General features: G+C 41.0%; 2 protein-coding genes across 3 annotated transcripts; one reads left to right on the forward strand and one right to left on the reverse strand.

Moving 5' to 3' along the window:
• The first annotated feature begins 28,944 nt into the window (after positions 1–28,944).
• On the forward strand, positions 28,945–94,279 carry LOC124233067 (neuroplastin). Of its 2 annotated transcripts, none has more exons than XM_046650135.1 (8): positions 28,945–29,195; positions 66,868–67,039; positions 70,345–70,439; positions 80,926–81,059; positions 84,590–84,863; positions 91,784–91,793; positions 92,636–92,710; positions 93,262–94,279. In XM_046650135.1, the coding sequence occupies exons 1-7, from the start codon at positions 29,105–29,107 to the stop codon at positions 92,694–92,696; spliced, it is 837 nt and encodes a 278-aa protein (XP_046506091.1). In that variant the 5' UTR covers positions 28,945–29,104; the 3' UTR covers positions 92,697–92,710; positions 93,262–94,279. The 2 variants fall into 2 exon arrangements, with proteins under 2 accessions (XP_046506091.1, XP_046506090.1); XM_046650134.1 differs by having other exon boundaries at positions 28,951–29,195; positions 91,772–91,793.
• A 41-nt stretch (positions 94,280–94,320) lies between these two features.
• LOC124233131 (meiotic recombination protein REC114-like) lies at positions 94,321–183,231 on the reverse strand. Its single transcript, XM_046650262.1, has 6 exons — positions 183,073–183,231; positions 159,903–159,992; positions 107,165–107,248; positions 100,099–100,311; positions 97,149–97,235; positions 94,321–94,536 (listed from the first exon to the last, which is right to left on the reverse strand). The coding sequence occupies exons 1-6, from the start codon at positions 183,229–183,231 to the stop codon at positions 94,372–94,374; spliced, it is 798 nt and encodes a 265-aa protein (XP_046506218.1). The 3' UTR covers positions 94,321–94,371.
• Positions 183,232–251,304: the final 68,073 nt, after the last annotated feature.

The following is a 251,304-nucleotide window of genomic DNA, read 5'->3' on the forward strand; positions in this document are numbered from 1 at the left end:
GATGGTAAAGGAGCAGCACAGGGCTGTTTATGAGGGGTGGGAGGAGACTTTTATCATAATCGTTCAAGAAAACAGGTCAGGAGGGAAGGAAATGAATATCAGCTCTCATTCCTGGAAGCAGTGGCTTGAGAGGGCACTGATCCCCCAGAAAAGCAAACAGCTGGAGCAGGTGATAGACAGCATGTCTGCAGGACAGGCTAAGCTGAGACTGGAACATCTGGCCCCAGACACAAACAGCTGGAGTGACCATCACAGTACACAGGAATCTCCTCAGTTTAGAGAATATTTGTTCTATTCCTAGTTGAAAATACATCTTTCTCAGACTCCCTTGCAGTTAGAAGTGGTCACATGACCCAACGTGGCCCATGAGATGGAAGTGAAACTCATTGGTTTGGGCTTTGGGAAAATCTTGTTAAAGGAGCAGGCTTATGCTATGGAAAACAGCATGGTGCTTCCTCAAAAAATTAAAAATAGAATTACTGTAGGATCCAACAATCCCACTTCTGGGTATATACCCAAAAGAATTGAAAGCAGGGTGTCAATATGTACACCTATGTACACAGAGATATTTGTACACCTATGTCCATAGCAACATTCTTCATGATAGCCAAAAGGTGGAAGCAACCCAGTGTCCGTCAATGGATGAATGGATAAACGAAATGTGGTAGACACATACAACGGAATATTATTCAGCCATAAAAAGGAAGGAAATTCTGACACATGCTCCAACCTGGATGAACCTTAAGGACATTATGCTAAGCGATCTAAGCCAGTCACAAAAAGACAAATACTGTATGATTCTACTTATATGAGGTAGCTACAGTAGTCAAATTTATAGAGACAGAAAGTAGAATTGTGGTTGCCAGTGACTGGGGGAAGGAGAATGGAGAATTGTTTAACGGGTACAGAGTTTCAGTTTTGCAAGATGAAGAGTTCTAGAGATTGGGTGCATGACAATGTGAACGTACTTAACAGTAGTGAACTGTATACTTAAAAATAGTTAAGAAGATAAATTTCATGTTATATATATTTTACCACAAATAAAAATTAAAATAAAAATAAGGAGCAGGCTTAGCTAGCATGTGCCTTTGCTTTTTGCCTTTCACTCTCCTTTTTCTTCGTGCCTGAAGTGCAGACACAAAACCAGACCTAAAGCAGCCATCTTGCAACCACGATGACACCTCCCACCTCCCCCCTGCATTGCTCCTGGCCCTTGGCCTTGCCCCTAGTTGCCTTTGCTCCTCAGGACTGATAAGGGAGGAATGAGGACCCTCAATTGTCTTGTCCTCCCCAGGCTATCTGTAAGGATCATCAGACCACCATTCTGGCAAAGGGAGAGGGTGTTGTGACCCTCTTAGTACTTTCCCCAGGACAGAAATTCTGAGTTCATGGTGAAATTCAGAGACAACTTCCTTTTGCCTCTTTTGACACACAAAAGGACAAGCATCTCCCTCATCTATCTGAACACACTTAAATCAAGTAAACTGGATTCCTTATCCTAGCTTTAAAGTGGGGGCTGTACAGATGTTTTTTGGCTCCTTACAGCAGCTAAGCAGCCCATCATTCAGAAAACAGCTCAGAGACATTGGCATGCCTTGCCTGAGAATGATACTCAAAATCTATTCATTTCCATAAGAAAGAAAAATCAATTGTTGGCAGCACTAGGGGGTTAAGGCCCCATTTGGGCATTTTTTCAAGGATCCCTATGGCATTTACCAACATCTTGGCATGGGCTTCCCTCCACTCAGGCTGGTTGCTTCACATTGCCTCCTGAGTTGTTTGCATTTTCAGGCCCCAGGTCCTCGACATCTTGTCAAAGTGCGCCTCCCCCACCCGACCTGTCCACTCACTTAGGGCTCACAGGGTTGCAGTCTGGAGCCAGCCAGCCAGCCCAGACTGTCTCAGGCAACCGTATTTCCCCTAAAGGACTGGATCCAGTGTAGGGTTGAATATGGTGCATAGCAACCATCGCAGGTTCCTGCTTTCTTGTTTCTTATTCCTGGCACTTGAGTGTTGGAGTGGACTTCAGGTGTCTAGATCTAAGTACTTCCAGCTGGAAGCATCTGGCGGGCAAAATAACAGGAACAGGCTGAAAAAGAGAAGAACTGATCCTCCAAGGGCGATCATCCGGGAACACCTCACCCCTCTACCCCGACACACACACACACACACTACAAAATAACAAAATATCTCCTAACCAGGCTTGTATAACTAGCTAGAACCCACTATCCCTTCTTCTTCTACGATTACCCTCTAGATTATCTGTCCTCCTCCCCGACCCTGGTGGAACCATTCAGCCCCCTCCGCCTTTCCTCTTCTCTCTCTATAGCCCAAGCTTACAGCCCTCCCAATACCAGGAATCTGTCTCAGAGTGTCCAGCGTGCTGGAGGGTTGGGACTTAGTTAAAAAACAAAACAACAAAATAAAAACAGCACCATAGTGCCAGGGAAACTCTTCCATCACATTGGGAGTTGTTTTTTTCTAATGACTTCTAATTGTGTGCAAATAGTCGAGTTATTAGCACTTGTACGATGCTGAGAGTGAGTGCCTCCTTCAGTTTTGCGTTGTAGGCACCTCATTTTCCTCCCCCAAGCCCTGGCCCTGCTCTTAGGTTCGGCCTAGGACAGCCTCATAGAAGAGAGCACAGAATAGAACAACTAAGAGTTCCCCCTGCAAGAATAAGATCAAGCGCCACTGGCTGGGAGAACAAGGGCCCGGCTTCAGAAGTTGGCAGTGGAGATCCTCGTAAGGAAGACAGTGGATAAATCACTTGACATCCAGAAATCCTAATCTCAATCCAGGCACTCAGTCTTAGTACTAATACTACTGTTTTTGATCACAGGGTCTGCTTATGGTCATTTGTTTTCAGTCGGGCTGGGACACTGTGCCTGGGCATCTGCAGGGCATCTTACCATAGTCCCGGCCCTGGTATGGACACAAGGGAAGACTTAACTGCCCCAATGGTGAGAACGATTTATTCAGTCCTCCTGATGGGGCGTTCTTAACCTGCCAGTTCTTCATGTCAATCCATAATTTCTGGGGCAGGACCGCTGACTACCAATCCCAGCCCCTCTTCCCTCTTCTCAGCCCACAGTCCCTCTCTTCTGGAGAAATACAGTGTGTGATAGAAGTGACCCCTCTTGGACTATGTCTTGGCCAATGCCAAGTCTCCACTTGGGTCACTGCTCCTGGGGAAAAGCCCAATCTGAGACAAGCTGCCTGAGCCACAGCGTCCCCAGGCTGTGACTGAGGCTCAGTCCTCTGACAGTGTCCCTCCCACCATGCTTCTTCCCACTGGCTGGAAACCAGGCTTTCTTCTCACTTCACCCAAGGCTACTACATTGGATGTGGGGTATTATTTCTTAGTGACTTAACTGCTTTTTCCACTTTTGTGGCTAGCAGTTGCTAATGAATACAATCTTGTGTTTATTTTCTTAAAACAGGACTTTCAGCACAATAACGTAATTTGGCACCTCTTCTCTTTTCCTCATTTCCCATGATGAGATCATCACACACATAACTTCTAAAGAAATCTCTACAACCAGACTTTCCCAGGAAACCCGACACCTCCACAGACACAGGTGATGGGCGCTGGGTTTCTAGATGGGAATGTGAGCAGCAGCAATGACTTTATCCGCTCAGGGAGATGTGCAGCCTCCTCTAAGGGATGACCCCAGCCGCCAACTTTCTCCCCTCACCCTAGAAAGTCCCCAGACAGTCCTTCATCATTCTATTGGGGTCAGCATTGCTGTCAAAATGTGGTCCCTCTCCATCACCCTCCACCCCTCTGTAAATATTCACACAGCCCCATTCTCTCACCTCAGGGAAAGGGAGTCTATCAGAGGTGGTTCTCTCAGACTGGACAAATCTGCTTACCACCCAAGGTCTCCTTCAAGGTGCAGGTGCCAACTTCAACGCTGATCTGTTCTGACACGCACCGACCACAGTGTTATCTGCACTGACCACAGTGTTATCTGCTGGTCTCGTGCCATATCTCCACAGGCATTTTGAGAGCTCCCTCAGGGCAGGAATCCCGGCTCATTCTCCTCGAGGCTCCTTACTCATGCTCCCTGTTCCCCATGTTGCAGCTGAACAAAAGCTTGAATTCTGGAGTGATTGCCTTAACCTTGGCTGGCAGGAATGGGGTGGAGGCTGGAAACCAGGACACCAGGGCTCACCTCCCCGCCCTGCCAAGGACTGGCCATGTGGAAGTGGGTCAGCCATTCTGGGTCTCTGCCTTCTTCTCTCCCCTGCAGCCTGCTGAGCTACCTACTGTTTCTCACTGGGAGCACCTGAACGATTTCCCCCTCGGCCCTGTAGCAGGCAGGACTGATGAAGCAGGCCAGCGCCCTGGACAAGCGGCCTGCAAAGCCAGCAAGGGAGAGAGAATTTGCATCCAAAGTCTGCTCTTTTTCAAGTTCTCCCCACCAAGGTTGACACAAGCACTTACTGCCCTGAGCCCCCTCCTGGTGATAAGTGGAAATGCAGCTGAGGAGGGCTTCCTTGTCACCCCATCCTAGGCCTACAAGAATGCTTCTCAATGCCAGTGTTGGAGGTGGAGGAGGAACTGAGAGGGTAGAGGAGGGGAAAGCAGTGTGGGCTGGGAAGAGTTCCCAGAGAAAGTGGGCCAATAGCTGACCTTTAGCTTGAAGGCTGGGAAGAATTTGACAAGTGTATGGCCTGCCCAGGTCTGGCACTTCTCTAAGACAATGCACAGGTTGGGAAGACCTCGATCTGATTACCCTGATGGTGTGCCTCATGGGTCTCAGACCAGGGAAGGGGTTAGGTGATGGAGGAATAAAGGGAAAGCCACCCTGGAAAAGAGCAGAGCTGGGAGGGGGAAAAGAGCATCTGGGCCCACATACTCCGCCTGCCCCCCGGTGCTGTGGGTGAAGGGTGGGTGCTCCTGTTGAGGCCAGCCCTCCTCTTGTGCACTCACACCTTCTCAAGGATGTCATTGCAGTCATTCTCCCTCTCCCCTGCATCATATTCTTTCCCCTGATTCATTCACTCTCTTCTTAAAACACTTTCAGCTTCTAGAACACTCCCCTTTCTTGCTTTTCTTCTCACCTCACTGGTTGCTCCTTCTAGTCTCCTATTCTGGTTCCTTCTCTTCTCCTCAACCCCTTAGTATTGGGGAACCCCAGGACTTAGTACTCAAGACTCTTTTCTTCTGGGTCTACACCCACTCCCTTGGTCATCTCATCCCTTTAAATACTACCTATGTGCCAGCCACTCTCCAATTCACATCTCCGGTTCAGACCATGTCCTTGGATTCTGTGTTTCCAACCACCTACCCAACATCTCCGTTTGTCTCCAATCAAACTCATAATTTCCATTCTCCCCCACCACCAAGGAAACCAAACCAACCAAAATTAACCATTTCTCCTGTAGCCTTCCCCATCTCAGGTGACGACAGCTTTAGTCTTCCAGTAGCTCAGGCCAAAAGTCTTGCAGTCGTCCTTGATTTTTCTCTTTCTTGCAAACTCCACCTCACCAATCCTACTTGATCTACCCTCAAAATATATTTAGAACCAGATGACCTGTCTCCATCTCCTCTGCTACCACCCTGGTCCAAGCCATCCCCATCATTTGCCTGTGTTGCAATAGCCTCCTACTTGGTCTCTTTGCTTCTGCCTTTTCTCTCTATAGTTTACTTTCTATACAGCAGCTAGAGTAATCCTTTTAAACACAAGTGAATTAAGTCATTCCTCTGCTCAGAATTCTCCCAGGTCTTTAAGTTGTCCTATACAGCCTTACATGACCTGGCCCCTGCTATCCTTCTGACCTCATCTCCTGCCACTCTCCTCCTTGCTTCATCTACTCTCTGCTCCCTTCCTTTCTGTTCTTTGAATATACTAGGCATATTTGCCTCAGGACCTTTGCACTTGCTATTCCCCTTGACTGGGACACTCTTCCCCTCAATGTCCATATAGCTCATTCCTGTTGTGGGGTATTGGAATTGGCCACCCCAAAATGTGTCTCTTTGGCATAAGGATTATTTTGGGCTGGTTACTTTAAAAAACTGCAGACATGAGAGAAACACTGAAGAGCAGAATTTACTTACCCTTTGTAAGAGACATGTACATTTGTAAAGGAAATCTCCATCTGTAAAGGTGTCTCCCTCTCTGTACGAGGAAGAGAGGGGAATGACCTTATCTCTAAAAACTATTATCAATGCGGAAAGCAAGGACTTAAATCTGCATAATAATCTTACTCTTGTTTACTGTGCTTTTCTGGTAATCTCCTACAACTGACTCCCCTCACCCCCAACATCCTCCTTTGCCTTCAGCTGAAGATGGTATTTAAGATGAGGGCTTCCACCATTTTGGCGAGTTGCTCAGTTTTCCTGAGCCTCTCCCATGTGTACATGTTATAAAGCTTTGTTTTATTTTCTCCTGTTATTCTGTCTCATATCAATTTAATTCGTAGCCCGGCCAGAAGGACCTAGAGTGGGTAGAGGAAATGTCTTCCTCCCCTACACTTTACTTTCTCCAGGTCTCTGTTCAAATGTTACCTTACCAGGGAGGCCTTCCCTGACCACCCAAATAAAGTGATACCCATTTACCCCCCACCCCCAGTCACCTCCAACTCCTGTACTCTGCCTGATTTTTTCCCCCTAGCACTGCTTTACCTTCTGACAATATTATATATTACTTGTTTATGAGTTTATTTTTTATCCCCCTCCATAGAATGTAATTTCCATGAGAGTCAGGACTTTCTTTTGTTCGGTGCTGTATTCCTGCACCTAGAATAGTGCCTGGCACATGGTAGGTGTTCAGTTACAGTTTGTTGAGTGAATGGATGGGTAAATGGGAGAACCAGTAGTTGAAATAATCATCAGCTCCATTCAGCAAATATTGCTGGTTCTCCTCCTGGGTATATGGTAGGATTATACTTTCCCACCTTCTTGAAGTTAGATGTGGCCACATAACTTGCTTAGTCAATGAAATTTGAATGGAAGTGGTAAGTATCACTTCTAAGCAGAAGCTTAAGAGCCCTTGTGCAGTTTACCACATTTTCTTTCCCCTTGGTGTGGTGACAAGCAATGTTAGAGATGGTAGCCACTCCATTAGCCTGGGTCTCTGAGTGGCTATGATAGTGGAGACCCTGCTGACTTGCAGTCACCCAGAAATACTCCTTTGTTGTTTTAAGTCCTTAAGATTTTATGGTTGTCTGTCACCCTAGCATAATTTTGTCTATCCTGCTACAGAAATGGGGTCCTACCATAACAGTATAATCTAAAATAAGTGGCAATGGCTTAGGAGCTGGTCACCAAGTGGCAAGGAAGCTGTGAGCAGATGTTGGAAGGATAGCAATTCATTATGTTGTGGCAAAATATTAGATAAAACTGCCACTTACAATAGCTTGAAAGGTAGACCTTATACCTAATACATTTTTAACCCTAGGGGAAAGGAAGATAGTAGCCAGCATTAGTTTCTGTTGACTGCATTTGAAATAAGCTCAGAAAATAATGAGCACGTTCCGAACCATGAATGAAAGGAGATTGAGAGGGACTAGAAAACTGGGGTCCTGCACAGTTGGAAGCAATAACTGCTTCTCAATCCTAAAGAGTAGAAGGAAAACTGAAAGGGACTTGGAAGGACAAAGGTCAATTAGAATCTCAGCCTTTTGACAAAGATCAAGTCAAATTTATGGGTATTTCATCCATTGATAAAAACGCTTGAATGAGTGCAGATGTCTCAAAGGGGGCGTTCAGCTAAAGGTGAGGTATTCGGTTATTCCTTTAAATTTGACAAAATGGCTCTGGGAAAAGAGACCACACGTGCAGCTCTTCCACAAAAGCCTGATAAGCTCAATACCTTACCTGCAATTAAGTGGAAGGGAAGGGGTGGGGAATGGAATAAAAAGGAAGTGTAGCCAATCCAAGAAGTACATGTAGAAAATAGCTGTGGATGAGCTCTGCCATATGGAACTGACTGGAATGAAATAAATAAGAAGGCTACTAAGTTTTTAGAGAGCATTGTATTGCCAAAGAAATTATGAGTTTAAACTTTAAAACTCTGTGACTCTTTGAGCCTTAAAATGACTCTAGGGCCCTCAACCATCAATGAGCAGGAAATGTGCTGATGCCTATGTCAGATAAGGTCAAAGAGGATGATAGAGAGGAAAGACTCTTCCAGAAGGTAGAGCCAGGGGTTACAAAGAACAATGGACAAGATAGCTACTCCCAGGGAAGGAAATCAGGGCCAAAGCGAGGAACATATGCATCCCCAGGACAGAGGGTAGAAATGACTGCATAGATATGTAGGAAACCAGAATATGTCACCCCAAAATATGCCACTTTGGCATAAGGATTATTTTGAGCTGAAGGCATTGAGAAGAAGCAAATACAAGAAAAGCTCCCTGCCCACCTACTTTTTGCCTAAAAGAAGGACATAATTTTCAAAGGTGTCCCTCCTCCTCTCTCTACCAGAAAGGACAAAAGTTAATTACCAGAAGTAACTTTAGGCCCTACAGCCTGGAATCCCCAGAGGAATCTACATAAGAAACTTTATTAACTAGCCTCTATCTACCATTAATTTCTCATATATTTACCTTCCCACAGTTTGTCACCCTTGGAAGCCTAAAAAATGCTTTTCTTTGACCTGTCATTTCTCTACAAATTTATTGTTCTTTGTTGTGATGCTATATAAGCTGGAGTTCTAAGCCACCCCTTAGAGTTACTCTTCCCTGAGTTTCTCCCATGTATATATGAAATATACATGTTAATAACCTTCTGTTTGTTTTTCTCTTGTTAATCTGTCTTTTGTTACATGGGCCCCAGAAGAGAACTTATAAGGGTAGAAGGAAAAACTTTCCTCCCCTACCAGTGTTTAGACAACTCCCTTAGGTAGGGAGGGAGTATATTTTTTATGATGGAGAAAAAACCAGAATACTTGTTGACCAGAAGGACAAACAATGCTTGTTACTAGTGTTGTTCACCAAATATTTCCAGTTCTCCTTCTGGACACACAGTAGGATTATATTTTTTCACACTCTTGAAGTTAAATATGGCCATGTACCTAGCTATGAAATGAAATGTGAGTTGAAATGCTGTGTGTCATTTCTAAGTGGAAGCTCCAGAGCCAATATATGATTCATCATGTTCTCTTTTCCTCTGGGATAATGACTGGAATATTCAAGATTATGGATGCTCCATCATCCTGGGTCTCTGAGTGGCTGAGAACTGGAGTCCCCCTGACAACTAGCAAGAACAAGAAATAAACATTTCTTCTTTTAAGACAACAGAGTTTTTTGTTGTTTATTAGAGTACCATAATCTAGTATATACTGACTAACATAATAGGCAATTTGCAAAGGGAAAATCCAAATGGTTAACATGTAAATAGGAAGAGACGCAAAGAAATACAATAAAGAAATAAGTCAAGAAATGCAAATTAAAACAGCAATGAAATACTATTTCATGTCCATCAGATGGGTAAAAATTAGAAAGTAGAGAAATATTAAGTGTTGTTGAAATCTATGGGGAAATAGAAATCCCTCTGAAGTGTTTGTGGGAGTAGAGAGTTGGAGGTAACCTAGGTATCCAACACCAGAGAATAAGTAAGTAAATGTAGAACAGGATTATAATGCAATACCAGGCTGCATTCTAAACCATTAATTGCATATGCATAGGACATTATGGATATATATCTAAAACACAATGTTGACTGAAAAAAGAAACAAAACAAATATTTCAGTACCATTTATATAAGTTAAAAATACAAACATACATGAAGCCAAAATATATTCATTGTATTAAGAAGAATATGAGTTGAGGGGGCCAGCCCCATGGCCAAGTGGTTGGGTTCACGTGCTGTGCTTCGGTGGCCCAGAGTTTCACTGGTTCGAATCCTGGGTGCGGACATGGCACTGCTCGACAAACCGTGCTGGGGCAGCGTCCCGCATGCCACGGCTAGAGGGACCACAACTAGGGGTACAAAACTACATACCGGGGGCTTTGGAAGGAAAAATGAAATCTTTAAAAAAAAAAAAAAGAATAGGAGTTGAATGGTGCATGAAAACCAGCGTAAATAATAGCAATAGCAATAATAATAATGATGATAATAATAGAACATTGTATACTGATGATAATTGATTACTCTGAATTGAGGATTAATTCAATCCAATGCACCAGAAGTCCACAAAAGCAAAGATCAGTTAAGATGGCATTCAATTTATGGAGAAAGCAGAGCAGAGAAATTCACATCCTGAACAAATACAGCAGAGATTTGAAACATAAGTTAGAGATACTTTTTCTCAAAGAGCTTCAAGGAGTCAGCAAGGGCAGCAAGCAAGAGTAGACTGTGGAGTAACTAATTAAAGGTCTGCCCTGGAATAACTGAGCCAGTCATCATCCCTTCTCTCTATATAGAGCAGCTGGCTGCAGTGTTTGCCCCCAGGATAAAGCCATGATTACCACTCTAATCAAATTGGAGAATCTAGCTGACGGGTACTCCTAGTCAGGACTTGGGACCAGAAAATCAGAATAGGCCCAAGACAATTCTGTACATTCACAATATAAATGGAGAAAAAGAAGAAAGAAAATAAAGAAATGCAGCCCACTAGTGATGGAAATAAAGCACTCACCTCTAGAGTAAAGTGTTCCTTTTTTAGCTACTGTGGCAGCTTATCTGATTATTCCTGACCTAGAGCCTTTCATCAATCCTGTAATTAAGGAGAGAAGCCCTTTGTCGAAATGGAACTTCAATTATTAAAGAATTAATGGAAGCTATATATCAACCTACTCTTTCATTTAAAAAAATATAAATGGACAGTTAAGAATCACTAGACATTAGGAAAACAGTATGGAAGAGAAGAACCAAGATGATCAAAGATGACATTCAACCCTCCCTGGAGGAAACAAAATTCATTCAGGAGACTGAGAACTTAAAAAAAAAAACTTTAGGGCCAGCCCCAGTGGCCTAGTGGTTAAGTTCAGCATGCTCTACTTTGGCAGCCCAGGTTCAGTTCCCGGGCATGGACCTACACCATTCTGTGAGTGGCCATGCTGTGCTGGTAGCCCACATACTAAAAAATAGAGGAAGATTGGCATGGATGTTAGCTCAGGTCAAATCTTTCTCAGCAAAAAAAAATAATAATTTAAATGTATTAGCATCCTTGGAGATAATCAAGAGCAAACTGCATCTATAAAGTAAGAATATGCTGCTATGAAAAGGTAGGAATAGGAGAACAAAAGAAATATTGACATTTATTTTTAAAAAGGAGAAAAAATACTGGGCAAGCAGCCAACAGTGTTTTCCACATATGATATTATTTTGTCCACATATGACATTATTTTGTCAGAAACTACCTCAAGCAATAAGGAAACAGAAAGTGTAGATGTCGGGATTTCAGAATTAGTTGATTCAGCGGGCCAGCCCCGTGGCTGAGTGGTTGAGTTTGCATGCTCCACTTAGGCGTCCCAGGATTTTGCTGGTTCGGATCCTGGGCATGGACGTGGCACTGCTCACCAGGCCATGTTGAGGTGGCGTCCCACATGCCACAACTGGAAGGACCCACAACTAAAAGTACACAACTATGTACTGGGGGGCTTTGGAGAGAAAAAGGAAAAATCAAATCTTAAAAAAAAAAAGAAAAGAATTGGTTGATTCATTAACTCTATGATACCGTCTAGAGCCTAAGTTCTTTCCATATCTCTTCTCTGTCCTCTCTTAACGTTGGCTTCAGTCTCAAGTGATAGCAAGATGACCGCCATAATTTGAGGTATAAGATCTATATATGACAATGTCCAGAGGAAGAAAAAGGACTGTGTTTTCTCTGTTTTTTCCCTCTTAGGAACAAGAAAACCTTTCCCAGAAGCCCCTTTGCTAATTTGTCCTCATGTCTCATTAGCCAGAATTGAATCACATTTCTGAGCCAATCACTAGCAAAGTGACTGGCATTATCATCGTTGACCTAGACTAATCATCTAGGTGGAATGTGAGTTGGGGAATCCACCAGAGTTCACTAAAATACTTCCTACAGTGTTCACCAGGGGAAAGAAGTCTCACTAAGACCACACTGCAACAGATCTAGAAGACAATCACTTCACATTAGAATAACAGATCAGTAGGATCCAACAAGATCTTCCAGAAGAAAAGTAGAATAGATTCTAAGCAAAAATGGTAAGTAAGAAGCCAGAAGAGCTTAACAGTATGGCCACACTGGTTTTCTCAACAAGAGAGGAAGGTAATTCGAAATTCTAGGAAAGAATGTGTATAAGAAAGCCATGGTCCAAATATGAAGCAAAAGAGAATTCATTTGACCTGGAATCCTTCAAGCATCACAGGTTCATATCATTGATCTGGTAAACAAGGAAATCTAAGTTGGTCACACAGCACAGGACTGCAGTCCCTGAAAGAAAAAAGACAAACATTGTGAGTCCTAAAATTGCCTCAGCTTGCTGCCTTGAGGCAGTCCTCTGGCTGCAGTGCAGGGAGGGGACCCTCAACCAGAATCCGTCTTGCTAAGTTGAGGAGACAGAGACTGGGATCTGGACAGGCTGAGGTGGTTAGAATTTGTGGCACGCTGTCCTGGAAAGGAGGCAGTTCCACACACTGAAAGCTCCAGAGAGCTGCAGAAGGATCTTTGAGACTAATCTTTGGCAGAGTACCAATTTGCATGTGCTTGGAGTCAAACCCCAGGAGACTGGGGAAAGAACCACTGGAAAGCAGCAGGCCAAACAACTTTGGAGGTCACACACAGCTGGCACTAGTTTTTGTTCCCACCAGCCAGAGTGAAGAGACTTTGTAATATACGGCATCCTCAGAAGGGGAACCCCTAGTAGAGGGCCTAACTAACCCTAGAGAAACAGATGCTCTGATGCCATAACAACACAGAAAAGCAAGCCTTAGAATGATCAAAGTGATCCACAACAACTTAACTGCATGCCAAAACAAAGCCCAACATTCTTTAAAGAAAAAAAAAAATGCGACATAAAACAAGGTAAAATTTACCATGTAGAACATGTAATGAAAAACCACCAGGCATGCAAATAAGCAGGAAAATATGATACATAGCCAAGAGAAAAATCACTCAATAGAAACAAACCCAGAAATGACAGAGATGATGGAGTCAGCAGACAAAGACCTTAAAGTAGCTATTTTAAAGATTTTTTTTTCCCTTTTTTCTCTCCAAAGTCCCTCGGTACATAGTTGTATATATTTTTTTAGTTGTGGGTCCTTCTAGTTGTGACATGTGGGATGTTGCCTCACCATGGCCGCATGAGTGGTGCCATGTCTGTGCCCAGGATCCGAACCAGTGAAACCCTGGGCCACCAAAGCAGAGTGCGCAAACTTAACCACTCAGCCACAGGGACAGCCCCAAAGTAGCTATTATAAATATGTTCAAGATGGAATGGAAAATACAAAAATAATGAGGAGATAAATGAAAGATATAAAAAGATGCAAATGGAATTTCTAGAGATGAGAAACACAATGATCTGAAGTGAAATCTATACACGATTAGATTAAGATCATATTAAACACTGCAGAAAAAAAGATCAGTGAATGTGAAGACATAGCAACAAAACTATCCAAAATGAAGCACACAGAGGAAAAAAAAAAGACTGAAAAAGAATGAGCAGAGCCTAGTGATCCTATGAGACACTTATTAAGTGATCTAAAATAGACGTAACGTGAATTGCAGGAGGGGAGGAAGACAGAAACCTATTAGAAGAAACAATGGCTAAAAATTTCTCAAATTTGATGAAAGCTATAAATCTACAAATCCAAGAAGCTCAATGAACTCTAAGCAGACAAAACAAAGAAAGCAGTAAAGATCAAGGCATATTATAATCAAATTGCTGGAAAACCAGTGATAAAGAGAAAATTTTATTAGCAGTCAGAAAAAAAAAAGACACATTGTGTTCAGAGGAACAAAGGCAAGAATTGCAGTAGACTTCTCAGCAGAAACTATGTAAACCATGACATATGCAATGCCATCTTTAAAGAATTCTTAAAAAAAACTGTCAAGTCAGAATTCTATACACAACAAAAATACCTTTCAAAGTGAAAGTGAAATAAAAACTTTCTCAGATAAACAAAAGCTTATAAAATTCATCACCAGAAAACCTGCACTGTAACAAATGTTAAACAAGTTTTTCAAGCAGAAAGAAAATGATACCAGGGGCCGGCCCCGTGGCTGAGTGGTTGAGTTGGCGTGCTCTGCTTTGGTGGCACAAGGTTTCACCAGTGTGAATCCTGGGCGCGGACGTGGCACTACTCATCAAGCCATGCTGAGGCAGCAACCCCCATGCCACAGCTAGAAGGACCTACAACTAAAAATATACAACTATGCACTGGGGGGCTTTGGGAGAAAAAGGAAATCTTTAAAAAAAAAATGATACAGATGGAAATTAGGATCTACACATAAGAATAAAGAGTATTAGAAATGGTAAATATGTGAGTATAAATATAATAAATACTTTTTCTTATTTTTAAATCTTCTTAAAATGTAATATACTTAAAAATATATTCAAATTCCAATCATGACTTTTTCTTGTGTTATTTAGAAGTATGGTGTTCAATTTCCAATTGTTTGGAGGATTTTCCAAATCTTCCTCTCATTGATTTCTAGTATATTACTTTGTAGTCAGAAAACATACTTTGTGTGATTTCAATACTTTTAAACTTGAGACTTATTTTACATCCTGGAACATAGACTATATTAGTGCATGTTTTGTGTGCATTTGGAAAGAATGCATATTCTGCTATTATTAGATGGAATGTCCTACAAATGCCATTAGGTCCAGTCAATTGATAGTGTTGTATGAGTCTTCTATATGCTTATAGATTTTTTTGTCTACTTGTTCTATCAATCACTGAAAGAGAAGTGTTAAAATCTCTAAGTATAATTGTGGACTATTTCACCTTTCAGTTTTATCAGATTTTGCTTCATGCATTATGAAGCTCTTTTTCATGTACATATCTTTTCAGATTGTCATGTGATCTTGGTGAACTGACTCCATTATCATTATGCAGTGTCTCCACTATTCCCTGATAATATTTCTTCTTTCAAAATCTATTTTGTCTGATATTAATATAGCCATTCCGGTTTTCCTTTTAAATTATGTTTGCGTAAGATATCTTTTAAATTCTTTTACTTTAAACCTATATGTGTCTTTATATTTGAAGAGGTTTTCTTATAGACAGCATTTAGTTGGGTCCTGTTTTTTGTTTTATCCAATCTGATAATCTCTGCCTTTTATTGGAGTGCCTAAACTATTTACATTTAGTATAATTTTTTTTTTTTTTGAGGAAGATTAGCCCTGAGCTAACATCTGCTGCCAATCCTCCTCTTTTTGCTGAGGAAGACTGGCCCTGAGCTAACATCCATCCCCATCTTCCTCTACTTTTTATATGTGGGACACCTGCTATAGCACAGCTTGACAAGCAGTGCATAGGTCTGCACCCAGGATCAAACTGGTGAACCCCAGGCCACTGAAGTGGAACATGAGAATTTAACTGCTACACCACTGTTCTGGCCCCCCAACATTTAGTATAGTTATTGATTTGGTTGGGTTCTAATCTATCATATTACTATCTGTTTTATTTTTGATCCATTTTTTCTATCTTAATTTTCCCTCTTTCCTGCTTTCTTTTGGATTAATTGAGTATATTTTAAGATTCCGTTTTAGTTTTACTATTGCTTATTGACTCTCTTTTATTTTTTAGTAGTTGCTCCACTAAATATTTAATTGGTCACAATTTTCCTCCAAATTATATCACTTCATGTATAACATGTCAGAACCCTAAAAATGTACACTTCCCTTTCCCCACTCAAGCCCTCTGTACTATCATAATATATTTTACTTCTACATAAATAAACCCCATAATACACTGTTATTATTTTTGTTTTAAACAATTTTCTTTTGAAAATATTTTAAAATGAGAAAAAGTCTTTTATATTTACCCACATATTTATTATTTCCAAAATACTTTCTCAATCTGATTTTGAGACTCAGAATAAATTTACGGGAGTTGAAACATTATGGTTTGGTGGAAGGCTAGATATACAGATCAATGGAACAGAAGAGAGTCCAGAAATAAACCACACATATATGAACAACGGCTTCACAAAAAAGGCGCCAAGGTAATTCAATGGGGATAGGATAGTATTTTCAACAAATGGCACTTAAAAAAACAAAGGAATCTTGACCCTTCTCTCACACTATATGCAAAAATTAACTCTGAATGGATCACAGACATAAATTTAAGAGCTAAAACTTAAGGCTTCCAGAATAAAACATAGGAGAAAATTTTTGTGACTTTGAGTTAGGCAAAGATTTCTTAGATAGGGCACTAAAACATAAACATTAAAAGAAAAAGTCGATAAATGGATTTGATCAAAATTAAAACTTTTGCTCTTCAAAAGACACTATTATGAAAATGAAAAGGGAGAGTACAGAATGGTAGAAAAATATTTGTAAAGCATATATCTGATGAAGATTTATATTTAGAATATACAAGGAACTCTTACAACTCTATAATAAGACAAACAACCTAATTAAAAATGGGCAAAAGCAGTTAGTAGACATTTCACCAAAGAAGATATGTGGAGTGTCAATAAGTACAGAAAAAGATGTTTAATATCATTAATCACTAGGGAAAAGCAAACTAAAACCACAATGATATGCCACATACCTATTCGAATGACTAAAATTTAAAAGACTGACCTTGTCAAGTGTTAATGTGGAAGAACTAGAACTCTCAAACGCTGTTAGGAATGTAAGGGTATAACCAACTATGGAAAACAGTTTGGCAGTCTCTTAAAAGTTAATCACACACCTCCCATATGATCTAGTCATTCCATACCTAGGCATTTACTCAAGAAATATGAAAGCGTATGTCCCTACAAATTCTTGTACGTGAATGTTCATGCAGCTTTATTTATAATAGGCATTACCTAGAAACAACCGAAAAGTCCATCAACAGGTGAATGGGTAAACCAATTGTGATGTATCCATACAATGGAATAGTACTCACAGTAAAACGGAACGAGCTATTGACACACACAACAACACGGGTGAATCTCACAATAAGTTTGCTCAGTGAAAGAAGCTGGCAAAAGTGATAGATATTATATGATTCTTATATAAAACTCTAGCAGAAGCGAACTTACAGTGACAGAGAGCAGATCCGTGGTTGCCTGGGGGGGTGGGGTAGGTGAGGAGAGGTGGAGGAGGGATTTTAAAGGGGCACACGGAAACCTCTGGGTGTGACGAATGGTGATGATTTCACAGGCATATAAATATATCAAAACTGGGGCCGGCCTGGTGGCGCAGCGGTTAAGTGCTCACGTTCCGCTTTGGCGGCCCAGGGTTCGCCGGTTTGGATCCCGGGTGCAGACGTGGCACCGCTTGGCAAGCCATGCTGTGGCAGGCGTCCCACATATAAAGTAGAGGAAGATAGGAATGGATGTTAGCTCAGGGCCAGTCTTCCTCAGCAAAAAGAGGAGGATTGGCAGCCGTTAGCTCAGTCTAATCTTCCTCAAAAAAAAAAAAAAAAGTCAAAACTTATCAAACTGCATACTTTACACATGTGCAGTTTGCTGATTGTTAATTATACTTCAATAAAGCAGTTTACATTATTTATTGACACTTTTCTTTGTGCCATTTACCATGCTAGACACTGGGGGATAGACCAGTATATATTGCCCCTCCTTGAGGTGCTCACAGTGGAGAAAGAACATCATTGTTTATTTTTCTATCAGCTTCATCCTCTCTTTGCAGACTGGTTTCTTGCAAATGGCAGGACTCTTAGCCATTGACACTTCAAGTCTCACATCTCATAGTTTATATCATTGAGGAGGGAGAGACTACTTCTCCTAAATTTTAATCCAAAAATTTCCCAGGGCTTCTGGGTAGCCTGGCTGGAGTCTGGTGACCTCCCATGTACTAAACAGGGAAAAAGGGTCTTCCAAGAATGGAGTGGTCCAGGCCGGCCCCGTGGCCAAGTGGTTAAGTTCACACGCTCTGCTTGTGGCAGCCCAGGGTTTTGCCGGTTTGAATCCTGGGCACGGACATGGCACCACTCATCAGGCCACGCTGAGGTGGCGTCCCACATGCCACAACTAGAAGGACCCACAACTAAAAATATACAACTATGTACTGGGGGGCTTTGGGAGAAAAAGGACAAATAAAATCTTAAAAAAAAAAATGGAGTGGTCCGATTAAAGCCATGTGGATCAGAGCATTTCTCAGGAGAAAGGGACAATGCCAACATGACACCACTGTTACAACTATAATCAATCATTAACATGGATACACGAGAAATGAGTTTCCCTACTGTGGATCACCAACCTAGAGAGCATCATCTTGGGCATTCTGACACTAGCCAGAGTGTGGAAGATTCCACCCCTTTTAAAACCAAACCTTATTAACACTGTTTAAAACACCATGTAAGTCAATTTGACTGATTTTGGCATAATTATTTTTCCATGGACCTTCAGGGACTAAAGTTATCACGTCAGGCTTCCATCGTGGCTGTGTCAACTGATGGCGAAAACACTTCTCTGCCATGCCCTGTGGAGGGACAAGTACAAAGTGTGATCTCCAAACCAGGAATATCACCTGAGTGCTTGTCAGAAATGCAGATTCTCAGGTCCCACATCAGACTTCCTGAATCTGAATCTCTGGGGGTGAGTGTGATGAGAAAATAGCTCTTTTAAGTTGCTGCCCAGGCATTTTACAGTATGACAACCCTGCTCACACCCAGAGTCTGGACATTTAGATAAGGACCCGAGCTTAGGATTCCCTCCACGTTTCCTCTGCTTTTCTCGGGCATGTTTTAAAATAACTACTTAGAGTTGAGCTTGTGAAAAGTTAATGACCACCACCCCAACCACATTATAAGTAATAAGTGCTTGCTACCCTGCTCTCTATCTCCTGCTCTCTTTTTTTCTTTTTTTGAGGAAGATTAACCTTGAGCTAACATCAGCCACCAATCCTCCTCTTTTTGCCCTGATTGACCCTGAGCAAACATCTGTGCCCATCTTCCTCTTTTCATATGTGTGATGGCTGCCAAAGCATGGCTTGATAAGCGGTGTGTAGGTCCGCGCCCTGGCCACCAAAGTGGGGCGCGCACACAACCGCTGCGCCACTGCCACCAGGCCTGCCCTTGCTCCCTCTTGAGCTGGGACGGGGGACTGCCCTTCCCCAGGCTCATTATGACCCTCCCTCGCTAGTTTCTGGGATCTGTAAGTAATAAATCTTGTGACTTTACTTCCTTTGTGTGAGTGTATTGAAACTGTGCCTTCAATCAAAATGGCCAGGGGGTTTTCACTTCCCCAAGGTGGGAGCTTGGATGCTGACGGAGCTTTCTGCCCACCCAATGTGGACGGCTGGTGCCTCCTCATTCAGCAGGTCATAATCTGCATATTCTTAATTTAATACACCAGCTATGGGTCCCACAACACACTTGGGCCCAGAAATATGTGTTTTAACAGCCTTCCTTGTCACTCTGCTGCATACGCAATTTTTTTTTAAAGATTGCATTTGAGCACCTCTTCCCAATTTTAGCTGCATATTGGAATCACCTGGGGAGTCTGAACAATCTACTGATGCTTGGGTCCCTCCTCTAGAGATCCTGATTTTATTGGTGCAGTCTAGGGATTGGGATTTTGTAAAGTTCCCAGATGACCTAATGTGCATCAAAGTTTGAGAAACAGTGCATTACAGCACATTAGAGTACATTACACTGCTACACATGCTGGGCCCCTCCCCAGATCAATTAAGTCAGAACCTCTAAGGCTGGGACCTGGATATTAGTGTGTATGGAGATGTGTGTGTGTGTGTGTGTGCGTGTGTGTGTGTGTGTGTATTGCCCAGGAGATCAAAATATCCCCCTTATAAAGGTGATGTTGGAGAACATGGATTAATCTGCTAGCCAAGTGAGCTTGCTGACACTTTGCCCTTGAATTTGGCAGACTTATCCAGTCAGATACTTGACTTCTATGTCTGTCCCTCAATTGTTTCCAAATGTGGGCAGGGATTAAAAGGGGGTTATGTATTAGCTCCTAAAATCCGTCTCTAATACCAGGGAGAGGCTAACTTGGCTGTTGAGTTGCCCTGCTCCATCCCTGTGTTGGCCACCATAGTAGAGATGGCACTTAGGGTGCTTCCTAAAGAAATGATGAGCACCCCAAACTCCTGGCCAGGAGGTGAGCCAATCTTATACCAACCACAGCAGCCCTTGCCCAAAAGAGCTTGCTTTATCCTCAGACAAGACTCATACGGTCTGGGGCCAGTGCAGTGTTCTAGTGGTTAAGTTCAGTGCACTCCACTTTGGTGGCCTCAAGTTCACAGGTTTGGATCCTGGGCATGGGCCTACACACTGCTCATCAAGCCATGCTGTGGCAGCATCCCACATACAAAGTAGAGGAAGATTGGCAACAGATGTTAGTTCTTTTTGCTTGAGGAAGATGGTCCCTGACCTAACATCTGTACCAATCTTCCTCACACACACCCTCCTAAAAAAAGACTCATGCTGTCTGAAGAGGCTTGTCTTAGGAGATTATCTTCCTCAAGATGGTGACTCAGCTACCCTCAGCATATTCCCTCAAGTCCAAATTCTATTTGGCTTTATTACCCACCAGCTGGGGAACTTGAACAAGTCATTTTCCTCTCTGAGCTTCAGTTATCTTGTATATGAAATGGAGTTTTGATAACCAAGTGAAATAATGGGATAATGAATTGGAAATGCTTTGTAAGCTGTGAAATATAAGAGGTTGTTATATATAAGAGGTTGTGATAATGAGCTCATGTTCTAGATGGGGAGACTGGAGGTGGAAATGTGTTAAATTAACCCATCATGCAAAGCTTGATAACAGTTTTCGATGGTACAGAGAAGGAGCCTTATAGGAATCAGAAAGAGGAAGAAAGCTTTGGGGGCCTGTCATTTAGCCTTGGTAATCCATAGTCTCCTTGCCCTGAGGGAGGACTGGTCCTTCCTCACCACCCACCACATTGATCTTTGTTCTTTGTGCTTCATTCACTTTCCCCTTAGGGAGAGCAGCCACCACACAATGGCCTTAGGGGAGGGCTCCTGCCCCTTTATGTTCTAACTCAAGGGACAAATGGTCCTTCCCTTAATTTCCTGCAGCACAGTTGAGCCTAGAGGGGACAGCTAAACAAGATGTTATTAATAGAAAGAAATGGTGATAGAGAGTAACACATGATCAGGCTTATAGAGAGCACAGCTTAATTATTCACTCTGCTTCAACGTATGGCCTCTATGGAGAGATTTCCTTTACTTCCAACCAAAGAGGTTCTGGACTAGATATTGTCAAAGGAACCAACCTACAGGTTTCCTCATAGGTGACCGAAATCTCAAATCCTTACCATGGTCCTCATGGCACTGCTGATCTGACCCCCACACCCTTCCTTCAGCCTCAGCCACCTTTTGCAGCCCCTCCCCCACCCATCCTGCCCCCAGCTCTCTGAGCTCCAGGCACACAGGGCTTCTCTGCAGACCTTGACAAGCTGCTTCTCACTTCAGACCCTTCCCACTTGCAGTTCCACCTGGAACAGACCTCCTCTGCCTATGTCTGCCCCATCTTTGCCCAGTTAACTCTTGAACCTCCTTTAAAGCACAGCTCCACCGTCCCTTCCTCCAGGAGCCTTTCTTGACTACTCTTTCAACCTTAGATTCAATCACAAAGAGCTGAAAGGGAGTGTCGTAGGGTGAGGCTGGCGAGGGGACCCGTGGAAAGCACAGAACCATTCACCTTCAAGGGATCATGGGGGTCCGGGCAACACACACACCAGCAGTGATAAGCGTAAACTTAAAAAAAACAAGCCAGGGGCCGGCCCAGTGGTGCAGAGGTTAAGTGTGCATGTTCTGCTTCCGTGGCCCGGGGTTCACCGGTTTAGATCCCGGGTGCGGACATTGCACCAATTGGCACGTCATGCTGTGGTAGGTGTCCCACATATAAAATATGGGAAGATGGGCATGGATGTTAGCTCAGGGTCAGTCTTCCTCAGCAAAAAGTGGAGGATTGGCAGTAGTTAGCTCAGGGCTAATCTTCCTCAAAAAAAAAAAAAAAAAAAAAGAGCCAGATCAAAAAAAGAGTAATGTCCTGGGCTCCATAAGACCCCAGGAATTTCTTATGTCTGTGGGAAGCAGGGAGGGAGGTTCATAATGACCAAAATTGAACTTCTTGTGATCTTAGCAGAAAGGTGTTCAGAATAGATTAAATTTGATTTAGAGAAATGAAAGGAATGAGCATTTCTTGCATGTGACCATTGTGGTTGCAAATTTATGATTACCATTTGTGGAAGAGAAGGATTGCTGGGTGGTGTTGAGTACTGATTTCGGATTTGAGACCAGGAATTTAAAATGAAGTTATTCAGCCTGCCATCGTGATTTTTCTCTGGCAACATTCAGCTGCTCGGGTACAGGCATGAAACCTCATCTCGGACTGTAGCATTTAGCCACATTGTGGTTTTTCCAGGAAAGTATGTCAGAGATTGAGGTGGGTAGGGACTTGATTGTAATGATGATCCATGGGCTCTAAGCTGGACCAGGAGGGAAATGAAGAAGGGAGAAAGAATTGGTGGGATTAATGGATTAGAAATCTCAATGAGGTTGAAGAATTTATAGCAAATGGGGTCTAGCACACAGAACTGAAAGGATAGGAGATGGTAAATGGAGAGTGAGGTATTATATTTTCATATTTCAAAGATAGAACCTTTTTTTGGGGATTAAAGTGTTGAGGATATAACCTTGGAAGGGGTGGCTCAGTTGAGGAGAAGGATGTTGGAGGTGAAAAAATCAAAGGACTGAGAGGCCAGGGTATGGAATAGATCATCAACATGGATGTTGAACTCACCTATGGAGTTCAAGGATGGTGCTAGGAGTTGGAAGGAGCAGGGAAAAAGGTTACTTTGGGAGGTCAGAAGATGATAGCAATCAAGATTGGCAGGGTGATGCTCTGAATGGAAAGACCTTCAAAGGAGCAGAGATCTTTGCAGGAGGGAGGAGTGGAACCATTAGCCAGTTGAAGGTCAACTATACCTACACTATTATCCTTTTCACTGACATCCTCCCAACAGATGAACGAACCACACCAAACAAAACTACTGGAAGCCTTTCAATTGGGAATGCTTCATTACAGGTCTTGCCACCAGGAGGTGCTGTCAATATTGGAAAGCAGACGTCCCAAACAGTCCCTGGAGGCCAGGAAAATGTGTCTCAGCCTGAGCACTGAGGACCCCTAAGGCTCTTGTTAGATATTGCAAGGAGATCAGCCATTCTCCGGCATAGCCGCACTTAACTGCAGAGAGATTTTTAAGGGTATGTAAATTAAAAAAAAAAAAAATCCAAATTCCTAAATCCCTTTAAAGAAGTTACTGAGTTATTCAAGATTTTAGTTATTATGTATTTTTCTCAACAAAAGAGGTCTAAAAGTATAGCTACTGTCATGTGGGATTTGACGACATTTTCCTCTGGCTAAAAAGATTCCTCATGTGGCCGGCCCATGGCCAAGTGGTTAAGTTCATGCGCTCTGCTTCAGCGGCCCAGGGTTTCCCCAGTTTGAATCCTGGGCGCGGACATGGCACCTCTCATCAAGCCATGCAGAGGTGGCATCCCACATGCCACAAATAGAAGGACCCACAAGTAAAAAAATACACAACTATGTACCCAGGGGCTTTGGGAGAAAAAGGAAAAAAAAATCTAAAAAGATTCCTTGTAACCGCAGATTGTGAGAGTTGATTTGTAACACTGTACTTAAAGATTTTCTCTTTGTTCTCAGGATTGCTTTGGTTATTCGGGGTCTTTCATTGTTCCATATAAATTTTAGGGTTCTTTGTTCTATTTCCATGAAGAATGTCATTGGGATTCTGACTGAGATTGCATTGAATCCGTAGATTGCTTTAGGTAATATGGACATTTTAGTTGTGTTTATTCTTCCAATCTATGAGCATGGGATATCTTTCCATTCTTCATGTGTTCTTTGATTTCTTTCAATAACGTCTTCTAGTTTTCAGTATATAGGTCTTTCACCTCCTTGGTTAAGTTTATTCCTAGGTATTTTATTCTTTTTGTTGTGACTCTAAATGGGTTTGTATTTTCTATTTCTCTTTCTGCTAGTTTGCTAGTGTACAGAAATGCAACTGACCTTTGTATGTTGATTTTGTACTCTGAAACTTTACTGTATTTGTTGATTACTTCTAATAGTTTTCTGGTGGATTCTTCAGGGTTTTCTATATTTAGAATCGTCATCTGCAAATAGTGACAGTTTCATCTTTTTTGAAGAAGAAGAAGATTAGCGTTGAGCTAACCGCTGCCAATCCTCCACCTTTTTGCTGAGGAAGACTGGCCCTGAGTTAACATCCATTCCCATCTTCCTCTACTTTATAAATGGGATGCCTACCACAGCATGGTGTGCCAAGTGGTGCCATGTCCGCACCCGGGATCCGAACCGGTGAACCCCAGACCACCAAAGTGGAACGTGCAAACTTAGCTGCTGCACCACAGGGCCGGGCCAATTTTACTTCTTTCTTTCCTATTTGGATCCCTTTTATTTCTTTTTCTTGCCTAATTGCTCTGGCTAAAATTTCCAGTACTACGTCAAATAAAAATGGTGAGTGTGGGCATCTTTGTCTCGTTCCTCTTGTCTCAGAGGAATAGCTTTCAGTTTTTCACCACTGAGTATAATGTTGGCTGTGGGTTTGTCATTTTTGGCCTTTATTATGTTGAGGTACTTCCTTCTATACTCATTTTAGAGAGTTTTTATCATCTATGGATGTTGGGTCTTGTCAAATGCTTTCTCTGCATTTATTGAGATTATCAAGTGATTTTTATTCTTTATTTTGTTAATGTGGTGTATCACATTGATTGATTTGCAGATGTTGAACCATCCCTGTGTCCCTGTAATAAATCCCACTTGATTCTGCAGTATGATCCAAAGTTGGAGGTATCACACTTCCCAACTTCAAAATAGAACTCAAACCTGTAGTAATCAAAACAGCATGGCACTGGCAGAAAAACAGACACACAGATCAATAGAGTAGAACTGAAAGCCCAGAAATAAAATCACACCTACGGACAACTAATCTTCAACAAAACAGCCAAGAACATGCAATGGAGAAAAGAAAATCTCTTTAATAAATGGTGTTGGGGAAACTGGACAGCCACGTGCAAAAGAATGAAAGTAGACCATTATCTTACACCATACACAAAAATTAGCTCAAAATGGATTAACGACTTGAATGTAAGACCTGAAACCATAAAATTCCTAGAGGAAAATATAGGCAATACACTCTTTGACACAGGTCTTAGCAGTACCTTTTTGAATACCATGTCTACTTAGGCAAGGATAGCAACAACAAAAAATAAACAAACAGGACTACATCAGACTAAAAACCTTCTGCATGGCAAAGGAAACCATGAACAAAACAGAAAGACAATCTACCAACTGGGAGAAAATATTTGCAAATCATGTATTTGACAAGGGGTTAATTTCCAAAATGTATAAAGAACTCATACAACTCAACAACAAAAAAATGAACAAACCAATCAAAAAATGAACAGAGGATATGAACAGACATTTTTTCCAAAGAAGATATACAGATGACCAACAGGCACATGAAAAGATGTTCAACATCACTAATCACTAGAGAAATGCAAATCAAAACTACAATAAGATATCACCTCACATGCGTAAGAATGGCTATAATTAACAAGACAAGAAATAACAAGTGTTGGAGAGGATGTAGAGAAAAGGGAACCCTCATCCACTGCTGGTGGCAATGCAAACTGGTGCAGCCACTACAGAAAACTGTATAGAGATTTCTCAAAAAATTTAAAATAAAATACCATATGATCCAGCTATTCCACTACTGGGTATTTATCCAAAGAACATGAAATCAATAATTCAAAAAGGTATATGCACCCCGTGTTCATCAAAGCACTATTCACAATAGTCAAGACGTGGAAGCAATCCAAGTGTCCACCAACAGATGAATGGGTAAAGATGTGGTATATGTATACACAATGGACTACTAAGCCATAAAAAAGACAAAATTGTGCCATTTGTGGCAACGTGGATGGACCTTGAAGATATTATACTGAGTGAAATAAGCCAGAGAAAGACAAATACCATATGATATCATTCATATGTGGAAGATAAACAAACACACAGATAATGAGAACAGATTAGTGGTTACCACAGAAGGTGGTGGAGGGAATGTGAAAGGAGTAAAGGGGCACATATGTATGGTGACAGATAAAAACTGGACTCTTGATGGTGAACACAATGCCGTCTATATAGAAATTAAAATTCAGTGATGTACACCTGAAATTTACACATTGTTGTAAGCCAATATCACCTCAATAAAGTAATTTTTTTAAACAGATTTCCTTCCCAAATCACTTTTTATAAAAAGCTCATGAGCTGGAAACACAGAGCTGGGGTCAGAATTGTAGTAGCAGGAGCAGCAATGGTATTTATTATCATTATCACCAACATTTGAGTATTTACTATGCACCAGAAACTGGTCTAAACATTGTACATAAATTTGTTCATTTATTCCTCTTATAATTTATGAGGTAGGTGCTATCATCAGCCCCATTTGACAGATAAATAGGGGCCAGAGAGAATAGATCCTTTGCCCAAAGCCACACAACTTAGTAGATGGTGGTGGTGGTGGCAGAATGAACCTGAATTTCATCTTTCCCCTAACCAGAATAGTCCAGTTCATGTAGTAGGAGAAAATACCTCTGAATCTCAGTAGTTTAACTCAACACACTACCTTTTCTGTGTGGGTTGGCAGGGTGCCCAGGCTTATTGTGTTAACTCAGGGACCCAGGCTGACATAAGCTTCATTTTGACATATGCTTTCACCATCATAATCACTGATCACCACAAGGGCAAAAGAGATTGCTACAGTGTCTGTAACTGAATGAAATGCTTCTGCTTGAAAATGATGCATATCACTTCTCACATGTCACTGGCCAAAGCAAATCACATACCACTCCCAACTTCAAGGGGGCAAGGAAATACACTCCTGCCATGAGCCTAGAAGGAGGCAAACCAGACTGTTTGCTATTAATGATTTCCACAAGCACTCAGACCCTGGGCAGGTAACACCTCTTTTAGCCTCAGTTTCCCTACCCACAAAATTAGCATAATCATTTTGTAAGGATCCCTTGTCATAAGGATCAAAGAGGGATGTTGGTTATGGTTATGATGAGGCAAAATGGTTGCATCCCACCAAAGCTTCCATCAGCTGAAAATCTTGGTCCCACCACAGGCAGCCCTGTAGCCTTCCATACAGAGCTGTGTGCAGAATGCCCTTCGTCCAAAGATACATGCCAACCTTTTTGTCACTCACACACCTGAGGTCATGAAGGATATAGTTTTCATTTCAATCAACAACATTCCATAGTTGTAGTCCCAGTGTTACCGGTGCTTGCTAGAAAGCTCAGACTGGGGCCACCAGCTGTCCAGTTCATGCTGAAAGCTTGAGAGTGTGAGGGTTGTGGTGAATGCTCCTTCCTCCAGGTTCTCCAAGCTCTCTCTTTGAACTGAGTCAGGTCATAAAGACTGTTTACTTGGCTCTTCTCAGTTTCACTCCACAGACACTCCTCAGGATGTCTGCTCTGAGTCAGGAATGAGCTAAGCCACAGAAACTCCTCTGCCAATGGAGGATTGACAGTGCTGAGGGTAGTACAGAAAATACCCTTAAAAAAAGCATTTCCCAGGGACTGGCTCCGTGGCCGAGCGGTTAAGTTCACGCACTCCGCTGCAGGCAGCCCAGTGTTTCATTGGTTCGAATCCTGGGCGCGGACATGGCACTGCTCATTGAACCACGGTGAGGCGGTGTTCCACATGCCACAACTAGAAGGACCCACAACGAAGAATATACAACTATGTACTGAGGGGCTTTGGGGAGAAAAAGGATAAAATAAAATCTTAAAAAAAAAAAAAAGCATTTCCCAAACTTCCTATGCCAACAGTAATGACCACATTGCCAGAGTGCTTTGTTGGCTCCTTTCCTACAGGTTGTTTTGCTATGCAGTCAGTCACCTTCTTCCTCGCTCCTCTGATAGACTAGGTTGTAATCTTCCTAAGAGTGGGGACATTTTTTCATCTGGGTTTCACAGCAATGTGACAACCTAGTTAGTATCCAGCAGTACTCAAAAGTTCGCTGCATGAAAATGCTTCTGAAGATTCTTCAGAAATAAGTTAATACATGATGACTTTTTTGTAGAATTTACTAACTAAATTGTCTAACTAGCAATTAGGCTAGTCGAACTTTTCAGGCCCTGAGATTCTATCAAGCTAAAATAAGGCCAAAATGGGGGAAGGGAAAATAGAAGGGCGAGTTAAAGGAGGACATTTCAGGCAGAGAGAGCAGATGTGAGGCTGGAAAGCACAAGGTAACATCAGCCACAGGGAGTGTATCACTTAGCCTGGGAGGTTAAAGCAGGAGGTGAAATAGGGAGGTTGGAGCCAGATGCCAGTGGGGGGCGGGGGGCGGGGTGGTCTAAGGTCAAAGTCCAGAAGAAAGAAATAGCAGGATTTTGATAGGGGACAATGAGAGGAAGGCGTAAAAGAGGAGGTGCTGCATCACATTCCGCAGCCAAGAACGCCAACAAATGAGAGGCAGGATGGGTGGAGGAAACACATTATGTTTCCAAAACTTCCTCTTATTTATGGGCGCTCCCGTTTCAGAGGGATAAGCTGAACGCAGACTTCTCCGTCCCCCAGGGCCAAGAGAGCGGGAGGAGCCCCGCCTTACCCCGTCACGTGGCCAGAAGCGCCCTTGGCACGTGACCGACCTTGCTCTAGGCCAATCAGCCTCTGCAGGGGCGGGGACTCGGAGTCCGAGAGGCTGGAGCAACCGTCGAGGCCGCCTCTTCTCGCGAGCCTTGCCGCCGTCGCTCCTCAGCCGCCCCCGGCCCGGAGGGAAGGTCTCGCGAGGCTTGGGCGCTGCGGCGGTAGGAGGAGGACGGGGAAGGACGGAGCCTAGCAGCCGTTGCCTCCCTCGCTGCCTCCCTCGCGCGCTCGCCCACCCCCTCCCTCCCTCCCCTCCCTCCCCCGGCCCCGGCTCCGGCCCCGGCCCATTCGCTGTTCGGTCTTCTGCAGGGAGGATGTCGGGCTCGTCGCTCCCTAGCGCCCTGGCCCTCTCGCTGTTGCTGGTCTCGGGCTCCCTCCTCCCAGGGCCAGGCGCCGCTCAGAACGGTAAGCAGGGCGCCGGGGGCGGGCCGGGCGGGGGCCGAGGGACGCCGGCGGCCGGGGGCGCCGTCCGGGGCCGAGGAGGTGCCGGAGCCGGGGAAGGGGGCCGGTCAGGAGTGTGAGCGGCTGCGGACCGAGAGGAGGAGATGCCGGTCGGGAGTTGGGAGAGGCGCGGGTGCGAGAACCGGAGGCGCCTGAGCCGGAGGTGGGGGCGTCCGACGAGAGCCTGAGGGGTTGCGGACTGAGAGGCTCCGCGCCGTGGGCCGGTCGTTCCGAGTCGGGGAGGGGACACCGAGGAAGCCGGCGCGAGGAGCTGGAGTAGCGGGGGCGGATGGGGAGGGGGCGCAGCTCTTAAAGAAGGCGGCAGAAGACAGGCGTCTGTGTTGGAGGCGGCGGGGAGTGGTGTTAGTCGGGCTCCCCGAGAGAACGGGGGCCCGGGCGCTGGGGTCGTCTCGGATTCTACTGGGGCCCCGTGAGACCGGTGACATCCTTAAAAAATAAGAGAGACGTTGCGGGGAAGGAAGTTCTGAAGAATTCTGAGTACTAGAGCCCTAAGAAGGGGGTAAAGGATCCGGGAGCCTTGGATATGGAAGTGGAGGGAAGGTGGGTGGAAAGCGGAGGTAGTGGGTTGACTGCAGTAGGGGATCTGGAGGGAGCAGCAGCAGCGGCTCTAAACGAGATGGGGGAAGAGGGCTGGGTTTACTAAGGAGGGTGGAGTGTTGGGCATTCTGGGGTAGTGGTTGGGAGAGCAAAAAGGAGTTTCTAAATAAGGAGAGGAAGAACGAGCAGAGGTTGGGGAGAAAGGGTTGAAACTGAGGTGGAGGGATATTTGTTAGAGAAATAAGGGTGCCCGGGTGTAGAGATGGGGGTGCAGGAAGACAGAATAAGGGAAGGGAGTAAAATGCAGGAAGCCGGGGGTGTAATGTTGGTTTGCAGTGTGGAGGATATATTAGAGAAGGGAGGAACTGAGTTGTGGCAAGTGCTCCGTGATATTGGTTGGGCCTTTGGGAAGGCAGGGCCATATAGCTGGAACTGCACTGGTGGAATTGAGGGCAGTGACTGGAAAGACGGAGATGGAGGAAGTAGGTTGTTAAGCTCTAAAAGTTTCAAGACACAAGAGACGTTATTTCTGAGAAACATAAAAGTAGTCCCTGAGATGTGTGCAGGGTACAGTGGAAACGAGAGAATTGAGTTTTGAACTGAAGCTGTTTAGAGAAGATGGAGAAATGGTGGTGGGGGACCTCGACAAAAAAAGATTCTGATTGTTGAAGGCTTGTGTTATAGTTCAGCTGCTGAATTGATCTTTCGTGGGTGAAACCAGGAGTACTGTGAACCAGTTTCTGCTCTTGTGGAAACAGCCTTTAAGAGGTTTAGAAAACATTTTTATAGGAAGGAATTTATGAGGTCAGTACTGGACAGTGGACTATAAATTATTCTTGCTAATCCTTCAGTGATTCTTTGTTGTTAATGCTAGAACAATTTAAAATTTTTCTTGGAATAGCTGAAATTTAAATGACTTTCAGTTTGTAAAACATCGATGATAGAGCCAATAGAATTAAGCATTTTAAGGAGAATCTGGGCTTAAAATGCTGAAGTTTATGGTGAAAATATATCAATAAATGATTAAAAGAGCATCATTGGTTAAATATAAGTGTTTGTTGTACCAAATTGTACTAATCAAATCTTATATATGGTTCATAGCCTTCAGTTATCATTGCAGGGGTCAGGAAGGAAACATTTATTTGTTTCTAGGATTGAATATGCAAAATATTTTGGGTATTTTTCCTGTTTTTCTCCAAAGCATGAGGCCACTGTGGAAGGCAGGGTAGTTAGTCTGATTTGTCTTATCAGTTTTTAGTCTGTGTTAACAATATGACTTCAAGAAGCCTAATACTAATTTCAGCTATTTGATTTGTGGAAATAGGATGGTTTCATTTGGCACAATAGGTGAGAGATTCTTAACATATTTAATCTGTACTGGCATAGTTTCTTTCAATGATTTATAATACGGTGAAATTATAGCTTCTTAGCAACTAAAACAAGGTTTTCAGATAGGTCTACAAGGACTCATCTGGCTGTTCTCAGTGATGTGTGTTCTCAATACAGCTTAGAGCAGACTTTTCCTTGAAATGAGCTTGAATGTAGTCACATGACGTGATTGATGAAGTGAAGCTGAGCTTGCAGTTGACCCAAATGAAAGTAAATTTAATTCAAGGAAGAAATGGCTATTTTTTGAGTTTGAGTCCATATAAGTAAGGATGCCATTTTATAGTTTTCTATAACATACCTTATGATAAAACTCAAGCTTTCAAGTGGTGATAGCCCTACAATAATGATTTCATGTCATGGAGTTTGTATTTTCTTACAGATCTTCAGAAATGGATATCATGCTCTGTATGATGTTGAAATGTTAAATTACCTATGTAAAATGATGACTTAAAAAAACCCAAACAACTCAAACCTAAGTGTTTCTGGATTGGGTATGTGGTAGTTTAGATTGAGTATTGATGTTTTACAAAAGGTCCCTGTTTCATTATTCCTGAAATGAATTTGGACTAGATGACCCTCAGGGTGTCTTCCACTTGTGACCCATTACCATAGAAATTCAAGGCTTTCATTTAGATAGATTTTGTTTCCTATCCAAATATTTAGACTTGTAGGACCACATGTTCAAGTAAAATCCTTATTTAGGTGTTGATTTTTGTATGTATTAAGAAAAATGTAGTTCATTTTAAAGGAAGAAACTTGTCCTAAAAAGTAACCTTCCCGATACGACATTCAAAAGCATTAGAATAAAACTGAAATTGAATGAGTGCGAACCAAGCAGTGTTATGTGGTGATCAAGAGCACAGACCTTGGATCCTGATAGACCTGAGGTTGAGTCCCAGCTCTCTGTAGCTAAGTGACCTTGAGTAAAGTGCTTAATACTTCCAAGTCTCAGTTTTATCCTCTGTAAAATGGGGTTTATAATAATGCCAATCCCTTAGGGATGATATGAGGATTAAATGAGATAATGTCCGTAAAGCACTTAGATTTCTCCCTGGCGTATACTGAGTCTCAGTAGAGAGTAAATTTTTACTATATGTAATACTTGTTACCGTATGTAACATATGTATGCTAACATATGCTACATTACTATATGTGGCATAACAGTACTATATGTACTAAATGTTTGCTCACTATAGTCAGTTAGCTATTACTATTATCCTTTAAAAAGTAGCATTATTAATTACTTGTTTTTCTTCATGAGTATATCACACTTTTAATTGTTACTGCTGCTTACTGTCATCTTGAGTAAAGTGAAGTAGGCCATTTTAAGGCCCCGAACAGAGAGATTTGTGCTTTTGCTTATGTAACTTTTTAAGAAAAGTGACCTGCTGCACTGCCTGTGCAATTGTGAATTCTAGCGAGGAAGTTCATATTTCCATTTCATTGTCTGGGAGATTTCATGACTTTCTTTTGCTTTCAGTGAACTGTCTTTTCATATGGGCTAGGTATCACCTTTTCATTGAGTCCCATTGTTGTGAATAAGAAAAATAGAGTCTAGTGCCTGGCACATAGTAGGAGTGTTGGAGATGTTAGCTAATGAATGAATGTGGAGTGAAGTGTAAAAATGTGATACATTCATTCTGAAAATATAAAATTGGATAATTAACACTGTTTAGTAGGAGAAAATAAGGAGTCTAATGAATTTTGTTATTAACAAGCTATATTTTAAGAAACTGTTTTGCTTGGGTGATACTAGATAGTTGTGAACATTGTGCTTTGTAACAATGACAGTATTTGTATTAGATGATTCATGAATCTTTTTCTTTTCTGTCAAGTGCTGTTTGCTTCAGTGGTTGGGCAGTTTTCTCTCCCTGAGTATGTTTTTAGACGTGTATTTGCCATTGATTGTGCATCTCTTCTTTGGGTGAACTGAAATGAGCAACAGAAGACAGATGTTATCTATGGCAGCCCTGGCACAAATGACATGCCAAATGTCAAGCAACAGATCTTAACATAATTAATCCAAATATGATTTCAAATGACCAGAAGAAATAGTTTGCCTTGGAATAAAGCATTTCCTAAGGAGAGCATAAGCCTCCAGTTTCTCAGGCAACTGACAGAATTGTCACTGCTGATATAATAGAGTACCCAGGCATGAGCAATTGGTCAGGGGTCTGGGGAGGAAAGGCCATGTCACTACATCAGGACCTGTTTCTGGGCTCTTAGTCTTTGGTTTTCAAGGTTACTGGATCCAAATTAGAAAGGGATGCAGATGCAGTTTTTGTGTTGCCAGACATAATAGAGCTTAACCTGTTAATATACCAAGGTTTAAAACAAAAAAGAAAATAAAAACCCTTAAATATAAATGTGCTCCACAATCCAAACATTTGCCGTAAATTAAGACTGAAATTTATTACAGGTTTCACTTTGTGTGAGTTATACAGACATGAGAAATTAGACTATTTTGTCTTGAAGGAATCCCTTTATTTTTCTCGTTAAGATAATTGTGAGGGGCCGGCCCCATGGTCAAGTGGTTAAGTTCGCATACTCCGCTGTGGCAGCCCAGGGTTTTGCTAGTTCAGATCCTGGGCGCGGACATGGCACTGCTCATCAGGCCATGCTGAGGCGGCGTCCCATGTGCCACAACTAGAAGGACCCACAACTGAAATATACAACTATGTACTGGGGGGTTTGGGGAGAAAGAGCAGGAAAAAAAAAAAGAAGATTGGCAACAGTTGTTAGCTCAGGTGCCAATCTTTAAAAAAAAAACCCCACAAAATTTTGATGTGAAACATTTTCTCTTGTGGAGTATACCTTTAGACATTAGTAAAAGGCAAAATGTTATTGTGTTGTCTTTAATTTTTTAAATAAAAATAATTATTTAACTGGGCCCATAAAGATGACCAGATATGACTAGCAAAGTGCTCTGTCAATTTGGACATTGTTTTTCATTTATTTAGTTTGAGGTACTTTTTCAAAGTAAGATGTTTCATATGTAACATCTGAAACTTTGCTGGATCCATGTAAAGGTTTTTTTATAAGACAATTTGGGAAGGAGGTAAAGTGCTAATATCTATACAAATGAAGTATGTGGAAAAGCAATGAGCGGCGGTGTTGGATGATATTATAGGAGGTGTTCAGTAGAAGTTTGAAATTATACAAAGAAGTTTTGCAAGAATTGCATTCTGTGAAAAACTTTCTGATGCATTCTGTTCAATTTATCATTTACAGTGAGAGCACAATCTGGACAGGATCAGAAGTAGAGAATGAAACTGTAAGAGAAAGGGAAAAACAGAAGAAAGGCCGCAGTAGTACAGGGAGAAAAGCAGGATGCAAGGATGAGGAATGAATCTTCGTTTGAGGAGCATCTGGCAAAAGAGAATCTGTCAGAAAGAATAAATGGACCAGGGACCTCTAAAGTACATTAACACATCAAAATTAAAATAATGGCGCAAAATCACCTCCTGTGAACAATTGGCTTGCCTTTCAGTTTAAATGAATTTTTAAAAATGCCATTGATGATATGGAGTTTAATTTTAAGCAGCTTAGATGATGCATTTTAAACTTGTTTGTGAGATTTTTGTGGGTTTTTTCCAGAATTCCTAATTTTAGTTGATAAAGATTAGCTTTGGAAAGGTGGTAAACCTCTCCAGTAAAATTAGTTGATTATAAACTGTTACATTTTATAGGCTTAATATATAAATAAATTTCTCACTGAATTTAAAGTAAATACTGTGGATCCTATGTAAAAACATTATTCCAGTGGTATTGGTGTCTAAATTTAAAAAATTGAATACACAAGTAAAATGTATTTGTTTTTCAAGAGTTTATTCAATCAGAAGAGGGAGTCAAGATTTGCACCTAATTCCAACTTACTGTGTTATCTAAAATTGAAAGTAGGCCTAACTTTATTTTGGTTTGCTTTTGTGTATATACAAAGATATACATTTATTAATCAAACCTAATTAACTTGATGTCATTTTTGCCTGATTGCTTGAACTTTTAATTGGTTTATCTTTGTGGGAATGGGGTTTACTAAATATTTAAAGAATTTCCTAAGTATCTACATTTATTTGCATACAGTAGGTTAGTGGGAGACATTTAATGTTCCTGACTTACTGAATTTTTGTTTGTTGTTTTTGTTGTGTTTCAAATTAAAAAAACCCAGTCTTATCTCTTCATTAAAGCAGATGGTGGTCAGTTTTGATGGAAACATCTTATGCTAAGTTCCTTGTACTGAAAGTACTGAATGGTATTCTTTTGCATTTCTGAAGACAATTATGGAATGTTTTAAGACTTGCTTTCTTTTCAAATAATCTTAATTACTGGAATCTTATGGTATGCTTTATGGTATTTTATAGAAGTATATCAATTTAGTTATGTTTCACTTCCCTTTGTTTTATCTTGGTTTCTGTCATTGTTACACTCAAGTAGTGCTTCAAATTGACTAGACAATGAAATATAAATGAGAAGATGTAAAATCACTCTGAAAGTGTCAGGGTTCTATATGTTATGTAAGGTTCTATTATTAGAAAACATTAAGTTCTGAATTATACCAGTAGTTTTAATCATATCCAAATGTATACTCATATTCTAAAGGTGATTAAATATATATTACAAGACAAAATGTCAAGTCCTTTTCTGATAGAATACTAACAAGGCAAAATGTTCCATATGCAGGAAGATGACGTTTAAAAAGAAAGTAGAGTGTGCTTGGATATATTAATTGTTATGCCATTGATTCTTCTTTTCTTCCTGATGATAGTGTTTGAAAACCACTGGACTAGGTGATGTCTAAATTCCCTTCCAGTTCCAAAATTACACAATTCTATTGACCTTACATTTAGGTACTGCCTCTAATGGGTAAGGGGCCTAGAGAGAGAATACTTCCTGTTTTAATAAGTTTTTAGAAACTTTCTTTGTGGAGATAAAGAAAATGACTTTGAGGCGTGTACTGTTTAAAATCCAACTGCCTGTAAACCTGTTTCAGACAGCACTGTAGTTCTTCAAGGAAGGCAGACTTATGTCTGTTACAGAGATCTCATATTAAACTTGCTGGGAAAATTGCCAGTGTGAATTAAACAATTAAGAAATGAAAATCACTGCCAGGTAGGTAGATATTTTGTGTTCTCTCTGTTGGTTAAAAAGTAGTTGACAATTGAAGAGGCAATGAAGAGAGAGTGAATCACACTTAACTGATTGTATTTTTATGTAATCCTTTGAGGAGGTTTGTTTTTTATTTGACTTAGTTTCTCCTGTCCCTTATGTATTTTTTTAGGATCTCTACACCTGTCTATTATAGTTGGATAAGGCAGCCCAAATGTTACCTGAATTAAATCTAAGTTCCTAGATTGATATTCCTTAGAAACAATGTGTCAAAAGTCTCCGTTTACAGATTTTTTCATTATATCCTTTGTATCGGTTAGGTAGGTCCATTTTCTTGTTTTTTATTTCTTTTACATTTTTGTTAGAATTACAAATGTAAAAAATAGAGTGAGTAATGTGATAAACTTACATGTAATTATGTAATTTCAACAGTTACTAGCTACATCCTTGCTGCTTATTATTTTAAAAATAACTGAAAAATTAACATTACAAATTAAAATTTTCTAGGTGCTAAAATGTAGTTAGTAAGGATTAGTTTACATTAGTAAAATAGGAGTAATTTGGTTCAGATGTAATCATGTTGAAATGACTTTAAAAATATAAAAGCTCTTTAGAAAAAGGCTTTCAAACTTTTGTTTGTAACCAGATAGAGGAATAGATTTTTCTTGTAACTGAGTATATGTGGAAATATGTAATGTTTTGTGAAACAATACTTGTCCTTACCCTGTAACATATTTAAGGAAAGCTGTTGTGACCTTCTGAATTGATTTCATAATTCATTAAAGGGCCATGAGACTCATGTTTGAAAAACAGAGCATTTTCAAGTATGGAGTTATTTTGTTTTTAGTTTGTTTTATTTTTAATATGCCATGTAGTCTGGAACAATCTGATGATTTTTGTAAACACAATAAGGACTTTCATGAGGCATTTATCAGTAATATCAACATGAACTGTTACTAGTCGTTATTAGTAAAGAAAATATGGCATTGTTGAATTAATGCAGTAGACATTACTTGTATAATATTGGGGGTTTTTTTCTATTTGAACTTGGGAAAAGGGAGAAGCTTCAGTAATTTGAATGTCATAATCAAAGCACAGGTTTCCCAGTATGTTTAGTTGTCCTTTCTTTTAGATTAGAGCTTATGTTCCTTATTCCTTAGTGCCTGCCTTTGAGTTATTGGTTGAGTACAGGGCTAGGAGCGCTGCTATTTATTCCGAGCTGAATGCTTACTCTGATGCTGTTGTGTGAGGCACATTTCTGGTGAGTACACATGACTTGAACACTGGCCAAGGGAAGGGAGGGAGAGGGAAAGCAGAACCATCACTGAAGAATCATTTGCCTTTCATGTTCAAAATCCTAGAGTAGCAAGATTATTTTCTCATATTTAGACATTCCTCCTTGGAGGGCAAAAAAGGCAACAAGATGTCCCTGTCCTGTGTTGGCAGCTATGTGAAATACTTTTCAATCCATAGATAGATTGAAGGAATATGTTAAATTTAACTTAGGATTTTTTGATTATACAAATTTAGCAGGTTGGAGCAATTGTAGAGCAACTGGAAAAAAATAACATAGCTGCTCCAGCATTGAAATTATATTTGTTAATGCTGAATCTCAAATCATTCACCAAGGAAGATGAAATAAATGGGCTTAATGCAAACCAGGAAACTGCTACCTGGAAAAGAGTAACTGTAAAGAGGTTTCAAATAACTTGCGATGAACTGTCATTGAATTACCCTAGACAAATAACATAGTGATCACATATCAAAATTATGGTACTGCTAACAGTGTTACTGTTTTCGTACTAGGATTGAACTCCAAATAATTATTAACACTTTCCAACCACATTTAGGAGAAGACGCAAATAATTCTACATCGATGGTAGCATAAGACTGAGGAGAAAAGCCTGAAGGAGCTAAATTTAGGAAAAGGGAACACTAGGGGGATGTGATTATCTATTAATACCTTCAAGGTAGCAGTGTAAATGAAGTAAGGGAATTAGGCAGTCTCCAAAGATGGATGGGCTGTATCAAAGAGCAGTGGCCTAGAGCACAGGGAAGAAGAGCATAGGTTTGGTATTATGAAGTTGATTTTAATGAAACTAGCAGAAGAATAGAGTTATTTGCACTGACTCCTTGTCAGAGCTATTATAAGTAGGTCAAAGAGCTGGTTGAGGGGCTGGCCTGGTGGCACAGCAGTTAAGTGCGCACATTCTGCTTCGGGGGCCCTGGGTTCGCCGGTTCGGATCCCGGGTGCGGGCATGGCAAGCCATGCTATGGCAGGTGTCCCACATATAAAGTAAAGGAAGATGGGCACGTATGTTAGCTCAGGGCCAGTCTTCCTCAGCAAAAGAGGAGGATTTGCAGCAGGTGTTAGCTCAGGGCTAGTCTTCCTCAAAAAAACCCCCAAAACAACAATAGCAAAAAACCCCCAAAGAGCTGGTTGAGAGGGACCACATAAAACAAAAGGGAGGATCTCTTTCTGTTAATATCTAGTACTTACTTTGGAGCTCAATAGGAGAAAAAACCTTTATGGAAATGAATATGAAATGAAATGGGCTTTCCAGAAATTTTTAAGGGTCCAGAAATTAGTTTGTTTCCAACTCTAAAGTTCTGTGATTATGAATTCAAGAAAAATGGTGGATTAACTTTGAAATTCATAAAAGTAACTTTTAGGATCTGCCTATAGTACTTAAAACAGGATTATGTTTGTTATAACTTTCACAGGCAACTTCTTTTTGTTTAGTTATCAAAAACCCTATGAAATTTTGTTTAGTTATCAAAAGCACTGAAATTTTTCCAGTCTGTGTTTAACACACAGAAGCACAAGCTTCATAAGGGTTCATTCACTAGAGTGGATGGAACCTAGTAAAAGTTTAACCTTTGGCTCTTAGAAATAAGCCTTTTTCTTTTATATGGTAAATGTCAGCTATTAAGAAGGGCTTATCGTCAGGAAAACAGCACTTCCAGGCTAACTCTTAACTTCATCAGTCAAATGTGTGCTGTGATAGGATTTTGTGTGTGTGTGAGTGGGAGCTAGTGCTGTCATACTTTGGTAGAGATGCCAGCTCACTTTAATTAGTTCAAAGAGTGTAGGTTTGCCAGATAAAATGCGGGACGCCCAGTTATATTTGAATTTCAGATAAACAATGGAGAATTTTTGTTTGATAAATCTGGCAACCCTAAAAAAAGAAGAATGTCCTTTTTGCTATTTTGGCCTTGCATTTAGAACTTAAACGACAAAGAGTCTTGAAATTTGGTGAGTTTTTGTGTATTAAAAGAAATCTTTTTAAAGTAGATTTAATATGAGCAAAATCATGTTACATTGTAAATTTTTTATGAAAAAGTATAGTTTAGGGTAATATTGTTTTATTCTGATTACATCGCATTTCTATATATGTTTTCTTCAATTCTGATACTTTATATTTGACAGAGTTTTTCTTTTATTCTCTGAAAATTAAAGCTATTTTCAGGAAGGATGTGAGCAGAGGGCCTCAGGCTGTTTTTTTAGTAATTTCTCTCTTCTCTCCTTACCTAAAATATTTTAAAATTTAGGGCACTATTGCCTGAGGGTATATGATAAAGATGTTTCTGGGGCTGTTGGTTCGAGGATTGTCCTTTTTCAGATTTTTGCTTGGGGCCTTGGAATATATTTGCGATGTTGGCTTGGAAGAAGAAAAAGGTATGAATGAAGATGTGACTGACCACACCCTTTTCCACCTATTGAGTTCAGAATAATTTTCACTTGCTGAATTGTAACCGCCTGATTTAGAGAGTCAGAGAAAGTGAATGTTAGCTCTGCAGACTAGGGATGTGATTTCTTTACAGTTAAATTTCAACACTAAGAAAAATCATGGTTTCATGAGCTTTATTATCAGGCCTTTTGACTAGAGTTGTGTCACTGTATATCAGTAATTCTATGTAAGAGATCTCCCTTTTGTCCTTTGTGGGCCCGGGGCGGGGTGGCTATAAGAATAACAAGAATTGAACAATGTAATAGTTCCAGGGTGAATGATATTAAGTAACATAAAGCATAATCATAACTATACTTTTACATATTTATTTGAAATATATTTAAGGCAGTTTTTAATTTTTTTAATTTTTTTATTTTCTTTTGAGGAAGATTAGCCCTGAGCTAACATCTGCTGCCAATCCTTCTCTTTTTGCTGAGGAAGACTGGTCCTGAGCTAACATCCATGCCCATCTTCCTCTACTTTATATGTGGGACACTTGCCACAGCATGGTTTGCCAAATGGTGCCATGTCCATGCCCAGGATCCAAACTGGCGAACCCCGGGCCACCACAGTGGAATGTGTGAACTTAACTGCTGCGCCACTGGGCCAGCCCTAAGGCAATTTTAAGAAGTGTTAAAAATAACTCATGGTTTTTATGAAACTAGGAAATTAGTGTAGTTTAAATTTGATGTTGAAACGCAATTGGAGATAGTATTACAGGATAAGTAAATTGATATACTCTGTCACCCTTGTAAATGTAAAGCATAAATAAAAACTATATCAAAAAGATCTTTTTGTGGGGCAACATACTTGAATAGAAAGAGCACTGGATTTGGCAGGAGCCCTGAATTCCTGTCTAATTCCGTTTTAGTTCCTATGGTTTCTCTTTTTAAAATTCGTATAATAATCTATAGGGTTTTTATGAGATCAAATGATAAGGTATGGAAAAGTGCTTTACAGACTGTTGTGTTGTAAAGTGGCTTGTATGTATAGCTTTGAGTTATAGTGCCTGGTACTTATAAAAGTGTTTACCCTTAATAGGTTAACTGCAACTCTGGTAGTTCATAGGAAAGTGAAAGTACTGGTGAGAAGGGCCAGATTATTTCAAGGTTGGTTCGTCTGGCAATTGATGACTGTATAGTAAATTTTACATTTTACATGGTTGTTAGCAGACTAGCCTTTTCACTGAATTATCTCCCTGTAATAGGGAAGGCTGATATGAATTTCTGTAATCTTTGAAGTGTGCCTCCCAGTACTGCTCTCATCTCTAATTATATCTAGTTACAGGGACACCCTCTTACCCTCATCCCTATTCCCTACTTCCCCCAGGTAGGCGACAGAAAGTAAAGTCATGTATCTATCTTGTGTCCTTTTTTTATAACACGTTTTTGTAACTCCCCTTTACTATCCTCAAGTGAAATTCATAGGTGTTTTAACCTACCTATGCATTATTAAGAAAAAAAATGTAATACCCTAAATGTAATATAAAGGAGAAAATAAAGGAAAACAACTTATAATAAGATATTTAGTTTAGTCCGTGAATGCTCAGGCATGGCTACACAGGAAGACGACGAAGTAGCCTGCTGTTTATATCCATATGTGGAAAAACCAAGAATGTGACAACTACAAATGCAGGCTGGTATATTTGTGCTGTAACAGTGACTCAAATACTACAGGCAGCATTGCTATTGATAATGTGATTTTCTGAAAAGATGAACAACTTTTGGTAAAGTTACAAATGAAACAAAGTACGATCTCCTCACTTTACGTAGTAATTGCATTCCTGGAAAATTGAGTGATGGTTAATTAAAACCGTGCAAGAATACTTCGTGTTATATTTAAAAGAGTTAGCTTCTAGGCTCAGAACAAGTTTTTCATCTTTTTGAGCGTCATTTGAAAGTTGTGTGGGAAGAAGGACAATTCTTTGTTGTGCAAGGCTTTTCCTACTTTGTGGGTTGTTGAGGATCCCTGGTTCCAGCCCATTAAAAGCTGGTAGTGCCATCTTAATCATTGTGTCCATAAAAGGCAGAGCTCCGTAAATGCTCCAATAAAAGGCAGAGCAGCCCCCTGTGGAGAAGTCTCTCTCTTTTTGTCCCTGCACTTGTTAAGTATTCTCTGATGTAGGATTACAGCACCTAGTTCCCAGGACTACCACTGGTTGAAGCCACACCTCTTCTAGGAATGGAAAGGCAAGGAGAGCAGCTGTTCACTTGTTTTTATTCTTTTTGTTAACGTGCGTTAAAGCAGGGAGTGCAAACTCATTTACCACAGGAACTAGGCAAGTAGGTACCATTTACAAACCGGAGAATACAATACATGCTTTGACTTGAAAACACTGAATGTTGCAGTTTTGAAAATACTGTGCTGCTCAAATAAAACTGTCACTGGGCCCCTATTCTGTATCCTCTTCACCAAAGGATTATATTATGGATTTTGAAGCTTGAAAGATTGGGTGGGAGTTCTGATTTTTGGCAAGTTTCTTAATCTGTTTCCTCACCTGTTCTTTAGGAATAATACACACCTTACAGGGTGGTGGTGAGAATGAGATTGCATACATAAATCACCTAGCACTGTACCTGACACAAGATACGAGCTTGATGAGATTTTCTCTCTGCCACTAATATCATTTCAGTTATCTTTGCTTACTTTTTAATCAGTTTTAAAGTTAGCTGTGTTTTATAGTTAGATGGTTATGATTTTGAAATCTCTAATATGGGATATATTAACCACTTATTTTTAACAGAAGCAAGAAAGTAATTAAAATGAAATTTTTTGGTTAACACACAGCCTCCCTACAGTTTGAGGTATTTGGAGCCTGAAGCTTATAGCACTGAACATCCTGATTCCAAACTGTATCAGTGATGGTCTCCTTGGTCTTTCAGATTAGCTCTCAACCTTAGCATAGCAGTGATCTTTATTTAGCAATGAGATTTATTTTTGAAGTAATGTTGGAGCAGGTAATTTTGCTGGTATTGCAGTACTTTATTGCACCTTCAAAATTAGATTATGCCAAAGAAGTGATGTATTTTTATAGTTGTTGCTCGAGTTAGGAATTTAGCAGCGTGGTTTTTACTAGGAAACTGGTGTATGATTTGCTTCCAGTTGTACAGTGAATGTTTTGGAAGTTCTGCATTTTCTTGGTTCTTGTAAAATGCTTTAGGGGCGTATACATCTTGCTATACATCTTTTTCATACTTTAGCAGCAGAAAGGTTTTTTTCTTTTAACTTTTACTTTTCTTTAGTAATGAAGACGGTGATCTAAACGGTTAAAGCAATACAGGAAACGTGATTTATTCCTCTATTCCCATCTTCATAATTCTGTTGGTCATCTTTGTTTTCCTCCACAATATGATTTTGAGTCCTTTTTAAGAGCTCTGTGCTTTAGTTATATATATTATTTTTTATAAGTTTTTTTTCCTTATTTTTTCTATCTTAATTTTAGTTTTTTTTTCTTTTTTCTGCTTTATCTCCCCAAATCCCCCTGGTACATAGTTGTATATTTTAGTTGTGGGTCCTTCTAGTTGTGGCGTGTGGGATGCCACCTCAGCGTGGCCTGATGAGCGGTGCCGTGTCTGTGCCCAGGATCCGAACAGGCAAAACCCTGGGCCACCACAGCGGAGCGCGTGAACTTAACCAATTGGCCCTGGGGGCGGCCCCTTAACTTTAGTTTCTTATCCCTACCTACTCGCTCTTGTCCCTCTTGGTATCTTCAGTTGTTTCCAAATAATCATTTGGCACTTTTAAATTCTTTGTCCTGTTTTATCTGAATGCTTTTGAGGCAGAGGGATGGTAAATGCTATTGTAATATACAAAGTTTAGTTTAGTTGACTGATGTTTTTGAGCTGGAGTGTTTGCATATTGTGACTGCTGGGTATTTTTGCTTTTCCTAGTAGCTGTTTAATGATTTTCTTTATATGGTGGTGATTTTTCTAACATGCTTTTTTAATCTTTTAATCCCCACAGGGTCATAATGTCTGTATTTCTCAGAAACAGCTCAGCTAGTCTTCAGGGCCTAGTTACAAAAGAAATTAATTCCTCATGGAACTGAGGACATCAAGGCAGAAAGAATTCCAGGCAGGCGGCTAGTAATGAATATTGCTTGTGAACTATGAGGTACTTGCTGTGGGCTGGTAGATTTTAGTGCTTCCTCACAAGGCTACCACTTACTGTGGAGTGCACATGAAACGTTCTGAAATGTCTGCCCATGGAGCATATAGTTTGCTACCCAGGAGCAGGTATACGTTAAAATTCAATTATAGGGTGGGGTGCTGCTAAGGGTAATCAGATTTTATAGCTATAGGATGAAAGTGCAAATTTTGATGTGCATTAAAGAAAAAAATCCACTAGAGTATACAGAGTAGTAGTTCTTACTATAGGAACAACAGTAAGCTGTAGTGAAAATTGCTCCGAAATTACCAGGAGAAGTATGAGATTGCTGACATTTGTATTCCAGCAACAGGTATGTATATTTTAGCAGCTTTTTGAAGTCAGAATGGGAAAGAAGTTGAGTGGAATGTGTTGTTAGTAGTTCTTAGAGTGTCACCTTACCATTCTCCAGCACTATCGGTTTGTCACTGAAAGAGCTCGAGAAATGTATCAAGTCTTAAAGCTCTTGAAATACACCATTGGAAAAACTTGACGGGCCCAGTAGTAACAGGTGAGCCTGAGGTAACCGGATATATAAGCTTCTCAGCCATCTCTGTCTAGAATTTCATGAAGTTTTTATCAGGCTGAATTTTCAAAGAATAGATGTAACTAACTGCAGGAGAGAATATCAGCAGACAGGGAGGATGAACCTTCCTGGCTTAGATAGTGGTTAGCCAACATTTTGACATACAATTATTTCATTTAAGTTTTTGAAAAAATGGGTAAGTTACTGGATTTTAAAAACTTATGAAAGGACTTGCTTACTTGATAATTTCAAATAATACCTAGGTGTTTAAAATAAAATATTAAAGTTCCTCCTCTTATCCCTTGATTCCCGCTCACCAGGAATAAGCACTGTTCTGTTTGTTGTGACCCTCCACCTCTTGGTGGAGGCGGAGCTCTGCCTCATTGTGGCGTTATGAGTTAATGAAGACCTGAAACTAGATGAGGAGGGTACACATAAGATGTAATTGTGAAAGGAGAAGGGAATAGATTGGATTGTTGACTGAATTTTGGGATTTGCTGAGGAGTCAAGGAGGGAGATTTTAGTGGGTAGAATGTTAGTGAACAAGATTCAAAATATTTGGATTCTGGTAAGGGTTCTACAACTAAATTATACCCTCTTGGGACCTTGGTGTATCTGAGTGTTAAATTGGGGCAAAATTAGATTTAGGAGTTTTCAACCTTTAGCCACAGAGTTATTTTCTTTTTTTATTTAAAAATTAAGTAGAATCTCAGTTGTTAATTTAGATAAAAGAAGAGGTGTTTGGGGAGAGGGAGTCCTCTAGTTGTTCCAGAGAATTCTTAGGGTCTGAGGAGCCAAGTTTTAAAATTAATGAAATGAGTGACCCCATTGTAGACCTACTTTTGAAGCTTTTGCACAAGGATGTTTCTTAACTTTGGTTCGTGATCTGCTTGATCAGCCCTGATAGCTGCATGGAAGAGGTCCTCCGGATACTTTGCAAAGTTGAAGATTAAAATATTTATACTAATATGAGTGTCTGTGGTAGAAATAAGACCAAAAGAAAAGATGATCCCTTTAAGGCAGAATCTATAAAATAGCACAAAGATAATTGTCCTATGCAAAACAGACTTGGTAAAATAATTTTTATTGCAAGGTTTGTCAGCGTCTTTGTGAGGAAGGGCTAATTATCACCTGCCCTGAGTTTTGAAACCTAAGAGCATGCCTGTCATAGGAGAGTGCAGAGGTGTGCTTAAGTCCCTGCTTGGAAAAGGATCAAAAGGGCGGTTAGTTTTCATCTTCTCATGGGAAGAAAATCTTCGGGGGTGTGTGGTTTTAGCAACCACCGTGGAGATCTGCCAGTAAGAACTGGAGATCTACTACTAAGTTCCAGTTTATAGGAACACCAGCTTAAAACAATAGGTCACAGTTAGTGGTGCCAAATACTTTTTAAACTTATAAGCCCAAATAGAATTGCCATATAGGTAACTTAGATAATTGAGGACGGATGTGTAAAGGCCTGAACTGGTAACATGGATGAGAAAGAAGTAGAACACGCTGTGTGACAGTCATTCTAAGATAAAATGTTTTTGGATTAAATAATGTATACAGGATATTTATTTCTAATTGTCCATAGTAAACAAAGCATTGCTATCAGTGAGGCAGTATAGTGTAGTGTTTTCAGCTCTGGAATTATAACTACCAGGATGTGCATTCTGCCTCTGCACATCTGTAGAATGGCAGTAACAATCTTAAGGGGTAGACTCTTTTTATGTAGTAAACTAAATTATATAATATACTTTGCACTGTACCTGACATATATAAATGATCGATGAAATTAGCTGCTATTATAATGAATTTGCTTTCAGAGACATTCAGTTATGTGTTCAGTAATCTTTTTGGAATCTTTTTTTTTTAAAGAATAGTTAGAAAATGTCCTAGTCTCTGCCCCTTCTCTCACAGATGGTTTTCTTTTTTCCTTTTTTTTTTTCTGCTTTATCTCCCCAAATCCCCCCTGTACACAGTTGTATATCTTAGTTGCAGGTCCTTCTAGTTGTGGGATGTGGGACGCCGCCTCAACGTGGCCTGACGGGCGGTGCCATGTCTGCGCCCAGGATCTGAACCCTGGGCTGCCGCAGGGGAGCGCGCGAACTTAACCACTCGGCCACGGAGCCGGCCCAGATGGTTTTCTTAAAGTTATCTTTTCAAAGAAAGAGATTTCTAGGCTGTTTGTTTTTGATTCTAGGAGGTTTACAGGAAGTTTGAACTTCCTTCTGTTTTAGAATTGGTGATGGGCTGCATCATTACCTCGTGTGGAAAAGAATGGGAAACTTGCATTCTAACTATAAAGTAAAATCTCAAATCAAAAATCTGTATTACGCTCAAGTTTTATTCCCTTGCTTGTTAGGATTACTGGATGCATAGCAAGAAAAACTGATTAGGGATTAGATTTTTTTCTTTTTATAATAAAGTAACTTATAGGGCATCTGTGGTAAATTCAAATATATCATAGTCTAGTCTCCTAGAATTTATGATTTTGTTGATACTCAGAAAGATGGCTCTGATATTATTAAAAATTCCACTAACCTAAGGAAGATGGTTTCATTTATTAAACTGTTTATTAATAATACATACTAGTGATTATACTAGTACATTTTAAGGGTTAATGGGTTGAAATTTAATGAAAGGGTTTTATGCTTAATCCTTGATTAATGAGAATTATATTTCTCACCATTCTTTTAACAAATATTATTGAGTATAAATGTGCAGCAAGGTGTTGTGGGGATACAAAATTAGAGACAGATCCTGGTTTCCATATAATTAACAGTCTATTTAAATATACTCTTTCACAAACACAGTATTGCCTTATGCATCTTCATGGATTCATAGAATACTGCATTTCAATTAATTGACCATTTATCGTATGTAGATTTACAGAATATTAGAGCTGAAAGGACCTTAGAAATCATCTATTCCAGTCTTCTGATTGTATACACAAGGGAACTGAGGCTTCATATTTTAACATATATGTTATAACATGTTATTAAATGGAACAATTTCTATACATTAATATACTTTTTTTCAAGTCACAGTTTAAGTTGCTATGTCTAGCATTTTATTCTCGTGCAGTTTGGTGTTCAGTTCTGAAACACTATCACAGAGTACCTGATAATACATTCTAGAGAGTGAGAGCTAACTTACAGTCTCGGCCTATTTTGTACCAGGGTTTATAATTTTACTAGATATGACAGTACACTCAGACTGCTAAGTAGAGAGCTGTCCTTTTCAAACATGAGGGTTCGTTGATCTTTGTATACTGTGTTTGAAATCAAGGCAGTAGGGCTTGATTATATACTGCATACTTCATAGTGAGGCAAGAGACTCTGGTTAATGGGAAATTATCTGAGCCAAGGGTGGTATAGCTACCAGATGAGATGGAATGCAGGAGAATAGAGTTGAGGATTTACCAGTTTTGACAGAGAAAAAAAAAATTCCAGGAATTTGGAGGTGCATTGTAGGACTAGCTACATACATTTAAATCTGAGACATAGGTATTTAACAATCAAAGGGGTTCTTGGGAAATTATCACTCAAAGTTCTTGGGAAAAGTTTGTAAATCACAAATATACTATATTTAGAATTGGAAGTTAATTGACCTGGAGGATTCTGAGATAGCTCCACTCTATTTGCTTGATCTCACACAGCACAACCTCCTGGTTCCCCATGAGTGTGTGTGTGTGGGGGGGTACTATAACTCTGTTTGTACGTGTTGCATTGTCAAAATTATTCATGGCATCCTTTCACTCTTAAAAGTGTCCTGGTTTAGTTGATAAATTATGTGGTTACGTTACCCATAAGTGTAATATCTGCTCTTGGATACTTAATGTGATGAGGCTTATGAAATTTCCTCCTATATTGGGTAAGATTCTTTTCCCTAAGCTGGGAGATTTCTGTTTAGTGGAGTTAGGAGGGCATTAATAAAGATAGCCTAATGGAAATCTGGATGATCTCAAGATTTGAGTTGATTTCCAGGCTAGAAAAGAGCCCTGTGTTTTCTGTGCTTGCGTCAGAAAACACAAGATAGGTGGACATTACTTAGCTTGTCTGGGCAAAACTGAATTCTCATTGCTCAAAGATAGTTTTACATTTATGTATCATTTAAAAAAATTTGTCTGCAGTCAGATACACTCAGTCCCGGGGCAAATAAATCTCAGTACATGATTATAAGTGTTTTTCAGTTAGTTTACTTACTTTTTTAATAGACTTAATTTTTTTAGAGCAGTTTCAGGTTCACAGCAAAATTAGGCAGAAAGTACAGAGAGTTCCCATATATGCCCTGCCCTCATCCATGCATACAGTCTCCTCCACTAACACTATCCCTACTTGAGTGGTGTTTTTATTACAGATGGTGAGCCTACACTGACACATCATTATCACCCAAAGTGCATAGTTTACATTAGAGTTCATTCTTGGCATTGTATGTTCTGTGGGTTTTGACAAATGTATAATGCCATGTGTCCGCCATTATCATATCATAGAGAATAGTTTCACTGCCCTAAAAATCCTTAGTGTTCCACCTGGTCCTTCCCTCCCCCTTAGTAAAAAGATCAGTGGTTGCCAGGGACTATCTCCGTAGTTTTTCTTTTTCCAGAATGTCATATAGTTGGAATTGTTCAGTCTGTAACCATTTCAGATTGGCTTTTTCAGTTAGTAACATGCATTTAAGGTTCCTTCATGTCTTTTCATGGCTTGATAGCTCATTTCTTTTTTAGCACTGAATAATATTTCATTGTCTGGAACAATATTTAATTTTATATTTAATTTTAAGAAAGTGTTCTTGATCGTTTGTTTCTAGATAGGCTAACTAAATTCCACAAGTAGGATCCTAATTCTTCTAACAGCAGATTGAATATATGTTAAATGTCATTTAACAGAGGGGGTGGGGAGAAATTGCTTATTGCTTTAAGAATAAGTTGCCCTGTGGCTTCCTTTTTTTCTCCTCCTGTTTAAATGTAAAACTTTCTTCATGTTATTATTGCCCCTTTTGGGTATGCAAGTGAAATTCTTGGAATGAACTATAATTATATAAATTGTTGAGAATTTGAGGAGAAATACAGATCGCCATGAACAGTGTGTAATAAGTATTCCTTGGACTCTGTTGCTTAATCTCACCATATATATAATTTTGCCATGATCATGTCAGTGGAACAGTTTGCAATTTCAACACGTTGTCAATATGGTCCATAGGAAAAGGAGTCAAATTTGTTCCATTTCATAATTCATTTTTAAAAGTTCAAAATAAGACTCAGCATAGTTCTATTGAGTATCCTCAGTTTTTTAAATTAAGAGACCATTGGGCCTAGGGGGGAAGGAAATTTCCCATTCCGTGTCATTGTTGAAGTGGAGAACCTCTTGGTCACTTGTCTGTGTGTTACTATCCTTATTTTTCCAAATCCTATCTGCTTAATCTTTACAGAAATATTGGAGAAGACCAGAGGGTAGGAAAAAGAACATAAACATTGCGGTACTTCATGAATTTTTATCACAGTATGAAATAGGAGCTACTTTCCTGTTGGTGTTTTTTTTCGCTAGAATCACTTGGTCTGTGGCACATTGGCTTTGTTTTTTTGGTACTCTCCTGCAGAGCGCAGGGTGAGAGTTAGTTTAGCTTTGGTCTTTAGACAAGATTCCATACATTTTCCTTTTTCAAAGTTGAGAAAATTTGGTTGGGATTAAGTGTTAGCTTTTTCCCAAGAAAAAGCGTTTCTCAAGATAATCTTTGGAACCAAATGAGTGCTGTTTTTATGAAAGGTTAAGGGTTTTTTGTAAATAAAGGCTAATAGCATTACATATTCAAGTAAAGCCTAAGGCTGCTTTGGGTGTCTCTGGCATGGATACTAGGCCTTGTATCCGAGTCATTGACAGCAAAAACATGAGAAGACTCTTCTTCTTTTAAAAATCTTCTGAAGCATAATAATAAGTTATTTACCCTTAGTAAAAGTGTTGTGCAGATATAAGAAGGGAGTTCCTATTTTGATGTATTTTAGCCTAGTAAAAGTGCATTGCATTCAGTGGTGAATCATTTGGAAAAAGTGTAATGATGTAGAAAGATCCATTCTCAGTTCCTTTTTCATCCTCCCGGAGTGATCTCATCTCCTCCTATGGCTTCAACTTCTACCTGACCTGGTAAGTCCCAAGTGCATATTTCCAGCCTCCACCTCTTCTGAATACCAGATCTATTATTTTTAACTACGTCCGAACATCTCACCAGCATAGCCTATCCTATATGTGCCTTCAAAACCAACTCTCAGCCTGTCTTCCATTATTCTGTTTACAGTATCACTTTCCACTCCCTGGTCAACAATTTCAGTTGATTCTATCTCATAAACATTTCTCACATCCATCACCTTCTCACCATTCCTACAGCTACCCTTAATTAGTACAGACTTATTTTTCATTTAGATTATTGAAGGAGTTTCCTAACTTTTTTTCTGATCCATCCTTCATACTGCCACCAATCAGATCAGTCACCTCATTTGTTCTGTAGAAAGAAGCTCAAGCTGCTTAGCCTGCAGGATGCTTGTCATTATCCCTAAATTGTGAGGTCTTGAGGCTATATAGACTGTCTTATTTTTCTGAGTAGCATGAACACTTAACAGGTGCTTGGCAATATAAAAGCATTGAACAAATGTTGAAATTTTTCAGCTTTATGTAGAACTACTCATGCCTGCCACTTCTCAACACTGTGCTCATAACTTGTTTCCTCTTGGCTAGAGCAAGAACATCTCCCCTCTCCTCTAAACTGACAAAGCTAGGCTCAGATTTTATGCATAGGCTTGCTTGCTTTTTTTTTCTTAAAGATTGGCACCTGAGCTAACATCTGTTGCCAATCTTGTTTTTTTTTATCTCTTCTTCCCTCCAAAGTCCCCCAGTACCTAGTTGCATATTCTAGTTGTAGGTCCTTCTGGTTGTGCTATGTGGGACGCCACCTTTAGCATGGCTTGATGAGCAGGGCCATGTCTGTGCTGAGGATCCAAAGCGGCGAAATCCTGGGCCTCCGAAGCGGAGTGCACCAACTTAACCACTTGGCCATGGGGCTGGCCCCTGTGCATAAGCTTTCTATGCATATATCAGTCCTCTCTCCCTGCAAAATTATTTCTTATATGTTCCTGTTGCCTTTTATACATTTGTTGTAGAAGTGACCCTTATCAATTACGTTGTATTTTATTTTTCTGTCTCATGTCTTGCAAAGGTGAGTTCTCTTTAGGAGCAAAGTTTATTTTAATTATCCCTGTGCACCATCTTAAGTAAATAGGTCCTCAATAAATGGTAAATTGAGTTGAAACCATGCTTTCAATTTATGGATTGATAAGTTGAACAAATACAAGATGAAAGTATTATGAAGTCATAATGAGTGACAGTTTTTTAGCAACCATTTTTGATGCATTCTCTCTTTTGATTATGAATCACAGTTTTAGCTGCTAGGAGTCTTTATATGGTTTCAGAAACATCCGTGTGGCTCCTATGTCCTTATTTTCTTTCAATTTGTAAAAGCTGAAACATTTAACAGTTTCAGACTCTCTAAGACGTGAGTTGTCCAAGTGTGGTCTGTGGACCAGCAACACCAGGATCACCTGAGAACTTGTTAGAAATGCACATTCCCAGGCCCCACTTCAGACCTATTGGAATTTGGAATCTCTGGGGATGGGGCCCAGGAGTCTGTCTTAACAGATGATTCTGATGCACAATAAAGTTTTAAGAATTGCTGCTCTAGGATTCTGCCATCTAAGAAAAGTTTTGCCTTTGATTAATAATAAAGTTTCCAGTGTGGTTTCCACTGTAAGCTTGGAAATAATTCATCTGCTGGGAAGACTGGGACTATAGTACCTAGTGTTCTGGGATGTACTTCAAAGATTGAATGTCCCTATATGCAAAGTATTTGACTCTGTGGTTTCTGGGGATGGCTGTTTCAAAGGAGGTGAGGGAGGGGGCTTCCTACCATGTGTCAGTTAAAATGTCTTCTAGATTATATCCGGACTATATAGGCTTGGACTACTTGTGTTCATTGTCATTCTCATGGGATATGTGATGATGAAAGAATGAGCTGAATTGTGTTATCTTTACCGTTTAAATCCTGAGTGTTGGTATGTTTTCAGGGACAAAAAGTGAGCTTGTTATCAAAAGTTATACTGAATCTATAAACAAGTGAATTTCACAGAAAAAGTAGTTAGTGGAGGTTAGCTTTTGAGAATGGCTTTTGAGAATGGTTTATTTAACTGGAGTATTCAACCTTTTTAGCATGTTGTTTTCATTTTTCCTGTAATAAATCCTAACCAGAGGGTCAGCTGAGGCATAATCTTAAAATGCTCTGTAACTGTCTCTCCCCGCCCCCCCGCAAAATTGTTTCTGGCTTCAAAGTTCCATTTGGGTATATTGGCCCATAGCTGTTTTTGGCAGTCTCTTGGGATAAGAGAGCTTTTATGATCATTTGCTTAAATATGTAAGGGTTTCACTGTTTGGAAACTAAACCTTTCCTTAAGAATGCTCTTTGAGGTATGGCTGGTTTGTATGCATTTGTCTGTTTCCTTTGGATGAGACATTGGTGGTTTTTAATGGTTATCCAAACTAGCTTTTTTCCTTTGTGTACCAGCAGCTTGAGTACTGTTAGTGGAGTTTGGAAGTAGATTTTCTAAAGTTTCCTAAAAAGACTAGCTTGACAGCAGTTTGTGGCTACTGCATTTTTTCCCTTGGACACATCCTTACTTTTTAAAAACTAAGGTTATGGACATTTTGACATCACGGTCAAAATAAGATGGTATAAATACTCTCTCTGCTCAAGACTAAATTAAAATGCCTGTTTCCTTCCTGGGGTGAGGAAGAAATGTTGTTAGTTTCCAGGAGTGTCTTTAATAATAATGACGCTGTTTACCTGGGGACTATAAAAGCATAGACTAAGTGGCTAGGATTTTCTGATAATAACATACAAGCAGAGCTTTCAATTTGTTAGAGCTCATTCGAGGATATTCAGGGTCATAGGCGAGGGTTGCTGAGCCCCTGGAGCATGTTAGATGTGTGTGAAGAAATGCAAGAGGGGGTCAGTTCTGACCTGATTGTTCTCTTTGTTATTAAAATTTTCTAGTCCCTTCTATTTCTTAGATCTGGTGTCAAGTTCTATTTTTTTTTTTTTAAACATTTACATGATTTTTTTTTTTTAAGATTTTATTTTTTCCTTTTTCTCCCCAAAGCCCCCGGTACATAGTTGTATATTCTTCGTTGTGGGTCCTTCTAGTTGTGGCATGTGGGACGCTGCCTCAGCGTGGTTTGATGAGCAGTGCCATGTCCGCGCCCAGGATTCGAACCAACGAAACACTGGGCCGCCTGCAGCGGAGCGCGCGAACTCAACCACTCAGCCACGGGGCCAGCCCCTCAAGTTCTATTTTTATAAGACATTTTTAACCAGAATTTATTCTGATTTTTTAAATTAATCACTGGCAACCTCACCTTATTTAATATCACTTTCTATTTGAAACCTTGAAATTCTTTGGGTCAGTAGTTTTCAATGTTTTCTTTTGTGAAATTGAAAAATTCAGAAATAGCACAGTAGACAACCCCCCGCCCCCATTGGTGAGTCTTTGAGCCCAGCCCCCTCGCTTTCTCTCTCACTGCTTTTGAGTACCTCAGCAGAACACCCAGGACTGGTTTAGGTCATTCTTTAAGTTACAGAGAGAATGCTTGCGTAAAACGGCCATCTTATATTATTAAAATTATAGGTGTACAGGTTACAGAGTAATTTTACATACATTGTTTATGTGAACTTTGCCATTACCTTATAAAGAAGGTAGGAATTATTATCCCCATTTTTCAGATGAGGAGACTGAGGTTGGAGAAGTTGAGGAATCCAATCCAGATGTTGTAAACCATGGTTCATTTCCCTGTAAAATGAGCTCTCAGCTTAAAGGAGAGACCCTTATCTGTCCGCTCATCCAATAGCAGTACAGTTGAGACTTCAGATGTCTAACTTGGGCTCTGGGACACCCGTGTATTATATGCAAAATTTTGTTTGCGTGTATTTTCTGGGAAGAGAGAAGCCCATGGCTTTTTACCATATTTAAAACCTTTTTTTTCCCGGTCACTGACCTTTAGACCCATGGGTCTAGGTAGATAGATCATGGTTGGTTAGCCTGTCAATGGGAATTGACAAGAGGACCGAATAGAAATCCTTGTTGAAAATCAGTCATATCACATGCTTATCCTTTATCTGTCCTAAAGTAACTTAACATTTGCGTAGAGTTTTAGTTTACGGAACTCTTCCACCTATATTACCCTGTGAAGTAGGTGGCATCATTCCCATTTGAAGAAACTGCTCAGTTTTAAGAGAATTTAAAGTGGAGGTACTGACTCAAAAGCTGACACTCTTTCTTAGACTGAAATGAAGCTAATCGGACATGATCCGAAATCCTGTAACTATTATTTTATATTTTGTGAATTTCAGTTTGGCCTATCCAGTATCCAGTATTTTCCTATATATCATTGCTAAGCAGCTTGATTTGTAATTAGTAGGTTTATTCTTTACTTTTTTTGAAAAGGGAGAATCTTGTACTGCCTCTTTTAATTTTCATTACTCTTGGGCTTTCCACATTGTTCATAATATCTCAGATTTAATGACTTATAACTGTAATAATATTTGCTAATTCCATGGGTGCACACTGCTCCTGTCACTCTCCCCAGTCTGATTTGCTCTAAGGATAGGAAGGAATGAAGAATTCTTTCTTTTTCATTGTCTTCTGCAATTAATATTTCCGTTATGGTTCTCATTTTATTTTAAAGGTTAAGGTTGATAATTTTCTTAGTCCTATTTGTAGTCTTCTCTTTCCCACTTAAGCTTCTCTAGTAACAAACTATAGAAAGGTTAAGGTTGATTGTTTGTTGTTTCTTAAAGAAGTTGGATTCTAAGTCAGAACTCATTTTGGATGTTAAGTGTCTGCTTCCCAGCCTGTCGTGGAGCAGTGCTGAAGGCTGCTGCACGGGGCCTATTCACATTGTTTCTGTGGAGACACACAATAATAGCTAACACTGAGTGCTTACTGTGTGCCAGGCACTGTTTTAAACGGTTATTTCATGTAATCCTCACAATAACCCTAGGAGGTTGCCACTATTATTAGCCCTGTTTTACAGATTAGGGAGAAGCTCAGAGGTTAGATCACTTGCCTAAGGTCATACAGTTAGTGACAGCACCTCCAGGCAATCTGATTTTAGTTTGCTGCTTTTAATCACCAAACCACATAGACTGCTTTGAACTAGGTTTCCCTCTTTCTCCAAGGCAGAAGGCTGGCTGAAATATGCCGAGCAGATTCCTTTAACCATTTGCATGGTAGAATTTCAGAATAAAGTGTGGGCTCTGGCTTAGAAGCTAGTGATGGGTCTGATCTTAATTTCCAAGCCTTTGTCTGGTCTACCTCATAGAGGTAGCTGTGAAAGGAACAGGTTTGAATTTGGAAAATGCTTTGTAATTAATGTCATTTCTAGCTACAGATTGGACTAATCGATGAGATCAGACCCGTATACCTCCTTCCTGCTGCAGAGAATGAGGTTACCCCATTTCCATCTACTCCCAGGGCCTCAGGCATGCCTTCCCTTTGGTGGGTATACACAGAATGAGTGCATATGGACTTATGATCTGCCTTTAGTGTCAAGGAATAGTGATAAATTGTTTGTTTCTTTCTTTCTTTTGGTGAGGAAGATTGGCCTTGAGCTAACATCTGTTGCCAATCTTCCTCTTTTTGCTTGAAGATGATTTTTGCTGAGCTAACTTCAGTGCCAGTCTTCCTCTATTTTGTACGTGGGATGCTGTCTCAGCATGCCTTGATGAGCCGTGTGTAGGTCTGTGCCCAGGATCCGAACCCATGTACCATGGGCCGCCAAAGTGGAGCACGTGAACTTAACCACTGTGCCACCGGGCTGGTCCCGTGATAAGTGATCTCTTTCTTAAATTAAAGGTAAGGATAGGTAGGCTGTATAGTAGGCTGGGTATACAGCCTTTTAGCAGTTTAGGGTCATTTAGACAGATTTGAAATACTGTGCCTAAAACCACAGTTAGATATCATTTTGTCTTGCTTCTTTTTGAGCTACATGATATGAGAGAGAGAGAGAGAGCGTGCACGCGAGAGAGAATGTGTGTGTGTGTGAGAGAGAGAGAGGTGGGGGGGGAGAGAGAAATGCTGTTGTGTCCTTAGCTTTCATTTCCTCTTTATTATGAGGCATGAAGGAGAGAACAGCATGAGCCACCCACAGGGAATTATTAGTAGAGAGGGGCTTGACAGGAACAGCTGTTTAAAAAAATTAAAAATAAAAGGTGTCAAAAGCAGGCTAGATTTAAAGACTTGGCCTTGGCTGTAGTCATCTGAGAGAGAGGGAGAAGTTAGTCTTACTACCTGTCATTGATTGCCCTGGAGGTAAAGAAAATTTCTGCTGTAAAAATTATTGAAGGTCCCTCCTGTATGGGGCTAGGCTAGCTTTTTTGCTTCCTTAGGACATAATGTAAAAGCAGTTTCCTTGGGATTGGGCTCAACTTGCTCTTCTGTGTTCCCTTTTTCTTCTCACCCTCTGCTGCGTATCTACACATCCAGTTTTTCCTGCCAGAGAGCTCCTCCTTTTCTCCGGCTGCTAGCCCCAGCTGTCGTCTTCGCCTCCCATCCCCCATCCCCAGTTATGCAATTTTACATTATGCTTTTCCTAGTTTTACTGTCTCCATTTTTTTTAAATACTCTGCTTGCCACCCTCAACCATCTCCAGCTTCTAGTCATTACCTCTTCCGAAGTCAGTGACCACTGTTCAGGTCCCCTTTTTATTATTGTTGAACTGAATATACTGATAGTAGTACTTTCTCAAACCTGTCTGAGATCTGAGCTCAGTTACATATTACATTGGTTGGAGATGATGGTGGAGAAGGGACAGGAGATTGTTTTTCTGAAATTTAGGCTTTTTCCAAAATGTTGGATGAGCTTTGACCTGGAGATCAAACAGGTGCTTCTGCCGGCCTAACTTTAGACAGTTGTGTGATCTCATGTTGAGGGCACATATTTGTTTTAAAGCCCTTGGTAATGAAAGACAGGCAGTGAGTCAGGCTCTGAGCTGCCTGCCTCCTGCTGCTGTGAGTTCGTTCTTCTCTTCTCCTGAATTGGAGCTAATTTTGGATGGATAATGAGGTAGATGGTTGCTAATAATTTTCCCTTGCTGATTATGATTTCACAGTACTGTATAGAGAGGTTTTTTCTTTTTCCCCTTTTTCCTACTGGTAGGAGGAGAAATAGATCTGTTTTCATGATTTTTGATGAGTGTTCAACTATCAAGGAATCCCCTACTTGGTTTGTGTAGAGGCAGTATGGTTAATTAGAAAGAACCGTAGTCTAAGAGCTGAAGACCTGAGTTCTGATCCCAGTTCCACTCAGAATTAGCTGCCTAAGTGATCTTGGGCAAGTCATGAACCTGCCTCTGCACCTGCCCTATGAACCTTGTGAAATTATGGGAAGGAAATGAGATGTGATGTGTGTGGAAGCACTTTGTAAACTCTTAGATATTATAAAAATTTCAGTTGCTGCCCTTTATTTATTTGGCCACTGACCACACCACCAGAGAAACGCATCTAATGTTTTTAAACTCCTTTCTTCTATGAACCCAGCCTTCTCAAGAGCAGGCTGATGACATCATCAGAACTAGGGGGAAGTCTTGCTTTGGAACTCTTTTGTTTTCTCATTCTTTTCCTCGTGCCTCCCCGCCAGTACACACACACACACACACAGTTGCATTAGAAACTCTGATCCTGTGCTCCTCTATCTCCATTCTTTAATAGGGTTATAATTTTAAGGAGTTAGTCATCATAGTGTGCTGTGCTTTCCAATGGAGAGGTCGGTCCTGGCATTTTTGTAGCTAGAAAGTAATTAATAAAATTTAGGTGGTGGCAAAAAATATCTTTAACTTTTAAATACAAAACACTTTTCTGGCCTAGTAAGTAAGGCACATTGACTGCAGTAGTGGAAGGTGTTAGGAGATCATGCTTTGTCTTTGGACCCAACGGTATTCCAGGCTAGATTCTTTCACTATTAGCTTATGACTGTGGGCAAAGTACTTAACTTTTTTAGGGCTTTAGTTTTCACATCTTTGAGGGGATTGTAATAACACCTATCTTATAAGGCTGTTGTGAGGATCAAATGCCATAATATAGAAAGTACTTAGCGCATTGTCTAACACGTGACATATACTTAGAAAATGTTACCTGTTGATATCCATGTCTAATAATAATAAATAATAATGATAGTCTTCAGAGAGAGCACAGGTAGATGACTCTGGTCACTGTTTTAAGGGATTTTTAATCTTGTTTTTAGATAACTTTGTTTAAATATACATCATATAATTTGCTAATTGAAAGAACATTTTTCACTTGGTCCCATTTTCCTGTGTGAAGGTAGAAAAACTAAATCAGATCAGCATTCCTTCTTCCATACAAGTCAGTCTTGTGCAGGGGTGGCAGCCTCACGTTGAGTGACTTGCTAGGTTCTGTGCAGTGGGAATTATGTTCAGGCTGTTGGTTCTCAGCTGCCTTTGCATTGTGTGGTATTGGGGTTTGAGATTGGATGGATTGGATGATACACTGGAATTGGATGGTTCTTGGTGGTTCTGGGCATACTTGCAGGCATTCCTTTTACATTAGCGTGGTCAATAGATTGATAAACAGGCTTAAATCTAAGCCTGCTTACAAGTGCAATTCAGAAGAAGGGAAAAAATATAAAACAAATCCACTAACAGATTTCTAGAGCATAATCAAGTACATAATTGTAGCATTTGAGAGGACATAAACTCCGCCAGTTCACAGAGAATGTGAGAATAAGAGCATTTGTGATTTCCACTTAATGATCAAGAATATGATAAAAACAGAGTAATACTCCTTACTGCTCTTGAGGGATTTACTGATAACCACTTTTCTCTGTTGATTGGACCAGTAGTAAAATGAATGAAACCAGCTTCCTTTACGTCTCCCTCTGTATTCGTTGGCATTGACTTTGACAGGTGGGCAGGTGGCAGTTTGTGGGACTAAGGCATGGCTCCTTGGGATACCACTCTATCTGCAAGGGAGCTCAGCTCTTCATGCAGGGGCTTGGTATCTCCTTTCTAGAATTCTAAAACTTCCCTGGCATCTGAGAATGACATCTTTTTGGTTTCTTGGGGTCTCTGTTAGATAGTTCCTTACAAGGAACTGACACTGGATCTGAAGAGTTAGTTTAGACTGGCATTTTCAAGGCAGAACATTTAGTCTAAGGCTGTTAATTATTGCATTCCTGTCCTCCATAGTTTCTGAATGTTTTATGAATTGAAAGTCTAGTCTGAATTTGGAGGTCTTGACCTCTACTTGAGTAAGTGTAGTACCCACCTTTAGGGTTCTGAGGTCCATGGGATGGAGTTTCATCTCCAAAGGCAAATACTGCTATGGATATAAACAGAAAATTTTCCACTTAGCAGCCTCCATTTTCAGCCAGCCCCATTACATCCTCTGCATCTGGACTGTAGTAAAACTGTTCCATTTAATTCATACTTTCCCTCTGGAATGTTCTCAGTCTGATATTGGTAGATCCTGGCCCCGCTCTCTGCTCACTGCGAAGGGGCTGGCCTAGTCCCAAGAGAAATTGCCCAGCCATTCACAGTACCGTCTTTTAGCTTCTTGCCCTTATACCTTAGGACACTGCCTGAATTGGTAGAAGTGCTGAATGAACCTTGGGTGCAGTAAATGGGTGAGAGAGAGTATGCTTGTATTGTGATTTTGTTTCCTATGGGCCCCACTTCAAGTTCTTCACATAAGCCTGGATTTTTTTTTTTTAAACTCTTTTCCGCCATTGCTACCTTGTCTTATGGAAGTGTAACCTCAAGCAAATTATGAACAAGTGGAAGTAGGCATCAACTTTAATTCCTGGGCAGTGCCTGGCAATGTTGTTGAGGCCTGGCTTTCACCATGGAGTTTAATTTAATTCATCATTATACATTTCTCATTCTTTTTGAGCTGGCCTCTAGGAGCCAGGCAGCTAAGTTGTATAGAGAGAGCCTATCAAGTACCTTGGTTATTTTTAAGACTCCCTTTTCAGGAGATTTTTCTAGTTGTATGGACTTATGGGATTATGAATTTCATAGTCTCTCCATTCACTGGCAATGAATTAGGTTGCTGTTACTGTTGGTTCCGCTCCTGAGCTGACCCCCATAATAATTCTCACTCTAAAGTACAGACTGTCTTGTTCTCCTGTGCCTAAGGGTCTGCGTTCAGTTAGAGGCTGCCTAATCACAGTCAACTGTTTGTTTGCTCTAGGCCCAGGGAAGAATAGGGTGTGCAGAAAGTCTGACCTGAACTCAGGATAGAATCCTCCATGAGGGAGATTGGCTACCCCGTGAGTTGAAATCTGGACTCTGACTCCCCAGAGAAGGTGTCAGTAGGTCAGTTAATACTTCTTGTTGAGGCCCACAGAAGACGCTGCATCTCTAACAAAGCGTTCTTCCATCCAAAAGAGAGATCCTGACTTGGCATATAAACCCACTGCCACTTCTGGTTATTTTTCATCACTTGCCTGAGTTTGACAAGGTAATGGTTTGTGCTCTAAGGAAAGAGATTCTTCCCCGAGACCTGAGGCTTTCTCATTTCTACCAGCTGGGCCCATTGCTAAAACGCTTTCCAGTGGGCTTGCTTCTGCCTGGCCAGCACCTGGGCTGCCCCAGCTTGTAATTGGCCTGCCTTTGCTTCATAAGCTTCCCAGGGTGGTTCTTCTTCTAAAAGCTTGTATGAAATGCTGTTTACTGTCTCTTTATAGTTTAAAAATGAATCCTTTTTGTTCTTTGCAACTCATTTGCTTTTTTCTTTTCTTTTCTTTAAATTACTATTAACACCTGTTGATTCTTTTTTTTTTTTCTGAATGGCCTGTCACTGCATTCCTGCTCCCCCTCCCTCTAGCTGGGTTTGTCAAGTCGCCCATGTCAGAAACTAAGCTCACTGGGGACGCCTTTGAGCTGTACTGTGACGTGGTCGGGAGCCCCACGCCAGAGATCCAGTGGTGGTACGCAGAAGTCAACCGGGCAGAGTCTTTCAGACAGCTGTGGGACGGTGCTCGGAAGCGCCGTGTCACCGTAAACACCGCCTACGGGTCAAACGGCGTGAGTGTGCTGAGAATAACCCGGCTCACCTTGGAGGACTCTGGGACTTACGAGTGCAGGGCCAGCAACGACCCCAAGAGGAATGACTTGAGGCAAAACCCCTCCATAACATGGATTCGAGCCCAGGCCACCATAAGCGTCCTTCAGAGTGAGTCCAGCACCCTACAGTAGTAGTACTGTAGTCATTAGAGGTGGCCCGATGACCCTTCCCGTCTGCTTCCTTTCCCTCCTCCCCAGTATGACCACTCACCCTACCCCATGTCTTTGTTTTTTCAGACCCACGACCCTTCTGGTTGTAGTGTATGAAAACATCTGTGGCAACTTTTTTTTTTCTTCTTTGCCGTCCTCTCTTCCTCCCTTATCCCCCAACCCTTCTCTGTGTCTTTCTCCTCAGGAACAAAGAACTTGGGGAAATACGTGACTGTCCAAAATCCATCTGCATTGGGAAGAGGTGGGGAGGGAGAACTGGGGAGGCTAAAAAACAAAAAACCACTTAAAACTCACAAAACCAGGCAGTGAAGCCAGGGTGGTGTTGAATTGTTTCTTTCCCTCCCCTTTAATTTTGTAGTAGGTTTCCTGCTATCCTTTTGCTGATTTATTCTCTCGTGCCTTTCTATTTTTGTTTCTCTCCCCAATCTAACTACTTTTTATTTCTTCTGTTTATCTGTTTGAAGCTCTCTGAGTAGCTGCCTTCCCCTCTATGGTTTTAAGTTTGTGTCTGCCCAGCCTCTTCCCTCGCTGTGACGTGGTGTCATCCTGTTCTGTGATGGGAATGTTGCCATGGGTGTGGTGTGATGGTGTGTTTTGGTTGTTGGGTGGCATGTAAGCCTGGATATCTCCATAGTTCCAGCTTTTTCTTTTCTAAAACAGTGGCATGTGCTTCTCTGACAACAGCCCTCCACTGCAGCAGTACACTCTCCACGGGTCCTACCCATCTAGTCTCCTGTTCTCTTTAAAGCAGCAGCCTGAGATTTCCTCTATGTGTCTTGCTCTTAGGAGCCAGGTGATACTAAGCTGCAAAATATTTTTTTAAAACTCATTATGCTGTTTTGAAGTCAGAGTTGCATCTGATTCCTGTTCACCAGACAGTTTGACTCTGATGACTGACTGCTGGCACAGTGCTCCTCACCCTAGAGGCTGGCAACCCCAGGAATAGTTTGGAAGCCATTCACACTCGCCTCTTCTTGTATGTTGAGAAGAGAGGAAACTAAATTCCAGCCTTGGTCCTCTGAGATGTAAGGATGAGCTGAGCAGCTGGCTCAGAATCCTTTCCTTTGTAGCAGGTACAAGTAAGATATCAGATGCAGGAGCTTTGTGGCCACCTCTCTTCCTTGAAAGTGTCTTGCTATAAGTATGGTGGGAAGGACAAGGAAGGAGAAGCCACCACAGAGCCAGTGCTCCTGGCCAGGAAGAGTGCTAGCCCCACATCTCACCTGATTATAATTGAGGGAGCATTCTCTATTTAATAGAAAGATCCTGGGTTTTTCACTTTCTCTTCAAGGACTCAGTAAGAGACCTATAGCTAGTTCTGGCTTAAAGAACTGATTGATTTAGAGTAAGTAAAAATAAAAATAGTCAAATATATTTATGAGGAATTTGGTAATAACATGAAGGTACTATAACATGGGCCCTGAATCTATATACTTATATGGAAAATAGCGAAGTAATGGTCTGTTGTTTATAGTAACTCAGAAGATGCCTATGAAGAAAAGAGGCCTTAGAGGGGAGAGACGAGAGGCTGCTGCAGTTGGCACTGTTGAATCAGAGGACCTGCTTCTGGAAAGGGGAAAAGAAAACCTTGTCTATGTGAAAATGGGGAACATTAACCCAGCGATTTTTCTTTTAACAATTTTTTCCCTTGCACGCCTCCTCCTCCTTCTCCCCTTCTCCTTTCCTTATAAAAGCAGAATTACCCAGTGGCCACAAAGGTCTGCGGAAATTTGTAGGCATGGACTGGGCTGGGCGTTTGGCACTTGTACTTCCAGGAGCCTGACTCAAGTAGACTCATAGTTAAAATGTCATGCCTTGGGGCTAGAAGATGAGGTTTTGAGGTACCTACCTACCAATCTCAGAGTACGTAGCATTCCCCCAGTTTACTTGGAAATAAGCTTCCTAACTTAGGGGTGTCTGCATGTGGTTGAACAAACCCTGGCTAGTTCACTCTCTCCCCAGACTTCCCTGTTAGTCAGTTAAACCCTAGTTAACTTTTAGAGAGTCAGGCTGCTGCCTTTTTTTTCCAGACGCTCTGAATTCCACTGTAATTGGATTGTTTTATGATCTCAGCATCCCCAAGGACATTTGCCTCCAGGGGGAGGTTGAACTCTTATATCTAAGAATGACCTCCTGGCAGTACTCCCCCCCCCCCCCCCCCCCAAAGCTCCTTGAATAACAAGTCAGGAAGAGAAATGTGCCCAGTTTTATGCCTCTGGCCATAGCATGTTCTCCTACATTAGGGTAAGGATCTCCTACCCAATGCTTCTAAATAGAGTCAGTGGCAGCTGAAAATTTTTGAGCTTCTCCTAAATGTTCATTGCTCTTGGACTTTCATGGGCAGTGCTCAGCCACAGAAATAAAAGTCCCACCTTCATCCTGGTGCAGAATACAGATGTGGCACCGTGGCCAAGGAGGTCTAGCACTGGTTTCCATACATGGCAGTGATAAGAGGGAGGTTACCCCACCCCACAACCCTCCTATAGTGCAGAATCATATTTAAACCTATTTAAATTATCCACTTGCTCCCAGCTGACTGTCTCCTGGATCATTAACACTTAAGGGAAAAAGTCCTTTCCTTTGCCTTTCAAGAGTTCTTGGCAGAAAGTCTACCAGGTTGCTTTCATCAGCCTCTTAATCTCCCTGAGCTGCAGTGGTCATTTGCTTCGCCACAGGTAAGAGTAGCCTTTACTTTGGCCTCCTTGTATTTAAGCAACTGGAAGCTCTTGGCCTCATCATTCTCAGAGTTCACCCTTTCTCAGTGCAGTCTGAGAGGAAGAACCAGAAGGAGAGTCCCAAATGGGACAGAAAATGAAATTGGATAATAAAAATTCAGTAAAAACCTAAAAGTGTGTTTGGGTTTTAATGTTGCCTTTATATTTTTTAATTTCTGTGGAGTACTGGTTCTCTCTTTTTCTCTTTTGATTTTGCTTGATTTTGATTTTTCTTGGAATTGTGATGCTTTCTGCTGATGGTGTGTGTGCGCCTTCCATTGCAGGGTTTGCAGCCGTTCTACTCGACTTAAGGCCCAGGGATTTGGCTTCTGTCCACTGTGTTTTGGAAACCATGGGACACCACTGCGCTAACGTGTTTACATGCATCTGCTTCTGTCTTAGTGGCTGCTATGCCTCCATTATCTGTACATAGAGACCCTGTTTGATGTTACCGATAAGGACCAGTGCTGAATGGAAGAAGATAACCACTATCCTTTTGCCAGAGTTGGAAAATAGTGAGAACCAATTTAATTGAGCAAACTTGAGGATTTGCTTTATCACAAGTTTCTTTGATGATATGAGCTTTACAATCAAATGTAACATTGATCGGGAGGTCCCTGGGCATTACATTTTTTAGTTGTCCCATGACTTCTCCGTCCTCTGCCTCCTCCCTGCACAATGAACATTGCTTAGTTCTGGTGGAGGGAGGGAATTCTGTCCTCAAGAATTAAGAGTCAGCGCTATACTGCATAAAATGGTGGTAGGGAGCTGCCACAGAGCTGCGGACAGGAAGTAGCCAGGTGCAGGGAAATGGGAAGTCAGTCAAGCATTTCTGAGAAAGAACTGGGGAAAAAAAGCAAATACCTGTAATTGTGGATGGGAAAAGATGGCTAGATTAGACTTCACATAAAAATGTTTGACCAAAATAGAAAAAGAACTAAGCCTGGGCAAAGATTAAAGATAATAATAACAATAAAAATAACAGCAAAAGACAGCAAACAGAAACATCTTGACTTTAATATAGTGATGGAATTCACAGTGCTTTAAGGATGAACCTTCCAGGAATGATGTAGTGTGTCTTAAAAAAATTTCTGCTCAATGTGTTATAATATTTGACTCAAATATATTATTTTGTAAATACCTAACTAATGATCCCAGGTTATCTAAGCCCAGGATAGAACCAGAAAATTTAAGTATCTAACTTGCCCTAAGGTGGAAGGTGTGTGGGGAATGTTTTGGGGTTGGGGGGGGGGCGGGGATAGAGAATTTAGTCAAATATGTTTTCCAGGCCCAGCTTTGTCACTAATAATAATTATGGCCTTGCACAAGTCATTTTAACCTTTCTAGCTCTTAAAGAGTGGGATTCAGTGAACTTTAAGGGCCTTTTGGCTCTAAAATTTTAGGAGCCCATGATACCAACACATATTGCATTCTAGTTATAATTGTATTATCTCAGAATGGAATGTGTTTTAAAGTGCAGTTCTGAAAAAAACTCTTATTTGGGGAATAACTATGGGCTGTAGAGAAGAACTGACAGTTCCTTAAGAATTTGGAAAATGCAATAGATTTTCAACATGAAATTTGCTTTTGGGCTCTACACTGTCTTTTTCTGCATAATTAATGGCCATGGCTGGTTTGCTGTGGGTTTGTCAGATTTAAATGTGGGAAAAGCCATACATGCATTATCTAATTATAGCTATTACTGTTCCGAGTCCTAGTGACTCCATAGGGAGTTTATTAGTTATATAAATGATACTGCCTTTGTCTTCAGAACTGCAAGGTGGAGCCTGGTTTTCTAATTGAAGCTGAATTGGTTGGTGCTTCTTATATCATAAAACAGTGGTATTCAGAAGCGTAAGTGGATTGTTGCCAGTACAAGCACCCGTAATACTCCCATTCTTTTCACGTCTAGGCCTACTGGTCATCAGGCTGTTGTCTGCGCTAGTGGTCATTTGCTTATAATCATTGTTTTTCCTTTCTTGACTTCCTCCAAAGTGGTAGAGTGAAATTCCTCATGTGGTCCTGTCTGCCCTCCCTCTTATTCTAGTCTCCCCATCCTACCCCATCCAACTCTCAGGCCAGGGCTGCAGAAAATGGAAGGCAATGGCTCCCTATCATTGTGCACTCTTATTACAGAGCCGAGGATTGTCACCAGTGAAGAGGTTATTATTCGGGAAACCTCTGCTCTCCCTGTCACCCTGCAGTGTAACCTCACCTCCAGCTCTCACACCCTTACCTACAGCTACTGGACAAAGAATGGAGTAGAACTGACTGCCACTCGTAAGAATGCCAGCAACATGGAATACAGGTGAGAGAGCTTAGCAGCTCCTGGTAAGATGGGATGGGGAGGGTGGCTGAACTTCCATGACGTTCATAATCCATAATTATGCTATGTGGGAGAGACATGAGATGTATGTGGTCCTCCTCTGCAGAGTCTAATCTAGTATATCTGGGGTAAGGCCCAGGAATCTTTAAAAAAGATTCCTAAATGATTCTAATGAGCAGCCAGGTTTGGGAGCCATAGATGTTCCTATCACTGTGGTAATAGTTAAACTGAGGGCATAGAGAGTGATTTGCTCAGTGTAATAATGCTAGTCCTTAGAAAAGTCACAGTTAGAATGTAGGTCTCTTGACTTAATCCAGTGATTTGAGAAATCAGATTTGAAATCTGCTTTAGGACTCTTATAGAACAAGATCACCATAAGTGATCTTGTCACGGGGTAGATTTGCTAGTGAATTACCTTTTAGAGGTGTTTAATATGACCATAACCTGATCAGAACCTGATACAGGGCTCTTCAGTGATCTGGAATAAGGATGGTAGCCTGGAAATACTGTTGATGAAAGGGGGATATTTGCTGGCTGAAGTTACCTGGAACCCAAAGATTTGGTGCTTTTTTGGAATATCTAGAACACCTGACACTCACCTTTCAGAATAGTTTGTTCTCGGTTGAAAACTGATCTGGAAAAGAATCGGCTAATGCTGCTTGGCAGGACAATGCAGTACAAAGAAATTGTGCACTGGAGTGAGACCAGGAAAACTTGCGTCCCCAGTAGTAGCAAGGACATTATGCATTATTTTGCAGAATTGAGATCTTTTTGTACCCCGTATCTAATTGATCCACGTTAATTTCTGGATCCTTCTCCGTTTTTTGGAAAAGGAAATTAACACTCAAAAGTAATAACTCTTGATTGCTTTCATGGCCAAATACTACATCTAAGAAGTTTCCGAAGCAAGGATATATCCCAGGTCTCCTGACTTTCTAGCATCTAGGTCATTGGTTTTTTTCTGCTGGACCATCCCATTAGTAAGTTAATTTGTCTCCACTGTAGTTTCTTCTGATATAAAATTGGAAATACAGTCTCAGCTATATCCTCATAGTTTAGAAAAGGTTAATCAGATAGAGATGTTAGGTGGAGTAAAAGGCATTTTTCTTAGTCTGTCCATTAGTTTTACACAGTTGTTTTTTTCTAAACCTCTTTTAAGGTATCAGACATCCAGTCCTGTTTCTCTTGGGTCTCGTACTGTGTCACCCACAAAGCTTTGAACTGTAACTTCATAAACTCTGAGCCTGACTTTGTAAAATGCCTCATCCCCTCTTTTTTCTCAGCTTATTTGAATTTCTCCTGAGGTGTTCTGCTTTGTCACAGTTTTTCAGGGAATCCATGTTCTCCCACATTTTGTATAACAACTGATGAGTCCCTTGGGCCACCTAATAAGTCAGCCATGGAGCCAGTCCCACCCTGCTTCTGCTTAGCCTGTAGCGGACATTTTTCAATTGCTTCCCAAAAGCTGGTCGAAGGGGATGTTGTGGGGGAGAGTTGAGCCCGGTAGGCATGACCTCAAGCTTGGGAGTCATCTTCCCATGTCTTCTCAAGGAACTTAGAGACCAGTCTAAGCCCTGAAGATGTAATTGCTGCTGCTTCTCCAAACTCTGGAACATTTGCTAAGAGCAGCTGACTTGTATCTGTTTTCCTATTGGGAGCATATTGATTTAAGAGGAGGCACCTGTGTCAAATTGAGAAGACTCTTGACTGTCCTTTTAGAATATTATGCTACCATGGATTTGCTGAGACAGCCCTGGGGCTGGATGTCTCTCTCCTGCCCTATAGTCTCTTAACCCGTGTTTCTTTTTTGGGGATGAACAGTAAGATAGATAAATGTGTTGGGCTGGTCAGCGGTCAAGGTTGGGAGTTTTTCTCAGGCATTAACTAGTGCAGTGGAGATTTCACCATCACAAGTATCATATTTTAACCACTGAGCAAAAGATCAGGAGCTGTATAATGTTTATCCTCTGATCTGGAGGCTGTTGTTTCTCTGTTTTCTGTAATTCCACAACAGCCTTTCTGCACATGTTTGGGGTGCGGGGGGCGTATGTAGGCTAGAGTGTATTGAGCTGATAGGAAACTGGTCCTCAGGGGCAAGAAAACCTTTCGGGGTCACCTTGTGGGATTCAGAGGAAGTGTTGTTCTGGCCATCCACACTTCTTACAGTCCTTTCTGTCTCTCTGCTTAACTTGGTCTGTGCACAGCTGTCCACTCTGAGTTGGGTTCATTCAGTCATTTGTTTGTTCATTCCCCTACTATATTCCAGGTACCAGGCTATGTGCTGGGTATAGAATTGTGCACCAAATAAACAGTGCCTATCCACAAAGAACTTAGTCTGTTGGGAAAACAGACATGTATCAGTTAATCACATAAATATATAATTACATGTTGTGATACATACTGTGAAGAATTATAGTATGAGAGAGAATGCCAGGGAGGGAGCTGTCACTTAGATTGAGGGTGGGAGGAAGTGACATGTAAGCTAAGACCAATGGAAAAGGAGTTAGGGTAAGAGTGATGGGAAGAGCATTCTCTATAAAGGAACATCTCGTGTCAAGGTTTTGAGGTAGCGACAACCTAAGCACATCGAAAAACTGAAAAGAGACCAGCAGAGCTGGAAAGTGGCTGAGGCGAGGCTGGGAAGGTAGGAGGTGCCGGACCATGCAGGGCCCTGGAGTGGTAGCTGCACCTAGAAACCGTGAAAGTTCAGCTGCATCTCTGTGGCTGATGCTCTGATGGCAGGTGTTTTGTTTTTCCCTTTTTTTTTTAAAACTATCCCTGGGTCCTGTTAGTGAATAGACTTATTGAAAGGTATGCTACTAAAATACAGGGTAGGAAGAACAGGATGCCAAAACAAGGTCTTTAGGGAAGCACAGAAAAAGGGTTGCTTTTTTCCTGCTCTTAATTATATGCCTGGAACCACCAGGTGAGCAAGAAGTTTTTAGTCACAACTCCATCCTCTATGTCTGAATATAGATTATAGTACTTTGTACAGCCCTCAGTCTTGATTACTTGTTTTGTAGTTTATTTCTCTCAATAGACTGGAGTACCCTAAGGTTAGGGACCATGTATCATTCCATCTTGTATTCCTGGCACCCAGTAAGGAGTAAAGCATTTACTTTGGGATACACAGAAGGAGGTTTTTGCTTTTAGTTAGGAGGAGGTGAGTTGCATTCAGGGACATGATTTGGAGAGCAGGGTCCCTGGTTGCCCCTTTGATTCTCCTTTTGTTGTATATTTTGACTGTTCCCGGCTTCCTCACTTGATTTTTCTTCTCATCTCTGCAGGATCAATAAGCCGAGAGCCGAGGATTCAGGCGAATACCACTGTGTATATCACTTTGTCAGTGCTCCTAAAGCAAATGCCACCATTGAAGTGAAAGGTACAACCCAACAGAGGCTGCGGTGTGAGCCTCACACTCTCCTTCTGAGACACTACCTTGGTCTGGACTCCCAGTCTTCAAGCTCTTCTTGTTTCCATTGTGGGATGCGATATTACGTCATGGTTAGGACTCCAGGCTCAGGCGCTCAGCTGCCTAGGTTTAAATCCTAACCTCCTCATCTACTAGCTGTGTGACCGTGGCGAGTTCTTAATTTCTCTATGCTTCCATTACCTCATTTGTCAAACCTACTTCATGAGTTTCTTAGGAGGATTCACTAAGTTAATATAGTGGGTTGAACCCTATGAAATTGCTGTTTTTGTATGTTAAAAATGTTTGAATGTTGGCAGCTTCATATGGTTCACCCTTATGTAAAGCTCCTAGAACAGTGCCTTACAAGTTTTATTACATAGGTCTCTCCAGTGGGCCAGCAGGATTTGGCAAAGTACAGTATGCAGTGTGCATAAATTACTTGTGGATACTTCATTATAATATAATATAAATAATTCATTAGAATTTTAATAGAAACTCAGAGTGCATGGCATATTAAAGCTGAGGCTGTAGCTGAAAGTTCAAGAAAGGCTAACAGAACTAGAAGAGTTGGAGCTACCTGACATCATTAATCCCAGCTTTCCTGTGTTATTTCAAAGAAGCAGCTGAGACCCAGAAAAGTGAAACCACCACCTCTGTGTCACACAGTGAGTTTGCGGCAGAGACAGCACAGAAGCTGGGTCTTGACTCCCAGTTTTTCCATTTTATAAAATGACCTTGGGGAGGCAGGGCTGCTGCTTGAGGTCAGACTGAAGAGGTGAGGGTTTTTTCTTCCCCAGTCTTTGCTTAGGAGGGACACAAACTTGTTCTTTAAATTTATAGGGTGATCCCTAGAAGACAGAAGGATAAATTTAGGAAGTGGTAAGAGCTTATGTAGTAGGTATTCAGATCTTCCTTAAAATATTTGGAAAACTGAAAACTCAGGTTCAAGAAAGGCTTAGATACACATTTAGAGTTTCTTTTCTATGGTGTTATTAAAGGTGTTTTGGTGACACAGCCCTAACTTGTGAGTTGATGTAAGCACGGCCAGTGCCTCCTCTGGCTGCCAGATTGAATTCTAAATGACTGAAGAGGGGAGTCACAGGGGCATCGTTATAGTCCATACAGGCCAGAGAACCTGGGATTTGATTAATTCATTGGCTTTTCTTGGAGAGATCTGGGTTTATCTGTGTTTCTGAAGAATGCCACATTTGTTGAACATGAGGATAAAAATGTGAGAAGGCATTTTCTCTGAGCCAGCCAAGGGCCTTTCCTCCTCTGGGTGAGCTGAGCTATGTGGGGACACATTTCACTTCTCCATATGAGACCTGAGGCCCTGCAGCATTTCAGGCTGATCCTTTGCCACAAAGTCCAAGTGCAGAGGCAACAGGCTGGGTGTGGGAGGGAAAGTGTTGTGTCTAGTTAATGGTCCTCTCCAAGCCTAAAGGATAATTACATACAATTCCAAGTCCTGACTAGCTGTAATTGTATTGATTTGGGGTTAATGATTTCTAAGCAGCATTTCCACGAGTGGGAACAGAGGTCGTTTTTCTCTTGGTTTGGCTGCTTGAGAAGATGGGGTTCAGTGGCCCCAAAGGCATCTTTCCTTACATTCTCTTTAGCATCTGTGAAGTAGTGCTCTGGAGGGACAGAGAATAAGAGGCTGCTGGCAGGACTGCTTTCAGAGGGAGTTACCACCTGCATGGTACCTGACCATAGTGAAGGTGCGTACGGTGTGCACTGCTGCATTCTCTCAGTACTACAGCCCCTGTGAGGACGATTGGGCACGTCATAATATCCTGGTTTTAAAGAAGTAGACCTTAAGAGAATTCTGTTTTATCGAATCCTAAAACGTATTCTGTGACTAACTTGCACAGATATGTTAGTCTTTCAGGAAAATTTATAAGAAATTCTAGTCTTTCTTCCCTCTCTCCTCTAACACGTGGATAGAAAACAGCTGAACACTTAATGTCTTCCAGGTTACGGATAGTTTAGTCTGGTGAAGACTGAACATTTGGCTTTTTCTGTATAAGCTGAAAAAGGTTTGCCATAGGCCCACGATCCTTTAAGCTAGCCCTCACTTGTGGTTGGGGTAGACAGCTGCCTTGATTTAGAATGGTGTGTGTTTGTGTGTTATTCCCAAAGCATTTTCATATAAACTTTGATTTTATTTCCATTTTATTTGCCTCTAGGATGAGGTAGGAGACAGTTATATTTTTACAGCAATAATGATTTGAAAAATCTGCTGAGTGATAGGTAAGAAATGGTTGTACTCAAGAACAGAGAAATTCAGGGGATTCAGGGAACCTAAGGAGCTCTGCTGAAAAGAGTCTCTGAGAATCTTCATTTGTGGTTTTTACTCAGTCTGCATTTCAGAGCAATGTAATTCAGACCATACATACGTATTTCTTTAGGACCTCTTTTACACTCAGTCCTTTTCTTCCCCATCTGGCTTTTCCTGCAGCTCTGCGCTTCCCTGGGGTGTTGTTTGGGCTCAGCGCTATGGGGAGTGAAGGACTTAGACTATCTGGGGACTGGGTCTCATATGTCCAATTACCAAATCTTGAGTTACTTGTGGTGTACAAAAGAAAAGAGGGCTGAAGGAGTCAGAGGGAGGGACAGGTGTCTGGGAACAGGCCTGAGGTGGCAGTGCTTTTCCACCCCAGCTTGTAGATCCCTGTCAAGAAAGGAATTTTAAGAATGGTAGTACCCCCATGTAATGGGGAAGGCCTTGCATCTGAAGTAGGGGTTTTTTTCTTTCTCTTTTTTTAGAGGACAGGGGTGAGGCACAGCATAAACAGGAAGATACTATTACTCTTTCGGGTTACATTTCTTACATCTTTGGCAGGTGACCTGAGCAGATGCTAGAGGCAGAAGATGGAGCAGGGCTGGCCAGGGGAGAGGAAAGAGCAATGCCTAGACATTAGTGGGACCTCTGCTCCAGAGCCTGGCCTTTCTGGGGGTCCACTTAGATAACTCTGGGGAGCCATCCTTTCTTCAGGTTTTTGACTCTTCAGAGGTTGTGTCTTCTAGAGACTCCACACCTTATCATAGAGCAGTCGTGAATAAATAGGTCTTGAATTTTCTATCCCTGTAATTCTTCAACCTTACTCCCTTACTCCCTCCCTCTTCCCCTTTCTTCCTTTTCTAAATTTAAAAGTGCTCATAAAAAAGCAAATTAAAAATTTCTGTGTAATTTACAAAGTTAAAAGAGAAAATCTCTATCATGACTCCCAAACCCTATCCTCATCCCTCAACCATTTTTATTAATCCAAGAAACAAGGTGTTGGAGTTTTATTGCTGTTTTTAGAAAGCCTTTTGGTGGCCATCCAGTCCTCTGCAGTACACATGCCACTGCCTCTTGTGAAAGGTACATCCCAGCCCCAGGAGGTTTGGGTATTGCCTCTCATGAGGCCCATCATTATCTTTCCCTGTTTATTGGGCATTTCAAATGAATTTCAGTCTTGGTGGCTGCAGGAGCCAAGATTGATCATGTTTTTCTCCTGCCTACTTCCTAGCTTGCTTTCTTTCTATTTGAGGATTATGACTAAATGTTAGGATTTCTATAAGTAACCTTACCCTGCATCCCTGTTTCCTGCTCTGTCGCATGGCCTTACAAGTGGTGTATCAAAGTTCAAACCTGCCAAGATGGGGACTGTATGGTAATGATGACAAATATCATTATTAAGAATAATAATACACGTCACATTTGTACAGCACTTTGAGCTTGTGGAACATTTTCATGATCATTTATTTGTTTGATAGGCAGCTGGTTTGACAGGTGAAGAAGCTTAGAGGTTGTGACATCCTTTAGGTCAGAGCTGATGTCAAACCTGTTTCTGACTCAGAATTTCCCCTACTTGAAGAGTCTTTGAAAGCATAATAATAATATCTTGAAGCTGCTAGAACAGTTTGAACATCAACCTTAGCCCAAAAACCACACCTGTGCTTTTTTTCCTCTCCAGGGTGCTACCCTGACCTTCCTTAATAAGAATAAGAAAAGCTAACATTATTGCATGCTTACTGTGTCCCAGGCACTGTGCCAGGTGCATTACTTGTTCCTTTCCTTTCCTTTAGTCTTCAGAACTCTCTGAGGTCAATGCTATTATTATCGCCACTTTCCAGGTGAGAAAATTGAGGCTCAAGGGAATTAAATGACTTGCCCAGTTTAACAGAGTTAACCAGTGGACCCAGAGTTCTCACCCAGGCACTCTGGCGCCGAAGCCTGTCCTCGTGAGCACTAAGCCCTGTTGCTGTGCTCAGTATAGAACAACTAAAAAGTCTTGGACTGCGAGTTAGAAGAAATGGGTTCTAATCCTGGCCCTGTCATTAAACTTGCCGGGACCCTGACCAGTCACTTTCCTTCCTTGGGCCTCAGCTTCCCCAAGTGTATGATGAAGTAGGATGAGATAGATGGTCTTTAAGGTTCTGCAAGGCCCTGACAGTCTGTGATTCCCTTATATGGACACAGATGAGAGGTTGGGTTATTGAAAGAAATGATTTCTAACCTCCTTTTCCTAGGGGTAGTGACTGTCAGCTTCTCAACTTTGAGAATGTCACCCCATTGTCCCCCACACCTCCACTCACTCATCTCCCTGTCTTGTAGGACGCTCCCTCCTTGTAGTCCCCTGATCTCAAACTCCAGTGCCAGGAAAGGTGTTGGAGCAGTGGGTCTCAGCCTTGATTTAATGTCTATGAAATGTATCCTGGGCATCAGGCTTATTAAAAGCACTCCAGGTGATTATCGTGTACAGCCAAGGTGAAAATCTCTGTCTTAGAGGAGACTTCGGTGCCTCCTACTTAGTGGTTTCACCTGCAGGAAAGGGAAAAGCCTCATCTGCGGAAGGCAGCACAAGTCAGACTGCTCTTGTCTTCACAACCAGTGATGAATCTGCTCTTTGTAGAGAATGCTTATTGAGCCAAAAGCCAACATCTTCCTGCTTCCATCTTGACCAATCTCATATTGCTTCTTGGGCTTAGCCCTTCGCTAGCAGTAAATCTTAACTCTCCTGTTTCAGCCAAGCCTTTGTTTTGCCTACAGCAAAGATAAGGTGTGTCTGGAATTTGATATACTGCATAAAGGAAGCAAAGAGTGCAGTATGTTTACTTGGAAACAGCCCACTCATTGGCAACACCTTTAAGGATGGAGTTTCTTTGAAAATGAGTTGCAAGGTTATGAATTTGCTTTGAAAAATGAGCACCAAATAAGCAGTCCATGTAAGAGGCCCCATGCTTTGATCCCTTTCTGAGCGCTGTTGTGTTTAACATCAGCTTCAGCTGAACATGCCTCCATTGCCTAAGTTAAAACTTGCTCAGCTGCCAGCCTGGCAGAGACGCTGGATGCTTTGCTCTAAGCGCAGGCGGGTCAGGCAACAGAGTACTGAGGAACATGCATTTGTCCTCAGCCAAAGGCCCAGATAACGAAATTGGGTCAGGTATTGTTGTGTAACTAAGACTTTTTTGGAACCCCTGCACTGCCATTCATTAGGATACTGGAAGGATAGCTGTTAACTAATGTGATGAGAGTATGTGCCTAACAAGGCCAGAGTGTGAGTTCATTCCTAAGTGAGTCTGTGATCTCTTTTAATGGTCTCTTTGTTACTTCCTTGCCATGTCTACCCCTCACTCTTGCTACCCAGTCTGTGCCTCCCTGAGAGGGTAAAGGGAAGTAAGCAGTATGTGCTCTGGCAGACTTCTCAGCCCTACCTTCAAACCAAAAGGATCTGGTTAAGCAGTTCCTTATTAAATGGCAAGCCCATATAAGGTGAAGCACCTTAACCAATATAAATAGGCCATGAATCAATATAATTTGTCAGCATCTGACCTGATTAAACCTTATTAGAGTCACAAACAAAAGTCATGTTTATATCAACAGGGAGAGAACATGTAATAATCAGTATCTCTTTGATTTCGTAGAACTCATAACGCCTGAGTTTAAGCCTAGCCTTTCCTTTCTCTGACTCAGTTTAAATCTTTATTTTTGACCCGACCTCCAGTCATGTGCTAGATTGATATAGAGGTGTAATTTAATTCTCACAAGACCTCTGTGAAGTATATGGGTATTATTCCCATTTTACAAAAGTAAATACTGAAACTCAAAAGATCTTAAATGACTTGCCTTAGGTTACTCAGTTAGTAAGTAAGAGTCTCAGTAGAGCCCAGATTTCTCTGACTTCAAGTCCAAAGCTCTTTTCTTTACGCTGTAGCATATGGAGTAAACTCTGACAGGTGACTCAGCCCACCTCAGGTCTAGAGTGTTCTAGTACATCTACAAGCAAAGATAACATTTGGGCAGTTTGCTATGCGGTTACCAATAATACATGTTGTATGTTTTTATTTTCCTGGACTCTGTCTAGTTTGGTTTATTTTCCCTTCTGTACGGTAAAGTACAGGAAGCATGGCCTCTGGAGACAGACAGCCCTGACTTTGGATTCTTCCTTTACCATTTACTAGCAATTTAATTTTAGGTGTTAAATAACTTTTGCAAACTTGAGTTTTCCAATCTATAAAAATGGGATAATGTCTGCTTCATCTGGTACTTATGTTTGTTATCTACTGCTGCTTAATAAATTACCGTAAAACTTAGTGGCTTAAAACAGCAAACACTTACTACCTCATAGTTCCTGTGGGTCAGGAATTAGGAGCAGATTAGTGGGGTGGTTCTGGCTCAGGGTCTGTCCAAGCTGTTGGCTGGGACTGCAGTCATCTGAAAGCTTGACTGGGGCTGGAGGATCTGTTTCGCAGATGGCTGCCTCACATGGCTGTTGGCAGAAGACTTTACTTCCTCACTTCGTGGGCCTCTCCGTAGGCTGAGTGTCCTCCTAGCGTGGTAGCTGACCTTCCCCAGAGTGTGTGATCTGAGGGAGAGAGCAAGGAGAAAGACACATTGTCTTTTGTGAACTAGTTTCCAAAGCTGCACATCTCTACTTCTGCTTTATTTTCTTCATTAGAATTGAGTCCCGGAGGCCAGCCCACTCTCAGGGACTGAAATCAGGCACCACTTCTTGAAGGGAAGAATATCAAAGAATTTGTGGACTATTTCAAACTACCACAGGTGGACTCTGAGCCCTACGGGGCCCCTTCTCTGACCTCTGTTGACTTGTGCTCTGAGAGCCTGGTTACCTTTCTTGTTGTGATCCTCTGTCCTGCTCAGCTGGTGGGGCAGGAACAGGCTTTCTGATTGAACAGCTACCGTAAAGGATAGAGAGAAGTGAAAACACTTTTCAGTGACCCAAAGGCTAAGCGGTAGTTGTTGTAGTCACTGCCTATGAGGGTAGAGTGATGTGGCTTGGGTTAATTTCCTCTCCCAGTACATAGTGATACTTCCACCATCCCAAGGGTAAATAATCAGGGCCTTTTTCTTTTGAGTACATTAGGTAGAGGGGATATTCCTAAGCTTCATTTATTAATCTTTGCTAAGTTGAGGAGAAAGCAGCAATAGATCTAACCATCAAAAAAACTTTCTCATAGGCTGACACTGTGTAAACATGGCCAGCAAAGTGTGGTGGTGGTTAGCTAAGTTACTAGATATTCTCTGCACGTAGTAGCCTTGAAGGCCATGTTCACATCTGTAAATAGAAGCCTCTGTAGAATACTGAAGTAGATGAATGAAAAGGGGAAGCGGTGTTCTTCTAAACACCAAGGCAGGAGTGAAGACCATCTGTACCTCTCTCCACAGGTCTTGGCCTTCAGTCTGTGTTCTTTCAGAATAGCAACTTTTTAGGGGCTGTAGAGCCATAAACCATCTCAACTTTTAGCTTTCTAGATGGTTCTAATGTATAATTTTGGGGATGAGTCCTCAAGGCAAAAGCTGATGGTACTGAATTATGGTACTGTTGGAATTAGTCAGATAACTGGGCCAGAGTGGGTATTCTCTGTGGGGCAAAGGAGAAGGAAAATGGAAAAATATATCACATGGATTTCTGAAATTTGTGTCTTCACCCTGGACTACTCCCCTGAGCTTTAGACTTGATAGTCAACTGCCTACTTGACAGCTTTACTTGGATGTTAAAGAAGTATCAAACTTAACGTATCCTAACCTTTGAACTCTCTGTTTTTATTATCACTATTGCTCCATCCACAAACACAACAAGACAAAACAAAAAAAACCCATCTTGACTCATCTGTAGTCTTCCTCATCTTAGTAACTGGCAACTCCATTCTTCTAGTTACTCAGGCCAAAAGCCTTGGCGTCATCTTTGACTCCATTTTCTCTCATGTCCCACATCCAGTCCATTAACAAATATATTAACTCAACCTATAAAATATATCCAAGATCTCACTTCTCCTGCTACTGCCCTCTTGCAAGCCAGTCTCTCCCTTGCCTGGATGACTCTAACAGCCTCCTGATTGGTCTTGCTTCCACAGTTGTCTCTCTGCAGTTGTTATTCACACAGTAGCCAGAGGGAGCCTGTTGAAACGTACGATCGTTTTATACCTGCACTTAGTGCTCACCAGTGGCTTCCCAGAGGACTCGGAGTAAATGCCAGAGTCGTTTCAGTGGCCTACAAAGTCCCATCTGATCTGGGTTCCATTTCTCTCCGATTTCATCTCCTACCACCTTCCCCTTCCTCACTGTGTTTCATCCAAGCTCCTCCATGCTGTTCCTGTATGTAACAGGCAAACTTCTGCCTCAAGGCTTTGGCTTTTCCATCAACTTGGAGTGTTCTTCCTGCAGATATAAGCGTGGCCTACTTCCTTATTTTCTTCATGACTGTGCTATAATTCACCTCATCAGAGAAGGCCTCCCCCTACCACTCGGTGACATGAAGGGTGCTCAAAAAATGTTTGTCAGATGAATGAAACACAATTAGAGGCAAAACGTAGTAGCTCTTCTGCTTGCTGTGCTCCCCGCTGCCTCATGGTGGTGTTCAGTGTATGGCCATGGAGGTCATTCCTTGGAGTGCTTAAGATGGTCCTTAATATTCATTGACTGAATGAAGAAAGCTCTGAGGAAGGGTGACCATGTCAACCAGTAGGCCTGAGAAGTGACTGAGTGGGCTGTGGGAGAAATCTGGCCTTTGGGAACAAAATGGAGTCAGCCTGACCCACTCCCTTCTGTAATGAGGAATTTCGCCTGAAAAAGAAAAAGACATTTCCTTTATAACATCCTATCTAGAAAACACCTCTCACTGAGTAGTACTAAGCAGGTCTCAGTTTGGCGGGCAGTGGGTATAGAGAGAGCTTGTGGCCTTGTTCATTCCATTCCTGTCCAGGTGCCTCTAGAGGTGGCGTGGGAAGTATAGTCTGAAAGTAGCAGATCTTCGGATTATTTTTAAGCCAAGAAAAGTCAAGCCAATCAGGGGGAGCATGGGACCAGCCCATGATATGATGCAGTTGTACAGGTTTTACAGTCTCAAAATGAATGTTCTGACATCTTATTTATCTATCCACGGACACTGGATATAAGCAGGGGCTAGAATTATCTCCATTTGATACTGGGTATAGAACTGAAACACAGAACAGTTAAAGAGCCAGCAAAACTAGAATGTGGACCAGTCCTATTGATTCTCTTTCCTTCTTGGCCAACAAAGTGACATCTGGCCTACTTTGAGTTTTATTGCTGTCAGATTACTGTAACTCATGAGGTATGGGGGAAAATATAGTTAAGATCAAAGAAGGCCAAATTCAAACAATTTGTCCCATCTCAGGCTTCTTGGATCCTTGAAACTTAGCTAATTTTTAAACCACAGGTACTGTTTATTTCTCCCTAAGTGGTCCCTAAAAGCAGAGAAGACCAACGGCCTCTAGCATGTCTAGAAGTTCCCCACAGGATTGGGTCATTGAGATTACTGCGAATGAGGTGTCCAGGCCAGATTCTTAAGCTGTTAATAACATCTCTTGGGAAACTAGTTGAATTTCCTTTATTCCTTTCTTCCCCTTGTGAAGACCAGTTTGCTGGATTCCCTCTTTCTTGGGAGAGCCTTCACCATTGATATTCATCAGACAGCTTTTCTGGGCATTCATTGTTTTTACATATCTCGCAGTAGGACTTGATTTTCGGTCTTTGATCTCGGGGATCTCTCATTTCCTTGAGGGAATATATGACATTTGACATAATCCATAATGACGTTAGTGCGGGCGTTTTAAGAAGAAAACCATGACTGGTAGAGGAGATGATAATAGCTTCTGTTTGCATTTTCTTTAAAGGATGGCTTAATTTAGGGCACCAGAGCCTGTGCCCTCTTCTGGTAGGTTGATGAACCACCTACATTATTAGTAGAACTTCATATATAGTAATCCTGATATCTGCTAGGGGCTTTAGTGGGCAGGAGATAGGGGATGGGGTTGGTTCCGTTGCTCTGTTTTGACCTTAAATGCATGTTGTCAAAACTGAGTATGAGGGTGGACCTAAAGACTGACTATATTAGAAGTAGGGCTCTGAGCCAATAGGTAGGGCCTTTATATCCTGTTCAGAGTAGGCCTCCATAGTAACTGTGTTCAACACGCTTTCTCACAGCTGCTCCTGACATCACTGGCCATAAACGGAGTGAAAACAAGAATGAAGGGCAGGATGCCATGATGTACTGCAAGTCAGTTGGCTACCCCCACCCAGAGTGGATATGGAGCAAGAAGGAGAACGGTATGCCCATGGTGAGTAGGAGGCAGCCCTGGTTCTCTATACCTCGGTCTCTGGTTGCTGCAGTTTCTCCTGGGGAGGTCCAGACATCTAAACCAGCTGCTGCAACCTGCCGTGCTGGCATGCCTCGGGTCACCCTTTCTGAAGCCGTGAACGATCATATCGTGTCTCTGGAGGTGACTGACAGTCTCTGTCCAGCATGGAATCCCGGTACACGATTGGTTAAAGCTGTCTGTCTGGTAGGAGAGTAGACTGCTTGCCTTTAAGATAGGACACTGAAAGAGCTAACCCCAGTCTTAAACTTTAACTATTATTTTAGTCCATTTATCCTAAAGAAAATATTGTTCTTGAAGTGGTCTTAATGCACCTTTCTTGTTTTCTGGGAAGATAAGGCAATGAGAGCAATTATTAGTATATTCCTGGAGTGCAGGAAGTGCTGATTAGGAATTGAGGCAACCTGATGAGCCCGAGGGTGGCCTTAGACATTGGCAACCTGACAGTATCTGCTCCAGAAAAGGTCAAAAACATCTTTTCCAGTATGGGATGAATCATGACGGTGTTGGGAGAGTCAAAGCTTTAGACTCTCACCTTCTCTCTGATTTAATGACAGTTGACCAGTCTCCTTTTCTGTCAGAGGGGGTGTCCCCAGGCCGTATATACCCAGCAGTATACTTTTCAGGCATCCTCTGATTGTCAGTCTTCAGACTCAGAAAGGATCCCACAGATCATCACTGCAGCTTCTTTGGAAAGGTTACGTATTAACCAGGGTTCATTAGTGGCAAAGCTAAGGGGGAAATCCAGTTTTTTTATTCAAGCCCCTTATTCTTCCCACTCCATAAGCTCTCAACAATAACATGTCAAGTAGTGATAAGGACTCTACGTAAACAATGATGACCAGATTTCAGAAACTCGTAAGGGAGCAGGATAGGAATGGAGAGGTGAAGGTACTGTGTTGAGTATTTTCAGAGTAGGCCCTGAAAGATCAACAAACTTTTCATTTCTAAGGTGCTGGCAAGGAAATGCCTATTTCTCTCTGTTGGTCCCTGGGTAGCAGGGCCCTTGAGCTTTTGCCAAAGCAGCTTGGGATTCTTCAATGGATGTTTTCATCTCTTCCGTTCTTCTCATGTCTGCGAACTCTCATATTCTGTTGTATTTTGAAAAACATTAAAAATCAAAGATTACTACTTTTCTTTTGCTTTCAAGCTATATATCATTTGGGAGACAGAAAAATTTTAACGAAAGAGGGATGGGTAAAAGCAAAGCTATTTCTAGTTTGATGCCTTTGAAAACCAGTCTGTTGAACAGCCTAAACTTGGTTGAGTACTGAGATAAAATACTTTCAATTTTTTCTAGACACTGATTTCTGCACTTCTCTAACTTCTTTTTCTAGACAGATCCTGTAGCTTTCTAGGAGCTGTTTGTTGTAAGGAGTTTAGTGCAGTGCAGAATTTCAGTTGTGTCTCGTCCCCTCTCCCATAGCCTGCAGGGGTGCAGAGGATTGTGCTTGTTCTTTATTCTTGGTTGGGTGGGAAGAGGGGACAAGTATCACTCATCTGACTTTTCTTGTCGTCCGCTCTTGGTGGTTGCTGCTTCTGTGGCCTCAACTGACTGGCCTCTTTGTGGCAGGTGTTCAGATGCTGGATCTTGTGGGAGCTTGTGTGAGTTTTTTAGGAGACCAGTTCTCGGATAGGAGAGATCCACTCTGAGTGGACCTCTCTGTTTCCTGCTTAGCTCCAGCCACAGGTATTCTAGTCCTGAGCTTCTCACTGCTGGCGTCTGCTCACCTGGAAGGCAGCCCTCTTAGGTGGAGGAAACTTGAACATCATGGCTCTTCAAATGGTGGAAGTGTAGGCTGCTCTGCCTTCTTACCTCCAAATAACCCTTTTCCAAGATTGAGAGGCATAGAGCACACTGGAAAAGGAGAGATTTTCTTCTTGGCACCCGAATCTTAGAGATTCTCTTGGTGCCTGTTCCACTTGGCTGCAGGGTGGAAGGGTACCGTGCCAGGTGTAACTCTTTTCCTGTCACCTCCACTCCTGCCCTGTCTTCTATAACTGGGAAGGGATGGCGTGGTTCAGGTGAAGACGGGGTGAGCTAGCTTGATGGGGCTTCTCTTCAGTAAGCCCTGGAAGGACTATCTACCCCACATTTGTTTGAGGTTTTTTTTTTTGAGTATGGGGTACTTTTGATGGCTCTTTCCTTAGTCATCAGTTCTGCTACATTAGGACAAATCCCACTCAGTACCTTATTCTGCCTTGATTGAAAAGGTAACAGTTTCTTGCGTATGATAGTATTCAAAGTACCCATTGAAGGCTTGTAGACCAAAGATGACACTAATCGCCTCTGGTCATAAGTGAAAAACATGGAATTAGGGAGGGACTGGAGCAGGAGTTAGAGAAGTTGGCAGCTTTCCAAGTCCTAGAATGGAAGGTTCACAGAATAACTCTTAGTTTGAAGGCTTTGAGTTTCCCATTCCAGCCATACCCACACTCAGTGCAGACACAATTGTATCATTCTGGGGATTGTCTTCCCCTTCCCCCCTCCTATTGGTGAGTAAGCTTGAGTTGTTGCATAACTGACACGTGTCAGCTTTTCCCTGCCAGGATCCCCTGAGATCCGTGCTCCGAGCCTGTCCCAGCTCCACACAGAGCCCTGCCCCTGTGCTTCCCGCCTGCCTGGAGCGCTCCTGTCCTGCCTGATAACTCTCCTCCCCACAGTCTACTTCAAACGTTAGCCCTTCTCAGAAGCTTTCCCTGGTGCTTTCTGGCAGTGGCCACTTACTCTGTGCCCTCCAGCGCTCAACGTGCTCTTTGTTGGGGCTTCTTACCACGTTCCTGGAACCATCCCTTTGAAGATCTGGTTCCCTCTGGAGGCCAGCCTCCTTGTTCATTTTTGTGTCATACTTTTCCCTTTCTATCTCGCCTCTCCCTAGTGTAGGATATAAAATATGTAGCATACATTAGTAAACATTTGTTGATTGACTGAATAAACTTTCCTTTAACCCTGAAATTCGGGAAGGGAAGTTAGGAATTTCCCCCACTCTGACTAGGAGCAAGTTCTTAGTATTGTTTCTGGAGGAAGTTTAAGGAGACTTTCCAGAATTCACCAAGTGTGAAGTAAATGTTCTGGTTTTGGAGTCATCAGACAGGCCTCAGGTTCTGAGATATGCCTGACCATGCCACACCCCTCCTTCTCCCTCCTCCTGTTTCTTACCTGATGTTTGAAACAGCACTTTCTAGATGGAGTTGATCTTTTCCAGGTCTACAGGGTAAGACCTCCATTCACTTTGTAGAAGTTGAAGTCTAAAGGACCAACGGCAGGGGACACTTTTACCCTGGCTCCATCAGAAGCTTGTTGATTTGTTGTTATTGTTAATATTGAAGGGAAGTCAGTAATGAAGTGCTCAAAGTTCCTTGGACAAAGATGCTACCAGACACTGCTCCCTCATTCCAGCCAGTGTCCTGCTAAGAACGTCTCCCTGTCTTGGCCACTAACTCATCTAGTCTGATGTCTGTGTGTTCTTACTTTTTCTGCTCCTGAGCAGGAGATTGTCAATACCTCTGGCCGCTTCTTCATCATCAACAAAGAAAATTACACCGAGCTGAGCATCATGAACCTCCAGATCACAGAAGACCCTGGCGAGTATGAATGTAATGCTACCAACTCCATTGGCTCTGCATCCGTTGTCACCATCCTCAGGGTACGGAGCCACCTGGCCCCACTCTGGCCTTTCTTGGGAATTCTTGCTGAAATCATCATCCTTGTGGTGATCATTGTTGTGTACGAGAAGAGGAAGAGGCCAGATGAAGTTCCTGATGGTAAGAGCATCCCTACAAGATAGCTGTACTGTTGGGGTTGTTTCCTTGGGGTGGTTTCCAAGCACCCAGAGAGAACTGTAAGGATGCTGGGATTCAATCCCAAAAAGAGAGAAGGAAAATTCTTACACTGGTTCCTCACCCCCTACCCCTAATATTGGCCATCTAGAGCTATAATTCTTAGCTCTAACCCTCCATTTGGGTGTTCTCCAAACCCCACTCCTGTCTGCCCTTCAGGCCCCATCTGGGGAATGGGCAGCTGTCAGTCTCTTTGTTCAGCTCTGTCCTCCTTCAATACAGATCATCAGGCAGATTGAGCTTGAGGAGAATCCAAGTCAAGCCTAGAAGCCACCCCAAGATCGCAGGCCACCTGGCCTTTCAGGCAGATTTAAGGTATCTAATTGGTTGTCACATGGTTGCCTGGTGTAGCCTCTGTAGGTAACTGCCCAAGCCCAGTCAAACTGTTCTCAGGAAAAGCCATTGGAACGAGCCAGCCTTTGGTTCTCATGGTTGGCCCCTTCGTTAGGTTTTCAAGGTTCTTGGTGAAGCAGGCACCTCCGGTCTGGCTCTTCTGTCTATCTGACAGACAATAACGGTGGAGAGCGGCTGATGCCTCCACCCCTCTCCGCCTCCACCAACCCCTCCTCGCCCCAGTTTAAGACAGGTGGCTAAGCAGTACCGCCTGGAGTCCACGCCCAAGGTGGCACCCTCAAGCTGGTCTAGGGTCAGAGAAGGGAGTGGAGAGTAGCAGCAGAACCACAGCGAATTGTTAAGCATTGGGAGGAACAAGAATCTTTAATTGTTGGACATGCTCAGAGTCAGAAAAGTCCTGGGCAGTTTTTGTATGCTTTTTGTCATGGATGTGCCATTTCTAACCCTGTGATTACAATCAAGGCGGAGCTACTGATGGAGACTTGTCTCCATAGAACTTCAGATTCCTAACTAGCTCCCCCTCCCACCCTCCCACTCTGTAACATCACCAGCAGAAACAAGGTAATTGGCTAGGCAACCGTTACCGTCACTTGCCTGTCACTGACTAGACTGAGGGTACACACCTGAGCTCAGTGGAGGCTGACATGGGGTGATGGTGCGAGTGCCGGCTCTAGTCTGGCTGTCGTGGGCCTGTGCTTGTGCACTGTGATACTGTACCCTGCCCCAGAGAGTTGTCTGTGTCCCTCTGGTTGACCCACAGGACTGCAGCCCCCCACCCTGTGTGTCAGTGGAGAAAACTAAAGGAGGCCTGGTGCTCCCTCAGCAAGAGCGCAGCCCTGCAGGCAGCGGCGGCTTCGGGCTCTGGAGGGCTGTGTTGGAGGGCAACAGCCGCTTCCCCTTCTTTGAGCTTCTCCTCAGCAGCTCCTAGATCTCTGCCTGCACTGAATACGGGGAGGATTATAGTGAGGCTGGTGACAAGGGTTTTTGTGGAAACTGGCACTGTGTGTGGGAAGAGCTGGTGGCCTCCTCTGCACGTGCATGTCACCAGTGAGCTAGGAGGAGAACGGACGGCCGTCAGCTGCCCAGGGCTTTGACCTCCCTTCTCCTGGGCCCGCAGAACTGCTCTGCTATGAAGTGAAACGACTTTCTTGGGATTTTCATACATGCATGGTATTTTTCTCCTCTAAACTTTTCTCTTTCCTGCTACAAATTAGGATTCCCAAAGCAGAGAACCTGTATTTAGACCTGAGAATAAAGGAGAGTTGCCTGTGTGTTTTCAGTGTTGGCTCATTGGGAACATTTATGCCTCAGTTCTGAAAAGGACTTTTTCATCCCCTCAGAATGCCTTTGCTTTGCTAAATACCACTTTTCTCATCTTTCCTTTATAAAGGTTGAGAAGCAAAAAGTCAGGTAGGAAAAGGCAAAGCTAAGCTTCAAAACTTGATTTTTTATTTTAAGACAAGGCTGGCTGCCACTCTCTTGGCAGACTGACACATTAGCTTAGCATGTCCCCATCAGAGGTCCCAGTCTTCCTCATAGGAACCCACTTCATTTACCAGGCTGCTATCCCAGCATATGCGGAAGACTTGCAGGTTAGGTTGGAGGATGGTTAACGTTGGTTCTATCTGACAAGTGCAGACACCTGCCCAGGGAAGCACAGCCGTCTTTTCGTAAGAGCTCCAAGGCTGTTGGACTCTAATGGGGACCAGTTTGTTGTAGGAGGCATCTGTGGCCAGCAAACCTTCTGAACAGCTTCCTGGAGGGAAAACTACTTCTTTTAAGCTAAATTATCATAGACAGTGAATGAATCCTACGTAAAAGAGATGACTGCAGGGTAAGTGCAAAGTCAAACTTCCTTGCTCGAGTCTCTTGGAAGAATACTGTAATGCAAGCAACTTTTACTTGTTTGTTGTTGAATTGGGGTGAAAAATCTGGGGTGCTGGAATTACTGCAGTGTTTGCCATCTTTCCGTCCCCTTCCTGACAGCCAGTGTGGTCCAGGCTCCATTTGCCATCTCCACATCCCTGCCCTTGCTCCAGCATGTCCGTCCCATAGTTTTCTCCTTTGTCTCTCTACCTCTTCTCAACTCCTCCTGCCTCCTTTTATCTTCTCTCCTCCTGGAAGAGTTGACGTTCCTCAGTGAGTCCTCCTCAGGCTGTGGCTGCTGCTGCTTTAGCCAGCTTCCCCTCCACTTCTTCGTAGTTCATGGAAGAGCAAACTTACCTCCTGTGCTTTCTTCCCATGTGCCCCTCCCCAAATTTACAGACAGATATGTGCCATGCACTCCTTTTGAAATGAAGAGGTACATTATATCTGATACAAATCTGGAGTTTTAGAGGCGATGAATTTTTACCTGTCACATAACTGCCTGTGGCTCTGTGTTGACTGACTTATGCCATGACGAAAATGGATTTTTTTATAGGCATATGTCTTTTTCTCTGGCAAAGAGGCACTTTATTATCAAGATATACCTATGATTTATTTCTGCCTCACTGAACTTTTTCTATCTGAAAGAAGTTCATATGAGACTCAGAGTACTCATATTTGGTCAGTCTGTGTTCTGGGTAACTCAGCCCCTCGCTAGAAAAGCACTAAGTGCACAAGACAAAAGTATAAAAACACAAATTTGAGCTTACAGAGTTTAGTCTGAGAATATTTCATTAGAAAGGCAAATATTACTTTAGATTTCTCACATAGAAAGTGCCCAGGGTTAAGGTTGAGCTGCTTCCAGAGAAAAAAAAGGCCCATGTCGTTTTGTGTACTGGCGTATAGTCAGGACATTTTATAAGTGAAACTCACATCTAAATTCCTTTGGGCCCATGTTCTGGTCTCTGAGAATCAGGGTCCAGTAGGTTGTCTTGTGGGTTTGATTATTGCATGTCACCTTTTACCATCAGTGTTTTCAGTAACAGGTGAATCATGGAGCCAGATAAGGGCCTTGTGTTTTCATTCACCTCGTGACTACATTCCCTGAAAACGACAGTTCTCTAGAAAGACTAGGTCCAGCCGGTGTCCCTCTGGCCTTCTGTCCGCCCTACAGCTGGACGCATGCGTGGAGCACACCTTCTGTAACTCCCTGTCGCCTGAGCTTGGCGTGAAGGGCGCGTGCTTTCAAGTCTCTTCTCTCCAGTGCCCTGGTGAGGTGTGGAGAGTGAACCCGCTTAGCTGCTGGGGCCTGCAGTTCTCCTGGACATTTTAGAGACCTCAAATGAAAACAACAGAAACTGATTTAAGAAAAGAAGTGCTGGCATGAGAAAGAATTTTCTGTCTTCACATTGAGGAATAATTTTTATAAGCAAGTCAAAGGGACTCTTCACTTCACCTACTAGTGGAAAAGATATCTGAGGTTTGGGGGACCCTTTTTAGTGGCTCTCATACATCCAAGCTCTTTTTAGACCCTTTAGAACTAAGAGCTGTTCTAATGTTTCAAAATCTATTAGTTGGTCAAAACATTTGGTAGCATATGAAGCTTTACAACAGGCCAGGAATGTTGGAAAGAAATGTGACTTTTTAAAATGGCATGCAAAACATACACTTGTCTCTTCACTGGGGTGATCTGGGTCAGTCATGAGTCACTTCTGAAGAAAATACAGTAGGACCAAACAAGGAAGGAAACTGAAAGTGACCTCTTTCAGGTTTAACGCTGCTTCTGGGTTTAACGCCACTCTGTTGGGATCAGGACAAATTTAAGTGGTTTAGAAACCATAAAACCCTATCCTCAGTGAGATGAAGGCAGTAAAAAAGGAGCTTTGACCAGACAGTCAACTCCGGGTCAATGGACTTTAAAGCCATCTTTCTGGAGGTGATATTGTATCGGGGAATGTGGTATTTGCTAGGCATTGCAGAGACCCTTCCAGAATAGGAGGCAGATAGAGGGGAGTGAGGGCTGTAGTGCATTCTGTTGGGAAGAAGACATGCAGATAAAGCAGTGTGTGCGACAGCTCCACCAGAAGCTTCAGTCTCGTGAGATGGATTCCAGAAGCACTTTGTTTCCGTCCCCCCAGTCCTCTCCCTCTCGTCTAGCCAGTGGCTGTAAGTAATGCCAGGTGGAGAGAGCAGTCGTCGTGTAAGCAGCCATCTCTTGGCCTGAGGGTTTTGGGGGTATGTTGATATTTGTCGGTTACTATGACTTCTTTTTTTTCCCCCCTCAATTGCATCAAACCCTTAAAACATGGTGGTAAGTGAGCGATATGCATGCTTTTGGAGTTTGTTTAATCTCCGCTTCAGTCTATACGATGCACAGTTCATAATGTTAACACTTTCCTTCAAGTTTACTTCATTCACTTTCACAACTAATTTGGATTTCAGTTTGCTGTTTAATCCTCATTTACTTTGATTTTTGTACCTTTTTTCTGTAGTTCTGTTCTTTCCCCCTCTCCTGATTTCCCTGTTAGGGGTCGGGTTGTCTTGTTGTCTGACCTGTAAAGGGGAGAGTGTTGTGCAGGTAGTGATTCAGTCCAGGAAAGCAGGAGACATGAGGCTCTTTTCTTTGTTCTTTGTAAATGTGAAGATGGATTTGGGGAGAGAGAGAGATGAAGGGGCTCACGAGATTTAGACACTAGTGTGAACAGCAGCTGCTCCCACTTGCAGGCATGGCAGCTACGTCAGAGCCACTGTTGCTAAAATCCCTACACGCAGCCCTTTGCACGTTAGCGGCTTGTCAGGCTGGAAAGTGACGTCACTAGTCAGACCCCAGAGCATAGCCCCACTACCAAAGGAAAGCAGGGCTCGTGGTGTGGAGTGCTTGGATTGGTGCCAACAGTGTCGTGCTTTGAAAAGACTACCTTGGCTATTGTGATTCCCCCTCCTCTGCTTTTCTTTTAAAATTGGGAGTAGATTGGTGATACTCTGTTATCTGCTGTCTTGTTTTAGAATTTTGTATTTTCGGGGGCACCGCCAGAGCACTAGAAATACTCTGAGTTTGCTCCCATGTCTTTTCCATTAAGCCCCCAGGTGCTTAGTTCCTAGCATGTGGCTGAGCTCGCCTGGCCGGGATTCTGCGAGCGCTAGGGCGCTGTGGTGAGGGAGGACTTAGACTGCGCTTGTGTGTCTCACACCTGCTGTGTCTGTATCTCCACTGCATACACAGCACACAGATGTCTTGGGTGTCCTTAAGTCTTAGTTCGTTCTCTGTACCTGTTTGACAGTGTGCTGTTAGTAGTAGAATCCTGTGGACACTGGTGTGTTGCTAGCCTATTGTTTTGGCTAAGTCGTTGGTTGTGGTTGTGGTTAGTTTTCTTTTGAAATGTTGTTTTGCTCCAGTCACTGTGTGTGCTGGCGGTGGCTTTGCCTCTCCGTTGCCTCGAAGGAACAGGTGGAGCAATGTCTCCCTCTGACAGACATTACTCCTGACGTGTGCTCCCGCAGACGCCTACACTGAGACTGTAATCTCCATAACTGCTTCATGTGCACCAAGCCCCCTTGTGGAATCCTGCTGAGAGTTTTTCTAGAAGCCTTCAGTGAAATCAAACTGTTCTGAATCATTTAGTCTACCTGACTTTCATAAAATAAAAAGAAACTAAGAGCATTTACTTTTCCCTCCCCTCTGGTGGGCCTTAAAAAAAAAAAAATCTGTGTGTATATCCCTGCTTAAAGGGGACCAAGTTGCCTTTAGTTGAAACAGGAAAGAAAAAATGGATAAATCACAATCATAAAATACCAATTTAAGAAGGCTTCTCAACTCAGATAATGTAAGCTTTTTGATTTAAAAAAAAAAAAAAAAGATATCTCGTGGCTCATCTGGGTTTGGGTTCTGGTTTTGGCCAGGGCACAAGACTGAGCCTGTCTTCCTATCTGAAGTCTTTTCTAGAGGGATGTCACCACTATTCAGCTTTCCCTGGTGTGTCACAGAACATCCTGTGGTGTGTGTGCACTTGCTGGCGTAGCCCAGCCCGCTGACCCAGTATTAGGTTGAACTATCGTGGCTTCCTCTTCCTCAGTCTTCCCCTCCAGACTGAAGACTCTCCTAAAGACGACAAACAGCAGGAACAATCAGTGTCCTTTGGAGAAGTGAGGATGTGTGGCTAAATGTACAGAATATACACATCCAGCTACACTGCAGGATTGAGCCAAAACTGTGCATGCATTCACCACAGGAAAACAAACAGCAGGATTTTACAACTGAAATGTCGGTTTGTCTTCTCATCTATTTAAGAGTGAACCACTGGAACTTGGGGACAGGATGAGTATAATGATGTTGCAGCCTATCTGTCCGCTACAGTTGCAGTTTTTCATGACAAGCATTCAAAGTGTTAACTAAAACCATTGAAACAACATACCTGCCATTAAAAACTTGAATCTAGAAATAATAACTCCATGAGTGTTTTGCACCTCCAGATGGAATGGCCTTGAATAAATGCTATGAGTAGCCATGTTTGCCACTTGCCGTTTGCTGTTCTCTTAATCCTTACGCACAGTCTCACAGTTTTCTCCTTTCTTCTCCTGTCTCTCGATGGATTATTAAACTGAACACTGTGAAGACGATGAACCAGCTGGGCCAATGTAAGTACTTTACTGGATGCTGATTCAGTCCTTTCTGATTTGTTTTGTATTTGCAGTTTAATCAAATGGAGTAGCGAAGATTGTAGGGGAAGACAGTGAGCGGAAACAAATGTCGCAGCGTAGACTTCTTAGACTGACATGAAGCTGACTGATGGTCATTTGATTCCCAGGACAGGCTGTACAGTTTTGTTGTTAGTAGCAATATAAAATGGAATACTGTGCAAAAAATTGCTATATAAAATTTTGCACATCTCATGCTTAAATTGATAATGTGGGGGAAATAAGCAGTACATCTGAGACTTCAGGTTTTTTAAAGTTAATTTCAAGCTGGACCATAGCATGGATAAGCTGTCTGGCTCCATTAACAACTGCGTGTATCCAAGAGAGATGGAACTGCAAATCTGGAATCAGTCCAAGATTAGCAGAATCTTGGGGACTAAGGAGTGAGAGGCAGGCAGACAGTGCCCAGATTGGTTAAATGCCAGAGGGTACAGCACTGCCTGTATATATAATTGCATATTTTTTCTCATTTGAGAAGAGATAGTCATGTTCAGCAGAGGAAAAAACTCCTATTCTCACCTTTATAGTAATTCGTTTATAATTTATAAATCAAAGGGAAATTTACCTGTATATTGTCTGCCTTGGGAGTCAAAAGGATCTATTAATTGAAGGTATGTAGGCACTTTTCCACAAGGACTATTTTTATGCATTAACACCATGCAGTAAAACTTCTGCCTACACCAGGGATGGCAGTAAGTGAAAGAGTCCCTGTATTTCCATGCGTTAGACTTTCAACAGTTGCTGCTGACTTTAACTCTTGTAATGCAATTTTTCCTCCAAAGGAAAACCAACTCTACCAACAATCACAAAGATAAAAACTTGCGCCAGAGAAACACAAATTAAGTACTGCTTACAATGTAAGTATGGCCTTCTTTACTAGTTTTAAAAATTTTATTCAAATGAATGTGCCTCTGTTGACCTTGTTACAAATTCTTCAGTAGTTGGTGTTATGTTGCAAGATCTCTTAGTTCATTTCAGAGCAGCTGATACTGATGGAAGCAGTTCTGTCCGTCCAGTGTAGCAGCTGGAAGGGAACATTTTTCAGCTGCTTTGTTTCACATATTTACATAAATGCCATTTCAGAATATGTATGATGTTTCAAAATAAAAACTTCCTGCTGCTCTTTACTTATATCTTTAAAAGGAGGTAAAAATGAAATTCTCACCTTCTTAGGTGGATTATTCCCAGAGGCCAGTTAGTCCCACTTTGCTTCTGAGGGCAAGGCCAGAAGGGTGGCCAGACACAGGTGGGCCAGAGTGCCTTCCAGTTAGGCAGATGGAGATCAGAATTTCACACCACATCCCTGAGCGTGCTCTTAGAACCGAAGTTTTGTTTTATGTGGCACTTGGTGTAGTCTTAAGTGACAGTGCATATTGCCTTTTAATTTCCAAATACTCTCTCTTTACAGGTCTTTAGGTTCCTGAAACTGGTGGCAAGATGACCTGCTACATTTTCTGCTTGGACCTCTTTGGTCCTCTCCCCTTTCAAGTGAGCACCACGCCACGAGGACTGTCTAACGCATGCCTTATTTAGCCTCTCCTGTAAGGGTGACCTGGCCAGGTACATTTTAAACAATGCTTCAGTGTAGAAGGTCTAAACTACTTTGGGCTTGATGTGCTGTGAATGTTGCTTTTTTTTTTCCTTTGTTAAAATATTTAAATAGAAGTGTAAAGGTCCTCTGAGGATCGGATCATGCATGCACCATTTTTTACTTAATGCAGCTGTTAAATTGGCAAAGCTCTAAAATGCACTGCTGCCATCTAGTGATACATTTTTGTAAAGTACAGCAAAACCTACAGATATATACAGTATATAAATATATATATATTTATATTTTTGGGGGTGGGAGAAATCCAAAATAAAATAAATGCTTGTTTCATTTCTAAGCTGCTGATAGTCATTCCTTATTGTATGTTGTCAGATGAGGAAATTGTGTGGTCTGGTACATAAAGATGAGTAATATAAACTGAAATCTATAATTTTAAGGGCTTAACCTACGACTTTGATAAGAAGCTGGAACAGTCCACTGAATGGATATAATGAATTGCAGTATATATGTATGATTGCTTTTTAAGTGATTCTTTTGTTAACTCATGTAAATTCTTAAATCCTTTTGCACTGATGTGTCGAACCTTATTGTACATTCAATTAAGGCAAACTTTTATAATTTACCTTTTGTTTTCAATGACCTTGAAATGTTATAGCATGGTATTCTATGCAACTAGTTAGACTTGGGGTTGACACTGTATTTTTTCACATTGATTTAATGGTTGAGTGTAAACTTTCTCACCCGGCAGGGTTCTCACGCAGTGCGTACCCATAGATGCATGTACTTGTGTTTTGTGTAATTGTTGAAGTGCAATGATGTATAAAAAAGTGGATTCACCTGTTTTTAAAAATAAAACATTGATAAAAGGTGTTTGAAATAAGACTCTTTATTCTAGTATCTTTTCTAATCTTAGGAGGAAGCATTTTTTCAGTGCCTTCGCGTTCCTTAATTCTGTATGTACATAGAGTGTTAATTTCTCAACCCTGTCAGCTTCTTTAGCTCCTTTTCCACCTCTTCCACGAACGCTGGGAAGTTCTGATCCATGAGGCACAAGCGCAGAAAGGGGCCTAACTCTTCCGCACTCCACGCAGACTGTTCACAGACAAGGGGCAGTTCCTCCGACGCCAGGAGAGACTGGGGGGTTCCAGAAGAGCACTTTATTAGAGATTACAGGCAAAAGCAACAGCCTGAATAGTAACACAAGAAAACTTTGCCTTAAGGAAAGATGAGGGTAACACACCAAAAATTAGTGTTAATTAGCTTTACAGGGTTCCTTTACATGTTTCTAAATATACACAGGAAGTGAGATAAACTTGTATTCTTAAGTATTTGAAGTATTAATGAGATGATTTGCAAGTTAAGATCCTGCTTTAATGAAGAATACTATGCTGATAGCATTTTGTGGATCGATAAGAAACCTATCGATGGATCAACTGCACTAGCTTAGTTCATCTTTCCCACCTCATAGGTGGAGGAATGGGTGTGAGCAGTTTACCACGTGGAAACTGGGTTCCAAATGTAATAAAGAGAGGTCACAAGATGACCATTCAAAGGACACAGCTCACTGATGTCTTTTTCCCGTCCTGTCCATAAGGTTTGACAAATATAGAGAAGCATGTAACCATCACCACAATCGAGACACGGAACATTTCCACCACCCCACAGAGAATTCCTCATGCTACCTAACCTTGTCGTCAGACCATTAACCCCTGATAACCACTGACCTGTTCTCCGTACTTTACAGTCTTGCCTTATGCAGAATGTCAGATAAATGAAGTCATATGGCGTTGAGCATCTTTGCACGTGCTTATTTGCCGTCTATATGTCTTTGGTAACTTGCAGTATTTTAAAACCACTTGAATAAGTTGTCAGTATTTAAATATTAGGAGAGTTGAAGTAAAAGTCTGTGCGTGGCAATTTGGAAGCTAGAGCAACACGGGATCCAAAGTCCCACATAACACCAATGGGCACAGCTCTGCATGGCCCACCCACATTTGACTCTTTGATCCAGTCCTGTTTACTTCTCCCATTAATTCTGTTAGCTAGGTGCCTTTATACCCTTTCTATGGATGCCGTAGTTCAGTGCGTTTGTATACAATTGACATTTCTCTAGGAATCATCTCTAATAGAAATTTACTTTTCTAAATTCAAACCAGCTCTTCAGACTCTACCTAAATGTAGAAAGAAGAAAGTGAAAGTAACATGGAGCCCTGTTCTCCAGTGAGAGCCACTCTTAACATGTCAGTATATCTCCTTACAAACTTGTTTTGTGTGTTTGGATTTACTACAAAAGTCAAATCATGCATGCTGCTTTGTAGCCTTTTAAAAACTTAAAGCTACTACGAACATCTTTCCATGTCACTAGACGGGGGTAGACATCACTGTTATTGACTGCGTTTGATCCCATCTGTGGTTAGACCACACATTAACCACTCGCCATCCTATTAGTGAACGTTTTTGTTGTTTCCAATTTTGTTACCATAAACAACACTGTGAGCACATCCTTATGTTTGTGTAGGTGAAATGGAATTATAGGTAATAAGAGAACATTAAATTTGACCTATAATGCTGGATTGCTTTGCAAAACGTTTTACCAACTTACATTCCTAGAATGACTTGTCCAGAAGGTTAGAACAAACAAGTAACACATCTCAGCTCGCCGCCTGGTGCTTTGTCTCATTTGCCCAGGGTTCTTCGATGCTCTGGAAATAAGGTAGGCCAGGGTACCCCCTTTAGAGCAACTGCTATTTCCTGAATAGGGCCCTCCGTGCCTTGCTCCGTGTTTCTTGTGGCTCTGCTCTCCTCAGCCACTCTGCTTCAGTTAACCTCTAGCCCCACTGCAGACACGGAGCTGCAAACTAGGCACCACGCAGTCTGCCCTGCTGCTGGCCAAAGAGCTTTCGAAGGTTTCTCTGCCGCGGTGGCTGAGTCATTAAAGGCAACAGGAATTCTCATCTAGTGTTTCAAGTTTTGATTCTGTGATTGTCCGTTTATTTTAAGTTAATGGTAAGCCACATGGAGAAAACACCTAGATTTTCTTTTTTATACCACTGTTGGCACAGTTTACAAGAAAATTCATCCTTGAATATTGGTGAATTCCACAGAATTTTGTGGACAGCATGAGCTGTTGGCCTGAGAGCCTGCTGTCGCGTGTGTCAGGGAATGCAGCGAGTGGGACACCGTCCTCACGGGGCCCCCAGCAAGCAGCCATCAGGTGACCCTGAGTGGGAATGAATAGGTTTGGCGGGAGTCTGTTAAGAGCAAACCTCGAGGGGCAGGGTGTCTGAGCGCAGCCTGTGGTAGCAGCCGACCCTCCCGCGTCTCTGTGGAGCCTTGGCTGAGATTTCAGCGCTGAGAACTTGCCTCGACAGAAACGTCATGGATCTGACTCCAAATTCATACTGGTATTTGTCTTAGGATAGTTCCCAAATTTCACTTCCAAAATTAAATTGAAATTCCCTTTATTCCTCTTTTTGGGAAAGTGATGATTAAATTCTTTATCTCACACATTTAAAGACTAACACCACAGACCACTCTTATTTCCTTAGGAGAACAGTTCTTAAGTAGGTGCCTTTGTGTCTAATCTCTCAACAGGAGGAGATGAACTTGGTCTCACTCTGTCTTTACTGTCTTCTTCAGTGACACTGTAGGTTATTATTCTAGAGTAAGGGAGTGGACAGAGGGATACAGAGTCTTCAGGAACACTTTTTCGTGACAAGAAAACTGAATACAGAACTAGGCTCTACCTGAGCTAAGCAGGCCACTGAGGTCCTTCCTCCTGGCACGCTTGTGCCGCCTGGTCCACACTGCTGCTGCTCCGAGATCGGGTGTGACTGCAAAGAAACCACTTGTAGTTAGGAGATGGGCTGAACATAATCAGAAATACTGCAGACCGTTACAGAGTGGAAACATGCATTCCTGTCCAAAGAAAGAGAAGAGCGTCAGTAAAGGTGAAGTCGGCGTCAGTGTAGTCTCTCCTGGTTTAAGCTGGGCTGTCCCTTGATTTACCACAGTCGAGGGTCAGATAGAGTTGGATCTGAGGCTCCTGCCCTGACCTGGTGTTCCTCAGTGTCTCACAGGCTGTTAGCGTTCCCTCCTGTCCAACACCACAGTGTACTTCTGTCCTCAGAGGCCCACCCACAGGACCCAGGACCCAGGACCATGGGCTGGGACTGGAGAGCAGTGGACATTGTCCAGCTTCTGATATTCATGATCCGTCACCTTCTAAAAATTATTACTCGAGTAATATATGCAGAAAAGCATGTACTGCAGGAAAGCAAAGCAGGGGGAAAACCCCCTATAATTGCAAGATAACCATGTCTGGGTTTTTTTAAAGATTTCATTAGGGGCTGGCCCCGTGGCCAAGTGGTTAAGCTCACATGCTCCACTTGGGCGGCCCAGGGTTTTGCCAGTTCGGATCCTGGGCGCGGATGTGGGACTGTTCCTTAGGCCATGCTGAGGCGGTGTCCCCCATGCCACAACTAGAAGGACCCACAACTAAAATATACAGCTATATACTGGGGGGATTTGGGGAGAAAAAGCAGGGGAAAAAAAAAAAAGATTGGCAGCAGGTGTTAGCTCAGGTGCCAATCTTTAAGAAAAAAAAGATTTTATTTTTTATATTTTTAATTTTTCCTTCTTCTCCCCAAAGCCCCCTAGTACGTAGTCGTATATTTTTTTTAGTTGTGGGTCCTTCTAGTTGTGGCATGTGGGATGCCCCCTCAGCATGGCTTGATGAGCGGTGCCATGTCCGCGCCCAGGATCCGAACCAGCGAAACCCTGGGCCGCTGAAGTGCAGCAGGCGAACTTAACCACTCGGCCACGGGGCCGGCCCCAGATAACCATGTTTTTAATAAAACGTTTAAAAATCTCATCGTAGACATTCTGAGGGAATGAATTCTTCTGTTAGTATAATTCCTAGATATCTTCACTTAACACTTGTGCCCACTACATACTAGTGGTGACAACTGGGGTGATAAAGGGAAGGGAGCCACAAAGAACAAAGTAGAGGTCTGGCCCTCAAGAACCCACAGCCCACTGAGAACCTAGCAAGTAAAACAATGATTAGAATGCACCCTAGGAAGTGCTGGACTGGAGGTAAGTGTATTGTCAGGCTCAGAGTGGAGGCAGTGACTGGGGTCGGCGGTGCTAAGCATGAAGTGTAGGCATGCTCCACAGTCCATTCTGCTTCAGAGGAATCTGTACGGGGAGGGGCTGTTGTCAGGCAGAACACGGGAATTTCTCCAGGCAAATACAATGACCGAGGGGGAGAAGGAGGCCTGGAGGGCTACCTAAAAGCACAGGGATTTACTGCTTTACCTCTGCATTCAGGCTGCTGACACGGTGCTTTGGTTGAAGTACATGAAGAAAATCTGGCTTCACAGAGATATGTAGATGGAAAAGGCAGGAGTATTTTAAAATAGCCTTAGATATTCTTCGATATGACACCAAAACTCAAGTGATCGTTTCATAAAGATTAGTTGCAACAGAATCTGAAGTCATAGCAGTGAACTTGTTATACTCTGTTATATGAAAATCCATTGGTCTATTTTGTACTTTGAATGGATCTTTCATCCACGCGTGATTTTGTAGCATCACGTGGTGGTCATTTGGAAAATACTGGTTCACTGGACTATACAGATCTTCCAAATGTTGAAACTTTTTTTTTGGTGAGGAAGATTGGCCCTGAGCTAACATCTGTGCCAGTTTTCCTCTACTTTATGTGGCACACCACCACAGCGTGGCCTGATGAGCGGTGCTGGGTCTGCACCCAGGATCTGAACCTGCAAACCTCAGGCTGCCAAAGTGGAGTGTGCCAACTTAACCACTGTGCCACCATGCCAGGCCCCAAATGTTGAAACATTCTGTCGTGTAATTATAAAAAAAAATCATGTTCATTAATAGTGCCATCAGAAAAGTCTTCTGGGTTAGGAAGCTGTGAAGCTCAAGTGACAGGTGCAAGTTTTCCAAGATTCTAGTTTTTACCCTAAAAGCTTATTTCATCATTGTTGACAGATACTATCCGTTGTTTTCCTGAAATGACAGGCTCACTTCATCTGAGAAAATGTCCCCCAGATGCCCGAATCAGAATAACCATAGTTAGTCTGTCATTCTTTCAAGTAACAACAGTGTTCCGTGAAGACGGCAGCACGCTCAGCTCCGCGTGCAGTCCCGGGGCTCTCCCTTGAGACAGTCATCATGCTTCAGAGGGCAGGGCTGTGGTGTTCTTACTGCGAGTGACTGGGGAAGAATGTGATGACTACTGGTATGGCTTGATGCCAAGGCCTTGATTCGTGCTAAAGTGACAGAAGCTTTGCTCATGATACTTTTGTCCCATTAACACAAGTATCCACCCAGTGCAAGGGGCAAGTAACGCCTTAATACTATTTCAAAAATAATGTTGACTTTGTAGACCCCTGGAAAGGTAGGTCTCAAGGAAGGGTCCAGGGACCACACTTTGAGAACCACTGTTCGATAGTGACATGCAGAATACAGCCGGGACTCCTGGCTAAGCTGACTTCTGGGATTATAGACAGCTACAGTGAGGATCAACCTTCAACTTAGATAAGACGTTCAACATCAGATATCTATTAACCTACAAACCTGACAGGCTCAACAAATTCCACTGTGATTTTGGCCCCGACAGAGCACAGAACTGTCAGGTTTCTGGTACCACCAACACCCTCGCCTACTTACTCCATGAGGCAGTGGGACGCTCTGTGCACAGCCCACCCTTTGGCTTTCACCTGGCCTCAGTGGGGCAGGACTCAGCCGGAGGTCCTGGCGGATTCCGTCGGGCACCTGGACAGTGAGGTACTGGGCCAGGGTCTGCACACAGCTGCAACAGTGTTCCAGCGCCTGCTCCTTTGACCCTCCGCTAAACTGTACCCGGAACATGCGACTCTTGTTCTGTTTGACAAATCAAAAGTTACCCTCAGTGACCATTGCCATCACTTCATATTTCTTTACTGTGGGGTCTTCTAGCGAGTGCTTCCCTTTGCTTGGAGAGGAAGGGGTGTGGGTGCGGGAGCAGTTACCCTAGATGGTTGATGTCGGTATAAAAAAGCCAATAGCTTTCTTCCCCGTTTTGGGAGCTGTTCCTCATACTAAACTTAGCTCCTTCAGAGAACTGACCTCACCAAAAATGGAAAAGCCCATATCATAAAGGCCAGGAAGGTCACTTTACTGACCACAGTAAAAGATCAATGATTGTCTTACTTTGGAATAAAGATTTCACAGCTCCTAATTCCTTAGGTGGAAAATCAGTGAAGATGATACAGCACAGTCCTGGCTCAACAAAATTTTTCTAAACCTAAGTATATAAAAGAGCAAACCAGGTACATGCCACATTAAACAAGCCAGTGAATTTGAAAAACAGGACTGGGAACAGGGCACAGGCCAATGCTAGGAGCTAATGTGTCTCACATTAATAATCGGTAAAGCCCTTTATCCTTGGAGAGGCCAGATTACCATACAAATGACCCACACAAACCACATGTTGCCTCTAGTTTGCTGTACAAGTTACATCCCTTTGCAAATCAGCAAATGTGGGAGAGAGACAATTAAAATTTTAACAATTTGGCCACCACATCAAAATTACTTGATTGTAAGTTTAAAAATAGAGCTAAATTATAATAAACAATAAAGCAGAAGTAGTTTCCTCTTTTCCTAGTCTAATATTCTGCCTAGTTTAGAGGAGTCGGCTTACACAAAAGCTGCCCCAAACAGGTGGTATGTATTGTGTACCTTTGTTCAATTTCTTCTGTACAGAAATTCAGATTCTAACTTAACACAGTGACAGTACTTTTCACTCAGTAAATACATAAATCACACTAACTGGAAAACGTTTCTAACCACAGTTAACAAAATCTTGTAAGTTCCTATAAGCAAAGATTCCTTGATTTTCCTGTTCACAAATTACACCATTTAAATTCTTAGATAAAATCATCCAGCAGAGCCACATCTTTAGGTTACAGAAAGCTCCTGATGTGGCTTAAGCAATGGTCAGGTACCATGTCTGAAGAACAGACACTGCCAGACCTTCACTGCCACTGCTGGGTTCTCCTCATTTTTTAACTCATTTAATTTTTTCCCCAAGTTTAACAGTAATCCATTATTATCACCCCTTCTAACAATGAAAAAATACGAAAAAGAAATATTCTAATATATTCATATACATTAGAACATATACACAAACTAGTACATAAATGTATACATTAAGGTTACATATCATATATATAATATACATAGGTTATATATATACTACTTAGATATTTTTTGAACTATACTACTGTTTTGTAACCTAATTTTTTATTTAGCAATAAGTATAAAAACAACAGTATATTTCATTATTTTGATAGCTGAAGAGTATTCCTTTATTTACCCGGCCCCCTACTGACATAAATTTAAGTTATTTCCAGTTTTCCCTATGATAAACCACAAAGCTCTGATAAACACTCTTATACATACATCTTTGTACATAAAGACCTAAAAGCAGACTTGCCCGGCCAAAGGGTGTATGTATCTTCGTGCCTAATACCAAACCGCCCTGGGCACGACGGTGCCAAGCGTGCTCCCGTGGAGTCTATCCGCCCGTTTCCCTGCGCCTCCAACCCTGGAGATTCTTACTCTTTTTGATTTTTCTTAACCTACTAGGTTAACACAGATTTTTATTTTAGAATTTCATTTCTTCGACTACAAGTGAGGGTGAACATTTTTCTTACGCTTATTGGTCACGCGTGTTTTTCTTCCGTGTACTGCTTATTCATTTCCTTAGTCATTTTTCTGTTGGATGAATAATCCCCAAATCAAGAGTCACTGAAAGCTAACTCTCCCTGAGGAAGGGAACAGAACTGATTAAGAGAACTACACAATCAGTTTTTGGTAATTCAATTAATCTTTTTTTGTGAAATTGGGCTGATTTCTTGTTTACAATTAATTAGCTGTTTCCAGCTTATCCTAGTTTAGACTGTATCTGAAGACATCTACATGAATTTTATATTTATGTAGCTATATATTAGCTATTTTCATGATGATTCTGTGATTATCTAACCTTCAGAAGCAATCACATTAAAAAATTTACCTCGTAGCTACAAGAAAAGCTATATGCAGAAACAGACAACTATTAAGTGTAAAAAGGGCAAAAGTCTCAGATCGGTTGTACAAGTCTAGAGGTAACTTTATGTGAATGTCCATAAGAAGGAGTTTGGATAGGCAGGGTTTCTTTGGAATGTGGTTCCAAGAAATGACAGGGCAGGCTGTATGTCTGAGAGCCCAGCTGAAGTCCTGCTCCAAGTTCGCTTCTGTGAAATTCCCAGATGGAATTTGAGCTTATCATCTGAAGCCAGAAACAGCACTCAATGCATGTGGACCCAAGATGAAACCAAGGCACACCAGGAAAAGTCTGCAAGTGAGCTACGTCTCCATCCCACGTGCGCAACGTCACAGGGTACCACAATGGAGAACCTGACACCAGGTGAACAAAAGGACTCCTAGGTTGAAAATCTTGATGAGACTTATTTTTAAGCCATAATTAAAAGTCAGAAAGAGTTCCTGGCTGTGAAATGAAAAGTTTTCAAGTATATGCTAACAGTCCTGAACTGCCCCAAATTGTACAGTCTCCAGTTTCTATAATCTAAGGAGATTAGCTCAAAATTATTATGTTTTAAGCCACGGCTTACGTGTTAAATTGTTCCCACCCTATTTCAAAACACATAATTTCAAGTTATTACAACTAACAGAAAATTCCCTGTTACACAGACTCCTTGAGGGAACAAAAGTGAAAGATAAGGGCTTCTCTCTTTATACTTATCTTCATGTTCTCATAAGAAAATCAGGCTTCAACCTTCGGGAGACACTGGGTCCAGTAAACTCTGACTCACAGGCGTGAATGGCATCTCCACACAGAGATTCTTAAACTGGGGTCTCTATAGCTGACATTATGTGGTATCAGACAACAAGGAGACATCAGGGGCCTCACAAACCCTCCGGCTTTTCCTGCTGGCTTCAGATTCATCACTGAGATCTGTAAGAAGTTTCCCATCACCACTAGCACCCCAACTGAAACAGTTTCCCCACCACTAGCAGTGAGTTCCTCTACTGTAGAAAAGGGGAGGAGGAGTAAGTACAGAAAAAGGACTTGCCCAGAGAAGGGACTTCAGCATTTTCTTTAATTCTTTGCTATGAAACCAAGAAGCGATACTCAAAGCCCAGGCCAGACAAAATGATGGGAAACTTGAGTGAGTTACTGGGGTGAGAAGGAAAGAGGAGAGTAGGTTAGGTTTGTTTACTCTTTCACAAAGAAGTCCCTTCCCACAAGGGGAGACCAATGGAATTCTCATAGGGAATTATATGTCTACTGTCAGCCTATCAGCCAGGACCATTTTGATCAGAATTACTGAAAAAAAGGAAGCCCACCTTACAAGTAGGCAGAATTTATACAATCTACTTATTTCAGCCAGAGAGAAGAGAAATATAATCCTTCTTACCACGGGATTTAAGTTATACTAAATTGCTGTTAAAGGACTAAAAATTTTATTTCAAAATAGTTCTTCCATTTGTCAATTTAAACCATGGTATTTGTTATGTAATACCTGGTTAACTAAAAATTATCCAAGGCAAGAAAAGCACTAAACATACCTTTTGCCAGAAAGGCAAAAAGAAGTCTGTTGGTTCAATATTAATACATCAAGTCAATAGATCAAAGGAGAAAAAAACCATGATCTTGATAGGTGTCAAAAAGCTTTTGATAGAATGTAATATGTAATCCTGATAAAAGTACTAGTAAGTAAACTATAACTGAAAGAATATCTCCTTACATGGTAAAGAATATCCAGTCAACAGCCAGAGATGCTCTTAACATCTAAACATGACTTCCCATTCAAGTCAGCAAGACGTCAAGGACGACACAATCATTACATAATCACAGTGGTCTGGAAGGTCCAGATAACTCAGTCAGGTGAGAAAAGTAATAAGAATAAACTACTGGAAATAAATAAAATTATCATTGTTTGCAGATTATAAAATTACTTTCCTAGAAATTAAAAAATTATCAGAATTAATAAAAGTTTAGTACAAAAGCTAAATTTAAATTAGTTCAGAAAAAAATCCAATAATAAGCAGCTACAAATATCTTTGGGATAAAAGAACACCATTCATAATAACAACAGGCAAAAGGTTCCTAATCTTAGACATTTAAAAAAAATCAATATATAATATATATACATAAATATATATAAAATTATATAACTACACAAATTACATAAATTCATATTTCTATATAACATGTAATATACACATGTATATAACATGTAATCTCTATATAGTGTCTAAATACTTGAAGAGGAAAATTAGGCAAAAGCAGTAGGCAGGTGATTCACAGAAAAAATACAGATGGCTAACAAACACAAAAATGTTCATTTTCATTTAGTTATCAAAGAAATGCAAATGAAAGGAAGATGCTCATTTTGCCTATCAAATTGGAACTAGTTTTTAAATTTAAATTATATCACCCTATTGAAGAGGATTTGGATGAATGAACATTCTGACACATTGCTAGTCAGCAGAAGCAGGAACAACTTATTTGGAGGGCAAATTCACAGAATAAATGTTCATACTTCTAGGACTTCTATCTCAAGAGCCCTGTAAATAAATCCTTATGAAAATCAAAACATTTTTATAATAGTGAAAAATTGGGCATCATGGTACACCCAAACAATAAAATGCCATGTAGCTATGAAGAATCATCTTTTCCAAGATTAACTGATGACTTGGTATAACATTCCTGATAGAATATTACACGGCAAGAGAGCAGGATAGAAAGCGCTCTGTACACTACGATCCCAAACTGATGAATCACCTGTATGGAGACACTGATTGTTGCCAGGAGCCAAAGCACACCAGGGGCTGGAAAAGCCAAACACTCATCTTGCTGATCTCTGCAGACTGGATGGCCATGTTACACTGTTTTGGCCCATGAGACATAAGCACACATCTTCTAGGGGTTGTGGGAGGTGGACAGACTTATGGGAAAGTTTATGCTTTCCTTACAAAAGGGACAGATGAAGCTGATTTCCTTGAATGGAAATATAAGAGAGCTCCTGCAGCCATTCTGCAACTGTGAGTGAGAGGCCAAGGGAAGCGCAAAGGTGGTGACCTTGACACTGTTGAGTTTCTGAGTCAATGCTAGCAATTGCCTGTTTCTGGATTTCTTATTTAGTGAAGAAAATAAACTCCTATTTTGGGGGGCCATTAAAGCTGGATTTTCTGTCATAGGCATCTGAATACAATCCTAACTGATATATATAATGCCTAATAAAAACTTCAAATTGTTAATAATAATTACTTTTGAGTGGTCAAATTACGGTTGATTGTAATTTTTCTCCTTGTAGTTAGTTAACATTTTTAACAATATATAAGCAGAAAAAAATAAAACTCAAATATCAGGCACATGGCATGGTGTAATTTTAAAAAGATATATATATATACTCAAACAGCATGACTTAATCCTGGGCTGGGAGTCAGAAGACCAATGGGTGGCCCAATTCTCTGATAGCTAGCTATAACCCTGGCTTTTAGCTTAAGCTGAATTCAGGTTCCCTATGAGTAAAATGAAAACAGAGGTTCTTGAATTTTTTGAGTACATGTTCCAGACCCCTTTGGCTGTCTGGTGAAGTCAGCAGACTCCTCCTCAGAACAATGTTTTAATCACAGAAAATACATAAGATTACAAAGGGAACCAGTTATTCTGAAATCGTTTATTATAATATTAAAGTGCTAATTTGTGAACTAATAATATATATGCCTCCTTATTAACATACTCAATAAAAAGATCTAGCAGCAGGACAAATAACACCATAATTCTGAGGTAGTGATGAGCATAAACGACATTTGAGAGATTGGGAACAAATGTACTGTGACGAGAAAGTATCTGTGACTCCTCTTGGTGAAAGGTCTAATACTACTGTCGTCTGCTGCTTACAGTCATAATTGAAGGGAACAATAATTGAAGGAAATGATAAACTGATAAATCAATCGGAGACCAGTGGGAATCCATGCAAGTTCACAGACCCCCTGAATTCTTGGAGGGCTCTTTGGAGAGTCTGTGGAGCCCAGGTTAAGATCCCTCCATTAGATGCTCTTGAAGACCTCTTCCAGCTCTGAGTCTATGAGCCCACTGAAAATTAGGCTCATTTACCTAAATTTCAATATTATCTACTCAGTGAATGTTAATAGATTGATTTTTTTATAGTTATTTCTGAAAGAAAATAATTTAGGTGATTAGTCTCCATGTTTCTTTGATGAGGATCATTCTTTACATTTAATACAGCTAGAAAGAAAATAAAAGGAAATTTTTTAATATTAAAGAGGGAAAAACTGAAAAGACATATTCAGTGAAGCATTTGAAAACACACACCTTTTTAACATCTAAAAGCAAGACAAACAATGATGTACTCCACCTCCTCCCAATTTGTGCTTAGAGGATAAAGAACCGTTGCGCAGCCCCATCACACAGGTATTGACAGATCAATCAAAGGCCTGGCTCTTCAGCAACGTCCTCTTACGAGCTAGGCTCTTGCCTCCTACAGTCCTTGTTTCAGTTCTGCTCATAATGCAAACCTTTCTTAAACATGTGTATTCTTCCCAGTATCATTTCACCTGCTGAGAGAAGCTCCTGCACCCTCCACCCCCACCCCATACACACACACAACATGAGGAGGGTATGGTCACTTGCTTAAAAACAGTAGGCCACACGGCATCTTGCCTTTATTGTTGTTCCAAACAACAGACAATCCATGCGTCTTACGATCTTCAACCAGTTCTTGCTACCAATGAGTGAAAACCCTTCCTGAAACAAAACAATTAAGCGAAATTAAAAACAGAAGCAAAAAAGGGACATGAAGAATAGCTTTGGTGCACCTGCTTCCTATTAGAAAGTTGTATATTTATTCATTCTGTAACTTGAGCACAGCAGAAATGACTCCCTATCACCAACTGCCAAGGATGACCCTTCTAATAAGTTCCGTGTCCTAGTGCTCTTCCTGCACGACCCAACATTAATAGTTTCAGCTTTTGTTCCTTTTAATCTTTTCATATTGAAAATCAACAAAATATTAAAGATAGTAAATGTCCATAGTCATATTTGCTATAAAATGCATTTCTATGCCTCTACGATATGCTAAAATATGAGTTTATATTCTCGAAAGCCCGAGGTTTCCATTAACCTAATTAATTAACTGCTCTGACACATCCCTGACTATGAGATTTCTCTTCATGGGAATGTAATTTTCAGTTTCCTATGAATGGGAAAATTGAAACAATTTGTTTTTCAGTGCTGAACGTTTAGTTCTTCATTTCAATCTGAAAAAACAAAAAAGGCAAAGGGGGCAGCAGAGGGCACACAAGTCTCAAAAGAGAGACAAACAGCTGGATCTCAAAGGTGAAAAGAGGCACTTTTTCTGTAGCTTATTACTAAATAGAATTGACCATCTAAGGATTATGGCAGCTAATAAGCTCCAATGATGCTGTCAGTGAATTGCCTAAGTTAAGCAGCCCTTTAAGCTAGAACCCAGGGAACTGATAAACTGACTGCTCGTAAAACCAGCATGCACACTTTTGTCTGCCTTGTAAAGGAAGCCTGCTGGAGGAATCTGAGAAATCTCCAAGTCTTTGAAAACAAAAGAAAATGCTGTCCCTCATCCATTTGACCTCACAAAATCTCTTCCTAAATCTGAATATGATGAAAGTTGCGACCTCCACAGAAATTTACAGCCTAAAAAACTGTAGGTTAATTCCTTGACATTTTCATTTAAAAAAGAAGTAAAAAGCCATTTCTAACATGTTGATTCTAAGAATTTTCTCACCAATAGTAGGTTGTTTTTTTTTAAACAGAAAAAGTAGACAAACCATCTGTGATTTCATCTTAAAACTCTCTCAGAATTAGCAAAAAGAAACGCGTTCATTATTATATCCCAAACATGTAGATACTCTATTGTAGTTTAAAATTGCAGTAGATAGGGAAACTGGCACTCACCCACGTGGCTGGTGGGAGTGCAATGTGGCACAACTCCTACGGAGGGCAATTTGCCAATATCAAAATTACGAATGCATTTACTCTTTAACCCAGCAATGGGAATTCATTTCCCAGATTCACCTGCACACACATGAAGTGATGCATGGACAGGGTTAAGCATTTCTGCATTTTTAATGGTGAAAGATTGGAAACAACTCAAGTATGCATCAACAGTGGACTAGTTAAATAAAGTATGGTATTCTACTCAACAGAAATCTGTACAACTGTAAACAAAATAACGGATGTTCTATATCAGCGCTAGCCAGCAGAAATATAATTTGAGCCACATATGTAATTTTAAATTTCTACTAGCCAAATTTTAAAAACAAAAAGAAATTGGTAAAAGTAATTTTAATATTTTACCTTAACATATCAAAAACATTATTTCAACATGTAAACAACATAAAACAGTATTAATAAGATAGCTTACATTCTTTTTTTGGTACTAAGTCTTTAAAACCCAGTGTGTGTTTTACACTTATACCACATTTCAATTCAGATGCTCTATTTTCAATGGTTAAAGTGAAATGTAATCCGACTAAAACAATAAAGTTGAGTCTAATGGGAAAATACTTTACACTGCTTCCATTTTAAATCTAAATTTAAATTAAACTGAATTCTGTTTTTTAGTTGCAGAGGCACATTTTAATTGCTCAGTAGCTACACACAGCCCATAGCTACCTTCTCAGACAGCACAGTTCTATTATGTATTGATCTCTAAGGTATATTGTTCAGCCAGAACACAAGTTACAAAACAATGTCCACAATATGCCACCTATTGTGTAAGAAAAGGAGAGAACATACAACATATATTCTTATTATTTGCCTATACTTACATTAAAAAAAATGGAAGGATTAGTACACAAGACACTAATAAAAAACTATTGGTAGCAAGTGGGAGTGAACAGTGAAGATGGGGGCAGGGATGGGAGTGAGAATTTTTACTACATCTTTTTATATTGCTTTGATTTTTTTTCTTTAAAGATTGGCACCTGCGCTGACACCTGTTACCAACTTTCTTTTTGTCCTTCTTCTTCTTCTTCTTCTCCCCAAAGCCCCCAGTACATAGTTATATATTCTGGTTATAGGCTCTTCTGGTTGTGCCATGTGGGACGCCACCTCAGCGTGGCCTGATGAGCGGTGCCACGTCTGTGCTGAGGATCCAAACCGGCGAAAGCCTGGGCCACCAAAGCGGAGCGTGCGAACTTAACCACTCGGCCACAGGGCTGGCCCCAATTGCTTTGATTTTTTGAACCACATAAGCCTCTTATGCATGTGTATGGGAATATCTGTGCAAACCAGGATACCCATTCCAATATGGCATAAACTCAAGGAAGAGGCAGAAGCAGGACCTAAAGAAATGATAAGTCTATGGGAACTCTGTATTACCTTTACAACTTTTCTGTAAATCCAAGACCACTCTGGAATAAAAAGTTTATTAAAAAAGAAAACAGGGGGCCAGCCCTGTGGCCGAGTGGTTAAAGTTCTGCATACTCCACTTCAGCAGCCCGGGTTCGCAGGTTCGGATCCTGGGCGCAGACCTACTCCACTCATCAGCCATGCCGTGGAGGCATGCCACATACAAAGTAGTGGAAGACTGGCACAGATGTTAGCTCAGGGCTAATCTTCCTTACCAAAATAAATAAATAAATAATAAACAGTTCTTGGCCCTGGGCTGATCTTACCTTTTTCTATCTCTAGTTCAGTTTGGGTTCTGTGGGACATCTCCACTTGGCTATTCCACAGATCTCTCACATCAACTTGCCCAGACTGAAACTTGACAGTTTTTCTCCACACATGTTGCCACTCCTATGGGTTGTTGCCTCAGTGAATGGCACCACACACCAGCCAGTCACCCAAAGTGATCAACCTCATACGATCCTTGACGATTCCTTTCCTCACTCCTCCCTCAACACCAGTTAATCCCCAAGTCTTAGAGATCCTAACCCCAAACAGCTTTTCATCTGACCATTCTCACCGCTGACACTGGCCCTGCTGCATCAAGCACCACCAGTCCTCCCCAGAACTACTGCACTATCCTCCTAACTGGTCCCCCTTCCTCCAGGCCCAGTTTCTGCATCTAGCTATGCTACTGCCAGAGTCGTCTTTATAAAACAGAAATCTCATGAAGTCACTCCCTTTCAATACCATCCCCTCCCTCACCACCGCCCCCCAAGAAACACCTGCAAGATAGAGCCCAAGTTTCTCATTGTATATCAATCTCCACATTTGGCTTCTGCCTTTCACGTGTGATTATTTCCTTCATCTCTCTTATAAACCTTGTCTTAGCACCACGCCAACCCCCTGCAGTTCTGCAAATGTGTCGGACTCCTCACACCCTGATGTCGTGGTACAGACTGTTCCTGAAACAGGCTTCCTTTTTCACTGATCTTTTAAAACCCAGCTTTATCTCAACCATTCCCCCCAAGGCAAAGTTGGCTGGGGTCTCAGAATCCTATGCTCTCTCGGGATCTTGTTGTACTTATCACACTATATCATAACTATTTACGTGACTTTCTCCCTGATAAGAATGAGGAGGAATTTCCAGGCAGGGCAAGGCAGGTTCTAGAATATGTCTTATTACCCCTTGAATCCTCAGCAACTATCACAATGTTTAACAAATGCTACTGGATTGGCCCCAGCAGCCACTCAGTTCAGGACTCTAAACCAAGTCTCCGTGTGCAGCGGCCACGTGGAGAAAGGTGCGGCCTTCCTCCCTGACGACCTCTTAGTTGAGCCACTTTATGGCTCTTTTTTGTCCATGTGTCCAAAGCATTTTGCCTTAGAACTTCATATATCTCTTCTCTCTGCCTCTTCCCTTGGCTTTTTGCCTAATTAACCTCTAATCATAGTTCATTTCACCCCTAATCTCAGCTGGGTCACCCCACTACACTTTCCCATAGCACTCTACATTTTTCTTTCATAGCATTTATCACAGTTTAAGTGTGTGTATCTGTACTGATTATTTGCTTAATGTCTCTTTTCACTAGACTATAAGCCCCATGCACGCAGGGGCTATATGTGTTTTACTCACGACAGTCTATATAGCACCTATTATAGGGTTTGACACTAGAAGATGCTTCAAAAAGTTGAGTGAATGAAAGAATGAAATGCTATTAAAATTAATTAAGAGAAATTTCATGCCACTATTATTTCTTGGGAGCAATGAGGTTCACAAATTTATTACCTGTCCAATGACACAGAACATCTTAATTTTATTTGACTTATACTAATCTTGTCCAAGATTCAGAAAGAGCTTTTTCATCTAATGTTTGGGGATTTAGTAAAGAAGTCTGTGTACCTAACCACTTGTCATTCATATATTCCTAGATTTTAATAATTAATCTGCCTATCTTTGAAAATCCACCTCTTTGAATCTCCTTTAAGGCTTATCCATCTGGCGAATTGAGTTTAGTTCAACTGATGGCTCCTCTGTGCAGGCTGTCCTGACTTTCGCAGACAGTAAGTGACCTGCTCTGCGCTCCCACAGCACGCTGTGCCTGCTGCTGCTAAGACACTCACTGACCATCACTGAGCTCTTGCTATGGTGGGCCTCTGTGCTAGGGGTTAAAAAAAGACACAGAATCTGCCAAAGTGGGGGGGGAGAATGCATCAGAATCACCAAGGGAGCTTCTTGCTCTGGTGCCTGCGATATTGTTCCTCTATCCTGTCAAAAATCACTGCCATAAGAGCTCACTGTTAACTGATGAGAGTCTGTCATGTCCTTTTGAAGTGCTGGGGCAGAAAAAATAGTTGGGAATTGATAGGACAAGGTGGGAAGGAAAAGACAGTAGAGTACTCCAGAAAGTACCAAATTTACCATCAGACAAAAGAGTAGGAGCCAATACCAAGAAATCATGTCTGTTAAATAAAAAAAGAATGCCAATCTCTGAAATCCCCCTACTTCCTTCGAGCACACTTTGACCCATTCCCTCATGCTGTCCAGCTCTGGAAATCTGCCTGAGGTGCAGTGGCAGAAATGCCACATGATTCCAAGGTGGGGCGCCACACCACAATTTTATATAAAGAGAGCCTCAAGCTTTGGTTTTCAAGTATTATACATTATGAAGTTCATTTCTAGATTTTAGTTATCCATGTTCTCCTTGGCCTCTGTTATCATAAATAATTGAGTTACCATAAAGATAAACAAAAAGGAAGCCATCAAAAGAGGGGAGAAGAGGAGCAAAATGGCGGAGTGAGCTGACGGGGGACTCTCTCCCCTCCAAACTACAACCAAAACCTGGAACAACTGAATTTCAACCAATAACTCTAATAATACAGAGATTGTCAGAGACCCACAGCACCAAAACGACGGAGGGTGGAGAGGCTGGAGCCCCCCGTCGGAGGAGCTGGAACGGGGTAGGAGAGAACTTCGCTCCCTCCCCTAGAGACTGGGATCGCTGCCACAGGTGATGGAAGGAGCAGGGGAGGGGCCACACATCTGCAGGATCGTCCAGGACTCCCACCGCCAATGCAGCAGAAACCCGCTAATGCGGGAAAGCTTTCGCATGGGGGAACCCTATCAAGCGACGGCCCCGGGAGACCAGAGAGCGAGAGCTGATTGGGATCCAGGTTGGCACGCAAGAGAAAGTGCCCCTCCTACCCCCAAGCCCCACTGCACGGTGCCATCGCGGCTGAAGGCAGAGGGCTCAGAACGCATGCCTCTTGACCCCCATCCAGTGCTGGCAGGCTGTAACTGCAACCAAATAATACCATCATACGCAAAAACCACTCCTCTAACATTCAGCAATTTATAAAAGCTCCAGTCCAGAAGGAAAACAATAAAAACACAGAATTAAGTCCTGAGGACTTGGAAATAGGTAAACTAAGTGAAAATGAGTTCAGAGTAGCTATCATCAAAAAACTCAATGAGGTAAAGGGAAATATAGAGAAACAAGTCAACAAGTTCTGGAGTTACTTCACAAAAGAGACAAACTATAAAGAAGAATCAATCAGAAATATTAGAGATGAAAAATATAATGGATCAGATAAAACAGAATACAGATTCCCTGAATGCACATGTAGTCACCAGAGGAGCAAATTAGCATAATTCAAGATAGACAGGCTGAATGGCTCCAGACAGAGGAAGAAAGAGAACTAAGAATTTAAAAAAATGAAAATAATCTCCGAGAAATAGCAGATTCAATGAGGAAATCCAATTTAAGAATTATCGGAAACCCGGAGGGTGTGGAAAAGGAAAATGGAGCAGAAAGTGTGCTCAATGAAATTATAGAAGAGAACTTCCCAAATCTAGGGATTGAGGGAGAAATGTGTGTGGAGGAAGCTTTCAGATCTCCTAGATTTGTCACTGTAAAAAGACCTACTGCAAGGCATATAATAGTAAAAATGCCAAAAATGAAGGACAAAGAAAGAATACTCAGGGCAGCAAGACAGAAGAAAATAACCTACAAAGGAACTCCTATCAGACTTTCAGCGGATTTCTCTACAGAAACCTTACAAGCTAGGACAGAATGGAAGGACATATTAAAAACTTTAAAAGATGAAAATCTTCAGCTAATAATACTCTATCCAGCAAAAATATCCTTCAGATATGAGGGAGAAATTAAATCTTTTCCAGACAAACAAAAGTTAAGGGAATTTGTAACCAAAAGTATTCCACTACAAGAAATCCTCAAGAAGGCTTTCATACCTGCAAAAAGAAATAAAGGGAGTAAGGAGTCACAAACCACAGAGTAGGGAGACAAATACATAGAATCTGAATAGGATAGCAAATATTCAACTATAGCATTAGGATAAAGGGAAGGAAACCACCAAAGCAAAGATGATCTTATCACTCTAACCACAAACTCACAACACGAGTTGTAATAAGACATGAAAATAATAATTTAGGAGAAGAACAGGAAAGGGACTAAATCAGTCTAGGCCAAGTAAGTAAGAGACCACCAGAAAATGGACTATATTATACACGAGATTCTAAATACAAACTTCAGGGTAGCCACTAAACTAAAGAACAGAACAGAGACACAAAACATAAATAAGGAAAAATCTAAGAAACCCAGCATAAGAAATTGCAGAAGTCAATGGGTAGGCTAAAACACAGGACGAGACACAAAGGAAACGCAGGAAAACTGGATAAGGAGCAACAGTATGACAGCATTAAGCCCTCATGCACCAATACTCACCCTCCTTGTAAACGGACTGAATTTTCCAATAAAAAAACACAGAGTGGCAAGATGGATTAAAGAAGAAGATCCAACAATCTGTTGCCTCCAGGAAACACACCTCAGCCCCAAGGACAAACACAGGCTCAGAGTGAAGGGGTGGAAGACAATACTTCAAGCTAATAGCAAACAAAAGAAAGCAGGTGTCGCAATACTTATATCAGACAAAACGGATTTCAAAATAAGGCAGGTAAAGAGAGACACAGAGGGACAATATATAGTGATCAAAGGGACACTTCATCAAGAAGAAATAACACTTATAAATATCTATGCACCCAACACAGGAGTACCAAAGTTCATAAAGCAACTATTAACAAACCTAAAAGAAGATATCAAAAATAACACAATAATAGTAGGGGACCTCAACACTCCACTCACATCAATGGACAGATCATCCAGACAGAAAATCAACAAGGAAATAGTGGAGCTAAATGAAAAGTTAAAACAATTGGACTTAATAGACATATATAGAACAATTCATCCCAAAATAGCAGAATACACATTCTTCTCAAGTGCACATGGAACATTCTCAAGGATAGACCATATGTTGGGAAACAAGGCAAGTCTCTACAAATTTTAAAAAATCGAAATAATAACAAGCATCTTCTCCGATCATAACGCTATAAGGCTAGAAATTAATTACAAGAAAAAAGCTGAGAAAGGCACAAGGATGTGACAATTAAACAATACGCTAATGAACAAGCAATGGATCATTGAAGAAATTAAGGAAGAAATCAAAAAATACCTGGAGTCTAATGAAAATGATAACATGCCATAGCAACTCATATGGGATACAGCAAAAGCTGTATTAAGAGGAAAATTCATCGCAATACAGGCACATCGTAACAAACAAGAAAAATCCCAAATAAGCAATCTTAAACCTACACCTAACTGAATTAGAGAAAGAAGAACAAACAAAGCCAAAAGTCAGCAGAAGGAGAGAAATAATAAAAATCAGAGCAGAAATAAATGCTATTGAAACAAAAAGGCAGTAGAAAGGATCAATGAAACAAAGAGCTGGTTCTTTGAGAAGATAAATAAAATTGACAAACCCCTAGCCAGACTTACAAAGAAAAAAAGGGAGAAAGCTCAAATAAACAAAATCAGAAATGAAAGAGGAGAAATAACAACAGATTCCGCAGAAATTCAACAGATTATAAGAGAATACTACGAAAAACTACATGCCAACAAAATGGATAACTTAGAGGAAATGGATAAATTCTTGGACTCCTACAATCTCCCAAAGCCCACTCAAGAAGAAGCAGACAATTTGAACAGATCAATCACAAGGAAAGAGATAGAAACAGCAATCAAAAACATCCCACAGAATAAAACCCCAGGACCAGATGGCTTTCCTGGGGAATTCTACCAAACTTTCAGAGAGGATTTAATACCTATCCTTTTCAAGCTATTCCAAAAACTTAGGGAGGATGGAACACTTCCTAACACATTCTACGAGGTCAACATCACGCTGATACCAAAGCCTGACAAGGACAGCACAAAAAAGGAGAACTACAGGCTAATATTGCTGATGAACATACATGCAAAAATTCTAAACAAAATTTTGGCAACCCGAATTCAGCAATTCATCAAAAGGATCATACATCATGATCAAGTGTGATTCATACCAGGGACACAGGGATGGTTCAAGATCCGCAAATCAATCAACATGATACACCACATCAACAAACTGAGGAATAAAAACCACAGGATCATCTCAATAGATGCAGAGAAAGCATTTGACAAGATCCAACAGCCATTTATGATAAAAACTCTGAACAAAATGGGGATAGAAAGGAACTACCTCAACATAATAAAGGCCAAATATGACAAACCCACAGCCAACATCATACTCAATGGGCAAAAACTGAGCGCCATCCCCCTGAGAATAGGAACGAGACAAGGATGCCCTCTATCACCACTCTTATTTAACATAGTTCTGGAGGTCCTGGCCAGAGCAATTAGGCAAGAAAAAGGAATCCAAATAGGGAGGGAAAAAGTGAAACTCTTGCTGTTTGCAGACGACATGACCTTATATATAGAAAACCCCAAAGAATCCATTGGAAAACTTTTAGAAGTAATCAACAACTACAGCAAAGTTGCAGGGTATAATATCAATTTGCATAAATCAGTAGCATTTCTATATTCTAATAATGAACTAACAGAAAAAGAACTCAAGAACACAATACCATTCACAATCACTACAAAAAGAATAAAATACCTTGGGGTGAATTTAACTAAGGAAGTGAAAGACCTATACAACAAAAACTACAAGGCCTTTCTGAAAGAAATGGAAGACGACATAAAGAGATGGAAAGACATTCCATGTACTTGGATTGGAAGAATAAACATAGTTAAAATGTCCATTCTACCTAAAGCAATCGACATATTCAACGCTATCCCAATCAGAATCCCAACGACATTCTTTACAGAAATTGAACAAAGAATTCTAAAATTCATATGGGGCAACAAAAGACCTCGAACTGCTAAAGCAATCCTTCTCAAAGAACAAAACAGGAGGCATCACAATCCCTGACTTCAAAACATACTACAAAGCTACAGTAATCCAAACAGCATGGCACTGGTACAAAAACAGGTGCACAGATCAATGGAACAGAATTGAAAGCCCAGAAATAAAACCACACATCTACGGACAGCTTATCTTTGACAAAGGAGCTGAGGGCATACAATGGAGAAAAGAAAGTCTTTTCAACAAATGGTGCTGGGAAAACTGGAAAGCCACATGTAAAAGAATGAAAATTGACCATTCTTTCTCACCATTCACCAAAATAAACTCAAAATGGATCAAAGACCTAAAGGTGAGACCTGAAACCATAAGGCTTCTACAAGAAAACGTAGGCAGAACAGTCTTTGACATCAGTATTAAAAGGATCTTTTCGGACACCATGTCTTCTCAGACAAGGGAAACAATAGAAAGAATAAACAAATGGGACTTCATCAGACTAAAGAGCTTCTTCAAGGCAAATGAAAACAGGATTGAAACAAAAACACAACCCACTAACTGGGAAAAAAATATTTGCAAGCCATACATCTGACAAAGGGTTAATCTCCATAATATATAAAGAACTCACACAACTCAACAACAAAAAATCAAACAACCCGATCAAAAAATGGGCAGGAGACATGAACAGACATTTCTGCAAAGAAGATATACGGATGGCCAATAGGCACATGAAAAGATGTTCATCATCGCTGATCATCAGGGAAACGCAGATCAAAACTACACTAAGACATCACCTTACACCCATTAGAATGACAAAAATATCTAAAACTAATGGTAACAAGAGCTGGAGAGGTTTTGGAGAAAAAGGAACCCTCATACACAGCTGGTGGGAATGCAAACTGGTGCAGCCACTATGGAAAACAGTATGGAGATGCCTCAAAAAATTAAAAATAGAACTACCATATGACCCAGCAATCCCACTACTGGGTATCTATCCAAAGAGCTTGAAGTCAGCAATTCCAAAAGTCCTATGCACCCCAATGTTTATTGCAGCATTATTTACAATAGCCAAGACATGGAAGCAACCTAAGTGCCCATCAACAGATGACTGGATAAAGAAGATGTGGTATATATATACAACAGAATACTACTCAGCCGTAAAAAAGAACAAAATCGTGCCATTTGCAACAACATGGATGGACCTTGAGGGAATTATGTTAAGTGAAATAAGCCAGATAGAGAAGGACAATCTCTGTATGACTCCACTCATATGAGGAATTTAAAAATGTAGACAAAGAGAACAGATTAGTGGCTACCAGGGGAAAGGGGGGGTGGGAGGTGGGTACAAAGGGTGAAGCGATGCACCTACAACGCTACTGATAAACAATAGTGTACAACTGAAATTTCACAAGATTGTAACCTATCATTAACTCAATAAAAATTAAAAAAAAACAGGGGAGAAAAGGACCTAAATAAATGGATACACAGGTTAGATGTAGACAATCTGACACCCAAGGACGGTGGAAAAACGACTTGTGCCCTCATCCTAACACAGCCAGTTTCCCCTTCAGTTGAGTCCTTCCCTGAGCTGGTTTCCTTGGTGTTTCAGCCACCTCTCAGGACCAGTTTGAGCAGGCAAGCCAGGAGCGTATCACAGGGGACACTGGCATCTAGCTAGGTAAATTAGCTTTAAAACCATGGCAGATATGCTCATAAGTGCTTTGAAGAAAACACAGCATTTTACTTTTACGAAAATAACAATTTAAAAAATGCTCACACCTGCTACAAATACCCTTATTCAGAGGAAAACAGCATGGGTGAATATGGTTACAAAAATAACGATGACTAACCACATGACAATCCAGCAGTCTCTAAGCCCAGAGTACCAAAGGGCTTCTGGATGAATGTGAAGTGTTTAGGTGCCAGATGACTTATTTAAAAATTAGATCCTGGGGGCTGGCCCCATGGCTGAGTGGTTAAGTTCCAGCACTCCGCTACGGTGGCCCAGGGTTTCACTGGTTTGGATCCTGGGCATGGACATGGCACCGCTCATGAGGTCACATTGAGGCAGCGTCCCACATGCCACAACTAGAAGGACCTGAAACTAAGATATACAACTATATACCAGGGAGATAAAGCAGGAAAAATAACTAACTAACTAACTAACTAAATAAACTGCTGTGTAATCTCAAAGAGAACCTTTAAAAAAAAAAAATATTAGATCCTGGCTTAAGCCTCAGGATCGTGTTTCTGATTCACTTTCCTTGGAGCTCAGGCTTTGTCAGGTTCAAATTACACTGAAAACAGGGAAAAAAAACCCCACGATAAAGGAGCTGTTACAGAACATGAAAATAACAATATGCAGAGAAAAGAAAGCAAGCAAAAGACCTGAGATTTTAAAAAGTTAAATTTTCAATAATCATAACCACTTGTAACTTACTAAACTATAAAAGGGAGCAAAAAGGTAGACAATAAAAAACAATTTATAGCTGGTTTGAGGATTAGACTTTGATCTTAGATTTGACTATGGATATTTCTGCTACATTCAGAAATACACAATACTGTGCTTAGAGGAGAAATAATTGTCTTACTTGAAAGAGCTACTCTACACTTATCATGAAGATAAATTAACAACACCGCCGCAGACTGAGGCAGCTCAAACGAGCACCCCCTTCAACAGCTGACTTTGCAGAGCTATATCTTTCCTGATTTATAAGGGGTATACAAACAGTTTGGTTTCATAATGAAACACAGACTGTTTGGAAGGCATAAGGTAAATAAAAATTAGCGAGTAATGTCAACAAAATAAGGACTTACTATGTTTTAGAATGTTTAACATGTAGAAATCACAACATGCTATGAAAAGTTACAATTTGTTGCACAAGTATTTATCAAGGATCTATTGTGCTAGGTCCTATGACTGACACTAGGGATCAAGGTCAAATCACACATGGACGCTGCCCTCAGGGGGTGATAGTCTAGAGGAAATCAAATAACCATTTAACAGTAACAATCAATGTGGTAAATTCTATTTTTCTGCAGACACACAAAAAAGAGGCGTTAGATTACAAGGCCCAGAGGAAATGGCCCTTGAACTGATTTTTTAAAAGCTTTTATTTTAAAATAACTGATTTAATTCTGTAATGTAGATTTTCAAACACACATGAAAGTAGAGAAAACAGTAAAATTGTATGATGAACCACCACGTACCCATCTTCCAGTTACAACAATTTCATAACACAACCAATCATTTCACTTACACCCACAACCAATAACCCCCCGACTCCTCGGATTATTCTGAAGCAAATCCAGGCATTTGTCAGTATTTCAGAATGTATCTCTAAAAGCTAAGGACTCTTCTTAAAGCATAACCACAAAACCAACATCATGCCTTTAAAAATGAACAATTCTTTAATATCGTCAAATATCTTTGTCACTGTTCACATTTTTGATTTTTTTTACATTGTTTCTTTTTTTTTGAACAGGACTCCAAGTAATAACCACATATTGTAATAATTGATATGTCTCTTAAGTCTCTTTTAAACCAGTGGTTCTTCCTTTCATCTCTTTTTTTTCTGCTTGCAATTTTTTTGTTGAAGAAACTGGGTAATTAGTCCTCTGGATCAGGGATAGGCAAATTTTTTTCTGTAAAGGGCCAGTGAGTAAATATTGTAGGCTTTTCAGACTCTACAGTCTTTGTTACAACTACTCAGCTCTGACCTTGTAGCATGAAGAGCAGCGAGAGACAATGGATGAACAAAGGAGCATGACTGTGTTCCAATAAAACTTTGTTGGTGGACACTGAAATTTGAATTTCATATAATTTTCACATCTCACACAATATTATTCTTCTTTTGTTTTTTTTTTCAACCATTTAAAAGTGTAAAAACTATTCTTAGCTCACAAGCCACATAAAAACAGGCAGTGGACCAGGTCTGCCCCATGGGCCATAGTTTGCTGACACTACTCTAGAGTTATCCTCACTGAACTTTGTTATTGTATCCCCATGGTGTCTTCCAATATGTGCCTTTGTCTCTTGTAATTCCTGTAGATTCATAGTCAGAACAAGAGGCTTGATCACATTCAGGTTTGATTTTTTTTTTCGGATATTGCAAGACTACTTCCTACATGGTGGTGTGTCGTTCCACAAGAATGTCTTTTCATCCTTTTTTGTGAAGTTAGCAGTCATTGATTATCACTGACTAGACCCACTAATTTCATCAGTGGTTGCAAAATGATGTTAGTTTTTTCATTCATTCTTCATTTATGAGCTGAAATACATCTATAAAGAGAAACTCTGCCTCATCAACTACTTTGTTACGCTAGATAAAAATAGGAAAGCAGGATAAAGGCTTGCTTCTTTTATTTGCCAGCTTTCAAAACAATGAGGTGTTTCCCTAGTATACTCTAAAGATGACAATGAGGGTTTTGGGTTTTTTAAAGTATCATTTGAAACTCACAAATTTAAATATATTTGCTGTTTTAATCCACTGCAGTTATTGATCCTCAAATTGTCTCTCTTGGCTAGTGAGAAACATTTCAAGTTGCTTCCTGAGTCCTGAGATGCCGTTAATAATCTCAAGATATTAGAAGCTCAGCTGCCTCTAAGTTTCTTCCTACATGGGTGATGATGCGACCCAGGTCTTCAGCTGTCAGTGATTCAGCCTCACTCACTCCTATGTAGAGGGTCGCAGAAATGCCTACTCATCTAGTTTCGTTGTAGATGTTATCCATGGGTCTTTGCTTTTCAGTCCTATTTGATCTATTTTTATGAAGAGATTTGAGGAGATCCAAAAGCCAGGATGCCATTTCTAGCCAAGAAGAAATAAGAGGGTCAAAAATTATACTCCTGTCATAAACAACTAGAAAACTAGACAAACTATTGGAAACAGCTATTTTCAGACAATGAGAAACAGGTAGTACAAGACTGTGATATTTGATAAAGGGGTAACAAATGAAGTGAGCCCTAAACAAACAGAGGAATATACATGTTCACAGATTGGATTATGATATTGTTAAGATTCAATTCTCTCCAAATTGATATGTACATTTAATGAAATCCCAATTAAAATATTGCAGAAATTTGTAGAAATTAATGAGCTGATTCTAAAATTCATATGGAAATGCAAAGGACATAGGAAAGCCAAAATAAGCTTGACAACAGACAAAGGTGGAAGACACATATCACCAGTTTCAAGAGTATTATAAAATTAGAGTAATCGAGACAGTATGACTTTGGCATAAGAATAGGCATATGAATCCACGTCACACAATAGAGCCCAGAAAGACAGCCCCACATACATGGGCAATTGATTTCAATAAAAGTGCCACAATAATTCAATAAAGAAAGTATTCTTTATTGCCGGGACAACTGAATTATCGACTTGGCAAAAAAATAAACCTTGGCCCTTAACTCACGCCATACACAAAAATTAATTGAAAATAAATCATAGGCCTAAACACACTGGCTGAAACTATAAAACTTCTAAAATAAAACAGGAGAGAATCTCTGCAACCTTGGTATAGGCAAAGATTTCTTACACAGGACACAAAAAGTATGAACCGTAAAAGAAACATTTCATAAATCAGACTTCTGAAAATTTTAAATCTTTAGCTCTTTCAAAGACAATGTTAATAAGGTGCAAAAGTAAGTCACAGATTGAGAGAAAATATTCACACTACACACATCTGACAAAGAACCCAAACCCAGAACATACATATTTTAAAAACCTCTTACAGATACTCAACAGGCAAAAGATTTTAACAGACACTTCACAAAGGAACATATACTAATGGCCAATAAACACATTAAAAGATACTCAACATCATTAATTATCAGGGAAACGCAGATTAAAATCATGAGACACCACTACCAACTCATTAGATTGGCTAAAATTAAAAAGACTGACAACACCAAGGGTTGCCAAGGATATGGAGCAACTGGAGTACTCACGCATGCTGGTCAGTGTATATGGTACAACTACTTTGGAAAACAGTTTGGCAATTTCCTATAAAGTTAAAACTATACTTACCATACTACCCAGCAATTTCACTCCTAGGAATTTACCCAGGGGAAACGAAAACATATGTCTACACAAAAACTTGCCAGCTTTAATAATAATTGCCGCAAATTAGAAACAATTCAAATGTCCATGAACATGTCATTGGGTAAACGGTTTGTGGAATATTCATACACTGGAATAAAACTCAGCAATAAGAACGAGGTACAGATGCAAGCAACAACACACGTGAATCTCAAAAACATACTTGAGTGGAAAAAACCAGATACATCAGAGTTCATACTAGAGTTGTCCCTCCGTACCTGTGAGGGACAGGTTATCCAGGGGATACCAAAACCTGTGATGCTCAAGTCCCTTAGTGGGCCCTCCATATCCACGGGTTCTGCATTCGAGGATTCAACGAACCCCAGACTGTAAACATAGTAATACATGACCCGCAGTTGGTCAAATTCGCGATGCAAAATCCGCAGATACGGAGGGCCAATTGTATACGATTCTGATTACACGAAACTCTAGAAAACACAAATTTAATCTACACGAACAGAAAGCCGACACATTAGTTGTCTGGGGTTAGATGTGGGGAACATTTACAGAGAAAGGGCATCCTATTGAGGATAATAAAAATGTTCTACATATTGATTGTGGTGGTAGAAGTTACCCAGGTGCCTTTTATTGTAAATAAAGGGAGGGGAGACTGTGCCTGCCAACAGTTTCCCAGAATCCTGGACTGACATTTGAAGGACAAGTTCAAGTTACTCTGTAAAGGACCAGGTGGTACAACACATGCGAAGGCAGAGAGACAAGAAACAATAGGCCCTGATTCAGGAAGTGCAAACTGTTCCATACATGGCTGAAGGAACATGTGCATACATGACAACGCAAGGAGAAGCAGCTGGAGAGACAGATTGTTTGAAAAGGGCCTTTTCTGCTAATCTAAAAAGTTCCTATCTATCAAAATGACCACAGAATTTTTCTATTTTGTCCATGTGGTATAATAGATCAATTGATTTTTTAATATTAAGCTACTTCTGCATACTTGAAATAAATCTTTGTTGTAATATATTACCCTTTTTATGTATCCAATTTACTAATATTACATCAAAGATTTTTACATCCATACAAAAGATTAACAAGAGAGACCAGTCTGTAATTAGCCTTCCTTTTAAATTATTCTTATAATTTCTTTCTCAAAAGAAAACTGAGGAACTATTTCCTCTTTTTCTGTTGTCTGGAAGAATTTGTGTAAGATTGGCATTGTTTCTTCCTTAAATGTCTGAAAGAATTCACCAGACAAGTGATAGGGCTTGAGGTTTTCTTTGTGGGAAGATTTTAAATAACGAAATTAGTTTCCTTAATAAACATTGTATTATTTAGATTTTCTATTCCTTCTTCTGTTAGCTTTGGTAAGTTGTATTTTACAAGAAATTTGTGCATTTCATCCAAACAATCAAATGGCATGATATAAAGATGTAAAAAATATCCTTTTATCTCTTTAATGTCTGTAGGCTCCACAGTGATAGTACCCTTTTCATTCCTAATATTATATTTCTCTATTTTTAAAAAATTAGTCTATCTAAGGGTTCATAAATTTTATTAATCTTTTCAAAGCACTGATTTTTGGTTTTGTTGATTTTTTTCTATTGTACATTTGCTTTCTAATTCATTGATTTCTTCTCTTCTGTTTTCCTTAGGTTCAAATTGCTGCTCTTTTTCCATCTTTTTGAGATATAAGTTTAACTCTGGTTTTCAGTCTTTCATCTTTTCTTTTTTTTTTTAAGATTTTTTTTCCCCTTTTTCTCCCCAAGTACATAGTTGTATATTCTTCGTTGTGGGTCCTTCTAGTTGTGGCATGTGGGACGCCGCCTCAGCATGGTCTGATTAGCAGTGCCATGTCCTCGCCCAGGATTTGAACCAACGAAACACTGGGCTGCCTGCAGCGGAGCCTGCGAACTTAACTACTCGCCACGGGGCCAGCCCCTCATCTTTTCTAATACGCTTTGATAACTACAAAGTTTTCTCTAAGCACTTCTTAGGCCAACAAATATTCAACTGTGGCACATACACTATGTGCACTTGAAAAGAACGTGCATTCAACCATTCTTGGGTACAGTGTTCTACAGACGCTGGTTAGGTCAAGATTGTTCATTGTTTCATCTTCTAGATCCTTACTGGTTTTTGTCTGCTCTACTATTTGCTATTGAGAGAGGTATATTAAAGTCTCCCATTATGACCATGGATTTGTCTATTTCTTCTTAAGTACTTTTTTATATGTTGAAAAAAAAGTTTAGCCCAGTCATGACCTCTGCTAAGGAGACTTTTATACCCTGGCCCATCCTGAAAGAGATACTGATCCTCTATGTTCCCATATCTTACATACACCATTCTCCCAACACTTACCACTCTGTCCTGTATAATTTGCCTAGTCTGTGAGGCCCTTGAGCGCAAAGACCATACTGCATACTTCTTTATGTCTTAGCTCAGGAATGACATTCAAATGGGTGAAGCGGGTCAAAGGTACAAACTTTCAGTTATAAAATAAATAAGTCATGGGGATGTAACGTACAGCATATTTGAAAGCTGCTAGGAGAGCAGATCTTAAAAGCTCTCATTACAAGAAAAAAAATTTTTTTGTAACTATGTAAGGTGACAGATGTTAACTAGACTTATTGTGTTGATCATTTCACAACGTATACAAATAGCGAATCATTGTTGCACACCTGAAATTAATATAATGTTATATGTCAATTACACCTCAATAAAAAAATAAATTTAAAAAGGAATGATATTGAATGGGCACTTATTTTGTTGAATGAATGAAAAATGTCCAATGGCATAAAAAAACTGTGGGTTGATTTCTTATAAACAAATGTATAGATGGATTACAAACTCATAGAAACTATATTAAAAGTACTCTTTTAAAAGGTAGTTACTTTTAACACATAACACAAGTGGACTATTTAACAGAAGACGAGGAAAAAGAAAGTTAATGGATGATACAAATGTCACTGCAAAATAAAATTACCACATAGTTCAGAGGCATATCCACAGCAAAATGGAGCAGGGGTAGTAGTGGTGGTTGTGCTAGGTACAGCTTCCGATAAATTCAACTCCTAAAGTCCCCTTGCCTTTGGCCATGTGCACCAATCTTTGTTACAAAATATAATCAATTAGTCCTTAAGGAACATCTGTTTATATAAGTTGTTGAATCAGTCAATGCTTTTTTAAAAAACTTTGCAGTAAAAAATATATAACATTTACCATGTTAACCATTTAAGTGTACACTTCAGTGGTATTAAGTACATTAACATTGTTACGCAACACATCTCCAGAACTTTCTTTTCTTGCAAAACTTAAACTCTGTACCCATAAATAACAGCTGCTTATTTTCCCCTCCCGCCAAGTCCCTGGCAACCACCATTCTACTTTCTGTCTCTATAAATTTGACTACTCTAGGTTCCTCATCTAAGTGGAATCATACAGCATTTGTCTTTTTCTGACCTGCTTATTTCACTTAGCATTAATGTCCTGAAATATATATCAGAATTTCCCTCCTTTTTAAGGATAAATAATATTCCATTGCACGGATATACCACATTTTGTTTCTCTCTTCATCTGTCAATGAACAGTGGGGTTGCTTTTACCTTCTGCCTACTGTGAATTGTGGTGCTATGAACACAGGCATACAAGTATCTCTTTGAGACCCTGCTTTCAGTTGTTATGGATATATACCCAGAAGTGAGATTGCTGGATCATATGGTAGTTCTATTTTTAATATTTTGTGGAATCACCATATTGTTATCCATAGCAGTTACATCACTTTACAATCCCACCAAGGGACTGTAAGTGGACAAGGGTTCCAATTTCTCTAAATACTCAACTCCTGTTATTTTTTGTTTGTTGTTGTATAGTAGTCATCCTAAGTGACGTGAGGGATATCTCATTGTGGTTTTGATTTGCATTTCTCTAATGATTAGTGATGTTGAGATCTTTTCATGTGCTTGTTGGTCTCAATGTGTGTTTAAGATTAGTTATTATTCAGCTCTCCAAACCAGTGGCAGCACAAGCAGCAAGAATAATTACAACCTTTCTCTAGCCTAAGAATCAGATCCAGAGACTCTTTCTATAAGTTACAGTACCACATAGATCCATTCATCCTTTAGCCCAAAAGATTACCCACAAGGTATACTGCAGAAGCAGGTAGTCAAATATACTGGGCCAAAGGCTTCTTTTATAGTTGAAATAGATGCCTGTTGTTTTTGCCGGCCCAGCACACATTCTTCCTTCTTCTGGGAAGACATCTTGATTTTCCTTTGGGAAAACCCCTCTCTTATTCAGAGCCCATGTGAGGTGACTACTTCCTTACCTGACCCAGTTCCAGGGGTGAGCAGCTGACTCAGGCCTGGCCTGTCAGCATATCTAGATGCTTCTGACCAAAGTGATGAGTTTATGGACAAGCATGTGAACTAAATTAGCAAAATCCAAGTAAATCCTGGGATTTTTGCTAGAACTGAGAAAGAGGAGCATTCTTTCCATTAGGACTGTAAGGATAAGAAAAGCCTGAAGTTGCCAGGGACCACCAGGAGATAGCCTCCCTTAGAGGAAAGCAGAGCCGTCAGAGACAGAAACACAGGCAGACAGAGCAAATGATATTGTTTGAGCCCCTGGATTCAGCTGCACCAGAGGCCACTCCTATCCCCAGACATTTCAGTTCCATGAGGCAATAAGTTATTTATTTTGTTTAAAGGAAATTTAGTTGAGTTTCTGTTACATGCAACCCAAAGAATTTAATTAATACACAGCTTAAAACAAACATAAATCACTTTTTTTTTAAAGATTGGCACCTGAGCTAACAACTGTTGCCAACCTTCTTTTTTTTTTTTTCCTACTTTTTCTCCCCAAATGCCCCCAGTACATAGTTGTATATTCTAGTTGTGGGTCCTTCTAGTTGTGGCATGTGGGACATCACTGCAGCACAGCCTGATGAGCAGTGCCACCTCCGCACCCAGGATCCAACCTGGTGAAACCCTGGGCCGCCAAAGCAGAGCACATGAACTCAAACACTCGGCCACGGGGCCGGCCCCCATAATTCACTTTTTAATAGCTCAGTTATAATTTCCCTGTCCAACTGCCACACCATTTTCAAAACTCCACATCTTCTCATTTAACACACTAATTAATAATTTTTTTATCTTATTTTACTCAATGTCTTAGCAGCACTCATCATAGCTGACCACTTTTTCCTTTCAGAAATGTGTTTGCCTTGGCCTCTATGACCCCACACTCTCCTAGCTTTCTTCCTACCCTGACGCCTCCTTCTCTGACTCCTCTGCTGTCTTATTCTCCTCAACCTCCTCTTTCCCTTGTTCACTTTTTTACCCTCTCCCCAGGCTATCTTCACCACATCCACAGTCTCAATTACTATTTAAATACCTATGATTCCCAAATCATATCTCTAGTGCAGACCTCTCTCTGACCATCAAAGAATCAGGAGGTTAACTGTTAAACAGTAAACGAGGACATGTGGAACTGACGCCTCTGCTTGAGTGTCTCAAAGACACCTGAAATTCAAACTGTCCAAAACCAGCGCTGTGGCCATCACACGCATGTGCTGCCACACCTGGCTCCTCTCTAGAGTTCCCTATCACTACCTTCAGCTGAGCTGCAGAAGCCAGGAACCCAGAAGTTTTCCTTCACATCTCTCTCTCCCCTACTCCCATTTCCAAACAGTCACTAGTCATTGATTTTAGCTTTTAAGTATTTCTTCAATCAATTCATTTCCTTCCATCCTACTACAAGCTACCATCTTCTTTCCTGATTTACTAAAATAGCCTCTTAAAGTAGGCTTCCCGTATCCTCTTGCCCATCCCTCCTCTTCTCTACACCACTGTGAGAGCATTTTTATCTAAAAACACAACTGGCCTTGTCACTCTCCTGCCTAGAACCCTTCAATAGTGTCCTGTTTCTCTCAGGATAAAAACCAAATCTTTCAAATAGTCTGCAAAGGAATAAGTGAGAAGGGTGAAGTATATAAACATCTGCATATCTAGTTTAAAAGAGAAGACTTCTGAAGATCATAAACTGCCAAGAAATCATAAAGACCATTTAGGACTCGAAACCTCGTAAGACAAAGGTCTAAGGACACAGAAGCAGCCTCTGTTCTGGTGCAGTACTCTCAGCGCCCTCCCCACCTCCCCCAAGATGGCTGTCGGGAGCCATGGAATCCATGGATGTGGTCTTAGAAAAAGACTGCCATTCTGGAGCCTATAAAACATCTTTCACAACACCGCTCTTCGAGTAAGCCTCGGCCCAGAATGCTGTCTGTCATGGTGTGGGGAACTTCATTTATCAAAACAATCTCCAGGTTTTGCTGAGGACCTTAATCCAGTTGTCCTCAGGACTTGGCCTGGGAGCGATCTTATCTCCTGGGAAACCTCTCCATATCTCTGCTTTGATTTTACAGTTTAACTCAGAGGGAAATCTATTCCTCTTGTTTCTGGGTTGTTGGTAGGTGCCTCTCTAAAGCCCCTGGATACTTAGAACACTAATAATCAGACCTTAATTTAATTGGTAGTTTAAAAGCTATAGAAACTAGTCTTTATGTTCATTTCTTATGAATAAAATAGATTGTGGACAAAATAAAAGAGCAGGTATTATGTACCTTCAAAAGCATCCCATATTCACATATCTTAGTCAGCTCGGGCTGCTATTACAAAATACCATACAGTGGCTTAAACAACAGACATTTATTTCTCACAGTTCTGGAGGCTGGGAAGTGCAAGATCAAGATTCAGGCAGGTTCAGTGTCTGGTGAGAACGTGCTTCCTGGATTGTAGACAACCACCTTCCTGCTGTGTGCTCACACGGCCTTTTCTCATGGAGAGAGACAGATCTCTCTTCCTCTTCTTATAAGGGTACTAATCTCATCCTGAGGGTTCCACCCTCATAAGCAAATCTAAACCTAATCACCTCTCAAAGGCCCCACACCTCCAAATACCATCACAGTGGGGGCCAGGGCTTCAAAATATGAATTTAGAGGGGGACACAATTGAGTCTAACAGCCCATACAAGTCATCTGCCAAAATAACTTCAGAATTTGTAAGCAACATCATCAAGACAATAACTACAACAACTCAGTAAGAATACAGATCTTATTATATTTGCTGAGATATGTAAACATTTTTTAATTAAAATATAATATAATCATACAATAGACCTGTTGGAAAATAAATCTCCCAGACTCCCAGACTTACTACACCAAATCTCTCAGACTCCCAGACTTATTACACCAAATCTCTCAGAGTCCCAGACTTCTTATACCCAAAATAATAAAAAACACAATTAGTTATTTGAATCTATTAATATATCTAAAGAAAAAAACATCTGTCAGAAAGTGTCACAGGCAAATATTGGTAGCACCCATCCAAGCACTTTCGAGAAGAGAGTTTTAACCACTGTATTTAAAATCATTCTAATTACAACAAATGTTTTCTCATTTTGAAGTACTTTCTTCTAGTCTTTCTTTATATAAGTACTATTATGATACATTTACATTCTGAATTCTGACTTCTTCAATTAACATTATTATATCACAGCATTTTTCATGCTGTTACATTTTTGTAAAGATAATTTCTAATGCCTCCTACAGAGATCCAACAATTTTTGTTTTCCTGAGGAAGACTGGCCCTGAGCTAACATCTGTTGCCAATCTTCCCCTTTTTCCTTGAGGCAGATTTGCCCTAAGCCAGCATCTGTGCCAGTCTTCCTCTATTTCGTATGTGGGTCACCGCCACAGCATGGCTGATGAATGGTATAGGTCCATGCCCAGGATCTGAACCCGTGAAACTGGGCTGCCAAAGCGAAGCATGCTGAAGCCACTAGGCCACAGGGCCAGCCCCTCAAAATTTTTTTTAAATCATTACTTCAATGTTGGCTATTATGGATACTTCCATTTTATCCCTATTATGAATAGCACTGTGATGAACATCTTTGGATGTATAATTTTTTTATACTTTATATTATTATCTTAGGACAGATTCTGAGAAATAAAATTGGGTTAAAGGTTAACAATTGCACCCTGTAGGGGGGTCTTATAATATTGGCAAATGATGAAGACATTTTAGAAAAACAATGTGCTATGCCACCAGCAATATATGAACATAATAGTTTCATCACACTCTTATCAACATGCTGTATACTAAAATAATTTCCCCTCATTAAAGAAACCAAAACATCTTGGTCTAATATCTTTATCTTTGATTACTTCTAAATACTCTGTTCATTTATTCATTCAACAAATAGTCCTGTGTGCCAGACACTGCGGCAGACTCAAGGGAAAATGACAAAAGACAATCTGTGACCTCAAAAAACTTGTAGTTTAGAGACAGAGACAGAAAACAACAACAACACACAACCAAGTGATTACACAGAGATGAGTGCCACAACAGGGGCCCGCGCAAGATGCTGCAGGGACACAGAAACGGCGCTGACCCTGACTTGAGGTGCTTGGGAACAGCTTCCTGAGAAGGTTACCTCCAGGCTTCATTCTGATTACTACTGAGGCTGGACATATTTCTGCATGTTTGTTTATTCATTCTGTTTTCCTGTTTTTGTGAACTTGTTGCTCCCGTACGTTCGCTTATTTATCTCTAATATTCTCATTGTTTTTGTTAATTTGTGTGAGTTCTTTGTTATAATAAAAATACTGTCATTTTGTGCTCTAAATATTTTTTCTAGGCTTAAAATATTTCAAAGTAAAGAGTAAGTCCTCTTCCTGTCTCTGTTCTTCAGCCATCCAGTTCCCCTCCCTGGGGCAACCACTGAAACCAAGTTTTTGTAAAGCCTCTAGATATACTCTGTATAGACAAGCAGATACGTATATTTTTATCTAAGCTACATACATACATTTTTTAATCTAAATTATATACATATGTACATACATAGTTTCCATTTCTGTGGACAGTCTTTGTCTTTTTCCCATTTTAAGTTGTTATAATTTATTTTATCAGTGAATTGTAGACATTCTTTAAATATCCAAGAAATGAACACTCTGTCTTGAGTTGAATTTTTTTTCCCCCTGTAGAAAGGCCTTCCTCACAACACTTTAAAATTTTTCTAGTTTGGTTATAGATCTTATTAGACATACCAAAGTTTTCCACTTTTATGTCATCAGTATCTCTTGATCTTTTCCTTGGCGATTTCGAAAATGCTTTCTAAAGTCGGAGTATGAAGTAGTACATATATTTATATAAGTACCTTCTCTCAGACCTGCACTGCTTTTGCACTTCCAAGAGGCCTCTAAGTGTGATGTGGTCATTGGCTTCTCAGGCATATAAGACAGGATTTATAAAATCCTTTCATTTACATTCACCCCCCCAAAAGATTTACAATTGTAACAACAATTCTACAAAACACCTGAATTTAGTTTTGATGAAGAAATACATACAGCTGAAATAAACTATAATCTTTACCAAACCAAGAATATCTACGTTGTTCACAGTTAACATCAATTTCTGATCTAATTCCTAAATTATTAAATATAGCACTTCCACTGGCATTTATTTCTAGTGGCACTTCAGCCATGTTAGATCAGCACCAAAAGCATCTTTTTAAACTTCTAATTTTTAGATTTCACAAGTAGTAGTAATTATAACAGTGAGTGAACCAGCTGAGCCAGGTATAATGCCACCTCTTGCTATTTCAGTACAGTTTAGATAATACTAAGTGACGTTAAAAGCAGAATCAAGACAACCTGGTAAAGATTTTTAAAGAGAAAGGTCGGGACCAGCACTGTGGCCGAGTGGTTAAGTGCACGCTGTCCGGTGGCCCAGGGTTTTGCCAGTTCGAATCCTGGGCGCGGACACAGCACCGCTCATCAAGCTCATGTTGAGGCAGTGTCCCACATGCCACAACTAGAAGGACCCACAACTAAAAGTATACAGCTGTGTACCAGGGGGCTTTGGGGAGAAAAAGGAAAAATAAAAAATCTTCAAAAAAAAAAAAAAGAGAAAGGTCACAAGTCAGTCTTCTTTCTCAGTTCTCATTATTTTCCATTATTAGAAAATATGTGTGATGGGGCCAGTCCCGTGGGCGAGTGGTTAAGTTCGCGCGCTCCGCTTCGGTGGCCCAGGGTTTCGGTGGTTCGGATCCTGGGTGCGGATATGGTACCGCTCATCAGGCCATGCTGAGGCAGCATCCCATGTGCCACAACGAGAAGGACCCACAACTAAAATATACAACAATGTACTGGGGGAATTTGGGGAGAAAAAGCAGAAAGAAAAAAAAAGACTGGCAACGGTTGTTAAAAAAAAAAAAGAAAATATGTGTGACAAAAGACCAAATACAAAAAATAAAGCTTTGAGCTTCTAAGAAATAACAAATTTTTCCTTACCTTTAATTTATGGAGCCCACTATAAGATTTCTGCACTAAGTAACTAAATCAATATGAAAATATTTGTTCACAAGAAGAGAAAAAAAGCAGGTGTTTGCTAATTCTGTCAGTTGAGAAAGGATGTGCTCTGCACAAACCACATTTCTTATGCATGCCCTCCACAAGTGCTCCATTGGTAGGAATAAAAATAAAAAGGAAGCCTTTTCAAATTAAGAGTACAATGTTACAAGAGCTACAGTAAGCAAGGTATAATCAGAATTTTCTCTGAACTGTAACCAGGTTAAGAAGGAGAACAGGAGCTGAATGTTGGATTAGGAAAAAAGGGTCCTATTTAGGGCAAACCGTATTGGTTAAAAATAATAATAATAAAAGGGTGCCAACCAGCCTGTACCAAAGAGATGGTCAGAAAATTTACATGCACAAGAATAGGACAAAAAAACTATTTTCATAACAATCCTGGTGGATTTAGCAAATTTGAGACAAACAGGTTGAGTACACAATGGTAGGACCTGATCAATAACAACACATGCATATTTAATTGGTAAATTTACAGTGATCAAATGTCAAACAAAATTTTAGAGAAATTTAAAAAGTTTGATACATGAATAATACCACAAACATAGTGAACGTGAGATCATTCATGCACATTTATGGGGCTCCTACTACATGGCAGGAGCTGTGCAAGGTAAATGGGATTAAAAGATAAATAAGACAGTGAGAGCTCACAGACCAGTGAGGAACATAAACATGCAAGCAGAGGAGGAAAAACAAAAAATTATTCCAGGAAGTGAGGACAACAAATACAAATGTTCAGAGGAGTAGAGGAATACAATACGAACAAGAAATAGAACATAATTTAGTTTGGCTAGAGAATAGGATGCAATTTTATTGTTGTAGACAACAATAAGCTTGTAGGCAACCTTTGGTTGCCTAAATTAAGTTTCTTAATCCAAATTAAAATAGAATCCAATAAAAATGTCTATATTCTCCAACAAAATCCATTAAAACAAAACTCTAAGATTTTTTTTATGCAGCACATAGTGTGTAATCGATACTTTAATAACAAAAAAAAATTTTTTAAGCCCATTCCAAGCCAATCCAATATGCAAAATCAGTAACCTGCTCCTCTCTACCCTCCTCCCCAAGTACATTCCTGAGGAAGAATTAAAAATGATCCATTTCCGGGGCTTGCCCGGTGTGCAGCGGTTAAGTTTGCACGTTGCACTTCTCAGCGGCCCGGGGTTCGCCGGTTCGGGTCCTGGGTGTGGACATGGCACTGCTTGGCACGCCATGCTGTGGTAGGCATCCCACATATAAAGTAGAGGAAGATGGGCACAGATGTGAGCTCAGGACCAGTATTCCTCAGCAAAAAGAGGAGGATTGGCAGCAGTTAGCTCAGGGCTAATCTTCCTCAAAAAAAAAAAAAAAAAAAGACCCATTTCCAAACTTGGAGGGGAAACAAAGCCAAAGAGCATAAATCTTGAGTTAGTGAAAGAAACTCAAGAGGTGGGGAAACAACTGCTGGTTGTGGGCAGGAAGCGCTAGGAATTCTTCTTGCCAAACAGGACCACAGCTCAGGAAGGGAACCAACATCAGCAGGCAGCCCAGTGACAAAAAACTGTAGGTTGCATTCCAAATCAGTAGGAAAAGGATAGTGTTAGGACAACTGGTTATCCATATAGAAAAAAAGAACATTGAGTTCCTACATCACACTACACACAAAGATAAATTCCAGGAGGATTAAAGACATAAATATGAAAAACAAAGAAATATAAAAATATTTCTACAGATCTCTGAAACAAGATAGAAAAAGCACAAAACACAAAGAAATAGATTGATAAATCCATCTACATAAAAATTAGAAACTTATGTACAGCGAAAGCCACCAGAAACTAATTAGAAAAAGCCAACCACAGAGTGGGAAAAGAGATATGCAACCCACATACTAGTCCACGGCAAAGGACTACTATCCAGAATACCTATGTAAGGGTCAAAAATTGATAAGTAAAAGACAAATAACTAATAGGGAAGTGGGCATGGGACAAAAAAAGCTATTCATAGATGAAGAAACCTGAGTTGCCAATATGAAAAGATACTGAAACTCATTACAATCAGAAAAATAAAATTTAAAAACATGAGATTCCATTTCACATCCACTAGATTAGAAACATTTAAAAATTTTTATGATAGAGCATTTCAAGCATATAGGAAAGGAGAGAGAAAGGTAAAGTGAACATCCATGCACCCATTCCCCAATCTCTGATTCATTCAATCAATCTTATTTAACCTACACCTCAACTGCCAGATAATTTTGAAGCAAATTCCAGGCATCTTAGCATTTATTTCTGTAAATATTTTAGTGGTACTCTTAAAATATGGGGAAAATTTGTCAGGTTTATTGAGGTATAATTTACACACAGTAAAATTCACCCCTTTTAGTGTACAGTTCTATGAGTCTGACAAACCACAGCTGTGTACCCACCATAATCAAGATAAATAATATTTTCATCATCCCCCAAAATTATCTCCTGCCTGTCTGTAGTCAACTCTGACTCCTACCCCCAGCACTTGGGCAGATCTTTTTCTGCCCCTATAGTTTCCCTTTTCTAGACTATCAGGTAGATAGAATGCTGCAGGATGTACTCTTTTGAGTCAGCTTCTTTTACCTGCAAAATGCATTTCAGATTCACCCATGTTGTTGTGTGTATCGGCAGTCATATATTTGTATTGCTGAGGAGTACTGCATGGATGTACAACAGTTTTGCTTATACATTCACCAATCAAAAGACTTTAGGTTGTTTCCAGTTTGGGGTGATAACAAATAAAGCCGCTGTAAGCATTTGTGGACCAGTTTTTGTGTGAAAATAGGTTTTCATTTCACTTGAGTAAATATCTAGGGGCCTTCATTGCTGGGTCCTGGCAAGCATATATTTAACTTTACAAGAAGCCGCCAAACTCTTTGCTGAAGTGGCTCTATCATTTTGCATTCCCAACAGCAAAGTGTGAGAACTCCATTTACTCTGCATCCTTGCAAACAGTTGGTATTGTAGGTTTTGTTTGTTTAATCTTGGCCATTCTAATAGATATGTACCGGTAACTTATTGGGGTTTTAATTTGCATTTCTCTAATCAACGTAATCAATTCATTAAATTGATGCAAGTGTAGAAAAATATTAAAGATTGGTTAAAGCTGGGTGGTAGATGCAGTGGTGTTAATTTTTTTCCTATGTTTTTCTGTTTGAAATATTTTCATAATCAAGTATATTTAGCCTCTTAATCTTCCTTTATAATTCCTTATACATAGCCAAAACAAAATTATTTAACTTCAATACCAATACATGCCTTGAAGAGATCATCCTTTTTGCAAATAGTAGTCTGCAAATAGTTTTTTGAGTGAGGTAACAGTAATCTAAAGAATGAGCTAGAATTTCTAAAATCAACACAAAATTTTAAATTTTTTATGCCCTGACAAATTTTTAGTACTAAAACTTCCTTAAATGGAATCTAATCTTACTTATTTAGCGTGATAAGATGATGTTACTGTGGACATTTAGTCTTCAGTTTGATAATTTATTTTCATTATTTTTTCCATAAGATTTGTTATTTTATAATAATGACACAAAGAACACAAAGTATACAAGTGTTACATTCTGTATAAACCAGAATTACTTTTGGTCCTTACCAAGATCACTCTTAGAGTTTGTACTTTTCACAATAGAACTCTCTTAAATCCTGAGCATATTTACAGAAGAATATGATCTGCATAAAACTCATTTCACAAGAAAATAAACTCCATTCCTGGACTATATATATTTAAGTATTTACTGCTCTGATGGTTTCACTGCATCTTTGCACTTGCTCTCCGATTATATGATGAAATATTTATTCTGAAAAATAAAACATAAAATCAACTTGCTTGAAAGTGAGTCATTTCTGTCCTACCTCAGTAACAAACCTGGCAAAGATCCACAGGATAAACTCTCGCCATTTATTTTGGACCTTCCTATCCAGTTTTACTTTTACTACTCTTCCTCTAACTGGAAAAAAATGACAAGGAATACTTGTGTAAAATGCATCTTGCCTTAAATGCTACTTCCACACTACATAACAAAAACCTTTCTTTTAAACTTCAATTAACATTTACTCAACTACAGCGAATATTACACCCTCGTGGATATGCTGCAGATATACTCTTAGCAAAAGTAGTGTTTTGGGGGTTTTTTACTTCAAAAATCATACCTCATTTGCATGGATACTCCTTTGTAGGCACTGAAAATGGGTTAAAGGACATGCCTTAAATTCTCTCATAATCTGTACTGGCATGTGAATCACTGCCTCCCCAAATGATAACTCCTGTTAAGTGGGTAGGAAGTCCTATGACTCCCTTCCTCAACCCACAAGCCCAGGGGAGGCCCTGGACACAAAGTGGGCCCATCTACAGGCTGGTCTGCACTCTAGGAACAGAGGTGCTGGGGATGAATAGGAAGAGAGGGATTCAAATGCCATTTATTCAGAGGAGAGAGTAGGAAGAGTCTGGAGCAACTCCCAGTTTTCCAATTTGAGTAATCAAGAAAACATAGTACCAGCAAGAAAAGAAATAATTGAAGAGAGTAGGTGCAACCAATATACAGCAAAGCATACAAATAAGTTTACAGCTTGATATATTTAATACACATAATGTTAAACCACCATCTAGATCAAGACAGAACATATCCAGGACCTAGATGGCTCCCTCATGCGGGATCTCTCCCAGTCAGCTCACCTGCTGCCAAAGATAATCGCTATCCTGACTTCTATCACCATAGATTAGTTTTGCCTATTCTTGAATATATGTACTCTTGTGCATCTGCCTTCTTTGGGAGGAAAAGTTTATTTTATGTATGTATTCTGGGAAGCAGGGAAGGATGGAGTGATGGCAAGTGGGGAGGAGGAAGATATAAGGTGGGTTTATTTTCATATTTATTAAATACCTATTATGTGTCAGTAACTACATTATATACAGAGAACAACAGGTAAAAAGAGCTTGGTACCTACCCTTAAGGGACTTACACAATCTAGAGAAGGAGACAAGTAAATGAGTAACTACATCAACTTATAAGCATTCCAAGAGCAGGATGGTTATGGTGCCAGGGAGAATATGGGCAACGGGCAGCTCACTTTGCCTAAGGTCATGGAAGACTCCAATAAAGACCGAGTTAAGGGGCTGGCCCGGTGGTGCGGTGGTTAAGTGCTCACGTTCCGCTTTGGTGGCCCGGGTTTCACCAGTTCGGATCCCAGGTGTGGACATGGCACCGCTTAGCACGCCATGCTGTGGCAGGTATCCCACATATACAGTAGAGGAAGATGGGCACGGATGTTAGCTCAGGGCCAGTCTTCCTCAGCAAAAAGAGGAGGATTGGCAGTAGATAGCTCAGGGCTAATCTTCCTCAAAAAAAAAAAAACTGAGTTAAAACAAACAAAAAAAACACAAGTTAAAAGGTTTGCTAACTGTTGATAATAATCTGCAGTTGGGTGGTGGATGCATGGGAGTTCATTATATTATTCTACTTTCGTGTATGTATTGTGTATGACAATATCTATAATAAAAATTTTAAACTGTGTCTTAAAGCATAAACAGGAGCTAATCAATAAGACAATGAGACAACAGCATGCCAGACAGGGAAATATTAACAGCAAGTGTGAGAAGGAAAACTAGAGTTTTCAGGGAACCACAAGTCATTTGGGGAAGTGTAGAAGCTAAGACAGAAAAGCCAGCAGACCCAGATTATTGAGGTCCTTGCATTCCAAGCTAAGCAAGTTAGGCTTTGTCCTAAGGCAAGTGAGAGTCACTGAAGCAACCATAAGCAAGAGAGTGATCTAATCCGACTTGTATTTTAGAATGATCATTTAGATATCAGTACAGACACTAAATAAGAGACAAAATAGAAGTGGTCAGTGGGAGGCTACTGAAGTAACCCTGGCAGGAGATAAGGAGACCCTAAAATGTATAATTATTTCAAAATAAAATTTTGGGGCCAGCCCGGTGGCGCAGCGGTTAAGTTTGCACGTTCCACATCTCAGCGGCCTGGGGTTCATCAGTTCGGATCCCGGGAGTGGACATGCTGTGGCAGGCATCCCACATATAAAGCAGAGGAAGATGGGCACGGATGTTAGCTCAGGGCCAGGCTTTCTCAGAAAAAAGGGGAGGACTGGCAGTAGTTAGCTCAGGGTTAATCTTCCTCAAAAAAATAAAATAAAAACATTTTAAAAAGAGCAATAATGAGGGCCTAATCTGAGGTAATGGTTTTGTTTTTAATATGTTGTTTAAAAATATTTTGGTTTTAATATGATTTATTTAAAATTAGCATGTTGTTCTTTGTCAACCAAGTTGAAAGATTTAGCACAAAGGACTGCATTGATCGCAAACGGTCAAATGGAATTCTGGTGAATATTTAATTCTTCTATTGAAAAATTCTCCACAAGGCCTTGCAGCAATTAAAAATATTTTTCCATAATTCTTCCCCCTCATACTCGGTTTGAGTTCGACTAAATAAAAGGAATCAGAGTAACTGACTGAGAAGTGCTAACACCTTGGCAGGTGTTCCAGGAGAGTACCCAGCGTTCTTACTGTCAGCTGGAGAGTTCTAGGTACTCAGCAGACCAGGTCAGAGCAGCAGTGAGAAGGGTGAGCTCAACTGAGTTGCACTGTACAAACAAGTCAACAGCCAAAGACGAACAAAAAAAGATGAAATTCCAAGCCAAAACCAAAAGCTAAGCTAAATCCAAAAGTTTGAAGTTCATAGCATTTATTGTTGATTTTCATGACTCTGTGGACGTTACAAAATATCCATCCCCAAAATATCCAGCACAAACAGCACCTTTGATAGCTTCAATCCCTCATGTTAGCTTTTATAAACACTGCAACAATGAGGCAAGTCTAGTTCTAATCTACTGGATGAGAGAACACAGAAGATGCCAGCTGAAGTAGCCCACATCCTTAATAAAATCATTTACTGTGATCTGTTCTTTATTTCATTCTGGTTTCATGCCTTTATTTGGCCATACTGATTAACATGAAACAGAAAAAACACACTGTGATGTGACATCTTCTGTTTCCTCAGTTACAAATGTTGAACAAAGCGGAAACTCATTTATTCTTCCTTGACTATTTGCAGTTCGAATACTTCTATTTCTACTCCCTGTTCCCATCACTAGTAACTGCTGATGTCAGGAGATCTCATTAGAATTTGCCACCTCACCATGTTCAGGCAGGTCGACCTACTTAGCAGTTCAGTCTACTATTTTTTGCCTGATTGTTGTGACAGGAAGAAATAAAATCTTCATCCCCAAAGACAAAAAAAAAAAAAATCTTAAATCACAAATCTAGTGTTCGATAGATCCTCTAAATACTTAGAACAAACAGGATGGAGGAAGAAATGATCCTGGACAGTGGGTATATGTATTGATTCAGAAACTTAGTAAGAGAAAGTCACATCAAGGACTTCCACACACAGTACTGTCATAGGTACCTAAAAAGACTCAAAGCAAATTGGAAAAACAGCCAAGAGTAGTAAGATGCACAGTACCTTATGGTTTTGTACGTTTCACACATCCTTAATAAAGTACACCAGAAATAACATCTCCAAACAAAACAACAGTTTAAGGTGCAGGAAAAAATTAAGTTAATGTTTTTTAAACCACATTTAATTTGGCAACATATTTTGTTACATGAAACAAGGGAGTTTTCAAAACTAATAGTCAAAGAAATATATTTACTATTTCATAATATTCTAGGGAATTCAGAAAGTATTTACTGTACACAGCAGAATGTGAGAATGCATGCTGCTCTGAAGTTCTATGATTTACTTTTGGCTTTCTTCTGCCTCTGATCTCCATACAATTGTTTCTCTCCACCTCCATTCTTGGTCCTCTCTATGGAAATAAGCGAATAGTCTAAAAGAATTAACCCTTAAGTCTGTCCCTGAAAATAGCCTCTGTTCTCTGAATACCTATGGGCATTTAACAACAAAATAATGACAATGTTACGATTTGTGTCACATTTTATAGTTTGCAAATCTATTTTATACACAGCAGAGGAGATGTTAGTTCCATTTTACTACTGAGGGTACTGAAGGTGAGAACAGATGAATATTTTTCAGAAAGTTGAACTTCATGGTACACAGGGAAGTTAAAGAACCTGACAGTCTAACTCACAAAATGGTGCTAGTGGCAAAATAAATAATAATAGTAATGGATGATAATGTACAGAATAAAGTGAATATTCATCAGTCTATACTGATACAATCAAATGAGGGAAAAGGGACAGCCCTTTCTTAAAGTAGAATTTCAGTTAATGAATGTAGAAAGAATAGTAGAAATAGAAAATCACCGGGGCCGGCTCCATGGCCGAGTGGTTGAGTTTGCGTGCTCCGCTGTGGCAGCCCAGGGTTTGGATCCTGAGCGCGGAAATGGCACCGCTCGTCAGGCCACGTTGAGGCGGCGTCCCACATCCCACAACTAGAAGGACTGGCAACTAAGATATACAACTGTGTGCGGGGGTGGTTTGGGGAGATAAAGCAGGAAAAAAAAAAAAAAAAGATTGGCAACAGTTGTCAGCCCAGGTGCCAATCCCTAAAAAAAAAAAAGAAAAGAAAATCACCATTTGGCAAACACCAGAGCAACAGGATGCTAAATTAGTGGGCAAGAGTATAATGAGAAATAGGAAACTTGCATACCTCATAATAGCTTCGCACAAGATATTAATTACAAAGGGAAAAACAGTAACTTTACAGCAGGGAAAGCTGGCAGACGCCACCTTAACCAGGTGATCAAGGTTATCATCACCAGTAACAAGACACATCAATGTCATGTACCTCCTGAGATAATGAACTGAGAAAGGCGGAACAGCTGTCTTTCAGAGACATTCTACAAAATAACTGGTCAGTACTCTTAAAGTGTCAAAGTCATAAAAGGCAAAAACTGAGGAAGTGTCTCAGGTTGGAGGAGCTTAGGAACATATGACAACTAAATGCAGTGTGGGATACTAGGTTAGATCCTGGGCCAGCAAAAGGACAGTGGGACAACTGGGGAAATAAGGATAAGGTCCGAGATTAGTTAGCAGTATTGTGTCAGTGTTAACTTCCTGGTTTTGATAATTGTTCTATGCCAAATGTTAACATTTAGGGAAGCTGGGTATATGGGAATTCCTACACTATTTTCGAAACTTTTTTGTAAGTCTGAATTATTTCCAAACAAAAAGTTTTTTAAAAAGATTACGGTGCTGGTGCTTATAATCTAAACCACATTACTTGGACTGCATTTTCTTTGCTTCAAGTGTATAAATTTTGTCTCCTCAATAAGCTCCACTGAAGGATTAAACATTCACAAATATTAAATTACTTTAAAGGTTTAAAAAAGAAGAGTTTAAGTAGTAAGGAAGTAAAATTTGTTCATTTTCCCCTTTGTTAATGATTAGTAATATAAAAAAATGACAACTTATCTCCAATAATAATAAAAGATTTACTATTTTAAAAGAATCCAAGTAAAGCTGATCCAAGACTTGAGCATTGTGGGAAAAAAATCTTATACCAAAAATGTGTTTTCAGAAAGACCCTATCTATAACCTCTTGTCACCCAGAGGAGTTCCTAAAATATTTTCCACGTCTAATGATTAAGCTGTGCTTGCTTATAGGAACCAAGGCAGAATACTGCCAGATGGCCAAACCAGAAAGGTCTGAGATGGTGATTCAGTGCTGTGTGCAAAAGGAAATGTGTGCAAAAGGTGCCATGTGCAAGAAGGGAAGATCTGCACATGCACCAAATGCCCCCGCCCCAAGCGATGATGCAGACAGCCCTCTCCCTTCACACTCCATAAGAACTCTGCTCACTTTCCCTTCAGGGAGAAGGTATTTTAGAGCATGAACTCTGCCTCCTCCATTCATTGATCAAAGAATAAAGTTTCTGCTCTGCTATTCTGAACCCAGTCTTGTTCTACTGGCGCAAGCTGCTCCAGGCAAAAGGACCCACTTGTGGGTCACCAGTCCCTTAGACTCGGTAACATTCTTTTTCTTTCTTTCTTTCCTTTTTTTTTGGTGAGGAAAATTGGCCCCGAGCTAACATCTGTTGCCAATCTTCCCCTTTTTGCTTGAGGAAGATTGTCCCTGAGCTAACATCTGTGCCAATCTTCCCCTATTTTGTATGTGGGACACCAGCACAGCATGGCTTGACAAGCAGTGTGGAGGTCCACACACAGGATCCAAACCTGCGAACCCTGAGCCACTGAAGCAGAGTGCACGAACTTAACCACTAGGCTACCAGGCCAGCCCCTCACTACCACTCTCAACAAGAGAAGGAATCTAGAAGCCTGCATGAATACTATGACTATACTCGTGCCATGTAATTTGATAAAAGGATAAAAATAGGGATGTAAATTAAACCAAGAATTATTCTGTTGCAGTCAAAAATGATAAGAGAAGGAAAATTTTTTCAAGATTTCACTGTAAAAATACTATGGTATTTACAACGTTTCATTCTGAGTTATGACATTGATGGTAAAACATACCACAGATAACTGGTGAGTGACATATTCATGCAAACTTTCAACATACACAATAAGAATCAATCAGAATTTAGCTCCAAAGAGGCACTTTTTCTTCCAAAATACAAATCTAGTAAACTAAATGGGAGCTCTAAAAATAAAGACACAATGTACAAAACATGGCAAATATGTCTGACTCCAAGATGTTAGGAAATGAAAAAAGGAAGGAGGAAAAAAGGCACTTGGGTTTTAAGTGTCCAAACCGCCCCCTTGCAAGTAGCTAACATTCTTTCAAAAGCACCACTCCAAAGTTATGACTCACTTTGGAGAGAAAAGAGAAAAAAGTGAAATGGTCAATATTACTGGCTTCACGTGTTTAAGATTTTCACACTAAATACAAAATAGGAGCTCTTTCAAAAATTTTTATCAAGAATTAGTCCCTAAAGAAAGGAGGACAAGACAGACATAAAAAGGCCACAATAAAGTGCAACAGAACAAAAGTATAATTATAGTTTTAAAAGCAAAGCAGGCTAGATAAGCCCTCACGTTCTCTCCCAGAGCCATTACCATATCAGTGACGCTAGACACGCACACTCGTTTCCCACCAAACACTTAGCACAACGCAGTGGCTCAGGCTTAGGTCAAAGATCGCCCAGTTAGAGTGCTCATCTGTGTAAGTGAACACTCTCATCTACACAAATGTTCTTGATTTGTACTTGGAAATTCCAGCCCTCTGACAGCAGATCACCCAGTGGCTAAAACGTTAGCTCATCTGGGATACCATGAACAACAAAACCTCACAGAAAATTGCAAAATTTTAACTGTTTGTTATCCTTTGTTGAGAAAAGGTCATTTTGGTGGACTACCTAAAGTGTTTTACTGGAAAAAAATTTCAGAAAAATAATCTAAAAGGCTTTATACTTCCAGGTGTGATAACATCTTGAGTAGAGGCATTTACCACCTCACATCTTTATCCCATCACAATTAAAATGCAAAAAACATCTAAAGGGGGAGAGTACTATATCAGCACTAGGAACTAGGAATAGATGCCTTTCATATGACAAAACTGTTGAAGAACTTCTGCAGCACTTGGTAAGATAGATCTGGATGGAAGAAAGATGTCAGGAGCCAACTAGTGACTTATCTTTCTGAGAAAAGAATGCTGTGACTCAGAGAGAAAGCAGAGGAGATAAGGGCAAAAACACCAGTAACAACTAGGGGATTGGTGGGCCCTAGGAAAAACAAGAAACTCTCCATTTGGAGACCATGTCACCACTACCAATCAAGAGCCTCGGAAACAGCTGTGCTCTGGGATGTGCACTGCAGGATACCAAACAATGATCTGGGAAATCTAGGAACTTCTCCCAGAGCCAGTGAGAAGATACGTCAGCAAGGTGGAGGAATAACTTTAGTATACAACTGGCCTTGTGGCTAGCAAAATACTCATTCCTCACAGAAGAAATTAGACAGAGACATCGTTCCCCTGCTAGGACAGGCTCCCAATCCACTCCTCTCAGGCTTCCAGGTAGATGAACAGAAATGTAAATTTCTATTAACCAGGTCTCTTATGTAATATTTGAAAGGAAAATCTAGTAGTATCCAAGGACAATGAGGTTATTGCAGGTGAATTCATCCACAGGTCTCCAGATGAGATTTCTCCAAGCAGAAGGATAAATAAAAATTTTTAGAAGGTGAAGACAGAAGAAGAGGAGAAGGAGAAAGAAAATGGAGAGGGGGAATAGGAGGAGGAGAAAAGAAGAAAAAGGAAAAACCATACTGGGCCTATGAAATCATTCTGCAACAGAAAGAGGAAAATATAATAGTCAAGATACCAAAAAACAGGCATATAATTTTGGGAAAAACCTGGAAACAGAAGTAAATTTTAATTAAAATTGCACTGTATGTATGAAATTTAATAAAATTTTTAAAAAACAGGTTCTTTGAAACAAGAGACCGAAGATCAGATACTGGGTAACAGACTGAGGTTTGGCTAAGGGTAAGGTAGAAATAAGCAGGGAGCTGGAAGAAATAAAGAAATAAGAAAAGAATAAAAAGAATAAAAGATGTAACAGGAGAATAAAAAATGTAATAGGAGAATAAAAAAATGTAATAAAAGTAAAAACTACAACAATGGTAACGCAATAGAAAAATGAGCAGACAATTTCAACAGACACTTCACAAAAGATGATATCCAGATGGCCAATAAACATAAGAAAAAGTACACAATTTCATTAGTAACCAGAAAAATATAAGTTAAAACCATAATGAGATATCACTACACACTAACAAAACTGCCCAAATAAAAAGAAAGTACCAAGGGTTGTCAAGAAGGTGGAGCACTCCCACACATTATTAGTGGGGGTGTCAATTGGGCATAACTACCTTGGAAGCCTCTTGAGCAGTATCTACCAGGGCTGAACCTAGGGATGCCCTATTACCTGTCCCTCAGAGTGCACCCCTGAATCAGCAGCAACAGTAGCACCTAGGAGTTTGTCAGAAACGCAAAATATCAGACCACACCCAAAACCTGCTGACGCACAATCAGCATTTTACTAAGAGCCCAGGTAATTCACACGCACATTAAAGTTTGAGAAGTGCTGTCCCATAACTCATCCATTCTACTTCAAGGTCATCCATTCCACTCCTAGGTACATGTCCAACAAAAATACATACAAGTGTTCACCAAAAGACATGTACTAGAATGTTCACAGCAGCACTATTTCTAATAGCTGAAAACTGGAAAATGATCCCAACACCAATCAACAATACATACAAAGAAGCCAGACACAGGAGAGTCCTCTATTATTCACTTTATATAAAGTACAAAAACAGGCAAATCTGATCTATACATTAGAAGTCAGAATGGTGGTTAGCCTTTGGGCGGATGGTGGTATACAGTAGTTACCGAAAGGGAACATGAGAGAGGTTTCTGGGGTACTCAAAATGTTCTGTTTCTTAAGACAAATTCCCAGTTACAAAATAAATAAGCCATGGGGATGAAATGTACAGCTTGATGACTATAGTTAATACCGTAACGCGTATCTGAAAGTTGCTAAGAGAGTAGATCTCAAAAGTGACCACAAGAAAGACATTTTTGTAACCATGTATGGTGACGGACGTTAACTAGACTTATCGTGGTGATTATTTTGCCATTAACATATCAAATAAGTACGTCATACACCTATAATGTAATGTTATACGTCAATAACACCTCAAAAAAATGTTTTGTTTCTTAACCTGGCCAATAAGCATATGAATGACGTGCTTCATTAGTCATCTAGGAAATGAGAATTAAACCACAACGACAGACTATTACAAAGACGAGAATACTTAAAATTACAAAAACTGACAATACCAAGAATTAATGAGAATGTAGAGCAACATGGACTATCAAACAGAGCTGGCAGGAAAGCAAAATCACAGACCACTGTGAAAAATAGTACAGCGGTTTCTCATAAAGTTAAATATCCACTTACCTTGCAACCCAGCAGTTCCACTCCTAGGTACTACCCAAGAGAAATTAAAACATATGTCCACACAAAGACTTGCATACAAATGTTCATAGCAGCTTTATTCATAATTGCTCTAAACCAGAAATAACCCAGATATCTACCAACAAGTGAATGCATAAAGAAATTGTGTTACATCCATACAATGAAGCAATAAAAGAGAACGTGATACATGCAACAACATGGACAAGTCTGAAAATACTGTGCTGTATAAAAGAAGCCAGACATGAAAGAGCACATACTATATAATTCCATTTAAAGCAATTGTTAGCAAAGGCAAAACCAATCTGTAGTGACAGAAAGCAGAGCAGAAAGACAGAAAGCGGTTGCCTGGGGATGGAGGTGGGTGGAAATGAGGGAACTTTTGGGAGTAAGACAAATGTTCCATATCATGATTGTGATGGTGGTTTATACAGCTCTGCACATTTATCAAAACTCAGTGAACCCATGAGTACACTTTATTGTATATAAGTTATAATCCTATGAAACTAATTTTTCAAAAAGCCAATGACAAATCAAGAAAAAAGATTTCAACATACATTCAAAGATTTAATATTCTTACTCTAGAGAGAGAATGCCAATAACGCCACCAACAAAACCCCAGTATCCCAATAGAAAATGTAAAGGACGCTGTGGATTTTCAGAACGCTGAAAAGCTTACAGAAACACCTGAGCACTGACAGCTTTCCATTGTAGAAAAAGCAGCAGATGTGAATCCAATGCTTGGAAACAGTCCCTTAATCAGAAGCTAACTGATAAATTTTTCTGGAATGTAACATAAGTCCCAAGTATAAAAGGGCTATGGCTTAGCAAAAAGTGAGTTTTTTCCAGAGCCTGGCAAAAACCAGTGTCATCAGACAACAGGGTTAGGGTGAGATGTGCTGAGATTTACCCTATCTATTGCAGCCATGTGTGGACACCTCACTTCTAACAAGATTCTATTCCCTTTACCAATTAAGCAAGGAACTCAATCTAACTCCACTGTGTATGAACGTGCTTTCTCCTTCCACCCACCTGAAAGGCATCGTTGGCATCAGAAGTGAGACTGACACAGACACACCACCATCCTTGTTAAACAAGTTTGGGAGGAGTTCTGGGAAGGCTGCCTGAGGAAGTCTGGGTGGAGATGAGAGATTAGAGCAGTTATGTGAGTTTTCTTCTGGCCTAGTCATAAGAGTGGAGTTTACAGACTGTTTCCCTACTCTGACAAGTTGAGCCCGATGGATAATTTAAAAGAAGAAGGGCAAGAGAGTCTAAGGCATAATTCACTAGTACCTCACCAACTAAAGGGGTGAGGCTAAACACAGATTGCCAGTGGGAGCTGAAAACCCGGGGAGATGGGGCAGTATAGTGGAGGATCCCCTCACATGCCTCTCAGACGAGTACTCAGCAGCTTTTTAGGCCAGTAACACATAAGAGCTGAAGTTATTTGGATGTGGGAAAGTACAAAAATACAGCAGCGAAATGCTTAAACCCTTGCTAACCCAACTCTCTCTGAGGAGAGATAACAACACAAAAAAGTGGTATTAATTGATGCCAATGGTTTTAAATGTGGGAAGGGTGATAACAAAGTTATGAAGAACTTTGTCTTCCTTGATCCTTCCTGAAAAAGTGGCCAAAGAAAAGACTGGTTCTAATTTAAAGAGTTGAACTATGTGAATAACTTGATTTGAAAAGTTTGTGCTCTTTCCTCTCAGAAAATTCTGAAGTTGAGACTGTGATTTGAACAAATATTTTTTAAACCAACTGGGTTAAAATCAGCGTTTGAAGATTCCAGAGTTCACTTAAATAGGAATATAACATTTTCACTGGTAAACAGTAATGCGATTTCTTTTGGAAGACTATTTGGACTGAGTGTGAAAAGGAAAACAAAACAAAGACCATGAACCCCACCGTTTCCAGAATGACCCATGTTTGCCCAAAAAAGAGAATTAAAATTATATCAAGGCAATTTAACTTCTGAGTTTCAGACATAATTTTATTTAGGTGAAGACACCTTGGGGGATCAGAACAAACTGAGATAAAAAGGTGTGGCTGGAAATAGAGGCTGAAGTCTTAGGAAACAATTTCCCCACTTGGATATCTTTAGAACCTCGGCTTGAGACTTTAGCTTCTGAGACTTCTGAGTTGAGAAAGGAGATGCTGATAAAAAGGTGGATCTTTATAGTTACTATTATAAACAGAATATGTTTTTAAATTTAAAGAAATATCCCAAAAGGAGTTATGAATTCTACACTTTTAAAAAAGGGTTTGAGATAGAGGAAGTGGATGGCAGCCTATTAAAGAGAAAGTACACTATGATTGGAAGCTCCAGCACAAGGAGGGGAAGAGCCCAGTAAAACTGAACAGGCAGCAAAAAAAGTGGGTGGCAGAAGCAATGTTATACTTAAAGGTAACCGGTGAGGGTACAGTAAGGTGCAGAGCTCCATGTCAGAAAAGTCATGCCTTCGTGTCCCCACCGTAAAAAGCGCTCACAGTGCTCATCCTGCACCTAGCCCATGCTGAAAGAAGAAACAAGGGTGAAGAAGAAAATGTGTGTCTCTGTGTTGTATGTTTGGAGAGGTATTATAGCTAAAAACAAACAAACAATAATACAACTCAACAACAACACCTTCCCTGCCCCCAGAACCCAATCAGAAAATAGGCAAGGACTTGAATAGACATTTCTCCCCAGAAGATATACAAATGGCTAATAAACATATGAAAAGATGCTTCACTAATCATTAGGGAAATGCAAATCAAAACCACAATAAGATACCACTGCACACCCATTATAATGGCTACGATTAAACAAAAGACAAGAAATAACAAGCATTGGTAAGGATTTGAAAAACTGGAACCCTTGTGCACCGTGCAGCCACTGTGGAAAAAAGTACGGCAGTTTCCCAAAAATTTAAAAATAGACTTACCATAAGATCCAACAATCCCACGTCTGGGTAGATACCCAAAAGCACTGAAAGCAGAGTCTCAGAGATATTTGTACACCCATGTCCACAACAGCATTAATCACAATAGGTAAAAGGTGGAAACAACCCAAGTGTCAACTGACAGATGAATAGATAAACAAAATGTGGTTTATACACAAAATAGAATATTATTCAGCCTTAAAAAGGAAGGAAATTCTGACACATGCTATAACATGGATGAACATTGTGGACATTATGCTAAATGAAATAAGCCAGTCATAAAAAGACAAATACTGTATGATTCCATGTGTATGAGGTACCTAGAGTAGTCACACTCATAAAGACAGAAAGTAGAATGGTTGTTGCCAGGTGCTGGGCTAGGAAGGGGGCATGGGGAGTTAATTGTTTAATGGATACAGAGTTTTAGTTCTGCAAAATGAAAAGAATTCTGGAGACAGACGGTGGAGATGGCTGGACAACAATGTGAATGTACTTAATATCTCTGAATTGTACACTTGGAAATAGTTAAGATGGTAAGTTTAATGTATATTTTACTATAATTAAAAACAAATTTTAAAAGCCCAAAATAGCCAATGGAGAATCTGTTCAAAATGCCAAGACTGGAAAGGGGAAGCCAGCTGAGCCTAAGTCCAAGGTAGATAGAGGATGGAGCCAAGGTCTCCCTGTCTTCTTGCTATACCAACCCTTTGAAAGAAACAACAAGAGAATAGAAAGGCCTAGTGGTGGGTCTGCATGGAGCCTTCTGGCAGTGACATCCTCACTTGAATGCAGATGCTAACCGAACAAGCAAAATGGAAACCTATGGTATTACTGGACACCAAACTACAGTTTAACCTGAAGCATTAAGTTCCCACAGACTTCAGAGGAAGTGGCAATCACAGAACTACAAACTTTAAGGGAAATTAAGTTTAAAAAGCTGCCCAGGTCCAAGCAGAAAGCCCAAAGCCTTGTTGACCTATTTGGATTTCTACAAAAACATATCACACAGGGAGCTGTTACCGGGCCCCAGCCATCAGTTTCTCCGAGAGAAATGATTTCGGTTGTGCAGTTTCCATAAAAATTTGATAGTACAAATATAGCACATTTTAATCCATGCCAACAATTGGATTCTCTACTAAAACAAAGTGGACAAAACTTTCCATGTCCATCCGGTCCCTACCTTTTATGGGAAAAATTCTAAAAATATATCACAACCCAGATTAATATGAGGGGAGAGGGTGTAATACCAACATAAATTGGCAATTAAAATATATTATAATCCAAATGTGTTTGCTATTCTATGTGTTTGTTCTTGTGGAATCCAGAAAATACTGTGAATACATTGTATGACTGATGAAAATTATTCTTTGAGGGGTAAAATGTTTCTTAAACACGTATTCTTTTTTATCACACTTATACATGTACATAATTTAAAAAATCAAATACTTCTACAATAAAAATTAACTCAGTAAGAACTGATATTTTAAAAATTTATTACATCAACAGAATTAAAGAAACAAAAAACACCTCGGGGCCGGCTCTGTGGCCGAGTGGTTAAGTTCGTGAGCTCTGCTGTGGCGGCCCAGGGTTTGGATCCTGAGCGCGGAAATGGCACCACTCGTCAGGCCACGTTGAGGCGGCGTCCCACATCCCACAACTAGAAGGACGTGCAACTAAGATATACAACTGTGTACAGGGTGGGTTTGGGGAGATAAAGCAGAAAAAAAAAAAAGATTGGCAACAGTTGTTAGCCCAGGTGCCAATCTTTGGAAAAAAAAAGAAAAGAAAAAACATCTCAATAGATGCAGAAAAAGCATTCAATAAAATTCAACGCCTCTTCATGATTAAAACCTCTCAGAATAGAAAGAAACTTCCTCAATATCATAGAGGGTATCTGCAGAAACCCTACAGCTCACATTATACTCATGGGTGAGAAGACCAAATGCTTTCCCCCTAAGATCCAGAACAAGGCAAGGATGTCAATTCTCACTATTTCTACTCAGCATTGTAAAGGATGAACTAGCCAGTGTAATCGAGGGGAAAAGGCTGGGGCGGGTGACGTAGGGACAGTGTATAGATTGTAGAGGAAGAATGTACAACTGTCTATTCACAAACAACAGATCATCTATGTAAAAAATCTTAAAGAATCCACAAAAATCTGTAGAACTAATAAATGAGTTTAGCAAGATCACAGGATACAAGGTCAACATGAAAACCATCAATGTGTTTTTCCATACTAGCAACAAACAATTAGATGTTGAAATTTATAAAATTATATTTACAATAACATAAAACTATAAAGTACTAGTGGATAAATTTAACTAAACATGTGCAAGACTTATTGTGAAAACTACAAAACACTGCTGAGAGAAAGTATATAAATGGAATAAACAAAAGATAGAAGTAAATGGAGAGTTGTAACATGAAGACTCAATATTAGGATGTCAATTCTCCCCAAAATAGGTTATAGATTCAAAGCAAGCCCCAACAAAACCCCAGCAGACTTTTTTGTAGGAAAGTTGAGTCTAAAATTTATACAGAAATGCAAATGACCCAGGATAGCCAAAACAACTTTGACAAAGAACACAGTTGGAGGAATTATACTACTTGATTTCAAAAGATACAACAAAGTTAATGTAATCAATACAGTGTGTTGCTGGAGCAAGGATAAACACATAGGTCAAGAGAAGAGAAAGAGTTTCCAGAAGTAGATCCATACATACATAGTAAACTGATTTTCAACACAGGTACCAGGGTAATTCAATGAGGAAAAGCTAGTCTTTTCAATAAATGGTGCTGGAACAATTGTTATCTACATACAAAAAATTAACCCAGACTCTTAACTCTCACCATATATTAAAAATTAACTCAGGGCCGGGCCGGTGGCGCAGCAGTTAAGTGCACATGTTCCACTTCGGCGGCCTGGGGTTCATCGGTTCGGATTCCGGGTGCAGACATGGCACCGCTCACCAAGCCGTGCTGTGGCAGGCATCCCACATATAAAGTGGAGGAAGATGGGCACAGATGTTAGCTCAGGGCCAGTCTTCTTCAGCAAAAAGAGGAGGATTGGCAGATGTTAGCTCAGGGCTGAGCTTCTTCAAAAAAAAAAAAAACTCAATGGTTCCAAAAGTAGATTCCCTAAGACCATGACTATATTCCATAATACAGTAAACTTTTTTCAATACCACATTGCTTTAATTGAGGGGAAGAAGGGACTCTATACAAAATAATAACAAATATTAATGTTATTAAGTAATATTAAAAATTTATAATGAACCATATTCCTAAATGTAAGAGCTAAAACTACAGAACTTCTAGAATAAAAGAGAAAAATATCATCGCAATCTTGGAGTAGATAATTTCTTAAGTAGCATACAAAAAGCATAAGCTATAAGAGGAAAAAATTGGACTTCATCAAAATTTTAGGCTTCTGCTCTTCAAAATGAAAGAAATGAAAAGGCAAGCCACAGACTGAGAGAAATATTTGCAGGACACATTTCTGGTAAAAGACCTGTAATCAAGGCCAGCCCTGGTGGCCTAGTGGTTAAGCTCAGCACCCTCTGCTTCAGTCACCTGGGTTCAGTTCCCGGGCATGGACCTACACTGACTTGTCTGTCAGTGGCCATGCTGTCGTGGTGGCTCACATACAAAAACAGGAAGACTGGCAATGGATGTTAGCTCAGGGCAAATCTTCCTCAGCAAAAAAAAAAAAAAAAAAAAGACCTGTAATCAGAATAAGAACTCTCATGATTCAAATATAATAAGACAACTCAAAAATAGTTAAAAGAGAGCAACATCAGCAGCATGGCTGAGTGAGCTGTTCCCTTAGGTTCTCCCTCCTAAGATACAACAAAAACAACATTCATTAACCAACAGAGGACATACACACCACGCAATATATCTGACAGATCCACGCAGCCATCCGCGTGAAGGTGGGGGTGCTGGATCCCCAGGGAGGCAGTGGAAGGAGGTAAGCAGATTTCCTCCCCTCCCCAGTGGCAGTAATCTAGGGCACAGGACCTTGCATGGCAGCTGACATGTGACTCTGAGAGGAGAAGGGGGGAAAGGCAGCCGTTAGTAGGAACACTTTCGCTCTCAGAGTTGCTTCCCAGCCTGCAGGAACGCTCCACTCTAAGGCAGCTAAGCCACTTCGGGGGTGCCCCCACCAATCCAAACACCAGGGAGTGCAGAGCAGGAGCGCGGGTAGGAAAGAAGGCACCCCCTCCCCCTAATCCTGCCTGGCACACCAGCTCGGCCAGTTGGCCAGGGCAGGGGATCCCCACCAGAGCACCTATGCCTGTGTGTGTGAAGTGGTGGTGACCAGACACAGACAGCCCGATGAGCACAACTGCCAGGGGTTGTGGTGTTCTTAGAAAAAACAGCTCCTGCCCTCCCCCAGTGGTGGCAGGTGGAATCTGTGACCAGATACTACCACTATGTGATGGCAAAGGTCCACCCCACCAAACAGCACGAAGAAATACATTAACACTTCAGACCAGAAGGAAAATGACAAGTATCCAGAAACCAATCCTGAAGTCACAGACACTTACAATCTAAATGACAGAGAATTCAAAATAGTTATCATAAAGAAACTCAACAAGATACAAGAAAACTCAGACAGACAGTTCAATGAACTCATGAATAAAATTAATGACCAGAGGAAATTCATCACAAAAGAGATTGAAACTCTAAAAAAAAACAAACACAAACGTTGGAGATAAAGAACACAAATGAATGAGATTTAAAAAAAAATCAGGGGGCCAGTCCAGTGGCGTAGTGGTTAAGTTCACAGCTCCACTTCAGCGGCCCGGGGTTCACAGGTTCAGATCCCAGACACAGACCTTCACCACTCATCAAGCCACACTGTGGCGGTATCCCACATAAAACAGAGGAAGACTGGCACAGATGTTAGTTCAGTGACAATCTTCATCAAGCAAAAAGAGGAAGATTGGCAACAGATGTTAGCTCAGGGCCAACCTTCCTCATGCACAGACAAAAAATCTGGAATCCTTAAATAACAGCACTGACATTATGGAGAAGAGAATTAGTAAGTCAGAGGACAGAAATATAGAAATGCTTCAGGTAGAGGAGGAGAGAGAACTAAGACTAAAAAGAAATGAAGAAATTCTCCATGAAATATCTGACTCAATTAGGAAATGCAACATAAGGATTACAGGTATTCCAGAGGAAGAAGAGAGGGAGAAAGAAGCAGAAAGCTTGTTGAAAGAAATAACAGCTGAGAATTCCCTAAATCTGGGGAAAGAGCTAGAATTACATGTAAATGAAGCTAATAGAACCCCTAATTACATCAATGTAAAACGTCCTTCTCCTAGGGATACATTAGTAAAACTGGCAAAAGTCAATGACAAAGAAAAAATATTACAGGCAGCAAGGCAGAAGAAAAGACCTACAAAGGGACCCCTATCAGGCTTTCAGTAGATTTCTCAGCAGAAACCTTAATATAGGTTAAAGGAGAGAGTGGAATGATATATGCAAAATACTGAAAAAACTTTCAGCCAAGAATACTCTATCCAGCGAAACTATCCTTCAGATATGATGGAGAAATAAAAACTTTCCCAGACAGACAAAAGCTGAGGGAGTTCATCACCACAAGAGCCCCCGCCAAAAGAAATGATCAAGAAGGCCCTCATATCTAGAAAAAAAAAGAAAAAAGAAAGGATTGACAAAGCCTTGAACAAGGAGATAGACACAGTCAGAAAATTGCAGCTCTCTATCAAAACAGATTAGCAAACACTTATTTATAACATTAAAGATAGAGGGAAGGAAAGCATCAAAAATAGCTATAATCAGGGGCTTGCCTGGTGGCATAGCCGTTAAGTTTGTGTGTTCCACTTCAGTGGCCTGAGATTCGGTGGTTTGGATCCTGGGCGCAGACCTACGCACCACTTATCAAGCCACGCTGTGGCAGGCGTCCCATGTATAAAATAGAGGAAGATGGGCATGGATGTTAGAGTCAATCTTCTTCAGCAAAAAGAGGAGTATTGGTGGCAGATGTTAGTTCGGGGCTAATCTTCCTCAAAAAATAAAAATAAATAAATAGGGGCCAGCGCCATGGCCGAGTGGTTGGGTTTGCACACTCTGCTTCAGCAGCCCAGGGTTTCACCAGTTCGGATCCTGGGCACGGACATGGCACTACTCATTGGGCCATGCTGGGGCAGCATCCCATATGCTGTGGCTAGAAGGACCCACAACTAAAAATACACAACTATGTACTGGAGGGGTTTGGGGAGAAAAAGGAAAAAATAAAATCTTAAATAAATAAATAAAATTAAAAAATAGCTATAAATCACTTCATTTTAATCACAAACTCACAACACAAAATGGAGTAAGTTGTGACAACAATAACTTAGATGGGGAAGAGGAAAGGGAATGAACCTGCTTAGACTAAGGAAATAACAGGCTATCAGAAAATGGACCATCTCATCTATGAGACCTTTTATACAAACCTCATGGTAATCACTAAACAAAAAATCCCAACAGAGACATAAAGGATAAATAAAGAGAAAACTGAGAAAACCATCACAGAAAATCACCAAACTGAACTGGCAGTCAGAAATACATGCGATGAGAAACAAGGGAAATACAGAGTAACCGGAAAACAAGTGATAATATGGCAGCATTAAACCCTCATATATCAATAATCACTCTAAATGTAAATGTACTGAATTCTCCAATCAAAAGACACAGAGTGGCAGGACGGATTAAAAAACAAGACCCAACAATACGTTGCCTCCAGGAAACACATCTCAGCTCTAAAGACAAACACAGGCTCAGAATGAAGGGATGGAAGACAATACTCCAAGCAAATGGCAAACAAAAGAAAGCAGGTGTTGCCATACTTATATCAGACAAAGCAGACTTCAAAATAAAAAAGGTAATGAGAGACAAAGAGGGGCAGTTTATAATGATAAAAGGGACACTCCATCAAGAGGACATAATACTTATAAATATATATGCACCTAACACAAGAGCACCAAAGTACATAAAGCAACTATGAACAGACCTAAAAGGAGAAATTAACAGCAAGAAAAATGGTTAAAAGATATGAAGAGACACTTCACCAGTGAGGTATACAAATGGGAAATAAACATATGAAAAGATGTTCAATATCATTAGTCATTAAGGGAATGCAAATTAAACCACCATGAAATACACACCCACTAGAATAGTTAAACTTAAAAAGACTGACAATACCACATGTTGGTGAGGATGTGGAACAACAGGAACCCTCACACATTGCTTGTGGGAATGCAACTTTGGAAAACAATTTTGCAGTTTCTTATAAAGTTAAACATAGATTTCCCATATGACCCAGCAACAGGTCCTCTCTAGGGAATTTACCAAAGAAAAATGAAAATACATGTACATACAAGGGCTTGTATACAAATGTTTATAACAGCATCATCCATAACAGCCAAAAAACGGAAACAACCCGAATGTCTATCAAAAGTTGAATGGATAAGCAAATTAGGTTTATCCATAAAATGGAGTACTATTCAGTAGTAAAAAGGAATGAACAATATAGATGAATCTCGAAAGCATTATGCTAAGTGGAAGAAGCCAGACACAAAAGACCACCTATTACATGACTTCATTTATAAGAAATGCTAGAAAAGGCAAAACTATGGTGACAGAAAGCAGATCAGTGGTTTGCTAGGTGCCAATGATGGGCAGACCGACTGACTGCAAAGGGGCATAGGGAAACTTTTTGGGTTTATTGAAATCTTCTATATCATGATTGTCGTGGTGGTTATATGAGTACATACATTTATCAAAATACATCAAATCAAACACTTAAAATTAGTGAATTTTATTTTATGTAAATTATACCTCAATAAGGTGATTTAAAAAAATTTTTAAAGATTTAAAAAAATATTCAATATCTAAGTTATATACATATATAACATGTACAAATTATAGTTACCTTTATATTTCTCAGTAGTGGGTGTCTTGGAATTTGATAAACTTAGTTTGGTAAATGCAGTGCAAAAATCATCCCATGTATGATACAAAGAAACCTCCACCAGTTTGTAACAACATTTACCAACTGGGGCAAACCGATGGCACAAAGACTAAGCACAGTGGCCCCCTATGTCTGAGGAAGCCAAACTGCATAAATGTCACCATTCAGCAAAGACTCACAATACTGACAGTGAGAACTAGCTGTGTGCTAGGTATCCCTTAGTCCACTGTCTGGAATATTCTTCATTTGCAGGTGAAGAAGAAATCTCATCTCTTGCAACTGAAACAAGCCCTAACAGTACAACTCATGCTGCAGTTTTAAAAGTCACGAGGAACACAAAGATGACTTTGCAGGTTACCTCACACTCAAAGATAAGGCTATATTCCACTTAAACGGAGAGATGAATCATCACAACGTAAAACTGTGAGATGCTGCCATCAGACTATAATAGAACATGTAAGGGATTCACCAAAAATTCATGTCTTTTGAATATATTTGACCTTCTATTGCTGTTTCTCCCCATTAGAATGATGAAACTCCATAATGACAGGGATTTTTGTCTTTGCTGTTCACTGCTATATTCCTAGCACCTAGAACAATGCCTAGCATATAGTAATTGCTCAATAAATATTTGTTAAATTAATAAATTATGCCCTCATAGATATTCAGTAAATATTTGTACAAGTTTATTATGTCTATGTAGATATTATTCACAGCTAAATGATGTAATACTCTTCCATTACATTTACTTTCTTGTATTCAGAATAAAGAACAAATGCATCTCTATAAAATTAGGGTTTTAGAGAGGGCTATATCAATAAAACCACGTGTCAAGTTCTCTTTCAGCTATTTCCTTAAACCTATTCTTCTGGATATGCTCTTTCTTCTGGATACACTATCTGGAAAACCCTCCACACATTTCTCTATAAATCTGGCCTGTCTTCAGCCTCATCTCCCCAGTTAAGAATCCTTTATAATAGGGGCTGGCCCCGTGGCCGAGTGGTTAAGTTCGCGCGCTCCGCTGTAGGCGGCCCAGTGTTTCGTCGGTTCGAATCCTGGGCGCGGACATGGCACTGCTCGTCAGACCACGCTGAGGCAGCGTCCCACATACCACAACTAGAGGAACCCACAACTATGTACCGGGGGACTTTGGGGAGAAAAAGGAAAAAATAAAATGTTTCAAAAAAAAAAAAAAAAAAAAAAAAAGAATCCTTTATAATACCAGTTAATCTCGACCATTTGATCCACTTTGACTTCCAACAAAACTCTAAATCCCTTTAGGGCAGGCAATATTCAGTACGTTTTTGTATTTCCTACTGTTAAAGAACATTTGATAAATGTTTAATTTGTTGAACGTGATGAATTTTAGTGGGACTGAAGAAGCTCGAGGATACAAAAATTAATGTAAAGCTATGAAAATAAAGAAATATATTTTCATATTAAACTATATGCATAAAACTTACCAGTAGTGTCTGTCCTTGGGAAATGAAGAAATGACCTGATATAACTATGGTGAGAACAAGATAACCAGATTCTTCATTGGACTCAAAAACCTTGAAAAAGAGAGACAGAGAAATATGCATAAGACAATAAATTTCAGTGATACTAATAAACTTATAATACTGATAAGCAAAGTATTTTCTTACATTGATCTTCCTGTTCCAAATTTTCTCTTTCCTTTCATTTAATCTGTAATGATTCCCTTACAGTTTCAAGTGTCTCTTCATAGAAGGCTAACAGACAAGCTTTTTAAAAATATAATTAAAACTGATGTTTTGAAACAAAAGAATACCAGATTAAGAATCAATACATGTGGGGTCTGAGCCAACCACTTTTCAGTTATGTTTTAATAAATCATTAATTCTCTCTGAGCCTCAATTTCCTTTCTGTAAGATGGGGATAATGCCTTACAGGGTTGCTATGAGACTTCAGAATCCTAATTTCTTCAGTTATATAATCCATTTTCATAACCCCTAAAACCTGCTACTTTTCTTTGCATGAGCTCTAATTTGTCAACGTTATTCCTAAAATATGGTGCCCCAAACTGACCATAACGCTCTTTGTGTGGTCTAATTACCTCCTGCTGCTTGCAGTAGTGGAGCCTATGATCACATTAACCTTTTGAGGAGGTAGTCCGATCGAAGAGTTTGGTCTTATATCAATAAAACCTCCTGAAACTTCATCATCTATGTTGGTAAATCATACCTTTGCTTTCTTCATCTCAACCTAAATGTAAGACCTTGGACTTACCCCATTATATTTTATCTTGTTAGATATGGTCTATAGCTGTGGAGAGGAGTTGAGGCAATTAAACCAAAACGTCAGGGAGCACATGACTAATAGATAATTAGAGCGGGATTTGGGTCTTAAGTGACTACCCTGTATAGGTAGCTTTAATATCATTAATAAACACTGTAAGGTAAACATGCTTGTATAAATAAGACGAAATTATAGACTCACCTTAATGTTTAAAGCTCAAAATAATTAACACTTACCTAACTCAACTTAAGTACATTTTTACATGGTTACTGCATTCTATTGAGAAATAATGTTCTTATATAGTTTCATATGTGGGGTTTAGAGCTTTAATGCTATATTTAAACTCAAGATTTCCTATTGAGTTTTCTCTAATTCACTTTAAATTCCTTAAACTTAAAAATTGAACAACATTTTAGATATCAAGGGGGGCATGATAAGCCCTGCACTATTTCCTTCGGTGGTCGTATTCTGCCTTTTTCCCAGTATTAGGAAGTCAGTTGTTTGTACAACACTCTTCCCACTACAGTTTAATGAACCACCTAAAACCACAAGCACAGTCAGGAGTCAAGCACAGCTTTGGAAACTAGAATCTGGTCAGCAAATTCTTTGGAAGGCAGTATGTTAACATATCAACTTTGGAAATATAACATATATCCAAAAAAGTGTCCAAAACATAAATGTACATCTCAATGAACAATGATAAAGCAAACACACAATCACTACCCAGGCAAAGAAACAGAACATTATCAGCCTTCCAGTAGGTACCCTAGTGCTGTCTCCCAATCACTACCTGCTTCCTTCCCCCTGACCTCTAACACCATAGTTTAGTTTTATTTACATGAATGGAATCATACATAAAGAATTATTTTATGTGTAGCTTCATCAATGTTGCTGAATGTACCTGAGTTCATTCATTTTCATTACTGTAGAATACCATTCTATGATTATACTGCAATTTATTTTTTCATTCTTTTCTTGGTAAATATTATCTTCCATTTTAGGTTTACCACAAATAATTCTATTATGAACATTCTTATATACATCTCTTGTTGGGTAGAAATACTCATTATGGAGATGCCAATTCTTCACAAATTATTTTATAATTTTTTTCAAGCGATGGCTAATGACTTTCAGGAGAGTCCCAGTAGAATTCTCCCCTGCCCTCTAAACTGTTACATCCAATTACCCACTCAATATCTCCACTTAAAGGTCTAATAGTGATGCCAGCCCAGCGGCGCAGCAGTTAAGTTTGCACGTTCCGCTTCTCCATGGCCTGGGGTTCGCCGGTTCGGATCCCAGGTGTGGACATGGCACCGCTTGGCAAAAGCCATGCTGTGGTAGGTGTCCCATGTATAAAGTAGAGGAAGATGGGCGTGGATGTCAGCTCAGGGCCAGTCTTCTTCAGCAAAAAGAGGAGGATTGGCAGTAGTTAGCTGAGGGCTAATCTTCCTCAAAACAAAAACAAAAATCAAAACCTAATAGTCATCTCAAAATTAACAGCCCCTAACTTAAGTCCTAGCCTTTCTATTCATTCATTTATTTATTCATTCAATATTTACAAAGTGTTGAGCAAGTGGCTTCTGTTGTCTATCACCAGGAGTATCAGTCTAAACATTTCTGCCCACTGCTACTTGGTACTGGAGTCACCACGCGACACAGTCAAACACTGGATGGAACAGTGCTTTACTCATATAGAGGAGACACAGAGCAAGATTAGCATCATTAGTGGGGGTTGGTTTCCCTTTGGCCAGCAGGTCCCTCTAAGCAGCTGACACAGGGTAGTTGCCTGCACTCACCCCTCTCGTGCTGCAGCAGAAGGACCCTGTCCCCTCCCCTAAGGGGACAGATAGAGCAGTGGAGTTGGCCAGGTGCCATAGGATGCTTAAGCAGAACAAAGGAGCACAGGCTGTAAGGACTCTTTATCTCTTGGTAAGGAAGCGTTCCAGGCCCAACTCCCATTCTTTCGTGGCCAAGAGGGGGTTGAAAGACTGCATGCACAAGACAGCCTTTTCCAACACAAAGCACCTACCATGTGCTAGGCTGTTGTGGACAATTGACTTCCATAGTTTTTCCATGTCAGAGTATAATTCTGCCCTTCCATTTCCTTAGGCCCATACTGTGGAATCATTCTTGAATCCTCTCCTTTTCTCACACCCATATCCAATTCATCAGCAAATCCTTCATGTCTACCTTCAAAATATCCAGAATCCAACCACTTCTCACAGGCGTGGGCTGACTTACCATCATCTCTAATAGATTATAATAACCTCCCAGCTGTCTTTCTCATTTCTATTCTTGCTCCCCCTTTCCAACAGTTTATTCTCAATACAGTAGCCAGAGTGATCTTTTTTTTTAAGATTGGTACCTGAGCCGACATCTATTGCCAATCTTCTTTTTTTCTTCTTCTTCTCCCCAAAGTGCCCCAAGTACATAGTTGTATATCTGCACCCAGGATCTGAATCAGCAAAACCCTGGGCCGCCAAAGTGGAGTGTGCAAACTTAACCACTCGGCCACGGGGCTGGCCCCCAGAGTGATCTTTTTAAAACCTAAGTCAGATCACGTCCTTTCCAGCTCAAAGCCCAGCGGTAGCTTTCCATCTCACCCAGAGACTCATGTACAGCACTCCACAATCTAGCCCTCCATTGCCTGTCTGCTCTCACAGCCCTCTCTGCACTCTGCTCTAGCCACGCTGGCCTCCTCGCTGCTCCTTCAAACTATTAGGCATATTCACGATTATAAACCATTATAAACAATTGTTGTTCAATCTGGAATTCTCTTCTCCTAGATATCCACATGACTTACTCCATCTTCTTCAGATCTTTGCTTAAATGTCATCTTTTCAGGTATAACCTTTCCTGACCATCCTAATGAAAACCGCCACCAACTCTCCCCGTTACCCAAACTAGATCACTCCTATTCCCTTCTCCAGTTTTGTTTTTCTCCATAGCTCTTACCACTTTTGTTACTTGGTATTTACTTACTTATCTGTCTACCTGTCTTCTTTAAAAGATAATTGACAAAGGGGATTACAAGCAATACTAAATTAATCCAAAAGGCAGCAGAATAAGAATAAAAAGGGAACAAAGAAAGATGAGACAAATACAAAACAAATAGCAAAATTATAGACTTAAACCCAACCCTATTAATGATTGCATTAAACAGCCCCATGAAAAGCAATCTGACAATAGGTTAAAAAGACAAGATACAACTATATGCTGCCTACAAGAAATATACTGTAAATATAAAAACATGAACAAGTTAAAAACAAAAGGGTGGTAAAAATGTATGCCATGCTATTAATAATCAAAAGAAAGCTGGAGAAGCTATATTAGAATTAGGCAAGAGTATCAAAAGGTATAAAGAAGATCATTTCATAATGATAAAGGGGTCAATTAACCAAGAGACATAATTATCCAAAACATTTATGCCCCAATAACAGAGCTTAAAAATATATGAAGCAGGGGCCGGCCCAGTGGCATAGCAGTTAAGTGCGCATGTTCCGCTTTGGCGGCCTGGGGTTCGCTGGTTTGGATGCCAGGTGCAGACATGGCACTGCTTGGCACGCCATGCTGGGTAGGCATCCCACATATAGAGGAAGATGGGCATGAATGTTAGCTCAGGGCCAGTCTTCCTCAGCAAAAAGAAGAGGATTGTCAACAGATGTTAGCTCAGGGCTAATCTTCTTCTTCTTCAAAAAATATATACATGAAACAGTAACTGACAGAACTGTAAGGAGAAATAGACAAATCCACAATTATAGTCAGAGATTTGAATACCCTTCTCTCGAATGCAAACTGGTGCAGCCACCATAGAAAACAGTATGGAGATTTCTCAAAAAATTAAAAACAGAACTACCATACAATCCAGCTATCCCACTACTGGGTATTTAGCCAACGAACTTGAAATCAACAATTCAAAGAGACTTATGCACCCCTATGTTCATTGCAGCATTATTCACTATAGCCAAGAAGTGGAAGCAACCCAAGGGCCCATCAACTGATGACTGGATAAAGAAGATCTGGTGTATACACACATGGAACACTATTAAGCCATAAAAAAAGACAAAATTGTTCCAATTGCAACAACATGGATGGACCTTGAGGGTATTATGTTAATTGAATTAAGCCAGACAGAGAAAGACAAACACCATGTGATTTCACTCATATGTGGAAGATAAACACACGGACAAAGAGAACAGTTTAGTGGTTACCAGAGGAGAAGAGGGTTGGGTTGGTGGGCACAAGGGGTAAAGGGGCATATTTATATGGTGACTAAAAACTAATAATGTACAACTGAAGTTTCACAATGTTATAAACTATTATGACCTCAATAAAAAAATCAATTAAAAAGAAAAGAAAATGGAAGAGACAAGCCACAGACTGGGAAAAAATAACTGCAGATCACATATCTGATAAAAGAGTTAATTCAGAATATATAAAGAACTCATGCAACTCAATAATAAAACAAAACAACCCAATTTTTTAAAATGGGCAAAAGATTTGGACACTTCAAAAAAAAGTATGACTAGAAAATTAAGGACAAGAAAAGATCCTCAACAGCATTAGTCATTAGGGAAGTGCAAATTAAAACCACAAGAAACCACTTTACACTCACTAGAATGATTATAATCCAAAAGACTGACAATCAAGTGCAAGCAAGGATATGGAGAAACTGGAACCCTTATATAATGCTGGTGGGAATGTAAAATAGTAGAATCATCTCAGAAAATGGTTTGGCAGTTTCTTAAAACATTAAACATACACTTACACATGACCCAGCAATCCCACTCCTAGACATCTCTATCCAAGAGAAATGACAACATACGTCCATATAAAGTCCTGGACATAAATGGTCATAGCTGCATATTTCATAATAGCCCAAAACTGGAAACACTCAAATGTCCATCAACTGATGAATGGGTAAACAAAATGTGGTATACCCAAACAAAGGAATATCATCATTCAGCAATAAAAGAGAAAGCACTACTGACATGATATGAACGTCAAAAACATTAGGCTAAGTGAAAGAAGCCAAACACAAAAGACTACATATCGAACAATTCCATTTATATGAAATTTCTAGAAAAGGCAAAACTACAGAGACAGAAAGATGATCAGTAGTTGCCTGGGCCTGGAAGTGGGGAGTGACTACACATGGCCACAAGGGAATTTTTTGGATGATGAAAATGTTCTATAACTTGGATTGTGGTGATGGTTGCACAGTTGTATAAATTTATTAAAATTCCTCTAATGATACACTTTAAAATGAGTGAATTTAATGGAATGTAAATAATACTTCAATAAAGCTGTATAAAAATTTAAAAAATAGAAAAACAAAAACCCCAAAACATCTAAGTTAAAGAAGCCAGTTACAGAGGACCAGATATTGTGTGATTCTATTGTACGAAACATTCAGATAGGCAAATCCATGGAGACAGGAAGTAGATTACTGGTTGCCTAGGGATGAGAGAGGGACGGAGGGATTGGGGGTTAACAGCTAAGAGGTGCAGGGTTTCTCTGTGGCATAATGAAAATATTCTAAAATTGGTTATAGTGATGGTTGCACAACTCTGAATATACTAAAAGGTCCTAAATTGTACACTTTAAAAAAAATCCCCCCTCAATAACTGATAGAACAACTACATAGAAAAATCAGCACATATATCGTAGACTTGAACAACACTATCAACCAACATGACCTGATTGACATTTACAGAATACTCCATCCAATACCAGCAAAATACACATTCTTCTCGTGTACACAGAGCACTTACCAAGACAGACCACATTCTGGGCTATAACACAAGTCTCAGTAAATTTAAAAGTATGTTCTCTGAGCATGAATTAGAAATCAATAACGTAAAGATCTCTGAAAAAATGCCCAAATATTTTGAAACTACTTCTACTCAACATTGTACTGGAGGTTCCAACCATTTTAATCAGGCAAGAAAAAGAAAGAAAAAGCACCCAGGTTGGAAAGGAAGAAGCAAAACTGTCAATTCACAGACAATATGATCATGATATGTAGAAAATCCAATTAACCTTCTCAGAATAAATTAATTTTAGAAAGGTTGTAGAATACAAGATCCACAAACGAAAACTAAATTATACATGATAGTAAAAAACAATTGGAATTTTATTTTATTTATTTATTTAATTTATTTTTTTTGAGGAAGATTAGCCCTCAGCTAACTACAGCCAATCCTCCTCTTTTTGCTGAGGAAGACTGGCCCTGAGCTAACATCGGTGCCCATCTTCCTCCACTCTATATGTGGGACGCCTACCACAGCATGGCTTGCCAAGCAGTGCCATGTCTGCACCCGGAATCTGAACCAGCAAACCCTGGGCCGCCGAGAAGTGAAACGTGTGAACTTAACCGCTGCGCCACCAGGCCAGCCTGGAATTTTAAATTTTAAAAACATCAAAATTTACAATAGCATCAAAAAATACGAAATGGGGTAAATATGACAAAAGAAATAAAAGATCTGCACACTGAAAATTGACGGAAATTTAAGAACACGTAAATATAGGGAGAGATATACTTTGTTCATGGATAAGAAGATTTAATATTAAGATGCTGAGGTAGGCAGAATAACGGTCCTCCAAAGATGTCCATGTCCTAAAATTCATATGGGAATGTAAGGATGCAAAGAAAAAATCTTAAACCAAGCATTTAAGTCAGTCAGTTAGCATTAACGAAGTACCCACTATATTCTGATCTCTCTTATAAATATTTGGGAAAGAAAAAGACATAGAAAGGAATGTCCCCAACCCTGAGCATCATTTGTTCATTTGTTTATTCAACACATATTTATTGAGCACCTACTAGATGCCAACCATTATTCTAGATGGGATACATCATTAAACAAAACAAAGATTCCTGCCCTCACAGAGCCAACACGGGATGGGGATGCAGAACAAGGGTACAGCAGATAATACATTTAATTAGTGGCATACTCAAGATGGGATGGTGGGATCAGTCAGCCCTCGTGCAGGCAATAAGGGAATGCTTTGTAGAGAATTTATAAAAAATAGTCAAACTGACTAAAAAGCAGTTTGCTTTTTATTACCACCATGTGCCAGCAATTCTAATCAAAGGCACTGATAAAATACTCTCCCCTGAAAAAAACTTTTTTCGGTCTAAGTTCTAAACAATTGCCACAGTTACTGCTGAGTTTAAATAATACGTATATAAGCTTCTATTTAATAAACTTTGTTTTCTACATAGACGTCCATTTGGAAAACTCCCAGTTATAAAGTTGGCCTGCATACATGCAGACTTAACCACGCACACTTGTTTCAGGAGTAGCTCACAATGCTTTGATATACTTCGGCTTGCTTAGCACAGAGTTGTTGTCTCCAACCCTTTCCTAGGACGCAGGTCGCTTCAATCCTGTGGTACTACATTCTTCTGCACTTAAACCACAGATTCAAAATAAACAATGATAGCACAGGGATTGTAAAGATCAAGAAACAGAACTTGAATTACTCCAATGCTGTCATCATACGGGCTCTTTCGGTATTTATATTTGCATTTAAAATTTTAAACAATGAAACAGACTGCAAGCAACAAGATGGAACATTTTTGTTTGGTAAGTGCAAATTTTAGTTCACACTCAACATTTTACTAAATTTGAATAATACTTTTAACACTGACATTTATTCTTTTAAAAGTGTTAAATGTTTCCAAACTAAGGAAGAAAAAGGGAGTAAAACATATCAGCAATTTTATCAGCAGTTGCCTAAACTGTACTTTGGAGATTTTGAGTTTTATTTTTTTTTAAATCACTTATTAGTTAGTGCGCAATTAATTACATAAAGTATCAGTCTGTAACAAGAGTTCAAACAGTTAACTAGATATAACAACAACTAGCTAAATAGTTGTGCTTTTTTCCTGCCTTCTATATTGTGTATTTCCTTTTTCTTATTTATTTTACTGGCATGATTATAATAAGGAAGCTCAAAAGAACTTTCACTGTCTGCATAATAAGTGAATAATTTCATTTATGAAATGTGAAAATACTTTCATCATTTAGGGGAGGAGAGGAAAGTGTTAAAAAATTATCCATTCTGGTGTCATTATGTTTAGTGATGTGTCTAGAACATCTAAGTAATTATCTAGTATATAAGAAGGTGCTAGGAGCTGGGGAAAAATAAAGCAGGGGAAGGGCAATGGGAGCGTGAAGATAGGGCATAAAAGTTACAATATGAATAGGGTGGTCAGGGTAGGCATCACTGAGAAGGTGAGGCTTGAGCAAAGACTTGAAGGCGTGAGAGGGTTAACCAGCTATCTGGGAATTCCACACTGACTATTTTTCAGATATTTGTTGCAATCCTCCACCTAAAAGGTCTTTATAGCATGCTCATACAGTTTGAAAATGTCTAATTTAAGACTTCCAAGGGCTTCAGGAAAAATGGTAGTTTGATTGCATCCCTGCAGTCTTCCCTTCCCAAATCCAATCCAAATACCAATTACCTTCTCTTGAGTACTTATTAAAATCAATATCCAAGTGCGCCAGAAGGGTGGGTTGAAGTCTTAGGATCCAGATAAAGAGAGCTGGTATGTTTTCCCCCTACTGGAGAAAGGAGGCCCTAGCGTGAGCAAGGAGCCCCAGGGCAAAAATAGGAATGCTACAGTTTTGGGGAGGGAGCTATAGAAATTGGTGGGTTGCCAAGAGAACCAGCCTGTGTGTTCTGAAATTCCTACTGGTCTCCTAGCCTCCAAGGAGTCACACTGGAGCTGCACAACTTACTGAGCTGAGTCCTTCCTACTCCTCTACAGTAGGCCCAGAGGACTGAGCCATGCACCTCCCAACACTCGCCACTTAACAGTATGTGTCCACCATTCGACTTCAGCGCCAAGGGTAGAAAGAGGCATAAATTAAATACAGGAAAATGACTACATACCAATGGGCTAAAGCCATGAAGAACAAACAGAAAACCCAGAACAGGTGGCTCCTAGTGGAACAAAACTGCTGGAGGAGAGCAACAACAGCTTGAACGAAAAAATAATAATTAGTATTATTAAAAACACTTAAGGAGAGTCTTGGAGGTAAAAACAAGCTTTATAAATATAAACATTCAATAGCTAAATTGAACAATGGGATGGACACTGTTAAGACCAAATTAACAGTGTGAAAGATCAAGTTGGAAAAATGTTCAGACATACAGAACAAAACTCCAAAGAGGAAGAAATCATGTGTAGTACAAGACAATGTGCAGCAAAGACTCAGATCCAGGAGAACAAATGTTAATGACAGGAGCTAAAGTGGAAGGGAAAAACAGACTGAGAAAAGGCAATGATTACACAAACAATGGAAGAAATATCCCACAACTGCAGAAAGACATGATACAGAAGATGGTTCAAGTTTCAGGCATTGATGGCGGGAAAATAAAGGTCAACAACTAGACGCATCCTGATAAAATTTCTGAATTGAAAGGATAGAAGAAGATCTTAAGCGGTCTCAATGTTTGAAAAAAAAAAAGGCATTCTCTAACACTGGAGGATTCTAGAGAACTTTTTTTAGTAAGAGGTAAATGAAGGGAAAGAATCACACATTATCCTACCTCTCCTATACAAACCAACCACCGGGTAAACTATAATGGATACGAGGAAGTTTCTCTTTAAAAAAAATTCCAGATAATAAACGAAGGAAAAAAGATAAAATTAGAGTAGGAACATTTTGCAATTCCTAATTAATTAATAGCTCTAGGCCTTGTGCATCAATAGCTGCAACATCACAAAGAGAGAGATAAATAGGCATTACATAACTTCTAACGAGAAGAAAACCAAAACACCTTTTAAGCAGTCTTGCAAAAGATCAAATAAAATAAAACAACCTGAACTTGATGAAGCCTCTAGATTCAACTATCAATTCACAAGAAATACAGAAGATAAAGGATCACATTAGTTGTACCACAGAGATGCAGTCAGCAAAATCCATAGTGTCAGAAACTCTGTAGAACTCAGTTTTTTCAACAAATAAATTGCAAGGAAGGGAGAGAGGTGGGATCAGAGAAACATATGGGGGAGAAACCTAAAGATTAAGATATACCAAAAACAATGTATGGTCCTGTTTAAAAGAATTATGACACTTATGAGACTATTAGAAAATTGAGTACTATTTAATAATATTAAGGAATTGTTTTGTAGGGTAAAAATTGTAGTATGATTATGTTTTTTTAAAGTCCTTATCTTTTAGAGATACGAACCGAAATAACTATGATGAAATGGTATGATGTCAGAGATGTGCTCCAAAATAACACAATGGATGTGGATAGAGCATAGAGGAAACCAGACTGGCCATGAGTTGATAATTGTTGGAGCTGGGTGATACGTACACGTGGGTTTACTATACCATTCTGTCTACCTTCGATTATGCTTGAAATTCTTTATAATAAAAAGTTTTACAAGAGGCTTCCATGTCCTTTGTTGAGTAGGTAGAAGCAAGGTTAAGGAAGGCATTCAGCTACTACAAAGGACAAGGATACTACACGTAATGTCCTAACTCTACAGAGAGATTCCAAATATCATAATGCCTAACATAATCCAGGTATCTGAGGAAAAAAAATTGCTTAATTCTGGCTCTTCGGAAATATTTTTAATGAGTGATAATTTAGCATTTTACTGACTGTTCACATTAGCACAATACGAAAAGCTTAAAGAAAAATGTTATCTCTAATGACCAAGTCATCACAGAAAAAGACAGTAATTTTCAGGTGTCAGAACATATCACATTCACATCTTCTCTTAATTCTAGTTGCTAGCCTAAATGTGACTTAAGATTTACATCATCAAAACAGTATTATGGTACTGGCATAAAACAGCCACATAGACCAGTAAAACAGAATAGAGAACCCAGAAATAAACCCATGCATAAACAGTCAACTAAAATCTGACAAGGGAGCCAAGAATATTGAATGGAGAAAAGACAGTCTCTTCCATAATGGTGCTGGGAAAAGCGGATTTCACATGCAAAAGAATGAAACTAGACACCTACCTTACACCACTAACAAAAAAATAGCTCAAAATGGATTAAAGACTTAAATGTAAGACGTGTGTGGGAGATCAGAATTGGCTACTCCAAATGTGTCTCTTGGCTTATTTCTAGGAACGAAAGACTTTAAAAGAAACTTTGGCCTTCCCCCTAACTGCCTAAAAGAATTTAAGATAGAAGGCCTGTTCCTAGGACAGGCCATCCCCATAGATAACTCTGGGTATCAGTAGACTGTGAGAGTCCTTGCTAAGCCCATTCTTATCAAAGTTCTGTCTACCAAACGTTTGCTTTCCCATCTCCATGTGAATTGCCTTCCTCCCCTTTGAAGCCCCAAACCACTACCCCAACATTCTCCTTTGTCTTTAGCTGAAGATGGTATTTATGGTGGGGGCTTTGGCCATTCTGGCGAGTTACTTGGCTTTCCTGGGTTTCTCCCATGTATACACGTTATTAAACTGTGTTTGATTTTCTCCTGTTATTCTGTCTCACGTCAATTTGATTCTTAGACCAGCCAGAAGAACCGATAGGGTAAAGGAATTGTCTTCCTCCCCTACACCTGAAACCATGAAACTCCTAGAAGAAAACATAGGGAAAAAACTCCTTGACATTGGTCTTGGCAATGATTTTTTAGATATGACACCTAAAGCACAAACAACAAAAGCAAAAACAAACAGGTGGGACTACCTCAAACTAAAAAGCTTCTACACAGCAAAAGAAACAATCAACAAGATGAAAAGGCAACCTAGGGAATGGGAGAAAATATCTGCAAACCACACATCTGACAAGGGGTTATATCCAAAATATATAAGGAACTCATACAATCAATAGCAAAAAAGCAAATAATCCAATTTAAAAAATGGACAAAGGACCTGAAAAGACATTTTTCCAAAAAAGACATACAGCTGGCCAACAGGTACATGAAAAGGTGCCCAAATCACTAATCATCAGGGAAATGCAAATCAAAACCACAACGAGATATAACCTCACACCTGTTAGAATGGCTACTATCAAAAAGACAAGCGATAACAAGTGTTGATGAGGATGTGGAGAAAAGGGAATCCTTGTGCACTATTGGTGGGGATGTAATATGGTGCAGCCACTATGGAAAACAGTATGGAGAATTCTCAAAAATTAAAAATAGAACTACCATATGATTCAGCAATTCCACTTCTGGGTATACATACAAAGGAAATGAAATCACTACTTCGAAGAGTTATCTGCACCTCCATGTTCACTGCAGCATTATTTACAATAACTAAGACATGGAAACAACTTAGGTGTCCTCTGACAGATGAATAGATAAAGAAAATGTGGTACATATAGATTTACACAAGAATTTTATTCAGCCATAGAGAACAAGGAAATCCTACCATTTGCAACAACATGGATGAAACTTGAGGGCATTATGCTAAGTGAAATAAGTCAGACAAAGAAAGACAAATACTGTATGATCTCACTTATACGTAGAATATAAAAAAACCAAACTCAAAGAAACAAAGTGCTTACCAGAGGTGGGGGATGGGCAAAATGGGCGAAGGTGATCAAAAGGTACAAACTTCCAGTTATAAGATAAATAAGTTCTGGAGATGTAATGTACAACGTGATGACTATAGTTTAACAATACTGTATTGTATATTTGAAAGTTACCAAGAGAGTAGATCTTAAAAGTTCTTACCACAAGGAAAAAAAATTTGTGACTATGTGAGGTGATGGATGTTAACTCAACTTATTGTGGTAACCATTTTGCAATATATACATATATCAAATCATTATGTTATACACCTTAAACGTATACAATGTTATATGTCAACTATATCTTAATAATACTGGGGGAAAAAGAAGATTTACATTAACTCGACCTCTGTCTGTTGTGGTATTTTGCCATCCACACAGTAGCTAGCAGACACTGAGATACAGAGCCTGTCTATCACACGCCGGCTTTTCAGGCATAGCTTATATACAGGTTAAATCAGTCTTCTCACATTTTCTCTGTACGCATTTGTGCAAGACTGTACTATAAGACTAACCTAAAATTAAACAGAAAAAAGTCAAATGAAAATACAGAAAACTATTTCAAGTGTACTTACCTTAAATTATATCTACATGAAAGGGTAAAATAGTGTTACTCATCAGATGTGACAAATTAAATTATGTACTTGAGGGGCTGGTCCAGTGACACAGCAGTTAAGTTTGCACATTCCACTTCAGCGGCCCGGGGTTCGCCGGTTTGGATCCTGGGTGTGGACGTGGCACCGCTTGGCAAGCCATGCTGTGGTAGGCGTCCCACATATAAAGTAGAGGAAGATGGGCAGGGATGTTAGCTCAGGGCCAGTCCTCCTCAGAAAAAAGAGGAGGATTGGCAGTAGATGTTAGCTCAGAGGTAATCCTCCTCAAAAAAAAAAAATTATGTACTTGATTAATAGTTTTGTTTTCTGCTTTTAAGACCCCTCAGAAAGTGTCACAGCTCTATATATTGGCCCAAACTGCTGATTTATGCATTACAAAATATGGAAAATGTGTGAAATTGCTAAGTAGGCTATCAGCTGCCTCCCCACTGACTCTCGGTAGCTAAAGAGACTCGTAAATTATTTCAACAAACTTGAAAAGTATATTATGCTAATGAAATGGCCTTGCTACATACCTATTACTAAACTGTAAAATTCAGTATTTTGTTTTTGGTGTTTCACAAAAATGAAAAATTTTAACAGTAACAATAGTAAACACAATTACAAGAGTGTAACAATTAGACCAAAAAAAGAGGAATGACATGTACCTGAGGAACGTGTTTCTTTAGAAACTAAAAAATTATCTCATGCATCAAGGCATGAGATGTGATTCCTCTTCTTTTATCATATATCCCTAAGAACAAGATTAATGATCATGAAATTACCCAGTCCCTTTAAGCCAAGCTACCAGAGTTAACCTTGATTAGCAGCCATAAGCAGAACATATTTACTCAAAACATCTTTCATGCAACTGAGGAATAAGTTCTGTATGTCTTTGAAATTACAGATCAAGATCCCTCTGCTTACTGTTCTTTCCATAAAACAGTTCTAGGACATATCTCCAATACTATGTTTAAAAAATCCTTTAAAAAATTTCCCAAACTAATAAATCCTATAACAATCACCAAGGATGGGCCCAGCCCCTTGGCGTAGTGGTTAAGTTTGGCACGCTCTGCTTTGGCAGCCCACATTCATGGGTTCGGATCCCAGGCACAGACCTACACCACTCATCAGCCTTGCTTGGCAGCGACCCACATATAAAAAAGTGGAGGAATGGGGCCAGCCCAGTGGCACAGTCGTTTGGTGGCCTAGGGTTTGTGGGTTTGGATCCTAGGCGTGGATCTACACACCACTCATGAAGCCATACTGTGGTGGCATCCCACATGCAAAATAGAGTAAGACTAGCACAGATGTTAGCTCAGCAACAATCTTCCTCAAGCAAAAGAAGGAGACTGGCAACAGATGTTAGCTAAGGGCCAATCTTCCTCAACCAAAAAAAAAAAAAAAAAAGGAAGAAGATTGCCATGGATGTTAGCTCAGGGCTACTCTTCCTCAGCAAAAAAAAAAAAGTCACCAAGTATATCAGAAAGTACCTCCCATTGCCATACCTGTCCTAGGTCTCCGCAATCCTCACACTCGCCTTTGCTATCTTCATAGGCACTATCTTCTATTCATTCATAAACAAGGCTCATTTAAACTCATGACACTTCCAAAATCCAAACTGTATTTCTAAATCTGAGGTAAAGAAACACCTTAACTTGCTTCTCGGATGCCATGCTGTCATTTGTGAGGAGAAAGGAACCCTATATTCCAAATGAGCAGGTCCTTGAGCTTATTTGGCTAGCTCTTTCAGTGGTGATGCCTTAATCATCTTTAATTTTTTTTTTTTGAGGAAGATTAGCCCTAAGCTAACATCTGCTGCCAATCCTCCTCTTTTTGCTGAGGAAGACTGGACCTGAGCTAACATCCATGCCCATCTTCCTCCACTTTATATGTGGGACGCCTACCACAGCCTAATCATCTTTAAACAGCCCTGCATAGTTCTGGCATAGTAGGTGGAGAACAAATCCTAAACATGAATGAATTTTAATACTCTTGGGCCTCATTTTAAACTAACTTCTTAGACCTCTTCATCCACAAGCCAAAAAAGAAAGATCTTCACTCTATTTGTCCAGATAAATTCTACCTTAAATCATATTATACCAACAAGCCATGGCCTCTATGAAAATTATGTCTGTTACACAATAAAATTAAGCTTTTATTTATTGAAGGAGAACAAAGACTGGTTCCAACTTGGAAATATGTATTTATAAACTGGTACTTTCAAAGAAGTAATGATTTTGTCACAGAGAAAGAATTTAGAATATCAGTTAGAAGATTCTTCCTCAAAAGCCTAAGCAATCTACAATGTATGTGACATACAATTCAATTAAACATAACTAAAATTATAAAATTGTAAAAATTATTTCTGTATCTATCAGTCAGGTATGGGCTAGAGTATGCTGTAGAAATTAACAACCCCCAAAAGCAAAGATTTCTTTCTCACTTACACTACCTATCCATCCTGACTCTACCTGTCTGCACATTCTACCTCACACTGCCTATCATTCTCACTATCGGACCTAGGCTGACATGGCGACTGATATCTGCAACGCTGTAGCAAAAGGAAAGAAGATGAGAATGATGCACTGGCTCTTAAAGCTTCTGCCCATGACATGGGTCAGTTCTGCTCACATTTTATTGTCCAAAACCAGTCACATGGCGCACTTAACTTGAAGACGCTAGGCATACGCAATCTGAGTATATTTTGTGAACAACACTAATGACTACTTTATAAAAGACGTTATCTGGAATCAGACAGACCTAGGATCAAATATACCTAATTTTCCCATCTATAAAATAAAAATAATAACTACCTTGTAGGATCATCAGAAAGACTAAATGATATAATGTCAGATCAGATGCTTAACAGAATTTCTGGCCTTGATTCATTCATTCAATAAACATTATGGGGGCATGTGCCAAGCAGTCTTCTAGGTAATTAGGCACTAAATAAGAGGTTTTTTGGTTGCTGCTATTCTTATTAGAAAATGCCTTTTTAGTTTCAACAAGGAACCCCAGGATAAGCCTTCATTTCTTAGCAGTCTCCAGATTCAGAAGGAAGACGTGCGTGGCAGGCTTCCAGTTGTTCTCTAACACCCATTTTCCTTCTCATATGGTAACAGACTCTCTCTTGTTTAGCTGGACACACGACCTCATGGGATAGAGACTACATCTGCCAGCTGTCCATGCAGGTAGGACAGGCAAAGGTCTAGGTTCTGGCCATTTTGCTATAGGAGGAAGTGTCATGGGGCAACTTACGGAAAATTTCTTTAAGAGAAAATTTCTTTCCTTAAGAGCAGGAGTGTATACTTTATCCACTTCTTCATCCCTTCCTCCACCAAATTGTCTAGAATATCAATTCTATCTTGGACTAAGAGACTATGGCCACACATGACAGAGGAACAAAATAGGAGGTCCTCAGTTCCTGACACTGTGGAGTGTCATACCAGCCCTGTACTTTTATGTGGAGAATAAACTTTCACCTTATTTAATCCATTATTATTTCACATTTTCTGTCCCTTAGAGCCAATCTTAGTCCTAATTAATGCAAAATATAACCTAACTCTTCAAAAGAAGCAAGCTGCATCAAAGAATAAATCTTGATGACATCCCTACATCTTCATAAGAGAAGATACCAGTGTAAGAAGTAGCAGTGGATGAGAACTGGCTTGAGGAAGACCTGAGTTTTAAAATCAGTTCTTCCACTTCCTATGTAAACTTCTGGCAAGCTATTTAACTTAGCCAGCCTTCAGCTTCTTATCTATAAAATTGTAAGAAGATCTAAAGAGTTGTGAGAATCAAATGGGAAGATACGTGAAAATACTCCATAAATTGTAAAGCACGATATAGTATCAGTATTACTTTGTGAATGGTTCCCTCTTGCCCACCTTTCCCTCAGAATTGGGGCAAGAGGATGGATTACAACACATAGACTCACCAAGAGAGTGCCCCCAGAGAGTCCATTCACTAGGTCTTGTGCAGGAACCATGCACCTGCATTTTCAACAAGCACCCCAAGAGACTGTTGACAGTCTGCCCACTATACCTTGAGAAACACTTCTCTAGTGATAGGGTCCCACCATTCTTGTAATCCTGGGCTCAAGTGCCCCAATATTTTAAGATTGTGATGAAATACAAGGATAGGTCCACAGTCTCTCCAGTACCTAACTGAATGCCAAGTGCCCAGTACATAATTTAATAACATTCTGTTGAATTAATGAACTGAAGTGGAAAAACACAAAGTGGAACCGAATCAAATGACCCACTATGGACTTCCACTTCTGGCCAAGAAAAAGTAACAGGGACTGAATTTATCTCCTGCCTGAAACAACTAAAAAACTGGACAAATTAAAGGAAACAACACAGTTTTCAAGACACTGGCTATCAGGTAATAAAGGACATGATTCCTGAGAAATAACAGGGCACAAGGGAGGCGAGCCTTACTGCTGGCCCAGATTACTTCTCGTAGAAAGTGTCCAGGCTGAAGTGCAAGGAGGAGGAGCCCCGGCAGAAGCTGGCGAGGTGTCCCTGAGCTGCGAGTCCAGGGAGGTCCGTGCGGCCAGCTGGCAGGACAGGATCCCAGAGAGGAGAGAGCTGCCCAGAGAAAGCACTCCTGCCTCCTGCAGAGACTTGTCCTCACCTCTTCAGCATGTGTGTGTGAGCAACTGCTGGAGGCTGGGCAAAGAACCACCGGAACGGATTGAAGGGAACAATCCCGAGAGCTCACACAGGGCAGGGAAGAGTGCTGTTCTCGTCAGGCAGACTGAAAAGCATCATCATTTACAGGATACTGGGTAGAGTACTCTGAAGAGTTTTGCCTCGGGAGAGGGAAAAAATTAGCTAGAACAATCTGCTCCGGTCCCACCTGACAAAGCTTAAAAGCAAGACTTGAAAGGATCAAACTGTTTCCAGATAACTTATCCCAGAAAAAAAGCTCCAGAATATTATAGGAGTATAAAAATATCCTACGCCCTACATGGTAAAATGCACAACATCAGGCATCCAATCAAAAATTACCAGGCATGCAAAGAACTACTGGTCTAACAAATAATTTTCTTGGGGTTTTATTAAATCTTAAATTATCCTTTAAAAAAACTGTCATTTTTTATTATTTTCACCCTGTGTATTAATCTCAAAATTCCTCATCCACATAACTGAACTGCTATTCCCCATATGAAATATTAACACTTCTAAGACAAACGGCATAGTAGTTAAAAATCACAAGCTCTGGAAACAGGAAAACCAGGGTCTGAATTCTTTTTTCTCACTTATTATCTCTGTGTTCCTGGGCAAGCCACTGAACCTCTCTAAATTTTAGTTCACTTATCTATAAAATGGGTATAATAATGTTTGCTTCATAGGACTGCTGTAAGAAATAAACCAAAAAAAACACTTAACAAATAGTGGCTATCATGTCATAATTATCACTAATTATCTTAAGAAAAGTTCAGAGAAGTTACCACACGTCTGGTCAAATATTTACTGAGCATCTATCATACGCTAGATAATATGCAGGCACTAGGAGTACAAAGAAAAAAAGGACAGTTAAGAGGACCCAAAGTATATCTTATATTGAATTCACATTTAAAAGTTCATTCCAAGTACAAACTTCATATTCTATTTCTTAATTTCTAAGTAGGGCAATTATTTTAAGTTCCTCCTCTAAAAATGAAAGGATGACTTTTTTTCCCCTTTGAAAGGAAAAAATAAGAAGTTGTCAGGTTCAACCAATTAGGGCATATCTGAGACATCCTTGGAATCTGAAAAATGTGGTAAAACTTTAATTTAAAACAACCTGCAAGTAACATCACCTTTCAAAATTATTCTCAAATTAGAAGACTAAATTATATCCAGACATAAAATACATAAAACGGACCAATCTGTTATTATGATAATCTTTTCAGAAAGGCTGGGCTAACAGATGTAAGGAATTAAAATCAAGTTCAAGTTTGTATTTCATTTGCTCATTCCACTTAAATGACAGATGGTTTAAATATTAACCCTATTAATAAAATGTTTGCATATTCATTGTGAATCTGACTGTCTTACCTCATGACTCCATAAATTCATTTTATTAATTTTACTATGGCAGCTCATTTCATTCAAGGTCGTCTGAACCTTTGCCTCTCAAAGTGTGGTCCTAGAATCAATAGCATCAGAATCACCCAGAAGCTTGTTAGAACTACAGAATTTCACTCCCCACACCAGACCTTCTGAATCAGAATTTGCATAAAAAAACCAATCCTCAAGTGATTTCTATGTATACTGAAGTCTGAATAGCACAGTTCTAAACTGTTGATTTTTTTAACATTGTTTTACAGTGTTACAAAAAGTTTATTTGCTTCCAAACTATGGTAAATTTATCTCCAGATAGTGACTTTTTGTAAGAATAACTCAATTCAGACAAACCAAATCAATATAAATTTATATATTAGATATTCTATATATATAATACTTCTCAGACTTGACCTTACCTCTCAACTATGACTTCAAGTCTTACAAGTCTTGTACTTATTCATTTTCTCTCTTGAGATGACATTTTTTTTGCTTTAGCATGTGGCTATTGTGACAAAAGTCTTCTCTGTAATTAAACAACTATATAGAACAGTACTAGGAGATCAGATTCTCACCACGAATTTCAGAAGAAAAAGAAAAAACTCAAAATAGGTTTCACTTGAAAGTTCCCTGGAGAAAAAATGACCAGAATGACTCTATCCTCCACGATAATATGTTTCTATGCTTTCCCTAACATATTTTTTTACCACAGATACCTCATAAAATAAGAAATTCACATGGGACTTAGTGCAGTTCTTTAGATGGCTCATCTTTTATTATTACTATTGCACAATAGTCACACTGCACATAAAATAGAACAAATTTTGTTTTTTCTTTGGCTTTTCCCCCCAAAAAATGACAGACCTAGGTTGAAACTGATCACAGCAGGTAGGATGGTTCGGTACAGATTCAAAAGAAGGTACAAATGTTCAGTCTTCAAAAGCACTGCAAAAGCCAACCTCATCTCTTGTCACTGTAGCCAGGGATTCATGCCAAACATTTGAAAAGTGACAATCCTTATAAGCTATTGTGAAGAACTTTGCAAAGAGAAGGGAAAAAATTTTTAATAACAATCAACTCCTTAGAATGGTCAAACATCTATGGCCTCTGGGTTGCAGCAAAAGAATCTAAGAGCTACCTGGCTGCATCCGAGTCAATGTACCCAACACCCATGCCTTGGGAGAGAGGGTTCAAAGGGTGTTAAGAGAAGCTATCAAGGAACCCGTTGGGCTGTCTCAAAAATTAAATATGTCCTCAAACATCCCCAGTTTTTTATAAGATCCTGTTATACATCAGTCATCCTTCAGTTTAACTCTGTATTCACCCATTTTGCATTTGCAACCTATGCAATTTCTCAGGATACAGGGTTCCATGAGTAAACCAGGTATTCAATGCCTCTTTTATGGTCCTAGACATATTGATTTCAAGCTTTAAGTAGCACCCCTAGCTCTAATATTCTAGAATTTGGTGAACAATTCATTATGCCCCATCCTCACATTCACAGTCAAGTCTCTCAAAAGAACTGTCCATGCACTTTGGCTCCACTTCCTCACCTACCAGTCCCTCTTCAACCCCCATCTGGCTTCCACCCTGTTGACTCCACTGAAACTTCTCTTAGTAAAGACTGAAAGGACCTTCATGTTGCTAAATTCAATGTACATGCCTTAGTCATCATTTTTCTTCACTTTGCGGCATCATTCAACAAAGTTAATTGTTCCCTCCCTCTTGAAATGACTTTCTGTAGCTTTGATGGACCTGCTTTCTCCTGGGTGCCTTCCAACTCTCTGGCCCTTGTCAATCTTCTTTAGGGACTCTGTCCCCTCTACCTGACCTACAACTGTTGGACTATCTAGAATCTCATATAATCTCCTAACTATCAGTATCACCTACATGCTGATGACCCACCTTCATGCTGGTAACACATTTACATCTCCAGTCCAGATCTTTCTTCTGAGTCTAAACCAGTATATCCAAGTACCTATTCAACATCTCCACTTGGATGCTTCATAAACACATTTAAACACATTTCCACCCCAAACTGAAGTATTGGCGTCTTTCCTTTACTGTCCCTCCTCCAATGTTTCCTATTGCCAACCATCTACTCAGTTGCTCCTGCTAGAAACCCAGCAGTCCTTGACTCTCACCATTCATATCCAATCAATCTCTGAGTCCTGTCATTTTGGTTTCCAAAATATAGCTTTAATACACCAAGTTTCCCCATCTCTGCTGCCATCCTCCCCCAACTCCCTGCCCTCAGGTCCAAGTCATTATCATCTCTTGCCTACCATACTGCAATAGCATTCTAAGTGATCTTCCTGAATCTACTCATATTCCCCTCCAATTCCATCTCCACTCTTCAACAAGTGATCCTTCAAAGACAAAAATGCTGCTACTTAAAACCCTTTGGTGGAGTCCTATTGGTTTTAGGACAACGTTCACAAGGCACCTGCCTGCCTCTCAGGACAAACTCATCTCATGCTATGGCTCCTTTGTTCTCTAAGCACCAGTCTTACTCTTTTTCTCTGTACATTACACATGCTGAGGTTTTTCCAGGTGCAGAGCCTTTGCACGTGTCACATCCTCTACCTGGAATATCTGTTCCTTCTTTGACGCTTCTCCTACCCACTGCTGCCCGAACCACACCAACATACACATGCACGTCCACATCCACAGTCAAACCAGACCAAAAGGAACCAATGACTAGCAACTCATAGCGTTAAAACATACCACCAGGACAAAAAAATAATAAAACTTTATATGGATATGGACTATCCAACCATCCCTTCCACTTAAGGGACGTGGAACTGGTTTACATAATTATACATGGATAAATTTGGATAAATATCATGTCCCCCACTAGATTAAAAACATAAATGAAGGTAGGGACTGTTTATATATTGTTCACTGATGTGTCCCCAGCACCCTCAATAAAACCTCACACATAGCTGATGCTCAATAAATATCTGTTGAATATATGAAGTTTACTACTCCCTTGTATAATTATTTTGAGAATGTACTGGGTTCCAACCATGTCATATACACATACATATTTCCTATGATAACTGTTGGCTATCTATTCCCTTCAGTCCCTCGGCGTCCCCTCTTCCCGCCCACGTGGCCTTCGAGGTCCAGGCCTTGTGCGGCAGCTGGCCCCAGTCCTCTCTCCCTCCCTGCAGGGATGAGCACCTCGAGGCCTTTCCCACCCTCAGGCCTCACCTTCCACGTGAGAGAAGAGGCTGTCCCAGGTTCCAGGCCAGGCCCGGGCGACTCTCCAGCGCCTGAGGGAATGAAGCGGCCATAGCGCTGCAGAGGCCACTGTGCCGCACCTCCTCCCGGGAGGCCCAAGCCCGCCTGCTCTTTTCCCGCCTCCGCCATCTTGGGGTTCCCGGCATGCGCAGCGACGGGGGCCTGCCAATCGGGCGCAGCTAACCAATCAGGAAGCGAAGTGGCCCAAGGCCCCCGCCCCTCGAGCGGAAGCCAAGGGACAGGCCCCGAAGACGCCTGCAGGGGGCTCCCCGGGTTGCGGGCCTCGCTCTGGAGTTTGGGAGCCTTTTCTTCTTGGTGGGCTAAGTGGAGACAGTAACTTCCACCTGGAAGTGGGGCTGTGACACTTATCAACGGTAGTTGGTGTTGCCTCGGTAGCGTTCGGGCCCTCACCTTCCCCTAGGCCGCCCATGTCATCGTCCCGCTGCTCTGACCGAGACAGTTCTGAAAACTGGCTGACTCCCTGTAACTTCCACACTCGGGCTAGGCCGGCTCTCTGAGGCTGCCTGGACAAGTGTGTTTCCCCTCCTCACAGCAGGCTTTCAGATAACGGCATCCCTGCGCTCGCCACAAACCCTCGGCAACACAGCCCCATTTCAACCCGCCATTCAGGAAATAGGGTTATTTCCTCATCATCCTGTGACCGCCTGGACATACTCCCTCCGGACGGTCAAGTTTTCTCTAAAAGAGAGGAGCAAATGGGTGGGGGGCTGCCGGCAATAAAAGGTGTGCCTCAATCCGACTGCAGGTACAACTAAATGACAAGTCTAGGGAATTTTCAGTCAGCAAAGCACTTCGACATCTGTTATTCCATTTGTCCTCCTGACAACTTTGTGGTGAATTAAAGAAGCGAAACAGAGATTATAACCCCCATTGAAAAGATGGCGGCAAAATGAGGTCCCGAGTGTAGAAGCGATTTGTCCGAAGGTAACACAGCCAGAGTAGAACTCTGTACTTCACAGTCTCTCCATGTGTCCACCTTACTTGCAAAGAATTTAGCTATCGTCCAATCTGTCAAATCAGAAGTAACGTATATGGATGGAGCCTATGTTAACCAAACACATAAAATACAGTTATAATGCAAACAATTTTTAAAACCATGCACATCAAAGAGTATTAAATGCATGGATAATGGTTGAGTAGGAGGTAATTTATTCACTTGACAAAACATAGATTAAATATCTACAGCCTGTAGTTATGCTAGTCATCATAGGGGTTACAGAAATGGGGAAGGCATGCATCTAGACTTCTAGGACCTCGGGATCTAATAAGGAATACAAAGACAGAGAGGCATGATATCTGACAGTTAATGCCGTGGGAAATGTACAAACCATATGCTTTAAGGATTCAGCTGAAGTAAAAAATCTACCAACAGGAATGGCAGCGGCATTTCAGTCCTAACTTGAAGTGTAAGCAAAAGTTTCCCAAGGGAAGATGGAAGAAATTGGTATTCGGTATGGAGGGCAAGTTGAGGAGCAAAGTTGCAGAGATGAGGATAGTGACATAACCAGCCAGAATGCTAAGTTTTTTAAGGAAGTTGAGGACACAAAGGTGAGTTGGGTAGAAGAGCACTAAACAGCAGCTAAGGAGAGTGAATTTTACTTGGTAGGTGGTGAGGAGCGTGGAAAATTTGCATTTGGGAATGACACTACCATAATGGTGGCCAGGCAGGCTAATCTTTCAGGGGCATATAGAGTAACTTGCATTCAAAGCAAGGGATATTTGTTACTTATCTTTCCATTAGTCCAGTAGAGCTTGAAGGGGTCAGATTTCAGAAAATGCTTCTGAAGGTTCTTAAATGATATAGCAGTACTATATTTAATATAATAGTAAATGGTTAGAAACTTGGTTTGAATCCCAGTTCCGCCACTTGCCAGCTGTGTGACCTTGGGGAAGTCACTTAACTTCCCTGTAAAATAGGATTAGTAAATATCTGCCTTACAGGGTCATAGGGAGGATAAAATAAGATCATATGTTGGAAAATACTTGGTAAATTACAAAGCAGTACCCAAGTTGGTACTGTCTATTTGCAGAGTTAAAGTGACTTCCTGTGGGCTCCCTATAGGCAGGAGGATGGGAATGGGAGCCTGACATTCAGTCTCAGAGGCGCTCACCTTCCAGGTCCAGGGCTGCGGATGCTGTCAGACACCCTTCACAGGAGCAGATGGTGCTCACAGTTGGGACCCTGTCAGTGCCCAAGGACACCCAGGGCCCTGCTGGGTTCCCACCTGTAAGCTCTCTTCCTAGACAATGCACCTGTGCTCAAGCTTCTGGGGCCACCAGTGTCTGCCAAGAACAGATCCTATCTGTGAAGGGAGATACGATAAAGCCACAGCTCAATGCACAGAAGCTCTTAAAAACCTACGATATTAACAAATGTGACTTGAGCATTCAAGAGGTCCCAGATGCTGTACTAGGTGCTGAGGATACAGTAGAGAATAAAACAGATGTGACTTCTGCACTCTTGAAGCTTACAGTGGGGGGTGGGGGGGGTGGGAGGGTGGTGGAGAGCAGAACATTGAGCAGATTACTCTGTGTTTTTCCTATGGCCATTGTGTTTTCTTTTGTAAACATAAATGTGTAATATTTATTAAGGTATAATTTTATACATTAAAAAAACACAGATCTTACATGTTCAATTAGGCAAATTTTAACACCTATATACACTCACATCAAAACCATCCAAAACAAGATATAGAATATTTCCCAAAGCCCTCAGTTCTTGTAGGAGTGCCTCCTTCCGGTCACTCCCCAACACCCAAGGGCAACCATTGGTCTGAGTTTTATCACCATAGCTTAACTTTCCTGTTCCTGGACTTAATGTATATAAAACTATACAGAATGTACTCCTTTATATCTGCTTCTTTTGCTCAGTGTAATTTTGTCTTTTATCTTTATCTGTGTTGTGTATATCAGCAGTTTATTCCTTTTTAGTGCTAAATAGCATTCTATTGATGATTATATCACAATTTGTTTGTTCTTCACCTGTTGATGGACATTTGGGTTGTTTTCTATTTGTTCTTTTTAAGCTATGATGAGCATTTTTGTACCAGTCTTTTTGGTAAATGTGTGCCGTCACTTATCTTCAATATATAACTACAAGTAGAACTGCTGGGTTCTAGAGAGATACATGTTTAACTCTATAAAAAACTACCAAAGGGTTCTCCATAGTGGTTGTACCATTTTGTACTCCTAACAGCAAAATATGAGCTCCAGTCATCCTTGCTGACATTTGCATTGTCAAGTCCTTTTAGTTTTAGCAACTCTAGTGGATATATAGTGGTATCTCATTTTGGTTTTAATTTGCATTTTTCTGATAATGAATACTGTTAAGCCTCATTTCAAATGGCTTACTGGCCATTTGTGTATCTTATTTTATGAGGTGTCTGTTCAAATCTTTTGCCAGATATATGATTGAAAACATTTTTCCCATTCTATGACTTACCTTTTCATTTTCTTTTTTTTTTTTAAAGATTTTATTTTTTTCCTTTTTCTCCCCAAAGCCCCCCAGTACATAGTTGTATATTCTTCGTTGTGGGTCCTTCTAGTTGTGGCATGTGGGACGCTGCCTCAGCGTGGTTTGATGAGCAGTGCCATGTCCGCGCCCAGGATTCGAACCAAAGAAACACTGGGCCGCCTGCAGCGGAGTGCGCGAACTTAACCACTCGGCCACGGGGCCAGCCCCACCTTTTCATTTTCTTAACTATGTTTTTCAAGGAGCAGAAGTACTTAATTCCAAATGAGGTCTAATTTATTAATTTTTAGGTGCTTTTTTTTTAGTGCATTTTGTGTTCTGCCTAAGAAATTTTTCCCTACCCTAAGGTTGCACACCTATTCTCCTATGTTTTCTTCCAGAAGCTTTTTGGTTCTAACTTTTACATCTAGGCATATTATCCTTCTTGCATTAAATTATTTTTGTGAAATGAAGTAGGAATCAAAGTTCATTTTTTCCATATGGATATACAATTAATGTTACACAGGAACAGCCCTCAACCAATGAATTATGGAAACTGACGTATAAATACCCCAATTTCCTCACTCCTCAGGTGGGATAACTCTAAGGTTTGTGTAATGCCCTATTTCCCAGAGTTCACTTGTGGGATCAGGTTCCAGTTACCCATGATATAACTTGCTTGGTGATGATTGTTTTTTGGCTACCTGCCCTTCCCTGTCTCCCTCCCCTACCAATATTTCCTGGGATCACCTCTCAAATAAATTACTCGCACTTGAATCTTTGTCCCAGGGTCTACTTCTGGAAGAACCCAAACTAAGACAGGGACAAATAAAGCAGACAGTCCCTTGCCTTCGTGTATTTAGCTATAATGTAGTTACATACAAGAAGGTGGTACAAAAGGCACTAAGGAGGGGGAGAAGTCACTCTCACATCCAAAGCAGGCCCTCTGATAGCTTACTGACCAGCAGCAGCAGAACAATAGCATTTGTGATCAGGACTAATGAATGGCAGGTGACTGTGAGCTAACACAGCCCCCTCGTAGGAGACTATTACCAGTTAGAAAAACAAAACTAGCCCCTAAAGCTACAAAATGGTCATTTATTTCATTGAACATTTTTTTAATTCCAAATCCTTTTACTATGTAACTCTATTTTATAGGTGGCATAAGTGACAGAGAGAGGCTGGCTGCATGAGTAGTCAGCATCATTGTCGGAGGCTGCAGGACTGGTTTTGGAATCCCAGGACGTCCCTTTCAAGGCAGACCAGGGACCGCAGATATCCCCTCTCCCTAGGACACTGAGTCAGCAAAGAAAATGATGGCTTCTGTCTCCTTGGTCTGCTAGATGATAGAGAAATATGCACTTTTATTCTGCCTGCCATGTCCCTCAGCAACAGCTCTGAGAACCAGGCAGAGTGACTGAGAACTGCATGGCACTGCTGGTGGCTGTGGAGTTTCCCAGAAAAGCCCTGTTCTGCATCGGTCAAGCCAGATGAGATGTCTCCATGATGTCAGACCTGGGGATGCTGTGTAAGAAGGGGATGTTTCCATGGAACTCTACACTCTCTGCTAGAAAGCAATTATTTTCAAGTTTCTTCTCTGTATCTTTTACATGCAAAAACTAACTGCTCCATTTCAGGTAATTGAAGGGATTTCAGTGTGACTGGGCATAGACAATCCCAACCTGTTCACAGGCTGCTGATTATTGGCACAACATGAAGAGAGATTAACACTGATTTTTTCTGTTTATTAAAAATACAGAGAATAATAAGCTAGTAAAAAAATGTTTGCCAGCTGGTAAACTTGGGAGCACATTTTATAAAGCTGGGTAGAATCAGAAATAGGAACTTTAAGCAAACCCTAAAGAAAGACTATGAACTCACACCTTGAAGAGAAGGGTTATGTTTTGGTCACGTTGGAATCCAGAGTTCCTGGCACATGGTAAGTTATCAATTTTTTTTAATGAAAGGATTGCAAATTTTAATATGGAAGAATAAAAGGGATACTTTAAAAATCACTTTGAGGCTATAAAGGGCTAACATGGGGGAACTGGTCAATAACTCTTTCCCATCCTTATCTCCACACAAGTTGAAACAAGCAGAAACATCTTCATCCATATTATAAAGAATTGTAGATAAAGCTAAAGGAGAAATTTTTATTTCTCAAAATCTTAATCTGATAGCTGGTATATTCGGGAAATTTATAACCCTGAAGCCTACAAATACATAGTCACATATACATAGACGGGAAGCATAGGAAGGAGCATAGACAGGAAGACCCCCTTGGAGTCTCTTCCAGTTTGATGCATCGCTTATTCCAGCATCTGTTGCCTGACCCAGGAGAAGTCTTTTAATCCACCTGTGTAGAGTGAGGCTGCGGTATTTGCAATTTACACCTCAGAGGACAGATGAGAGAATTGTAAAGAAAACGTTTTGTGCTGGAAGGTGACTCAGCAGAAGCATTTTGGAGCTTAGTTGTTGGAAATATTTTGAATAATTGAGCCTGCAGCCATTGTGACTGCACCTCCAGCAGATGCTACATTAGGACTGGCAGAGGCTGGGAGGTCAAAGTTTTAGGGGGGGCCCAGGGAACAGTGAGGGCTGCTTGCACTGTTTCCTCACACCAAAGGCTTCAGCCCTGAGTGCATCACAGTGTGTTTCCGAATGAAAATGCTTTCCCTGGGGGATAATTCTAAGAATAAATTGAGACACCCAGAGGAAGAGTGAAAAAAAAATTTTTTGAGTGGCCATGTGAGTTCAACTAATTTGTTCATTCATTTATTCAGCAAGTGTTGGTGGGCTTTTTCTGTGCCAGACGCTAAGCAGGGTAAGAGAGAAATAAATCTGAATAGGACATAGCTCTTCTCTTGAAAATATGCTTATAATCTAGTAAGGAATAGACACAAAGACAAATAATTTGCAATATGATGTGAAAGATGCTCAATAAAGGTACAGACCTGGTATTGTGTTAATGCAAAGAAGGAGTGATACATTCAAACAAGAGCAGTTAGGAAGGTGCACAGAAGGGTGGAGACTCATTTTGTCTTGTGATAAAATTCACACAACATAAAATTCACGATTTTAACGATTTTAAAGTGTACAATTCAGTGACATCTAGTACATTTACAATGTTGTGCAACCATTACCACTATCTAGTTCCAAAACATTTTCATCACCACAAAAGGAAACCCCATACCCATTAGCAATCACGTACCATTTCCCCCTCCCCTAGCTCCTAGAAACCACCAATCTACTTTCTGTCTCCATGGATTTGCCTGTTCTGGATAGTTCATATAAATGGAACCATACAGTGTGGTGGTTTGATTTCTTTTACTTAGCATAGTGTTTTCAAGGTTCATCCATGGCACAGCATGTATCAGTACTTCATTATTTTTAATGGTTGACTAATATTCCATTGTATAGATATACTACATTTTGTTTACCATTCATCAGTTGGTGGACATCTGGGTCATTTCCACCTGGGTTGGAACTCTTGAACAATGCTTTATTTCAGAATAAAAATGGCTTTGCTGTCCTCTGATAAAACAAAGCAATCGACTCCCAGGCAGCATAGTATAGTTAAGTTCACTCCTCAACACCTTCTCCCATCTCCAGACACATAAGTCAAATATAAGAAGAGATAATCAATAAAAGATAGCTGGGATGAAAGAAAAAGCAAGCATCTCAGAAATCCTCAACAGTGAACAAGGATGAAGCCAGGGGCATGCTGTACTCCAGATCTAGACCCAGACAGTGGTGGCAGGAGACTGACTCCAGCAGAGAAACCGGAACCAAACAGCTCCACATGAGGCACAGAATAGAGTCAGTCTCCCTGCATGAAGCCAGGAGCTGGAATGGGGTGCCCCTCCTTTGAAGAGGGCCTAGAAAGACTGTCACCCGACTGCTTGGTATAACAGTTTCCAGGAAAATAGGGACCAAGGAGGCAGGAGGAAAGATGTAGCCTCATAAGCAGGACCTGAGCCAAGTCTCCTGCAGGTTCTGAGACTGGATATCCCCAACACTGCAGCAGACAATGTGTGCTGGAACACCCCGTAAGACTTGCTTCAGCCCTGGAGCTCAGGGCGTTAGGGGCAGGCAGCAGCACGCCCACTCCACCACTGCAAAGCAAGGGAAAGGTGAGGAAGCAGAAAGCTTCCCACTTAAAATGACCTCGAAAATCAAAAGTCTAAAACACTTCAGGAAATATAATTCTAGGAAAGAAAACTAAAGCAACAATAGAAATACAAAGTCGCTTCTGACAAAATTAGTTGTACAGAACAGACAAACAAAAATGCTTAAAAATGATCAATACTTTCATGACCTTCAACAGCACAGATGAATAAGATGATACTGAACCAAAGAAGCCAGACACAAGAGTACACAACACATGATTACATTGATATAATGTGAAGGAAGCAAACTAATCTATGATGTTAGAAGTCAGGACAGTGGTTACCCTTGGAAGAGGCCCCAAAGGGATGCTGGAAACGTTTTATTTCTTGACTTGGGTGCTTGTTACATGGATGCCTTCACTTTGTGAAAAGTCATTGTGTTACACATACAGTGAACCCTTATTATGTGCAGATTCCATATTTGTGAATTTGCCTACTCACTAAAATTTATTTGTAACCCCCAAATCAATACTTGCCACCCTCTGTGGTTATTCACAGACATACACATCGAAGGGGAAAATTTGAGTCATCAGACACTTATGGTCCCAGCTGAGGTCAAACAAGGTGAACTCTGCCTACTTATTTCTGTCTCTCATTGTAAAACAAGTATTCTTTTTGTAGTCTACCTAGTGCCACATTTTCCACATTTTTGTGCTTTTTGTTGGTGATTTCACTGTTTAAAATGGTCCCCAAGCCTAATGCTGAAGTGCTGGCTAGTGTTGCTAAGCTCGAGAAGCTGTGATGTGCCTTAGGGAGAAAACATGCTGGTTAGAGAAGCTTCCTTCAGACGTGAGTCATAGTGCTGCTGGCTGTGAGTTCTGTGTAAATGAATCAACAAACGTATTAAATAAGGTATCTTTATACAGAAACACACGTAAAACAAGTTTGTGTCTTGATCTGTTGATGAAATGCTGTGGCCAGAGGCTCTCAGGAGCCTAGCTCTGTATTTCCCCTGGGAGGGATGGTTTGGTATTCACTAATCCAGTGTTCAATTTAAGCAATAAATGAATTTTGAATATAATAAGACCTGAGAGAGTCTATACTTCCACTCAATGAAATAATTTCTAAAGGTTGTATTTAATGATAGCATAGAAATTTGTTTAACGTGTAGAGAAATTTAACTATTGACTATAAAAAAATACTTTTTGTATAAAAATGTAAAATGGAGGGGCCACCTGGTGGCATAGTGGTTAGGTTCGCATGCTTGCTTGGGCAGCCTGGGGTTCATGGGTCTGGATCCTGGGCACAGACCTGTGCACCACTCATCAAGCCACACTGCGGCAGCATCCTGCATACAAAATGGAGGAAGTTTGGCACAGACATTAGCTCAGAGACAATCTTCCTCAAGCAAAAAAGAAAAAAAAAGTAAAATGGAAACTCTAAAGACATATAACAAGATGGAAGATGAGAGGAGTTCAAAGAGTAGTTAAATTATGACAATGTCCAAAGGTAGGATTGAAATATTTAATAATATTAGTTTTGTTAGAAAAGTGAGAAGTGCATATATGTTCAAAAAATTAGAGAAGCTACTAAAAAACAGAAGTACTATTTATAGTTTCCAAATAAGTAGACTGAACCAAGACAGTTGGGATAAAGAAAAATCCATCAATAGGAAGAAAGAATAAAGAAAAAATGGTAAACAGAAATCATACATAAACTGGTACTGGAAATTCAAATGTATACATATTCACAAAAATGTAAATAGATTATACTCACTTATTAAAAACATAAATTACCAGATTGGACTTTTAAAATCTAGCTATGTGCCAGAATTAATTATATAAAGTTAGAATTACAGAATTATCAACTAGAAGAATGGTAGACTATAAAACATTCAAGATAAAAACGCCACACACAGGTATACACACACATCCCAAAAAAGTAATCACAGATTATAAAGTGAAACATCGATATAGTAAAATATCAAAAAATAAGTATTAAAAACAAAGGAATAACTTAAAAGACCAAATGTATGGTCATATTAATAAATGCAGACATCAGCTCACGTGGAAAAAGACTGACTAAGATGTCAGAGCAAAGTGGGTGAGAGAGTTCAACAAGTTTCTGAAGAGAGAAAATTACATGAGGCAGGGTAACTGACAGAGTAGGACAAGGGAAACTGCGGCCCAGAGTATGCCAGGAGGATGACAAAGCCTAGAAGAAAGCCAACATGCCTGGCAGAGATGGCATATCCCCAGAGGGCAGAAGTAAGATGTAGGGCAGAAAACAGATGGGTTGACTGAATGTCTACAAATGGAACACTTTCTCACAATTTGAATGTAAAACACTGGCCACAGGGCATCTCTTTCCAGGCAGAGCATTATTTCATGGAGAAATAGAATAACTCCCATTTATCTGGCATTTGGGTGCCATTCAGAGTAAAGGCAAATTTCCTATCTGATAACCTAAAGCAAAGCTCACCAATTCTAAAGCCCAACCCATTGTATAGCTCCAATCAGCTTCTTAGTGCCTCACCCGTAAATAAAAGCCAGCAATATTATCAGACATTTGAGAAAAATCTCCACCACAAAAAAAGAGACTACAAGAAAGGACAAATGACCCCAGAGAAAAGAGACATCATAGAGAGGAGAAGAAAAATGATAATTAAGATCTTTAGAGGGTTAGAGGGAGCCAGCCCCGTGGCCGAGTGGTTTAAGTTCGCACGGTCCGCTTCGGCAGCCCAGGGTTTTGCTGGTTCGGATCCTGGGCACGGACATGGCACCACTCGTCAGGCCATGTTGAAGGAGCGTCCCACATGCCACAACTAGAAGGACCCACAACTAAAATATACAACTATGTACTGAGGGGATTCAGGGAGAAAAAAGCAGGAAAAGAAAAAAGATTGGCAAAGGTTGTTAGCTCAGGTGCCAATCTTTAAAAAAAAAAAAGATCTTTAGAAAGACATGAAAATCTATTGCATCTGTAAAACAAGAACAGGTTGCTATGAGAAAAGAAGTAATTAGAGAAAAAAGACTGCTCTTGGAAAATAAAAGATATGTTAGACGAATATAAAGGAAGGTAGAAGAGTTGGAAAATAAAGTTGAGGAACTTTCCCAGAAAGTAGGACAAAAAGGCAAAGAAACAGAGCAAACGAAAGAAAAGAGCAATCTGGGGGCCAGCCTCGTGGCAAGTGGTTAAGTTCGTGCCCTCTGCTTCAGCGGCCCAGGGTTTCGCCAGTTTGAATCCTGGGCGCGGACATGGCACTACTTGTCAGGCCACGTTGAAGCGGTGTCCCACATGCCACACTAGAAGGACCCGCAACTAAAATATACAGCTATGTACCAGGGGGCTTTGGGGAGAAAAAGGAAAAATAAAATCTTTAAAAAAGAAAGAAAAGAGCAATCTGGAAGCCCTAGTGGGATCCTGCTCAGCCATTCTGACACATGCACGACCTGAAAATGTGAGAGAGTTAACACCTCATGGGGCATTCTTCGGCCAATGGAAGCTGGAAGCCCTTGGATAAATGTGCTCATCTTCTGTTCCTGGGGCAAACCATTCCCCGGTGCTTTCTATAAGATTCCCAAAGAACTCGAGTGGGAAGGAACACCACTGGAGCTTCCCACAGTGGTAACTGCTAGATTCACATCTTTGGATAGGCTTTTCCTCCTTCCCTCTTTCACTCTTCCCAGTCCTCGCATCTCTATTTCTGGGATCACTTCCCAAAATTAACTACTTGCACGCAAGACCTTGTCTAGGCCTCTGCTTTTGGGGAGAATCTAGGCTAAGACACAAAGGCTTCCCAAATTTTTCATTACAAAAATGTCCTGCTTTGTTTTTTTGATAAATTTCCATATGACCACGTGTGAGTTATTCTCTAGGGTGTAAACCTAAAAGTGAATTTCTGAGTTGCATAGTGCATCCTTTTTAATTGTATTAGAAATTGCCAAGTTGCTTTCCCATGTGGTTGTACTAATTTACATTGCTGTCCACATGATGAAAATTCCCATTTTCCTGAATTCTCTTTAATATTGATGTTGTCTGATTTTAGTTTTTGCTAATAACATAGAACCTCATTATTGTTTTGATATCTGTTTCTTTGATTACTAATGAAACTTAGCATTGCTTCATATGCTCACTGCTCATTTTGTTTTCCTCTTACGTGAATTGCTTGTTCATACCCTTTCCCAATTTTCTATTGAGCTTGTTTGTCTTTTTGTTATAGATTCATATCAGTTCTTCATATATTCAAGATACTAATCCTTAATCTGTTAAATATGTTGTGACTATTTTCTCCCAGTATTTTGTTTTTCTTCTAATTTGGACTATGATAATTGGTTTTTAATTTTAATGTATTCACATGTATTTCTTCCTTTATTGTTTGTGATTTTCTTATGTCTTATTTAAGAAATCCTCTTGTGGAAGTTCATAATGATATTTACTTATTTTCTCTTCTCATAGTTTTACAGTTTGGTTTCACTTTTAGGTCTTTAATACATCTGGAATTTATTTTCATGCATGGTGTGAGGAATCAGTCTTTTGAGTTAACATGCATCAAGAAGAAGCTTTTCTTTGCTTTAAAAAATGCTCCTTGCAGAGACATCTTGGCATTTTGCATAATGTACATTTGCCAGACCTAGAAATGGCAGAAAGGTAGAAAATGAGGGAGGAAACATGAAGAAAACAGGGACAGTAGAGGAATTTCACATTTTATCCAAATGCAAGTACTGAGACCTTGTTTGGGCACAGCAATCGCGCAAAAACCACTTCTAAAAGGTTTACAGTGGGTCTCAATCATCTCCAGTGGCACATTAGTGAATATTTTTGTATCCCCTCACCCCCATTAGTCAGGTGAAATATGCTCAGGGAAATTGTGAAAATTATGAGAAGAGAAAAGAAATAGCTTCAGTCTGAAACAAACATAAAGAAAAAGAGAGGCATGAAGCAAGAAAATCACATTTCGAAGACTCAGCTAAAGGACTTGGGAATTTCCTGCTATTTTGGAATAGTTACTCACCCTATAATCATTCATTCATTCATTCATTTGTCAAACATGTATTGAGCACCTACTCCTTTCAAGGGCTATGCTGGGTGTACTGGAGCTATAGAGGAGAATAAGTCCCTCTCCTTGCCCTTAACAAAGTCTCTTCTAGACAAAAAGACACCTATATAAGGAAGTAAACCTTCATTCTACATGACAAACATAACGAGAGCCACTACAAGACATCATGTGAACAGCGTAGAGCGGGAAGGAATGACGCATCTAGGTTGGGGAGGAGGAGGTCAAGGAGATGTTCCTGGGAAAGCTGACATATGAGGGATTATTCAAGGGTGAAGAGTAGTTCACCAGGTAGATGAGGGACAGGCATGAGAAGCCTTCGAAGGACATTCCAGTCGGAGGGAGGAAAGAAAGCATGTGTGTGAGAGGCAATCGTGCCTCCAGGCTGTAGGGGAGGGTTTAAAACTGTCACAGAAACAATGTCTCCTAAATTTCTATTTCTTCTCTTCTATTTGAACTTGTCTTAGTTCTGAAGAAAAGGCACAATTTCAGTGAAGAGAACAAACATGAGCTGAAATTTACCTTCTTTTGCATATGTATCTAGATTTCTTTGATTTATCTAATAAACTTTTTGGTTAAACACCTACTACGTGGCAGATGCTAGAGAAGCACAAGGAACTCTTGTGAAAAGATGGACGTGTTGTACATCTAAAACTAATACACTGTTATATGTCAACATATCTCAATTTAAAAAAAAAGACTGGCAGACACAAATACAGACACTGATAAGATAGGTCCTTCAGTGGAGGGGTGTACCTAGGTCCTGCATGTGTAATGACAGTGCCAAATTCTGCCTGGGAGAATCAAGGAAGAGAGACCAACGAAGCAGTCCTTGAGTTAAAACTTGATAGGTCAACAAAAAGTTTGCTGGGCAGAGTAGGAAGGAGGCCATTTCAGTGGCGGTTACAGGATGGTATGCTAGAAGCATGATCATAATACTCCTCCCAGTTGCACAGCCTCATCCACAGCACCTGGCTCAGGGAGGAGAAGCAAAGCCATCCTCTGAAGGACAGCGGCCACTGATTGGACCAGAGGTGGCCTCTTGACAGGTAGACAGTGCCTGGCCTGTGAAGTAGTGGGGAACAAAAAGGGTTACCCAATCAGGTGGCATTGGAAACTGGATTTAGCCAATCAGACTGGATCTCTCAAGAATTTAGAGAATACAGATTAGCCTGTCCAGTCAGAGTAAAAGGATAATGAAGCCAGTGCTCACAGAGAAGAGGGGATCTGGTTAAAGCACCTGCTGCCTAGAGTCCACTTGGGTCCTGCCTAGCTTTTTGATGCCAGATCCAGTCCACACGTATCCTTACAATAAAGCTCCTTCCTTTCTCAAGGAGCCTCATGACTCCAGGTCTTGCAGCCAAGCCCTGCACACCTGCCCACACACATACACAGTGTGCAAAGTAATGAAGGGTTGGGTAGCATAACTTTTCAGGGAATTTGTAGACATTTAGAGAAACTGGGCACCCCTAGATACAAGGAAGTTCATAAGGGTTAACATTTACTGAGCATTAACTATGTGCTAGGAACTGCTTTAAGTGCTTCAAAAATATAAACTAATCTAATCCTTAAAAAGAACCCCATGAAGTGCGATTAGCCCCCATTTTATCGATAAGGAAACCCAGGCACAGAGAGTAAAATAATGTGCCCAAGTTTGCACAGCTAGTAAGTGGCAAAGGATTTGAATGAAGGCAGTTTGGTTCTAGAGTCCTGGAACTTAGCCACCAAGCCATGCTGCTCCTGTAGAGTTAAGAGAGGTTGCTGGAGAGGTAGGCAGGGGACAGATCATAACGACCCTATATGCCTTGCTAAGGAGCCTACATAATTCAACAGAGCCATTCTGCATTTATCTGCTTTACATATTGCACTTCTGTTTGAAGATTTCATTTGGATACAGGGTCTCTTTCTAAAACTGCTATAGGCAATGGCAACCACTGAGGAGTTTTGAGCTAGAGGTTGATGTGGTCTGATTTGTCTTTTAGAAAGATCATGCTGGCAGCAGTGTGGAGAACGAATTGGTGGTGTCTGCAACTAAAGGCAGGGCTGTTGCCATGGTCCAGAAGAGAGATAAAGAGGCTTGATGTAGAGCAGCGTAGTAGGAATGGATGTGAGATATACTTAGGAGGGTGACTCAACAGAACAGAAGAGACTGATTGAATGTGGAGGAGGAGAGTGAGGGCCTGGGTGTCTGGGACCTGAGTACTCCTGTGCATACTCAAGGGCACACCTGTGCACGTTCATTTGCATGCACACACTACGCACAGGGTAGAATTATTAACTCCGAGTAGGAACACACATACTCAGATTCACAAATGCATTTCCACACCAGGTGAGCACCCTCATGGCCACATCTGCAAAGCTTCTTTCTCTTCTTACCCTCTGTAAGAATCCTGTTCTGAAATAGGGTGTTACTCTATCTATTACAGATAGATTTATTATAGATCCATCTATCTACCTAAGTGGTTCTCAGCCTGAGGTATCCCATCCCTCCACAAGGGGACATTTGAAAGTGCAGAGGCAATTTTAGTTGTTAGAATGACCTGGGCATCTATTGACCTTGAATGCCTAGGGATCAGAGTTGCTAAACATTGTGTAATAAAAAAGTCTCCTACCCAAAATACTAATAACACCACCTCTGAGAAATACTGGAAGAACTTTGTAGGCAAAGAGCGCTAGGTTTGAAACTCAGCTCCTCCCCTTTCCAGATGGGCCAAGTTATCATTTTCGAGCCTCAGTTTCTCCACCTGTAAGATGAGAATCTCTTACCTGTCTCCCAGGATTCTTATGAGGATTCTGCAACGTAACATAGTGCCTGACATATATGGAGTTCTTGGTAAGAATAGTTTCCTTTCCTTGTTTAGCATCACAGTGCTTTTCTTGACTTCATTTTATGGGTCATGAACTATTGTACTAATTTCCAGGAAGCAAATGTTGCTCCCACCCCTCTCATGATCCTGGGTGCAGAGCAGGTCTGTGCAGTCCACTTCAGGGGTAAGTGATTGACAGCAAAATGTCCCTTGAAATAACTTATGAACAGCTTGTGGAAGTTGAGCTGTCAGAAATTCCAGCTCAGGAAAAGCTGTTTCCAGCACTAGTGGCTGTCAGCCCATTGTATTTATAGAGACAGGGGCAGCATGGATGAATGGATGGTTCAAGCCCAAAATGGGGGTGAAATTATGGAGAGACAAGTGGCTGAGTTTCCTTACTTCAGAAATTAGGGAGCTAATCTTCCTACAAGGATGTTTGTAAGCCCTTGAGTTCTCTGAGGTTTTCAACCAGTCTCTTTCAGATGGTAATGAGACACTTATCACTGATTAATTTACTTATCACTGGTTAACTAAATGATTAACTAAAGTGTCTAGCACTCAGCACTGTACTAGACTAGTGCTAGTGCTCAGTCTAGCACTGAGCTAGACACTTTATTTACACTACCTCTAAATGTTCATAACCAGTTTTCAAGGCCATTCTTGTATTACTTATTTTATAGATGCGAACATTGAAGCTTGGTGAGGTGGAGTAGCCTGCCCATAATGATACAGTTATAAGTGATCGAGCTCATTTGACATTGGTTTTTCTTGACTCTGATGCTGTCTCTCTTCACGAAATGTAACAAAAGACCAAGAGGGATTTTGTAGAATTTTATTTTTGTTCTCTTTAGTCCATGTCCCCCTTGGTGTTTAACAATGACAGTCCTGACCTCCTTCAAAGCCGTGTGTATGATGGTGGGGATCCCTCTGTCCAGGCACACAGATAGACTGTGTGTTAGTGAGGATCTCTTGGCTACAGAGTGCCCAGCACTGGTGGCTGAAGGTAGACTGGATATGTGATACTCCGAGTTGATGGTGACTACTAGGTAATAATGACTAAATTGTGGCTAAAGTCACAGATGCAGGGTAACGGCCAGTGACCCCCTAATTGGTTGGGTGACCACTCAGATTGATTGATAATTGTACCATATTGCTCATTAAATATTTTTAATATCATCCCTAATTGTGTTATCAAGTTAAGTCTGATTTCAGAATGTTGGCCTTGTTCTATATACTACTATGAAAAAGACTAGTGAAAGGGGTTTGTTACTGTTTGCTGCATACAGAATGCTATTACTATGAGAATAAAGGAGCATTTTTACATTTATGGTTTCTAAAGTTCCCAAAAAAATACAAGTCCACTGTAAAAATTTGGAACACACTTAATTGTATGTACTTGTTAGCTGCCTAGACAGCATTCCAGCAATACTCAGATTTTTTTCAGGCCACTACCCCTCCCATTGTAGCCCATCTGCTTTGGGTGGGCCCTGCTTGTTCTGAGATAATCAGGATAATGATTCAGAGATGGAGATGTCATACAATATGGCCAAGGAGACTCAAGCCTCAGTTGTCCAGTGCGTGTAAGAAAGAAATTTCCTTTTCTTGTAAAAGACATACAAGGAGAGGGGTCCTCTCCCCAGGACAGCATGGTAAGTAGAAACAAAGGTTGAAACTTCCATAGCCATTTTGGCATGATGAAGGGAGCCAGCCTTGGGGTAAACCTGGAGACTTGGAAGGCAGAGCAGAAAGAGAGAAGGAAATGGGTCCCTGAAGGGCAACAGCATCGCTGAACCTCTGAACCAAATCAGCCCCAAGGCTTACTCCACCTCTGGCCTTTTCAGTTATGTGAGCCCATAAATCTTTATTTTTCAAGCCAGTTTGAAATTGGGTCTTCCATTTCTTGCAAGTGAAAGCAGAGTTGGTTGGCTATTTGTTAACTGCAATAGAAACCTAGAAGGAAAAAAAATGGCAAGCTCCTGTCAGCCTACTATCAAATCAAGACACATTGTGAAGGCCAAAGGGCTGCATGGCAATGTTTAAAGTGAGCCTCATCTCCTCCAGCTAGAGGACAGGTTGTGCTAAAAATCAGGCCAAGATTTGATTGCAAAGGAAGACCAATTCACAGCCCTAACAAGTCTATGCTCAAATCAAGGCCCTGGTAAGGTGAGATCAGGACCCTGATACATGGATAGGGGCATTTGGATGGATGCCTTTGAGAACCTGGAATCCGCTGGGCCAGCAGGGGTACCCCCGCCACTTGCTAGGAGAGCAGCCTCCCATTGCCACTCCTAGACTGATAACTGGGGTCAGGTCTTAGCAAGTCTTTGGCGGGGAAGTACGGCACTTGCTATGGAATAAAAAGGATTATTTCCCAAAAGAGCTGCAGGACACGGCAAATATGTGAAAAAACATATGTGAGAATGGATCTCAAGATTGCTGGACAAAAGATGTTGGAATATAAGGCTGGTGTGGAAGATTTAATGATGTGAAGACACTTCCATGACTTGGAATTTAACATCCTGGCAAGGATGCCGGGAGTTGGTTCTAATATGCTGCTGGAACAGCTCCTTAAAGCTTGGAACCACTGATTCTATAGGAAATAAGGTGGAGATGCCTTAGCAGAGTATTAAGGAGGAGGTCAAAACCTCAGCAAGATAAGCATGTTAGAACAGATTTATTATGTAATACCAGAGAGTTCTCCAGCTGACTATGTTCCCAGGGAAGGCCCAGAAGACACTTCCTTCATTAAGGTAATGAGGAATATGCTAGTGAAGAGGCTCAGTGGTGTGTGTCTTCTATAGGCCAGGGTTGATAGTAAGCGATGCTGCTGCAGAACTGGAGTCCCTAGCGTCAACGAAATGATAGAATTCTGGAATAGAGAGGCCAGGAGGCAGCACTTAAGTGTCGGAGACAATGTGGGTATAATCACCATAATGAACAGCAAGGCCAGATGGAAATCAAGGGCCTTGATCCATGGGGATCAGGGATATGGCTAATAGACAGCAATGTTTCTAGGGGTGAGATAAAAGCACAGCCAACGAGGATGTTTCTTAAGTACTGTGATCAAAATAGATCAACAGAGGGTGAGCTGAAGGTTGATTGCAATGGAAAAATAACATGATTTCTCACCTGTTTTCCAAACCTGAGCCAGTTTTTAGAGCTCTTGATTGAAGGGGGCTGGGCCCCCTTGAGGAAGAACCCTGAAATATCACATCAAATGTATGCAGCAGATATAGTCGCAGTCCTTCCTCCAAAGGGACCTACAGTCATTTATCGGAGTAATTGTACACTGAGTGCAGGGAAATATCCAGATCTTTGAAGGCTGTCGGATATAGGATCTAGGCTGACACTGATACCACGGGGATCCAAAAATGCCATCATGGTCCCCATGCTTAGGGATGTGGTATATGGAGGCAGGGTGTTATGTGGAGTCCTGGTCCAAGTTCATTTTTCTCAGTGTCTGATTGCATAATTGAGATGGATATACTTAGCAGCTGATTCTCTGGTCTGTGGGGTAAGAGTCATTACGGTATGGAAGGCAAATGGAAGGACACCCCTTAAACTATTGCCCGCACAACTGAGATAGTACATTAGAAATAATACTGCATCCTGGAAAGCCATATGTAAAAGAATGAAAATTGACCATTCTTTCTCACCATTCACCAAAATAAACTCAAAATGGATCAAAGACCTAAAGGTGAGACCTGAAACCATAAGGCTTCTACAAGAAAATGTAGGCAGCACACTCTTTGACATCAGTATTAAAAGGATCTTTTCGGACACCATGTCTTCTCAGACAAGGGAAACAATACAAAGAATAAACAAATGGGACTTCATCAGACTAAAGAGCTTCTTCAAAGCAAAGGAAAACAGGATTGAAACAAAAAAACAACCCACTAACTGGGAAAAAATATTTGCAAGTCATACATCTGACAAAGGGTTAATATCCATAATATATAAAGAACTCACACAACTCAACAACAAAAAATCAAACAACCCGATCAAAAAATGGGCTGGAGACATGAATAGACGTTTCTGCAAAGAAGATATACGGATGGCCAATAGGCACATGAAAAGATGTTCATCATCGCTGATCATCAGGGAAATGCAAATCAAAACTACACTAAGATATCACCTTACACCCATTAGAATGACAAAAATATCTAAAACTAATAGTAACAAATGTTGGAGAGGTTGTGGAGAGAATGGCACTCTCATACACTGCTGGTGGAAATGCAAACTGGTGCAGCCACTATGGAAAACAGTATGGAGATGCCTCACAAAATTAAAAATAGAACTACCATACGACCCAGCGATCCCACTACTGGGTATCTATCCAAAGAGCTTGAAGTCAGCAATTCCAAAAGTCCTAGGCACCCCAATGTTCATTGCAGCATTATTTACAATGGCCAAGACATGGAAGCAACCAAAGTGTCCATCAACAGATGATTGGATAAAGAAGATGTGGTATGTATATACAATGGAATACCACTCAGCCATAAAACAGAACAAAATCGTGCCATTTGCAACAACATGGATGGACCTTGAGGGAATTATGTTAAGTGAAATAAGCCAGTTAGAGAAGGTTAATCTCTGTATGACTCCACTCATATGAGGAATTAAAAAATGTAGAAAGAGAACAGATTAGCGGCTACCCGGGGAAAGGTGGCGTAGGGGGTGGGCACAAAGGGTGAAGGGGTGCACCTATATCATGACTGACAAACAATAGTGTACAACTGAAATTTCACAAGATTGTAACCTATCATTAACTCAATAAAAAAAAAAAAATCCCACAAAAACAGTACAAATTTTTACAATTAAAAAAAAAAAGAAATAATACTGCATCCTGGGTGGAATAGCAGAGTTTGGCACCACTCTAAAGGACCTAAAAATCAAATGAATCAAGGGAAATGATGGTGGATTACCATAAATTTAAACAAGCGGTACTCCCAATCCTGGCTGCTGTGCCACATATGGTATCTTTACTGAAAAGATCAACACAGCCTATGGTACTTGGCATGCATCTATAGAGCTGTTATTTTTAATCTCCACCAGGAAAGTGGATCAACAGCAGTTTGTATTTACCTAGGGCAGAGAGCAGTACACTTTCACGGTCTTGCCCCAGAGCTAGATTAACTCTCCTACTCTCTGTCACAATGTAGTCCAAAGGGATCTTGACCATCTTGACATTCTACTGAACTTCACGCTGGTCCACTATATAGATGAAATCACATTAACAGAGCTGGTAAGTGGGAATGATAAGTATTCTGGAAGCCCTGGGAAGACACTTGAGTGTCGGAGAGTGGGAGATAAATCTTACAAAAACTTAGGGGGCATAACATATCTGTGAAGTGTTCAAGTGTCCAATAGTCTGAGGCATGCTGGAATATCCCCTCCAAAGGAAAGGAGAAACTATTGCACCTCATACCCCCTAGCATTAAAAAGAGGGCACAGTACTTGGATTTTAAAAACAGTACATACTATGGTTGGAAATATTGTTCAATCCTGTTGATCAGATGAATCAGAAGACTTCTAGTTTTGAGTGGGGCCTAGAGTAAGACAGCATTCTTCAGCAGGTCCAGGCCTCTGCAAAAGACCCTGGGGCCATATAACCCAGTGGAGTCAATGGGGCTTGAGAGATCTATGGTAGATAATGGTGCTGTGTGGAATCTCACACATAGCAGCACAAACTTCAATGTAGCAGCACAAACTGTTAAGGTTCTGGAGCAAGGTTATGCTGTCTGCAGCAGAGAGATATCCAGCATTCAAGCAACAGCTCCTGGCATGTCACTGAGCCCTGGTAGGGACTGAGCATATGAATATGGGACATCAGGTAACTATGTAACTGGATCTGACCTTCAGAAGCCCACATCCACCAAGTCGTAAGCCTGAGAGGCACAGCAGCATTCAATCATTTGATGGAATTGAGCTCAAACAAAACTGGAGAGTTCAAATAATTTATACTATCAGGTGTTCCAAGTCTCCATGCCACCTCCCTCTGTCACACCATTACTTCTCCCTCAGCTCACACCTAAGACCTCACAGGGAGTTCTGTATGACCAGCTTACGTAGGCAGGAAAAAACTGGGTCTGGATCATGAATGGACTGCCTTGATTTGTTGCTGTGAGCCAAAAATGAACTGCTGACACACTAACCCACTCAAGGCCATAAACCTCCTAGTAGACAGAGTTCTATGCACTACACCTGGTCATCAACTTTTGTGGAGGGAAAAGTGGCCTGAGAAATTAACATTCCATTGTATGACTGTACCACCTTTTGTTTATTCATTCATGTGTTGATGAACATTTAGGTTGTTTCCACTTTTTGGCCAGTATGAATAATGCTCTTACAAACATTTGTGTACAAGTTTTTGTTTGAACATGTATTTTTCAATTCTCTTGGATGGAATTGGAGGGTCATATAATAAGTCTATGTTTAACGTTTTGGGGAACTGCAAACTTTTCCACAGCGGCTGCACCATTTTACATTCTCACCAGTAAGGTATAAGGGTTTCAATTTCTCCACATCCTCGTCGACGTTTGTTATTTTCTGTGGGGTTTTTTTGTTACAGTCATCCAAGTGGGTGTGAAATGGTATCTTATTGTGGTTTTGATTTGAATTTCCCTGATGGCTAATGAAAGATTCCCTTTTCTTTCTTGTAAACTTGACCACGCATTTTAAAAAATAATATTTGTTGTATTTTATGTCTAAGCGATTGTAGTAGACATTCCCAGAATACTTTTCCCACCACAACACAGAGCCTGTTTCTGCAGCCAAAGATTATTATAAGAGTTAAGAAAGAAAAGAATAGAGTTAAGCATAGAACTGTACGGCTAGAGGGAGCAGTATGCTTTAGATTAGCTAGAATTGGTATTGGGAGAGGATTTCATATAAAAGTTTTTGACATATGGCATAAGTGGTGTGGAAATGAGTTTACTGTTAGCAAGGCAAGAGTTTATGGAGGAGATAGACTACTCAGTCACAACAGAAGGCTCATTATGGGAGCATATATTTGGAGAGATATGGCAGCTGTTCAAGCCTAGCTTCTCCTATGTCCAGAACCTTCTCATGCTCTGGGTTCAATTTATCCTAACCCCATATTTTGAAATATGGGATTAAAACAATATCCAAGTGACCATCCAGACTACCCTGCAGGGTTGTCAGTATGACAACGCAGCTGCAAATCATTCTTTCATTCATTTGCTCAAGAACTAGTGTCGAGCATCAAGGGCCCAACATTGAGAACAGTGGCAATCATTGTTCTAGGCACAGGATATATGGTAGTTAACAAAGCAGAGCAGTCCTTGCTCTCCTGAGTTTTACGTTCTAGCAATACATGAGACTGGATAGCCTCAGAGTGTTCCTGGACCTGCTCCTCTCCCTCTTGCAGAGTTTCTACCTTTCATACAGGACAGTCACTTCTTCAATGTGGCCCCCGTGGCACCCTCAGAATGTAATTAGAATGATCCAGATAGATAGACTATCAAGTGTGCACTTTCACAAAGAGACAATCTGGATTTAATTAGAGCTAGGATGCCATTAACCCATTACTCAATCAACTGAAAGGCCCTCTAACCTGAAAATTTGGAAATGCAAATCAAGGCAGACACAGTCAGAGAGATTTTTAATATCTAAGTGTCCAAGGACCAGATTACTGTTCACTCCACATGCACAGTTCATACTCTCTGAGCCTTTTCTCAGTAATTACTATAAACAGCTTTGAGATACCTTGAGCATAATCACAGTTCCAGGAAAACACATTAGACAGCACATTAATTACATTGGTTGTTGAAAATATGGAGGTCCAACGGGACCAAAAGCAGAAGGATTGGAGTCATGGGAGAGCCAGGATGGAATAGTGCACTTTAATGAAAAATGCAAACCAGGATGTCTAGGAGAACCTCATCTGGAACCCAGATGGTCACAGGAAGAACACTGCTGACAGAGAGTCTGACGATCAGAGGGGGATTCGGCAAAGCCACTGAGTGGGGCTCTGGGCGGGGCTGCCTAGAGGAGGCATGACCTGGCCCTGCAGGAACCTGTGCCGTGATGAGGGAGAGCGGTGGGCAAAGCCCTGCAGAATGCCGCTTCAGAAGGAACAGAGAGACACATAGATGGAACTCTAACTGACACACTCCCACACGAATCACTTGCTGAGATCAAACTGATCACTGTCCCCAAAATTGGTCTGGAGTTTCCCCATACCACTACCATTGCCCATGTTATAATATCTTTCATTCTTTTTCTGCTTATCAATTCCTGTGTATTGTTCAAGACACGGTTCGAATATGATTTCTTGGACCAGCTAGCTCTTCCCCAAGCCTTGGTGGCTTACAAAGTCCATATACTGGTCATGGACTGCCATAGGTAAGGAGTGGGACCTTTATTCAGCTCCGCCAATCCCCATCTCACCCAGCTCCATCTGCCCCAACAGCCCTCCTAGGCTGGTCATCCAGTTAATGACCACCCAACCCTCATTCAACAAATGACTCATCAGTATTGCTTGAGCTCTTTCTTTGTGCCAGGCTCTGTGCTAGACACTGGGAATATGGTGCCTAGTGGGCAATACTGATACGGCTCCTTCCCTTTTAGAGCTTATACTCTATATCTTTTCGGTAGTTGTCTTCTTGACTGAGAGATAACAAAACATACAGATCACAAGAGCTGGTCACACCAGACAGGCATTTTAAGTCCTGAAGGGCCAGCCAGGGAATGTGGAGCAGAGCAGGGAAAGGAGAATGACTCAATCCTAAAGAACCTCAGGGTCAACTCTCCAGTCCCAGCTCCTAACACTACCTGGGCCACAGGATAAGGCTTTTTCATCTGCCCTCGTGATGACCAAGGCGACCCAGAAATACTCTTCTCTCAGCTGTGTTGCCTAACTCTTTCCAAACTGAACTACTTATGTTTGGGCTAAGAAAAATGTAAAGTAGATTGAAAAGTGTCTTTACCTGGGAGTCAGGATGTCTAGGTTCTATTCTTGGTTCTGATGATTACCCCTGAATGGCCTTGGACGAGTCATGTCAAACTCTCAGATTCAGTTGTTCCATCTGCAGATGGGGATGAAAGACATCTGATCTGCTTGATGGCATGGGCCTAAACCAGAGGGTCTCTTGATGTCCTTTCCAAAGCTAATAAATATTATTTTTCACCTTTTTATTCTGAAATATTATACCCAGGAAAGTACCTAAAACATGAATGTAGAGTTTAATCACTCTTGTATACTGACCACCCAGGTAATCAACACAGGTTAAGAAAGAGTATACTTCTAGCACCACTGAAGCACCTCTACATGTCTCTTCCTAATCACAACTCTCTTCCTCCCCAAGAGGCGTACACTATCCCGAACCTTACAGTAATCACATCCTACCTAAGTATGCCTAGACAAGGCAGTGTAGTTTTACAAGATTTTTTTTAACTCTTTATTAAGATTATGATAGTTTACAACCTTGTGAAATTTCAGTTGTACTTTATTGTTAGTCATGTTGTAGGTGCACCCCTTCACCCTTTGTGCCCTCCCCCCAACCCCCCTTTCCCCTGGTAACCACCAATCAGTTCTCTTTGTCTATATGTTTAACTTCCACCTATGAGTGGAGTCATACAGAGTTCGTCTTTCTCTATCTGGCTTATTTCACTTAACATAATACCCTCAAGGTCCATCCATGTTGTTGTGAATGGGACGATTTTATCCTTTTTTATGGCTGAGTAGTATTCCATTGTGTATATATACCATATCTTCTTTATCCAATCATCAGCTGATGCGCACTTAGGTTGCTTCCACATCTTGGCTATTGTAAATAATGCTGCAATGAACATAGGGTTGCATGGGACTTCTGGAATTGCTGACTTCAACCTTTTGGATAGATACCCAGTAGTGGGGTGGCTGGGTCATAAGGTATTTCTATTTTTAATTTTTTGAGAACTCTCCATACTGTCTTCCATAGTGGCTGCACCAGTTTGCATTTCCACCAGCAGTGTATGAGGGTTCCTTTTTCTCCACAACCTCGCCAACATTTGTCACTTTTTGTTTTGGATGTTTTTGCCATTCTAACAGGTGTAAGGTGATATCATAGTGTAGTTTTGATTTGCATTTCCCTGATGATTAGTGATGATGAGCATCTTTTCATGTGTCTATTGGCCATCTGTATATCTTCTTCAGAGAAATGTCTGTTCATGTCTCCTGCCCATTTTTTGATCGGGTTGTTTGATTTTTTGTTGTTGAGTTGTGTGAGTTCTTTATATATTATGGAGATTAACCCTTTGTCAGATATATAACTTGTAAATATTTTTTCCCAACTAGTGGGTTGTTTTTTGTGTTTCAATCCTGTTTTCCCTCGCTTTGAAGAAGCTCTTTAGTCTGATGAAGTCCCATTTGTTTATTCTTTCTATTGTTTCCCTCGTCTGAGGAGTTATGGTGTCTGAAAAGATTCTTTTGAAAATGATGTCAAAGAGTGTACTGCCTATATTCTCTTCTAGAAGACTTATGGTTTCAGGTCTAATCTTTAGGTCTTTGATCCATTTTGAGTTTATTTTGGTGAATGGTGAGAAAGAATGGTCAATTTTCATTCTTTTACATGTGGCTTTCCAGTTTTCCCAGCACCATTTGTTGAAGAGACTTTCTTTTTTTTTTCTGCTTTTTCCTCCCCCCCCCCCCCCCCCCCCCCGCCGCCGTACACAGTTTTATATCCTAGTTGCATGTCCTTCCAGTTGTGGGATGTGGGACGCCACCTCAACGTGGCCTGACGAGTGGTGCCATGTCCGCACCCGGGATCCAAACCCTGGGTCACCGCAGCAGAGCACGCGAACTTAACCACTCTGCCACGGAGCTGGCCCCCAAAGAGACTTTCTTTTCTCCATTGTAGGCCCTCAGCTCCTTTGTGGAAGATTAGTTGTCCATTGATGTGTGGTTTTATTTCTTGGCTTTCAATTCTGTTCCATTGATCTGTGCACCTGTTTTTGTACCAGTGCCATGCTGTTTGGATTACTGTAGCTTTGTAGTATGTTTTGAAGTCAGGGATAGTGATGCCTGAAGCTTTGTTCTTTTTTCTCAGGATTGCTTTAGCAATTCAGGGTCTTTTGTTGCCCCATATGAATTTTAGGATTCTTTGTTCAATTTCTGTTGAGAATGTCCTTGGGATTCTGATTGGGATAGCGTTGAATCTGTAGATTGCTTTAGGTAGTACGGACATTTTAACTATGTTTATTCTTCCAATCCATGTGCATGGAATGTGTTTCCATCTCTTTATGTCATCATCAATTTCTTTCAGGAAAGTCTTGTGGTTTTCGTTGTATAGGTCTTTCACTTCCTTGGTTAAATTTACCCCAAGGTATTTTATTCTTTTTTTTTGCGATTGTGAATGGGATTGAGTTCCTGAGATCTTTTTCTGTTAGTTCCTTGTTAGAGTATAGAAATGCTACTGATCTATGTATGTTGATTTTATACCCTGCAACTTTGCTGTAGCTGTTGATTATTTCTAATAGTTTTCCAATGGATTCTTTGGGGTTTTCTATATATAAGATCATGTGGTCTGCAAACAGCGAGAGTTTCACTTCTTCATTGCCTATTTGGATTCCTTTTATTTCTTTTTCTTGTCGAATTGCTCTGGCCCAAACCACCAGTACTATGTTAAATAAGAGTGGTGAGAGTGGGCACCTTTGTCTTGTTCCTGTTCTCAGAGGGATGGCTTTCAGTTTTTGCCCATTGAGTATGATGTTGGCTGTGGTTTTGTCATATATGGCCTTTATTATGTTGAGGTACTTTCCTTCTATACCCATTTTATTGAGGGTTTTTATGATAAATGGATGTTGGATCTTGTCAAATGCTTTCTCTGCATCTATTGAGATGATCATGTGGTTTTTGTTTCTTATTTTGTTAATGTAGTGTATCACGTTGATTGACTTGCAGATGATGAACCATCCCTGTGTTTCTGGTATAAATCCCACTTGACCATATTGTATAATCTTTTTAATGTATTGTTGTATTCAGTTTGCCAAAATTTTGTTGAGGATTTTTGCATCTATGTTCCTCAGTGATATTGGCCTATAGTTTTCCTTCTTTGTGTTGTCCTTGTCAGGTTTTGGGATCAGGGTGATGTTGGCTTCATAGAATGTGTTAGGGAGTGCTCCATCTTCTTCAATTTTCTGGAATAGTTTGAGAAGGATAGGTTGTAAATCTTCTTTGAAAGTTTGGTAGAATTCTCCAGAGAAGCCGTCTGGTCCTGGACTTTTATTTTTTGGGAGGTTTTTGATTACTGTTTCTACTTCTTTACTTGTGATTGGTCTATTCAGATTCTCTATTTCTTCCTGCTTCAGTTTTGGGAGGTTGTAAGAGTCTAAGAATTTCTCCGTTTCCTCTAGGTTGTCCAATTCGTAGGCATATAGTTTTTCATAGTATTCTCTTATGATCCTTTGTATTTCTGTGGTATCTGTTGTGATTTCTCCTCTCTCATTTCTAATTTTATTTCTTTGAGTCGTCTCTCTTTTTTTCTTAGTGAGTTTGGCTAAGGATTTGTCAATTTTGTTAATTTTTTTGAAGAACCAACTCTTTGTTTCATTGATCCTTTCTACTGTCTTTTTTGTTTCAATATCATTTATTTCTGCTTTAATTTTTATTATTTCCCTCCTTTGTTTGTTCTTCTTTTTCTAATTCTGTTAGGTGTTGTTTGAGATTGCTTATCTGAGATTTTACTTGTTTGTTGTGGTGAACCTGTATTGCAATGAATTTCCCTCTTCGGACTGCTTTTGCTGTGTCCCAAATGAGTTGGTATGGTGTGTTTTCATTTTCATTTTTCTCCAGATAATATTTTATTTCTTCTTTAATTTCTTCAATAATCCATTGTTTGTTCAGTAGCATGGTGTTTAGTCTCCACATTTTTGCCCCTTTCCCAGCTTTATTCTTGTAGTTGATTTCAGTTTCATGGCATTATGATCAGAAAAGATGCTTGATAGTATTTCAACCCTCTTGAATTTATTGAGGCTTGCTTTTTTTCCCAAGATATGGTCTACCCTTGAGAATGTCCCATGCGCACTTGAGAAGAATGTGTAACCTGCTGTTTTTGGATGAAGTGTTCTATATGTATCTATTAAGTCCATCTGGTCTAATTTTTCATTTTGTTCTATAATTTCCTTGTTGACTTTCTGTCTGGATGATCTATCCATTGGTGTTAATGGGGTGTTGAGGTCCTTTACTATTATTGTATTGTTGTTGACGTCTCCTTTTAGTTTTGTTAACAGTTGCCTTACAAATTTTGGTGCTCCTGCGTTGGGTGCGTATATATCTATAAGTGCTATGTAATCTTGGTGGAGTCTCCCTCTTATCATTATAAACTGCCTCTCTTTGTCTTTCTTTATCTGTTTTGCTTTGAAGTCTACTTTGTCTCATATAAGTATGGTGACACCTGCTTTCATATGTTCATTATTAGCTTGGAGTATTGTCTTCCATCCCCTCACTCTGAGTCTATGTTTGTCTTTGGGGCTGAGGTGTGTTTCCTGGAAACAGCATATTGTTGGGTCTTGTTCTTTAATCCATCCTGCCACGCTGTGTCTTTTGATTGGAGAGTTCAATCCATTTACATTTAGAGAGATTATTGAAATGTGGGGGCCTACTGCTGCCATTTTATCACTTGTTTTCTGGTTCTCTTGCATTTCCTTTGTTTGGCTTTCTTCTTATTTGTAATTTGTGCTTTTATTCTTGTTATTGGTTTAGTGGTTACCAAGTGGTTTGTATAAAACATATCATAGATGAGATAGTCCATTTTAGGATAGCCTCTTATTTCCTTAGATTAAGATGTTCCACCCCTTTCCTCTTCCCCTTCTACATTGTTATTATCAGATTTTTTCCCCTCTTCCTTCTTGTGTTGTGAGTTTGTGGTTAAAATGACAAGATTATATTTATTCTGGGTGTTTACCTTCCTTTTATCTTTAATGTTATACTTAACTTTTGCTAACCTGTTCTGATGGAGAGCTGCTACTTTCTGTTTTTGTCTTTCTACTTATCTCCTTTGCTCTGGGTTTTGTAACCTCTTTCCTTTTTTTGATGTTTCAGGTATGAGGGTCTTCCTGAGCATTTCTTGTAGGGGAAGACTTGTGGCAATGAACTCCCTTAACTTTTGTTTATCTGGGAAAGTTTTTATTTCTCCATCATATTTGAAGGATATTTTTGCTGGATAGAGTATTCTTGGCTGCAAGTTTTTGTCCTTCAGAGTTTTGAATATATCATTCCACTCTCTTCTAGCTTGTAAGGTATCTGCTGAGAAATCTGCTGACAGCCTTATGGGGGTTCCTTTGTAGGTTATTTTCTTCTGCATTGCTGCCCTTAGTGTTTTCTCTTTGTCATTGACTTTTGCAAGCTTCACTACTATATGCCTTGGAGTTGGTCTTTTAACATTGATAAAGTTTGGAGATCTATTGGCTTCTGTCACATGGAGTTCCATTGCTCTCCCCAGGTTTTGAAAGTTCTTAGCCATTATTTCTTTGAACAGGCTTTCTGCCCCCTTCTCCTTCTCTTCTCCCTCTGGGATACCTATAATCCTTATGTTGCATTTCCTAATTGAGTCAGATAATTCTTGGAGAGTTTCTTCATTTCTTTTTAGTCTTAGTTCTCTCTCCTCCTCTATCTGTTTATTTCCGTATTCCTATCCTCCAAATTGCTAATTCTGCCCTCCATATCATCGACCCTACTGTTCAGCGAGTCCAGATTTTTCTTAATCTATTCCATTGTGTTCTTCATCTCCAACATTTCTGATTGGTTCTTCTTTATAGTGTCAAGCTCTTTTGTGACATAGCTCCTGAACTCGTTGAGTTGTCTATCTGTACTCTCTTTTAACTCATTGAGTTTTTAAATGATGGCTCTTTTGAATTCATTGTCATTTAGGTTATAGATTTCATTGTCTTTGGGATTGTTTTCTGGGTACTTGTCATTTTCCTTCTGTTCTGGAGACTTAATATATTTTTTCATAGTGCTTGATGGCGTGGATTTGTGCCTCTGCATAGAGATAGCATTTAGTTACTGCTTCCACTTGCTTCTACTGGAGTTGGGGGGGGGGGCAGCGGCTGTTTAATCTGCACCAACCAGGAACCCTGTCACCTGTTGCTGACTGGATCTGGGCCCCTCCTCATAGTCACAGTGGTCCTGTGGGGTCTCTTGTCAGCTGTGGGGACAGTCGCAAGGGGACCTCAGGTTGCTGGTGCCTACTGTAGCAGACCACCTAGACTTTCTCCCTCCTTAAAGTCTGCAGTGGTGTTATGGGCTTTCACAGTGGCCGGGAGCAGGTTCACCTAGATTTGCAGCTCTGTCACCATCAGGGCATGCAAGATCTCACTTGTCCACTATGGGCCACAGCAGAGCTATGGGTATCTACTGAAGTCTATGATTAGCTCACCCAGCTGTGCTACTTCTGCCTCAGGGCCTTCCAGCCTTGTGATTGCCGGGTGGGGCCTTTCCCCTAATGCTGCGCAGAGGCTTTCTCTATGGCTGCTTTTGGACTGTGGATTTTCCCCCTGGACCATGGAGCAGGCTTGCTGGGACTCCAACCTGGCACCATCCACTCACATGGGCTCACTGGCTGCCCCTTGCCCCCTCTGGGCCACAGCAGGAGACTGTGAATCAGAGGCAGCTGGTGGGCTGCTGCACTGCCTGGGATCCTCCTGCCCCGGAGACTCCCAGCATTCTGAATGATGGGTGGGGCCTCTCCGCTAATGCTGAGTAGAGGCTTGCCCTGCGGCTGCTGTGGGACCGTGGATTTCCCCCCAGGCTTAGGGGCAATCGCAGGGGGCTTAGGTAGGGCTATAGTCACCTGTTTCCACATCACTCTGCCGGTGTGTGCACACACCTGCCCTTGGTGCATGGCAATGCTATGAGCATGTCCACTGGAAGAAAGTCGCTTGCAGGTACTAGGCTGTCTGGGGGTTGGGAGTCACAGAGTTTTCAGCTATCTCCACCTCCTCCCGGGGGGAAGTCCGTCCACCTTCCAATGTATAGCAGCATGGGTCTCTCAGGCATCCTGAGATGCTGCATGGATATCCTTTGTTGACCAATGAATGTCCAATTAGTTGTAGATTCGAAGGGGGAGAGACAAAGAAGACTGCTCACTCTGCCATATTGCTGATGTCACTCTCCTATTTGTGTCTTTGCAAGATTTTTTAGTATCATATAGATGGAATCATGTAGTGTTTATTCTTTTGTATCTGGCTTCTTTTGATCAAAATTGTGTTTTTGAGGTTCATCTATGTTGTGTGTGGCTGGTTTCATTTTGTTGCTATATAATATTCTGTTGTTTTAATATACCACAGTTTATTTATCCCTTCTACTGTTGGACATATGGATTGTTTCCAGTCTGAGGATTTTGCAGGCAATGCTACTATAAACATTCTTGCCCATGCACATTTTTGTACAGGAATTTCTGAGTCATAGGGTATGCATATCTTCAACTTTATTATAAAATGCCAGTTTCCCAAAGTGTTTGTGCCAATTTATACTCCCATCAACAGTGTAAGAGAGTTCCTCTGGTACTAGGCCCTAGCCAATGCCAAGGGTTGCCACACTTAAAAATTTTTTTTACCCATCTGATGGGTGTGGAATAGAATCTTGTTGTGGCTTTAATTTGCATTGCCTTATGGCTTGTCCTTTCCCTCTCTTAATAGTGTCTGATGAACAAAGGTCTTTAATGTAGAACAATCTTCTTTTTTATGATTAGAAGTTTTTTGTGTCTTATGAAATTTTTTCCTACCCTAAGGTCCTAAAGGTATTTTCCCATATTATCTTTTAAAGGCTTTCTTATTCTGTCTTTAATTTTAAGGACTCTATCCAAAATTTTCCAAACTATCTGAAATTTGATTTTTGTAGATGGTGTGAGGATAAGGGTCAGATTTTCCTTTTTTCCATGTGGATACCCAATTGTATAAGCATCTCTTATTTGGAAAGGCTATCTTTTCTCAAGTGCTCCACAGTGTTATTTTTGTCATATATCACGTATCTATGCACAATCTATTTCTGAGTTCTCTATTCTATTCCATTGGTTCAACTTTCTTTCTTTGCACAAATACCACACTGCCTTAATTGCTGTAACTTCATAGTAAATATTGATATCTGCTAGAACAAATCCCCTTACCTTGTACTTTTATAAGAATGTCTTGGGTAATCTTTGTATTTTCTATTTCCATATAAGTTTTAGAAGCAGCTCATCATGTTCCATAAAAGAATCTTGTGATTTTAATTGGGATTACACTAAATCTATTGATCAATTTAGGGACAATTTGCATATTAACAATATTGGCTTCCAATCCATGAACATGGTATATTTTCCCAATTATTTAGGCTTTCCTTCACTCTCTCAAAATTTTATAGTTATCTTCATTGAGGTCTTGTAGTAGGCCATCCACAACAGCCACCGATCTCAGAACTATCTCAGTGCTCCTCTCTAGTGCCACAATTCACTCTAGGTCTCCTTGTCTACAGCTGCACTTTCCCCTCAAACCTAAGTCAATCCAACAGGAACAAAGACTCTTCCTCACCTCTACCTTCACAAGCCATTTACCTTTTCTTTTTCAAGCTATCCTAAATGCTGTAAACCCCCTCTATAGCAACTCAACAATGAGCACAATTCCCTGTTAGCCTTGATGCTCCCCGTGGTGCCACACAAAACTGCTGACAAGTGGCCTTGATGAGTTTGTGGTACTTGCCATGGAAACTTCCCTTGAGTCCTCTCTTCCTTCTCACGTTGGCCTGTACATCCCCCATGGAAATGCTCCAGCTTCTGAAAGGTTGGTTTCTCAATCTCCAGGTTTAGTGGCCTCAAGGACACTATAAGTCTATACTTCCTGTCCAAGGTCTGGGGATGCCTGCAAGATGCATTGAGGCCAAGAAGGCTGGAGTGGGCACTGATAAAAGGTACCCCTTCACCTCTCTCTGTGAAATTCTGTCATAGATTCTCCACAAGAACAGATTGACATATTGTCTGTGACCCACATTCCCTTAGTTAACTCGGGCATATCATGTGACTCCTGTCAGCCTTAGATTCCTCACCTGTAAAATTAGGATCACCTGCCCTGGCAGATACTGTAGATTAGCTGACTCAAGCATGTTATCGCCTGCTTTACTCTACTACAGATACTTATATCTCAGTCTCTTTTTTAGATAAAGATGGCCATGATATAACATTAGCTCTAGTAATGAGATCCAGGCAGAAAACTCCGGGTAGGACTTCCCTTCCAGAATAAAAGGCAATCCTGACAAGGAGGTGGCTATTGCTTCTTACCATTTGCTTTTTGCCTCCCTCGATCCCCCTTCTTTCTGCCTGGAACTTGGGTGGGATATCTGGAGGTGCAGGATCTATTCTATTCTATTCAAGAAAGAAAAATATGCTAATGGTGGTGGAATAGGTACAAAGAAGAAGCCTAGTTCTTCATATTGGACTTGACCAGTCATACAGTCTTGAATTTTCTAACCTGAACACCTACTTACATGGGAAAAAAATAAACTTGTCTGAGTAAGTAGTAGGATTTTCTAATGATCATAGCCAAAAGCATTCCTGTTACACTTATGTCACAGGGTTGTGATGAAAAGAAAGGCAGTGTATTTAAAGCCCCAACAGTATCTTGTAATCGGTGGTTGCTCAGTAAATAGCAACTATTATTACAGACCCCTGTATGAGAGTCTGTGTCTGTTCTAGTCAGACTACAAATGGCCTGAAAACAAGCCCCAAGAAAATGGACTGGGCATACAATGGGAGGTCAGTACAGACTGAGTTGAACTGAACTGAAATGAACTCTCTCCTGGGCAATATGTTATGTACTTAGGGGATCTAGCAGAAGATGGATGCATCAATCAGTTCAGTGCAATAGACAGAAATCACTCTAAGTATTTTATGCAGAAAGGGATTTAATACAAGGAATTAGGTATGTCTATGGGAGAGATTCGTGGTGTGGAAGTCAGGGTTCTGCCTCTGGGCTATTCAATAAATGAACACACTGATGAAGCTATCAGGAACCTGCTGCTCCTGCCACCTCTACAGACACCACAGCTGGACTTTTATCCCATAAAGCTGGACACTGGACACTGAAACTCCTAGTCTATCTGCTGCCATAGCCTCTAAACACTCTCAACCTTGCTTACCACCAGCAGAGTAAGATGGCCTCCCCCCTCATTTCTTACTTCCAAATACTATTTGAGTGCATTTATTGATGAAAACTACTTTGAATCCAGGAGCTTAGCTGCAGAAGAATCTGAGAAGAACAGTTTTTAGCTTTTCCAACTCTCTAACTAGAAGAAGGTAGAACGGAAGTTGAGAGGCCAGTCTTCTGCATCAGGGACATAGAGAAGAAAGGAGATGGTAACAGGAGGAGAGGGAGAAAAGAGGTGATCCATGCTTTTCCTGCAGTTCCGTTGGAGGTGGCAAGGAAAGGGGAAGAACCACGGTATTTTATAATCACTGATGGTTTTGAAAGAATAAATTCTGACAAGCAAGCTGAGAGCTCCTGTGGAAGGAGTAAAGTGAACCACATGCTCATATGTGTCTCATTCTCTTAGTGAAACAGAAGCAAATAAGAATGAACTGGGAGAAGCCAGACCAAGGAGAGCAGGCTCTGTGAATTGGCATGCTCCTGTCACTTTTCTTTTGTCAGGCTCCATTGCACTTTAGAGAGTGTGCATCAGAGAAGCCAGGGGCAGGGAAGGAGGCTGGAGCTGCCCTTTCACTCTGCTCTCTCATCCTGGGCTTGGTCAGGGAGACACTATCTGTTTGAGACTTGGCTGGAAAGTTTGTGAGGGCATCTACCAACCCAGCATCTCTCCAACCAGCACCCAGAACTGCCATTATGGCTTCTGCATCACTGTTCTCCAGGCCCTGTGCTAATTGTTTTGTGTATAGATTTCATTCAACAGTCACAGATAATCATTTAACAAATACTGGACAGGTAGAAAGCCTATGGTGAGGTAGGCTCTGATCTAGGTGAACAAAGGAAACACAAATATCTGCCCTTATAATAGATATAAATGAGAGCCATGACCTTCAAATGCAGGAGTTTCCACATTTATTTATTTTTGTAGGCCAAAATAGATCAGTGTCTGAGCACCCCAACCCTTTAACGTATAAAATGCTCACCACGTCTACCACAGTGGTTTGGCTCCTTTTACTTCACTATTGGGCCATACTTGGATCCTAAGTGTTACCTGGGACCTGGTCATTAGCCCCAATATGGTTCTTCTCGTATCTTCTTCTGTCCCCCATCTCCTGCACTGCTGTTCTTGGTTGACTACTGACTCACCCACATAGTGATCTATCTACTGACCGCCACTCTTGTGCCATCCCAGCCCTCTTCCAACTCAGTTTGCCCTAATGCCTCAAAGATGCACGTCTCCCATGACACAGTGGGGCCTTCCACTTGCAGAAAGACCCCAAGATGAGGATCTTCTGCTTGTGTGAGTCTTTCTCAGAGAAATTTTCCCTGAGTGAGAGAGCAAATGGCTTAACAGAGAAGCAGCTGAAAAGCCTGAGGACACCGTCTCATTGCTACCTGATCTATCATCATGAATTGTAACTGCAGCTGGATAAGGAGGAAATGCACCCTGTTCTGATAGTGGTGGTAGCCATTCTCCTGCATCCTTTCTAGATGAATTCAGCCTGCATACAATCCCGTGCTGAAACTCTGAAACTCAGAAACATTAACACATTAAAGGAGAAAATTCATATGACCTTCTTAAGAAATGCAGAAAAAGCAATTGATTCAACACCATTCACGGTTAAAAAATAAAATTTAAAAAACCTCTTTGCACAGTAAGAATAGGAAAGAGCATCCTCAACATGATAATGGATATTAATAAAAAATTTACAGCAAATGTGTTAGAAGCATTCCCTTTAAAGCAGCAATAAGACAAGGATGTACACTAATACCACTTCTTTGCAGTAAGGAAATGGAGGTCCAAGCCAGGACTGAAGAAAAATAAAAGAGGTTGGAAAGAAAAAGCCATACCTCTAATAAAGCATAAGGCAATTAATATAGAGCTGTCAAAAATACATTGAAAACAAAGAAGCAAAACCATCATTATTTGCATAGAAAAATCCAAAACAATCTACAGTAAAATTATCAGAATTAAGAGTAGAGGAAGGCGAAAATATTCAAATATCAATTTCATTCATATGCAACATTAAATACTTATAAAATATAATTAAAAAACACAAACAAAGAAAAATGAAAACAAAATGAATAATTAACTGAGAATAAACCTAACCAAAACATTCAGGACCTTTAGTGGAGAAAATTATAGAATACTATTGAAAGGTTTTATTTTTTATTTTTATTTTTTTTAAAGATTTTATTTTTCTTTTTTCTCCCAAAGCCTCCCTGGTACATAGTTGTGTATTTTTTTGGATGTGGGTCCTTCTAGCTGTGACATGTGGGACTCCACCCCAGCATTGCCCATTGAGCAGCGCCATGTCTGCACCCAGGACCTGAACCAGGAAAACCCCAGGCCACCGAAGCAGAGCACGTGAACCCAACCACTCGGCCATGGGGCCAGCCCCTTGAAAGGTTTTAAAACAGACCTAAATAAATGTAGATAAAAAGAGATATATATCATATTTATGCTTGGGAAAACCTAAAATTGTAAGATAGCAGTTATCCCCAAATTAATTGCTACAATCAGTGTAGTTTCAGGCAAAATCTCAACAGAGTCTTCTGTGGAACTGAACAATCTGATCCTAACATTTGTATGAAATAGTAGAGGATCAAAACAACGAAGAAATTTTGAAGGAGAGATCCCCTCAACCAGATATCAAGATTTAGTATAAAGCTACGGTAACTAAGAGAGTGTGTTACTGAAATAAATGTTGGCAAATTGAAAATGCTACATAATAGACAGCCCATCAACACGTCGATGCCTACATGGATGTTTGATATGTGATAGAGGTATAATTTTGTCAGAAGTAAGTGGTGCTGAAAACACTGGTCAGTCACATGTAAAAAATCAGAACTGTAGCTCATACCATACACAAAACTAAATTCCAGATGGATTAAAGACCTAATTATGAAAGGCAGAACTTTAAAACTGTTAGAGGAAAATATAAAAGAATATCTATATGACCTTGGAGTAGGAAAAGATGTCTCAAGTTAGGGAAAAAAGCACCAACAATAATGTAAATTAAATAAATTCAACTATATTAAAAATAATAACTTTAGTGCAAAAGAGATATTGCAACTGAGAAGTCAATTATTGACTGAGAGAAGATGTATGTAAGGCATAAAACCAACAAAGTGTTGGTATATAGTATATACAAAGAAATTCTACAAATCAATGAGAAAAGGACCAACAATGTCAAGGAGAAAAACTGGTCAAACAGGGAATTCACAGAAAAGGAAGCTTCAGTGGCCAATACAAGGGCAAAGATGCACAGCCTCACAAAAAACCAGAGATATGCAAAATTAAAACAATATATGCCATTTCATACTCAATAGAATGGCAAAAATTGAAAAGTCTGATGTAACAGGGACTCTCATAAAACCACTTGGAGAGGAGGTACTAAATATAAGTGTGTACCCTAGAAATCAACAATTATTTTACTACCAGCTATATAGAAACTCTCATACATGTGCATGAGAAAACAAGTACAAAAATTTTCATTTTAGCATAGTTTGTAATAGAGAAATATTGGAATCAACCTAAATGTCCATCAACAGGAGAATGAATAAATAAATAAATTGTGATATAATAAAAATGGACATAGATAAATCTTGCAAAATGTGAGTGAAAAAAAGCTAATTGCCAAAGGATACTTATGTATGATTCAATTTATATAAAGTTTAAAAATATGCAATATAGTGCTAAATATTGTTTATAGGTACATAACTATAGACTTTAGTTACTAAAACATTCACAGGAGAGGTGACGTCAGCATCATGGCAGAGTGAGCTCGCCCAGGACTCTCTCCCCTCCAAATTACAACCAAAAGGAGCAACCACATTCCAACAAAAAAATCCTAATAGCACAGAAATCGTCAGAGACCCACAACAGCCAAACGACAGACAGCAGAAAGGCTGGAGCCCCCATCGGATGAGATGGAACAGGGTAAGAGAGAACTTCACTCCCCCCCCCAAGGCTGGGATCACTGCTGTGGGAGTCTCCAAGAGGGAAGGAGCAGGGGAGAGGTCACGCATCTGGGGGATCATCCAGGCCTCCCACAGACCCATGCATGGGAAACCCTCTAAGGGGGAAAGCTTTTGCTTGGGGGGACCTCATCAAGCCAAGGCCCCAGGAAACCAGAGAGCAAGAGCAGATCGGAATACAGGTCTGCGTGGGCGAGAAAGTGCCCCTCCTCCCACAACCTGCACTCTGTGCTGCCATCGCGGCTGAAGGCAGAGGGCTCAGAACATGCTGCTCTCGACCCCCATCTATTGGCGACAGGCTGTAACTGCAACCAAATAATAGCAGCATGCATAAAAACCATTCCTCTACCATCCAGCAGTTTATAAAAGCTCCAGACCAGAAGGAAAACAATAAAAACACAGAAGTATGTCCTGAGGACTTGGAAATGGGTAAACTAAGTGACAATGAATTCAGACTAGCTATCATCAAAAAACTTAATGAGGTAAAGGGAAATATAGAGAAACAAGTCAACAAGTTCTGGAGTTACTTCACAAAAGCGATTGAAACTATAAAGAAGAATCAATCAGAAATGCTAGAGATGAAAAATACAATGGATCAGATAAAACAGAATACAGATTCCCTAAATGCCTGTGTAGACACCATAGAGGAGCAAATTGGCATAATCGAAGATGGACAGGTTGAATGGCTCCAGACAGAGGAAGAAGAAAACTAAGAATAAAAAAAACTGAAGAAAATCTCCGAGAAATAGCAGACTCAATGAGAAAATGCAACTTAAGAATCATCAGTATTCCTGAGGGCGTGGAAAAGGAAAATGGAGCAGAAAGTCTGCTCAATGCAATAATAGCAGAGAACTTCCCAAATCTAGGGATTGAGAGAGAAATGTGTGTAGAAGAAGCTTTCAGATCTCCTAGATTTGTCAATGTAAAAAGACCTACTGCAAGGCATATAGTAGTAAAAATGCCAAAAATGAAGGACAAAGAAAGAATACTCAGGGCAGCAAGGAAGAAGAAAATAACCTATAAAGGAACCCCTATCAGACTTTCAGCAGATTTCTCTACAGAAACCTTACAAGCTAGGAGAGAATGGAATGACATATTCAAAAATTTAAAGGATAAAAATCTTCAGCAAGAATACTCTATCCAGCAAAAATATCCTTCAGATGTAAGGGAGAAATTAACTCTTTTCCAGACAAACAAAAGCTAAGGGACTTCATAGCCACAAGACCCTGCCCTACAAGAAATCCTCAAGAAGGCCCTCAGAGCTTAAAAAAGAAAAAAAGTGAGAAAGGGGTCACAAAACACAGAGTAGGGAGACAAATAGATAGAATCGGAACAGGATAGCATATATTCAACTACAACATTAGGACAAAGGGAAGGAAATCACCAAAGCAAAGACAATCTTATCACTCTAACCACAAACTCACAACACAAGTTGGAATAAGAGATGAAAATAATAATTTAGGAGGAGAGGAGGAAAGGGACTGAATCAGTTTAGGCTAAGGAAGTAAGAGGCCACCAGAAAATGGACTATGTTATGCACATAATTCTGAATACAAACTTCAGGGTAGCCACTAAACTAAAGAACAGAACAGAGACACAAAACATAAACAAGGAAAAATCTAAGAAACCCAGCATAAGAAATTGCAGAAGTCAATGGGTAGGGTAAAACACACAGGATGAGAAACAAAGGAAATGCAGGAAAATGAGAGACAGAATGACAGTATTAAGCCCTCATGCATCAATAATCACCCTCAGTGTAAACGGATTGAACTCTTCAATAAAAAGACACAGAGTGACAAGATCCAACAATTTGTTGCCTCCAGGAAGCACACCTCAGCTCCAAGGACAAATACAGGCTCAGAGTGAAGGGGTGGAAGACAATACTCCAAGCTAATAGCAAACAAAAGAAAGCAGGTGTCACAATACTTATATCAGACAAAACAGATTTCAAGATAAGGCAGGTAAAGAGAGACATAGAGGGCCAAAATATATGATCAAAGGGACACTTCATCAAGAAGAAATAATGCTTATAAATATCTATGCACCCAACACAGGAGCACCAAACTTCATAAAGCAACTATTAACAAACCTAAAAGAAGATATCAAAAATAACACAATAATAGTAGGGGACCTCAACACCCCACTCACATCAATGGACAGATCATCCAGACAGAAAGTCAACAAGGAAATAGTGGAGCTAAATGAAAAGTTAAAACAGTTGGACTTAATAGACATATATAGAACACTTCATCCAAAAACAGCAGAATACACATTCTTCTGAAGTGCGCATGGAACATTCTCAAGGATAGACCATATGTTGGGAAACAAGGCAAGCCTCTACAAATTAAAATAAATTGAAATAATAACAAGCATCTTCTTTGATCATAATGCTATAAAGCAGGAAATTAATTACAAGAAAAAAGCTGAGAAAGGTACAAGGATGTGGAGACTGAACAATATGCTATTGAACAAGCAATGGATCATTGAAGAAATTAAAGAAGAAATCAAAAAATGCCTGGAGACTAATGAAAATGATAACATGCCATAGCAACTCATATGGGATACAGCAAAAGCTGTATTAAGAGGAAAATTCATCTCAACATAAGCACATTTTTACAAAAAAGAAAAATCCCAAATAAGCAATCTTAAACTACACCTCACTGAATTAGAGAAAGGACAAACAAAGCCCAAAGTCAGCAGAAGGAGAGAAATAATAAAAATCAGAGCAGAAATAAATGCTATTGAAACAAAAAAGACAGTAGAAAGGATCAATGAAACAAAGAGCTGGTTCCTTGAGAAGATAAATAAAATTGACAAACCCCTAGCCAGACTTACAAAGAAAAAAAGAGAGAAAGCTCAAATAAACAAAATCGAAATGAAAGAGGAGAAATAACAACAGACTCTGCAGAAATACAACGGATTATAAGAGAATACTATGAAAAACTATATGCCAACAAAATGGATAACCTAGAGGAAATGGATAAATTCTTGGACTCCTACAATCTCCCAAAGCTCACTCAAGAAGAAGCAGACAATTTGAACAGACCAATCACAAGGAAAGAGATTGAAACAGCAATCAAAAGCATCCCAAAGAATAAAACCCCAGGACCAGATGGCTTTCCTGGGGAATTCTACCAAACTTTCAGAGAGGATTTAATACCTATCCTTTTCAAGCTATTCCAAAAAATTAGGGAGGATGGAACACTTCCTAACACATTCTACGAGGCCAACATCATGCTGATACCAAAGCCTGACAAGGACAGCACGAAAAAGGAGAACTACAGGCTAATATTGCTGATGAACATACATGCAAAAATCCTCAACAAAATTTTGGCAACCCAAATTCAGCAATTCATCAAAAGGATCATACATCATGATCAAGTGGGATTTAACCAGGGGCACAGGGATGGTTCAACATCTGCAAATCAATCAACCTGATACACCACGTCAACAAATTGAGGAATAAAAATCACACGATCATCTCAATAGATGCAGAGAAAGCATTTGACAAGATCCAACAGCCATTTATGATAAAAACTCTTAACAAAATGGGGATAGAAAGGAACTACCTCAACATAATAAAGGCCAAATATGACAAACCCACAGCCAACATCATACTCAATGGGCAAAAACTGAGTGCCATCCCCCTGAAAACAGGAACGAGACAAGGATGCCCTGTATTACCACTCTTATTTAACATAGTACTGGCGGTTTGGGCCAGAGCAATTAGGCAAGAAAAAGGAAAAAAAGAATCCAAATAGGGAGTGAAGAAGTGAAACTCTTGCTGTTTGCAGACGACATGATATTATACATAGAAAACTCCAAAGAATCCATTGGAAAACTTTAAGAAATAATCAACAACTACAGCAAAGTTGCAGGATGTAAAATCAATTTACATATATCAGTAGCATTTCTATACTCTAATAATGAACTAACAGAAAAAGAACTCAAGAACACAATACCATTCACAACTGCAACAAAAAAAATAAAATACCTTGGGGTGAATTTAACTAAGGAAGTGAAAGACCTATACAATGAAAACTACAGGGCTTTTCTGACAGAAATTGATGACAACATAAAGAGATAGAAAGACATTCCATGCACATGGATTGGAAGAATAAACATAGTTAAAATGTACATACTACCTAAAGCAATCTACAGATTCAACACTATCCCAATCAGAATTCCAATGACATTCTTTACAGAAATAGAACAAAAAATCCTAAAATTCACATGAGGCAACAAGAGACCCTGAATTGCTAAAGCAATCCTGAGAAAAAAGAACAAAACAGGAGGCATCACAATCCCTGACTTTAAAACATACTACAAAGCTACAGTAATCCAAACAGCATGGTACTGGTACAAAAACAGGTGCACAGATCAATAGAACAGAATTGAAAGCCCAGAAATAACACCACACATCTATGGACAGCTTATCTTCGACAAAGGAGCTGAGGGCATACAATGGAGAAAAGAAAGTCTTTTCAACAAATGGTGCTGGGAAAACTGGAAAGCCACATGTAAAAGAATGAAAATTGACCATTCTTTCTCACCATTCACCAAAATAAACTCAAATTGGATCAAAGACCTAAAGCTGAGACCTGAAACCATAAGGCTTCTAGAAGAAAACATAGGCAGTACACTCTTTGACATCAGTATTAAAAGGATCTTTTCGGACACCATGTCTTCTCAGACAAGGGAAACAATAGAAAGAATAAACAAATGGGACTTCATCAGACTAAAGAGCTTCTTCAAGGCAAGGGAAAATAGGATTAAAACAAAAACACAACCCGCTAACTGGGAAAAAATATTTGCAAGTCATACATCCGACAAAGGGTTAATATCCATAATATATAAAGAACTCACACAACTCAACAACAAAACATCAAACAACCTGATCAAAAAATGGGCTGGAGACATGAATAGACATTTCTGCAAAGAAGATATACGGATGGCCAATAGGCACATGAAAAGATGTTCATCATCGCTGATCATCAGGGAAACGCAAATCAAAACTACACTAAGATATCACCTTACACATATTAGAATGACAAAAATATCTAAAACTAATAGTAACAAATGTTGGAGAGGTTGTGGAGAAAAAGGAACCCTCATACACTGCCGGTGAGAATGCAAACTGGTGCAGCCACTATGGAAAACAGTATGGAGATGCCTCACAAAATTAAAAATAGAACTACCATATGACCCAGGCATTTCACTACTGGGTATCTATCCAAAGAGCTTGAAGTCAGCAATTCCAAAAGTCCCATGCACCCCAATGTTCATTGCAGCATTATTTACAATAGCCAAGACATGGGAGCAACCTAAGTGCTCATCAACAGACGATTGGATAAAGAAGATGTTATATATATACAATGGAATACTACTCAGCCCTAAAAAGAACAAAATCGTCCCATTTGCGACAATATGGATGGACCTTGAGGGAATTATGTTAAGTGAAATAAGCCAGATAGAGAAGGACACTCTCTGTATGACTCCACTCGTATGAGGAATTTAAACATGTAGACAAAGAGAACGGATTAGTGGCTACCAGGGGAAAGGTAGGGTGCGGGGTGGGCACAAAAGGTGAAGGGGTGCACCTACATCATGACTGACAATAATGTACAACTGAAATTTCACAAGGTTGCAACCTATCAACTCAATAAAAATTAAATTAAAAAAAAAAAACATTCACAGGAATGATGAACACCAAATTCAAGATAGTGGTTACCTCTGAGGAGAAAAGAAAGATAAGGGAATTGCAGACTGATTCATAAATGATTCAATTGTATCTATATTTTTTTTCAATTTATTAAAAAGTCCACAGCAAAGATGGCAAAATGTTAAGATTTACCAAGCTGAGTGGTGGGTACATTGATGGTTGTTAAACTATTTTATATTTTATTTTTTTTTGGTCCCTGAACAATCTCCTAATTTAGAAAATTATATGAGAAAGAGCTACCACGTGGGTTGGCCATGAGTTCTCAGGAGCTCTTCTGTCATCCCAGGCACGCTTGGTCGTCTCATCCCTAGTCTTCTCGTATAACCTGACCCTAAATAGATCCCTCTTTGTGGAAGGAAGGATTGGAACAGCCCATATCAAAGTAGCCACTGCATCAGCTGGTTACATGCACAATGAGAATCCTGGAAAGGTTTAATTAGCCCTTTACTTCATTTTTGTGGATCTGATTGGCAGCAAAAGTTCTTGCATCTGGGTCCCAGCTCCCTTCGTGTCTTTGCTGCCTTGTTCTTCCACTCTTGGGGGAATCATGTGACTGCCCTCCCAGGAGGCAAGGAACATCTTTTCTGCAACTTCTCTTCTCCCCTACAATTTTCCTGTCCTTTTTCAATTCACTTTATTATTTTTAACTTTGTATTATGAAAAATTTCAAACACATAAACAGTAGAGAGAGTGGTAAAATAAACCCTCATAACACCCAGTTGCACCAAGAATTAATATTAATACTTTGCCAATCTTATTTCACCTATGTCTCTGATTTTTTTTTGCCTCGGTAGTATAAAGCAGATCCTACAGATCATTTCATTTCATCCATAATACTTCACTGTTAGCAGATGACTTTTAAAAATTACTGTAATACCATTATCACACCTAACAAAATTAATAATAATCCCTCAGTATTTTCTCATACAATAATATAGTATTATTTTCAGACCTGAGCAAGACATTGTTCTTTAGAGGTTCCCATGTATTTCAAACACACAGAAAATACTTTTTTTTTTGTGGTGAGGAAGATCAGCTGTGACTAACATCTGTTGCAAATCTTCCTCTCTTTGCTTGAGGAAGATTGTCCCTGAGCTAACTGTGCCAGCTATCTGTGCCAGTCTTCCTCTATTTTGCATGTGGGACACTGCCACAGCATGTCTTGAAGCAGTGTGTAGGTCTGCACCTGGGATCTGAACCCATGATCCTGGGGCTGCCGAAGTGGAGTGCTGAAACACAACTACCATCACACCAGGCCAGCCCCAGAAAGTATATTTGTTAAAGAATACATAGGCACCTCTGTCACCCTGGATACATCACTGAGGCCTGGCACAGGTGACCCATAGCCCTAACTAACATCCACTCTTGTGACTGACACAATTCGGGCCCCAGGGAATCACTTCTCCACCTTTATTGCCCCAGGGCCTCCAGGTAAAATGTGTCTGCATCCAAATACAGTAGTCCCCTCTTATCCAAGGGGGATGTGTTTACAAGACCCCCAGTGGATGCCCGAAGCCTCGGATAGTCCCAAACCCTACATATACTTATGTTTTTTCCTCTACATACAGATCTATGATAAAGTTTAATTTACAAATTAGGCACAGTAAGAGAGTAACAACAATAACTAACAATAAAGTTAGCTTTGAGGCCATTATTAAATAAAATAAGGGTTACTCGAACACAAGCACTGTGATACTGCAACAGTGGATCTGACAATACTCAATCTGATATTGAGAGACTACCAGGCCAGGAGGTATACAGTGTGCATAATGCTGGACAAAGGGATGGTTCATCCTGGGAGGGATGGAGTGGGACCTCATGAGATTTCATCACGCTACTCGGAACGGTGCACAATTTAAAATTTAAGAATTGTTTCTTTCTGGAATTTTCCATTTAATATTTTCCGACCATGATTGACTGCAGGTAACTGGAACCACGGAAAACGAAACCACGGATAAGGGGGCACTATTGTACTCAGTAGGCGTCTGAGCGGTGCCACTCCTGAGGTTGGAGATGGGTCCACTGCAGACAGCCTGCAGGATTTTAGCAACAGAAGCACTGAAGTAGAGAAAAGACAAACTAATTAACTTGTCAAATCCTTCCTCTTTGAGAGCTTGAATGCAGTAGATTCTTGCATAATGAAGTGCTGTACCAGCAATGCCAAGAGACTATTTTCTTGCTTCTCTTTGTATTTCAGTTCATGGTTCTGGAGGCACTCACGAATTAGCATAGTATTGCAATAGTTGTGCATGGTGACTGAGGAACATTTTGCGAAATTAAACAGTTCATGTTACTCTTAAATTTGTATATGCCTGATCTAGATGTAATATCCCTGAATTGCAATACTGATTCTTTGGCAACTAGAAAGACAATGAATGCCGAAATTGTGAATATTTTTAATAAAAATACTTAAGATGTAACTTTTTTTTTTTTTTTTAGTGAGGAAGATCAGCCCTGAGCTAACATCCATTGCCAATCCTGCTCTCTTTGCTTGAGGAAGATTGCTGCCGAGCTAACATCTGTGGCAATCTTCCTTTACTTTATATATGGGATGCTGCCACAGCGTGGCCTGATGAGCAGTGTGCAGGTCCACGCCAGGGATCTGAACCGTGCAAACCCTGGCTGCCAAAGTGGAGTGTGTGAACTTAACCACTAAGCCACCACCAGGCTGGCCCCCAAGTTTTTTTCTTTTAAATAAAAATTTCAGCTTTAGTTAAATAATTTGGATTTAAACTCTTGATATCCACTAGTTATGATTTGTATTTCGCCTTTTAATTCGATAGATAATTTAGAATATTTCAGACCAAGGATTGCAAGCTTTTTCTGTAAAGATCCAGACACAAAATATTTGAAGTTCTGCAGGTTACATATAGCATACAGTCTCTGTCCCACATTCTTTGTTTTTGTTTGTTTTTACAACCCTTTAAAAATGTAAAAGCCAACCACAATGAGATACCACTTCATAGTCACTAGAACCGCTAAAATGAGAAAGGCAGACAATAATGAGTGTTGACAAGGATGTGGAGAAATTGGAACGATCACACATTTCTGGTGGGAGTGTGAAAGGTTCAACCTGTTTGGAAAACAATTAGGCTGTTCCTCAAAAAATGAAACATGACCCAGCAAGTCTACTCCTAGGTGTATACCAAGAGAATTGAAAACATTCGTTCACACTAAAACTTGTGCATGACTATTCATAACAGTATTACTTACAACAGCCAAAGAGTGCAAACAATCCAATGGTCCACCAGCTGATGAATGGATAAACAAAATGTGGGGTATTGTGGTATAATAAAGCATACGTTTGGCCTTTGTCCCTAGTCCTGGCACAGAACTCCTAAAACTCTTGGAATGTCCTGAATGATATGAGTGCCTTTTATTGTTCCTTAGAGCCCCTTTAGAACACACCCAAGTTTATGCTAATGAGGTGACTCAGGGTGGCCCCTAGATAGCTTTAGGATGGAGGCTGGTCACCAAAAAGACCAAACATGTGATTAGAGGTTGGAAACTTTCAGCTCCATCCCCTGACCTCCAGGGAGGGGAGGGGAGCTAGAGATTGGGTTATTAAAACTCTTGAACAGGGAGATTCAGAAGCTTCTGGGTTGGTGAACATGTGGGTGTGTTGGGAATATGGCACTTGGAGAGAGTGTAGAAGCTCTGTGCCTCACCCCCTACACCTTGCCCTATGCATCTTTCCATTTGACTCTTCATTTGTATCCTTTATAATAAGCCAGTAATTGTAAGTAAAGCATTGTTGTGAGTTCTGCGAGTTGTTCTAGCGAATTATTGAACCTGAGGGGGGTGGTGGAAGCTCCTGAATTTGTACTCAGAGAGGAAGGAGTGTTAGTAGCCTGCCTGGGTACCCCATTTGTGGCTCGCATCTGAGGTGGGGGAAGTTCTGTGGGACTGAGCCCTGAACCTGTGGGGTCTGTGCTAATTCCCGACAGTTAGTGATAGAATCGAATTGAATTGTTGGACCCCCAGTTGGTGTTTGAGAATTGCTTGCTGTTGGTGTGGAAAAATGACATGTATTTTGTGTCAGGGAGAAAAACCATACATTTGGTCATAAGTGGTATCAGAAAATACCACAGATATATCCATACAATGGAATACTATTCATATATGCTACACATATGCTACATGCTGTCATATGGATGAACCTTGAAAACATTATGCTAAGTAAAAGAATTCACATAGATCAGGCCACATGTCGTATGATTCCATTTATATGAAATGTCCAGAACAGGTAAATTCATAGAGACAGGAAGTAGATTACTGGTTGCCAGGGACTGGGGGATAGGGGAATGGGCAGTGACTGCTAATGGGTACAGATTTCTTTTTGGGGTGATGAAGTATTCTGGAATTAAATAGTGATGATGGTGTACAATTCTATGAATATACTGAAAACCTCTGAAATTTACACTCTAAAAAGGTGAACTTTATGGTGTGTGAATTATATCTCAACAAATCTTTTTAAAAATGTAAAAACCATTTTTAGCTCAAGGGTCCCACAAAAACAGGCCAAAGACTGGATTTGACCTGTGGACTGGAGTTCGTAGACTCCTGTTTTAGATGATGAAACTTTTTTTGAAACATATGGACCAATAATTTAAATTTCTACTCTTGACCCAAGCTCTGCAAACGTAAGGGATGATCCTCATCTAATACCTAATCTATTTTCAAGTTTTCTTGATTTTCTCAGAATATCTTTAACACATTCATTCTCTCCTCCCACGGTTCTGTCCTCTGTTGTGTCTCCCTCTAGAGCCAGCAGTTGGTCCTTCTCTCTCCATTGTTTCATCTGGTTCCATACCAATGGGGGAAGATGAGAAGTGGAGAGAGGTCCTGGATCAAACATGTAAAACACAAGCAGACCTTTCACAATGTGAAGATTCAAGAGCATAAATTCTGCATCTTTTATGTAAGGAGGTAATTAAGATGATGATGGTGAACCCTGTAATGGTGGTCATGGGTGGTGGTGGTGGGTAGGATGTGTTGGTGATAATGGCAGTGGTGGAGGACAGAATCCTGAGGCAGATAATAGTGGGCCATAGTGGAATGATTACCAAAAGGGAGATGTTTGAGAAGAACCCCTTTTTTGGTGGGAATTTCACTGTTTTCTCTCATTCTTGAGTTAGTCTGGAAAATGAGTCTCTGCCAGGGTCTAGGCAAGTAGGAGTCTGCAGTAATATTTAGAGTTCTATTTTGTGATTTTATGGAACTGCTGAAAAGGTCAAGAACATTTCTTTAAATGTCAATGGCCTGAGGGTCCAATTACCCAGGGGAGAATATTCTTGGAAGAGAAGCTTTGTAAGTCTGGCAGAATAATGTGGGAGGAACTCAGCAAGTAGAGAGCCAAATGGTGGCCCCAGGCTTCCCAGGGAGAGGGTCTTGGGCAGAGCAGCAAAGGGAGGACAGGCTCTTGCAGGAGCTGTTCGTGCATTCCCCTGTGGGTGGGGAAAGGCCCAGTAGAGGCGCCTTCTTTGAGCAAGGCTCACTGTTCCCTCCACCTTTCTGGTGAGTCTAGATCCACAGAGCCTACGGGAGCATGAGGAGCCTGGTGCAAGCTGGAGGGGGTGTACCCTCTTACCAAACTCCAGACTGTGGAGTCCTCAGGGTCCTCTGTGCAGATCCCTGGGAATGACATAAGGAAGGCCGTGTGTTCAAACCCCTGAGCAAGTGCTTTCAAACTTTAGTGAACATAGGTCTCTCCGGGAGAATGTATTAAAAATGCAGAGTCCTGAATCCTACATGGATTCAAAGATCTTACAAGGAAGAGTATCATTATTTTATAATGAGAAAGGAAGCTATTTTCATAGGAGTTAGGCAGTTTGTTAAAATGCCTGTTCCTACACCCCCAAACCCATTGAATCAATAGCTGGAGGAAGGGGGTGCATAGAGAGAGGGGATGGGGCCCAAGAACTTGTACTTTCAGTGACTTCCCCAGGTGATTTTGAGGCTGGTCCTCTCCAGGCCTCCCTCTAAGAACCAATGAGTTTGCCTGGAGAATCTTCTATCCCCTTTGAATCTTTCCTTGCGTCTGTTGTAGCCCCCAGGTGGGCAACGGGATAATAGGGCTTTGAAATCAGACAGATTTGGGAGGGAATGCTGGCTCTTCACATTCTGTACGGCCTTGGGCAAGTTACTTGACCCTTGGGCTTCATTCCATCATCTGTAAAAAGGAATACTAATGCTCACTTCTGGGGGTCATGGAAAGGATTTAATGAAATAAAGAACGTGAAGAGGTTAGCCCAGTGCCTGGCACATGGTTAATGCTCTGTAAATGCTGGCTCAGTTACTATTATTAGGCATCTGCAAGGCTTCAGGTAGGGCTTCTGGTCCCAGCCAGCTGTTTTCCTCTGCATACAGGGCCGGCATGTGTGTGGGTGCGTCTGTGTCTGCGAGTGTGCTTATACGTGTGTGCCCACGTCTTCGATCCTCCTTGTTACATACTCCCCTCCCCCTCACTACTATGCTTACCAGCCAGGAGCTCAGGGATGCCAGCCCAAACAAGGGGAGTGAAGCTGTGATGTTTGCCAACACCTCATACTCAGTCATGGCCGGCTCCTCAGAGGGGACAGCCTGTGCTGATACATCAGGCTAATTTGAACACAGAGCAGACCATGGCCCCAAGGGACTCTGTGTTCAGGGTTTTCCCCATGGCCCAAAACATTTGGAAGCTGGAGCTTCCTCAGGACAGATGTGGCCAGGGTTCCATGCAGGGTCACCTTTCCCTGGTCCACTCTGCTCTCAGGACGTGCCCTGGGGAATCCGTCCTTCCCTGAGGCGAATGGCAGGCCTGCGGGCTTTCACCAAGGCCTAGGCATTCTCCCAGGAAACAGAGGGCTCTCCAGAGTTGGCCTGAAGGGATATGTGTGGGCTTAATGGGGAACAGAGATGGAGGTTCTCGCCCTCAGCCTGCATCTAGGAGCCTGGGACTGGAAGACAGCCCCTATCATTACCCCCCCTGCCCTCTCCATTCCCCCCAAATTGCCCCTGCTTAGATATGGTGATTTTGCAGTTTAAAAAAGGAGCTGAGAAGACTTTATACCTTGGCACGGTTTTTTTCAGGCTACCACTTATTGAGTGCCTACCATGTGCCAAGAGCTTACATTCACCATGTCTTTTCACCTATACCATAACCTTGCTGGTTAGGTATTATTGTCTTCTCCATTTTGCAGGTGAGGAATCTGGACCCCAGAAAAGTTGTCTAAGATCCAACAGGTAGTAAATGGTGGCACTTAATCCAAACTCAAGTATATCGAACTCCAAATACTGGGCTCCTATCTTTGGGCTCTATTTCAACCGCTAAGTAAAGCTAACCGAGATGATGAGGTTGCCAGGACAAGATGGCTGGTATGGGTTACCAGGACCAAAATCTGGTATGACAGGTGACAGCAGTCCGTGAGTCAGGATGCCAGGTCAGGAGCCGTGGATGAGGGAAAGAAATACATCCAGCTGTCTGTGGCCGTAGCAAACCAGAGTTAGTGAGAGTAATATTCACAAAGCTTCTGTAATAGGACCTGCAAAAAACTCAAAGTCCTCATGGTAAGAGAGCAGACGAAGTAGATACCTACTGATCTGTCTCTTCATCCCTCCTCTCAATTTCTGGGGCGCCCCCACTTCTTCTAGTAAACTGCCCCTCCTGCCTTTCTACCCATGGGTTCCCATGGGAGCAGCCATTTTGTTATCCTCTCTGTTGGCCATAGTTGAGGGCTCCAGGGTCGGGACCTCGACCCAACCTGAGTCATTCAGACTTCTTCACCGGGATTTTTTGAACTGGTACTGAGATAAAGGGCCTGTCTCTCCTTTGGAGCTGAGGTTGTGAGGGGTGGGGCTCAGAAGGCGTAGGAAGTTGATTTATAGTCAGAGAGAAGCAAAGACAGGGATGGAGACATAAGGAGGAAGGCAGATTCCTCCTTATGAGGTTCAGCACTTGAGACTTGGGTTCAGATGTTCCTAAGGCCCAGGGGCATTCCTGGTCTCCCTAGGCTGACTGTTCAACCCTTCTTTTGCTTAGGATATGTTTGCCAATCCCATACCTGACCCTAGTCGGCTCCTCAAAAGGGATGATCTCGTACTGCCACAAAGAGTTCCTTTTTGGGCCCAAGTTAGCATGAACTGGGTTCTGTCCCTTGTCACCAAGAGACCTGACCAATTCATCTCCTCATCCATAGCCACTGCATGAGGAGGACACAGTCAGCATGTTCCAGAAGGTTGGGGCAGTGAAGCCAGCGAGAGGGGCCTAGGTGCCTGATGATGACATGGGGCCAAGCGCAGGGGAATCTCAGGCCTGGAACAGCTGGCCCCAACTCTGGGCTGCAGAGTCTGGTTGGAAGGCAATCTTCTGGGCCAGGCTGGCTCCTAGTGCCCCAAACAGAAGCCAAAGAGGTTAGGCTTAAAGGTGGCTGCTCTAAATTTATCATCACTCAGATGCCTTTCCTCTGACCTGGGCAGCAGGGCTGACTTTCAGGGAATAACTGTGTAATTCACTGGGCTTTCCCTGGAAGTCCAGGGCCTGGTCACATCCCTCTGGAATCCCTCAGTCAGACATCCTTCAGAGCCAACACGGACTGGGGAGGGAAGAAAAGACGGAGGGAGGGGGACAAAGAGGGAAGAGAGAGGAGGAATAGGTACTCTGGGAAGGGAAAAAAGAAGGGAGACAGTGAAAAGGAACCTGCAGAAAAATCCATCTTCATTTCTGGTGTCAGCAGTTCCCAAGAGGTGCTGTCCCCCTTTCCTTCTTCCAGCAGACAGCATGAACTTCATCTCCTTTCGAGAAAGCACTTTTTTGCTCAGCTGGAAGGAGTGGTCAGGAGTGTGGGGCTGGAGAGCAAAGCTCTGCAAAGCTCCTAAGAGGCCCATCTACTAGGGTCTCAGCTACTCCCCAGGGGCTTCCAGGTCCTGGGGGAGGATCCTAGAGGATTCCCATTTTAGGATAGAGAGAGCTGGACCCTGTGACTCTGCAGCTCACCCTCCTGTCCATACTGGAGACAGAGCTGAGTATTTTGGCCTCAGTTTGCTGTCTGCGAAATGGAGACGGTATGTAACTGAATAGGGTCCAATAGCTGTTATGCTGGGGTTCTTCTGCTGAAGGTTCAGGGCAGTAAAGAAGACAGTGCCCTGCTATCTCCTGCACACTCACTGCTCTGCCCCATTGGCTTAGAGGGCTTTCCCTTGTGTCATCTCACGGGAGGGTCACAAGAGTCCCCAGAGGAAGGCCAAGCGATAGCCAGCATCTCTAGATTCCTGGAAGGATAAGCAGCCAGAGTGGGAGGCTCACTTGTTCAGAACCACTCAGCACATCCCCATAGAACAGAGTTCTGCCTACTTCACCATTCTGCCTTTTCCTGTAGCCCTGTCCCCACATCTGTTCCTCCCTGCAGCTTGGCACTCTCCACCTAGTCACACATCCTTCACCAAGTACATCTAGCTTTTGTCATGGGATAACTTTTTACATGTTATGCTTAGCCTCTTTGACTAGAATGAGCTGGTGGAGGACCAAGGCTGTGTTTCACCATCTCTCTGTTCCACTGTCTCTCTGTGTCCCAACCCTTCTTCCCTTCCCCTCCGAGGGCAGCCCCTGTCTTAGGACACAGTGGCACTCTGCAATGTTAGGGGACATGCAAGCTGACTGGTGGGGCTTGCTGTGCTGTGGAAAGCTGCTTGGATCCCACCCGAGCCCCTCTCCCCTTCCTTTCTAGCTTTCCCAGACACCCTTGAGGGCTCTTCAGGGCAGACCAACAGCTGGTTAACCCCCAAGGTGCTTGGGTGGTGGGGAGGGGAAAGGAGGCTGTTCATTAAAATTCACATCAAGAGAAATAACTAATCAGAAGTTGTTTGTTGTTTAATTGGTTTTAGACTTGAGGAAGATTCCTCATTAGCCTAGGGGTGACCTCTGCAGAGAAGCCCACTTGGGAAAGGGAGAATGGGAGGAGGAGAGCAGAAGCCCCTTCCCCTGACAGCCTGCCTCCTACTCTCTAGTCAGGCAATCAGAGATGGTTCTGCGCTTCCTGCAGCAAGCTGCAGAACCAGGCTCCAGCTTTGCAGTCCTCTCCTTCCTTCAAGGTTCCCTCTTCCAGGAAGCCTCCCCTGACCAGCCAGGGGAGTGGCTCCCAGCCTTGAGCTCCTTCTGCATGTACAGTCTGTGCCACACAAGCTGAGTACCTTTTAACATATTTGATTGTGCTTCCCAGCCTGAGAGCTTCTAGAGGGCTGAAGCTTTCTCCCCATTCACATTGTTGCCTCCTCCTCTCCTCTCCTTCTACTTCCTCTGCCTCCCTACCTCCTCCCACTCTTCCTTCTTCTCACCTTCCTCTTCTTTGCCTTCTTCCTCCTGCCAGCCACATTCTCCTCCTTCCTTGTCCTTCCTCCCCAGTCAACTCCTCTTGTGTGGCTAAAGGAAACATGAAGTTAGTGACCAGCGTCAAGGGATACTACAGCCCTCATTATTTTCATCAGTATTCTAATAGGTACTTCTCAAGTCTGGCCCCCATTCCAGCTTCCACCAGATTGCTGCCTTCTGCCCAGGAGCAGAGGAGGAAGGAGGTTGGAAACTCATTGTGCTCAGGGAGATGGAAGAACTAGAACAACTTCACTTGGAGAAAAGATTGGGAGGTCATAAAGACTCTTCATACATCCGAGGGGCTGGCTCAGCTGAGTGGACAGCACTGTCCTACGCAGGCCAGGAGGACAGAGGTAAGACTGGTGCTGGACTGAAAACTGTCAGAGGGACAGAGAAGTACGCCCACTGTAAGGAAGAAGAGCAGTGAACATCCACCGGTCTTCCACAGGCTTCTAGAAACAGCATTCTTCCCTTTGAGGATCCTACCCTCTCACACTCCATATGGTTCCAATATGGCTACCATTCAGAGTACACTGTCTCCCATCCTCAGGTCATGTGACAAGACCAGGCCAATCATTATTGCCCATGGCCCTGCCCACAGTGATTGGCTTAGGATGAGCATGTGACCCAAGGCTGGCCAGTCTCAGTCCTTCTCTGGGAATTTATATGTGGTCACTGGGAGAAAGAAGCTCTCTCTTCTGGTTCACTAAGATGTGATAATACATGCTGAGAGCTGTTGGCTGCCTTCTCCCCAGTCACATGGAGAAGCAGAGCCAAGAATTGCAGAGGGAGAGAATAAAAATCCTGACAATGTTGTTTGGGTCTCTAGAGCCCTTGAAGTCACCTCCACTCCTGCTCTTCCCAGTTTCTTAGGCCAATAAATTCTCTTTTTTGGTGAGCCATTTGAATTGAATTTCTGTCACTTAGACTCAAAGAGTTCCTGACTGATGCAAGGACTTTCTCACAGTCAGAGCTGTCCAAATGGGGGCTGGGCCACCTCAGGAGGCAGCAACTCCCTAGGCAGAGCTGGACAACCTCCTGCCAGGGACACTGTAGAGAAAATTTCTGGATCCAATTGTGCAAGATAACAGCTAACGTTTATTGAGTGCCAGGCACTTTATAACCATTACCTCAGTTAATCCTCACAACACCCCTGTAGGGAGGCATTATTGTCCCCATTTATAGATGAGGAAACAGAGTCTTGGGAGGTTCATTAACTTGTCAAGGTGGCACAAATCCAGAATGAAGCGCAAGTCTTTTTTGACTCCAGAAAATTCATGCTCCTTCTTACAAGCCTAGAGATTGAAAGGGCTTTTGCCCACATCTCACCTCAAAGCCTAGCCACCTCTGGAGAGGGCAGATGCAGACCTGGTTTCTGCAGTCAGCTCAGCAGCTCCTAAGTAGGGCAGTCGATAGAGGCGCAGTGCTGTGTCCAGGTGAGCAGAAAGGCACACGGCCCCAGCTGGCTCTGGGGACACGGGCTGCCTGCAGAACCACAGGAGGGGAGGGGCCTTGCAGGTGGGGACAGGCGAGCAGGAGGCTCTTCTTCCTCTAAAGACCCTCACGAGGGACTCTGTACCGTTTTGTGTGTCACAGCTGCCTTTGGGAATCTGATGGAATCTGTGGAGCTTCTCCAGAGACAGACGCATGTGCAAGGATGCGATGTTTTGCACACCAATTCAGAGACCCCCCCTGGAGCAATCATGGAACCCCAGTAGCCCAGTTAAGAACTCCTGATCAAGAAGCATGAAAAGTGCTGAGGGGTCTGCCCCAGGCCAGGTAGCGGTAGCAATAAAATCTCAGAGAAGTGGACCTACCACAGCCGATTATTTTAATCAGCATGTCCAGCTGGGGAAGATGACCAAGCGTCTTTGTTCCCTTTGCCTTAGGACTCTGCCCCCCAGCGTCTTGCTGAGCCACAGTTCTACCTCCATAGCTGCTTTTGCCCAGGTAAGGGGGGAGAGATGTGTCTGATGAGCTTCTTTAACCTGGAATGGGGGAGGGCACCCCCCCCCCCGTGTGAATGGCCCCTCATCTTTTCTCAGTTCATGTCTACCCTAACCTGCATCCCCACGACCTTGTCAATCAATCCACCCTCCCCAAAGTTTTGTGAGCTGCAGAGTGAGACTGGCAGGAATTCTTCCCTCCAGGACCCAATCGCCAAAGACCCGCAGAGTAAGGTCTAGACCTGTGTGGTCCAATAGGGTAGCCACATGGGGCCGTTTAAATTACAATGAAAAAATTTTAATGAAATTTAAAACTCAGTTCCTCAAGTCAGTCACACCAGCCACATTTCACGTGCTCAATAGCCATGTGTGGCTAGTGGCTACTGCATTGGGCAGTACAAATATAGAACGTTCCATCACTGCAGAAAGTTCTCTTGGACAGCATTGTTCTAGGTAGATGGATTTTGAACAAAGACTTGGACAGAACCACAGCCCTGGAGTCAGGCTGCCTTGGTTCAAATCTGTACTCCACCTTTCACTAGCTGAAAATTAGGGTAAATGCCATAACTTCTCTGAGCTTCAGACTCCTTCTCTCTAAAATGGGGATAATAATAGTGCCTGCCTCATAGGACTGTCATAGTCATTAAATGAGATGACCCATGTGACACTTCAGCACAGTGCCCTGCAGATGGTCAGATGAGCTGGATATCTTCAGTTTGTCCCTCCAGATCCACTCTCTGTGCTTCTCCACCCACTCTGTGCCTGAGAAGCTGAACTTTATGTACTACATCAATGGATTCCCTTGCCCTCTGGCCACTGGAAGGCACCACCAAAGACCAGAGGGTAGGCTAGGGTATTTGTTCCACGGCACCTTCCTTGCCAGGCCACTGTGGGTGGGCTCTGTCCCTCTACGAAAGGCCAAAACTTCTGTCAGTGGCCCTCTCGGGAGAGTTCCTCACTCCAGATTCCAGTAACTGCTCCTTCCATCTGCCCCTTTAGGCCTAGGGGTGGAAGCTGCTTCCCTGCTGTTTCTCGATGGGGCCTTGCACTGTCCCTTGTTAGCTTCCCTTTATAAATACTCCTTATTAGGCCTCCATGGCCTAGTGTGAACCTGCCTTCCCTGTCCTGCGGGGCCCCTTACTGATAGAGAGGCCCCTGTTTAGGATAGCCCTTCTGCTAGTACTAGGAGGTGGAGTGGGAGGAAGATTAAGGCTATTCCTCTCTCTCCATCTCTGCCTCTGCCTCCAAACTTCTCCAGAAGAGACTGAGTTTCAGGACCTATCCAAATGAAGAAGGATGGGAGAAATGGCTCAGGGTGGGCAGGTGAGGCAGGATGGGTGAGTTGTTAGTAAGATGGAGGGTGAGCAAATGGGAGTATGGAGGAGGAAAAAGACCAGAGAGACTGGGAGTCGTCTGGGGCCTCCTAGAGAAGCTTTGGCCCCCAAACAAGACAGATTGGAAGTTGAAGAGCAGAACTCAGTTTGACTCCCTAGGGGTGGGAGGGCCTGCTGAGAGGGTACTGGAGCTCAGGCCTCTACTGTGGGAGCCACACAATCCCCCTGCATCTCCTCAAACAGGACAGCAGGTCCTTTCCTTTCCAAGGCCTCCCTCTGGACCTGACACCCCTGCCTGAGGCTCCCTCCATCCAAGCAGCCTGTCCTGCTTATCTGTCCCCTTAGCCTCTGAGGTGTGACTCTTATCTGGATGCCTGGGCCCCTGGAGCCAGAGCTCTCAGACAAGCAGGAGACAGAGCAACTCTGGAAAGGTGCTAATAGGAGTGTTTGGAGTGTCTACTCCCCACCCAGAGCTCCCCCAACCCGACCCTTCACCCCAAGGCTGTGCTCCAAAAGCCGGGTGCAAGTTCCTCATCATAATTGCCTGTCTCCTCTCTTGTCAAGGTACCACCTAGTCCACCATTATATCACCAGCACCTAACAAATTACTTGGCACATAGTAGGTACACAGCATCCAGTAGGTACCCAGTCAATATTTCTTTGTAAGAGAAACGCCCTCCCCAGAGCAGAAGGCCCCAAACCACACTGGCATGGGATGTGGGAGGAACCCTGCAGAGGGGGAGCCCAGGGGCCTGAATCATGCTTTAATTCCACCAGCCTGGGGTCTTCGGATACTCCCTTCTCTTTCTGGACCTCAGTTTTTTTATCTGAAACTTTGACTTGGTTGAACTTGATGACCTGTGGTTCTGGTGCTAAGGAAAGACTTTTTTAGGTATCACGATTAGTACATAAAAATGATTAATAAGTAAAAATTTTAAATCAGTCACAAACCTTGACATCCTACCCTTTCTTCTTTACTCATTGCCAAGCGCCATAGGTATTTTTACCTACATGTCCCTAGTCTAAAAAGAGTCTATCTCCTCATCCATCCATTTAAGGCCTCTGTGCCCACAAAATTGGGTAATTGATTATTTTACTCCCTCACTCATGTGTTCATTCAACAAATATTTATGGAGTGCCTATCATGAATCAGAGATGAATCGTTTCCTTCATGTCTTCGTGGGAAGCTCAGAGAGAGCTAATAGGCACTAGAGATGGCATGGAGTCTTCACATGGGCATGGAGGTGAGTCAGGGGAAGCCCCTCCCTCATCACCTGCCCATTTCACTCCTCCTGTTGTTCGGCAAAGGAGAGATGGCCCTGTTTCTGGGAGAGATGGCCCTGTTGCAATGGGCAGAGAGGTCTAGCTGCCTAATGGGGTTCCCATGGGGCAGGTGGTGACATCAGACTTAGGGATCAAAAGCTCAGGGGTCTGGAAAGAGCAGAGGGCCAGGTAGCCCCCAGACCTTGCCACATGGCCCAATGGAGGTCACTCATATCCACCAACTATGGCCTGACACACACCAGCCAAATATAGGTAGGAAGGATTATTAGGCCCTCCTCCAATGGGGCTGACATGGAGCAAGTTCTCTGAGCCCAGCAACCACCTCAAGGGCCTTTCCTGAGTCAGACTCACTGATGCATGGGGGATAAGCCAACAACCCAGGTGAGGATGTGTGTGTTCACCCTCCAACTCAAGGTTGGATGCTGTATAGTACTCATCCAGGACTGTGGCTAGAACTGAAAGGGCCTTGCCTCTGAGTGCTGGGTTCTGGTCTGGCAATGTGCATTTTCCCCACACAGCTGTAGAAACCATCTGACTCTAGAAGTGTCCTCATTGCTCTGCCCACAGTCTGTTGGTACAACCACAGCTTTATGCAGTGCAGTAAACGTGGCAGTCACATAACCAGAATGACAGCCACAGCAAACAGCAGTCCATTCCTTCCAGGAATCCCTTGGATAGTTCAGCTTTCCTAAACCCTGTTCTCTTCCTTTGATCTTGGGTACAAACCAGCTCAGGATAGTTGTTTGCAGGGTCAAGAGGAAGGGGAAAGTTTTATTTACATTATCTGGATTGAAGATGCCAGCTCAAGGGTGGTGGGCTGTCTGTAGAGCCCTAGATGGGGAATATAGGGCAGATCAGCCTGGATGTGTCCCATGGGTGCCCTTTGAGCAGCATTGGGCTAGGTGCATTGCTAAATTTGGCCAGGTTGTTTTCCCTTTGGAAAGGGAATCTGCTGAGTGCAACTGGAGAAAGTACACCGGCATCATGCATTGGCCCTTTGACAGATGCTTCCTTCAGGCTCAGGTGGGGTCCTATTACTGCTTGGGAATCTTTTAAAAAAATAACTGGGTTATTTAACTTACTAGAAAAGGGCAATACAAGCACATCGTAGAACATTTAGAAAATATAAGTAAGTAAAAAGAAAAATCACCCTTGATTCCACCCACCACCCAAAAACAGCCACTGCTAACTGGTATATATTCTTGCAGTCATATTTGTCTATATATAGACATACTACATATTCTTTTCAAAAATCAGCCTGTTGTGTTTAGCTAGTTTTTCAATTAATATGTCCTGAATATTTTTTCATATTGTCACATTTATTTATTGTATTTTCTAATATCACTTTGAATGGCTACATACAATTCTATTATATGAACATGCTTTATCAAGTTGTGTTATAAATAACAAATATTTCATAAATATTCTTATTAACCACTCAAGCCCATCCAAAGCAACAAGAAGTACAGTATCTCTCTTGAGCTCTTCCTTCACCCTGAAATGTCTAAGTACATCAAGGACTTCCTCAAGAGGGCTGGTTCATCCAAAGCCAGATGACAAGAGCACTACAGCCTCTGGCTGTGGCTTCTGTTGCCACCCGAAGGTGTCCCTGTAGAACCTGGTCCTGCACAGTCTCAGTATCTTTGCCCACCAACGCAGTGATGTCCTCATTGGTCTAGATTTCTAAGGGATTTCTGAGGTAGTTCTCCAATGGAGGAAGACCCCAACGTGCCAGAGCGCCTAGAATGGGAGAGGCATCCAGCCCCAGACACACACCAGCCAGAACCCTGCCAGCTTATGGCCTGGAACTGAGCTTGGCCAATCTGTCTATGTTCCCACCACCAGTGGACCTCATTCAGAACCATCTCAAGCCATCAGAGAGGGTCTAACAATGTTGATCCCCAAAGGGAAGGAATTGAGGCTTTCCAGTCCTTTCCTTTGGGAGGCTCTTTGCCCCATACAGATTTGCCCACCTCCTTCTCAGCCACAATTCTTGAGAAGTTAAATGAGTTCTCTCAAATTCCCTCTCTGCACCTCATCTTTTTGCTGATTTGTTATGCATTCTTTTATTTGCCTCTCATATCAGGAACTGTCCTTCCTTCTCTCCCAGGCTAAACTCCTGTCTTCCATAGGCTGTTGATATTGTTCCCTTCCCCTCTGGTATCTCCTCTCTTTATTAATTATCCCTTCTATATCTTGCATCTTCAATCTCTCCCTCTTTACTAAGTCCTTTTTCCCCCCAGACAGACAAATGTCTAAAGACTAGACAACCAACAAGCAAATTAACCCTTCTTCAACCTTAATTTCCCTCCAGCTATGACTCAACTCTCTCTTTACTTTGGCACCTTGGTCATCATCCACTGAGGCCACTTTCTCAGAGGTCACCACTAATTAGGGTCACCATGTGTCTCAGTTTGCCAGGAACAATTCTGGTTTATCCCTGTTGTCTCAGAGTCTTCTCCAAGTGTTCCTCAATTTAAACTTGAAATGATATGGTCACCTTACCACTAACCAGCCACAACCAACACAAGCCATGGCTCCATCAGCCATTCTCCACAAACTCCCAGCAACACTGACCTCTATTGACTATGCCATTCTTGAACTCTCCTCCTCCTCTGGTTACTTGACCCCTCTCTGCTGGTTTCTCGCCTCTCCCTTTGGTGTGCTCTCTCTCAACCACATCCACCACATTCACTTTCCCCATAAATGTGGGAGCTTTGCAAGGTTCTGTTCCTCTCATTTAGCATTTACTCTCCTTCTGAATTTCACCCACACCCACAGCTTCAGTTCCTCATCCCCGCCTTCACCCTCAATTCAGTGCAAATTTAAAGACTTCTGGGAATCGTGGTGTCTTAAATGCAGGTTTACAAAACCTCCCTCCCCAAACTTGACAGAAATGAACAAAAAGAAACAAAAATGAGAGAAAAGGCTGCACCAGGGCTGAAAGCATAGCAGAACTTGCCTCAGACACAAAAGAAGATTTAAATAGAGACAGACCTTCCTCTTGGAGGGGAAAATGCGACGATAGAAAGACACCTGTTTCTCCTAAATTAACTTATAAATTCAGCACAATTCTAATCAAAATACCAACATGATTTTTAACACAATCAAATAATGTTATAATTAATCTGGTAAGAAATAGCTAAGAGAATTCTGAAAGAGATGAGCAGTAGAGGAGAGAGTTTCCTTTATCTTTTTTTTTAAAAGATAATAATATATTACAGTAATTTTTGTGGGGAGAAGTGGTGTGGGAACAGGACTAGGGAAGCAAATCATGGAACAGATATAGAATCCAGAAATATATGTCTCCGTATATACAGGGATGCAGTATATGAGAAAAGAGGCATTGCTGATTAATAGGGGAAAGATAAACTATATGTGTATATGAAAATGTATTTATAGACAAGAAAATGCAAGTGAATATTTCTTGAGGTGGGGAAGAGCTCTCTAAGTGTAGCATCCGGGTCAGACATCATAAGAGGAAAGGTTGATGTGTTTCACAATATAAAAACGAAAATTTCTGCATGGCAAACACTCCACAACAAAACTGAAATAACAAACGGAATGGGAGGAATGAGTATTTGTAGCAATAAATGATAGAGAAGGGATGCTCTTCCCAGTGTAGAAAGTGTTCCTTCAATTCCATAAGAAAAAGATAAAAACTGAATGAAAACAGGGAAAGGGGATGAAAAGAATTTGGAAATCATTATTTGCTTAATCTGCCACCTTGTGTAAAGGCAGGGAGGGAGTAGTTAGCTACAGAGTGAAGTAACACAAATGTTATCAGACCCTCCCAGTCTGGGACTATAAATAAAGTTCCATTAACATCCATCACTGAAAGTTCCTGCTGTTTCTCTTCTGGCACCTACAGGACCTCTGCCCTCTTCCTCCTCTGCTACAAGTATTTCTGGGAGTTCCAAAAAGGGAGCCCACACATACTGAAGCATCACCCCATCAGCCACAAGCCCCATATGGCTTCTCTGGAATTCTTCCTCTCCTGTCCTGGTTCAGTGCCTGCTGCCAGCAAAGCCACTCTGACAGTGACCCATGTATGACTACTGCTCCGAGGAGGCACCCAGCCTCCAATGTTCCCAAAGCCGCCATTCTCAAGAACCAGAGGGCAGTAGGCCCCAAGTAGAGGTAAGGAGGATGGCCTTCTCGACCGCCCAGTGTTTGGCCTCCCTGCTAACACCAAGGGGATTAACCCAAGTCAAGAGGAAGACAGAGGGGACAGAGGAGGAATGTGCAAAGGGGCTGGATTATTTTCCTATTGCTGCTGTAACAAATGACCAACAAAGCTGTTGGGTTAAAACAACACACCTTTATTATCTCACAGTTCTGGAGGCCATAAGTCTGCAGGCAGTTTCACTGCGCTGAAATCAAGCTGTTGTCAGGGCTGCGCTCCCTCCAGAGGCTCGAGGGGAGAATCTGTCTCCTTGCCTCTTCCAGCTTCTAGTGCTACATTCTTTGTGTTCTTTGGCTCATGGCCCCTTCATCCATCTTCAAAGCCAGAAGCATAACATCATGCTTCTGTGGTCACATTGCCTTCTCGTTCTGAGTCAAATCTCCCTCTGCCTCCCTCTCAGAAGGACACTAATGAGGCCTTTAAGACCTACCCAGATACTCCAAAATAATCTCCCCATTTTCGAAATCCTTAATCACATCTGCAAAGTCTCTTTTGTCATGTAAGGTAATATTCACAGGTTCCAGGGATTTCAACTTGATTATCTTTGGGGACCATTACTCAGACTACCACAGGGGCAGATGCCTTTTCATCATCCTCCAGATTGCTCATCTTCTTTCTTGCTAGCCCCTAACCACCTTCCCCAATTTAAGAAAATAGCCCCCATGCATATTTATAGATGCAAACAAATGCTGATATTGGGGAAGAATGTTGTCAATACCAGGAGTGTCAGAGCCCCAACCTGGCACACTAAGTGCCCCATGATGGGGGTCAGGCCACCAGTCCTGGGTGTACATAGAGAGTAGGTGGCAGGTCAGTGTTACACAGCTAAGCCTCTGAGAAGGTCGAAGCACCCCACCAGTTGATCACTGAGAGTCACCGGCAGAGAGAGGGCTTGGGGCATTAAGTGGCTGGAGCTCCTTCTCTTAGTCCTGAGGCCACCACCAACCTTGTCCCCACCAAGTGCTGACAGCAGCAGCATCTTCATATCATATTTATCACCTTATCCCTCATCACCACCGCTGCTCCTATACCAACATGCTGGGCTCAACTCAAGGCTGGAAAGAGATGAACATTATACATAGGTCCATGCTGATATCCAAGAGTCAACCTGGGAAGACAGCCTAGGCCCTGACCAGAGTCCTAAGACAATCCCCGGTGGAGATGTTCCTGAGATGGGCACGTATAATCAACCTTCCAAGAGACAGGAGCAAGGGAGCATAGTTGGGATAGGGTCTGCCTCCAAGGACTGCCTTTAAAATGTGGTGAGCAGTGTTTTAAAGTTACCACCATAATCATCAACAACTAACATCTTCGTAGTCAACACCACAGCCCTTAACAAGAGTGTTACTATTACCACAAGCAGAAAGCCTATGACAGTATGTGAGTGTAGGGTGCCAGAGTTAGGAGGGCACTGGTGAGAGAGAAGGCTGAGGAAGTAACGGTGGCCAGGCCATGAAGCAGCTTATTTGCCAGGTTAGGAAGTTTGGGCTTTATCCTAAGTCCAGTGGAAGTCTGAAGAGTCTTAAGCAGACGTGGCCAGTTTGCATTTTGGAAAGCTGCTCTGGCAGCCTCACGGATAATGGAGTCTATTAAGGCAAGGCCAGAGGTACGGAGGCCAGTGAGGAGACTGTTGTCACAGCCTAGGCAAGAAATAGTCTGGAGTTGTGTTAGTGGACATGGTAAGAAGTAGACATATTTGAGGATATTTATGAAAGAGAAACAGCAAGACTTTTGAATTGATTGGATGTGGAGGGGTGGAGGAAGGACTCAGGAAAGATGCCCATGTTTTTGACTTTGGCCACTGGAAGGGTAGTGGGGTCATCCATTGAGTGGGGAGATCAGGGGGTCTTTGGAGAAGAGCATGTGGAGTGTGAGGTGCTTGTAAGACATCCAAGGGGCCGTTGAACAAACAGGTCTGGAGCCCAGGGGAGAGGTCTGGGCTGCACACATGGATGGGAACCAAAGCCAAGGGCCTGGGTGGAGTGTCCAGACAGAGAGATCACATGAGAAAAGAAAGGGCATGCAACAGTCAGGAAAAACGCCAACAGGTGAGGAACCAGCAGAGGGCCCTCCTTCTCACACAAGGGAAACCAAGGACTGTCCAGAGATGTAGAAAGAAAATCAGAAGGGTACGTGTTCCTGAAGGCAAGGGAAGAGGTTATTTCAAGAAGGGGGAAGTAGTCAGCAGTGTTACTTGATGTTCAGAGGCCAAGTAAGGAAAGGAATGAAAGGTGGATTTGGGCTTGCTGAAGGCACGATGGGTAATGAAGCCTGATTGCTGTGGCTAAGGAATGAGTGGAAATCAAGAAAGAAAGGCAAATGAAGCTCACTTTTCAAGAAGATTGGATATGATGGGAAGGAGAGAAAGGGACAGTGGGGTTCAAAGAGGACCTTTCTTGGATGGGAGAGATTTGATCAGGTTTAACTGCTAATGGGAAGAATCCTGTAGGAAGATGTTGAAAATTGCAGAGAAGTGGTAACTGATGGGACGGGACGAAGACAAGGCAGATAGGAAAATACAATGGTATGCCCGGCAGACATTAGAGACGATGAACTTGAAGTGCAAATCTGGGCAGCTGTGAGATTTTCTCTGGCTGCCTTGGCAGGGCTGCTGTAACCCATGAACCTCCGAGAGGGTGAGTGGTTGATCCAGAGCCAGAGTTTCCAGGTAGACAAACAAAAAGGGCCATGAGACTGAGACAAGGAAATAGAGGACACTGGGATGAAGGTTGAGCGGGTGGATCGTGGAGTCTAAGCTGGGAAGGAAGGGACTGAGGCGGGGGGTGAGCACAGAGCTTGTTCTCCTTGGAGAGCAGGTACAAATCGAAGGTCCAGAGATGAGTGGAAAGAGCAGAGGCTGAGGTCAGCCTGGGGAGCGCAAATTTATACTGTAGGGGTGGAGCAGTTCTAGGTGGTGACCATGGGGGTGGGTGGCTGAAGTTGAGAAGAGGGTCTCTGAAAACCCAGAGTCAGGGTCAAGGTTCATGTGGCGCCGTCTCTAGGACTTAGGTGGGAGGAAGCCAGGTGGGAATGATCCTGGGTGACAGCCAGGAGGTGACTGGCTGTGGGAGCCTCAGAGGAGGAGGAGGGTGGAGGACCTTTATGGGTGGTGGAGAGGCAAAGTTCTGGGAGAAACATAGCGGGTAACTGACCATGGGGGTCTGGGAGAATGAGGATCCATCCCTCAAGGATAGCAGAGGAGAGGGTCTTCTGCGAAGAGGCTCAGGGGCCTGTCTTCTCAAGAGGCCCGGCAGAGAACTTCCCTTCTGTAAACTCAAGAAGGGTGTTGAGACAAGCAGGTGAGGCCATCAGAAAAGCCTGCAGGGGTGGGCCTGGTAGCACAGCAGTTAAGTGCGCACGTTCTGCTTCGGCGGCCCAGGGTTCGCTGGTCTGGATCCTGGGTGCGGACACCGCACTGCGTGGCACGCTATGCTGTGATATCCTACATATAAAGCAGAGGAAGATGGGCACTGATGTTAGCTCAGGGCCAGTCTTCCTCAGGAAAAGGAGGAGGACTGGCAGATGTTATCTCAGGGTTAATCTTCCTCGGAAAAAAAAAAGAAAAGAAAAGCCTGCAGAGTTCATACAGCGAGAGAGGAGGACGACTGCTTGGCCAGAACTGTTAATGGCCCACATTGGTCAGTGAGAGCCTGACCCAAAGGTGCAACGACAAGCCTAGTCCTCGAAATCATTATGGCTGTTCTGTGCTCTCCTTGGGCAGCAAATCATATCCTGCTCATCTTCAATTCCCAGTATCCAACCTGGTGCCTGGGGTCGGGGGGCAGAGAGGATGTGAGTTCCAAAAATGCCCGTGGACTGGAGGAGTGCTTTCCGGTAGGTCCCAGCCAATTCGAGTATGAGGACGTTGTTTTCACTGAAAAAACTTCTGACTTCAAAAGTTCTAAATATATCTGACATGGTAGTAGTTGTGACTGAGAAAGCTGCCAGTGGTGGGCGAGGATAAGAGACTGGGGCAGAAGTAACTGCCTGCAAACCCTGGCTCTCCCTCTAACTGGGGGAGCTTGGGCAAGCTAGTCAACCTCTTTAGCCTCAATTTAATCATCTGTAAAATGGGGATAATACCACTTACCTGACAGGGTGCTAGCAAGGATTACATGAGCTAATCTGTGCTAAGTACTCAGTATGGTGCCGGAGCTAGCTCTCCAGAAATGTTAGTTATCACGACTATGAATTCAGTTATACTTTAAAACAAATTTGTGTTTTATTCCTCACACTAGCACCCACACATGGGGGAAGTGATTGTTCGTACATATGGAGGGCGCGTTCCTTACCCAGTCAGCGGGCTGTGCTTGGGGAGACTGGAGATTCAGAGACCTCTTGCAATAACTTGGACTCTCACAGGGACCCTCAGTCAGTCCACGTTTGCACCTATCTCACTCTGCAATCTGACTTCTCCCCAAGGCAGGCATTATCGAGGAAACTGAGGCCCAGAAACTTGCCCATGGACATACAGGAATGCACGGTAGAGCTGCATGGGGACCAGCCTCTCTCACCTCCCTCTTGCTCTCTTCCTATGGCAGCTTCAGCCTGCTGGCATTTCCACACATGCCTGGGCCTGGCTGGGCCCGTGTGTTTGCTGTGTTGCTGTTGTCACCGCCAACTGCTCTGTCGACTGTGGGAGTGTGGGCCTGGGCTCGAGGAGCTGTTGTCCCAACTCTGATTGTGGTTCCAGATTCTAGTCACTTTTCTGTCCCAGTCCCTCTCCCAGTCTTTCACAGCCCCTGTCCCAGGACCTGTCACAGCCCCTTTCTTAGCCCCTATTACAGCCCTGTCACTTCTGTCACAGCCCCTGCACAGCCCCATCATAGTCCCTGTCATAGCCC

This window comes from Equus quagga, unplaced genomic scaffold (genome assembly GCF_021613505.1).
Source record: "Equus quagga isolate Etosha38 unplaced genomic scaffold, UCLA_HA_Equagga_1.0 153_RagTag, whole genome shotgun sequence".
NCBI lineage: Eukaryota > Metazoa > Chordata > Mammalia > Perissodactyla > Equidae > Equus > Equus quagga.

Bases quoted from the DNA above. Each gene is read 5' to 3' on its own strand.
- LOC124233131 (XM_046650262.1), bottom strand. From the start codon at position 183,231: ATGGCGGAGGCGGGAAAAGAGCAGGCGGGCTTGGGCCTCCCGGGAGGA. The intron at 107,249-159,902 runs GTAAGTTTTATG...GTTTTGTTTCAG, and splicing joins CCCAAGGACAGACACTACTG to GAAGGGTTTTCACTCATTGG. The intron at 97,236-100,098 runs GTAAGTAGGCGA...GTTTCTTTGCAG, and splicing joins GCGTCCCACTGCCTCATGGA to TCACACCCGATCTCGGAGCA.
- LOC124233067 (XM_046650134.1), top strand. From the start codon at position 29,105: ATGTCGGGCTCGTCGCTCCCTAGCGCCCTGGCCCTCTCGCTGTTGCTG. The intron at 70,440-80,925 runs GTACAACCCAAC...GCTTTCTCACAG, and splicing joins TGCCACCATTGAAGTGAAAG to CTGCTCCTGACATCACTGGC. The intron at 81,060-84,589 runs GTGAGTAGGAGG...GCTCCTGAGCAG, and splicing joins AGGAGAACGGTATGCCCATG to GAGATTGTCAATACCTCTGG.